The sequence below is a fragment of the Erinaceus europaeus genome, chromosome 7 (genome assembly GCF_950295315.1).
Source record: "Erinaceus europaeus chromosome 7, mEriEur2.1, whole genome shotgun sequence".
Lineage (NCBI taxonomy): Eukaryota > Metazoa > Chordata > Mammalia > Eulipotyphla > Erinaceidae > Erinaceus > Erinaceus europaeus.
The window spans coordinates 43,441,898-43,702,726 of NC_080168.1; the positions used below are offsets into that span (position 1 = coordinate 43,441,898).

At 48.3% G+C, this 260,829-nt stretch overlaps 1 protein-coding gene across 2 annotated transcripts; it reads left to right on the top strand.

The window, feature by feature from the left end:
• The first annotated feature begins 50,502 nt into the window (after positions 1-50,502).
• CHST11 (carbohydrate sulfotransferase 11) lies at positions 50,503-224,246 on the top strand. 2 transcript variants are annotated; one of them, XM_007533035.3, is made up of 3 exons: positions 50,503-51,089; positions 146,192-146,277; positions 223,023-224,246. In XM_007533035.3, the coding sequence occupies exons 1-3, from the start codon at positions 50,972-50,974 to the stop codon at positions 223,875-223,877; spliced, it is 1,059 nt and encodes a 352-aa protein (XP_007533097.1). In that variant the 5' UTR covers positions 50,503-50,971; the 3' UTR covers positions 223,878-224,246. The 2 variants fall into 2 exon arrangements, with proteins under 2 accessions (XP_007533097.1, XP_007533099.1); XM_007533037.3 differs by having other exon boundaries at positions 50,504-51,074.
• Positions 224,247-260,829: the final 36,583 nt, after the last annotated feature.

Here is a 260,829-nt window from a genome sequence, read left to right on the forward strand (position 1 = left end):
AGCTATTATTGTTGCTGTTATTGATGTCGTTGTAGTTGTTGGTTAGATAGGACAGAGAGAAATGGAGAAAGGAGGGGAAGACAGAGAGGGGGAAGAGAAAGATAGACACCTGCAGACCTGCTTCACCACCTGTGAAGTGACTCCCCTGCAGGTGGGGAGCCAGGGCTTGAACCCGGATCCTTCTGCCAGTCCTTGCACTTCGTGCCACATACACTTAACCCACTGTGCTATCACCCAACTCCCTACGGGATATATATAATTTATTTATTTATTATTGCATGGAGACAGGGAAAACTTGAGAGGGATGAGGGAGATAGAGAGGGAGAGAGACAGAGAGACACCTGCAGCCCTCCTTTACCACTTGTGAAGCTTTCCCCCTACAGGTGGGGACCAGGGTCCTAGTGCATTGTAATGTGTGCACTTAGCCAGGTGCACCAACACCTGGCCCCTGAAACCTGTTTATTTTTCACACTCTCAAAATGGTGTCATTTCATAAAAGTGTTTTGCAGCCTATTCTTTTCATTTAGCAAGACTGAGTTTTTCCCCAAGGCAAACTAAAATTTTAATAAAAATATCTAGCCATTCAGGAGTCGGATCGTAGCGCAGTGGGTTAAGTGCTCATGGCACAAAGCGCAAGGATGGGTGTAAGGATCTCGGTTCGAGTCCCCCGGCTTCCCATCTGCAGGGAAGTCACTTTACAAATGTTGAAACAGGTCTGCAGGTATCTTATCTTTCTCTCCCCCTCTCTGTCTTCCCCTCCTCTCTCTATTTCTCTCTGTCCTATCCAACAACAATGATGACATCAATAATAATAATGACTACAACAATAAAACAACAAGGGCAACAAAAGGGGATAAATTAATAAATATTTAAAAAAATATCTAGCCATTCTTCTATATCCTGATTTAAATATATAGATATAAGTAGAGAGGGTGAAGGAGAGGGAGAGAGGAGGGAAAGAGAGAGAAAACCAGAGCATCTCTCTAGCATATGCAATGCCAGAGCTTGAACTTGGGCCCTCATGCTTGTGTGTCCAATGCCTTACACCCACTGTGTCACCTCACAGGTCACTAGGTTCTTATTATTAAGAAAAAAAAAGATTTATGTATTTATTAATGAAATTGAGGGCTGGGGAGAGAGAGAACCAAAGCATTACTCTGGCATATGTGAGGTGAGGGGCCAGAGTCTCAAACCCAGATCCTTGAGTGAGTTCTTGTGCTTAGCACTGTGTGCACTTAACCGGGTGTGCCACTGCCCAGTCCCCAGAATCCTTTGCTTTGGTGAAATCCACTGTGATTCAGCAGGTGGTGCACAGCTTTCCCACGTGCTTTCAACCCCACCCCCACCCCGTGTTTCTGACAATTGCACCTGGAGATTCTTCACTACCACCCCACCCACCCTTAGTTTATTCAGTTCAGGTGTTGCTGTCTTACTCCTCCAACCAGAGGCTGAGTGAGGGAGTTAAAGTTGTAACTGCCAGGAAAGAGAGATTTATTTATTTATTTATTTATTTATTTATTTATTTTCTGTAGGAAGTTTGCCAGGTTGGTTTCTTCTAGCTTTAGGATGACTGGAGCTCATTCTGTTACTGCTAGGATCTGTTCCTGCAAGTGGAGCCCAAAGGCGAGCAAGTGTTGCTCTCCAGCAAACAAGAAATCAGCTGTTTCACCACCAGGGATAAAATGGGCTCTCTTTGGAAACAACAATCATACAAAGCCAGGGGGGAAGTACAGGCTCAAGCTGGAACACATGCACATCCTCAGAAAGCAAGACAGCACCCACTGGTGTGGTTTTTGTTAGGGGAGCTTGTTGTTGGACAGAAGGCACCTCCTTCTTCCACTACTGCAGCAGGGAAGAAGCATGGCTTCCCTGTGGGGGGTGCAAAGCAAATTGGTCCTGGAATTTACTGGCTAAACATGTGTGGGGACCGCACTTAAATAGAGGATCTGTGTAGGAGGCTTTTTATTTTATTTTATTTCATTTTTACTTTATTTTGTTACTACCGGGTTATAGCTTCTGGGGATCAGGGCTGGCTTCTGAGAGAAGGAAGCATTTATCAATGACCTTGAATGAAAGGAAGAAAGGACTTTGCATTCCTTGATCATTAAGTCTGCAGAATCCTGAGGCCCTGAAAGCAGCACAATGAATAAAGCATTAACATCTCAAGTATAGCATATGTTCTCTCCCTCTCTCTCCCCCCCACCCCGTGTGTGTGTGTGTGTGTGTGTGTGTGTGTGTGTGTGTGTGTGTGTCTGCTCCTCTCTTTCATTAATAACTCTTCTTTAAAAAAAAAAGTGGTCTGGGAGGTGGCACAGGGATAAAGCTTTGGACTCTTAAGCATGAGGTCCTGAGTTCGATCCCCGGCAGCACATGTGCCAGAGTGATGTCTGGTTCTTTCTCTCTCTTCCTATCTTTTTCAAAAATAAATAAAATCGGGAGTCGGGCGGTAGCGCAGCGGTTAAGCGCAGGTGACGCAAAGCACAAGGACCGGCGTAAGGATCCCGGTTCAAGCCCCCGGCTCCCCACCTGCAGGGGAGTCGCTTCAAAAGCGGTGAAGCAGGTCTGCAGGTGTCTGTCTTTCTCTCTCCCTGTCTCCCCCTCCTCTCTCCATTTCTCTCTGTCCTATCCAACAACAAAGCATCATCAACAACAACAATAATGACTACAACAATAAAACAACAAGGGCAAAAACAAAGGGAAAATAAATAAATAAATAAATAAAATCTTTTAAAAAATAAAATCCACCAGTGTAGTCCAGGGGGTGGTGCAGTGGATAAAGCACTGAACTCTCAAGCATGAGGTTTTAAGTTCAATCCCCAGCAGCACATGCACCAGAGCAATGTCTAGCTCTCTCTCTCTGCCTATCTTTTCTTTTTCATCATTTCTTCCTTCCTCCTTTCCTCCTTTCTTACGTCCCATTTCTTTCTTTCTCCCTTTCTCTCTTTTCCTCTTCCTTCCTTTCTTCTTTTTTCTTCCTTCCTTCCTTTCTTTCTTTTTCTTTCTTCCTTTCTCTCTTTCTTTCTTAGTGCTGGGACTTTGTGACAGCACTATGAATCCATTGCTCCTGGTGGCCATTTTCCCCAATTTTATTGGATAAGACAGAGTAATTGAGAGAGGAGGGGGAGACAGAGAAATAGACACCTGTAGACCAGCTTCTGTGAAGCATTCCTCCCAGCAGGTGGAGAGTGGGGGCTCGGACCCTGGTCCTTGCGCTAGTACTGTGTACGTTTAACCAAGTGCGTCACTGCCTCCCCCCCCCCATCTTCTTCATGAATAAATAAAATTTAAAAAATCCACAGGGTTCAAAAGGAACAAGCAGGACTCGTCCTAGCCTGGTAACAGGGTGATATGATTAACTATGATGGAATTCAGCTGGAGAACTAGCTGACTGGCTGATGGGGTGGGGAGACTGGGAACTGGGCGGCAGTATCCGTGGGAAGGCCTCTGAGGGCAGTTCAGGTGAAAGTGGTGGGAAGGGAGGAAGGGAAGGTGCGGGCTGGGAATCACACGTGGGTGAGGGACTGAGGGTTTGGATCCAGCGAGGGCAGAGCTCCCATTAGCTACACACGGTGACAAGCAGATGTGGCGTGATAGAAAATAACATAAAGGGTGTTGGTCTGCTTCTAAATTCTGCTTCTAAGACCCCTTCTGTTGCATTGCTTGTGGTCTGTTTACATAATTATTGTTTTGTTCACACTGGTTTAATCCCCACTGGTTCGCGGGCTTTTTCCTTCTCCCCACATCCTATCCTATGTACTTCCTCTTCCTGACACTTCCACCTCAGAAGATATATAGGACAGGATTGTGATTAGAGATAGATGGAACTGCATTCCCGCTCAATAAAGATTGAACTGTGTTCCCAGCTCAGCCATGAGTCCCTGGTCATCTCTGTCCCACCCGTGAAGCTAGCCTGGCAACTGGCGCCTGAAACGGACAGCAAAAGGGGAGTCAGTGGTAGAGCAGCGGGTTAAGCGCAGGTGGCGCAAAGCGCAAGGACCGGTCCTTGCGCAAGGATCCTGGTTCAAGCCCCCAGCTCCCAACCTGCAGGGGAGTCGCTTCACAAGCGGTGAAGCAGGTCTGCAGGTGTTTCTCTTTCTCTCCTCCTCTCTGTCTTCCCCTCCTCTCTCCATTTCTCTCTGTCCTATTTACGATATCAATAACAACAACAATCATAAAACAACAAGGGCAACAAAAGGGAATAAATAAATATTTTTTAAAAAGAAAAAAAATAATATAAAGAAGAAAAACGGGCTCTAGGACGCTGTTGAGGGAAGGGATGTAACGGCCAGGTGTAATGAGGCCCAGGTGCTTCCACCACCGAGATGAGGATTGGTCAATCACTACTTGAAAACCGAACACACCAGAATTGCACAGAATCAGAAGTGCACAGACTGAAGATCTTATTTGCATCAACAGTTCCAGTCCCGCCCTCTTTTGCATAAGCTAAAGTCTTGGCAGGATTGGTCAGTCAGTGCTTGAAGACTGAACTCGCCACCAATCAGAAGTGCATGACATGAAGACCTTAATTGTATCAGCAGACCCAGCCCCGCCCCCTATGGCCCCGCCTGTGCTCCTCCCATTGCTACTCAGTCACCTGACTCGAGGGTCTCCTGTCCAGAAGCTCCTGAATCATTTGCATTTAAGCCGGAGTTGCTGATACGAAAACTGACAACTCAGGTTGTAAATTCCCCAACGTCACTAGAGGGCAGGCCTTTGGTTGTGACTTTGCCATGGCTCAATCTTACTGGTCCCACCCAGCTTCTTTGGTCTTCTGGACAGGGCAGGACAGGACAGGGCTTGGGCCCAAATGTACTTCCCAGTAAAGTTCCTGCATGTGAACTCCCTCTTGGTGTCTATTCCCGGGGACCCAGACTTAGAGAAGAGGGGAGCGGCTTGACGGAGGGGCCAGGTGTTGCTCCTGGATTGTGGGCGTGTCTTCAGTCCAGAAGCTCAGAGGGAAGCCATTGTTCTCGAACTACTGACATGGGACTTCTCTGGTATGTCACATGCTTTTTGATGCTATGGGCCCCTTCTTAAGGTTTACAAATACTTTAAATGCATAGCATTGCTTTTTAAAAATAAAACTTTTTTTTTTTTTAACAAAAGGAAACCAACTTAATTGAAAGATGGCTCTCGAACTATTAGTACCGTGGTACTAGTACCTGATATGGCCATATAGAAATTAAAACCAGACAGCTATCCGGTTAGTGGAAGGTTTATGGGTGGAGCTAGTAATCTGTAGAAGAAGAAATGAATGCTCGTGGTAGTCCAAGATAGATAACAGTGACAGTGGAATCTGAAAAGTATCTGGTTCCTGTTGATGACAGAGTGAAAGGTTTTACACAATACTGAGGTCAGTGAAGAATGTAATTCTCCACCTCAAACCCTGGACCCCCCTGAATTTTATTTATTTACTTATTTTTTATTTATTTATTTTTACCAGAGCACTGCTCAGTTCTGGCTTATGGTAGTGTGGGGGATTGAATCTGGGAGCTCAGAGCCTCAGGCACAAATGACTGTTTGCATAACCATTATGCTATCTTCCCCCGCCCTTTTTTTCATCTTTTTTTTTGACCCCCCGAATTCTATACGTGGAATCTCTGGGTGAGGGGGGGGGGCGGTGATGTTCTGTGGACCACAGGTGGAAAATAAAGCCTGGGTGATAGGATGTGTGCAAACTGAGGTCTTTGTGAGCCAAGGCCAGAAAGTGCAGTCCATGAACCTCATCTTCAGACACTTGGAAGATAGTGCAGCTGGGGTGTGGGGGTGGGGCTCTATGAGCAAGTGAATATGTGGATAGAGGGCAATACCTCTTGCTGGGCTTGGTGCATACATGTGAGTTGTATGCAAGGATACAAGGAAGATTTATTCTGAAACAAAGTCACGAAAGCAACTAGCTTCAATCACATTCACAGCAGATAATACTGCCGTGCTCCAAAGGGTCTCCAACTAGAAATGATCGATGCAGTGAGACATTGAGGTGGTGCATTTTTGTGTTTTCAGACGTCTTCCCCCCCCCCTTTTCTTTTCATTTTTTGGATAGGACAGAAATTGAGAGGAGGAGGGAAAATAGGGAGAAAGAAAGACACCTGCAGACCTGCTTCACTTCTTATGAGGCGACCCCCCTGCAGGTGGGGAGCTGGGGGCTTGAACCAGGATCTTTGTGCTTCGGACTCTGTACACTTAACCTGGTGTGCCATCACCTGATCCCTCCTTTTCTTTCTTAGATGCCCTTGTGAGAAAGAAAGGGAGGGCGAGATGGAGAACCATAGCATCTCTCTGGCACAGGGAATAGCAGGGATTGAACTTTGGACCTTGTGCTTGAGAATCTGTACCCACTGTACCCACTGCGCCCCGTCAAGTATCTTTTTTTGGGGGAGGGCTGTAGCTGTGAAACATTTGTCTACTACATTTTTTTTACTAGTGATTTCATAATGATTAACAAGATTTTAGGATAAGAGGGGTACATTCCATATGATTCCCACCACCAGAGTTCCACATCCTATCTCTTCTATTGGAAGGTTCCCTATTCTTTATCCCTCTGGTGGTATGGGCCAAAATTCCTCATGGGTTGCAGAAGGTGGGAGATCTGGCTTCTGTAATTGTTTTTCTGCTGAACATGGATGCTGGAGATCAGTCCATACCCCCAGCCTGTCTCTATCTTTCCCTAGTGGGATAGGGCTCTGGGGAGGTAGAGTTCCAGGACACATCAGTGAGTTGTCAGGATGGCATCATGAGAGTGTCTGCAGCTTGGTGGCTGAAAAACAGTAAGATATAAAGCAGGACAATTTGTTTAATAATCAGGAACCTAAAGGTCAGAATAGAGCTGATGGAATTAAGAGTCTTGGTGTGGGAAGAAGGTAGGCAGTCCATTTTAGATAAATTCCAAGGGGCTCATGGTTTTAGTCATTTTTGCCTGCGCCCAATAGCTAACATGCAGGTGGGCTAAGACTATTGTCTGGGAAGATGGTGTCAGAGTTGAAACCATACTGTTCTAATTCCCCCTTGTCATTACCAGGTGACCCTAAATACTGGGGGGATTTTTGTTGGCTTGCTTTTTTAGTCTGTGATTAGCTTTGAAGACATTTAGCTCTAGGCAGTGTGATATAAATGAGTATGCTACAACTTTCCTGGAAGTCAATTAGGAATTCACATTCCCAGGTGATTCCAGGTCAGAAGGCTCACATCTCCAAACCTTACTGAAAGCTGTTAGTGTCTCTGTCTTTGCTGTTTTTTTTTTTTTAATTATTATCTTTGTTTATTGGATGGAGACAGAAATTGAGAGGGAGAGAGACAGAGATACCTGCAGCCCTGCTTCACTAACTCACGAAGCCTTCCCCCTGTAGGTGGGTTCTGGGGGCTTGAAATCAGATCATTTTGCATTGTAACAGGTTCACCCAACCAGGTGTATCACCACCTAGCTCCCTGTCTTTGCTGTTCAACTCTGATGTCTCTTTATCTCTGATCAGCCCAGGTGTCTTTCTAATTAGCACAGAATAGCAAGCATGAGTCTTTATATTGGAGAAACTTTGGACAAACAGCCAGAGGGCTATTAGACATGGGCTCTCCTTAGTAAATCTGGTGATGTCAGAACTAAAGAAGCAGCTGAAATGTGACATTTGCTATTTTCCCCATTTTTTTTTTGTTTTCTGTGAGTATGTGTGCATGCCAGAGATCAAGCTCACAGCCTCATATGTTTATTTGATATTACTACCACTGCTTAAAAAATTATTTCTCTCTCTCTCTCTCTTTTTTTTTTCCCTCCAGGGTTATCACTGGGGCCCAGTGTCTGTACTACAAATCCACTGCTCCTGGTGGTCATCTTTACTGTTGTTGCTGCTATTGTTGTATAGGACAGAGAGAAGTTGAAAGGGGAGGAGCTGGGGCTCGAACCAGGATTCTTGCGAGGTCCTTGTGCTTGGTACTATGAACTCTTGAGTTTATAATCATGCAGAACAAACCATTTGTTGACTGCGTGCCTGTTAATACATGTCTGAGTTGTGGGAGAGAGAACTTGAGCTAGAGCTCACTTTCAATGGATAACCTGTAATAAGGTTGCAGAAAAGTAGTAAACCTTACCTACCTCAGTGTTCTAGAAAATTATTTTTTTATTATTTATGTATTTTCTCTTTTGTTGCCCTTGTTGTCTTTTTATTGTTGTTGCAGTTATTATTGCTGCTGTTATTGATGTCATCATTGTTAAGATAGAGAGAAATGGAGAGAGGAGGGAAAGGCAGAGGTGGGGAGAGAAAGACAGACACCTGCAGACCTCCTTCACTGCTTGTGAAGCGACTCCCCTGCAGCTGGGGAGTTGGGGGCTCGAACCGGGATCCTCACGCTGGTCTGTGTGCTTTGCTCCACGTGCGCTTAACCCGCTGTGCTACCACCTGACTACCAAATTTTTTTTTAAATTTTTCCCCTTTTGTTGTTTATCGTTATCATTGTTATTATTGTAGTTGTTGTTGGATAGGACAGAGAGAAATGGAGAGAGGAGGGGAAGACGGGGAGAGAAAGATAGTCACCTGCAGACCTGCTTCACCGCCTGTGACGCGACCCCTCTGCAGGTGGGGAGTCGGGAGCTCGAACTGGGATCCTTACACCAGTCCTTGTGCTTGGCGCTATGTGTGCTTAACCCACTGTGCCACTGCCCGGCTCCTTCTCGAAAATTCTTATGGCCAGGTAGTGGTTCACGTGGTTGACCGCACATGTTACAATGGCAAGAACCCAGGTTCCAGCTCCACCCCCTGTCCCCACCTGCAGGGGGAAAGCTTTTCGAGTGGTGAAGCAGGGTTGCAGGTGTCTTTCTGTCTTTCCCTCTGTCTCACCCTTCCTCTTGATTTCTGTCTCTATCCAATAAATAAATAAATAAAGATCATAAAAAAATTTTAAATTCTTAACGTCTATCAAACAACAACAACAACAACAAAAAACCCTCAGGAATGGACATGACCTCATTGCTTAGGTCAGTTAAAATTTCAAAAAGTTTCTTTGTTCTACAACCATCTATATGATCACTAGTACTGGACAAAAGGGAGGAGGCAGAGGAGGAGGAAGACCTATTGTCACAGCCTGGAAGGGGGAGAATGTCGCATTGGGTCAGTAAGCTAATGGACATTTGGATAATTAGCCTGGGGTGAGTGAGGGGAGGTCAGAGTTTAAACAAACGGCCAGAGAGTGAGTCCATTTGAGTTGGCATCATTCCTTCCTAGCAAATGTGGGAAATTTTTACTTTATTGGGTTGCCTCCAATTTAAACAAACAGGTGGCAGGACTCCCCTAAAAGCTCCCAGATGGAAATCATACCTGGGGAGGGATTCCTTTCCTTGCTGGACTGGGCTTAACTGGGAGTAAGGGAACATCTCTTTAAATTCCTTACTGGGAGGAGGGACGGGTGGGAAGCAAAATATTATCAGGAATGAGTCATAGTCCTTTTGACTAGTAATTCCTTTATTTGGAAGCAAACAGTGAAGGCCAGACTGGGATATAAGGAGAGAATATATTGATGCGTCTGTAAGAGATAAATAGTCCACGTTAGCCCAGCAGATGCCCCCACCCCCACTGCCCTTAGTCCTCCAGCCTCTCATTCATTCCACACATGAAATCGTCTCCCTGGATGAAGGTGTCCTGCAGCTGGGGCTGGCAGGAGAGACAGACATCAAGCATGCAATTGCGCACATTTGCATGTGATTCTAATTGCATTGAATTCTGGGGTGGAAAACAGAAGGGTAACAAGCAAATACCATATGGGAGAGGTCAGGGACGTGGCTCAGTGGTAGCATGTGCTTTGTCTCTGTGACACCTTGAATTTGGTTCCCAGTAACAGCCCCCACCCACAGGAGAGGGATAGCTAACCTAGTCTGAAGATTAAATGAAGCATTAGGAATGATTCCTAGGAGGTGAAGGGGCGGGGGGTGTGTATTTCATAGAGTGTTTGTGCAAAAGCCCTAGAGTAAGAAATGGCCTGCTTAAGTTTGGGAAGCAAAGAGAAGGAAATGTAACTGAGTTGGGGAATAAAGAGAGAAATTGTATCAGAAATGCAGAAGTGAACTAACTGAACTGTTTTGGGGACTTGCCAGCCAATGGGAGCCATCATGCTGCGGATGACTCAGTAAAACAGATGTGTATGAGGGATGGGGGTTGGGAATGTTACTGTAAGATTTCAGAAAACAGAGTGCCTAATACTGCCTGGAGGAGTCAGGGAAGACTTCCCAGAGGAGGTGATAATTTGCTGTGGGTTTGAATGGCTGTATAGAAGTTTGTTAAACCGAGCAGATCGCTTTCTCTCCTCTCCTCTCCTCTCCCGGATCAACTAGGAATACCAAAGGAGACCACCCGGACCGAAACAAGACAGGACTAGAATGACCACAGAAACCCAGTAAATCACCCGTGAGTACAAACACGCGTGGCTGGTGACAGAGAGGAGAGAGGGGCCTAAGGAGAGATTAAGTGACTGCTAACAGTTCGACAGTTTGTCAGTGGAGACACCACCTCCAGTCTGCTCCACCAACAAGGGGACAGCTGAAGGGAGGAAAGGACTCCCCAGAGACTCACCAAGTACAACTCTGAGTCTCCATTGCTACTACCCTCAGAATCTGGAGCAGCAACAGGGAGGGACACCAGGGCACAGAGATCTAACCGGGAAACTCAGGAGAAGACCTATACCTCGGTGGCATAGCTGAAGGACTGTGAAAGTCTCTTTGCATAACCACTGGATTATCTCTGCCACACCCTGCTTTATCTCTTGGTCAAGAGTCACTGATTAAGCCAAGAAGCCTATTGATAGTTTAAAAGCCCTCAGGCTACCATAGCCTACAGGGGAAAAAAAAAAGGCTTTTACACCACTAACTCCAACTCAGGGATTGAAAAAACTGTTAACTTATATAAAATGGTTAAAACAACAAGAAAAAATAATGGAGACTCGAACCAGGACAAGAGTCCAGCTAAAAGTCCTCCAGAGGGCGAAGCACAAAACAACGAGTTCAACATCCAAACATTAGCTAAGGAAATAATAACAGGAGTGAGTAAAGAATTTGAAAAAATTGTAATCAGAACTGCAGGAACAACAAATGAGAATATGGAAGAAAATTCTATTAATCTCATGGTTATTAGAGAGCTGAAAGCTGAAATTGCTGAGCTAAGAAGGCAACTAGCTGAACAAGCTAAAACAGTATCAGAGCAGGGCAACAAAATAGATGAACTCCAGAAAGCAGTAGAGGGCAGAGAGAATAGAATCAATGAGGCTGAAGACAGAATTAGCAAGATTGAGGATGAATTAGGGACAACTAAAGAAGAAGTAAGAGATCTCAAAAAGAGATTAAGAGATGCTGAAAACAACAACAGAGTCCTATGGGATGACTTCAAAAGAAACAATATACGCATTATTGGCTTACCAGAGGAAGAAAGAGAAGGGGAGGAAGAAAGCGTTCTCCAGGCCATAATAGCTGAAAATTTCTCTAGTCTAGACAACACCAAAGACATAAAGATTCAAGAAGCCCAGAGGGTCCCAAACAGAATTAACCCAGACCTAAAGACACCAAGACATGTCATACTTAGATTGGAAAGGAATAAGGATAAAGAAAGGATCCTCAAGGCTGCAAGAGAAAAACAAAGAGTCACCTACAAAGGAAAACCCATAAGATTAGCAGCAGACTTCTCCATACAAACACTACAGGCCAGAAGAGAATGGCAAGATATCTATCGAGTGCTCAATGAGAAAGGCTTTCAGCCAAGAATACTATATCCTGCTAGATTGTCATTCAGACTAGATGGAAGCATCAAAACCTTCTCAGACAAGCAACAGTTGAAGGAAGCAACCATCACCAAGCCTGCCTTGAAAGAAGTTCTGAAAGGTTTCCTATAAACAACCAGACCACCACAAATAGAACATATATCAAAACACTCTAAAACTCTACAAGAATGGCGTTAAAATATCTTCAATCTTTGATATCAATAAATGTCAATGGCCTGAATTCACCTATTAAAAGACACAGAGTAGGAAGATGGATCAGAAAACACAACCCAATAATATGTTGTCTACAGGAAACTCACCTAACACAACAAGACAAACACAGACTTAAAGTGAAAGGATGGAAAACTATCATTCAAGCCAATGGCCCACAAAAAAGGGCAGGAACAGCTATTCTCATATCTGACATGATAGACTTTAAAATACATAAGATTAAAAAAGATAGGAATGGACACTACTTAATGCTCAGAGGATCAGTCAATCAAGAGGACTTAACAATTATTAATATCTATGCACCCAATGAGAAGCCATCTAAATACATCAAACTTCTACTGAAAGAGCTACAGCAATATATTAACAGTAACACAATCATAGTAGGGGACTTCAACACCCCACTATCTCAACTTGACAGATCATCCAGGAAGAAAATCAGTAAAGACATAAGGGAGCTAAATGAAGAGATAGATAAACTAGAACTATTGGACATTTTCAGAGTCATTCATCCCAAGAAACTGGAATACACATTTTACTCAAATCCACATGGATCATTCTCAAGGATAGACCATATGTTAGGCCACAAAGACAGCATCAGCCTATTCAAGAGCACTGAAATCATCCCAAGCATCTTCTCAGACCACAGTGGAATTAAACTAACACTTAACAATCAACAAAAGATTAGTAACAGTGCCAAAATGTGGAAGCTCAACAGTACACTTCTTAACAACTTCTGGGTCAAAGAGGAAATCAAGGAAGAAATCAAAATGTTTCGAGAGTTCAATGAAAATGAAGACACAAGCTATCAAAATATTTGGGACACAGCTAAAGCAGTCCTAAGAGGGAAGTTCATAGCTATACAAGCACACATTAGGAAACAAGAAAAGGCACAAATAAACAGCCTGATTGCACATCTTAAAGACCTAGAAGAAGAACAACAAAGGAACCCTAAAGCAACCAGAAGGACAGAAATCACTAAAGTTAGGGCAGAAATAAATAACATTGAGAATAGGAAAACCATACAAAAGATCAATGAAAGTAAATGTTGGTTCTTCGAAAGAGTAAACAAAATCGACAAACCTTTAGCCAGACTCACAAAACAAAAAAGGGAGAAGACCCAAATAAATCGGATAGTAAATGAAAGAGGAGATATCACAACAGACACTGCAGAAATTCAACATATCATGCGAGGCTTCTATGAACAACTATATGCCACCAAGTTAGAGAACCTGGAAGAAATAAATGATTTCCTAGATACCTACCAACTTCCAAAACTAAGTAAAGAGGAAGTGGATAACATGAACAGGCCCATCACAGCTAATGAAATTGAAACAGTTATCAAAAAAAAAAAAAAAAAAGAAGTTTGTTAAACCACAAGTGGAGAGAAAACCATAAGCATAGACCAGAGTAGCAGTCAGTGACCAGAGAATAGACTACAACATATTACCAAGCACAAGAACCCAGGTTCTCTCTCCCTATCTCCCCCTTCCCTCTCCATTTCTGTCTGTATCTAATAAATAAAGATAGCATTTTTAAAAGATTTTATTTATTTATTAATGAGGAACATAGGAGGAGAGAGAAAGAACCAGACATCACTCTGGCACATGTGCTGCCAGGGATCGAACTCAGGACCTCATGCTTGAGAGTCCAATGCTTTATCACTGCACCACCTCCCGGACCACAGATAACAATTTTTAATTATAAGAAAAAGAGACTGGAGTGTGACAGGAAATGTTCAAGATCTTTAACATGAGCTTAGGACTAACCAGATTTATTTTATATATATATTTTTTAATTTGATGGGACAGAGAAATTGAGAGGAAGGGGGATAGAAGGGGAGAAAAATCCATGCAGACTTGCCTCACCACTTGTAAAGCCCCCCCACCCCAGCCCCCATGCCACAGGTGGGGAACTGGGGTTTGAACGTAGGTCCTTGTGTATGGTAACATGTTTCTCTTTCCCATCCCTGGGCTAATTAGTGGATTTAGTTCTTGTTCTTGGGTGGGTGAAATCTTTCCAGGGATTCCAAGATCAAGGCTTCTGCACATCTCTTCAAACTAGCTATATATATTTACTATTAGATAGAGACAAACTTAAGAGGGGACAGGGAGATAAAAAAGGGGAAAGAGCCCCCATACCCATGGACATCTAATCTTTGATAAGGGGGCCCAAAGGATTAAATGGAAGAAGGAGGCTCTCTTCAATAAATGGTGCTGGGGAAACTAGGTTGAAACATGCAGAAGAATGAAATTGAACCACTTTATCTCACCAGAAACAAAAATCAACTCCAAATGGATCAAGGACCTAGATGTTAGACCAGAAACTATTAAATACTTAGAGGAAAACATTGGTGGAACACTTTCCCACCTAAACCTCAAGGACATCTTTGATAAAAACAAACCCAATTGCAAGGAAGACTAAAGCAGAAACAAACCAATGGGACTATATCAAATTGAAAAGCTTCTGCACAGCCAAAGAAACTATCACACAAACAAAGAGACCCCTCACAGAATGGGAGATCTTCACATGCCATAAATCAGACAAGAGACTAATAAGCAAAATATATAAAGAGCTCAGCAAACTTAGCACCAAAAAAGCAAATGACACCATCTAAAAATGGGCAGAAGATATGAACAAGACCTTCATTTCAGAGGAGATCCAAAAGGCTAACAAACATGAAAAACTGCTCCAGGTCACTGATTGTCAGAGAAATGCAAATAAAGACAACATTGAGATACCACCTCACTCCTGTGAGAATGGCATACATCAAAAAGGACAGCAGCAACAAATGCTGGAGAGACTGTGGGGACAGAATAACCCTTCTGCACTGCTGGTGGGAATGTAAATTGGTCCAGCCTCTCTGGAGAGTAGTCTGAAGAACTCTCACAAGGCTAGACAGGGACCTTTCATATGACCCAGTAATTCCTCTCCTGGGGATATACCGCAAGGACTCCATAACACTCAACCAAAAAGATATGTGTACATCTATGTTCATAGCAGCACAATTCGTAAGAGCTAAAACCTGGAAGCAACCCAGGTGCCCAACAGATGAGTGGCTGAGAAAGCTGTGGTACATATACACAATGAATACTATGCAGCTATTAAGAACGATGAACCCACCTTCTCTGACCCATCTTGGTTGGAGCTAGAAGGAATTATGTTAAGTGAGCTAAGTCAGAAAGATAAAGATGAGTATGGGATGATCCCACTCATCAACAGAAGTTGAGAAAGAAGAACAGAAAGGGAAACTAAAAGCAGGATCTGATTAAATCTAGAGTAGGGCACCAAAGTTAAATACCCTGTGGTGAGGGGGAAGGTGGACATTAGGCTTCCGGGGGTGGCTGGGGGGGGTGTGGAGGTGGGTGGGTGGGAGGGGACACAGTCTTTTGGGGGTGGGAATGGTGTCTATGTATACTCCTATTAAATTGTAGTCATATAAATCACTAATTAATATGAGACGGGAAAATTGATTGCATGTCTCGAACTTTTTAAAACACAGACTGAGTCTTTTTAATACATAGGCTGAGTCTTTGATATGTTGACTCTCTCAAAAACCTAGACCAGGGAGAAAAGAAGCAACCAGTGGCACAACTATATACAAGATGCCAACATCTTTTGTATTGTACAGCAAATCCTAACAAAGGGACTTTTCAAAGTTAACCCAATTACCAAATAATGTGATAACAATAACTAGCCATTGTCTCCTTGAACCCTAAGACAGCAGGAACCTCACATTTCCACTATAGAGCCTATATTTTCCCCAGTCCTGGAACCTTAGGGTGGGGTCCACTTTCCTGCATGCTTCTCTCAATTCATATCAAATAATACTGCATCCGCCAATCACAGCCTAATCAACGCAACAAGTGCCACCTCAGCATGCTTTACTTCAGACTGTGTCCAGAGACTTCAGGTGTGGAATGACAACCCTTCAGCTTCATTACTCGGGTGAGACCTTTCCTTTCTTTTTTTATTTTTCATTTTTTTAAATTTTAAATGGTTTTTTAAAATTTATTTTATTTTATTTTTTTATTTAAGAAAGGATTAATTAGCAAAACCATAGGGTAGGAGGGGTACAATTCCACACAATTCCCACCACCCAATGTCCATTTCCCACCCCCTCCCCTGATAGCTTTCCCATTCTCTATCCCTCTGGGAGCATGGACCCAGGGTCATTGTGGGTTGCAGAAGGTAGAAGGTCTGGCTTCTGTAATTGCTTCCCCACTGAACATGGGCGTTGATTGGTTGGTCCATACTCCCAGTCTGCCTCTCTCTTTCCCTAGTAGGGTGGGTCTCTGGGGAAGCAGAGCTCCAGGACACATTGGTGGGGTCTTCAGTCCAGGGAAGCCTGGCCGGCATCCTGATGACATCTGGAACCTGGTGACTGAAAAGAGAGTTAACATACGAAGCCAAACAAATTGTTGAGCAATCATGGACCCAAAGCTTGGAATAGAGGAGAGGAAGTGTTAGGGGGTACTCACTGCAAACTCTAGTGTACTTCTGCTTTCAGGCATATATTTTGCAATAGTTTACGGATACGTGTGATCATATGCTCTCTCTCACAGAAACTGGTGTATATCTAGGTTTTGGGACTTTGTTAGAAAGTGAACCACCTGAGATGAAATTAGAGTATACTATGAAAGGAAAGGTCTCACCCGAGTAATGAAGTTGAAGGGTTGTCATTCCACACGTGAAGTCTCTGGACACAGTCTGAAGTGAAGCATGTTCAGGTGGCAATCGTTGTGTTGGTTAGGTTGTGATTGGCAGATGCAATATTATTTGATATGGATTGGGAGAGGCATATGGGAAAGTGGGCCCTATCCAATGGTTCCAGGACTGGGGGAAGTAGAGGCTCCATAGTGGAGATGTGAGGTTACTGCTGTCTTAGGGTTCAAAAAGACAATCAATAGTTAATGTTATCATCACATTATTTGGTAATTGGGTTAACTTTGAAAAGTCCTTTTGTTAGGGTTTGCTGTACAGTACCCAGTATCTTGTATATAGCTGTGCTATTGGTTGCTTCTGATCTACTTGGTCTAGGCTTTTGAGAGAGTCTGTATATCAATTACACAGCCTATATATTGAAAAGATTCAGTTTGTGTTTTGAAAAACTTCGAGACATACAATTAATTTTTCCCCTCTCGTATTAACTAGTGATTTATATGACTACATTTTATTAGGAGTGTACATAAACACCATTCCCACCACCAAAAGACTGTGACCCATCCCTCCCACCCACTCCCACCCCCCACTGTCCCAGAAAGCTGCATGTCTACTCCTCACCACAGGGTTTTTACTTTGGTGCCCTAGGAGACCTTTCCTTTCATAGTATTCTCTAATTTTATTCCAGGTGGTTCACTTCCTAACAAAGTCCCAAAACTAGATATAGACCAGGTCCCCTGAGATAGAGCCTATGTTCACATGTATCCATAAACTAGGGCAAAATATATACCTGAAAGCAAAAGTATACAATAGTCTGCAGTGAATACCCTCCAACACTTCATCTGCACTATTCCAGCCTTTAGGTCCATAATTGTTCAACAATTTGTTTGGCTTTGTATGTTAACTCTGTTTTCAGCCACCAGGTTCCAGATGCCAACCGGATGCCGACCAGACTTCCCTGGACAGAGGGCCCCGCCAGTGTGTCCTGGAGCTCTGCTTCCCCAGAGACCCACCCTACTAGGGAAAGAGAGAGGCAGTCTGGGAGTATGGACCGACCAGTCAACGCCCATGTTCATCGAGGAAGCAATTACAGAAGCCAGACCTTCCACCTTCTGCAACCCACAATGATCTTGGGTTCATACACCCAGAGGGATAGAGAATGGGAAAGCTATCAGGGGAGGGGAGGGGATATATTGATCTGGTGGTGGGAATTGTGTGGAGTTGTACCCCTCCTATCCTATGGTTTTGTTAATGTCTCCTTTTTAAAAAAAAAAAAAAAAGAGAGAGAGAGACAGAAAGACACCCGGAGTCCTGTTGCACAACTCATGAAGCTTTCCCCCTGCAGGTGGGGACCACCAGGGACTTGAACCCAGTTCTTTGTGTACTGTAATGTGTGCGCTTAACCAGGTGTGCCACCGTCTGACCCTTAAACTAGCTATATTCTTGCAAACATAACTCTAGCCTCGTTCCAGCCCTCAGGTCCACGCTGCATACATAACTCTGATGTCCGAGCTGGGAGCCACTGCACCAAATGAGTTGTGAGGAATTTACATTCTTCCATTTGTAGACTCTTGGAAGCACAGATGCTGCTCTTTTTTGGTAATCGTTGTTATTGATGTCATCATTGTTGGATAGGACAGAGAAATGAAGAGAGGAGGGGAAGACGGGGAGAAGAAAGAGAGACACCTGCAGACCTGCTTCACCATTTGTGAAGTGACTCCCCTGCAGGTGAGGAGCTGGGGCTCGAACCGGGATCCTTATGGTGGTCCTTACACTCTGCGCCATGTGCACTTAACCTGCTGTGCTACTGCCCGACTCCCAGCACAGATGCTTCTTGCTATGGCCTAAACACCTTCCCATTGTTCCACTGTGCCACAGCTGCTTTGCCGGGCTCTCTCACTAGCCCTCCCTGCTTTCCAACCTACCATGCCCAGTCTGCCATTTTCTGTCAATAGATACTTGGGTTTGTTTTGGTGAAATGTGACTGTTTTCAGTTATACCAGTCATTAGCCTTGTGCTGGCTAATGGGAAGTCAGGGAGCCCTGATTGGTAGTATTTGTCAATTTCTCTGGTAGGAATCTTCCCACTAGACTAATTCTGAATTACTGATGATTAGCAGCTGACTCCCCAAGTCCCTAGAAATAGAGCAGTCAACACCCCATTTGGAGCTGTGTGACCTCTTGTCAATTTACTCAGCACCTCCCTGGAGTGGGTGTGAATACTAAACTGGTGCATTGAAAGCACTAACCGGTGAGTTTATATATGTGCATTGAAAGCACTAACCAGTGAATTTATATATAAAATTTCACTTTGAGTATGCATTCAAGAAATAACTGTTGCAATTGTTTAAGGGCTCAAGTCCAAAACAAACAAAACACCCCACTTTATCTCCTGTTTAGTTTGTGGATTTCTATGAATTGTCAAATGAGGCATGTACAGCCATTCTGCTTTTCCCATTTTTTTTTTTAAAGAGCAAGAACCTTACATGTAGCAGAAGACAATTCTGCAATCACTTGACTGTCCTAATCAGTATGTTGTTAGACTCTCACCAGTTTATCATCTTTTAGAAAGCAATCTCTTTGCTTTTGGTGATTTTGGGGAAAAAAAAAAAAAACGTTGAAAGCTTGAAAAATGTCCCTTATGATTTTCTAATGCTCAGAAAGAACTGAATTATAGCCTGTCCCTTCGTGTTTTTCAGAGGGAAGGGAAATTAGCCTGCCCGCTTCACACAGCTAGTAATACAGTACATGGTGCTGTCAAACTGCTTTGTAGGTGAGCAGTTACTTGCAGATGCCCTGCCTGTCTCCAGAAGCTGTTGGGCTGTCAGAAAAGTCATGACACATTTTTCCATAGAAAAACATAGGTGGGGAGTCAGGCGGTAGTGCAGCGGGTTAAGTGCACGTGGCGCAAAGCGCAAGGACCGGCTAAGGATCCCGGTTCAAGCCCCTGGCTCCCCACCTACAGAGGCATCCCTTCACAGGCGGTGAAGCAGGTCTGTAGGTGTCTATCTTTCTCTCCCTCTCTCTGTCTTCCCCTCCTCTCTCCATTTCTCTCTGTCCTATCCAACAACGACGACAATAATAATAACTACAACAATAAAACAACTAGGGCAACAAAAGGGAATAAATAAATATTAAATAAATATTTTTAAAAAAAGAAAAAAAAACATAGTTTAGTAAAGCACATTATAACTTTTCCAGCAGCTAGTGTATTAATGGATAGCTGCCAAAGTGCTGGTGGAGGGAGCATCTCAGAGAAGGATCTTGGTGAGAAAGAATGTCTATTAAAAAAACAACAAAACAAGAACACGAGTGACAAAATAATATATTTCTCCTTTTTTATATTTATTCCCTTTTGTTGCCCTTGTTTTATTGTTGTAGTTATTATTGATGTCATCGTTGTTGGATAGGACAGAAAGAGATGGAGAGAGAAGGGGAAAACAGAGAGGGGAAGAGAAAGATAGACACCTGCAGGCCTGCTTCACCATCTGTGAAGTGACTCCCCTGCAGGTCTGGGGAGCTGGGGCTCGAACTAGGATCCTTACGCCAGTCCTTGTGTTTTGCGCCACGTGTGCTTAACCTGCTGCGCTACCACCCGACTCCCTAATCTTGTATTTTTCTAATATTGTCAGGACATGTCAGGCTGTATGTTGCAGAAGGCCTGATAATGGCTGGAGCAGTAAAGATGTGTGGTTATCCCACACAATGAAATACCTCTAGTGATTGGCTCTGGGTTGGTGATGTGGCTCAGAGTTATTTCTCCCTCTCCTCTCAGTCTTTATCTCTTCCTATCTTCATCCTCACTCCTCAATTCCTCTCTGTCCTATCTAATAAAATAGAAAGGGGGGGGGAACTGGCCACTGGGTGCAGTGGATTTGCAGTGTTGGCCCCAATAACCTTGGTGACAATTAAAAAAAAAAAGACACATGGTATGAGGCACAATGACTTGTGCAAAGATCCTGGTTCAAGCCCCCGGCTTCCCACCTGCGGGGGTGGGGGGGTCACTTCTCAGGCAGTGAAGTAGGTCTGCAGGTGTCTTTCTCTCCCTTCTCTGTCTTCCCCTCCTCTCTCGATTTTTCTCCATCTTATCCAGCAATAACAGCTAACAGCAATGGCAACAACAACAAGGGCAACAGAGTGGGGAAAATGGCCTCTAGGAGCAGTAGATTAATAGTGCAGGCACAGAGCCTCAGCAATAACCCTGGAGGCCCCCCAAAAAGGGGGGTGTCAGGGGGTAGTGCAGTGGGTTAAGTGCACGTGGTGTGAAGCGCAAGGACTGGCTTAAGGATCCCGATTGGAGCCCCAGCTCCCCACCTGCAGGGAAGTCGCTTCACAGGTGGTGAAGCAGGTCTGCAGGTGTCTATCTTTCTCTCTCCTTTTCTGTCTTCCCCTCCTCTCTCCATTTCTCTCTATCCTATCTAACAATGACGATGACATCAATAACAGCAACAATAATAACTACAAAAACAATAAAGAAACAAGGGAAAATAAATATTAAAAATTTTTCAAAAAAAAAAAAAGATGCAGACCTGACTGCAGTAGAACAAATCTTAGAGGTGATTCCCCTGCCCTGGCTCAGCTGGCTTGGCTGGTACTGTTTCTACAAAGTTGAAAGTGATCACTGTTGTGTAAGCCACTAGTTTAGGGGAATTTGTGAAGCTAGTGTGATGAGGAAACAAGAAAATTACTCAGACAGTGACTAAGGAAACACACCATCAGGGTTTAAAGAGAGGAGAGAATTAAATGTTTACATAGTTACCTCTTAAAAACTGCAGAAGTGGGGCTGAGTGGTTGTGCACCTGGTTGAACACACATCATCATGCACAAGGATCTTCAATCTCCCATCTCAGCCTGCAGTGGGGAAGCTTCATGGGCAGTGAAGCAGTGCTACAGGTGTCTCTTTCTCCCTCCTTCTTTCCGCCTTCCCTCTCAGTTCCCCTGTTTTTTTTTCAAATAAAATTTAAAAAAAGAAAAGGAAAAATGGCCACTAAGAGTGCTGGATTTGTGATGTAGGCACTGAGCCCCAGAGATAACCCTGGTGGCAATGAAATAAATTAATAAATACCTCAGAGGTGTCCTCTACTCAGATTCTGAGGGGGGTGACAGCTGTACATACCTCTGATGCCCTGGCTGCCTTTGGCCCTTGTAATAGCCAAGTGGAAAGGAGGAAAGTCCAGAATGGTCACTTGAAGTGGCTGAACTGAGATGCAGGAGGTGAAGCTGCTCGGAAGACCCCAGAGATCACTCTGCTGTGGTACCTGTCCCCAGTCTCCCCTTTCCCCCGCCCCCCAGTGATTGCACCGCAGTTGGTGAAATCCTGAGCAGAGTGCTGGAATCGGGTTTCCCCGGGGAGGGGAGGATTCTTTCCTCTTGGGTTCTAGAATCACATATGGTGACATTCTCATTCAGGTGTAGCCCAGGTCCAGTTACAGTCCTAACAAGCTGCCAGGGGTGAGCACAGAAGGCCTTTCAGAGGGAACAGGCCTTGGGAATGCAGCTTCAAGATCTCTGATTTATAGCATTCATACCTATCTGCCAGTCTCCTTGGATATGCCTCTCAGTTGCAGGGCAGGGATTCTGGTTAGGAATTCTGCTCACATGCCCTGCTTAGCAGTCAATTAAATGGGAAATAGACTAGGAATAGGAAGCTAGAGAGTGGGGCTCATTCTTGTGGGGATGGGCAGAGAACCCCAGGCTCATATAAGGGTCTCAACTAGAGGCTGTTCCTTTTGCCACAGCTTCCCCTCCAGTACAGGTGTTTGTCTGACGCCCTTGACCTTGTGTCTCATTGATATGGTGTGCAATGCACTGTCTAGGTTTGCCTAATGACATCTTATAACCAGTACACTAAGTCACCTTACCTGCCTGGTGTTGGGCACATGCAGAGCCAGCCTGCTGGAGTGCGGTTTAACACTGACCCTTCCCCAAAGCTGTTGTCCACCTGATGCTTCCCCCTGCAACCTTATTCATGAGTGAGGTCTTTGCAGGTGTGGTTGGTATGAGTTCTGACTGTCCTACAGAGGCCCCAGGACAAAAGACTGGAGTCATGATGAGAGATTGGAAGATGCTCAGAGATTCATAGATGTCCTTGTGTGGGGGTGGGGGGAGGCAGGAGATAGCTTACCCCTGGGATGATTCTTTGGTCCAACGTAGAGTCGGAGGAAGGCCTGGTGAAGAGTGGAGGGATGGAGCTACCAAGCAAGGATGCTGAGAGATGCTGGGACCCCCAGAAACTGAGCAGAGGGCAGGGGACAGACTCTCAGCCTCCGGGAGAAGCCGAGCCTGCTGAGCCTGAGAGCAGGAGCTTGTAGAAGATGAGGGAGGCCCAGGGTGGGGGTAGACATAATAGTGGTGCAAAGAGACTCTCATGCCAAGGTCCCAGGTTCAGTCCCCCGCATCACCATAAGCCAGAGCTGAACAGAACAGAGCTGGCAGAAACAAACAAAAAACCCTCTAAGATGAGGGAGACCCAGGGCCACCTCCACCCTGGTCCTCTCCTAGCTTGCCAGGGAGCTCACTTCTGATGACTCAGGAAATGAACTGGCCAAAAAGTGTTTCCCCCACCACCACCACTAGCAAAAGCCACACCAGTGGAACACAGCTGTTCATTTGCACTAATCAGCTTAGCTTCTTTCATCTGCATCTCTCTCCCCCCTCTCACCCCTTGTGAGAAAGAACAAATTTGGGGGCCCAGCAGTAGAGCACATGGTTAAGCACACAGAATACTAAACACAAGGACTGCACAAGGATCTGGGTTAGAGACCCCAGCACCCACCTGCAGGGGAGAAGCTTCGTAAGTGATAAAGCAGGTTTGTAGGTGTCTTATCTCTCTCTCTTTAGCCAGAGCCCTGTCTTATCTTTCTCTCTCCCTCTCTATATCTTCCTCCTTTCTTTCTTTCTGTCCTATCCAATAAAACTGGAAAATGGCCACCAGCAGAAGATTCAAAGTGCGAGAACTGAGTCCCAGAGAAAACCCTGGAGATGAGAGAACAAATTTATCTCAAGTCCTTAGTCCATATACAGCTATGTCCAAGCATGATCATAACCACAAGCAGACGTTTTTCTCTGAATTAGCATTCACACCACTTGCCTGAGGACAGTGACCATAACTGTTGAAAATTGCATGCCAGAGACTTTGGGGAGCCCCATTCAAATGGGCTCATAGAACTAACATTACTAAGACTGCCCAGTTCATTAATAATGCTCTATTTCCAACCACAAGTCTAGGGTGTGCTGTGGTAAATAAGAGTGTTCAATCAAGCAGAACAGAAATTTGCCTTAAAAATTATTTTCTGTCCAAGCCCATCTGAGCACGGGGTCACCCTTGGGTGACACAGAGCAAAAAGATAGATCCTGGGGGCCAGGCAGTAGCACAGTGGGTTAAGTGCACATGGCGCAAAGCACAGGCACCGGCATAAGGATCCCGGTTCGAGCCCCTGGCTCCCCACCTGCAGGGGAGTCGCTTCACGGGCGGTGAAGCAGGTCTGCGGGTGTCTATCTTTCTCTCCCCCTCTCTGTCTTCGCCTCCTCTCTCCATTTCTCTCTGTCCTATCCAACAATGACAGTAATGACAACAAAAGCAATAACAAGGGCAACAAAAATGGGAAACAATGGCCTCCAGGAGCAGTGGATTCATGGTGCAGGCAAAAAAAAAAAAAGGATCCTATTGTTATTGTCAAAGGTCTGGATAAGCCTGTGCCTAAAGTCATGTTTCCATGTCGCCATTTTGGAAAATGGCACAAGGATCCAGGTTCGGGTTCTGGGTAGAGGTACAGGGGAACACTTAATGAGTGGTGAATCAGGTCTCTCTCTCTCTCTCTCCTCCTCTCTCCCCCCTCCCTCCCCTCTCCTTCCCCTTCCAGTTTCTCTGTCCTATCAAATATTGGTCTGTCAGAAAAGTCATGATGTGCTTTTTCTGTTTTCTTTCCTCCACAAAAATGCGCCATGACTTTTCCATCAATCCAATAAAGGAAAACAAAACGAAGTAAGAAATCAGACACCAGAACACAGAGTTTATAGCAGCCCGCAGTCCGTGACAGCTCATTCTCCCCGCGTCTTCCTCATGTGTTTGGTGTGTCACTTTGCTTATGGTTGCATATCTGTGTCTGACTGCACTGTTAATTTATGCAAGTCGTCTTTTTCTTACTCTTTCACTTGATTTGCCAAGTGCCACATTTTGAAGGTTCATACATGGTGCTGTGGGGCCATCTTCTCCATTGCTGGGCATCATTATAATCCTCCCTGGGTCACAATGTATATATGTTCACTATGGAATTTAGGTTCCACCCTGCTCCCAGGAAGCCCAGGAGGCAATGAGCCTGAGTCCTGTGGCCCCTGCTGGGATGCTGGGCCAGTCTCCTCCATGTGGTATTTGAAGTGGGAGGCGCCTCTTAGCTCCACCAAGAGAAGCTGGATTTCTCTGGTGTTCTTCCAGCCTGTACGCCCCATGGCAGGATATGAGGCCCAGGTCTTCCTTTCTCTTCTACCACAGCACTTAGCATCACCCAGCTTTCTAATATTTCCTAGTCAAATAAAAAATATATAAATTATTTAGTTGTTTATTTGTGTATGTATTTTCCTCCAGGGTTATTACTGGGGCTTGCTGCCTACACTATGAATCCACCGCTCCTGGAAGCCATTTTCCCCATTTTGTTACCCTTATTGTTGTCCTTGTTGTTATTGTTGCTATTGCTGTTGTTGGATAGAACAGAGAGAAATCAAGAAAGGAGGGAGGGAAAGACAGAGAGGGAGAGAGAAAGACAGACACTTGCAGACCTGCTTCACGGTCCGTGAAGCAACCCCCCCCCCTTCCCCTCGCGGGTGGGGAGCCGAAGGGCTCCATGTGGGATCCTTGCGCTTTACGCCATATGAGTTTAGCCTGTTGTGCTACTGTCCAGCCCCCTATTTTGTTTCGTTTTGTTTTTGAGGGGGAGAGTGAGCATGGGAGCTGGCCAGGTAGCTGCTGACTGGAAGTGCCTGCAGTGCCAGGCATAAGACCCAGGTTCTAGCTGCTGAACCACATAGGGGTGCGATGGCACTGGGGTGGGGGGAGGTTTCAGTGCTGTGTTGTCTCTCTCCCCCCTCTGTCTTCTCTACCTGAACAAGTTGATGATCCGGAGTGGTGAAGCCCTGTAATAACACAAAAAAGTCACATCCCATGTTTTTTCAAAAATAACTTTTATTTTATAATGCCTCCAGTCACTCTGCCTCCTAATAAATTACCTTGGGTTTAGGTTTCAGCGCGCGTGTGTGTGCGTGTGTGTGCGTGTGTGTGCGTGTGTGTGCGTGTGTGTGCGTGTGTGTGCGTGTGTGTGCGTGTGTGTGCGTGTGTGTGTGTGTGTGTGTGTGTGTGTGTGTGTGTGTGTGCAAAAACATCCAGTCCATAGCACTGACCTCAAAATAGGGAGATTATTCTGGATTATTTGGACAGACCCAGCCTTACTACTTCTTTTTTCTATCTGTATTGGGGATATATATGCTTCCAGTACTCCTGAATTTATTTTTTATTTTTATTTTATTTTTTTTAAATTTTTTGTATTTATTTATTTTCCCTTTTGTTGCCCTTGTTGTTTTTATTGTTGTTGTAGTTATTATTATTGTTGTTGTTGTTGATGTCATTGTTGTTGGACAGAGAGAAATGGAGAAAGAAGGGGAGACAGGGAGAGAAAGACACTTGCAGACACTTGCAGACCTGCTTCACCGCTAATGAAGCGACTCCCCTACATGTGGGGAGCCCAGGGCTCAAACTGGGATCCTTAAACCGGTCCTTGTGCTTCGCACCACATGTGCTTAACCCGCTGCACTACTGCCTGACTCCCTATTTTATTTCTTTTTAAGAATTTATTTATTTATTTATTTGTTTGTTTATTCATGAGAAAGATAGGAGGAGAGAAAGAACCAGCCACCACTCTGGTACATGTGCTGCCAGGGATCGAACTTGGGACCTCATGGTTGAGAATCCAATGCTTTATCCACTGCGCCACCTCCCAGACCATCTTTTTTTTATTATTACTATTCCTTTTATTTCAGATACACACACACACACACACACACACACACACACACACACCACTGCTCTGCCATTTGTGGAGCTTCCCCCAGGTGCTGTAGTGTTCACATAAGGAGCCAGGGCTGTCACCTAGGGCTTTACTTTGCACATGGTGAGGTGTCTGCCTGGCATCCCTGCCAGGTGAGCTAGCTCCCTACCCTTCACTTTATTTATTGAAAGCAGACGCCAGTGATGCAGGAGAAGACATACAGAGGGGAAAGTAAGAGAGGACTGAATGCGGAGGAGGATTCTGTTTGTTATGGACTTGAAAGAGGAAGATGATCAAGTCTGGGAGTGGTCTCTAGATGTGGGGATACATTCTGACTTACAGGTAAGGAAAAGGGGGTTCAGCTGCTGAGGAGGGAACTCCACCAACCACAGGAGGGGGTCTTGAGGCCCTTTTCCTCCATCCTGGAGGGGTTAGACAAAGCACCCAGCTGAGATCACAGGCCTTGTGACTCACACAAAACAGGGAGCTGTATTTATCCATCTTTTGCCTTATGGCTTGTGCTTGCTTTTGAATTAAAAAAAAATTCAAAAGCATCTGTGGTTTCCCAGTGGGTGGGGACTAGGTATGATAATTCCCAATCCAAGTTGTAGAAATTGGTTCTTGGGGCCCAGTGGTTCTGCACTTGGTTGAGTGTGTGTGTTATTATGTGCAAGGACCCAGGTTCAAGTCCGTGGTCCCCACTTACAGGGGGGAAGCTTTATGAGAGTGAAACAGTGCTACAGGTGTCTATCTCTTGCCCCTCTCAATGTCTCTGTTTCTATCAAGTATAAAAAAATAAATAGCAAAAATGGAGGGGAGATGGTGGCACACCTGGTTTAGCGCACATGTTACAGTGCCCAAGGACTCAGGTTTAAGCCCCCAGTCCCCACCTGCAGGGGGATACTTCACAAGTAGCAAAGCAGGACTGCAGTATCTCTCTCTCCCTCTCTCTCTCTCTCCCTCCCTCCCCCTTCCCCCCCCCCAATTGCTGGCTATCTCTATCCAATAAATAAAGATAACTTAAAAAAATCTAAAAAGAAAAAAGAAATTGGTTCTTGAGGTGGAAAGAACTCATACACTTTTCTTGGTGCCTAGCATACATGCAACACAGAGATGGAAACCCCTCGTCTCGGTGGAGTCACACTTGCCCAGAGTGAGGGGGCAACAGACCTCGGACGGACTCGCCTCTGGGGGTGTGAGCATAGGAAAGGGCTGAGGAGCACAGGCCTCGTCACAATGGCCATCTATATAGAGACCAGCTTCATGGTGTCAGCTTTCATACTGAAGTCTTTATGTCGAAATTTACTGAGTTCATCTAAAAATCCTCCAGACTTTTTATGGGGATTACACTGAGTTTATAGGTTGATTTGGGGAGAGCTGACAGCTTTATAGTATGAAGTTGTCCCACGGAGAACACAAACCACCAGTTCACGTACTCGGCTCACCTTCTGTCACCTGCATAGGGGCTATAAGTCTCCCAAGACGGGTCTCATGTGTTCTTTATCTCCACGACACCTTGAAATATCGACCCCTGCCATGGGGAGGTGTCTTTATTTTTTATTCCATATTCATCCACACTGGAGAAGCTGTCACTGGAAGAGGCATTCTGATTTCAGAAACATTAAAATGTGAGAAATATATACCTTGGAGTCATTCTCTTTTCTTGATTCATTGCTGGTATAGAGAAAATGCTATTGATTTTTATGGGCTAATCTTATTGTGGGCGACATCACTTACAAATTCTAATAATTTGTCTGCGGGTCCTGTTGGGATTTCTAGGTAAACGATAGGAGCTTTCCCTCATTCCTTCCCCATCTTTATGCTATTCTCACCTTTCTTTGTGGCCTTGGCTATGCCTGATGGTACTGTGTAATCATCAGTGCCGGAAGTGGACTGTGAACTTTCAGCTCAGGGGGCTGGTACCTTATTTTTCTCAAGTTTGGATGGTTGGGATATCTGAAATTTAGAGTCCTGATAGAAAGTGGTGGCAACCCGGGTTCAAGCCCCCAGTTCCCACCTGCAGGGGGAAAACTTTGCAAATGGTGAAGGAGGGTTGCAGGTGTCTCTCTCCCTCTCTATCATCTCCTTCCCTCTTGATTTCTGGCTGTTTCTATCCAATAAATAGATAATTAAAAAGAAGAAGAAGGAGAAGGAGGAGGAGGAGGAGGGGGAGAAGGAGAAGGAGAGGGAGGGGAAGGGGAAGGGGAAGGAGAAAAGAAGGAGGAGGAGGAGGAGGAGGAAGAGGAGGAGGAGGAGGAGAAGGAGAAGGAGAAGAAAGTGGCTTCTTCCGGGATACAGACTCCAGCTAATTCTTGCAGCAACCCAGATTTTTCCATCCTCTTTCTTCCCTCCACCATCTGGAACAAATGTCATGACTTAGCACCACCTTGGTTTGTGGATGAAGGCAAGTTCTCTTGGAAAAGGATGTGGGCAGGAAGAGAATAATTGGCGGGTTCCGCACAGCGATAACAATAATTAAGATAATGACAAGCAAGACGAACATCCTTCCATCTTTCTGACTTTTAAGTTCTCAAAGTAATCATATCACAGTTGCTTCTCATGACAGTCTTGTGAAGCTGGGTAGGAAAAAAAATATCATTATCTTCATTTTCTCCATGGGGGTGGGGGGGGGGGCAAGAGAGTTTTTATTTTCTACTTGGGTCCTTGGAGAGCTTGTTGAGAACTGACTTGCAAGGCAGAGTCAGGGAGCAGGGTCTTGGGGAAGGAGGGCCTCTCCAGGCCAATTTAGGAAAGTTGCTATTCAAGGCAGGTTAGAAGCATGGCTCAGAGAAAGCCCCAAAATGAGTCTTTCAATTGGATCAGGCCTGTCAAAAATACACTGAATGACCTCCCCATTTTTTTCCCCTCCAATTTTCACCAGAGTTATCACTGGGGCTCAGTGCCTGCACAATGAATTCAGTGCTCCTGGTGGCCAATTTTTCCATTTCCCCCCCTCTTTTATTTGATAGGACAAAGAAAATTTAGAAAGGAGGGAGAGATAGTAAGGGAGAGATAAAAAGAGATACCTATAGCACTGCCTCACCACTCATGAAGCTTTCCCCTGCAGGTCGGAAGCGGGGGGCTCAAACCTGGATCCTTGTGCAGGTTCTTGTGATTCGTACTATGTGCATTTAACCAGATGCAACCCCCCCCCCCATTTCCCTTTCTTAAAGTCAGTGTGATGGTAGACTTTGATGGCACATACAAAATGTCTTCACAGCTATGTCTTCAGGGGTGGCTGATGGAGTAACTGAGGGCCTTGCCCTAATCAAGCAGAGGCAGAAGGCAAATGTGCCCTCCATCCCTCATAGCAATGTCAGTAGAGCTGAGGTCCTGGCTGAGTCCTTTCTCAATGAGAACAAGTCCATGGAGCAAAGCCCTTGAGAGTCAGTGAACAATAAGAAAGGATGGGAGACTGGTGACAGCAGTCACTCCCTCCCATTGACTACCTCCACCTGCCCTACTACTGCTACAGGGCTTATGGGAGCAAACAGGTTCCACAGCTGTGACGGAAACTCCTGAAAAACTAGGGATGTAAAGGGAATTTCCTCCTCCTATGCCGTTGCCTGCCTCACCCTATGTCTTTGCTGAAGATAAAAAGATGTATATAGTGGCCCAGGAGGTGACACGGTGGATATAGAATTGAACTGTCGGGGGGCCATGTGGTGGTGCACCTAGTTAAGTACACGTATTACCATGCACAAAGACCTGAGTTCAAGTCCCCGCCACTCACATGGGTAGATGAATACTATATGAGTGGTGAAGCAGGTCTGCAGGTACCTGTTTCTCTCTCCCTCTCTATCTCCCCCTCCCCTCTCAATTTCTCTCTATTCTTGTCAAATAAAAGTAGAAAGAAAAAAGCCTTTAGGAGCAGTGGATTCATAAAGCCCCAGTGATAACCTTGATGACCCCAAAAAGGGAATATTTGACTCTCAAGCACAAAGTCCTAAGTTCAATCATACTGTATGTGCCAGAGATACTCTGCCACTTCCCCTGCCCCCCATTAGTAATAAATCAATGTTTTTGTTATTTTTGTGGGGGGGACATCACATGGTAAGGGGCTTGTACCATCTAGTGGCCTGTGGGGGCCTGCCCCACTGTGTGTGGCAAGCAAGTCATGTCAGCTTGCTGAAAAGATGACAAACTTATCAGGCCAAGGGGGTCTGCTAAGAGTTGTTCCTTTCAACCAGTGGGAAGCTTTTGGGACAACGTGACACTCAAATTATTTATTTAGTTTTGAAAGTACCAGGCCAAGATGCAGTGTGAAGAATTGTTAAGCTCCCACTCTAAGAGTACAATAAACTAAGCCAGTGGGCTGTTGCATAGAGCTGAAGAGGTTTATATAATCAAGTGGACAGTAATAGCATCTCTAACCCATCTCCGGCTAACTGCATGTTTTCTTGGCATTCGAGGGGTTCTCACGAGTATATGTCCTCCTGTAGACTCAGTCAGATATTAGAGGATGAAATTCAGGAATGCTTTTCTGCAGCCAAGAGCTACCCCCAGGGCCAGCCAAATAGGCTCATTTGCATAGTGTGTCGCTTTGCCGTGTGTGACCCAGATTCAATCCCAGCCCCCAATGCACTGGAAGAAACTTCAGTGCTGTGTTTTTGGTTTTTCTTTTTTCCCTTTTGTTTCCCTTTGTTGTTGTTGTTGTTGTAGTTATGATTGTTGTTGTTATTAATGTCATCATTGTCAGATAGGACAGAGAGAGGCGGAGAGAGGAGGGGAAGACAGAGAGGGGGAGAGAAAGACACCTGCAGACCTGCTTCACCGCCTGTGAAATGACTCCCCTGCAGGTGGGGAGCTGGGGGGCTTGAATGCCGGTCCTTGCACTTCGAGCCATGTGCGCTTAACCCGCTGCACTACTGCCCGATTCCCAGTGCTGTGGTTTTTTTGTGTGTGCTCTCTCTGCCTGTCTTTACAAGGAAAAAAAGAGCTACTCCACACATACAAAGATCAGTTTATACTTGGGAATTGTTATTTTTGCACTACTGAACTTTTACTACTACAACTTCCTTAAGGTGTAACTGACATGCAACAAACTGAAATTTCATGCATTTGGACACATTTGCATGCCAGTGAAACCATCACCAGCATCACAGTTGGTCAATGATGGGCACACTGGCCACCTCTCAAAGCCACTGTTTGTGTGTCCACTTCTCTAGTCCCTGCCCCTCCCTCAGCCCTGGGGAAAAACATGGGTCTATTTCCCATTACTATGTATCAGTTTCCATTTCCCAGGCTGTAATTGGATGCAATCAAATCATCTGTCTTTGTGTGTAGCTCCTTGACTCAGCAAAATTCTTTTGAAAGGCTGTAAAAATCATCCTGTCGCACGTATTTATAATTTGTTTCTTGCACTGCCAAGTTTTGTCCATCCTAAGGATATACCACAGTTTATGCATTCACCTGTTGACAGGCATTTGAATTATATATGCCTCATAGTTGACAAAGTTGCTTTGGACGTTAATCTTTTTTTTTTCCTCTAGTCACCGAGGTTGTGCTGGCACTATGAATCTACTGCTTCTGGCAGACTTTTTTTTTTTTTTTTATTTGATAGGACAGAAAGAAATTGAGGGAGGAGGGTAGGTAGAGAGAGAGAGATAAACAGACACTGGCAGACCTGCTTTACCACTTATGAAGCAGACGCCTTGCAGGTAGGGATTGGCGGCTCAAACCCATATCCTTGCATGTATCCTTGTGCTTAATACTGTGTGCATTTAACCAGGTGCACACCACCCAGCCCCTGGACATTAATCTTCAAGCCTTTGAGTGGACGTATGCTTTTGTCTCTCTTGGGTGAATTAACCCCTGTGAGTGGCATGACTGGCTCATGCAGTGGTTGTATCTTTTATTATCTTTATTTATTGGATAGAGAGAGCCAGAAATCAAGAGGGAAAGGGGAGATTGGAAGGGAGAGAGAGAGAGAGACAACTGCAACACTACTTCACCACTTGCAAAGCTTTCCCTCTGCAGGGGGGGACTGGGGCTCAAACCTGGGTCCTTGCACACTGTAACATGTGTGCTTAACCAGGTGTGCCACCACCCAGCCCTGGTGGTTGTATCTTTATTTTTCTGAAACACTTTCAAGGTGCATCACACTGTAGATACTACCTGCAGGCTGTGAGAATTCTAGCTCGGCATCTTCAATACTTGACACGGTCTGTCTTTTCTGCTTCTGGCCTTTCTAGTGGGGTGCCATGTCATCTTGTCTTGGCTCTAAATTGTCCTTCTCTAGTGACTGATGACATGGGGTGTCTCTCCACGTGCCTGTTTCCCATCTGTGTCTTGTGGTGAAGTGCTGCTCCTAACATTTAAGTCTGTTTCCAGTAGACTGTTTATCTTTTCAGTGAGTTACTCTTGAGATGCATGAAGGGAAAACCCAGCTTCCGTCCCTGTTGTGCCTCCCTGTGTGAAGCTTTCTGTCTAGTCACCGAGTCTTGTCCCCACACCACACCATTCCCTGTGACCCCAGCTGCCACTCAGCCCTGACTCCATCTCCCCAGAGGCAGCAGCAGAGCCCACCGTTAAGGCCTCAGCCCCTTAAGATTGCCACCCCCCCACCTCAAGGGCACCAATCACAGGTGGTCCCTGACTTCTTGTAATCCCCCCCATTTAATCATTGTGCTAGAGCAGCTTGCAGAGCTCAAGAAACACGTTCTCCAGTTTGCATGTATATATGTTTTGGTTTGCTGGAAAAATCATGACATATTTTCTTAGTTTTTCTATGCAAAAATACATCACTTTTTTGACAACCATATGTATGTGTATAATTATTTTATTAATTTTCTTTAACCAGAGCACTGCTTAGATCTGGTTTATGGTGGTGCTGGGGATTATACCTGGGACCTTTGGTGCCTCAGGCATGAAAATATTTTTGCTGTAAGCATTATGCTAGCTCCCCTTAATTTGTTTGTTTGTTTGTTTTGCCTCCAGGCTTATCGCTGGGGCTTGGTGCCTACACTATGAATCCACTGCTCCTGGAGGCTTTTTTTCTGCCTTTTGTTGCCCTTGTTGTTTATTGTTGTTGTTATAGTTGTTGTTGGAATAGGACAGAGAGTAATCAAGAGAGGAGGGGAAGACGGGGAAAGAAAGATACCTGCAGACCTGTTTCACTGCTTGGGGGCTCGAACTGGGACTCTTATGCCCATCCTTGTGTTTTGTGCCACATGCACTTAACCTACTGTGCTACCGCCTGACCCCCTGCCCTTTATTACACATGGATGACACTGCTCCTGGGGCAACTGTTTTCATTATTTTTATGTTGGGAAATGAGGGGAGGGTGGGAGGGAAACTCCACTATAACAGTCTCACTGTAACCCGGGTCGTGCATATGACCAAGTAGGTGCCCTGCCAGATGAGCTCTTTTTCAGTTGACTGTAAGCGATGATGGAGGTGTGGGTGGGCAGCAGGGCTGTGTGGGGCTTGGGCTCAGGAGCCCGTGTCCTGGTGGAGTTGGGGTATAGGCCAGGCAGCTCTCAGCGCCCCATGTCTTGAGGATTTCTGCCAGGGGCTCCATCACATCTGTGGTGATGATTAACTCTACTCATTTATTTATTTACTTATTTATTTGTTTAAATTTATTTATTTTCCCTTTTGCTGCCCCTGTTTTTCATTGTTGTTGTAGTTATTGATGTCATCTTTGTTAGATAGGACAGAGAGAAATGGAGAGAGATGGGGAAGACAGAGAGAGAGGGAGAGAAAGATAGACACCTGCAGACCTGCTTCACTGCTTGTGAAGCGACCCCCTTGCAGGTGGGGAGCTGGGAGCTTGAATCAGAATCCTTATGCCTGTCCTTGTGCTTCACGCCACGTGTACTTAACCCATTGCACTACCACCTGACTCCCGGATTAACTCTACTCTTAGTGCTTCTCCCTCTAAAGAGAATGGGAGGCGGGGCTGAGAAGCAAAGCTCCCCACCCTGGTCTGGCTTCCCTGTGACCTCCCCCACCCCCCTAATCAAGGAGCTGCACAGAGTCCTGTCCTGAGAACAAAGGACGCTGTTGTCACTCAGGATGTGACCAGTGTCTTGGGCTGGGGACAAAGGCTAGACATTATACCCAGGGTGCTCCTGTGTTCTGACCTCCCTGGAGTGACCATGATGTCAGGGCCCTGGGGTGGCAGTGGCAGGGGTGGAGACCCCTGCATGTCTCTGTTGTATCACAGTATCTCATGAGTGTCGTTGGTCAGCTGTGGTCTGCTGGTGGACTCTGCCCTGCACTGGAAGTGCAGGCTCTGCTCCCATAGGTCTGAGGCTTGACAGAGGAGGGCTGAGGACGTGAGGGGGAGGGGAAAAAGAGGAAGAAGATGAGTAGGAGGATGAGGCTTTTACAGAGCAGACGCTTGTGACATGGCATATTGTGGAATTAAGTTCTAAGGAAGTCTGCCCTGGGTTCTCAAGAGTCCCCTGGGGACAGGGGCATATCTTTGTCATGAGTAATTTTATTTATTTATTTGAATTTTAAAATAGAGACAGAAAGGCAGAAAGAGATAGAGAGAAACTGTAACACCAAAACTTTCTTCAATTTGTTGGGAGCCGAGCTGGAACCTGGGTTATACACATGGCAAAGCAGCGCACTATCCAAGTGAGCTGTCCGTCATGTTTTTGATGATGGTGTGATGGCGTGTGAGAATGTGTGAGGCTGTCAGCAAGCAGCACTCTGTGTGTGTGTGAACCTGTGTGTGACCAGGTGTGGACACTGGCTTCAGGGCAGGCAGGGCTGGGTGGCACTGGGACGCAGGCACTGCAGAGCGGGGGGGTGCAGCTATCTGGAATGGGGTGCAATGAGCTCCCTGGGTTGCCTGAGGTTCAGAGATACTCACCAGCTGCTTTGCTCTCTTTCCTGTGGAGGAGCCTCAGGTTATAAAGAGGTGTCAGATGGGGGCAGGCGGTGGCACACCAGGTTAAGTGCATAGTAAGAAGCACAAGGACCTATGCAAGGATCCCAGTTTGAGCCCCCAGATCCCCATCTGCGGGGGTGGAGGGTTGCTTCACAAGTGGTGAGGCAGGTATGCCAGATGTCTCTCTGTCTCTCCCTCTCTGTCTCCCCCTCCTCTCTCAATTTCTCTCTGCCCTATCCAATAAAAAATATGAGGAAAATATCCATTGCCAGGAGCAATGGATTCATAGTGTTGGCACCAAGCCCCAGAGATAAGCCTGGAAGAAAAAAAAAAAAAGGTGTCCTGTCTGAGTCATGGAAACAGCATGGGAAGTGGGTGGACCTGGGGAGGGATGTGGGCCTCTGGAGCTTGGCAGCTCACCCCCAGGCCCTCCCTGGACCCCGCCGGGACGCTCTGTCCCTCCCTCACTCTCCTCTCAGCCAGCTCCTGGCAGCTGAGCCAGGCATTAGTCATGGCTGACTTTCCAAAAATTACCCACAACTGTTTGGAAAGTCAGAGATAATACTAATAACAATGCTTACTTGAGTTTTTTCAGCACTGTTCTTGGTTCCAGCCACCATACTTGAATGCTTTAGGGACTTCAGCTCATTTAACTTGACCTTGGATGATGACAGGCACCTTCTGGAATATACTGCAGCTAAATAAAATTTCAAAATATATTTATTTTGGAGAAAGAGAGAAATTGAGAGAGAAGAAGGATAAAGAGAGGAAGAGAGAGATGGAGAAACATCTGCAAGCACTGCTTCACAGCTCGTGACCTCAGTCTTGAACCCGAGCCCTTGTGCATTGTAACATGTGTGCTCAACCAGTCATGCCACCACCCAACCCTGATTAAAAAAAATTTAATAAAGTAAAGCAAAGCTATTGTTATTGAAGACAGAAATTTTCATTGAAAAGACAGCTTATGGAAGCCTAGAGGTGGCATAGTAGCAAAAGCTCATCTTGGAAGCATGAGGCTTCCTCTCAGAAATTGCCAGAGTGACACTCTGGTTCTCTCTGTCATAAATAAATAAATGTTTTTTTGTTGTTGTTTGTTTTTTAACCAGAGCACTGCTCAGCTCTGGTTTATGGTGGTGTGGGGGATTGAACCTGGGACTTTGGAGCCTCAGGCATGAGCGTCTCTTTGCATAACTAATGCTATTTGCCCCTGTCCAATAAATATTCTTTTTTTTTTTTTTGCCTCCAGGGTTATCGGTGGAGCTCGGTGCCTGCACCATGAATCTGCTGCTCCTGGAGGGCATTTTTTCTCATTTTTTTGTTGCTCTTGTTGTCGTTATTGTTATTGTTGCCATTGATGTTGGATAGGACAGAGAGAAATCAAGAGAGGAGGGGAGACAGAGGGGGAGAGGAAGATAGATACCTGGGGGTCCGGTGGTAGTGCAGCAGGTTAGGAGCACCTGGTGCGAAGCACAAGAAACAGCGTAAGGATCCCGGTTCGAGCCCCTGGTTCTCCACCTGCAGGGGAGTTGCTTCACAAGCGGTGAAACAGGTCTACAGGTGTCTATCTTTCTCTCCCCGTTTCTGTCTTCCCCTCCACTCTCCATTTCTCTCTGTCCTATCCAAGAACGATGACATCAATAACAACTACAACATCAATAATAACTACAACAACAATAAAATAAGGGCAACAACAAGGAAACAAAAGTGAAAATAAAAGAAGAGTAAAAAAAAAAAAAAAGAAAGCATCTTAAAAAAAAAAAAAAAGACACCTGAAGACCTGCTTTGCCATCTGTGAAGTAACCCCCACCCCTACAGGTGGGAGAGCCAGGGGCTCGAACTGGGATCCTTACCGGTCCCACGTGCGCTTAACCCACTGCGCTACCACCCGGCCCCCAATAAATATTCTCTTTAAAAAGAAAAAAATTAAAGGTAATCTATAAGAAGTGCACAGGTGAGCACAGGGGAAGTGCTGTCTGGCCCAGTGCCCCCCTCTATGTCATGGACTTACTTCCCTGACCTCTGTGAACAGAAGCCCACAATAAGTAGTTTTTGGTTTTTTTTTTCCTCCAGGGTTATTGCTGGGCTCGGTGCCTGCACCATGAATCCACTGCTCCTGGAGGCCATTTTTCCCCCTTTTTGTTGCCCTAGTTGTTGCAGCCTCGTTGCGGTTATTATTGCCATTGTTGACGTTGCTTTGTTGTTGGATAGGACAGAGAGAAATGGAGAGAGGAGGGGAAGACAGAGAGAGAGGGGAGAGAAAGCTAGACACCTGCAGACCTGCTTCACCGCCCGTGAAGCGACTCCCCTGCAGGTGGGGAGCCGGGGGCATAAGTAGTTTTTAATGTCACGCTTCTTTCCTTGACATTGTACCTATGAGATTCAGCCATGTGACCGCACGTGGCCGTGTAACTGTCACGGCATCTGTGTGGAGAAACCTGCTGTGTGGCTGCACCATGTTTTACTAAGCCATTCTGCTGCTTGGCTTTTCCTCTTGTTTGAGCTGTAAAAAAGTCATGCTTAGGGAATCACTGCTGCTTCTTTTTTTAAAATATACATATATATTTTAAAATTTTATTTATTTTTTTATTTATTATTCCCTTTTGTTGCCCTTGTTTTATTATTGTTATAGTTATTATTGTTGTTGTTATAAATGTCGTTGTTGGATAGGACAGACAGAAATGGAGAGAGGAAGGGAAGACAGAGATGAAGAGAGAAAGACAGACACCTGCAGACCTGCTTCACCACCTGTGAAGTGACCCTCCTGCAGGGGGGAGCTGGGGACTCGAACCGGGATTCTTACGCTGGTCCTTGTGCTTTGCGCCACCTGTGCTTAACCCGCTGCGCTACCACCCGATTCCCTTTTAATATATATATATATATTTTTTTTTTTTAATGAGTGATTTAATAATGATTAACAAGAATGTAAGATAACGGGTACAATTCCACACAGTTCCTACCACCAGAGTTCTGTGTCTCATCCCCTCCATTGGAAACTTTCCTATTCTTTATCCCTCTAGGAGCATGGACCCAGGATCATTATGGGGTGCAGAAGGTGGGAGCTCTGGCCTCTGTCATTGCTTCTCCGCTGGACATGGGCATTGGCAGTTGGATCCATACCCCCAGCCTATTTCTATATTTCCCTAGATGGGTAGGGCTCTAGGGAGGTGGGAATCTCCGCTTATAGCAATTGGTTTATGGAAATAAATCAATGTATAAATTTGATGTAATTGTTATTATTTGGATTAAGGAAGTGTTATTATATGCCTGTACTGAACTCCTGATCAGAACTTGCATATTTACAGCCTGGGTGGTGACGCTCTGATCCTCTTTCTCATCCTCATAAAAAACAAACAAGCAAAAAACCTAGATTTAAATCCTGGGCACATTACATACTCTGTACTTTGGGGGGGTTTCCTTAACTATTTCCCACTTGTTTACTTTGGGAAGTAATGATGCCCTAATAGCTTCACCCCTCTTTAATGTGGGAATGAATGAGACTTTCCCTCAGGATTGCATCAAGTTCATTCTTGTTTCCTCCTGAGACTGTCGTGGTGGTGGGGGGTTGGGGGGTAAGATCATTTCTCTGACTTGCTCACATCTGAATCAACACGTTTTCCTGTCCCCTCATGAACACTGGCCTTAAGAAAAAAAAAAATCTTTCCTGGAACTTGAAATTATCAGCCCACTACTGGAGGGTCCACTTAGCTTCACCCACCTGGGGTGGGGGTGGGGGGTATTAAACTCTCAGACCCAGCTCTGAGGCAGTTTGCTCATGCAGCTTGGGGTTGAAGGTTCCCTCTCTGAGCTCACATCAAGTCCAAGGCAATAGCCCTGGGTTACACCTGCCCCACTCCAGACAGCTCCCTGCTCTGGAAAACCAGCTTTTGAGAGCACCCAGCTCAGCATCCAGCTCAGCTCTAAGGGGATCATGCAGACTACACTGCAGTGGCATTCTCTCATCATGGAGAGATGGTGGCCACCAGCTTGGTCCTAATTGACCTCTGGGTTTTCCTGGTGGCCTTTTAGAGGCTCAGTGGCCAACACCCTCTGCCTTTCCCTATTTCCTCTTTCCAAGTACAACTCCTCCTTTAGCTGCCTAGCAGTCTCAGAAAGTGGGTGTTGTTGGGGGGTGGGCAGTAGTGCAGTGGGTTAAGTGCACATGGTGCAAAGCACAAGGACCAGAATAAGGATCCCATTACAAGCTCCCGGCTCCCTACCTGTAGGGGCGGTCACTTCACAAGTGGTGGAGCAGGTCTGCAGGTGTCTATCTTTCTCTCCCTCTCTCTGTCTTCCCCTTCTCTCTCCATTTCTCTCTGTCCTATCCAACAACAGCAACAACAACAATAACAACAATGATAAACAACAATGGCAACAAAAGGGGAATAACGGCCTCCAGGAGCAGTGGATTTGTAGTATAGGCGCTGAGCCCCAGCAGTAACCCTGGAGGGAAAAAAAGAAAAAAAAAAAGTGGGTGTTAGAGTCCTCTGGCTGCTTAAGGCTGCACAGTAGGTCAGAGTCTGCACATCCTCTCCCTGTCTTTGGGGGTTTCCTCCATGTACTCTTTCTTTTTAAAATATTTTATTTATTAATGAGAAAGATAGGGGGAGAGAGAGAAAGAACCAGACATCACTCTGGTACATGTGCTACTGGGGATCGAACTCACAACCTCATGCTTGAGAGTCTAGTGCTTTATCCACTTCACCACCTCCCTGGACTACCTCTGTGTGCTTTCTTCCCATATCCCAAAGGTGTGCATGGATGATATATATATATTTCTTTCTTTTCTTTTCTTTCTCTCTTTCTTTCTTCCTTTCTTTTTTCTTTCTTTTTTAATCAGAACGCTCATCAGCTTTGGCTCACAGTAATGTAGGGGATTAAACCTGGAACCTTGGAGTCTCAGGCATGAGAGTCTCTTTACATGACCATTATGCTATCTACCCCCACTCCCAGAAGGGTGTATGGGAGGGTTAATGGGTTTTCAGTGGTTTTGGTCATTTGCATGTGTGTGGGGCTCAGCAGAGAGAGTCAGAGACAAAAGGACATCCTATTTAGGCTTAGCTGCTTCCTCTTTTTAAATTTCTTTTCTTTTGTCATCATGGCTATCTCTGGGATTCAGTGTCTGCCTGATGACCAATCCCCAATCCCAGCAGCTAGTTACCTTTTTTCTTCCTTTTGACACAAGGACATTCACTGGGTTCTGATGCCTGTATAAGGAACCCACTGCTCTCAGTGGTCAAATTTAAATATTTATTTTATTTCTTTGGTTTGTTTTGCTTGGTAGGACAGAAATTGAGGGGGAGGGAAAGACAGAAAGGGAGAGAGACAAAGAGACACCAGCAGACCTACTTCACTGCTTATGAAGACCTCCCCCCACAAGTAGGGATCGGAAATTCGAACCTGGATCCCTGTATAAGGTAATGTGTGTGCTCACAGGGGTGTGCCACTGCATGGCTCCTCCTGGGAAGTCTTTATCCAGTCCTGCAGACAAGGTAGCGCAAAGCCTGCTTGAACTGGAGGAGTAAAGGAGTGAGAAAGAAGAGACACAAAAATATTTCAATAATTTACTGGGCCACCAAAGTGCAGACTATCAGAAATGTTGATGTCTCAAAGCACTGCTGGAGGCCAGGGTGTAACAAGATCACTGGAGGAGAGGCTGGGAGAGTAGGTGTCAGCCACTAGTGCTGACACTGCATCACTGGGTGCCCTGTCAACCCCTGAACCCCTGTCTTTCAAGGCAGCTCAAAGGCCTGCATTCTGTAGGCAGAGGATGTGGAGCTCACAGTGCTTGAGGTCACCTAACTCAGGTCATATAGCCCTACCTGGACCCACCAGCAGTCTGGATGAAGAGAAGGGACCTGAAGCCACTGTCTGGCTGCTGGCTTTGTGACCTTGGACTTGGCAGCACCGGGCAGGCCCATGACCTTTTTTTTTTTTTGCCTCCAGGGTTATTGCTGGGCTCGGTTCCTGCACTTTGTTACCCTTGTTGTCATTATTATTATTATTGTCATTGCTGCTGCTGTTGTTGATAAGACTGAGAGAAATCAAAAGAGGAGGGGAGACAGAGAGGGAGAGAGAAAGATAGATACCTGCAGACCTGCTTCACTGCCTGTGAAGTGACCCCCCTGCAGGTGGGGAGCTGGAGGCCCAAATTGGGATCCTTATGCCAGTTTTTGTCCTTTGTGCCATGTGCACTTGACCTGTGCTACCCCCGACTCACATCTTTTTTTTTTTTTTTAATATTTTTATTGGGGCCAGGTGGTGGTGCACCAGGTTGAGTGCATGTTACGATGCATAAGGACTCATGTTCGAGCCCCTAGTCCCCACCTGCAGGTGAATAGCTTTGTGAGTGGTGAAGCAGTGTTGCAGGTCTCCCTCTCCCTCTCCCTCTCTCTCTCTCTCTTTTTCTCCCCAGGGTTATCACTGTGCCAGGCTAGTGTGGGAGTGCCTCTTCCTGGGCATGTACTCTCTGGGTTGGAGAGAACGTGACCAGAGCCTGCCTTGGCTGCTACTCACTTATTATTTAATATTGATTTATAAAATTACATGTCAACAGGGGTATAATTCCACACCATTCCCACCATCAGAATTCTGAATCCCCAATCCCTCCATTGCAAGCCACCACAGTTCTCCTATTGTTGCAGACATGGGTTAACTATCATCTCTACAACTACCTGTCTACATTTGTACATAATTACCCTTTTTTTCTTCCAGGTCCAGTCTGCTCTTCCTTTCCAAGTCTCTCATTACCTTATTATTGCATCCAAATATGCCTCCCTTTTTCCTCCTCTCTCTGCTGGTCCTGATGGAGCTGGAGTTCAGAGCCCTCTTATCTTTTTCCTTCTGTTACTTATACCCCACTGGGAGTATGGATCAAGATTGTTTTTGGGGTTCAGAAGGTAGGAGTCTGGCTTCTGTAAGTATTTTTCTGCTGGACTTGGACAGCGGCAGGTGGATCCACACCCCTAGCCTATTTCTATCTTTTCCTAGTGGGGTAGGACTGTTGCTGAGGAATTATACTGATGCAGTCTCCGCCCCCAGGTTTTACCACGTCTGCATAATCCTAGCAGTGCCCCCTTCAGCCAATCCTGGCCCCACACATCACCCCTGGTTGTCGCCCAATAAAAAGCCCCCTCACCCCCCCCCCTCCGCTCTCGGCTCCCCCTCTCGCAGATTTCTCTCCCTTCTCTCGCCCCGTGGTCAGGTAGTGGGGACGGCCATTGTCGGCTGACTCCACGTGGCCTGAGCCACCCCCCCATCCTATAATAAAGATTTGTGTACCCCCTTGCTCCGGACTTCCCCTCTCTTCTCCGAGGTGCAGCCCGACACCGGACCACAACAACATCTGGCGCCCATCATGTTGCTGGACAGCCCAGCCTGAGGTCCCCCAAAGCCGCCCAGACACAGGTAAGTGGCATCCGCCCACCTCTGTGGCCCCACGTTGGGCGCCAGATGTTGTAGTGGTCCGGTGTTGGGCTGCACCGCGGAGAAGAGAGGGGAAGTCCGAAGCAAGGGAGTACACAAATCTTTATTATAGGATGGGGGGGTGGCTCAGGCCACGTGGAGTCAGCCGACAATGGCCGTCCCTACTACCTGACCACAGGGCGAGAGAAGGGAGAGAGATCTGCGAGAGGGGGAGCCGAGAGCGGGGGTGGGGGGGTGAGGGGGCTTTTTATTGGGCGACAACCAGGGGTGATGTGTGGGGCCAGGATTGGCTGAAGGGGGCACTGCTAGGATTACGCGGGGCGTCGGAGACTGCATCAGAATAATTCCTCAGCAACATCCTAGTGGGGTAGGACTCTGCAGAGGTGAGATTCCAGGACACATTGGTGAGTCTCCTAGATACTGTCTTTAAACCGATCAGCTCACACAGAAGGCACTGGAAGCAAATGTCCACCAACGGATGAGTGGTTAAAAAAACAGTGCCACACATACACAATGGAATGCTACTCAGCTATCGGAAATGATGAAATCTTCTCGTGTGTTGCATCTTGGAGGAAACTTGGAGGAATCCTGTTAAGTGAGATAAGTCAGAAGAAGGAAACTGTAGGGTGAAGCTCAGACTAGCTGTGGTTTATTGCAGCAGAGCCAAGGGCTCTGAAGGAGGGAGGCAGAGTCCAGTGGTGGAGAAAGACTGGGGTTTGTGGTGGCAGTGGTGTGCTGACATCTGCCATGAGGAGATAAGAAACTGTACTTTCGGGAGTCAGGCGGTAGTGCAGCAGGTTAAGCGCAGGTGGTGCAAAGCACAAGGACCGGCATAAGGATCCCTGTTGAGTCCCCGGCTCCCCACCTGCAGGGGAGTCGCTTCACAGGCGGTGAAGCAGGTCTGCAGGTGTCTGTCTTCTCTCCCATCTCTATCTTCCCCACCTCTCTCTATTTCTCTCTGTCCTATCCAACAATAACTACAACAATAAAGCAACAAGGGCAACAAAAGGAATAAATATTAAAAAAAAAAAAAAAAGAAGAAGAAGCTGTACTTTCTTGTGCAAGGATTCAAGTTCAAGCCCTCATTCCCCTGTAGGAGACGCTTCACAAATTGTGAAGCTGTGCTGTAGGTGTCTATCTTTCTTTCTCTCTCTCTTTCTTCCCTCTTAATTTCTCTGTCCTATCACAAAAGATAATTGGAGCCAGGCGGTGGTGCACCTGGTTGAGCACACACACTGTAGTGCACAAGGAGCTGGGTTCAAGCCCTTGGTCCTTACCAGTAGGGGGAAAGCTTCATGATTGGTGAAGTAGGGCTGCAGGCATCTCTCTGTCTCTCCCCCTTTCTATTTCCCCCTTGCCTCTCAATTTCTCTGTCTCTTAATTTAATAAATTAAATTAAAAAACAATTATTAAAAAAAGAAACTATACTCATGGGACAACTGACTAGTATGTATTTCATCCAATAAAATGATAGAAAACACAGGCTCTGGGGAGCAGAAAGGGGGAGGGTCAGTGTGGATAGCTGCAGGGGTGCTGGGAACACAGTCCACATAGGTATGTAGGTATCAGCTCCGCTGAAGGGATGGGGTTGTCCCCAGTGCAGCAAGGACCCATTCTTAGGTGGGGGAGTTCCATCTAACTCACTCTTCCAAAGGTCAACTCCCTCCTGTCTTTAGGATCCCGTCCATGAAATCAATCTTTTGCTAAAGATATATTGTGAAGGCCAACTAAATACCTCACTGGGGTAGTTGGCCTGTTTTGCCTTGTGTGCACCAGGTTCCAAACCAGCGCCTATGGCACTGGAGAAAGTTTCGGTGCTCTGGTGCCTCTAAGTCAGCCTAGAGTGGTGAAACTCCACCCCCTTAAAAAATTGGGGGCGGTGGCAGATTTTCAAATTATGTGCATATATTTCTTTTCTTGTCTCTTTCTTTCTTTCCTTTCTCTCTCTCTCTCTCTCTCTCTCTCTTTTTCTTTCTTTCTTTCTTTTTGCCTCCAGGGTCATTGCATGAGTCCACTGCTCCTGGAGGCTATTTTTTCCCTTTTTTTTGCCCTTGTTTATCATTGTTGTGGTTATTATTATCATTGTTATTGTTACTGATGTCATTGTCATTGGATAGGACAGGGAGAAATGGAGAGAGGAGGGGAAGACAGAGGGGGAGAGAAAGAAAGGCCTGCAGACCTGCTTCACTGCCTGTGAAGCAACCCCCCTGCAGGTGGGGAACTGGGAGCTTGAACTGGGATCCTTGTGCTGGTCTTTGCACTTTGTGCCATGTGTGCTTATCCCACTGCGCTACCACCCAACCCCCATATATTTCTATTTTTTAAAAAATTATTTATTGGATAGAGACAGAAATTGAGAGTGGAGGGGGGGGAGAGATAGGGAGAGAGAAAGAGAGACACACCTGCAGACCTGCTTCACCACTCATGAAGCTTCCTCCCTTTAGGTAGGTAAACCCAGGTCCCTGTGGATGGTAACTATGTGCTTAACTGCATGTACCACCCCCAGCCCTTTGTAGTTCTGTTAACTTGCTTTACTGAAGGAGTGTGAGTGTGTGTGTGTGTGTGTGTGTGTGTGTGTGTGTAATGATTTCTATAAAAGGCTGTAGCTGGGAGTCGGGCTGTAGCACAGCGGGTTAAGCGCAGGTGGCGCAAAGCACAAGGACCGGCATAAGGATCCCGGTTCGAACCCCGGCTCCCCACCTGCAGGGGAGTCGCTTCACAGGCAGTGAAGCAGGTCTGCAGGTGTCTATCTTTCTCTCCTCTTCTCTGTCTTCCCCTCCTCTCTCCATTTCTCTCTGTCCTATCCAACAACGACAACAACAATAATAACTACAACAGCCTAGGGAGACAGCACAATGGTTAAGCAAAAGACTTTCATGCCTGCGGCTCAGATGTCCCAAGTTCAATCTACAACAATAAAACAACAAGGGCAACAAAAGGGAATAAATAAATAAAATAAATATTAAAAAAAAAAAAAAGGCTGTAGCTGCAAGTGAACAGTCTCTGCTCCCCAAAACAGCTGTCAGCAACACCCCATCCTCCACCAACTTGTCCTCTTCCTGGGTAGCAGATGACCACTCCTCTTGTGGCTACCTTCCTCAAGCTTGGACTTCTCCTATAACAGACAGAGACAGTGGCCCACCTGGAGGCTTGGGCAGCCGGTGGACTGTTGGAGGCTGTGTCACATACTGGGCAGAGAGAGAGAAAGTGAGTGAGCACAGGGGTGGCCATGGACAGCAAGGTTCAGGGTGCATCCCAAGAGTGAAGCCTGGGCAGATGGCAGTTGGAGTGGACACCAGGAAGAGCCAGGCACAACAGGGTCCTTAAGGAGGAGAGGGGTCTGGATAGGGGTCTGGATATTCTGGGAGAATGTGAGGTGGTCAGGGGCTCTGTCTTTGCCCGTCCCCTCATCTCCTCTCCCCCCCAGTTCTTCTCTGTCCAGTCTTGTTCCCCTCCCTGTCCCGCCTGGTCTGCACAGCCCACAGAGCAGCAGAGCTTGCTCAGAAGCCCGCTTGTGTACTGCGGTTTAGCTGCCTGCAGAAAGCTTGCACCCTCAGCCCTCCACAAGCCCGGGGCCAAGGGCTTACATCTGCTTCCACAAATATTTACTGTGCTCTGGTTAACTGAGCTTGCTTTGTGCCAGAGGGGCCAGAGAGGGACAGCCGGTCCTCCTAGGAGCCTCGGGGCTCCTCGCTGAGGCTGGGCGAGGAGTCTCAGCCCCAGGGATGCTAAAGAGCGCTCTGTCTCCCAGGCCTGGCTCTCAGAAGGAAGGGGCCATGCTGCCCGGTCTACAGGGCCCACCCCAGACACCACCGAGGGAAGGCTGCTGGCCACTGCAGATGGTGCACAGGCTCTGACTTTGAGCCTGCCATTGCTTCTCCTGGGAATGTTCCAGGGCCATCTGCATCTATAGAAAGAAAACTCATTCCCCAATATGCTTGTCAGGACCATACCTGGCCTCCTTTCCCTTTCTGTTCCCTTCCTTTCCTTTCTTTCTCCTCCTCATTTTTTGGTTAGAGATAGAGAGAAATTGGGGAGGGGGGGAGACAGAGAAAGAGAGAGAGACTTGCAGCACTGTGTCATCACTTGTGAAGTGTCCCTCCTGTAGGTGGGAACAGAGGGCTTGAATCCCAGGCCCTTACACACGGTAGCGTGTGTTTTCCTCCTGGAGTACCACTGCCTAGCCACCCCCCTTTTTTCTTCTCTTTTAAACATTTTATTGATCTCCTCTGATATAGTTTTATATGTGAGAGAAGTCAGAGCACCATTCTGGCACACACATGCAGTATTGGGGGTAGAACCAGGAGCCTCAGGTGTGCAAGTCCTGTGCTCCATCAGCTGAGCTTTCTCCCTCCCCCACCTTTGGAAATGGGCGGTATCACGGTTTTGTGCCAGAGATCTCTCAGGATGCAAGGCGAGGTCAGTGCTGGCGTGCAGAAGCTCCAGGAATAGAGAAAAACAAGGGCAAGCAAGACACAGAGGTTGACCTAGGAGGGTTGCTAGCAGGGCGGCACCCACATATTTGAGCCCTCAGACTTCCTGGCTTGGACATGATATGGAGAGAGTTGTGACTTTGGCTGACAAATGATGAACAGAAGTGATAATGTGCCACCTCCAGGCTGGGCCACTGAATTGTTCAGGGACGACTTCCTTTTCCTCCGGCCTTCTAACAGACATGGTTCAAAACAGCAGCTGTTTCAGCCTCATCCTTGACAATATTACATGTGCTGCCGCTCTGAGGGCCTCTGTCAGACAGGCAATGGAGTAAGATGTAGCCCTCAAGTATTTGAAACCACTTATTACTGCAGCAAAACCTTGCCTGTGCTGACTGCTACCTGGGCGGGGGGGGGGATACAGAATTTCATTGGAGGGGCTGGATTCCCCTTTTTTCTCTTCAAAGTTCAAAATATAAAACCTGCCCTCTTCTCAGGCTCAGCAGTCCATATTGTCCTTTGTCTGGTTGATATTTATCAAGTAACATGAGCAGAAGAGGAAGTGAGTATATATATATATTTTTTTTTTTAATTTTTAAAATATTTATTTATTCCCTTTTGTTGCCCTTGTTGTTTTATTGTTGTAGTTATTATTGTTGTCGTCATTGTAGGATAGGACAGAGAGAAATGGAGAGAGGAGGGGAAGACAGAGAAGGGGAGAGAAAGATACCTGCAGACCTGCTTCACTGCCTGTGAATCGACCCCCCTGCAGGTGGGGAGTTGGGTGCTCGAACTGGTATCCTTACACCAGTCCTTGCTGCGCTTAACCTGTTGTGCTATTGCCTGACTCCCCCTTTCTCTTTTCTTTTCTTTTCTTTTCTTTTCTTTTTTTTAAGATCAGAAGCAGAAAGAAGGCAAGACTCTATAGTTGGGAAAGTTCTCATGTAATGCGAGCAACAGGAAGTGGGACTTTCTCAGGCACTGGGAAGGAGGCTCAGTGGATAGAGGGCATGTGTCATGTGCAAGAGGCTGTGTGTTTAATCCCTGGTATTGCCTGTGCTGGTATCTCCCTCCTAACAAAAGAAAACAAACCTTTTCCCTCACTCCCAGGTGTGCTCAGAACAGTAGACCCAGAGCAGTCCCTCTGATCCTTATCACAGAGATGGCCTCACTTGACTTACTGCCAGTCACGAAATTGAGTATTAGAGGCTAGGATGAACAAAACTGTCTGGTGGTGACAGTGACTGGAGAGGTTTGGACCTCTTGCTCTGAGTAGAGGGGCAAAGTGGCTACTTTAAGTGAGAAATCAGAGAAAACTTCTCGGAAGAGGTGGTCGTTCACTTGTCAGACCTTTGCCATTCCTGGCCTCTCTAGGCCATTTCCCATTATGGAATTGCACAGGTGGATGTGAGGCATGTCTCTCCATCTCACCCACCCTGTGGTGCTCAGCTCTCCCTGACCTGCCTGCAACTAGGCTTCTGCCCTAGGCCTTGGCCCTCTCACTTCCTGGATCACCTTGTGCATGTCTAGGCATCTGTGTAAGTCGTGTGGCTTCTGTCGCTTTCTGAAGGTGAGGGGCCACTTAGGTGAAGCACATCTCCTCTCCCTGCTTTGCAAAGCCAGGAGGTCAGTGAGAGCATGGCACTCGAGGAGGAGGCGGTGTTGCAAATGTGGGCACGTGTGAGTGTGCAGAACTCATGTGCAACTCCCATCTGCAATATCTTGGGGGGGGGGGAACACTACAGAAAGGCCTACCTTGTGCCACAGCCTGTTCAGCTCAGCTGCCTTTAGCACAGCAGCTCATTCACAGGTGGGCACACACGAAGAGACTGCAAACCGGCTGCATGAAGATCTTTCTGTGGTTGACTGCCTTCTTCGGGGGAGGGAAGCTGAGCTTCTAGGGGTGGTGTCTGCCACATGTATCTCTAGCAAGTTGTCCTTGGGATACATGGAGAGGAGGATAAGGCCTATTGCTTTTAGATTCTGTATCAGATGCATATTATATGAGAAGCATGGAAAGACACCTTATCATATTGACTAGTTGTGATGATTCCATTCCCGAATGCAAACTGTACGTCTTTGCAATGGCATTATTTTCCTTCCTCGTTTATATTACTACCGGACTTCAGATAATTTAACTTTTTAAAACATGCCATCAACTTAGAAGGGAAACCAGTCATTCTCTCCCCCACACACACCCCCTCCGCCCATCCCAATAAACACAAAGCACGGAACAAGCACTTGGGTTGGGGGTACACATAAATGGCCCCTAGTAATGGGTTTCTGCAGCAGGGGGTGCTGTTCATGGCTCTGTGTGCCTGCACCCCTTCTTCCACTGGGAGGCTCAGTAGCCTGCATGCACAGAGTGAGGAGTGTGGCATCACAAAGGCACAGGAGAGTAAGGCCTCTTCCCATTTAATTTGCAGATGCTCAGATTCACTTGGGGTTTTCCAGCCTTGGGATGGACTTGGAACACCATGGCTCCTGCCCACCCCCTCTCCTGCTGAGACTTCTTTGGGAGTGAGCTCATCCCTGTGCCAAGCCAGAGTTTTGATCCCCCTACCCCCTTTTACCTTGTAATGGGATGGGAGACGAGCAAATCCACGGAAAAATCAGCTGTTGCCTGGCTCTTAGGGAACAAGAGCTGGTTTTCCTGAAGTCCAGAAGTCGCATGGGGTGGGGGGGAGGAAAAGGAGGAGGAAAACACTAAACTCACATTACTTGCCCCTCGCCCCCCCCAAAAAAAAAAATGAAACTGAAGCCATCCAGTTCTGAGCAGCCAGGAAGAGGCCACCCTAGGAGGCTGGCCATGTCCCCTCACCTAAGCCCCCAGGCCACCTCTAGACCCCTTAAAGCCTGGGTGTCCACCCCCACTCCCTGCCACCGATTTCCTCTCCAGGTCCGCCCCGCAGGACCGGGTGGCAGCACTGAGACAACACAATTGGCATGTGTGTACGGTGTATGTGTACATATATATTTTTTCCCCTCCTGGCTTCTGTCATGGAAAGGCTGACACCACCTCCAGGCCGGCCGGCGGGACTGAGGGCTTTTGGGACCCTGCGGGAGCGCCCGCCCTCCCCGGGAAACAGCTGGACGCGACCATGTCCCGGGGAGGGCGGGGGAGCGCGAGGCTCCGCCCCGCCGGGTCCCTCCCTCGCTCGCGGGCCGGCGCCCTCCCTCCCCCCTCCCGGGCGGCGCGCGGCGCGGTTGGTAAAGCCCGGCCCCGAATATATAGCTCGCCGGAGCGCAATGAAGTAGCCTCTGGAGCGTCCGCAGGCAGCCTGCTGCCTGCTGCTCTCAGCCCGCCCGCGGCCAGTGCAGCTCAGCGCAGCAGCCGCACCTCCCCGCGCTCGCACCGCGCCCGCCCGCCAGGAGGAGACAGCGGCGCCGCGGGAGCGGGGGAGGCGGCGAGGCCACTGGGAGCGTTCAGCGCGGCTAGTCCCCCGCAACTCCGCCGCTTCTCTCACCCCTGCCCGGGGCCGGGGGCTCCCGCAGAGCCAGCTCGCTCGTCAGTCCCCGCAGCCGCCCGGCTCGGGCTCTGCTTGGCCGGCGGGGCCCCGGCTCCTGCGCCCCCGGGCGCCCGGTGGACACCCCGGTCCCCGGAGCCGGGACAAAGCCATGAAGCCGGCGCTGCTGGAAGTGATGAGGATGAACAGGATCTGCCGGATGGCGCTGGCCACTTGCTTGGGATCCTTTATCCTGGTCATCTTCTATTTCCAAAGTATGTTGCACCCAGGTAGGGGGCGCATTCGCCTGGTTTCGTTGGATATTTTATTTCTGCCTTCTCTCTCGGTCTCCCTGGTGCTCTCTCGCTCGCTCCGTCTGGCTCCTGCCACTTCCAGCCTCACCTCCGCTCGCTCGGCCACCTCGGCCCGGCTGCCCGGCTGCCCGGCTCCGCGGGCGGGATGGGGAGGAGGAGCTGGACCGGGCGGTCTCGCCGCCTCCTTGCTGGCCCTGGGCGGGAGGACAAGGGTGGCAGAGGCCGTAGTTTCTACTCTTTTCCCTTTGTGTCTCTGCCTGTCTGCGAGGTGGCAAGGAAGGTGGAGTGTGGGGAGCGGCTGGCGCTGGGGGTCTCCGCAGGGAAGGAAAGTCCCTCTTGGCTCAGCCCACTCGGAGCACCGAGCACCGAGTACCGAGCATCTGCGGGCCAGAGCCAGGGGGCCTGGGGGCTCAGGGGCTCGTCCCCTAGCATGTTGCGAGTCTTGCTGGGAGAGATGTTAGGGAGCTCTGGCCAGGCTCCCACGTGTTTGAGATCCTGTCACGCAGAGCAGGTGTGTGTGTGTGTGTGTGGTGGGGGAGGCCGGGCGGGTCACTTCCCCGCCCCTAGGCCTGGGGAAGGGTCTGCCTGTACCCGAGCTCCACTCTCTTCCATCTCCCTTTCCCATGCGGCTGCCCTGGGGGACTCAGAGCTGCTGGGTTCAGCAGTGGTCACTGTACTTTTGGAAGAAACTTTGGCTAGCTTCTGGGCCTGGCTAGGTGCACCCCCATTTCTGGTGTCAGGAACCTAGAATCCCCCCCCAGGTTTTGTGGGTTTAGCACCCCCTTTCCCTCTGCCTGGTGGGTGGCCAAAACCAGCTGTACATCTGAAACCCTGGCAGGGAAAGGTGGAGTCCACCTCCCTCACCCCCACCCCCTTCCAGAGCTGCTGGAGGGAAAGTTCTGGAGCTGGGGAGGAAGGGGGCAGCCTGGAGAGCCTGGTGGGGTTTCATAGCTCATCCCTGAAACCCAACAGGTAGCACCTTCCTGGGACAGGCTGGTTCCCTCCTGACCCCAACTGTGCTCCCTACCCCACCTCCACTCCACATGTCCCCCCTCCAGGCCACGTTGACTCTGAAACAAATATTTTTGTAAATTCACTCCTCCAAGCTGCCTTTCTGAGCACAGTCTGAGCAATAATGTGTTTTTCCTAATTGCCAGGAGGAGAGGGCTGGAGACAGATTTCTTTCCAGGGAAAATGGGTTGGGGCTGTTCTTTACTGCCTCCTGCCTAGGCTCTCTGCTTCCGGGGGAGAAGCTAACACCATGATCTGGCAGCACCTCCCCCCCCCCACAACTCTCCGGGCCTGCCTGGGGTCCCTGGTAGGCTGTTCTCAGCTGGGCAGGAGTAGAGTCCCTGCCACCCCTGCCGGGAACCACAGGGCATCCCAGCCAGCCTTGCAGAAAGATGGCTTTTGTTTGCACTTGGGTATTTTTAGCAGCATCTGTCTCCTCACCCAGACCAGCACTGGGGCTTTAAAAGCAGACCTCACACTGGCAAGCACATCGGGCAGCCATAGCGAGCAGTATCAGCAGCCGGGACCTCACCATCGGCACCTCAGACACCAGGCCACGGGACGCAGAGAGTGGAAACAGTCAAGTGTTATGACCTGGGCTCCGGAGATGTGTTTAGGCTACTTAAAAGTTTTGCCTGGAGTGAGCATGCTGGGAATCCCCTGCAGAAATGTCTGGAACGACAGCTCAGCCCCCTGCAGCTTCTTCAGAGTTACTCAGTGTAAGGCTAACTGTTTCTGCTAATCCTGCCCATGGCTTTCAAGCACCCCTGCTCTCCCCCCCCCAGCCCCCCCCCCCCCCCCCGCTTTGAGAATTGACAAATAACTCTAGCCAGAGACACTAGGAAGAATACTGGACTTGTAATGATGATTTGCTTGTAAATGGTAATTTACTTAGGTTTCTAGCCTTGGGTGCTGGTCGGAGATCGTGTGTGCTTTTTTCAGCACAACCTTTTGGATCCAGAGACAGAACCTCTTCTCTCTCTTCCTCTCTCTCTCTCTCTGTATGTTTGCCTGTTTACCTCAGGTACCACTCAGCTTTGGCTCTTGGCAGTGCCAGGGATCTAACCTGGGGCCTCTCTGTTGCAAGTCCTGTGCACTTCTGTGCTATTTTCTTCTCTCTCTCTCTCTTTTATTAAGTACTTTGTGTTACAGCCCTGTGTAAGTTTCTTGTATGCATCTATGGGAGTCAAGGTGGTTTTGTCCTACCCTTTCTAAGATCATATGGGCCATACCCCTCTATCCCTGACCCTCTTGCTGCCAGCCTCATCTTCCCTTTCTGCTGTGGTTTATTTGTCCCAGCTTTGTGAGCCTGCACTTCTGACATGTCTTCCCAGTTCACAGTGCATGCTACTTTCAGCACCTTCTGTCGAATGTGAAACTATAGGTAGTTCAACAGAAGAGTCTTCCTATTCTGAAATATATGGGGTTTCAAGAAAATTCTGGTGCCATTGGTGAGTTACAGAAAGATAAGCCCTGTCAGCCACACTGCACGTTATCTTGTCTCACCTCCCGTTTTTGTTAAACTCTGTGGGCAACGGCTGGTGTGAAATCTTCATGCTCACCACATTGTTTCCCTTAGACACTGCCTTCTCCTGGCCTTTCCTAGGGCTCTTGGGTTCTGCCGCCCAGTGCTTTGGCCTGACTCTGCCTCTCCAGGTCACTCAGGAGAGGAGCAGCAGCTGCAACACAGCTATGGCTGCTGACAAGTGGGAGTCCTCTGGCCAGTGTGTCAGGTGAGTACATCTGAAATAGAAAAATAGTATTGTAGGGTGTCGGGCAGTAGTGCAGTAGGTTAAGTGCACATGGCGCAGAGTGCAAGGACTGGCATAAGGATCCTGGTTGGAGCCTCCGGCTCCCCACCTGCAGGGATGTCGCTTCACAGGTGGTGAAGCAGGTCTGCAGGCATCTATCTTTCTCTTCCCCTCTCTGTCTTCCTCTCCTCTATCCTATACAACAACAACATCAGTAACAACAGTAACCAAAACAATGATAAAACAACAAGGGCGACAGAAGGGGGGAAAAAGAAAAATAGTATTGTAAATTGAATGTATGCCTGGCTGCACTGTGGCTAGGGAATACCAGGAGGGCAGGGGAAGATTTGTGTGTGTGTGTGGGGGGGGAGCAGACAGCTGGTAGGGTGCTGGCTGTCTCTCCCTCTGATTCTAGCCTGGGCCCTTTATCCTCATGCTTTTCTAATTTGTCAGTCGGAGTGATTCCTAAGCTCCAGTAAGTTGATCATCACTGGTGGCTGATGGGTTTGGAAGCAGTTTGGGAAAGCCAGGTTTGGGGCCAGGGCCCAGGTTTCAGGCCTTGTCCCAGTGTCACCATCTCATACATGTCCTGCACAAAGGGGACTCCCAGGGGGACACACGAAGTGGTCAAGTTCTGGAGGAACTGCCTCTCCTGTTCTCAGGGAGATGGCTTCCAGTGTCACTAAGAGCGCTGGCCAGGGTCCCCAGGAGCACAGTAGCCAGAGTGCTGCTCCCATCAGAAGGGAAAAAAAAAATGAATGAATGAATGAGTGCTGGCTAAATCAGTCTGAATCCGCCTGCTGCTTTGGCTTCCCTTCTCCATCTTGAGTTCCACTGAGATGTGGATTTCAGAGTCAAATTCATCCTACACCAGATGGGATTGACCCTACTTCCCAGGCTGGATTTCTGTCTTCCTGCTGTGCTGTGAGAGGGGAAAGGTGCTTACATTCTCCTGTGCTGGGTCATAGCTGACCCTGGTCTCTCGGCCCCTGACCTGAAGCTTCAGTCCTCAGCACAGACAGCTTCCCAGCATAACCGCCTCCCCAGAGTTGACAAAGAACCACAGCCCTGCAGTTTCTCTCTCTCTCTCTCTCTCTGTGTGTGTGTGTGTGTGTGTGTGTGTGTGTGTGTTTTCATAAACTTGTCCTGTCTTGCAGTGCTGAGAAGTCTCCCGGGCCACCCATGTGAAGCTGCAGCCTCTGAACCTTCCTTTTGCCCCATTTGGTGGTCTTTGGGGTGAGAGGGATCTTGGGGAAGAAAGCCTTTTCTCCTTTTCTCTCCTGCCCCCTTAGGTGTCATATTGACTTGGTCACCTGGGGTTTCCTTACCCTGCTGGCTGTTTTGAAAGATGACAGCCTTTACTTGAACATTCTTTGGGCTGCCCCTTTGTGATTTCACTTGGTGGGATCAAATGTACACACACACACACACACACACACTTTTGTCTTATGATTCTGATGTAATTATAAACAGTAAGTGCTCATCTAGAAGAGTTTAGGAAGTTCAGAAGCAAAGCAACAATTATTCTGCCGCTCAGAGGCAATTGGATCATTTTATCTGTGTATTACAGACTATTTTTTTTTATTTTTTAGGAGCAGTATGTGCCTTATATCCTGTTGGATAAGTTGTGCTTCAGGCAAACTCATCATTATCAGATTGAAAGGCAGAAGATTTGGGGACCATTTGGTTGAGTTGCATGTGTTACCATGCTCAGGGACCTGGGTTCAAGCTCCCTGGTCCCCACCTGCAAGGGGCAGGGGGAAGCTTCATGAGTGGTGAAGCAGGTCTACAGGTGTCTCTCTGTCTCCCTCTCTGTCTTCCCCTCCACTCTTAATTTTTCTCTGTCATACCAAATATGAGAACAAATTAAAATAATAAAAATTAAAAAAAAAACAACACAGAAGATTTGGCCACGTCCTTGTAAACCCACAGACTGGCCTGTGTTTCCATCTCCCCTCCACCCAGCTGGCAGTCCATGACTGAGTGAGTCTCTTTTCTTCACACACATTTGATTGCATATTAAAGTGTCTTTTCAGGGGCCAGGCAGTAGCGCACCGGGTTAAGCTCATATAGTATGAAGCGCAAAGACCGGCGTAAGGATCCCGGTTTGAACCCCCCCCCCCGGCCCCCCACCTGCAGAAGGGTCACTTCATAAGCAGTGAAGCAGGTCTTTCTCTCTCCCTATCTTCCCCTTCTCTCTGTTTCTCTCTGTCCTGTCCAATAAATTGGAAAAAAGTGGGCACAGGAGCAGTGGATTCATAGTGTAGCCACTGAACCCCAGTGATAATCCTGGAGGCAAAAAAAGTGAAGTGCCCCCCCTCCCATTCACAGGGGGTGTTTCTATGTTGTCTCTCTGTACTGTCCTTTAAAGGTGCCTTGGACTTAAGGACCCTGGGAGCCCCAATTAATGACTGAAGCCATCAGAGATGTCAGACCAGGACTGACCTTGGTACCTCCCGGAGTATTTTCAGAGCTGGAGTCACTTAGGCCTTTTCCTTCCAATCATTCAGGGAGGCCTGGTGGCACTCTTTGGAGGTGGAAATCAAGGTTCTGGGGGCTCCTTGGGGGCCTGGATGAGGGAACCCACCCTCCAGCAGAGACAGCAGCTGTTTAGATGGATCGAAGGTCCTTCTGCTGACTATCAGCAAGCTGTTTCTGTCAGTGAGCCATTTAACAACAGGAAATCAAAGGCCCACGAATACAGATGCCACCCTGTGTCGTAGAGCTGCTTGCTCCTACATGGCCTGGGAGAGGGTGAGTAAGAAAGAGTTTTGTAACCACTGGCCGGCAGGCACCAACCCTGAGTTGGGCTTCGGAGAAAAACCACAAGTTGGGTTTACTTCCGAGTTTTACTTCTTTTGAATCTGAAAACCTTCATCTTGACAGCAGGTGCACCGGTTCTCTGGTGAGAGCACTGGGGACAATCTGATCTGTCGATTTCGGAGCCCAGGGCTTGTAATGTGATGCATCTCAGATCAAAGGTAATTGATCTGAGAGATGGAGATGAGATCTCAAAGCAAAGGGTTGCTTGTTCTTGCTCTCTGGCTCAGTCCCTTCTGCTGTGCGCCAGGTCTTACAGAGGCTCCAAGTTGTTTTCATTCCAGCCAGGAGGCCGGACCCTCGGCTCAACAGCCAGTGGGCTGCTCAGCCAGCAGAGGAAGGCAGCACAGGCAGGTGGGGGAGGACACAGCTGGGAGACACCGTGGGTCAGGTGACCTTAGAGCGCAGGGCCCCAGGCAGTGCGGGAACCGCCTGTCTTTCAGGAAGAATGTTCTAGGCAGAAAGCAGAATAAGCTGGAGGCAGGAACCTGCATGGCCTGGTTACTGAGTGATGGCAGATGGGGGAGAAGTGGGATTTTCGGGGGTGGGAGGGAGGGCTTGGAGCTGGGCTGGAAGTGCACCCTCTCATGAAATTTTGTGCTTGTCTCTGGGCAGCCCTGGAGTTTGCTTTGCTGTAATTGTTACCATGCAGGTCCCCTGTCCCCTGTGCCACCCTTCCCCCACTAGGCTAACCTGCCTGCCTGCCTGCTCTGACTTTATTTATTAATGTCGGAGAGAGAGAGTTAACCAGAGCCTCTGGCTCATGTGATACTGGGGATCGAACTGCACGATCTCCTGGGCCTATGTGGCCTTTCTCTCTCTTCCCTCCTTTCATTCTACCCATCTATCTATCTAAAAGGAAGTGACCACAGCTCCAAAACTTCCTTCAGTGCTATGAGGGCTTGTTGTGCACATGGCCAAGCAGTGCACTGTCCAAGTGAGCTATTTCACAGGTCTTATTTTCAGGTTTTTTTGCCTCCAGGGTTATTGTCGGGGCTCAGTGCCTGCACTATAAATCCACTGCTCCTAGAGGCCATTTTTTTCCCGTTTGTTGCCCTTGTTGTTTATCTTTGTTATTATTATTGTTGTTATTGGTGTTATTGTTGGATAGGACAGAGAGAAATTGAGGAGGGGAAGACAGAGAGGGGGAGAGAAAGACACCTGCAGACCTGCTTCACCGCTTGTGTAGTGACTCCCCTACAGGTGGGGAGCCGGGGGCTCGAACCAGGATCCTTAACGCCAGTCCTTGTGCTTTGCACCACCTGCACTTAACCTGCTGCACTGCCACCCGGCCCCTATTTTCAGGTTTTTGTTTTTTTTTTGTGATCTTTTTTTAAAAAAAATTTTTTTTAAATATTTATTTATTTTTTCCCTTTGTTGTCCTTGTTGTTTTATTGTTGTAGTTATTATTGTTGTTGTCATTGTTGGATAGGACAGAGAGAAATGGAGAGAGGAGGGGAAGACAGAGAGGAGGAGAGAAAGATAGACACCTGCAGACCTGCTTCACCGCCTGTGAAGCTACTCCCCTGCAGGTGGGGAGCCGGGGCTCGAACCGGGATCCTTATGCTGGTCCTTGTGCTTTGCGCCACCTGCGCTTAACCTGCTGTGCTACAGCCCGACTCCCCTATTTTCAGTTTTTAAAGTTGTACCAGCCAGAAAATAATTTGAGGGTTTTATTATTATTATTATTTTTTAAATTTTGTCATCACCGAGGCTTCACTGCTCCGGCTTTTTCAAATGTAGAGCGACAGCCAGATGGTGAGGGAGAGATAGCACAGGGCTGAAGAGTTCCCCCTAGGCTCCCAGTGCTCCCATGTGGTGTGTTGGGGGCTTGAACCTGGGTTGCTATTTTGGCAAGGCAGGGGCCCAGGTGAGCTATGTCAACAGCCTGAGAAGAATTTGCACTAAATTCTGTGATTCCCCCAACACACTTTTTTTTTTTTTAAATCACAAGTAAAAGTGACTAGGAGGCAGTTTGTCCTATGAAATCACTGGTCATCCAATTTAGTTTTAGAAGAGTCTCAGAATAGGGGCCGGGCAGTGGCACACCCAGGTAGGTACACATGGTACTCAGCACAAAGATGTAGGTTTGAGCCCTTGTTACCCGTCTGTACAGAGAAAGCTTCAGGAGCGGTGAAGCAGGTCTGCAGGTATCTCTTTGTCCTCTCTTCCCTCTAAATTTCTTTGTCCTATCCAAAAAATGAAACAAATGGCCACCTGGAGCAGTGGATTTGTGGTGCCAGCACTGAGCCCCAGTGATAACCCTGGAGAGGAAAAACAGAAAATTACTGGAATTTAGTATCTGATATGTTTTAGATAAGATGTGATCAACTCAAAAGGTTGGCTAAGATCATCAGAGCAGGGAGTTGCCATTTTTTTTCTCCCCCTGGCCCTCACCCTTGTTCTGGACACTGAAGAAATAACATGCATGTTTATCTCTACTCTCATGGAACTTATATCTGTGTGTGTGTGTGTGGGGGGGAGATAATTCTCATTTTTCAAATTTCCTTTTCCACCAGAGCATTGCTCAAGCTTTGACTTATGGTGGTGCCGGGATTTGAACCTGACACTTCAGAGCCTCAGGCATGAATGTTGTTTGCAAAACCATTATGCTGTCTCCTTAGCCCTAGTGGGATAGTTTTCAATAAAGATTTTTATTTATTTATTTATTTATTTTCCCTTTTGTTGCCCTTGTTTTTTATTGTTGTTGTAGTTATTATTGTCATCGTTGTTAGGTAAGACAGAGAGAAGTTGAGAGAGATGGGGAAGAAAGAGAAAGGGAGAGAAGTTAGACACCTGCAGACCTGCTTCACCGCCTGTGAAGCGACTCCCCTGCAGGTGGGGAGCCAGGGGCTCGAACCAGGATCCTTACTCCGGACCTTGTGCTTTGCACCAACTGCACTTAACCCGCAGCGCTACCGCCCAACTCCCTTCAATAAAGATTTATAATCAGAATGTTCAAGGTGTACTCCTTGGCATTTATGAATTCATTTATGAATTTAGGAGCAGAAGACCTGGGTCCCAGTGTGGGGTTCCCCATTTCCTAACCTACCATAAATGATGACAGTGTATCATTAATTGCAAGAGACCCAGCTCCCCACATTTGAGTGCTGTTACAATGGATATGGATAGTTCTCATCATGCTGTTCTTTTTTTTTTTTTCCCTCCAGGGTTATAGCTAGTGCTCAGTGCCTGCACTATGAATCCACTGCTCCTGGAGGCTAATTTTTCCCTTTCGTTGTCCTTGTTATTTATCATTATTACTGTTGTTATCGCTGTCATTGTTGTTGGATAGGACAGAGAGAATTCTAGAGAAAAAGACAGACCTGCTTAACTGCTTGTGATGTGATCTCCGACCCTCCCCCCCCCCCAACAGGTGGGAAGCCGGGGGCTCAAACCAGGATCCTTGTGTCTGTCTTTACACTTCGCACCATGTGTGCTTAAGCCTCTGTGCTACCGCCTGGCCCCTCATGCCATTCTTTCTGTGGGTGGCTTTTCTCTTTCTTGCTGGTGTGTGAAGCAGCCATGTGTCTTAGCACTTGGTGTTACTTTGAGGCCATGTCCTGGCTAAGGTGGTCACTGCTGGCTCAGCCACTTCACTTTTGTGGGGGGAGGAGGGCGAGGCATGAGATGGCATCAGTATGTGAAGAATGGGGAAATCAGTTACTGACCTTGGGGCCAGGTCTAGAATGGAATTTCAGACAGGAGTAGACAGAGAGTCTGCAGGGCGTGGGGAAGATCTCACCAGGGGGACAGTAGCTTCTCCCTGGGCTCCTGAACTGGCTGGGGCCTCCTTGGCCATTTCCCGTCTGTAATGCTTTTAGAAACGGGTCATGGTGGTTTGTTTACTTGTCCATCTTCCTCTTTTGAGACAGCAGGGTGTGGATTCTGTCTCTGAGCCTGACCAAGAAGAGGTGCTTAGGAAACATTGAAAGAATAAAAGTGATTCTCAAAGCCACCTCACCTTGGTTCATGTCCCCTAGTCTCTGGCCTGCAGAGGAGTTAGCCTGTGAGGCACAGACAGCCTGTGGTGGGGACTCTCCTAGGCCTCCTTATCCCTCATGCTCTAGGATTCAGTCTGGGTGAAGGAATGAACTAGAAGGTAGTCTACATGTTTTCAGGAGAGAGGTGTCAAGTGGAGGGAATCTGATAGCTCATAGTCTCATGTAGTAATTGATAAACAAACACAGATTGTCATGGCTGTTCAAAGGAAAAAAAAATGTCTCAGGGGTGGAAGTAAGGGTACAGATGGTCTCAACCTTTAAGATTGTCCTTGAAACTGCTGAGTTTCCATGAACATGTTGCTGGCACTAAGAACCAGGGATCAGAAATCCTGATTCCAGACTTTTAGGTGATGAATGTGTGTGTGAACCTACACCTCTTCAATCTTCTAATTTCATAATGCAATGTTATATCACTCATTTTATTATTATTATTTTTTTATTATTATTATTTTTTTACCAGAGCACTCCTCAGCTCTGGTTTATGGTGATATGGGGGATTGAACCTGGGACTGTGGAGCCTCAGGCATGAGAGGCTCTTTGCATAACCATTATGCTATCTACCCCCACTGTTATATCACTCATGATGAAAGTTACTTAAGAAAAAGAAATTCAGAGTCCCTGCTTGGTCCACTTCCCCACTACAGCTGTGGTGGGTGGGTGAGTAGTGTGTGTGTGTGTGTGTGTGTGTGTGTGTGTGTGTGTGTGTGTGTTTGTGAGTTCCTATTGCTAAAGATCCTTGGGTCAGGCTGGTGGTGTGTGTGCACACGCATGCAGCTCAGGGTGAAGGCATGCATTGCATAAGCAGGCCCTGGATTGGACTGCTGGCACTGTATGGAAATGACAGTCAGAATGAGTACAGCTTCATAAACAGCAAAATGATGAGGGCCGAGTGGTAGCGCACTGGGTTAAGCACACATAGTGTGAAGCGTAAGGACCGGCGTAAGGATCCTGGTTCGAGCCCCTGGCTCCCCACCTGTGCACAGGGTGGGGGGGGGCTTCACAAACAATGAAGCAGGTCTGCAGGTGTCTATCTTTCTCTCTCCCTCTCTGTCTTCCCCTCCTCTCTCCATTTCTCTCTGTCCTATCCAACAACCAAAAAAGGGAAAAAGATAGCTGCCAGGAGCAGTGGATTCATAGTGCAGGCACTGAGCCCCAATGATAACCCTGGAGGCAAAAAAAAAAAAAGAGGCAAAATGATGGTGTTTGTGTTTCCCTGAAAAAACACTAGTGTCCCTGTTACTGTGTTTGCCACTTGGGTGAGAGAGAGTCCCGTGCCTGCTTTCTAAATCCTGAGTGACTGCTTCTATGCTTTGTTTTGTTTTAGATAGTGAGAGAGACCACGGCACTGATACTTCCTTTAAGGCAACAGGATTTGAACCTGGGTCATGCACATGGCAAAGCAGCACACTATCCAAATTAGCTATTTCTCCCACCCTGCTTCTGTTTTTTTTTTTTTGTTGTTGTTGTTATTTATTTATTCCCTTTTGTTGCCCTTGTTGTTTTATTGTTGTAGTAATTATTGTTGTTACTGATGTCGTTGTTGTTGGATAGGACAGAGAGAAATGGAGAGAGGAGGGGAAGACAGAGAGGGGGAGAGAAAGACAGACACCTGCAGACCTGCTTCACCGCCTGTGAAGCGACTCCCCCTGCACGTGGGGAGCCAGGGCTCGAACCGAGATCTTTAAGCCAGTCCTTGCGCTTTGTGCCATGTGTGCTTAACCCCCTGCGCTACAGCCCGACTCCCCCTGCTTCTGTTTTTTAACCAGAGCACTGCTCAGCTCTGGCTTAGGGTGGTGACACTAAGTATTGAATCTGGGCTATCCAGGGCCTCAGGCATGAAAATCTGTTGTGTAAGCCCCTGAGCTGTTTCCTTGCTTGACTAGTTCTGTTTGGGGGAACTAAATTCACATCCAGAAGCCTGATTTCAAGGCAGCCTGGGAAATCAGATTTTTGGTGTAGATGACTGGCTGGCCTCTGTAGTCCAGAAAGATCTAGAAGGGCTTTGAGAAGGGAGGAGGGGGTGGACTGGATGAGGAGAGCAGCCTGAAGTGCTCTCTATAATGACTGTATTCTAGCACTCAGCCCCGTCTATTTTGCTCATCAATAATTTATACCCAGCACGACCATTAGCTCAGAGCATCCAGAAGCCACTTATTTTTAACCTTTCTAACAATCGTGACTGTAAGCCCACGTGTTTTTTCTCATCCAGATAGTTCAGATGGCCAAGTTCTTTCAGCTGATTCTGTCACCATTTTTTTTTAACCTTGTCACTGGCATCTAAAGACAGTGGGAGGTGGGGAAGTCATTTTCTGTGTGCAGGCACTTGGATGTTACCTCCAAGCTGTGGGCCCTTGGCTGGGATCTCTGTAAGCCTCTGTCCACTTTTCTGAGTGGGTCAGTTGAGGTGAAAGTAGATATTGAAGTCTGTAAATCTCCTCCCAGCTCAGTTGTACATGGTGATCCAGTGGAGCATGGAGAGCAGGGCAGTGATTGTAAGACTTGGTGGGCCTGGGCAGTGTTGCACATATTATCTTGTACAAGGACCCAGGTTCAAGCCTCCTGGTCCCCACTTGCTGGGGGGGAGGGGCTTCACAATTGCTGAAGCAGGTCTGCAGTTGTCTCTCTTTCTCCTCCTCCTATCTCCCCATACTCTCTCAATTTCTCTCTATACAAGAATAAAAAATAATAACAAATGAAAGGAAAAAAGTAGCCACCAGGAGTGGTGGACTTGTCATGCAGCCACTGAACCCCAGTGAGTACCCTGGTGGTAATTAAAAAAAAAAGAAAAATTTTAAAAAAAGGACATGGCAGTCCCCTCACTCTGGCTCCCTGCCTACCTCCACCAGTGGCTTATCACTGGATAGGATAGATTATCTGGGGAAGTCTCTCTCTCTTGGTCTTTAGTGGGAACTCTTGGGAATAGTTGTGGCCATTGGACTCTGCAGCCCATGTCTCCAATGGTCTTGTGTGTAGTTGGCAGCTGTGAGATCTACTGTCAGCAGGACTGGGTAGAAGCCAGCACTAACCTTGGGTGCTTCCAGTGCTGGTTCGTCAGAGCTGGACTATGATAAGTTGCTTGGGTAGGACTGAGTGTCCCACAATACCAGAGTTCAGTATTAACCCAGGTAGATAAGGAGAGAGGTAAAGAAACCGGGCAACAGAAGGGTTCTTATCTCTTTCTCTGACTGGAGTGGTTATCTTGAAAGCTTTTTGGGGAAGAAAATCCCACAAAGGTAAGTCAAGTGAAATAAGTGAGTGGATCTCTCTCAGGAACTGTTAAAACTTCAAAGAATCCCAGCAGACACACACAGAAAGGCCTCGGAAGGCGGTGTTGTAAGGGAACACTTACGTTTCTTCATAGTTACCATATTTTACCTTGGATCCTTGCACATGGATACCTGTTAGCCCAGCCCCCAGACTTTGCAGCTCCAAGAGCAGCATTTAGGCCCTGGTTGTCCTCTGATGCGGCACTGATGACATGCCAGGGAACAAAAGAGAGATTGGGGCCTTGTGGTGGCTTACTTGGGTAGACCACACTCATTGTCACATGCGAGGACCGGAGTTGAAGCTCCTGGTCCCCACCTGCAGGGGGGTTTCATGAGTAGTGGAGCAGGGCTGCGGGTGTCTCTATCAAAAGAAAGAAAAAGAAAAAAGTGGCCCTGGGAATGGTAGAGTTTTTGTGTAATGATGCAGGCACTGAGCCCCAGCAATAACCTTGAGGGGGAGAAACAGACCAAACTCAGATCCTCCAGGAACATCCTGCTGGGGGAGACCCAGGAAACAGCACACGTATCAAATCTTGGTGACAAGGGCTCTAGAGAGAATCGAGCAGGGAGAAGGAAGGTGGATGTGATTAGAAACCCCTTGGGCAGGTGGGGAGGGTGGTAGCCAGCGGGTTAAGCACACATGGTATGAAACACAAGGACCGGAGTAAAGATCCCGGTTCGAGCCCCCGGTTCCCCACCTGCAGGGGCATCGCTCCACAAGTGGTGAAGCAGGTCTACAGGTGTCTATTTCTCCCCTTCTGTCTTCCCATCTCTCTTGATTTCTCTCTGTCCTGTCTAACAACAATAACAACAAGGGCACCAAATGGAAAAAATGGCTTCCAGGAGCAGTGGATTCATAGTGCAGGCACCAAGCCCCAGCAATAACCCTGGAGGCAAAAAAAAAAAAAGCCCTTGGTTTGGGAGTGTGGGGGGTGGGGCAGAGGAGCCTCTGGCAGCAGAGGATAAGATGCTGGCCTGGCAACCTGCCCCCCCCCCCCCAGCCCTGAGTGGGTGGAGGAGCAGCATTTTGTGAGCTCTTCTCACACACACCAGTCACCTCCGTGTCTTTTTAAAATTTTTCTTTATTGGGGGGTTAATGGCTTACAGTCAATAGTAAAATATAGTAGTTTGTACATGTGTGACATTTCCCTGTTTCCCACATAACAATTTAACTCCCACTAGGTTCTTCTCTGCTATCATGTTCCAGGACCTGAATGCCCTGCACCCCCACCCCAGAGTCTTTTACTTGGTGCGATACACAAAACCCAAGTTCTGCTGTGTGTTTTCTTATTTTTCAAGTTTATTATTATTATTGTTAGTAATTTAATACTGATAGACAAGATTGTGGGATAAGAGGGGTACAATTGATAGAATTCCTACTACCAAAGTTCCGTATCCCATCCTTCCATCATTCCAAGAATAGCTTCCCTATTCTTAACCCTCTGGGGGGATGGACCAAAGATCTCTGTGGGGCACAGAAGGTGAGAGGTCTGGCTTGTGTGATTGCTTCTCTGCTGGACATGGGCATTGGCAGGTCGATCCACACCTCCATCCTGTCTCTACTTTTCCCTAGTAACCTCCGTGTCTTTTTTTTAAAAAACATTTTATTTTATTTATTTTCCCTTTTGTTGCCCTTACTTTTTTATTGTTGTTGTAGTTATTGTTGTTGTTATTGATGTCACTGTTGTTGGATAGGACAGAGAGAAATGGAGAGAGGAGGGGGAGACGGGGAGAGAAAGATAGACACCTGCAGACCTGCTTCACTGCCTGTGAAACGACCCCCCTGCAGCTGGGGAGCTGGGGGCTTGAACTGGGATCCTTATGCTGGTTCTTGCGCTTCATGCGACATGTACTTAACCTGCTGTGCTACCGCCCAACTCCCCCTCCATGTCTTTTAAAGATTGATTTACTATGAGAGATAAGGGATCACAACACTGCTTAGCTCTGGTGAAGGTGGTGCCAGGGCTTGAACCCATGCCTCAGGCCTGTGAGCTCGTGCTCCAACAGGCTGATTTATCTCCTGTCTTAACTGCAGGTCTGGTCGAGCTTCCACTAGTAGATGCTATTCATTCCAGAGCAAAGGCTCATCCCTGCCTATGCCATCATGGCAGGTACTGAAATTGGGCTAAAAGGCTATAGGGTGGGCAGTTTTACCTGGTAGAGCACTTGCCTTACCATGTATGTGTGAGGGCCTGGGGTTGAGCCCCAGCACCACGTGTGAGCACCTGGAGGTCACAGGGCGAGCTCTATGGGTGGTAGAACAGTACTTTAGTGTCCATCTCTCTCTGTCTATCTCTCCCCTACTCTCTCCTCCCGTCATCTGAGAGAATAATGAATGGGAAGTCAGACTGTGAGTCCTCTTGGAGGTATCGACCTGCCTTAGACCTGGGCTTTTCTCTGGTACAGCATAAAACAGATTCTGGTGGGAGCAGGGCGGTAGTGCAGCAGGTTAAGCGAACGTGGCGCAAAGCGCAAGGACCGGCATGAGGATCCCAGTTCGAGTCCCCGGCTCCCCACCTGCAAGGGAGTCGCTTCACAAGCGGTGAAGCAGGTCTGCAGGTGTCTATCTTTCTCTTCCCCTCTCTGTCTTCCCCTTCTCTCTTCATTTCTGTCTGTCCTATCCAACAACGACAACATCAATAACAACAACAATCACTACAACAATAAAACAACAAGGGCAACAAGAGGGAATAAATAAAATAAAATAAAATAAACAGATTCTGGTTCTGATTTGGTCTAGACCTAAACTGCTTCCGCCTGAGGTCAAGGGTCTCTCCTGCCATGTCTTTTGGCTGTCAGAGACAGTCTCTCCTGAGCTTGACACTTGTGGGACAGGGGTGGGGAGTTCATTGATCAGCACTCACCTTTCTTTACAAGAAACACTTTCCACCCTTGAAACTTGTGCCCCTCCAGATTTACTTTCTACTTCATTTGGATATTAGTTTATCCTATTCTTTTTTGTTGGTGGTGGAAGTTGGAGCTTCACATGACTTCATAGTCTGGTTTAAGACAGAGAGACAGAAGTAGAGGCATCATAAAACTGGAGCTTCCTCTAGTGCCAAAGCACCTCCCATGTGGTGCTGGGGCTCAAACCTAGCCTTTGTGCAGATCCTCTACCCTGTGAGATAGATATCTCTCTAGTTATTTTATTTTTTCCAGAGGAAGGGTGCAGGTTGACATGACTCTCCGGTGTCCAGGAAATGCTCTTGGTGCTTGGTCTTGTTGTGCCCAGTGCTCACTTACTGGGCAGTGGCAGGGAGTAAACCCTTTTGCATGCAAGGCAGTTATTCTACTGCTACACCCACTCCGATTTCCCCTAATCTTCTATGCCTTGCTGAGAGGTGGAGGGTTGTTGGTCTTACTGGCCAGGTGGGGAAACTGAGGCATGGGAAGTGCAGGAGCCTAGAGAGGTGGAGCAGGCCCCTTCTGGTCAACCAGTAGCCTAGATGAGCCACCAATCCCTGTTGCCCCGTGGGTGCTCTGTGTTCAGCTCATGAGCTCAGAAAGCCACTATTTGATGGGCCTGGTTTTGACTGGCCCCTAGGGAAAGCTCAGCCCCATCTCAGTTTACCTGCTAGCAGGGCTGGCTGGCTGCTGTGGGTGGCCTCGCGGTGGGCGTGGCTTCGAGGTGGGTGTGGCCACAGGGACTGGCGTGCTGGTGAAGCTTAAGCCACACCTTCCTCTTCACCTGGGCCCCCAGCCTCTGTTTGGGGTGACACCTCACTTTCCCCCACCCCCACAGACCTGCCTTTCTTCATGGTGAAGTCTGGAGCCTTGAGGCCGGGTGCCACTGCCCAGCCCCGCTCACCTGTCATGAAACCACAGGCAATGGGGACAGGAGGGCCACTACAGAGAGGACAGTGGTCAGTGGTTGAAGCCCTGAGGGACATGCAGAGCTGCACCCAGCCTGTGAGGAGGGAAGGCTGGGGCGGGTGCTGGGGGCACAGCAGGCCCCAGACAAGTGAAGCTGTCAGTCACCTGGAGCAGAAGGTGGGCACCCAGCACTGACATGGGCCCTGGCAAAGGTTAGGGTGTCCTACCTTTCCAGATGAGAGCAGATTTAGACTTGGTTTCATTACACTCTCTTATTTATTTATTATTTATAAAATGGAAATACTGACAAAAACCATAGGATAACAGGGGTACAACTCCACACAATTCCCACCACCAGAACTCCGTATCCCATCTCCTTCCCTGGTAGCTTTCCTATTCTTTTTTTTTTTTTTTTTTAAACTGCTGTGTTAACTCCCCACAGCTGACTCTTAACTTTTTTTTTTTTTAACTTTTTAATTTATTGATGAGAAAGATAGGAAAGAGAAAACACCAGACATCACTCTGGCACATGTGCTGCCGGGGATCGAACTCAGGACCTCATGCTTGAGAGTCCAAAGCTTTATCATTGCGTCACCTCCTGGACCACAACTTTCCTATTCTTTAACCCTCTGGGAGTATGGATCCAGAGTCATTATGGGATGCAGAAGGTGGAAGGTCTGGCTTCTGTAATTGCTTTCCCGTTGAACATGGGCATTGACAGGTTGAACCATACTCCCAGCCTGTCTTTCTCTTTCCCTAGTGGGATGGGGTTCTGGGGAATCTGAGCACCAGGACACATTGGTGGGGTTGTCTGTCCAGGGAAGTCTGGTTGGCGTCATGCTAGCATCTGGAACCTGGTGGCTGAAAAGAGAGCTAACATACAAAGCCAAACAAATTGTTGACTAATCATGAAGCTAAAGGCTGGAACAGTATAGCCACTGGCCCTTTGGAATATAACTAAAATATGCCTACTAGCTATCTACAAAACGGAACCCCTCCCCATTTCTTTATAAGGACAGTTTTCAACTCACTTTCTCCAAATGAGCCCCGAGCCATTTGGCGATAGCTTTCTATTACTTAATGGGAGGTAAGAAGATTATTCCTGAATCACTGAAAGTGGCTTAAAAGCCTTCTGCCAGGGATTTCCTGTTTGCTGCTCCGTAAGCCACTGCCCCCAAACTGAAGTTCAGCATCTTAGTTGCTGATAGTGCCCTGGGCTTACCCTGGAGAGCTGCAGAAAGCAGTGTGTGAATACTGATAGCTCCCAGCAGCAGTGGGCTCAGGACTCTCTCTCTCTCTCTCTGGCTGTCCTGGAGGCAGGCAGTGTAGATAGCATCAAAGCTAGCTGCTTCCTCCTGGAAACCCAGAGCCAAGGGTCAGACTTTTGGATCCCAGGATACTCACCCCAACCCATTGGCTGTGCGTGTAGGGTCAGATGCCATTGCTCCCTGAATGATAGATAAGGCCCTGTGGGCGTCACCTTATGAAAAGCCCCCCCTTCTGTCCTCACACCTTGGCTGTGAGAGAGGACATACATAGAAGAGAGACAACATAGAAGGGCAGCCTTAGCTTTCAGAATCCTTTAGGAGAGAGGGGCAGGACTTTGTGCCGAGTGCAGAGCTGAGGTTCTTCTTTCTCTTTCCTGCCCTCTTTTAAAGATCTTGGAGACATCTCTCCAGCTTTGAAAATCCCCTTTATTTAAACAGCATCATACATACTATTGTGTGCTTAACCTGGTGCACTATGACTGGCCCCCTATTTAAACAGCAGCATAAGGGGACTCCTCCAAAGGCTTGATAAAAAAGAGTGAATATAAATGAATATAAACTCAGGGTGGGTGGGTAGGGCATTTTCTTTTTTTCCTTCAAAGGAAAAGCTTCCTTCAGTGTGGTAGGGGCTGGACTCAAACCTAGGTCATGTACATGCTAAAGCAGGATACTATCCAAGTGAGTTATTATTCTGGTCCTAGAGCTCCTCTTTCTATCTGACATGTCCCTTCTGGGTTAGTTTCTTTTTCTTCCTTTTATTTGATAGAAATTGAGAGGGGGGAAGAGGAGAAAGATAAGACACCTGCAGACCTGTTTCACCTCTTATGAAGCAACCCCCCCACCCCAGGCAGGGGCTTGAACCTGGATCCTTGCACATGGTAATGTGTGCAGTCTACTGTGTGTGCCTCTGCCCAGCCCCCTGCAAATGGGCATCTTTCTGTGTGTGTGTGGGGGGGGGCCTGTGCAAATACATGGGTTTATACCTGCACGTTTGCTGATTTTAGGGACTTGGGAAGGAAGATCTGGTTAAGGCTTCTTATTGTGGGAGATTTGCATGCCAGTGCGGGGATGGAGATGAGTCTTAGCAAGGAGGAGGCCAAGGTTTTATCTGTTGTGCATTGGGCTTTCTGAGTCATTGGGTTTGAAACTGAGCAGACAGTTTTGTCACCATTTGTAAGAAAGCAGCTCTTGTTGGGGAGAGTGAGCTGCTGGTGGAAGACACTTATGTATTGGGAACATGAACTGGGAGCCATTGTCTCCCTCCCCCAGCAGCAGGGGGTGGCTTCCCTAATGCAGGAGAGGAGAGACCAGTCCTGGCTCTGCTCCCCTCAGGAGAGACTGCTTGTCTGCATCTTTAGACTTTGTTTCCTGCTCCGGCAGAAGCCGGCAGGGAGTTTAAAAATAAATACAAGTCCAAGTGTAAGTGGCTTCCTGCACACAGGCTGGGAGTGACGTGAAGGATGTTGTCATTGGAAAGTCACGGGCGACATTCCTCCTTGATGTTCATAGGAAGTAAGTGATCAGCAGCCTGACAGTGCCAGGCAAGGAGGGAGCTCTGGCTGTCTTCCTTGCTTGATCCTCTAGGAAACATGGGAGGTGCCCTGAAAGAGAAAGGGCCTTGAGAGGGGTCAGGAAACTGAGATTCTCATCCAGGTTCTTCTGTCCTCCACCCTCTGGGCACCTTCTCCTGTGTTGCTATGAGATGTTGACGCTGGTCATCTTCCAAACAACCCCTTTCTGAGCCCGCTGGGTCTTGGGAAGAGAACTCAAGGTCACACCCACCGGGGTGGCTCCTTGCCATACCATTTGATACTTGGGGATTCTGAGTAAGAGTGTGTGAGAAGAGAGCATTTAGGGTGAAAGCTAGCAACACTTCTCCATATATATATATATATACATATATATATATTTTATTAAAAATTATATATATTTATTTATTTTCCCTTTTGTTGCCCTTGTTTTTTATTGTTATTGTAGTTATTGTTGTTGTCACTGTTAGCTAGGACAGAGAGAAATGGAGAGAGGAGGGGAAGACAGAGGGGGAGAGAAAGACAGACACCTGCAGACTTGCTTCACTGCCTGAGAAGTGACTCCTCTGCTGGTAGGAAGCTGGGGCTAGAACCAGGATCCTTACGCTTTGTGTCACTTGCGCTTAATCCATTGCACTACCGCCCAGCTCCCCCCTCAGGTAGTTCCTAAGGCAGTTTATCCCAACACAGATTTTTGCCCTGTTAGCAGGTTTCAGAACTGATGCACACTTACAGTGTGGCCATTTCTCTCCGGCTCTATTCAGAATAAAGACACATATTAAAAAGAGAGAGTGAGAGCTGCTGTTGACTTTTTAAAAAAATATTTACTTATTCCCTTTTCTTGCCCTTATTGTTTTATTTTTGTAGTTATTATTGTTGTTGTTATTGAAGTCGTCGTTGTTGGATAGGACAGAGAGAAATGGAGAGAGGAGGGGAAGACAGGGGACAGAGAAAGATAGACACTTGCAGACCTGCTTCACCGCCTGTGAAGTGACTCCCCTGTAGGTGGGGAGCCGGGGCTCGAAATAGGATCCTTATGCTGGTCTCTGCGCTTTGCGCCACCTGCACTTAATCCGCTGTGCTACCAACCAACTCCCTGTTGTTGACTTTCATCTGACACACTTTACAGTCAGGGCTGAATCCTAAAGGTCCCAGGTGCCATCCTGCCATCTCTGCTCCCCTGCACTCATCCCATCCACATTTTATTGACCAGGCACTTGCTTATGTGAGTCAAGACCAATTTAAGTACAACCGAGTCCCTGCATTCAAATGACTGGTAGTTCAACAGCTAGAAGGCACTCATAATTGTTAGCTGCATGCTGTGTGCTAAGGGCTATGGGTGACAAGGACAAGGGGAGTCATTAGTGTGTGGGGAGGTCGGGTGTAGGAGCTGGCCTCCCGGCCTTCCTCATGTACTCTGCAGGCCTGTGCCTGGTGAACTGCCTGCCCTGGGCCTGGTTGCTCCCTCATGCTGGAAGGGGGTGTGAGCCCATGTTCTGGGCATGCGGTTTGTCGGGCAAGGCTGGTGACACCACAGGCTCCTTCTCCACTGTCCTTCCCTCTCCTGCCTGCTGTGTCAGTATAAAGTGAGGTTGTGAATGTGTCTGGTGTGTGTGTATATGTCATTTTGTTGTTGTTGTTGTCGTCGTCGTTGAACGATTTCTTCAGATAGAGACAGAGATAAAGAGGCAGACACATACACACCACACCACACCACACCACACCACACCACACCACACCACACCACACCACACCACACCACACCACACCACACCACACCACACCACACCACACCAACTTGCTGCAATGCAGTGGAAGCTGAGCTCAAACCTGGGACTTGCACATGACAAAACAGCACACTATCCAAGTGAGCTATTTCACTGACCCTTCTTTGGTTTTTTAACTTAGTTAAGAAATTATTTCAGGGGCCTGGCTGTGTAGTGGTGCACCTGGTTGAGTTCACATGTTGCTGTGTGGAAGGACCTGGGTTTAAGCCCTCATTCCTACCTCCAGGGGAGAAGTTTCATGAGTGGCGAAGCAGGTCTGCAGGCCTCTATCCTCACAGGGAGATGTTTTAGTCACCTCCTTGGAATACAGGGCTGGGGAGACAACGTAAAGGTGATGTAAAAAGACTTGCATGCCTGAGACTCTCAGGTCCCAGCTTCAATTCCCAGCACCACCATAAGCCAGAGCTGCACAATACTTTGGCCTTCCCCTTTCTCTCTCTCTCTCTCCCTCTCCCTCTCTCTCTCTCTCTCTCTCTCTCTCTCTTCCTCTCTCTTCACAATAATTGGTTGAGGGCACATCACCATGCACAAGAACTCTGGTTCAAGCTTCTGGTCCCTACCTGTAGGGGGGAAGCTTCACGAGTCGTGAAGCAGGACAGCTGGTGTCTCTTTCTCTCCCTTCCCCCCCCTCTCAATTTCTGTCTCTACCCAAAATAAATTCATAAAAATAACAAAATATATATATTTTTTGCCTCCAGGGTTATTGCTCCACTGCTCCTGGAGGCCATTTTCCCCATTTTGTTGCCTTTGTTGTTGTTGTTGTTATTGTTGTTATAGCTGTTGTTGGATAGGACAGAGAATCAAGAGAGGAGGGGAAGACAAGCGGAGAGATAGACACCTGCAGACCTGCTTCACTGCTTGTAAAGTGACCCCCCTGTAGATGGGGAGCTGGGGGCTTGAACCAGGATCCTTATGCCAGTCCCTGCGCTTCATGCCATGTGCAGTTACCCTGCTATACTACCGCCCAGCCCTCGATAACAAAATTTTTATTAAAAAATGATACTGCTCTTTTTCTGAGCATCTTCGAGCTTCTTCACATCCCTCTGCTGGGTGCAGATACTGAGAGCAGATGCCTGTGGGCCGCATAAAGGTGCGTCCTCGACAGCTTACCAGCTTCCTTACCTCCAGCCAGGAGTGTGGACATGGCACTCTGGACCCACTGTTGCCCAGAGCCGGCCTCAGCCCCACTGTGCTCCTCTCCTCTGTTTTCACTCCACTCTAGATCTCAGGCTTGCTTGGCTCACAGCTGGTCCCCTGTTCCCACGTGTCACAGGTTGGTCACGGGCTCTGCGTTTGCCCTGCTAGGTGAGCTGGCCAGAAAGAACAGGAGCTGTCGTGCAGCCCCTGCAAAAGAGGGCAGGACTTGTGTCTTGGTGTAAAGCCCCTGACTCTGAGGGACTCTGAGGGCAAGGGAGCTCATCAGCGCCTGTCGAGTGCCCCGAAGCCACCTCCATAGGCTCAGTGTATGTCCAGCAGACCCTGCCCTCTAGATGTAAGTCAGATTGTGAGACAGACAGACAGACACATAGACAGATATACAGACAGACTTGCAGCTTATTAACTGGAGCCTTTGGCTGGTATTAAGTTGCTTAGTCTTCTTAACAACTTGGCAAAGGAGACTCTGTCCTCAACTTCACCTTTCTTTCTCTTTCCTCCTTTTTTTTTTTTTCTTTTTTTTTTTTGGATAGAGGTACAGTGAAAGAGAAGAGCCCACAGCATTGCAATGCAGTGCAGGCCAGGCTCGAGCCTAGGTCACACACATAGCAAAGCAGCTCACTATCCAGTGCCCTGTTTTGCTGATCCTTAAGTTTTAATTTAATTAATTTAATGTTTTTATTGCACTTCCATCAAAGCCTTGCTCAACTCTAACTTATGGTGGTACTGGGGATTGGACTGGGGACCTTGGAGCCTCAGGCATGCAACTCTTTTGGAGAACCGTTAGGCTGCGTCCTCATGGACTAATCACAATTTTTGTTGTTGATGTTGCTGGAGTTTTGTGCCCACATGATGCTCTCATTGGACTTTGTCTTTAAAAAATTTTATTTATTTATTTATTTTTTAATATTTATCTATTCCCTTTTGTCACCCTTGTTTTTTATTGTTGTAGTTATTGTTGTTGATGCCGTTCATTGTTGGATAGGACAGAGAGAAATGGAGAGAGGAGGGGAAGACAGAGAGGGGGAGAGAAAGACAGACATCTGCAGACCTGCTTCACCGCTTGTGAAGCGACTCCCCTGCAGGTGGGGAGCCAGGGGCTTGAACCGGGATTCTTACGCTGGTCCTTGCACTTTGCACCATGTGCGCTTAGCCTGCTGCGCTACCGCCCAATTCCCTTTTTTATTTCTTTATTGGGAGATTAGTAGTTTACAGCCAACAGTAAAATACAATAGTTTGTACATGTATAATATTTCCACATAACAGTACAACTCCCACTAGGTCCTCCTCTGCTGTCATGTTCCAGAACCTGAACCCTCTCCCTCACCCCAGAGTCTTTTACTTTGGTGCAATACACCAACTCCAGTCCAAGTTCTGCTTAGTGTTTTTCCTTCTGTTCTTATTTTTCAACTTCTGTGAGTGAGAACATCCCATATGCATCCTTTTGTTTCTGGCTGATCTCACTTCACATGATTCCTTCAAGCTCCATCCAAGATGTGGGTAAAGAAGATGAAGTCACCATTTTTAATAGCTGAGTAGTATTCCATTGTGTATATATACCACAACTTCCTCAGCCACTCATCTGTTGTTGGACACCTGGGTTGCTTCCAGGGTTTGGCTATTACAAATTGTGCTGCCAAGAACATATGTGTACACAGATCTTTTTGGATGGGTGTGTTGGGTTCCTTAGGATATATCCCCAGGAGAGGAATTGCAGGGCCATAGGGTAGGTCCATTTCTAGCCTTCTGAGAGTTCTCCAGACTGTTCTCCACAGAGGTTGGACCCACTGACATTTCCAGCAGCAGTGCCGGAGGGTTCTTTTGTCCCCACAACCTCTCCAGTATTTGTTGCTGCTGCCTTTGTCTTTTTTCTTTTTAAACACATATGGAGATAGAAAGAAGGGAGAGAGTGAGCACAGCACCACTCCTTTGCTTGCAAAGCTGCCCCTAGGGCATAGTGCTTCTGAGTGGTGCTAGGGGGTTTGAACCTGGGTCTTCATGCATGGTAAAGCATGCACCCTGCTGGGTAAGCTTTCTTTTTAAAGCAAGACCTAAAAAAAAAAAAAAAAGAAGATAATAAGACAAGATCTGTTTTTTAATGGGAGAGAAAATATGCATGTGCCATGTGACAGCAGCCAGAGAGCTGTGTGGTCCGTGTGGTGCAGGGAGTCAAGTCCAGGTCTTGGGTGTGCACGTCCTTCTCTCTCTCTTTCTTTTAATATTCATTTGTTTTCCCTTTGTTACCCTTGTTGTTACCCAGAAAGAGGGGGACTGCAGCCTGCAGAGCTGTGAGAAATAAATTTCTATTTAAATGGGACAGGAAATGAGGTATCTAAATATTTGTTTCAGCAGCTTGAAAGCTTTGAAACCCTCCTCAGCTGGACCAAAGGGAACTCTGTGGATGTGGAGCTGTGTTTGGGTGTCTTCCCTTCTTTCTCCCGCCTCTCTCATCATACACAGACTTGAAAGGCAGGTGAGATGCAGAGCTGGCATGTGGCACATGGCAGAGCTGGGGTACCTACGTCTGTGTGACTGTGTGCAGAGCCTGATACTAACGTCTGCGGGCACCGCCCTGGGATTGAGGGGGAACATGTGTGGAAGGATGTCCTCAGCTGGGTAGATGCAGGCACAGCTCTAGAAGGTGATGTGCCAGTGGCCCTCAGTGTGCAGATGCCGGGGAGTCCCTGGAGGGACAGGGACAGGAGACTGTGACGTCACAGGGCAGCTCTCTGCACTCCTTGTCTGTGTATGTGAAGGGCTGTGCTCTGAGGTGAAGTCTCCATGGAGTGCTGTGCTGTGAGATGCCTTCATGTCTGGTATGACAGTCCCGCCTCAAGCAGGAAGTGGGAGGGGGCCAGGGGAGAGAAACACAAGACCCAGCTCATGCGGGTGGTTTTCTGTTTGCTAAAGTGGTGCACATGGCTGGTAGTTAAAGACAGACACACCTACACATACCAGAGATAGGGGCTTCCTGTGTATGGCCCAATCAGCCTGGGAGTCTTTCATGTCATCACTTCTGAATCTTTTAAGCTTTTCCCTTGAAAATGTTACCTTGGGGGCCAGGCAGTGGCATGCCCAGTAGAGTGCACATGTCACCATGTGTGAGGGTCTGGGTTCAAGTCCCTGGTCTCCACCTGCAGAAAGGAAGCTTCTGGTGAAACCATGCTGCAGGTGCCTGTCTTCCTTTCTTCCTATCTCCCCGTTCCCACTCAATTTCTGTCTCTAGCCAACGAATGAGTAAATACATAGAATATTTAAAGAAAAATGTTTCCAGGGGCTGGGCAGTAGCACACCTAGTTGAATGTACACACTATCATGTGCAAGGATCCTGGTTTAAGCCCACCTCCCTACCTATAGGTGAAGCAGAGCTGCAGGTATTTCCCTCTCTCCCCTTTCTCTCTCTATTTCTCTGTCTCTATAAAATGTCTTTTTTAAGTTAAAAGAAAATGTTACCCTAAGCATCTGTATACATACATCTTTGAGTTCTGTATTCTTTCTTCCAAGCAAGAATGGAAACGTGTTGTGGATTTTGGAGTGAAACTGGATTCAAGTAACAGCTACAGAAGGCAGAGGTGGCTTAGGGTCACTCTAGCCCCTCCTCTAGAATATCACCACCTCACATAAAGCTACCCCAAAACACACATTCAGACAAAAGGCATTATTTACCTGCAGTGCTGAGAACCTGTCTTCCATCAGATGCTCCCCCCACCCCCAAATAAAAGCCCTTCGCCTTTCATGCCCAAATTCTGGAGTGGGCACTGTGATCTCCTTATTTTCTGTGCGCCCCCTGACTCTCCATCAACCCAGTAATGTGGTGCAAGCGGCTGAGGGAACATGAGGATGTTCTAAAATAGCTGGCCCCTCGGTTTCCTGTTGGGTAGGATGTGGTCAATTAACTTCAGTTATCGGTGTGCTTGGCTCAGACGCTCTCTGCTAACTGTCAACGTGCAGAGCCCTGCGTGAGTGAGTGAGTGAGTGTGTGTGTTTCTGCTGGCTTGGCCTGAAAACCATAAGCAGAAGACCCAGGCCCCGGTGACCAACTGGAGAAGGGCCTCTGTGATTGACGACTCTTTAGGAGCCCTGGCAGGTGGTCAGACCCTCCAAGTTTCTGCTCATTTGGGGCTGTTGCTGTGTTTTGGTTGTTAGCACACAACGGGAGAGGCCTGGACCGTCCCTCTGTTCTGTGATGTGGTTGGAGGGAAGGTTGTAAAAGCTGGAAATGGTGAGCAGCCTCAGAAGAGCCTTTAGAACAGTGCCTGGGGTGGGGAAGGTTCAAAGATGGGCCATTTGCAGAAAGCCTGCCTGCCTTGACTTGGCATTTCCAAACTTGCCCCAAATACCTTCCTGAAGAAGGCTTGAGGCATTGGCTAGGAGTCTTTCACACACAAGTTCTCCCTCCCCCAACCCCAAACTGAGTTTAAACTGGTTTCAGTAGAAAAGGGGCATCTATTGATTTTTTAAATCATCCTCATGCCCCCAGCCCCATTTATTTATTTATCTATTTATTTATTTATTTTATCAGAGCACTGTTTAGCTCTGGCTTATGGTGGTGTGGGGGATTGAACCTGGGACTTTGGAGCCTCAAGCATGAGAGTCTATTTGCATAACCATTATGCTATCTACCCTTGATATATATGTTGCATTAGGAGCAGATAAAAATCACTCTGGTAGGGTCTAGGGCCTGTAACTTTCTCCTCTTGATGACAGGATAGCTGCTGATAGCTTCCACCTCCATTCCATCCTCTCAGCCATCCCAGCTGAAAGCTCAACTACTCTTTTTCCAGCACTTTCCACAAAAGTCCTGGAATGCAAACTCTACAGCAATAGTGAAATGATATTTTATTTCTCCTCACATCCCCAACTCCTTGAACAGTGCTTAACTTAAAGTGAATGTTCAAGAAATCTGTATTGCGTGGGTGTCTCGTTAGTGTGGTGGGCTCCTATGTCCAGTCCAGGAGTTGGGCCACGAATGGTGTTGGGAGAAAATGGGACCCTGTTACCCAAGATGGGGCATTAGCTGTGGGACAGAAGTCCCCTGGTGTTGAGTTGAGCTTTCTGTATAGTGGTGTCAGGGTACGCAGACACTGCAGAAGCTGTTTAGCAAAATCCAGATGACAGTTGGGTGCCAGTATGGTTCCCTGGAGGCCAGGATTCTAGCTGGCCCCTGAAACCTGCTCAGTCTGCAGTGCTCTGACCTAGGAGCTCAGGGCAGAGCTTCCCAGACGGATCTGGTGACAGAAGGAAGAGGCTTTGGGCATTGTGACCTTCTTGAAAAATAAGATAATACTAGGACATTGATCAGTTCTGGTTTATGGTGGTGCAGGGGAAATTGAAGCTGGGATTTTTAGAGCCTGAGGCATGAGAATCTCTTTGCATAATCATTATGCTTTCTAACCCCTATTCAAGGGGTTTTGAACCCTGGGCCCTTATGCACTGTAACATGTGCTGTTTACCAGGTGTGCCACTGCCTGCCCCCCTGTATTTATTTCTTACATTTATTTATTAACATAAAAGAGAAAGGGGGGAACACCCGTGCTTTATTTACTGTGCCACTCTCCCCACCCAGGGCTGTGTTTTCTTGTGTTCTCATGTTGTGTTTTGTGCCTGTGCAAGCTCCCTGCTTCCAGTACACTGACTTTTCTCTTGGTAGTTTCAGAGACAGGAAGGCTGACAGAGAGAAGGAGAGACACTACAGTAGCACTCCAGTGTGCATGGTGCTTCCCTCATGGGGCCAGCTCACACTGGAACCAGGCATCCTTTCTTTTTGTTATTCTTTTCTTGTAATATTTTATTTCAATTTACTTATTTAGTATAGAGAGAGAAATTGAGAGTCGAGGTAGATAGGGAGAAAGAGAAACACAGCACCGTTTCACCACTTGTGAAGCTCTCCCCCTGCAGGTGGAGACTGGAGTCTTGAACCCAGGTCCTTGTACACTATAAGGTGTGCACTCTACTGGACGTGCCACTGCCCAGCTCCGTTTGCATGTGTTTTTAAAGAGGCATATCTGGAGAGAGGTGAGACTAAGAGGTGAGACTAAAATGCAGACCCTGCTTCCAGTGTGAGGTGTTTCAGCCTCTCACTCTCAGGCCTACTGGTGGCTGCTTGGTACAAAGGAAAACAGCCGTGGGTGAGGCCAGTTTCCATCTGCCTAAAAAAAAGCCTTTTATCCAACCCAGGACCCACGACTCTGTCAGAAGTCTTGTTTGTAATGAGCCCGCTGTTACAACAATTACTGGACAAGTAAAAGCATGGCCTCTCTTTGGCTCCTACTGTGTGCTCTGCTGAACACATGGCAGCAACTTCACAGACGTTCTCGCTGCCTTGATTTTGCCGGTGTGGAAGCTGGGCCTGGAGACAGGAGGCATTTCTGCTGAGACATAACCAGTTGAACTTCGATCCTGGGCTTTCTTTTTTCTTTTTCTTTTTGCCAGAGCACTGGGCATTGAACCTGGCCCCTCCTGTGCTTCAGGTATGAAAGTCTGATGTGTGAACTGCTGTGCTGTTTCCATGGCTCCTCAGATTTTTTTTTTTTTTTATCTAGAAATAGAAGAAAGCCAAGCAAGACCAAAACCGATGCCTAAGGCCCCAAAAGTTGTGGGTTCAGGCCTCAGCTGCACCATGTGCCAGAGCTGAGCACTGCTGTTCTCTCGCTCTGTGTCTCTTGAACACATCAGGGAGACTGGTGAGCACAGTGGGTGCCACAGCTCAGTGGTTGGCTTCCAGTGTGTGAGCCCTCAGCTGCTCAGTAGTGGGGTCTCCGGCTGGTACAGTGCTGACACTTGGTGGGCTGATGAGATGCTTAGGGCCTCATTCTCTGGGGAGGGGTGTCAAGGGCCTGCTCACTGGGAAGTGGAGGGCCTATCTGCTTAAGAGTTGTGCCAGGGAGGTGGGCTCAGGTAGACGGAGCTGGAGTCCAAGAGTAACCGAGGGACCCCTCCTGTTAATGCAGGTAGTAATGTACACTTAACTGGGTGTGTCACTGCCCTGCCCAGAAGAAGCTTTTTTGTGTGTGTGTCTGGGTTGCTTCACTTAGCATATTGTTTTGTTGTTCTCCTGCTGTGAAACTTGCCTTCCTTTTTAGGGCTGAGTAGTACTCCATTGTTTCTGTGCACCCCCTTCTCTTACCCAGTCGTCCATTCACAGTGAGATGGGTTGCTCCAACCTCCTAGCCACTGTGAATGGTGGTAGGAATTTGGATCTGCAAGTATTTAATACACACACACACACACACACACACACACACACACACACACACACACACACATTAAATATTTATTCCCCTTTGTCACCCTTGGTTTATTGTTTTAGTTGTTGTTGTATAGGACAGAGAGAAATGGAAAGAGAAGGGGAAGACAGAGGGGGTGAGAAAGACAGACACCTGCAGACCTGCTTCACCATTTGTGAAGCGACTCCCCTGCAGGTGGGGAGCCAGGGGCTCAAACCGGGATCCTTACACGGATCCTTGGGCTTGGCACCACGTGCGCTTAACCCGCTGTGCTACCGCCCGACCCCCCACTTGGGAGTACTTTTAAAAAAATATTTAAAGTACTTATTTAAAAATACTTTTTAATATTTTGCTTCCAGTGTGTATGTGTGTGTGCATGTGTGCACCCCCCACTGAGGTCTCAGGTAACGCTGTCAGTTAAATTCTTTATTTTAGGTAAGAGAGTTGAGGGGAGACAGAAGGAGGAGAGACATTTCAGCACTTCCCCACCATCCATGAAGCTCCCTGATATGTTGTCCCTCGTACTCCCTTGTGCTGTTGGAGCTCCAGCCCAGGCCTTGATCAGGGCAAGGCATGCACTCCACTGGCTGAGCCACCTCCTTGCCCCCTTACTCTCTTACTTCTTTTTTAGTTGTCTCTAATTCGTCCTCGATCTTGCTTATTCTGTCTTCAGCCTCATTGATTCTATTCTCTCTCCCCTCTACTGTTTTCTGGAGTTCATCTATTTTGTTACCCTGTTCTGATACTGCTTTAGTTTGTTCAGCTACTTGTGTTCTTAGCTCAGCTATTTCAGCTTTCAGCTCTCTAATAACCTTGAGATAATTAGTGTTTTCTTCCAGAGTTTCATTTGTTGTTTCTGTATTTTTTCTTTAAATATTTACTTATTCCCTTTTGTTGCCCTTGTTATTTTATTGTAATTATTATTGTTGTAGATATTGATGTCAATGTTGTTGGATAGGACAGAGAGAAATGGAGAGAGGAGGGGAAGACAGAGAGGGGGAGAGAAAGATAGACACCTGAAGGCCTGCTTCACCACTTGTGAAGCGACTCCCCTGCAGGTGGGGAGCTGGGGGCTTGAACCGGGATCCTTACACGGATCCTTGCACTTTGCGCCACGTGCGCTTAACCTACTGCACTACCACCCGACTCCCCTGTTTCTGCATTTCTGATGACAATTCTTTCAAACTCTTTACTCACTCCTGTTATTATTTCCTTAGCTAGTGTTTGGATGCTGACCTCATTATTTTGTGCTTCAGCCTTTGGAGGGCTTTTAGCTGGACTCTTGTCCTGGTTCATTTCTCCAGTATTTCTTCTTCTTGGCTTAACCATTTTATATTCTATGTTATGATGTCCCTCTCTCAGTACTTTTCAAATTACTGATCACTCTTGCCTGGATTGACTTGTGTCTAAGTAAAGTAATTAAAGAGTTCACAGTTGTAGAAATTGATAGTTGTTTCAATATTATTTTAATCCCTGAGTTGGAGCTCAGTGGCTTAAAAGCCTCTTTTGTTCTTTTTCTTCCCTATAGGCTATGGGAGCCTGAGGGCTTTTAAACTGTAAGTAGGCTTCTTAGTTTAATCACTGACTCCTGACCAAGAGATAGAGCAGGGTGTGGCAGAGATAATCCAGTGGTTATGCAAACAGACTCTTACAGCCCCACCACTAGGCCACCAAGGTATAGAGTTTCTCTTGAGTTTTCTGGTTAGTTCTGTGTCTCCTGGTGTCGGCACAGGGCCTCCCTGCTGCTGAGCGCTCCCAGATTCTGAGGGCAGTAGCAATGGAGACTCACAGTTGCATTTGGTGAGTCTCAGGGGAGTCCTCTCCTCCCTTCAGCCATCTTTTTGTTGGTGAAAGAGACTGGAGGTGGAGTCTCAACTGGTAAACTGCTGGACTGTTACCAGCCACTTAATCTCTCCCTAGGCTCCTTGCTGTCCATGAGCCACAGGTGTTTGCACTCACCAGTGATTTGGTGGGTTCCTGAAGTCATTCTGGTCCTGTCTTGTTGCGGTCCCAGGTGGTCTCCTTTGGTATTCCTAGTTGACCCTGTAGAGGAGAGGAGAGAAACACAGCTGCTGCTACTTCGTGGCCCTGCCCCCTTGCTCTCATGGTTTTTTCAATTCAACATTATTATTATTATTTAAAAATTATTTATTTATTTATTCCCTTTTGTTGCCCTTATTGTTTTATTGTTGTAGTTATTATTATTGTCATTGTTGTTGGATAGGACAGAAAGAAATGGAGAGAGGAGGGGAAGACAGAGGGAGGGAGAGAGAAAGATAGACACCTGTAGACCTGCTTCACCACTTGTGAGGCGACTCCCCTGCAGGTGGGGAGCCAGGGCTTGAACCGGGATCCTTGCTCCGGTCCTTGTTCGTAGCACCACCTGCGCTTAACCCTCTGCGCTACAGCCCGACTCCCTCAACTTTATTTTTATCAGCATGCCACTCAGCTCTGGTTTATGGCAGTGCTGAGGATTGAACCTGTGACCTCTGGGGCCTTTGTGTGTTGCATAAGCCATTGTACTATGTCCCCCAGCTCAGCCCAGCCCAGCCCTTTCATTTCTTAGGGCTGTGTGTCCAGCAGTGGGATGGGTCACGTGATAGTCTTGCTTTTATTTTCTGAGAACCATCATCAGGTTTTCGCTAGCAGTTGCAACATGGCATTCCTTAATGTTTTTTTGGCTTTACTGGATTTATTTTTTTTATTTTTTTTTTATTGATTTGACATTGTTTGCAATACAAGTTTTCTTAATAGTTGCCATCTTCATGGGTGTGAGGTGGTTTCTCATCCTGGTTACACAACACAGCTTTATCACTTCGGTGCTTCATGTTGTAATTGAGACATAAATTAATGCTAATGAAAACTAATGACTACTGGGGGCGGGCAGTAGCACAGTGGGTTAAGTGCACATGGTGCAAAGTGCAGGGACCGGCGTCAGGATCCCGGTTTGAGCTCCCGGCTCCCCACTCCCCAGGGGAGTCACTTCACAGGCAGTGAAGCAGGTCTGCAGTTGTCTCTTTCTCTCCCCCTTTCTGTCTTTCCCTCCTCTCTCTATTTCTCTCTGTCCTATCCAACAACAATGAATTAATAACAATAATAATAACGATAACAATGATAAAATAACAAGGGGAACAAAGGGGGAAAAATGGCCTCCAGAAGCAGTGGATTCATAGTGCAGGCACTGAGCCCCAGCAATAACCCTGGAGGCAAAAAAGAGAAATCACACCCAGAGCTGACTATCAGGAAAAGGATATTTCTTGTGGATTAGAGTTCCTTATCAGGCTCAGCCCTTGGTCACCACTGAAACCATCACCACCAGCACCATCATTATCTTATTTTTCCTTCATCGCCATCATCATAATCATCATCATTATATATTTTCCCCAGGGGCTTTTACCTGCTCAATCCTACCTCTCCTGATGTACTTTTTCTTCTTCTTCCTTCTCCTTTCTTCTTCCTCTTCTTCTGCCTCCTCCCTTCCTTCCCACCCCCAAGAAATAAAAGGAGAGACCAAGAGAAAAGGAAAGACACTACATCTCTGGTCCACTGTTAGTGAGACTTCCCCTTTGTACATGCTCTCAGTATGGTTCTGGGTACTTGAACTCAGGTCTTCGAGCATAATCAAGTGTGCACTGTCTCCTGACCCATTTACTAAAGGCTTTTAAGCCCTTGGCTTGTAATGGACTCTCATTTTTGTTGGATTTCTTCTAACTTTTGAATAACTCATAGGAAAAAAAATGAGGAAGAAGGCATATAATCAATCATAATGATTTCTCCTTCCACTTTTCAATTCCTGAATGTTTTCAGTACCATGTGATGTATGTGTGTTGCAATATTTTAAGTTTTCTTAATAGTTGCCATCTTTATGGGTGTGAGGTGGCTTCTCATCCTGGTTACACAACACAGCTTTATTACTTTGGTAATAAATTAGTTGTAATTATTTCTCCTTCCATTGTTCAGTTCCTGAATGTTTTTAGTACCATGTGATGTGTTGTGTTGTGTTGTGATATGATATGATATGATGTGATATGTGTGTGTGTGTGTATGAGGATGAGTGTAGAATTACCAATATGTAGTTATTGCATTAGAAGACTCATTTTTAAAAATTATTTTTTCATATGTTTACTTTGGGTAGAGACAGAGGAATTGAAAGGAAAGGGGGAGGGAAGGAGGAAGGGAGAGAGAGAGACACAGAGAGAGAAAGAGAGAGAGACAGACCTTCAGCACTGTTTCACCATTAGTGAAGATTCCCTCCTTGCAAGTAGGGGCTGGAGCCTTGAACTTGGGTCCTTGTGTGTCTGTAATGTGTGTACTCTAGTGGGTATATCACTGGCCAGCTCCAAGAGGCCTCATTCTTAGAGCCCCTATGTTTTCTGGAAAGTTAAAGAAGCATCAGCATGCCTGTCAAATAAACAGTGAGTATCAAATATTTGGTTTACATTTTGCTCATCTTTATTGTATTATTATTATTATTATTATTATTATTATTTTGGAATAGGACTAAAATCAGTCCAGTTACGAAGTCTTAGTGCCGCAAGCAGTGTTTGGCCACAAATCCCTCAAATCAGTGCCAGTGTTTGCGCTGGTTGATTGGATTAACAAATGCTTCAGATTACATTAGCAGAAACCCCCCAACCTGCTTTTTAAGCATGACAGAGAAAAACTTAGCTTCCTGTCACCAGACCCAGACCTGGAGGATAGGTTGGATGAGGTGTTCCTGAGGGTGAATGAGCCGCCTGAAGCCCCCTTTCCACGGGGAAGGGGAGGGACGCTGCCTTGGTCTGTCCCCCAAGCCCAGCCTTCCTTTGGTGACACCACAGCTGCCTCCTGGCCCACGGACACTAGCAGCCCTTATTGGTCATGTGAGAACACCTGCCAGGATGTGGTGAGCTGAGGAGGAACAGTTGAAGGCCTGAGTTGATGGGGGTCATCACAGACAGTTACCCTCATTCTCATCTACCCTTAAATAGTGTTGAAGACCCCAGCCCTCATGATCTGAGACTGACTGTGACCCTGTTTGGAGACAGGGTCTATAAACCGGTGATCAGATCATAAAAGGGTCACCTAGTAGAGTGCCATGCTACTATGGCAGAAGGACCTGGGTTCAAGCCCCTAATCCCTGCCTGCTGGAAGGAAGTTTTAGGAGCAGTGGAGTAGTACTGCAAGTGTCTTTCTCCTGCCTGTCTGTCTGTCTGTTTCTCTGTCTCACGCCCTATCAAAAAAAATGTCCAAAGATGTCCACCAGAAAGGGGGAGGGCCTATGCTGGCACTGATCCCCAGTGATTACTCTGTTGGCAATAAGCAAGGAAATTAATTACAAAAAAAATTAGAAAAAATGGCTATGAGTCTGAAGATAAGGTCAGGTTTATTTGTGAATAAAAAAGAATGCTTTTAACTCATCATACAAGGCAGTCAAATAAAGCCTTTTTCTGGGGCCAGGGGGTGGTAAGCATACGTGTCAACCATGTGCAAGGACCCGGGTTCAAGCTTCTTACTACCTACCTGCAAAGTGTGTGTGTGGGGGGTGGGGCTTCATGAGCTATGAAATAAATGCAGGTGTCTCTTTCTCCTTTTTAAAAAAATCTTTAATTCTTTATTGGATAGAGACAGTCAGAAATCGAGAGGGAAGGGGGGAGATAGAGAAACCTACAGACCTGTTTTCCCCCGGTGGGGACTGGGGGCTTGAACCCAGGTCTTTGTGCATTGTAACACATGCGCTCTATCAGGTGTGCCGCCACTCAGCCCCCTCTCTCCTTCTCTAGGTTCCTCCTATCTCTTAATTTCTCTCTGTTCTAGCAAAAGGCAAAGAAAGAAAGAAAAAGGTACATGGAGATGGCATGGTGGGGGGGTTGGTGAGGTGTGCAAGGACTTATCTGAAGGAGACAGCCGTGAAACAGCACACCTGGGACAAAAGCCTTGCAAAGCAGCACTCCTGCAATAAAAACACACTAACAAGGGTCAAGCGGTAATGCAGCAGGCTAAGCGCACATGGCGTGAAGTGCAAGGACCAGAGTAAGGGTCACGGTTTGAACCCCTGGTTCCCCACCTGCAGGGGAGTCACTTCACAAGTGGCGAAGCAGGTCTACAGGTGTCTCTATCTTTCTCTCCCCCTCTGTTTCCCCTCCTCTCACCATCTCTCTCTGTCCTGTCCTACAATGACAGTAACAACAACAATAATAACCACAACAACAATTTTAAAAAAAATAATAAGGGCAACAAAAAGGGAAATATAGCCTCCAGGAGCAGTGGATTCATAGTGCAGGCACCAAGCCCTAACAATAACCCTAGAGGCCAAAAAACAAAACAAAACAAAACAAAACAAATTAACAATGGCTGAAGCTGTCAAGAAATGACAAGAAGAAATTCTACATCAAATAAGCTGGAGAAATGCCATCTGCCAGAAAATGAACAAAATTAACTGCTCACTCCACCCACCAAAAGAAAAAAAAACACCCTAATATTAAAAGGTTCCTAACAGCAAGCCTGAACAATGTTCTGGGCTGCAAGAAGTTGCTGGAATGACTGGCCCAGGCCAGCTCCCAGCTCTGTGAAGCAAGCCCTTCCTGTGCCCGCCACGACAGGCTCTGGGAAAACAGAGCTGCTCTGACAACCAGACTTCTTCCCTACAAGACCCATAACCCAGACGGGCAACAGGCTGTGGTCTTCAATGAAAGCTTCTCCTCAGGAACTCTGCAATAAAAGTGCCTTTGAAGGTTGGGCCCCCTGTGAACACTGCGGCAGGGGCCCCTCCCCTCCCTGTGCACATCCCTTTGTTCTGGGGGCTTTGGACCCCTCAGGGGAGAGAGGCGGAGGGAGCCCAGAGAGAGCCCACCCTGACAGCTGAAGACTGCCCTGATAGCAAGTCATTTTGTGTGTGTGTGTGTGTGTGTGTGTAGGGAAAGGGTTCTTCCTTTCCTTTTTCTTTCTTTTTTTAAAATCTTTTTTTAATTTATTATTGAATAGAGACAGAGAGAAATTGAAAAGGGAGGGGAAGGTAGAGAGGGAGAGAAACAGAGAGACACCTACAGCCCCGCTTCACCACTTGTGAAGCTTTCCCCCTGCAGGTGGGCACCAGGGGCTTGAGCCTGTGTCCTTGTGCACTGTAACGTGTGCACTTAACCAGGTGCGCCACTTGGAGCACTGGGCCCCACCCCCTTTTTTAGCCCCTCCTGACACCCCCTCTAGTAGTGCCAACTCTGCTGAAACAGCCTGGGTTTGTTCAGGCTTCACCTTGAGCAGTTAGGGGATGTGTCTCGCACCTGCCCACCCATGCCAGGCAGCCAGGCCATGCTGCCTTTCCCTCTGCAGGACTGGTGTGTAGCATCTGTGCTGCCAAAGTGGGTACTTCCCTTGGTTTTATTTATTTATTCATTATTATTTTTTTTGCCTCCAGGGTTATTGCTGGGGTTTGGTGCCAGCACTGCAAATCCTCTGCTCCTGGAGGCTATTCCCCCCCCATTTTTGTTGCCCTTGTTGCTCTTGTTATTATTGTTATTATTCATGTCATTATTGGATAGGAAATGGAGAGAGATGGGGAAGACAGAGGGGGAGAGAAAGACACCTGCAGACCTACTTCACCACCTGTGAAGCAACTCCCCTGCTGATGGGGAGCCGGGGGCTCAAACTGGGATCCTTACGGCGGTCTTTGCACTTCAAGCCATATGCATTTAAGCTGCTGCGCTACCGCCTGACACCCCCTGGGTTTTATTTTGAACCTCCACCCAACAAAGCCTTCACATTCTTGTTCCTTAGCCTTCAGTGACTATGCAGTTTTGTTTTTTTTAATTATTTATTATTGGATAGAGACAGAGAGAAATTGAGAGAGGAGGAGGAGAGATAGGGAAAGAGACAGAGAGGTACCTGAAGCCCTGCTTCACCACTTATGAAGCTTTCCCCCTGCACATGGGGGAACTGGGGCTTGAATCCTGGTCCTGGTGCATGGTAATGGACTACACAGTTATTTATTATTTTTTGTACACTCTTTTTAAATTTATCTTCCCTTTCGTTGCCCTTGTTGTTGTTATTATTTTTGTTATTGATGTCATTGCTGTTGGATTGGCAGAGAGAAATGGAGAGACGAGGGGGAAGGCAGAGAGGGGGAGAGAAAGATAGACACCTACAGACCTGCTTCACCACCCGTGAAACAAACCCCTTGCAGGTGGGGAGCCGGGGGCTCGGACCAGGATCTTGCACTTCATACCACGTGCACTTAACCCACTGTGCTACCGCCCAACTCCTGACTCCCGACTACGCAGTTCTTAAGCTCTTCTTCCTGGGCTCATTTAATTTAGGCTGTCTCCCTCTCTAGAACTTGATTCCTTTTTTTGAGAGGTAAGGACCATGTTTCATTTGTTTACTTTCTTCCTTCCACCAGGATTATCCCTGAGGCATGGTAACTACTCAATGAATCCACTGCTCCTGGCACCCAGTTTTACCCCCTTCTTCTTTTTTTGATAGGATAAAGTGAGGGGGAAGGGGGAGATAGGGGGAGAGAGACACCTGCAGCACTGCTTCACCACTTATAAAGCTTTCCCCCTGCAGGTGGGGACTGGGGTCTTGAACCCCGGTCCCTGTGCTTGGTAATGTATGTGCCCAACTGAGTGCACCACCACCCAGTCCCTGGTTTTTGACTTTCAGTTTACACAGGCCCCTCCCCCCACTCCCCAAATAGATCTTTCTTTGCAGGAAGGGAAGGAGGGTGCTAGGCTCCACATTCTTGGGAAGTGGGCAGTCTGGGGTTTCTGTGGAGAATGTAGGGGTGGGAGGGGCGTTTTGGGGCCTGGGTCACCATTGGTATGTGGCCTGTGACCTACCATGGGTGCCCAGAGGTTAAAGGCAATGATGTTTATCACTTTCTGGTTTCTACCTGGGCTGGGTGGAGAGGAATTCAAAACAGCAGAATCAGGAACCCAAAGTCTAGATACCTAGACTGTCCTCTCTGCCCCCCCACCCCAAACACCCCCCCCCCCCCCCACAGCTTGGGGCAGCAACTTTATGGCCTTCTGAGTCCATGCATTTTTAAAAAGTTACTTTTGTTTGTTTATGGGGTGCCAAGGATCGAACCCAGGGCCTCACACACGCAGGTATACCTTCTAAACCTCTGAACTATGCCTCCTCCTTGCAACCTTCTCTTCCCATTGCCATTGCCACCTGGTCCCCTGTGACCTGGTAATAGCACTCTTGGCTCCAGAACGTTCTCTGAGACACTCCTTAGCCCCCAGCTCCCCGCACGTGGTGCAGCCGCCCAGGACCCAGCAGAGAGATGCTTCATAAATATCTTTTGATGGCGCTAAATAAGATTCCTCCAGCTTTGCCATATTTGACTGTGCACTTTTAATCCGCCACCCCAGGTGCCCCTTAAGCTCTTGCTCACTCTCCCCATAGCTGTCTTCTGAGATGCATTTGTCGGGGCTTGCTAATGGTTTGTTTTTTTTCCCCTTTGATTTATTTAGATTAGAAGCTCCGGCCTTGGCCTCCCCACTTCTCCATAAAATGTTGCCGTGGGGCCTTTCCTGGTTTGATAACTTTGCATCATTGCCTGCTACTTGTGTCTGAGCCCGCCTTTGGCTGCCTCACCTCTAGAGGGGGCTGGGTTGATCAGCCCCCACCCCATGAGGAGCAGTCTGGAGGTTCCCAGTGGCTTGTTTTACACAAGGCTCATCAGGGAGAAAATGGACCCAGGCCTCGGGCAGATCATGCGGGTGGAGGCGGGCAGTTGAGCTTGCTGTGTGTCCTGGCTGCTCCCTTGTGGAGGAGGTGAAGGCCTGTGCCCGCGGCGTGTGCTGGAGCCCTGGGGTAGGGTGGGAGCGCCTGGCTGGGACTCTTGCTTCAGGACATTGATTCCCGGGTGGACTGGCATGGCAGCATTCATCTGGGGATGTCTGGGACACAGCTGGGAGGAGGTCACTGGGGTTGCAGGTGAGAGAGTGGGCAGAGCAGCCCCTCATCACCACTGCCTTTCTCAACTTGCACAGGGCTGTCTATCCTGAACTCAACTCCTGGCGTTTTCGACCTCTCTCTCTCTCTCTCTCGTAAAGAATTCTTTAATACCCAACAGCTAGGATGGGGGTCATAGCTCTCATGCCCAAGACTCCAGTGTTCCAGGTTCAATCCCCATGTACCACCAAAAGCCAGAGCTGAGCAGTTGAGAGTTGGACGGTAGTGCAGCCGGTTAAGTGCACGAGGCGTGAGGTGCAGGGACCGGCCTAAGGATCCCAATTCGAGCCCCCGGCTCCTCATCTGCAGGGGAGTTGCTTCACAAGCAGTGAATCAGGTCTGCAGGTGTCTATCTTTCTCTCCTCCTCTCTGTCTTCCGCTCCTCTCTCCATTTCTCTCTGTCCTATCTAACAACGACTACATCAGTAACAACAACAATAATTACTACAACAACAATAAAAAACAACAAGGGCAACAAAAGGGGAAAAAAAAAAAGCCAGAGTTGAGCAGTGCTCCAGGAGAAACAAACACAAGGACTGTGCTGCATCCAGTTGAGCACATATGTTTCGATGTGCAAGGACATGGGTTCAAGCCCCAGGTCCCCACCCACAGGGGAAAGCTTTGCAAGCAGTAAAGCAGGGCTGCAGGTGAGTCGGTCTCTCTTTCCCATCTCAATTTCTGTCTCTATCCAAATAGATTAATAAATACAACATTAAAACAGAATAAAAGATCTATAAAGCAACAACAGAAACCAAAATAGTCACCAAGCTTAAAACACAGCTCTAGAGGGAAGGGAAGGGAAGGGAAGGGAAAGGGGGCTGAGGTCCTCAGTGTGCTCAGTCAAGGCTGGGAGCCTTATTCCTGCCCCAAGCAGCACACAGGGAAGAGAGACAGCAGGGGCCAGTGAGACAGTATAGTGCTTCTGTAAAAGACTTTCTTGTCTGAGGCTCTGAGTTCCTAGGTTCAATCCCCTGTACCACCAGTGCTCTGGGGAAAAAAATAGAAAAGACAGCAGCTATCTGCACAGGGACCTTGAGCTCAGGACCCCAGCCATGCAAGTTGTGTGCTTTGCTGCTGCTTGACCTACCTGACTACACATATTTATTTGGGGAGGGATGGAGAGAGGGGGGTGGGGGAGAGAGAGAGAGAGAGAGAGAGAGAGACCCCAGAGCGTTATAGTGGCCTCTGCAGTCCTAGGAACTGAACCTGGAACCTCACACATATGCAAGCCTTGCACTCTGCCCCTGAGCCAGGTCCCCAGCTTATTTGCTCCCTCTCTACAAGTTGTCATCTCCCCCCCCCCACACACACACCCTTGTGTAAAGTGATGGTTCTGCCAGCCAGCTGGGAGGGAGCCAGCACAGGTGCTAATTGGGTAGCTGAGAGACAGCTATGTGCGGTGTAGACTATTAAGTACAAAAGTGAGTTCAGGAAGGAGAGGCCCCAGTAGCCGGGAAGGGAGCCACCAGCAGTGAGCTCAGAAAGGACCTTTGGATGATGACAGTGATTACTGAACCTCCCATCAGACTTCCATGCGCCCGAGGTGCTGACAGATTGTGTCTCATCCATGGGCAAAGGAACCTGAGACCAGAGCTTTCTTTGCATCCAGGGCCAGCTGCAGTCAAGGCCTGGTCTGCACAGGTGCTGACAGATCTGTACTCCTGGCTCCAGAGTCTGTGTTCCTAGGGAGCTCCTGGGCCAGCCACTGCCACCTTTGTGGGCCCCACTGTAGCAGGTGCTTTTAGAGCAGTTGAATTCGTCAGCTTAAAAAATATATCAATATTTCTTTCTTTCTGTTTTCGAAAATGTATTTATTTTCTATGACACACAGAACAGCCAGGGAGAGCACTGCTGAACTCTGGCCTGCGTGGTGGCAGGGTTGTATATAGAACTCTAGGCTCACAAGTCTGGCTGTCTCCCCAAACTTAAGGCAACTGATTTCAGAGTGACTTCTCTCTGCTGCTAAGCTAGAGAGGGAGAGAGATGGACACCTGCAGCACTGCTTCACCATTCATGATGCTTCCCTCCTATAGGTGGGGAGCAAAGGCTTGCTTGAACCTGTGTCCTTTACTTGAAAGGTCTTTTTTTTTTCTTTGCTTCCAGGGTTATTGCTGGGGCTTGGTGCTTGCACTACAAATCCACTGCTCCTAGAGGTCATTTTTTCCTACTTTGTTGTTGTTATTAATGTTATTGTTGCTATTGTTGTTGTTGGATAGGACAGAGAGAAATGGAGAGAGGTGGGGAAGACGGGGAGAGAAAGATGGACACCTGCAGACCTGCTTCATCGCCTGTCAAGCGACTCCCCTGCAGGTGGGGAGCCAGGGGCTAGAAGCGGGATCCTTACGTCAGTCTGTGCGCTTCACGCCATGTGCACTTAAGCCACTGCCCTACCACCTAGCCCCCGAAGGTCGTCTTTCTTAGGCAGCCCCCCAGCCAGATTGAGAAGGACCTTGAGTTTGTTGAGCCAAGACTGTATTGGCTCCTGTGACTTTTGCTCCTATTTCACCAGCCAGAGCTTGATCTCAGCAAGGCAGAGAAATGTGCTGCGTTCTGTTGTCTTTGCTGGTGTGCACGGTTTCCCATGACGGTGTTTATTTAAGAGCTCTCGAAGTTGCTTCTTCTATATGCACATACCTCCGTCTGCCTCTCCACTTTTAAGCCAACCTTGACCAAGCTCTGCTTCCAATTCACGCAAGACTGGACTTTGTGGGAGCCCGGGCCAGGAAGGCAGGGCCGGTAAGGGTGAGTTGCTCGGGGAGGACAGGCCTGCCCTGTGCTGTTCTGAGAGCCCTGTCTCTCCTTTTCCTTCTTCTTTTTCTTCTTCTTCTCCTTCTTCTTTTTTCGCTTTTACATGGGGGCGGGGGCAGGAAGTCCAAAGAGCATGGACTTTTTATTCTGCAGATGTTCTAGAAGTTGCTTGAGCCCTGAACAGGGAGAATGGCATCACCTAGCTCCTTCCTTTGGGAACTGCTTTAGAAGGGGGTAGGGGAGGACATTTGCCCTGTCATTTTTGCTTTTTTTTTTTTTTTTTTTCTGTTTGCCAGGGTCATTTGAAATCGTGTATGCTTTTTGGCATGAGGCTGCAGGTCACATTTTGGTCCTGGGATCCCTCAAGTGTTTTCCCGGATAGCTGAGTGGTCAGCACACCTTTGTTTTCTGCTGTTCTGGCTTAGGGCAGCTTCAGAGGGACACTCTGCCTTCAGATAGTAGGGGAGAGCAGGCTGGGGGGTCTGTCTGGCAGCTGCAGGCGAGGACACAGGCCTGTCTTGCCTGCTCTGCCGCCTTGGAGACTCCATGGTGGCTGAACATACTTCCAGGAGCGGGAATTGACCTGCAGGGAGCAGGTGACCATTGAATGAGACTGGGGCAGAGCTTCTCTCCTTCCTTCTCTCGGCAGAAACATTGTCTCAGCAGCGCGTCTCCCGCACTCAATACAAGGGAGACAGGAGTGAAAAGAATGTCTTGTCTGGCAGACAAAGCTTTCCCTCTGCTGGCACGGTGAGGCTCATGTTCTGGCAGTGAGCTGCTAAGAAGTGGATGTGTGGAGCTCGCTAGCAGATGTGTGAGCTTCTCCAGTCATCTGCCTGGGAGTCTGCAGTCCATTGAGATGCTGTGTGGGCAGTGGAGCCACTGTTGTCTTGCTGACCCAGGACATTTGTACATACTTTCAAATGATGAGACTGGGGAGGTGGCTGAGTAGGTAGAGGGCAAGGTTTTCAGGCGTGAGGCCCTGGGTTTGAGCCCCCAGCACCCACACCTGAGTGGTGCTATGGTATTTAGCAGTCTCTCTTGGGAAATTAAAAAATTTGAGTGAGGAGGGAGTGGGGAACTTTTTATATCTCACCTTACAAATACTTACTATTTGGGCAGGGGTAGATAGTATAATGGTTATGCAAACAGGCTCTCATGCCTGAGGCTTCCAAGTCTCAGGTTAAAATCTCCCATACCACCATAAGTCAGAGCTGAGCAGTGCTTGGTAAAATAAATATTTTTATGTATGAGACTTCCTAGTGAGAAAGAGGAGAGGGAGAGAGAAAAGACAGAATTACCATTCTGATACATGTGGCCCAGGGGTTCGAACTGAGAACCTCAGGCATGTAAGTCCTGTGCTCTACCAGTTGGGCCATCTCCTTAGCCACTGCCTCTTACTCTTAAAAGACCTCTTGTATTAGATGTGAAACTGCCATAAAATTAAACCATCACAGTTTTGCAGCATCTGCAAACACTAAATCCTCAGGTCATGTACCTGAAACTACTGTCGAATGTCAGTTGTGCTTTGGGAAATGAAACATCACAGGAGACAATTTTTTTTTTTTTTTTTTTTTTAGAAATTGCTTGTATTTCTGTGGAGAAGTTATACAGACAGGACGGCAGAGACCTTTGTGGGCCATGCTTGGTTGAATCAGTCATTCTCCACCCTCCTAGAGTTTCTAGCCTCAGTTTCTTTCCCTCTGCAAATGCGGTTTTCCTCTGTCCTGTTCAATGACAGAACCTCTTTACCGCTGCTCCTAGTCCCCTTATCTCCTTCAGGAAAGCAGGGACTCACTGCTCCCTGTACTTGGCAAATTAAGTTTGTGGGTTGCACTATTAGGGCTGCCCAGCAAAACCTATTTAGAACTCAGATTACCACTGCCCTGCTTTAAGCTCAGAGAGGGACGAGTGCTGTCTGTTACACCATCTGTCTCTTGCTCACTTTATCTGCCAGGTCTTCTCTTTCTTATGTTTCAATCCAGTAGTGTCAGAGCAAGCACAGACCACACGCACCGCTTTGTAGAATTCACTGAAAAGACACCTTGTTTGGATCCTGAAACAGTTTTGAAAACTAACCCTGCAGCTGAGGTGTCGTGGCTGGTGAGTTTTCCAATCAGTGGAGGAGAATGAGCTTGGCCGGAGGCTGCAAGCTCGGGTGAATTATTTATCCTCTCTGAGGCCCACTTCCTCACCTGCTGATCTGGCGCTCCGGTGCTCACTTTATTCAGGATGCAGATAAGGTTCCATGACTGTACTTAACTATGCACCGGACTCGAGAAATGATCATAAGTTATCCCACCCCACGGTCACTTTATCAGTGAGGAATTAAAAAAATGCCCACAGTGAAAACTAAGTAGATTATCAGCAGTGATTTTCCTGGTCTGGTTTTTATTTTGTGATTATCTCTAGTGTCCTCTATGGAGGCAGATCCATAACATCTAGTGCCTGTGGCACCAGTGAGAGTTCCTGTTAGCTGCTGCTTCTTCTTCTAGCGTTTGCCCTTCTTCCGTAGCCAGTCAACAGCATCAGGTTGAGCCTGATGTAAAGTTTTGAGACCTCCTTTGAATCTGGAGAGGTGGCAGTCGTTGACTATGTGGGTCATAGTCTGTCTGTAGCCGCAGGGGCAGTTCGGGTCGTCTCTGGCTCCCCAGCGATGGAACATAGCGGCGCACTGGCCATGGCCTGTTCGATTGTGATTGAGGAGGGCCCAATCATAACGTGCTAGGTCAAAGCCGGGTTGACGCTTGCAGGGGTCTGTGATGAGGTGTTTGTTCTTTACCTCAGCTGACTGCCAACTCTGTTTCCAAGAGTCTGGAACAGAGAAGTTCAGTGTAGGCATAGGGGACCAGATTGGGTGACGAGACGTCAAACGTTGGACAGGGTGGACTCGAAGAGCAGGACCAACAGCTTGAAAGTCAGGAGCTTGTTGCTGGCTTTGAAAGTGACTGGGATCCATGTGGATTCAGTCGGCTAGGAAGGATCGTCAGTTTCCCCAATGAATGGGTACTCACGGGATGCACCACGGGAAGGTCGATCCAATGCATCCCGTGCTGATTCCTTTCCACAAGTACCTGTTGCCCAGTGTGTGTGGTGTTTCAGCTCCTGGGCTAGGAATTGGGGCAGGACCAACAAGTTGGTTGAGACAGCGTACTCTCCCTCCAAGAACTTCAGGTGGGGTGAACCTAGGCCCCATTTAGCCATGGACAGCCCTGGTTTGTCCTGCCTGTGTGGGTAGAGTTATTAATGATGCTCTTTATTTCAGAAATATCCTAGTTTGGGAAGCCAGTTCTATGGTTGCTAAGCCAGTCTGTTGTTGAAGCAGAGGGAATTTGTTGAGAAAAAAGACTATTTAAGTTCTCTGAAATAGAAAAGAACCACTAAAGCTATTTCTCAGTGAGCTGGATCAAGGCTAGATGGTTAGTGGTAGGAGCAGAGAGAAGACATTCAGTATTTTTTTTAACCTTTCATAATTTTTAATGAGTTACAGAGAGAAAGACAGAGACCAGAGCACTGCTTAGTTCTGGTTTTTGATGGTTCTGGGGATTGAACCTGGGACTTTAGAGCCTCAGGCATGAAAATCTTCTATAGAACCATGTTGTTGTCTCCCTAGCCCACAAGATGAATGTTTTAATTTTCCCCCTTCTTTCTATTTTATTTGATAGGATCGAGAAATCGAGAGGAGATGAGGAGATAGAGAGGGAGAAAGAAAGACACTTGCAGATATGCTTCACCCTAGAGGTGGGGAGCAGGGGCTTGAATCTAGGTCCTGCACATAGTAATGTGTATGCTCAGCCAAGTATACCACTGCCCTGCCCCAAGAGAAGAGATTCTGGATAGAATCAGTACCAACATGACTTACAGAAACCTAACTGGACTTACCATCTTGAACTTCAGAGATTGAAAAACCAGCCTCAGGTACCCAGGCCTTTGGGTTTAAGCTTTACTCTTCAGCAGGGTGTCCCCAAGCACGTTTTCCTGACACCCTTACTTAACCTTGAATCTTTTTTGTTTAATATTTATTTATTTATTTATTTCCTTTTGTTGCCCCCTTTTTTTTTAACTTGTTGTGGTTATTATTGTTGTTGTTGTCGTTGTTGGATAGGGCAGAGAGAAATGGAGAGAGGGGGAGAGAAAGATAGATACCTGCAGACCTGCTTCACCGCTCTGTGAAGTGATTCCCCCCTACAGCTGGGGGCTTGAACCGGGATCCTTAAGCCAGTCCTTGTGCTTTGCGCCACGTGCACTTGACCCGCTGCGCTGCCGCCCGACTCCCTGAACTTTTGTTTTTAGGGAAACCCTTAGCCAAAGGATTTGTGGAAAGGAGCAAGTGAGGGGGAGGGGTCTGTAGTTTCAGATGGCAAAATAGGTCACTGTCCTGGTCTTAGTGGTCATTTCCTTTTGGATCTAGGTGCAGAGGCCTTGAGAGGTGACACCCAGGGCTACTTTTACATCTCCACCTGAGATCCAGGATGGCAGGATCCCTGGGGGATGGAGGTTGTGTGTGGGGGGATTGTTAACCTTTCCTTGACATCATATTTGAAATTGGTGGGCTGTGTGTGTGTGTGTGTGTGTGTGTGTGTGTGTGTGTGTGTGTGTGTGTGTGTGTGTATCCATCCCCATGTCACGGAGAGAACACTGGCGGCAGTCAACCTGGGGAGAATCATAAGGTGCTGTGTAGGTCTGTTCACAGACTCTTTTCTGAGATGGTGACTCCAAGGAATGCCGTCTCTAGACTTCGTAGACTCAGGGTGTGAAATCTTTTTTCCCCCAAGTGATTGACTTTGGCTCGAGTGTCTTAATTACCATTTGGAAAATGTGAAACAGAGGTAGAGAAAAGAGTCCTGCCTGGTTTAGCTATTAAAATATAACCCTGCATGTTTATTAAGAAGCCATCACCTCTTGAATTCCTGCTGGCAATCCAGGATGGCGTAACCAATTTTCAGTGTCGTTAACTTTGCCCCGTGAGGCCAGACGGCATGCAGTGGCTGGTACCATGTTGGATTTCTCCCAGGCAGGGGGAGCAGCTCTCTGCTGTGAGAGGGAGGGTCTACCGTCCTCCCTTGATGTGTTCCCCTGCTAGAACCTTCTCTGAGCCCCAAGCTCACTTGACAGGAGTACACCTGCTAATTCTGTGAAAGCGGCACGGGATGAGCCAATCGCTCTGTGTCCATCCTGACCAGGCTTGGGGACAGCCTCTTAAGTCAGAATCCTGGAAATGGGCCAGGTGATGATGCATCTGGTTGAATCCACAAGGGCCCAGGTTCAACCCCCAATCTCCATCTACAGGGGGAAGGCTTCAGGAGCAGTAAAGCAGTGTTTCAGGTGTGTATATCTCTCTTCCTCTCTATCTCCCCCACCCTCACAAATTCTCTGTCTCTACCCAATAAATTAAGGGGAAAAAAATTCCTAACAGCAAAACATTATTTACAGTAGCCCAAATGTGGAAGCAACCTAAATGCCCATCAACAGATGACTGAAGACAAAAGTTATGGGAACCCCCCCGGCCCCCATATGTAAGGGAGGTTGTTTCACAAGTGATGAAGCAAAGTCTACAGGTGTCTGTCTTTCTCTTTCTCCTTCGTATCTTGCCCTCCCCTCTCAATTTCTCTCTGTCCTAATAAAATTCAAAAAAAAAAAAAAAAAGAAAGAAAAGGCTGCCAGGAGCAGTGGACATTACTACAGGCACCAAGTCCCAGCAATAATACCCTGGAGGCAAAAAAAAAAGTTATGGGACATATATTCAACAGAGTACTACTTAGCAATTAAAAAGATGATATCGTGTCCTTTGGGACAAAATGGGAGGAGCTGGAGGTGATTATGCTTAGTGCAGTAAGGAAGTGAAGGGTAATTACTGTGTGAGTTCACTCTTATGTGGAATATAGAGAATTGAAACACATGAACTTGAGGGAAAAAAAAATTCAGCTCCTGTCTAAGACCTTGGGAGAACTATGGGTATCCTTGGGGAGATGGTGGACACAGAACTCTGGTAGTGAGAGTGATGTGCCTATTATCTTATAATCGTGTCAATCACTATTAAAGAATTCATAAGTAAAATTCATCAGAATAAAAAAGAGAAATTGTAGCAGCAAAGTCAGCAGTCTGTGACACATCTGGTGATAGCTGATGAGTAGGATGTGGGTATATGTGTGTATATAAGCACACACACACACACACACACACACACACACACACACACACACACACGGTTTGGGGAAGGCTGGAGAACCACTCAGGCAGCAGGAAAAACAAACTCAGAAGCTTTGAGTGGAATAACAAGGGCTCCTTCTTTTTAATGTAAAATTTTACAGTGTTACAGTAATCTGATTTATGCCCGTGTAAGAAAAATACTTATTATAGGGCAGGGTTTCTCAGCCTCCCAAGGTTGGCATTTGGAGCCTCATAAATCTTGGCCGTGAAGGGCACTCTGGGTACTGGGAAGGGGTGCTAAATGGCAGTCTTGGCCTCGCCCAACAGGTGACTGGCAGTAACCCCTCTCCAGTTGTGACAGTTTTCTCCAGACAACGTCACAGGTGCCTTTGAGAGCCCCTGCTTTGGAGGCTGTTTACTAGCTGTGTGGGCCTGCATCTTCTGCAGACTGAAGAGGATGCTGCCCACTTGTCACCTGACACTGTGGGGAGCAGAAAGGGGAACACAGCCAGCACAGGTCAGCTGGGAGAGCAGAGAGCCTGTCTGTCCTTCACCATGTGTCTGTCCAGGCCTTGAGGAGCAAGGGGCACGTCAGAGGTCCTAGAAGAATGCCTGAGTCTTTGCTGCCTACTGGACTCTTTGGGGGTGATTTCCTCCTCTGCACCCCCTAGTCTGAGCCCCAGCTATCTTGTTGGAAAGGGGTGCCATTGGCTTCTCCTCCAAGGCTGCTGGGGGCAGAGGGGCTCAGCCTGGTGCCCACTGAGCCATTGCTGGTGCACTCTGTGTGCAAGCTCCTGCCTCTGTCCCCAGAGGAGAGGCTAAGTGGCCTCCCTCCCCCCATATGGATAGCAGAGAGAGAAAGAAGTGACCACAGCACCAAAACTTCCTTTGTAGTGGGTGCCGGGCTTGAACCTGGGTCGTGCACATGGCAAAACTTGTTTCGCCAGCTCCCAAGTCAAATTTTTGAAGGAGAAGTTTTTCCCCAGCAGACACTCAAGACCCAGGTTCTGGGAGAAAGCTGTCCAGAGGAGCATGTAGTCAGTGTGATAGGTCACTTTTTAGTATATCAAAAATTAGTAAGTGTTTGGGGCCTGAGGGGGAGGAAGACACCAGAACACCACTCAGCTCTGACGTGTTTATTGCCATGGTCGGACCTGGATGTCATACATGTTAAGTCCTACGCTCTACTGCTGAGCTACTACTCTGGCCCTTCAATTGGCTGTTTGTGAGTTTGGTGATGTTGTATAAATGATGCCCTCTCCCTGTCCTTTTAAAATATTCTTTGTTTACTTCTTGAGATACAAAGTGAGTCAGCAGAGCCTCAGTCTGTCTTACGCAGTTCTGGGGATCAAACCTGGGGCCTCAGGCATGTAAGTGTAAGGCTCTTATCTGCTGAGTCACCTCCCCAGCTAGTCTCTTCTTTGAAAGATTTGTTTTACATGAAAGAGAGAGTTTCAATGGTCCAGGAGGTGGTACAGTGATAAAGCTTTGGACTCTCAAGCACATGTGCCAGAGTGATGTCTGGTTCTCTCTCTCCTCCTATCTTTTTCATAAATAAATAAAATCTTTTTTTAAAAAAAGAGAGAGTTTCACATGAGAGGGAGAGAGAGAAAGTGAGAGCTAGAGAGTAGTACTTCAGTACATGGATGCTGGGGGATTGAACTGGGAGCCTCTGGCCTGCAAGTTCTGAACACCTACTGTGTGTTTGTACTTACCCTCATGGAGTAGCACACTGGGGCCCTTGAGGATGGAGCTGCAGTGTACTGGAAGCCAGCAATGGGTAGCCCCAAGGTCTGCCTGTGCCCTGGGCTTAAGGCTCCCCGACAAACACAAAGCCCTGGAAGGGCCTTGCTCACAGACACCATGACATGTCTGTGCAGTGTGTCCTTAGGCAGAGGTGCCATCGCTCCCTTGCTCTGCAGAGAAGGGAGACCAGAAAACCACCCGTGTGTCACTTGCAGGAAAAACACTGCAGGTGACAAGACAGGGTTGGGGGTAGGAGTGTTGTGGGAGAGGGTGGTGACATTGGCTTCTCATCCCTTCTCTTGCCCCAAGCAGCCAGTACTCATCTTCAGGTCCAACTGCTGCTCCTTTTTATCTGAGAGCGGATGCTCGTTAGCCTGAAACAAAAGACGCAATTCACCAGGCTCATGGTGTCTCTACAGTGTCCTTTTATGAAAGGTGTGTTATGAATTTTAATAGAAGCAATTGTTTGCTTAAAAATCTTTGTTTAAAGCTTTCTTCTCTCTCCAATCAAATGATAAGAGTGGGAGGCCCAAAGCTGTAGATCTGAGCGCTGTGTGTGTGTGTTTGTACAGTGACAGCACACAGAGGTGTTTGTGCCAAATAACCAGCCATAAGTGGAAATGATGTCTGTCTGTCCTTCTGGAGCACAGCTTGTCTGCCTGTCTTTGGGTGTGGTGTGGAGTGAGGGCTGGCATTCAGTCATGGCCAGCAATAGACTTCCTTTAAGGAATTTCCAGGAAGCACTCTTACCATGCGTGCAGGCACAGGGTCATGTTTTTCTAGTTGGTATGTGACAATTTTCAAAGGAAGCACCTTTCCGACCGTTTTTTCCATGGCTGATTTCTGCTGAGAGTGGGGAGAGACCTGCCCTGGCTTGCCCTGTCCCCTGGCCTTGGTGGATCTCCTCTCAGGGAACATTTGATTGGTTGGGCTGGGAATTCTCGGTGGTCTTTCCTTTATATTATTTCATTATATTGAGAGAGAGCTACAGATACAGAGAGACACTCAGAGGAAGACCAGAGTACTACTCAGCTCTGGCTTATGGTGGTGCTAGGGATTGAATCTGGGAATCTCACAGCCTGGAGCATGAAAGTGTTTTGCATCACCACTATGTTGTCTCTCCTTTCCTGTGGCTTTTCTCTCTCTCTTTTTAATATTTATTTTATTTATTTATTCCCTTTTGTTGCCCTTGTTGTTTTATTGTTGTAGTTATTGTTGTTATTGATGTCATTGTTGTTGGATTAGACAGACAGAAATGGAGAGAGGAGGGGAAGACAGAGAAGGGGAGAGAAACATAGACACCTGCAGACCTGCTTCACCTTCTGTGAAGCAACTCACTCCCCTGCAGGTGGGGAGCCGGGGGCTCAAACCGGGATCCTTACACCGGTCCTTGCGCTTTACAGAGTCTGTTCTTAACCCACTGTGCTACCGCCCGACTCCCGGCTTTTCTCTTAACTTTGTCCTGGTGCTTATTCAACCCCAGCTCTGGTCGCCACCCCCAGCCTCCTGTGCCCCCTCCAGCTGTTCTGTGACGTGACCCCAGTGGTCTGCCTGTCTGACCTGCCTTGATGGACAGACACGGGTCCCGGGTTTGGTTGGAGCTCCTGTGCCTGCTTGACCCATAGGCTCCTCCAGGCTCAGTTGCATTTCCATTTTTGGAGACAAACGTGCCCCCAGCACTGGGGCCTTGCCTAGCCCTTGCCTTGCCCTGCTGACTCCCTGCTCCATGTGTGGCACCCAGTCTGGCTTTTCTGGGAAGGGCTCCTGCTCAGCCTTGCACTTGGGTCTGTGGAGGCCTGTGCTGGTCCGCAGGTGCAGGCCTGCTTCCCTGTCATACTTGAATCTGGCTTCTGGCTCCTGCGTATGACCTGACCTGCAGTCCCCGCTGCAGGAGGGAGAGGGCTCTGCCTACCAGTCTCACCTGTGGGGGCCTCTGCATGTATCAGGTTCACAGAGGGCCTCGCTCCAGAACCCATAGAGGCTACGGGGCTGTCTGGGGTCCTGGCCTCTCAGCATAGCCCTGCTGGCAGCCGCAAAAGAGAGGAAGCTGAGAAGATGCCTGTGCATTGTGCAGGGACTTCAGTTTCTTTATCTGCCAGGCCATACCTGCCTCACTCTTGTACATGGTCCCGTGCTTCCTGTGAGCTAACCGGTGACTGAGGGCAGACTGTTCTGGAAACCACAGAGGGAGGCTACACTGGCATCTCTCTCTGATTTTTTATTATTATCTTTCTTTATTATTTATTTATTTATTTATAAAAAGGAAACACTGACAAAAACCATAGGATAAGAGGGGTACAACTCCACACAATTCCCACCACCAGATCTCCGTATCCCCTCCCCTCCCCTGATAGCTTCCCTATTCTTTAACCCTCTGGGAGTATGGACTCAAGGTCATTGTGGGATGCAGAAGATGGAAGGTCTGGCTTCTGTAATTGCTTCCCTGCTGAAAATAGGCATTGATTGGTCGATTCATACTCCCAGTCTGCCTCTCTCTTTCCCTAGTGGGGTGGGTCTCTGGGGAAGTAGAGCTCCAGGACTCATTGGTGAGGTCGTCTGTCCAGGGAAGTCTGGTCAGCATCATGCTGGCATCTGCAATCTGGTGGCTGAAAAGAGAGTTAACATACAAAGCCAAACAAATTGTTGAACAATCATGAACCTAAAGGCTGGAATAGTGCAGATGAAGTGTTGGGGGGTACTCACTGCAGACTATTGTGTACTTCTGCTTTCAGGTATATATTTTGCCCTTGTTTATGGACACGTGATACACTCTATCTCAGGGGACCTGGTCTATATCTAGGTTTTGGTACTTTGTTAGGAAGTGAACCACTTGGAATGGAATTAGAGAATACCATGAAGGGAAAGGTCTCACCTGAGTAATGAAGCTGAAGGGTTGTCATTCCGCACCTGAAGTCTCTGGACACAGTCTGAAGTGAAGCATGCTGAGGTGCGTTGATTAGGCTGGGATCGGCAGATGCAGTATCATTTGGTATGAATTAAGAGAAGCATGCAGGAAAGTGGACCCCACCCTAAGGTTCCAGGACTGGGGGAAATATAGGCTGATCTTTAGGTGAGAGTTTATTCTTTTTATTCTTTTTTCTTTCCCCTCTAGGGTTATTGCTGGGGCTTGGTGCCTGCACTAGGAATCCACTGCTCCTGGAGGCCATTTTCCCCCCATTTTGTTGCCCTTGTTGTTGTTGTTGGACAAGACAGAGAGAACTTGAGAGAGGAGAGGGAAGAGAAAGATAGACACCTGCAGACCTGCTTGTGAAGCGACCCCCTGCAGGTGGGGAGCCGGGAGCTCGAACTGGGATCTTGTGTGGGTCCTTATGTTAAGCACCATGTGCGCCTAGCCCACTGCTTAAGGGTTTATTCTTTTAAACTCTGAATTTACTGCAAGACAGATGCTTCCATTGCCTGGAGTCACAGCTCAGTTTTAGGGATCCTCAGTGTGCCCCGTGCCTGTTTGGCTGTGGGGGTGTTCTCTGTGGGCACCACCCAACAGCCTCATGACGGCTCTGTGCTGAGTGCTCCATGGGGGGTGGGACTAGAGATATGGTGCTCCCTCCACAGCCACTGGCCTTTGTCTCTGGTACATGTCTCTCCTCACTCCTGCTCCCTGACCTTGGACACTGTGGGCCTTTTGTTTGAGAGTCAAGTGCCTGGTCTTCCTTTGGAATCTGTGAGTCAAGGGGAAAGGATTGGACGTCTTTCACGTCTTTCTGGCATATTTGAAGCTTTCCCTCCATCTATTTACTAATGCAATCTCAGTATCACTTGATTAGACATGGCTCCCCCGTGCCCCCGTCCAGCTGTGATAATTAATAGTCACAACAGTGATGATGATAGCCTACCTCGAGATCCCAGGCTCCTTGTATCATTGCTTGCCCCGTATTTGTTCAGCAAGCGGATGAGTGACTTGGCTATGTGAAAACACTTTCAGGGCCTGGAGATGCTGCACTGGATTTCAGTCTGGGGGACCGTGAAGGCAGACAGTGTTTCCCTCTGGCTCTCGGCCCTTTTTCCAGTATGATCACTGTCATCTTATCTGCATTTCTTTCCCATTCTCTTTCTTCTCTTTCCTCCTTCTCTCCCTCCCATGCAAGGGATTGAACTCAGAACCTAGTACTCGCCAAGCATGTGCTCTGCCCCTGCACCCACTTGGACCAACCTGAGGAGGTCCATCCCTGCTGGAAGTTGAGGCAACCAGCCCCCGCCTCTCAAAGGCATTCTGAGTGTCTGTACTCAGATGGAGAATTCTTTCCTTCCTTCCTTCCTTCCTTCCTTCCTTCCTTCCTTCCTTCCCTCTTTCCTAACGGGGGGAGGGAGGAGGGGCAGGGTTACTGGATTACTTACTGTATACTTGTTGGCACATGGGTATAACTTTCCATCTCCCTATGATAGGAGTCTGCAGAAACACTTTCAGCCCCAACTTAAGTCCTTTTGTACCACCATGTACCAGAGCCCCAGTCACCCCTCCAGCCCCCACCCTGTTTCTCTTTCTCTCCCCAGAGTCCTTTGCTTTGGTGCACTTGTCCAAACTTGGGAGCAACTCAGATGTCCAACGACAGATGAGTGGCTGAGAACGTTGTGGTGTATATCACAGCAGAATGTCCCTCAGAATGAATAAGTGCCCTTTGCCTCACCTTAGACGGAGCTTGAAGGAATCATGTTAAGTGAGGTGTGCGCCAAAGAGAGGTGGATGAATTGTTTTTATTTTAAAACAAAAAAGGTTGGGGGATATATGGGATACTACAAATATCAGCAAGGTTGGTGGAGGTGGGATGGGGGTGCCTGTCTGCAATGGAGGCCCAGGGAAAGCCTGAGGATGCAGAGCTGTTGGGCCAGTGAGTATGGTTCCCTGAGCTCCAGCTCTCTTGACTGTAAGTGGCTGGAACCCGACCCATATTGAAGATGCGGTCAGGACCACATGAGACTGTAGCCGTGTGGGAAGTACAACTGGGCCTGAGGAATGAGGCCCTGTGGGTACATGCAGAGGTGCTCAGCTGAGCATATCATCAGAACCAGAGGGTAGAAGGGGGGGAACACAGGAGGGGTCCTGCCCCCACCATTTAATGACCTAATGTATTTTATGCAGCCCTGGGGCATGAACCCAGGGTCTCTCCCATGCACAGTGCTATTGCTGGCCCAGATGCTGTCGTCTTTGAGAAATGAGGGGGAAACAGAGAGTCAGACATAAAGGAGAGATACCACTGAACCACAATCCACCATCCACAGAGCTCCCCCAGTGCCATCCACAGTGTTCCCATGTGGTGCCAGGCCTTGAACTCCATGCCATATGTACAAGACATGACCTGCCTTCTTTCAAAAGTCCCTGTCACTTCTACCCCCCACACCATGTTTGAAAAACCTCTGCAAGACAGTCTTCTTCTTCTTCTTTTTAAAATATTTATTCCCTTTTGTTGCCCTTCTTGTTTATTGTTGTTGTTGTTGGATAGGACCGAGAGAAATGGTTAAAGGAGGGGAAGATAGAGGGGGAGAGAAAGATAGACACCTGCAGACCTGCTTCACTGCTTGTGAAGTGACTCCCCTGCAGATGGGGAGCTGGGGGTTCAAACCAGGAGGTGCCCGGGGGTGAAGTCTCAGAATGGTCCCTGCACCCAGCAAACAAGACTCTCCTGAGACCTAGAGAATCAGGGCATTTCCCAGGACCTTACGCCGGTCCTTGTGCTTTGCACCTAGTGCGCTTAACCCACTGCACTACCACCCAACTCCCAGGACAGTCTTCTATGCCTGAACCATCTTTGAGAAAAGGCAAAGTGGTGAGTGGTGATGTGGGCAGAGGGGCTGCATGTTCTGGCCTTGATTGTAGTCTCAGTTTACAAAGCATGTAATTTTTATATGTTGGGACAGGTGGGGTGGGAAATGGGCCAGTTTAAAAAAAAATGTCTTGTGGGATGAGGAGACAGCATAGTGGTTATGCAAAAACACTTTCCTGCTTGAGGCACCAGAGATCCCAGGTTCAATCCCTAGCACCACTATAAACCAAGGCTGAGCAGTGCTTTGGTAAAAACATCATCAACAACAAAACCAACCAACCAAAAAGTCTCACAACAGAAGCTGTGACTCTGCACTGGTTAGAAGTGGAGGCGTTGCTCCTTCAAAAGGGCCTTCTTCACAGTACCAGAACAACTAGGTCATCTTTTTTTTTTTGGTCTCCAGGGTTATTGCTGGGGCTCAGTGCCTGCACTGCACTATGAATCCACTGCTCCTGGAAGCCATTTTCCCCCATTTTTTTGTTACCCTTATTATTATTGCTGTTGTTTTTGGATAGGACAAAGAGAAATCAAGAGAGATGGGGAAGATAGAGATGGGGGAGAGAAAGATAGACACCTGCAGACCTGCTTCACTGTCTGTGAAGTGACCCCCCTGTAGATGGGGAGCTGTGGGCTCAAACTGGGATCCTTAAGTCGGTCCTTGCACTTCCCATAATGTGCGCTTAGCCTGCTGTGCTACCACCGGCCCCTCTGGCTCAGATATTAAACAACCACTTGGCACAGAACCCTGATTTCACACAATCTCATCGCCCCACACTCTTTCTTAGTTCTGGGAATTGAAACCAGGCCCGGAGCTTCCTGGAGCCATCCTGGCTTCTCTTGGGGTAAACAGAGGTGACCCCACTCTTTTCTTCGTTCCCCCAGGGAAATGTTAGTCTGTATAAAAATGCTTTGTTGTTGTTGTTAAAAAATATCTAATTTATTTATCTGACAGAGAGAGAGAACTTGAGAGGGGAGGGGAAAAATATATACAGACACCTTGTAGCACTGCTTCACCGTTCATGAAACTTCCCCCTGAGGTGGGTACTAGCATGTGCATTTTACTGGATGCACCACTGCCTGGCCCAGAAAGGTGCTCTGTCCCCTTGCTGTCAACAGAATATATATTTTCTCAATTGTTAATAATCTTTTTATTTATTTCTATTTATTTATAAAAAGGGAACACTGACAAAACCATAGGATAAGAGGGTACAACTCCACACAATTCCCACCACCAGATATCCATATCCCATCCCCTCCCCTGATAGCTTTCCTATTCTTTACCCCTCTGGGAGCATGGACCCAAGGTCATTCTGGGTTGCAGAAGGTGGAAGGTCTGACTTCTGTAATTGCTTCCCCACTGAACATGGGCGTTGACAGGTCGATCCATACTCCCAGTCTGTCTCTCTCTTTCCCTAGTAGGGTGGGGCTCTGGGGAAGCAGAGCTCCAGGACACATTGGTGAGGTCATCTGTCCAGGGAAGTCTGGTTGGCATCATGCTGGCATCTGAAACCTGGTGGCTGAAAAGAGACTTAACATACAAAGCCAAACACATTGTTGACCAATCGTGGACCTAAAGGCTGGAATGGTGCAGATGAAGAGTTGGGGGGCCCTCCATTTTGTAGATAGATAGTCGGCATATTTTAGTTATATTCCAAAGGGCATGTGGCTATACTAGTTGTTTTTTTTTTTTTCCCCTGAGCCTGAAATCTGACATACAGGTGGATCCAAGTTATTATCTGGGGAGATGATGTCTTGTTGCAGTGTTGCAAACACTGGTGTGCACTCAGTATTCCCCTGGTTGTTTACTTGGGGGTTCTCTGTTGCTCAGTTATGTGTATGTAGTTTCGTTCTCTCTTTCTGCATTATCTGCATTATATTTCCCCAGGAGCCCCGCGGCTCCCCGGCACCTGGATGGAGGTTCTCCTGGGCCCCCTCAGGCTTTGAGATCGCACCTCCTGCCCCACCCTGACAGTGCTTTCTCTTTGCCGGGATGGATTGGTTCCACAGCAGGGCCGGCTTTCAGGGAGCAGCTACTGACCCAGAGTGTCTTTCTTGGGAGGACATGTGGCTTGCCCTTATGGTGACTCATGAAGGGGAAAGGTCACACGTGTGCTTTGTGTGAGTAGGGATGCCTTCCAGGAATGTTAGTGGCACTCAGCATGTGCTTGTGAAGTGGACAGTCACTGAGGGTGTGACCGGGGCCATCTGCTTGGCCTTGGGGAGGTGGCAGTCTAGCACCCCTGTGTTTGTACCCGTGGACATCATTCATGGCACTGAATCTAGTGGGAACTGGTAAGAATATCTGTCTGGCCAGAGAGCTAGCGTAGGCATGGAAACATGCAGGCAATAAGTTTCTTCCAAATAATTTCTTATTTAAAAATATTATTTATTTTCAGATAGAGACAGAGACATTGAGAGGGAAAGGAGGAGACAGAGAGGGAGAGAGATAACTGTAGCCCTACTTCTCCTCTTGTGAAGCTTCTCCCCATAGGTGGAGACTAGGGGCCTGAGCCAGGTCCTTACATGCTGTAACGTGTGCCCTCCTGAATGCACCACTGCCCAGTTTTTCTTACAGATAATGTCAGTATGAGCATGCTTTTATCCATCCATCCAACCATCCATCCACCTACCTACCCACTCATTTGTGTCTGTATCCATCTATGCACTCACTCAGTGTATCCACTCATACATCCATTCACCCCCCTACCTGTTACCCATCCATCCAGCTATCCATCCATCTAGCTCATCCACCCATCTACCCATCCACCCATCCACCTATCATCTAGCCTATCCATCCATCCATCCATCCATCCATCCATCCATCCATCTAGCCATCTAGCCCATCCATCTAACCATTCATCTAGCTCATCCACCCATCCATCCATCCATTCAGCCAGCCAGCCCATCCATCCATCCATCCATCCATCCATCCATCCATCCATCCATCCAGCCCATCCATCCATCCATCCATCCATCCATCCATCCATCCATCCATCCATCTATCCAGCCAGCCAGCCAGCCAGCCAGCCAGCCATCTAGCCCATCCATCCATCTAGCTCATCCACTCATCCACCATCCATCTAGCCCATCCATCCATCCATCCATCCATCCATCCATCCATCCATCCATCCATCCATCCCATCCATCCATCCATCATCCATCTATCCATTCATCCAGCCAGCCAGCCATCTAGCCCATCCATCCATCTAGCTCATCCACCCATCCACCATCCATCTAGCCCATCCATCCATCCATCCATCCATCCATCCATCCATCCATCCATCCATCCCATCCATCCATCCATCCATCCACCCTATCCATCCATCCCATCCATCCATCCATCCATCCCATCCATCCATCCCTCCATCCTATCCCTCCATCCTATCCATCCATCCATCCATCCATCCATCCATCCATCCATCCCATCTATCCATCCATCCATCTAGCCCATCCATCCTCCCACACATCCATCTACCTATCTACCCATCCACCAATTCACCTACCCATCATTCATCTACTCATTTGTTTGTTCACTCACTCATACATCCACCCACCCACCTACCCAAGTGTTAATCTATACATCTGTTTATACACCTGTTCAACAATACCTTTGTACATCTATCCATCCAGCTTCCATTTTGACAGATGGTTACTAGGCACCTACTCTGAGCCTGATCTGTGTGAGGACTTGGGAATAAGAAATCAGATAAGTCAGGACCACTGTTCTTTTTTTTTTTTTTAAGTGAACACAATAGACTTTTTTCTTTTTTTTCTTTTTTCTTTTTTGCCTCCAGGGTTATCACTGGGGGCTTGGTTCCTGCACTATGAATCCACTGCTCCTGGAGGCCATTTATTCCCATTGTGTTGCCCTTGTTACCCTTTTTGTCATTATTATTATTGTTGTTGCTGTTGTTGTTGGATAGGACAAAGAGAAATCGAGAGAGGAGGAGGGATCCTTACTTTGGTCCTTGCGCTTTGTGCCACCTGCTCTTAACCTGCTGCGCTACTGCCCGACCCCCAGGACCACTGTTTTTAAGGAGTTAGCTATCCAGGATACAGGGTGTTTTTTTCACTTTTAAATCAAATCCTTACGCAAACACATACCTATTTCTGTTTTGTTTCTGTTCTCCTTCTGAACAAAGCACAGAATATGACCATTGTGGCATTTTCACTTGTTTTCATAAACCTAAGTTCTAGAGTTGGATTTCCTAATTTGCATAACTCTAAGCACAGTGTGGTTGTTTTCTTAAATAAAGAGCAGAAGTCACAATCCAGAAAGAGATCAACTCTCATGACTGCAAAAAATAAAAAAGGTGTTCAGATATCCATTGGGATTTTTAAAAGCTTTTTAAAAGTCATAGAGTTTAATACTCAAAATATTAAATTCCTTTTGGACCTGTGAGCCAATCCTAAGCGCCAAACACCTCCTGTGGGCATTGCACTCCAAAGCCATGTTGGGGGCAGAACCCCATCTTTACAGTCAGTGCCGGTGCAGGCTGTGTAGAAGAGGGGTTCAGAGCACAGGCTTGGGTTCCCACACACTTGGCAGTGAGCCTCCACCTTGCCACTCTCTGCCTGCACCTCAATTCTCTCTCAAAAATGAGAACCTCGCCAGTGTTTCCCCGGGAGTTTTATTATAAGGATGAACTGTGAGCAGTGCTGAACACAGTCCTGTCCTAAGTGCTGTTAAGTCTGTCTTCTCCCTCCTTCTTTCCTGCCTCCCCTCCCTTCCTCCTCCCTGGGCAGAAGGGCACATTGAAGAGAATTTATTTTGTTCAATACCTTTTCTATTTAAAGTATATTATTAAAACCAGAATGTCACTCTGGCCCTTTGGTGCTGGGGGTTGCACTATGGACTTCATACTTGAGACTGCAATGCTTCTGAGCACCTTCTGGGCTGCTGAGTTTCTTAAACTTTTCTCCATCCTTTTCCCTCAAAAGTCTAGTAGTAATAATAATAAGAGTACTACTACTACTACTACTACTAATAATAATAATAATAATGAGAAGAAGAAGACTGGGGAGATGGTGTAATGGTGCTGCAAAAGACTTTCATACCAGGTGTTGGGCGGGAGTGCAGTGGGTTAATTGCACGTGGCGCAAAGCGCAAGGACTAGCATAAGGATCCCGGTTCAAGCCCCTGACTCCCCACCTGTAGGGGAGTCACTTCACAGGCAGTGAAGCAGGTCTGTAGGTGTCTATCTTTTTCTCCCCTTCTCTGTCTTCCTCTGCTCTCTCCATTTCTCTTTGTCCTATACAACAACGATGACATCAACAATAATAACTACAACAACAATAAAAACAAGGGCAACAAAAAGGAAATAAATAAATATTTTAAAAAAAGATTAAACAAAAGACTTTCATGCCAGGGCCAAGTGGCAGCGCACCTGGTTGAATGCACGTTACAATGCACAAGGACCCGGGTCCAAGCCCTCAGTCCCCACCTGCAAGGGGACAGCTTTGCGAGCGGTGATGCAGAGCTGCAGGTATCTCTCTGTCTCTCTTCCTCTCTATCTTCTCCTTCCCTCTCAATTTCTGGCTGTCCCTTTACAATAAATAAAATAAAAATGTAATAAAAAATATTTTTTTTAAAGTATATTTAAAAAAAAAAAAAGACTTTCATGCCTGAGGCTCTGAGGTCCCAGGTTCAGTCCCCCTACACCACCATAAGCCAGAGCTGAACAGTGCTCTGGTGTGTCTACCGCCCATCTTTCCCTCTTTATCTCACTCTCTCAGTAAAAAATGAAATATTAAAAATAATTATTGGGAGTCGGGCGGTAGCACAGTGGGTTAAGTGCACATGGCATGAAGTACAAGGACCGGCATAAGGCCCCGTTTGAGCCCCTGGCTCCCCACCTGCAGGGGAGTCACATCACAGGCGGTGAAGCAGGTTTACAGGTGTCTGTCTTCTAATTATATTGTTCATTCAAGGTTCTTTTGACCATTCTGTTTCCTTTGAACTTGCATACAAATTGTTTTTTTGTTTTTTTTTTCTGTTGTGCTACCAGGCTTATTTATCACCGTGGTTCAGTGCATGTCAGAGAACTTCACTGCTCCTGGCAGATATCTTTTACTATTATTTTTATAGAGGATGAGACAGAGAGATAAAGAGAAAGAGAGACAGAGAGATGCCTGCATCATTGCTCCACCACTTAAGAAGCTTCCCCCCTGCAGTTGGGGACTGGAGACTTGAACCTAGATCCTCATACATGGTGATGTGTGTGTGTGTGTGTGTGTGTGTGTGTGTGTGTGTGTGTGTGCCCAACTGGACATGCCACCACCTGATTTCTACCTATGAATTTTATTTTTTGAGATGAGTTTGTCAGTTTTCTGTCAGCTGGGATTTGGGCTGAGGCTACACTGAGTCGAGATCAATTTTAGAGGTGGTGCCACTTTAACAATATTAATTCTTCAGATCAGTGAGCATGTGACGCCTTCCCAACGTTTATATTACTTGCATTTCTTTTGGCAGCATTTGTAACTTTCAGGGTGCAGATTTTATGCATTTTGTTAAATATATTCTAATGGAGTTCCATCTACTTGATGCTGTTGTAAACAGAATTTCCTTACTCTTATTTTCATTTTTTCCATTGCCTCTATACAGATGGACAGTGCATTTCAGTGTGTCTGATCCTGTATCCTGCAACTTCATGATTGGTGATTTCATTTATTGATTCAAATAGTTCCTAGAGGATTCCTTGGGGTTTTCAATCTATCGGATTATGTTGTTTGCAAATTGAGATGGCTTTCCATTTTTTCTTTCTGTTTTTTTTTTAAAGGGGGCAATTAGCAAGATGGATTTTATGATAACACATGAGGCAAAAATTTGCAGTGTTGTGGAAATTATTTTCACAAAAAGTCCATCTTTTTTAAATAAAGAGTCTTTTATTTCCCCCCCCATGGAAGAATAGCTCCCCCCCCAAGGTAGTTCTATGCACTGTTTACAGAGGCCTTGATCCTTTTTCAAACTTAAGGAGCACAGCGGCCTCTGTGGTCATAAATCCAGCACATAAGAAGGCTCAGGGACACAGAATTTATGGCAGCCTCCTTCCCGGGTTCAGAGCCCCTTCCTGGGACTGCATTTGATTGATGAGCTTCTGGCTTTTGTGCTGCCTCCGTGTCTTTTGAAGTCCCTAGTATGGGGAGGGGGTTGGGGCTGGCTCCCTGTGAGGTGTTAATGGGCTTCCTGTCGGGGCTTTATTTGTGCCTGGGCTTGTTACTGGGGCCTTTATAAATTGGCAGGGACCTTGTTCTTCCAGCAAGGCTCCTACTCAGGCCTTTGGGTCCAGGGGGGCACTGTTACTGATGGCTTGAGCAAAAGCACCAGGTTCCTGCTAAGTGTGGCCCAGGCTGGGAGCTCCCTGTGAGGGTCCTGGTGAGGTCCATGCATTGGCCTACTGGTCTCTGGGCACTTATGTCCCTCCCTTCCCAACCAGAGCACTCCTCTGTGAAGTGAAAATTTACTCCACTGTCTTCCTTCAGAAGGTGCTTCCACAGGATGGGATAGCACAGTGGCAAGGCAACAGACTTCTATGCCTGAGGCTCTGAGGCTTAGTCCTCAGAACCACTGTAAGCCAGATCTGAGCAGTGCTGTTTTTCTTTCCTTCCATCTTTCTTTCTTTCTTTCTTTCTTTCTTTCTTTCTTTCTTTCTTTCTTTCTTTCTTTCTTTCTTTTTTCCTTTCTTTTTTTCTTTCTTTCTTTCTTTCTTTCTTTCTTTCTTTCTTTCTTTCTTTCTTTCATTTCTTCCACTGGAGGTGATTACGCTTAGTAAAGTAAGTAGAGATGAAAGACAATAACTGAATTGTTTCACTCATATGTGAAAGAGATCGGATACACATACATTTTAATAATAAAAACAGAAGCAAACAAGCTGTTTCTAAGACTTGTGAGAACTCTGGTGGTTATCTTTGGAAGGTGGGAGGGTGGTGACAGAGAACTTTGGTGGGTTTGGTGTGGAACAGCACACTGTAATCTTACAATCGTCTAACATATTATTAATGACAATGAAATAATTAATGTCTGGATGTTATGGGCAGAATTTTCCCCACCTCAAACTCATCCTGAACTCCTCACCGCCAGGACCTTGAAATGTGTATTGTTTTTACTTGCATTTTCCTCATCACCTGTGACATGGAGCATTTTTTGGTGTCTATTGACCCTTTGGAACCCTTCTTTGGAGATGATTCTGCTCATGTCCACCCTCCCCAACCCCAGTTTTCCAGTGGGGCTGTCTTTTTATTGCTGAGTTTGGTGAGTTCATTGTATATTTTGGTCATCAGTTCCCTGTCCAATATAGGACACATGAAGATTTTCTCCCACTCTGTATGTGTATGGGGAATCTCTCTGTTATGGTGGTGGTTCCCTTTACAGAAGCTTTTCAGTTTGATGTACCATTGGTCTGCTTTTGCTTTTGTTTTTCTTGCAATTGTATCTGAATTGGCAAAGATATACTTGATTTTTTAAAAAAAAATGTATCCCCTCTGTTTCTCACTATGTGTGTGTGTGGTCATTGCTGGGGCTTCACCACTCTGGACTAACTGTCAGATAGAGACAGACGGATGGAGGGGGGCTGGGGGGAGTTGGGAGACCACAGTACCAGAGCACATTATCTCTCAGACGAGCTCTCTCTCCAGTCCTTGGCCTGACTTTTATTTTGTATTTTCAGAGAGACTGAAGAGATAGGGTTGGGGGGTGGACCCCAAAGCACTGCTCCACCGGCCTGGAGTTGGCTTTGCTACTGTCCTTGGTGCTCCCTTGTGTTGCTGCTGGGTATTGAACCCAGAGTCTGATGCCTGGGAGGCATGCACTCTACTCACTTGAACCACTTCCCAGGCACCAGATTTAGTAAAAGTTTCAACTAGTGAAACAAGACAGAACACCCGGGGTTGGTGCACTCAGTTAAACACGAGGATCCGGGTTTGAGCCCCTGCTCCCCACCTGTAGCTCCCCATAAGCTGTGAAGCAGGTCTGCAGGTATCTTTCTCTCTCACTCCCTTTTCCACTCAATTTCTCTTTGTCCTTTCAAACTAAAATAAAGCAGAAAGGGAAAAAAGAAAAATGGATGCCAGGAGCCATGGACTTATAGTGCCCACACTGAGCCCCAGTGATAGCCCTGGTGGCAATAAACAAACAAACAAAATAAACACCCCCACCCCCAAGCTGGTTCATGGTTTGAAAACAGAAGGGGGGATGGCTGCCAGGCAGAGCACCGTCAAGAGCTCGCAGCAGCTGGAGCGGTTCTGCATGTGGAAAATGAGGCCCCAGGAGCTTCCTGAGACTCTGATGGGTCACAGGAAAACCTGCCAGCAAGTGTGCCTGGCTCTGCTGCTCTTCCTTTGGTGTCCAGGGAGAGAGAATCTCAGATGTGCACCCCCTGCACTCCAGGTACTTTCCAGTGATTCTTGACTTTGAACCCTGAGCTTGGCTGCTTTCCATGTGAGTGGGTACTTGACAACGCTCCCCTTGCCGCACTGCTGCACATGCCCTGCTCTGCCCCGGCTCAGCTGGGCCTTTTATTTCTGGACCTTTGGGAGGGAATTGAGAGTGTCAGGGGAGCAGAGAGGCCACTGGCGTGCAGAGCTGGCTGAGTCTCTAGCACTCCTGGGGCTCCACTGCAGAGTGGGGACAGACCTCTGGGAGGCAGTGAGATCTCAGCCCACAGGCACCGCACAAACTTCCACTTCCGGGAGTCGGGCTGTAGCGCAGCGGGTTAAGCGCAGGTGGCGCAAAGCACAAGGACCGGCATAAGGATCCCGGTTCGAACCCCGGCTCCCCACCTGCAGGGGAGTCACTTCACAGGCGGTGAAGCAGGTCTGCAGGTGTCTATCTTTCTCTCCCCCTCTCTGTCTTCCCTTCCTCTCTCCATTTCTCTCTGTCCTATCCAACAACGACAACAACAATAATAACTACAGCAATAAAACAACAAGGGCAACAAAAGGGAATAAATAAATAAAATAAATATTAAAAAAAAAACTTCCACTTCCAGGAGCCTGGGCCTGCTGGCCCCTGACAGGCGAGTAGAGAGGGGCCCCGGCAGCTCTCTGCGGCCTTCAGACAAGCAGGAGGCAAATAGGCGAGAGGAACTCACTAGGTACTTGCGTGGTTCCTGCTCGTGTGGAAGAGGCCCAGAGATTCTGAGCACCCTTCCACATGGTCAGTGATGCCAAGTTCCAGTAGGTCAGCAGAGAACTAACTAGAGCAGGAAGTGAAGGCCGGCAGGGTCAGCCTAAAGGGGCACAGGAGGAGCAAAGCCACTAGCTTTAGCCTGCTTTCTCCTTCCCCAGGCCACCCCGCCCGCCCAGGTAAGCCCCATTCTGCCCGTAGAGGCTTTGCTCTTCCACGACCTCACTGTTCAATGCTAGAGGCCTGAAACCCCCCCAGAAGAAACCACCAAGTCATCTTCATTTGTTTTGCCTCCCTTAGCCCTTTCATCTCTGCTGATGTACCCTGAGAAATCTCTTGGGAATTTTCCCGCCATGGTTTTGTTCCTTGTTATCATTGTGGCTCAGACCTTGGGGGACTGCTGGGTCTGGTGCAGTGGCCCCAGTTTCCCTCCCTTCCCAGGTGTGCTCCTCCCACTCCTGTCCTGGTTGCACACAGCCAGCTCTCCCTGCTGTGGTCTCTGCAGGTCCCAGGAGGTGGCGGTTATGGTGGCAGTTATGACCCTCTTTATGGCTGAAGAAGCCCTTCCTTCCTGAGGCTCTAGGGACCCCCTTGTGCTGCTTCTGGATTTGGGGGGGTGCTCAGGGGTGGGAGATCCAGAGACGCTAGAGTCCCATGCACTGCCTGCTGTTCCGACTGCTCTCATGGCCCCAAGTGCTGGGTGCACACAGCAGCTTGAGGTAGTGCCTGCTGTGTGGTTGCTGTGCTCACGGTGACAAGGCCTCTGTGTCCGGAAGCCCAGGGCCAGCCCTCACTGGCAGACAGCCCTGTTTTCCAGAGCAATCCACAGTACCACTCACCTCCACAGGGGAGCCCCACGCTGTGGAGCACAGCCCTCTACAAACATCTGCTCTTCCCTTCACCCCCCACCAAAGTGGCTAGATGTCCCCTGAAATCAAAGTCATGGGGGTGGGGGTGGGGCCTGGAGGGGCTGGTAAGTCTGGGATGATATTCATTTAAGCAGAGTTAACTCCAGAGTTACAAACCAGGGCTTTTATTTTCAAAGCAGGAACACGCATTCATTCATGACATGCCAGCACATTTAGTATATACATATGTTTGCACATAAACAGACTGAAGAGATCATAGCTCCGGATGCAGTGCTAACAATAAGCAGATTCACAGCAGAGTTCTGTGCACGACCGGGGAGGGCAGCCCTTTGCAATCTGTGACGGCCACAATTCTGTGACGGCAACTTTCCTGTGTCCCACCTGTTGCGCTGTTTCCACGGCAGCTCAGCTGTGTAGAGGTGGGCTGTGGGCTAGAAAGGGAAGTGAAACTGTGATGGGACAAAGAGCCTCAGCTCACTTTGTTATTCATGTTTTGTGTAGAAGATGCAGAGTGCAAGGAATCTGGTTCAAGTCCCCGGCTCCCCACCTACAGGGGGGTTGCTCACAAGCGGTAAAGCAGGTCTGCAGGTGTCTATCTTCCCTCCCTCCCTCAATTTTTCTATGTCCTATCCTATAAAATAATGGAAAAAATGACCTCCAGGAGCAGTGGATTTGTAGTGCTGGCACCAAGCCCCAGCAATAACCCTGAAGGCAAAAAAGAAAAAAAAGAAAAGAAATGAAAAAGAAAATGCAGTGACTGGAGAGACATCTCAGGCTCGGTCCTGGCACTGTGTGCACCAGAGCTAACCAAAAAGAAAGAGAGAAAAAAAGCAATGAGCTGCTTTCAAGAAACTATTTTCTTTAAAGAGAATGAAGAGAATGAAGCTGGACAGAACTTCTTGGCTAGCAGGGGCAGCAGGGACTAAGGTGATGTGTGTGTGTGTGTACATGATATTTTAAAAATCAAAAAGATCTATTAGTGTCTTGTGAGGTGGCTCAGTGGGTGAAGTGCAGGAGGCTATGGGCTTTGTGTGTTTGATCCCCAGCACCATGAACAGAGACAGAATCATGCTCTGATCATTCCTGCTCTCAGTAATAACAATGAGCAAGAGTGGCGAGGGATGAGGCTAGTGAGGAGAGTACAGGGTGTATGTGTTTGAGCTGTCCTTGGTCATCTAACAGGGACCACAGGCAGGCCACTCACAAGAGAACTGGAGGTGGGCTCAGGGAGTAGGCTCAGTGGCAGGGTGCATGCCTTGTACATGTGAGGTCCTGGGTTTGATTCCTGGTACCACATGAAGTGGCAGAATAGTCCTCTAGTCTTTTGCTCTCTCTTGTCATAAATATATTTAAAAAGAACTTTAAAATAGATTTATTTATTTATTTATTTATTTATGAGAGAGAAGTGGGCAGAGAGAAAGGGAAGAAGAACATCACGGGGTCCGGTGGTGACACAACTGGTTGAATGCATGTTACAGTGTTCAAGGACCCGAGTTCAAGCCTCCGGTTTCAAGCAGGGGAAAGCTTCACAAGTGGTGAAGCAGGGCTGCAGGTGTCTCTCTCTATCTCTGTCTCTCCCTCTCTATCTTCCCCTTCCTCTCAACTTCTGGCTGTCTCTATAAAGATAATAAGAAGAGCGTCACTCTGGCTCATGTGATGCTGGCTGTCGAACTTGGAACCTCATGCTTGTGGATCCAATGTTTTATCCACTGTGCCACCTCCCAGGACATGAAAAATATAAATAAAATGGGGGGGGGAGCAGGCAGTGGGGCATCTAGTAGTGCATACATTGCCATGCACAGGGACCTGGGTTCAAGTCTCCAATTCCCACCTGCAGGAAGTCTGCATGCAGTAAAGCAGTGCTACAGGTGTCTTTTTTCCTCTCCCTACCCTTTCAATTTCTCTGTCTTATCAAATAAGTGAAAAAGGAATTAAGCTTAAAGGGTAGCTGCCAGGAACAGTGGATTCATCATGCAGGCACTGAAACCCAGAGATAACCCTGCTGGTAATAATAAAAAAAGTTTTTTTTTTTCTCAGGTGAGTTAATGTCCTACCCGCTTCCTGAGACTGAGTTGGCTATTTAGCATTAATTCTTTTGAGCAGTTCAGTACCTTGCAAATTCTGAAGTATGTTCAGGTGTAGAGAAAAGTTAGTAGAGATAGTGAAGACAGAGCACACACTCCCAGCTCCCCTCTGGTTCACATGTGAGCTTAGCATGGGGCCTATGGCACAGCCAGTGACGTTGTGTGGTGACACCATAGCAGCTGCAGTCCAGATGTGATTGGACCGTCTTAGTCAGGGACCCATCTGAGACTGTGCACCACCCCATTTAATAGCTGTGCCTCCTTGGGTGTGCTGCTGCAACAATTTCTCCCCTGTCCCTTGCTCTGGTGTCCTGCCTGTAGTGCAGAATAACGCCCAGGGGTTTGTAGGCTGGCCCTCCCTTGGGGTCTCTGTGATATCTGCCTCCTGCACTGACTAAGGTGTAGGGAACCCCCAGAGGTGATGCACCCTTGTCATCACAGCTGTTGAGGGCACGCTCTCTCTGTAGCACTTTCCCCTGGGGCGCTGACCTCAGTGACCTGGCCGTGGGAAGGCATTTGTCAGGCTCCTTCACTGTGAACTCATCCCTCCGCCCCTTTCTGGCCTCTGCTCTTTTGCAGGAAGTGATCCTCTGTGTCCTCCACTGAGGAGTGCGCTCACAGAAGAATTCACGATTCTTACTCCCTCCCTGCTTTCACTCAAAACTTTCTAAGTCCCCATGCCATTAAAATCCACTCTGTGGGGCCAGGTGGCAGCGCACCCGGTTGAACCACACTCATTACCATATGCCAGAGCCGGGTTCAAGCCCCTCCTTCCCCCACCACATGCAGGGGGAATGCATCACAGTAATGCAGATCTATAGGTGTCTCTCTGTCTCTCACCCTCTCTATCTCCCTTTCTCTTCTCATTTTTCTTTATCCAGTAAGTAAATAAAAAATTCCACTCTGTTTTCTTTTCCCCTTTCTTTCCTAGAAGGAAGCCTGGGTTTAGGTGCACGCGTGCTGGAGACCAGCTGACTTGAGCACTTGACATTTGGGGTCGGCCCCCCCAGTTCCCACACCATTCTGTCACAGCACATGTCTTGGTGGGGGGATGCCTTGTTGGGTCATATTGTGAGCGGTGTGAAGAGGAGTGCCCACACATGGCCATGCACACACCTCACACCCAGAGACCCAGCTGGCACTCAGGTGTGCACTTCAGGGCTCACTCACTGAGCCGCCCTGCCCTCAGCTGCTCTGGTCTCCCCACCAGCTGCAGATGCCCCATCGGGGCTAGGGTGTCGAGGTGCACAGAGCAGCGTGGCCCAAGCTCAGGCAGTTAGCAGACTGCAGGCGAGGCAGAAGCATTGGGAGAGAGAGTCAGCTGTCTGCTCGCCGACTGTTCATCTCGCTGCCCGCACTTACTGCTAGCAGTGTGCCGCTCAGTTTCTGCATGAAAGGTACCATGAAATGGGGCTAGGGAGAAGACAGCATCATGGTTATGTTTCATGGAACCTGAGGCTCCGGGGTCCCAAGTTCAATCCCCCTGCACCACCATAAGCCAGATCTGAGCAGTGCTGTAGTCTCTGCATCTTTTCTTTCTGTATCTCTTTCATAAAATTAAAATACATATTTTTTAAAGTATCATAAAATGAACTCCTTAACACAGTGATCATCTCCCCAAAATGGGATGTCCAGAAAGAAGGTGGAGGGACTGTGAGTCATGGGGGAACAGAGACTTGGGGCAAGTCACAACCCTTGTCATTCAAGGGACATGTCTGAAGACTGTCTTACTCCCCCTCACCCCCCTCGCCAGCCATATTAGCGCAAGATACAGTAGCAGAAGTTGGAAATCTTCAAGTTACCTTTCAGACATTCAGCAGTGCTCTCTAAATGTAGAATTCAGAGCCCTTAATGATAATTCCAATGGCTTGGGTTTGAAAAATTTATTGTCATTAAAAAAATCTTGTGTGTGTGTGGTTGTCATGACCTGGGGTGGTTGCTGTTTTTAGCTAAGAGCCATCCATTCCTAGGCTGCACAATGCTGGCCTTGTTTCTGTCAGTCGCTCTGGCAGACAGCTCTGTCTCTGTGCGTGACATATTCTTGCAGAGATTGAATGAAAGAGAAAGGATGCATGTGTGCAAGATACAGGCTTCCCTTCCCTGCTCTCTCCTCACCCCCAGCCCCAGCCCCAGCCCCAGCCCCAGCCCCAAAAGAGGTCTCTCTATTGCCCTCTTCTCTCTTCACTTGGAGACTCTTGCCCCCGAAAAGCCAGGAATTACTGACGGCATGTCAGGGACCTTAGGAGAGACTGGTAAATGGGGAAGACTATAGCATTGGGCCTGGGAGCATCATGGCTCCATTCTCTCTCTAATGACACAGCTAATGAGACTGGAGTAAAGCGCTCCAGATGGCCGCAGAGAACCAGGCAGGGTGAGAATGCCCACGAATGGCACATGTGCTTAGAGCTTGTCATGTGCTGGTGTGTGCTTGTGTGTGTGTGGCTGAAGGAGCACAGTGGCAAATGAGCTCTGCCTGGAAGATCAGAGAAATAGCATCTCTCTCTCTCTCTCTCTCTCTCTCTTTTTTGGCAATATTTTATTTGACAGGACAGAGAGCAATTGAGAGGGGGAGGGTGGTAGGGAGAAAGACGCCTGCAGACCTGCTTCACTGCTGCTGAAGCCTCCCCCTTGCAGGTGTGGACTGGGAGATAAACCAGGGTTCTTGAGCATGGTAACCAGTTGCACCACCACCAAGCCCCCAAATTCCCTTTAGTCTCTCAGGGTTTGGTAGCAAAAGCAGAGAACTAGGGCTTGCAGCTTCCTTTTAGAAGAAGCATCCCATAAGCACTCAGCACACCAGCGTGTAAGAGCAAGGATGGAGACACGCCCTCAGTGCTGATCCTGTGGGATGTTTGCAAAGAAGGGGAAGGTCTTATGTCCAGCACTTCCTCCTTCTTTTCTTTCTTTTTTTTTTTTTAAATTTTTTCTTATCTTTATTTATTGGACAGAGACAGCCAGAAGTCAAGAGGAAGGGGGAGATAGGGAGGGAGAGAGACAGAGAGAAACCTGCAGCCCTGCTTCACCACTTGCAAAGCCTTCCCCCTTTCCCCCTTTCCAGGTAGGGACCGGGGGCTCAAACCTGGGTCCTTGTGCACTGTAACGTGCACTCAACCAGGTGTATCACCACCTGGTCCCTTTTTTTTCCCCCTCTATACACGCACACACGTTTTGAAAGCTTCCATATAACCTGGTCCACAGTCCTCCTCTGCTGATGAATTGGCAGTCTTTGGCTTTGCTCCCTAGCTGCTGAAATCCTTGAAGGTGACCCATTTGGCTTGGTGTCCAGCTCCAGAGTGATCCATCACACTCAGAGACATTGACATCTTCAGTAACACTCTGTCTGGCTGTCCCTCTGGGAGACTTCTCAGTGACACAGCCCGTTTTGATTTAAACCTGATCAGTATCCAGCCTGTATGTAATCTCTGTGCCATTCATTCTTCCCAAAAGAACAAAGTGACACTTGTTTTTTTTTTTTTTTTTTTTTTTACATCTCTCAGCCCCCTTGTCCAGCACCTAAGAAATGGTGATTTTAATGATTTTCAGCTTTCCATGGCTGTTCTGAAGAAGAACAATTGTCACTGCGTCTTGCTTTTGGTCCTTCTCTGAATATATACTCAGAATATTTCAGTCTGATGTATTGGAGATACCCTTGTTGTTTGTTCCATTTCTGAACTGAGAAAACAGCTAACAGAAGGCCATTGCCAGTTTTCTTCCAAGGAGAGTTGATCTGGAGGGAAAGAAGTGTCTTGGGTGTGAAGCCTGTGGGGTATTACTGCATTTTGCTGTCTAGCAGCCTTTCATGTCCTTTAGACCATGTGTAGCATCTTGGATGGGAGCAGTTGCTTTGAGATTTACAAGGAGTGACAGGGGCCAGTGAAATAGTTCAACTAGACCAGGCTCTGCTATGTCACAGGCCCGACCCAGGTTCGATCCCCCAGCCCAGCTTGTGGGAGTACTACAGCTGTCTTCTCCTGTGTCTATCTGACTGAAAAAAAGTCTGTCCACAATGGTGATCTCATACATAGACCAGCCCCCAACTGATCACACACACACACACACACACACACACACACACACACACACACACACCCATGCAACTTCATTTTTCAACAGAGAAAAAAACATGAGAAACACTTAGAAATTATCAACATATTCTTTATGAGACACCAGGGATCCAACTTGGGACTTTAGGCTTGAAAGTCCAAGACTTTATGATCCCCTGACACCTCTCAGGTCACTATCATAGTGTTTTTAAGGGCCATCATAGAAAATTAGAGGGAGGAGGGGAAATAGGAGACCTGCTGCTTCAGTACTTGTGAAGCTTTCCCACTTCAGATGGAGACCAGGGCCTTGAACCCAGATCCTTGCACATTGTAGCACATGCATTCAGTACACCATGCATATGAGTACACCATCGCCCAGCGCTCTCTTTCTCTCCTTAATAATTCTTTTAGGGACGGTGGCACACCTAGATGAAAGCATGCGTTACTATGCGTGAGGATGCCAATGCAAGCCTCCTGCCCCTACCTGCAGGAGAGAATCTACACGTGGTGAAGTGATGTTACAGGTTTCTACCCCATCCAACCCCCAATCTGTCTGTCTCTATCAGAAAAAAAAAGGCACTAGGATCAGAGGGGTCCCATTATGTGAGGGGCTGTGGGGACTGACAGTGCCTCAGAAGGGGAGAGAAGAATAAACAGAGTGGCAGGACAGGGGTTAAGGAGAAGATTCGCTTTCCTGTCATAGACTTCAGAAGCTCAAGCTAAAATAATGAACTGTGGTCGTCCGAATCCTTCCCTGGAGAGAGCTGATCAGGCCCTTCCTTTCTCAGTTTCTCCAAATAATAATGAAGCTGTCTTTGTGCCAGCCTGAAATTTTCCAGTAAGTTTGTTGGGTAGAAGTGGGTGTTTCTTAGCAAGCCTGTGGTTTAGAAGTGTGTCACCTTGTGGCCAAAAAATGTGACGGCGTCAGTGGCTGACAGTCCTCACAGAAGTGGTGCCATGGGGTTTTGTTTGGAGCTCCCCTTTGGAAGCACCTCTCCCCCCCCCACACACACATCCCAGAGGGGCCCCCTAATCCTCGCTGGAGCCTCCTCACTTCTTCACACCCCACAGAGTGTAAAGGAGGGAAGGGCCCAAGTGACTCTCCTTACAAACTGGGAAAGGACAGCTCCATTCAGATGCCCCCCCCCCCCCCCCCCCCCCCGCCACACACACACACTAGGCTGAAGCACTGTCGGCCAGGGGCCCCTGAGGTGGGGTGGGGGTGAGGTTCTGTGGAGCTTGGGTGCTGCAAGCCTAGAATCTGGTCCGTCAGTCCAGCTGCCCTTCCCTTGGCGGTGCCTGTCCCAGCTTCCCTGGGCGGATGAATGTGGGTTGTGTTCTGACCGAGTGGAGGACAGCTCCCCTGCAGGTATGTGAGAGGAACAGTCCGTGCTTGTTTGTCTCTCCTGGGGGCTGGAGGGCTGGTCAGTTGAAGATCTAACAACCTGGGCTGAAATATAAATAAGTAGCTGTGAAGGTACTTCATCTTTATTTTATTTTAGAGAAATGAGTATTTATGGAATGGAAACTCTGTCATCTAAATGTACAATTTTCCATAGTCCTTCCAGGATCTGGCGGTAATAGTAAGGAATCCTAATTACAACCAGAATCCTGTGTCGGGCTGTCTTCTCAGTGTGTCACACGGGAGATGGACAGATTGGCTGTGCTCTCTCGAGTGCTCCAGTGTCAGTCTGTCCAGGGTGCTGAGATGCATAGGAACTAAGTGACTCTTCCAAGATCACTCTTAGCTAGGATTCTTCTTTTTTTTTAAAAAAAAAAATTTATTTATTCATTTTCCCTTTTTGTTGCCCTTGTTTTATTGTTGTACTTACTATTGTTGTTATTGATGTCTTCGTTGTTGGATAGGATGGAGAGAGGAGGGGGATACAGAGAATGGGAGAGAAAGACAGACACCTGCAAACCTGCTTCACCACCTGTGAAGCAGCTTCCCTGCAGGTGGGGAGCCGGGGGCTTGAACCAGGATCCTTATGCCGGTCCTTGTGCTTTGCGCCACCTGTGCTTAACCACTGTGCCCAACTCCCGCTAGGATACTTCTTAACCTACGTGTCCTGGATCCCCAGCCTGAGCTCATACTAACCGACTGAGGCAGAGCAGAGGACCCATGGGTACCTTGCTCAAAGTCAATGCTATCTTGCTGTTTCCTGTTGATTGGGAATAGTACAGGTTTGAGCTTTCCTTGAAAACCTAGTTCCTCTTACTCACATAGTAGGGCTACTGAGAGCACTCAGTGTCTATTTAGAAAAGGCTCTTCTTTATAAAAAAAAAGATTTACTTACTAACACAAGACATGGAGAATGAACCAAAGTACCCTCTGGTACATGGGATGCCAGGGATTGAACTCAGGCCCTCAGACTTCCAAGTGCAGCACCTTACTCACTTACTTCAGTTCCTGGACCCCCAAGACTCTGAGTTTTGCTTCCACAAATATTGGAAAAGGAATAGAACGCAGCCCCAGAAAGACATGTGTGAGGGCCTCCCCCCCCCCTTTCCAAATTCTGGAAATGACAAAGTCCTGTCACGTGAGCCATGGGCTGTACCTTCTGGAGCAGTGAGTGGTCCTCAAAGCACTGGTTAAGATGCCCTGGGATTCCACTTCAAAATATGTATATATTTACTTAGGATAGAGGTAGAAATTGAGAGGAAAGGGAACAAGTGAGAAGGAAAGAGACACCTGCAGCACTGCTTCAGCAGCCATGAAGCTTTCCCTCTCCCTGCAGGTGGAGACTGAGGCCTTGAACCCAGGTCCTTGTGCATTGTAAAGCATGTGCTCTACCAGGTGCACCACTGCCCAGCCCCAGGAGCACTTAGATTCCAAAGCCGTTGACTCCTCTACAGAGCTGTGTTTCTGACCCGGGCAGTGTCACAGAGACACCAGAGAAATGAGCTAGAGAGCTGGCTTGTTCTCAGCAGTGACGACCAACACCCAGGCACTCTACTGCTGTTCTGCACTAGTGGTAGCCGCCATGCCCCCGGCGTTCTGGAACACCAGCTTGCAGCAGGGGCCCGGGAGGCCTGGCTGGAAGGATAGGCAGCCAGAATTTCCCAAGCAATAGGGCTCCTCTGCACAAAGCCTTGCAGCCCCAGGAAGTGGGGCGTCCAGTTCCAAGCAGATGAGCCTGCGAGATGTTCCCATTGCCAAGTGGACTGACCACAGCGCGAGTCTTCAGGTTCCCAAGTGGGTGATTAGAACAGGAAGGAGCCAGTGGAGGCTGCCTGGCGCCTGGAGCTGAGAGATTTCTCCCTTCAGGTTGGCCAGGCTTCAAGTGGGCGTGACTGCACATCTGCCCACCTAGCCGGGCACCCGAGAGCATGGATGGGACGGGCGGGGAGCCAGGGAGACTGACCAGGCAGGATTAACATTCTGTCAAAGAGAGACAGCTGAGGTGGAAAGATCAGTGTTCAGCAGGTCAGGGGTGATGAAGGGCTGGCTTACAAGCAGCTTCGGCTAGGGGCTCATCCAACGCAGAGAACAGCTGCTGGGGAGAGCACATCTGGGATTCTGTGCCGGCCACTCAAGCTGTGGGGCCCAGCGTGAGTGGTTTCATCTTTGAGTTCCCCTATCTATAAAATGTGAATGGTGACAGTAGCAAGCTTATGAATTTGCTATGTGGACTAAGTCGTTTTCCTCCTGGACAAAAAAAATAATAAAGGAAACCATCATGGTGTGCCTTACTTGAGTTCAGATGCAGCCTCGATGCCCGGAATTGCAGCTGTGCTCTTGTGCACACGAGGCAGCAGCGTGTGGATGGCGAGAGTCCATCTGCAAAGGGCGGTTGGGGGCAGGGGTGGGATTTTTGGGATCTTTGACTCTTTTGGGTGGCCAGTTTAATGCCCACTCCAGACTATCCTAGTGAACCACTGCCAGGATTTTAAAAATTGGCATCCTATTATTTTATTATGCATCCATTTATTTCTATCAGAGTACTGTTTAGTTCCGGCTGGTGGTGGTGGTGGGAATTGAACTTGGGACTTTCAGCAACTCAGGCATGAAAGTCTCCCCAACCTGTCTCCCCAACCCTGAATATGTTTCTTGAAGGTAGAGTAAGCGACTCATCTGTGAGCTCTCAAGGAGAAGCTAATGCCACAGTGTGAATAGCAGGCACTTAGCCATCTTTGACAGGGAGATGGAGGGCTGGGAGGGGAAGGAGAGGAGTGGAAGTCACATGCCAGTCAGGACTGACTTGACTCTGGATGATGGTCCTGGCTTGCAGCAGCTGTCCTGTCTAGGGTATGACCATCCCCATTGTAGCCAAGGTCACGCCACCATTGTGAAAGCACCCAGCTGTGAGATCATCAAATGTCACCTCCCCAAGGCCATCATGGGGAGCCAGAGGGAAACAGAGAGAAAAGGGAAAGAAAGGAGCTCTTAAAAGAAAGCTATCAAGGGAGGGGATGGGATACAGAGTTTGGGTGGTAGGAATTGTGTGGAGTTGTACCCCTCTTATCCTATGGTTTTTGTCAGTGTTTCATATATATAAAGTGATCGTTACCAGTGCCTAGTGGTGGCGTACTTAGTTGAGTGCACAAGTTCTGGTGCACAAGGACCAGAGCCAGAGTCCCCTCCCTGCTCCCCACCTGCAGTGGGGAAGCTTCTTCAGTGATAAAGCAGGTCAGCAGGTCTCTCTTTTCCCCTCCCTCCCTCCCTCCCTCTCTATCTCCTTCCCTCCTTCCTTCTCTCCTCAAGCTTTGAAGGCATAGCATAGGTTTCCAAGCCTTGGGCGTGGGAGGGAGTGTTTCCCACAAACTCTGTGGGGGAAGGGGCTTTCCCATGAATTGGGTGGAAGGATGGAGGCCAGGCTTGTCAGTGCTTTAGTGGCTTCCTAGGGCTGGTATCCACAGGGTGGACAGGGCCTTGGCCTTGAGACAGAGCTGCTGTGTGGGGGCCCTGCCTGTCTCCTGCTTGGTGCTCTGCCGGGAAGGAGTTGGCAACCCTGCTTGGGCTCTGCACCGCTGTCGGTGTTGTTGCCACAGAACAAGGATGGCAGGAGTGGGGGCTGCTGGTGGGCCTCCCCTAGAAGGACAAGGACACCAGCAAACTGTCATACTTCGCAAACACTTACTAGATGATTTGCACTTGTGAATTCACTCAGTGCCTTTTGGGGGGTAAGCAAGTAGAACCCAGAGATGTTAAGTCATTGGCTCAAGGTCGTACAGTAAGAGGCAGAGCGGGGCTCGTGTCCCTGGCGCTGTGGTTTTATAGTCTGCCCCTTGCCAACATCCCTGCCTCCCTTTCTACAGAAATAAAAGCTGAACCTGTTCGAGAGCTTAAAAAAAAAAGGTAGAACATCTGTCCTTTTATGGCAGCAGTGCTTTACGTACGCTGCTCTGTTCATTAAGTACTTAACAAGCTAGGTACTTACAAGTGCTCCAGGCACTCTTTCAAGTGCTCTCTTGTGATTGCTCGCCAATTCTCACAAGAGCCTTGAGAGGGAAGGCTCACTACTGTCCCCATTTCACAGGTAGTGAAACTGAGGGCTGGGAAGGTCCACACAGGAGGTGTTAGAGCTAGGATTTGAACCCGGTAGTCTGGCTCCATACCCCACATGGAACAAGATGTGACAGACAGGTCTCCCTGTTTGCTTATTCTGTCAGTTTCTACTGGAACTCAATTTGTGAGGGTTAGTCCCCTTACCCCCCATTTCCAGAGTGTCCACCATCCTGACTGAAACCAGAGGCTCAAGACAGATGCTGCCTGGTGAGTTTATTTCAAGGCCTGCTTGTCAGGGTGTGTAGGGTGCTAACTTGCTGAGTCTTTCTCAGCCTTCTGTCCTGAGCTGTCACCTCACGAGAGAGAGACTGGCCTTGAGGGTGGCTCTCCTCCTCCCATGCCCTGTTTATCCCCCTTCCCCAAATGGCCTCCCTCTGCAGCGTCCTTGTGTTTATCCCCCTTCCCCAAATGGCCTCCCTCTGCAGTGTCCTTGTCTGAGAGAAAGCTGACTCATTTTTAACATTTACCAGCATGCCTCCTCCCACATGTAGGTGTGCGAACAACTGGGGACCCCACCATCTGTGCGTTCGCCCCACCCCCAGTGCTGTCTCTGGCCGCCTTGGCCACACTGGGCATCCAGCCCCAGCTGCCTGCCCACTCCCTGGACCCTTCGAGGAATATGCATCTGGGTTTCCTGGGAGGATACAGCTGACTGCAGGGTTCTGAGCAGTCTCATCACAGACTCACGGTGCATGTTCTGGGGGGCTTGTCTCATTTTCAAGAGGGGATGACGGCAGAGAGTTAGGAAGACTGCACAAGGTCACAGGAGGCGGCAGGCCTGGGGGTGGTGGTGAGGGAGCCGTGGTCTCAGGCTGAGCAGGACTACCGTGAGCAGTGGTATTTATTGAGTGCCAGCTGTCTGCCGTGTACTCGGTGCTTAAGCACATACACCATCTCCCCAGCTCTGAAATGCTACTGGGATGGTGAGGATCCCATAGGCGGGAGGGACCTCTGGAACACAGCATAGCAGAGTGGGTCTGATTCTCCAACTGACAGGCTCCTAAGCCCTTGGCAGTGCTGCCTCTCATTCCAGCAGCTTGTCAGAGGGGGAAGAGGGGCTATAAAATGACGCTATGGGCCAGCAAGACAACTCACTTGGATAGTGCGCTGCTTTGCCATGCACTTGACCCAGCTTTCTGCTCAGCTCCCACTTTGACCAGGAGGGAGGCCATCACCAACCCCAGAAATTTCAGGGTCATGCTGCAAATTGCTCACTCAGCAGAGTGGCTTATTCTGCATTGGGGCTCTAGTATACAAGTAGGAAAAGGGGGGAGAGCACCTAGACACCTGTCGCTAAAGTTTGGGTGTTCTCCCCCTTTTCCTACTTGTATACTAGAGCCTTGTGCATGCATAACGCTACCACCGAGTAGCCTCTCTTAGGTAAAGGTTTTAGAGAGGTAGAGTGAGAGAGAGGAGGGATACTACAGCACAGCTCCACCATGCCATGGTGTCTGTGTCCCACCCCCCTTTCCCCCTTGCAGGCCTTGGCGCTCCCATGGGGTGCTGTAAGCAGTAAATACAGTTGTTAATAAATGTGTAAAATTTTTCTGTTTTCTGCAAAACACTCACTCCTAGCCTAGGTCCTCCTTCACCATGACTTTGGTGCAATACACCAAACCCAGTCCAAGTTCTACTCTGTGATCGCCCTTCTGTTCTTATTCACTCACTTCTGTCCAGGAATGGGATCATCCCATATTCATCCTTCTTTCTGGCTGATCTCACTTAACACGATTCCTTCAAGCTCCATCCAAGATGAAGTGAAGAAGGTGGATTCACCATTTTTCCTAGCTAAGTAGTATTCCATTGTGTATAGAGACCACAACTTGCTCAGCCAATCATCTGTTGTTGGGACACCTGGGTTGCTTCCATGTCTTGGTTATTAAGAACTGTGCTGCTAAAGATCTGTGTAAACCTATGTTCACAGCAGCATAATTTGTAATAGATGCCTAACTGCTGTTGGGTGCCAGTGACTTTGGCAGGCCTGATTGGGGCACATGATGATACAGGAAGTTAGCAGCCTTCTTCTGCTATGCTGACTGGTTTTCTCCAGTGCCCACCTCACCCCGGCCCTGATCATGGAAAGTTCCACAAATCCCTTGACATATTAACCGTGCTCACAAAGGCCAGCCCGTCGCCACCAGTCCTTTTGATTTCTAATAGGTGTTTGAGGAAGAAATGTCTGAGCTTTGACTAGCTCCATTCGCCTTTGGCTCTGTAAGGCTCTTCAGCTACTTGACTAGCAGAGGGAAACCAGAAACCATTTGTGAATGTTTCCTCCAGTATGTTATAGGTTTGGGGGCTACAATGCCATTTGTGGTTTCTGCTAACAAGAGTAAAGTTTCCATGCTAAGGTCACAGTATAAAAGAAAATTGAAACTGAATATATATATTTTTTTAATTTGATCAGAATCTCTAATACTGTTAAGCGACAGCTGTGACTATATATGCACAGGCTGGTATGAAGTTCAGGGCTTTTTTTGAAAGGGTTAATTAGGCTTGACATTAGAGGAAGCCAAATGCCACAGGGCTCAATTTCTTATTTGCAGTTGGCGTTTTTTCAAGCCTCAGGCACCACAGACATGTGGATGGGGACTGGATAGAGGGAAGGCTGAGGGGAAGCTCCATGTGTCAAGTGCGATCACACAGAATAGGACAGGCTTGTCTTATTCTCCACTGCGGGCGAGAGCTGGGCCCTGTGACAAGCTTCGGCTCAGTGTCGGCAGAGGCAGTTATCTTCCCCGTCACTGTCGTATTCTGTTTCTAGAACATCACAGGCCCAGGGTGAATTTTGTCAAGAAAGGCTGCCCTGTGCTCTGAGTCTCTCTGGTTCACTCGGAAACAAACAGGATGTTTCTGTTTCTTAGTTGCTTTCAGTTGACTGACTTGGGATTTTAGCCTCTGACACACTCATTGTGAACAATAGGGCAAGCTTTGAATGTTGATATATATTGAGGTCAGAAGGACATGGAAGGGCCACACGATACACCTGGTAGAGCTCACAGATTACCATGCACAAGGGCCTAGGTTCAAGCCCCCGCTCCCCTACCTGCGGGCGGGGGGGAGCTTCACAAGCAGTGACACAGTGCTGCAGGTCTCTCTCTTTCTCTCTCCCTCCCTATCTGTCTGTCTGCTTCTTCCTTCTCAATTTCTCTGTCCTATCAAATAACTATTGAACAAAAGGAGGCGACGAGCCAAAGTGCCTAAAAGGAGAAAAAGCAGGATTCTGCTATTTCTGTGGCCCTTCCGGTTCTGTCTGGATCTCCGTCTGCAGAGTTGCTCACTCTTGACCTCAAGACACCTGGGGTCCTCCTGCCCCCATCAGCCTCTTCCACGTAGCAGCACCTTCTGTAATCCCGTGCTTCCTGTGTCCAGTGAGGGGGTGTTGTCTTTATCTTCTGCTGAGGAATGACTTCTGACGTGGCAGGTGGTAGAGGTCAGCCTGGTTTGCTGGTATTTTGAGATGCTCATCCTCTGAACCTCTGTGATTTATCTGCAGCTATGATTCAGACAGTACTGTGCCAGTTGCTTAAAATTTGATGGGAGAAAATTTTTGATGATAGAGAAACTTATCTTTTTACTTTTGATAAAGTGGTGTTTTTTTTTTTTTCCCTGCAAATGTTGAGAAAGCTAGTGATCATTTGATTTAGCAGCCAAACCTTGGGGAGTCACCAGCAGCCACTGATTTGAAGAACACCATTTGGGAAGGCTGACCTCCTCAGAGCTGAAGAAGGAGCGGGGCTCCTCTTGACCTACTCTCCCCATCCGCTCCCAATATGTGGGGTGTGTATGTGGCTTCCTGTCTGGGACCTGGGTCAGGGCCAAGGCCTGTGACCAATGAGAGAATGACCAGGACTCTCAATGGGCCTGACTGTTCCCCAGAGAGCCCTGGGTGTGTGTGTGGGGGCGGGGGGGGGGGGGTTTTGAGGCTGCAGCATTTTACCCTTTGGCCTTGAGGCTGTTCCTGTTGGTTGGAAAACTCAGCATGAATCTCCCTGTAGGTTGGGGGAGGAGGGGGCTCGAGATTCATATTCATTACTCCCTGGGTCTGGCCACTTGGAGGAGGGCTGGGAGGAGCCCTGAGAAGGGAATCACAAACCCCTTCCTGCATCCCTTCCTGCGTCTTGAGCTCAGAGGTGTGAAGAGCCCTAGCACACATTTCTGAGAAGCGGGATTGACTGGCAAGATGCCTCTTCCCCACCCCCACCCCCACACACACATTGTTCAGCTCCCACCAGCTCCTACATGACTTGTATACACGCTTGCCATTGTCCCCTCAACTGGTGAAGAAACCAGAGCAGGAAAGACTCAGTGGTCTGTCACTGTCTCAAGGGTATGGGGTCTTGGGTTCAATCCCTGCTCCCTCTCCACCCCCCAAGAAAAGCAGTTATCAAGATCTACTGTGGAAGCACCACTCTGGTCATTTTGGTCCTTTCCTCCTCTCCTGGGGCCCCCCCATATACCCATCCATCAGAGGAAGGACCCAGGGAGTGAGCCTGGAGTTTGGGAAGGGCAGGCGATGGTGTGTGGGCCTGAGATGACACAGCTGCCATGGGCTGGTCCCCGTGACCATGTTTCCCCAGGAGTGACATTGGAAGCCAGTGGTGTCTCCCCAGAGCCTGTGGGCCCTCACTGTTCCAGCCTGTGCTTCTGGCTCTCCTTTCTCCTCCTCTTCCAATGGAGGCAAAGAGAATGAAAGAGCCCACAGCACCAAAGCTTCCTCCAATACAGTAGGGTTCAGGCTTAAATCTGGGTCTCGCACATGGCAAAGCAACACACTGTCCAAACGAGCTATCTTACCGGTCCACGAGCCTCTGCTTCTGCTCCTGTTTCTGCCCCCCTCAGCCCTGCACCACCACCTGCTGGCAGCCGCAGAGGACCTCCATGAACAGCTCACATCTGGAGCTGTGCAGAAGCTTAATCAAGCCACGTGTTTGTTTGTTTGTTTACTGCCAGAGCTCTGGTCGTCTCTGACTTATGGTACTGTGGGGGGATTGAACCTGGAACTTTGGTGCCTGAGGCATGAGAGTCTCTTTGCATAACCATTATACTATCTGCCCCCATTGCCAATCTACGCATCCTCTAGTCTCACTACTACTCTTTCTCTCTTCCTCTTTTTCTGCTGCCACCCTCCCCCTTTCAATTTTGCATAATTCCACCTTTCCTGGTGGACGTTTTTTCTTTTAATTTTACATAGAAGGTAAGAGACAAAGAAGGAGGGACACACAGAAGGAGGGACCCCCTCAGCACTGCATCACTGTTTATGAAGCTTCCCCTGTGCATAGTATTCCCATGTGGTCGCTGTGGGCTTGAACCTGGGTCCTCAGGCATGATAAAAAGTGTGTGCTCTGTTGGGTTGTGCCATCTCACCCCACTCCATGCTTGCTTTGCGACATTTTTTTTTAACTTATAGTCTATTTATTGATACTTATATTTGGATAGATACAGAGAAAGATTGAGAAGGAGGGGGAGGTGGAGAGGGAGAAAGACACCTGCAGCCCTGCTTCCCTGCTCATAAAACTTCTTCCCCCCCACAGATGGGGGACTGGAGGTTTGAAGCGGGGTCCTTGCTCGCTGTAATATGTGTGCTCAACCAGGTGTGCCACACTCAGCCCCCTTCTAATAGTTATTACTGTTTTGCAAACAAGTGAGAGAGTGAGAGTAAGAGCAAGAGAGAGACAGAGACCACAGCTCAAACGACTGACATATACGTAGTGCTGGGACTTCATGTGCACAAGTCCTGTGCTCTACTTGCTGAGGCCCTTCGCTGCCACACGCTCCCATGTTCAGAGATCTCTTTGGTGTGGGGGAGTAGCCTCACCAGTGGCTACAGATAAGTCTTTGGTCTTCTTCGGGGAGAATTCCATTTCTTTGGCACTTCCTTGGGTTTCAGAGTTGATTTGGACCTAGAGTTATAGCAGAGTCACTATTTTCAGTGGGGGATAATAGTTTATAGGGTAGGAAAAAGTACAGAAGCCACTCCTCATGACATTTTTTTTTCTGTTTTTTTTTTTTTTTTTGTCTCCAGGGTTATCATTGGGGCTCAGTGCTGGCACTACAAATCCCCTGCTCCTGGAGGCCACCTTTCTCATTTTGTTGCCCTTGTTGTTGCTGGATAGGACAGAGAAAAATTGAGAGAGGAGGAGAAGACAGACAGGAGAGAAAGATAGACACCTGCAGACCTGCTTCACTGCTTGTGAAGTGACCCCCTGCAGGTGGGGAGCCGGGGACTCGAACCAGGATCCTTCCACTGGTCCTTGCACTTCACACCATGTGTGCTTGACCTGCAGTTCTGCTGCCTAGCCTCCTACATTCACTTTTATAAGTGCATATAGATTTGCTTAGCTGAGATCCTGAGCCTTATACTATTTTGAATTCTGTGGCTTTAACTTAAGATTCTTTTCCATGCTTCCACACCATTTTGAAAATAATGTGTCCTTCTTTCCAAGTTGCTTATATGCTGTGATTTATTAATGGCATATGTAAAGGGATCATGATTTCATGAAGTTATTCCTCTTGTTTCGGACATTTCAGGGTTTTTGAAAATAGCTTTTGGCCACAGAAAAGAAACTGTTACAGTAAATATCTCTTCTCATAAATCTCTCCACTGCTGGTGAATTATTTCCCAGGAGTCATTTCTCAAGATGGGGAGTCACCAGAACCGAAGACAGTAAACATCTTCACAGCTCTGGTGACACTGGCACGTGGGGATATTTTAGAGCCGGTGTTCTCCTCTCTGTCAGCATCCCAGACCAGAAACCCTCAGAAGGAAATGACAAAGGGGATGTGAGCACAGATGATGCCCATCTTGAACTCATCTTGGCAAATGGAAGTGAAAAGCTGGGTCTGGTGGCCACTTAGGACAGCTCTGGTGCATAGTATTCCCATGTGGTTGGGTGGAACTGTCTGTCTGTTCCACCCTTCGAGTGGAACTGTCTGTCTGTCTATCTGTCTGTCTGTCTCTCAGCTCCTGTGTGTGGAGAGCAGACAGTGTGCTGCTGTCTTGAGAGCAAAGCCAAAGTAGTGAGATCTCCAAGAGGCACCACCCTCTGTCCTAAATAGTTCCTCTCTGGCCCGGGGTGTAGCTCAGTGGTAGAGCACGTGCTTTGGAAGTATGAAGTCATGGGCTGAATTCCAAGCACAAATAAGTGAATTAGTGAATTAACTAAAGACAGATTGTGAAGGGAACTTCTTTACATGGTTGGTGGAAACCAATGTTGCTTTTATGTGTGTATACAATGTAGTAGCTATTATGGAAAGCAGTATGGAGAATCCCCTGAAAAGTAAGAATCCTATAAATCACAGCTAGAACACTTTTGGGTATTTATCTGAAAAATAGAAACACAGGTTTGAAGAGCTACACCCACTCCTGATTAATTAATTAATTAATTTATGCCTCCAGGCTTATCGCTGGGGCTTGGTGCCTGCACCACAAGTCCACTGCTCCTGGAGGCCATTTTTCCCATTTTGAGCCCTTGTTGTTGTTATTATCATTGTTGTTATAGCTGTTATTGTTGTTAGATAGGACAGAGAGAAATCAAGAAAGGAGGGGAGGACAGGCGGGGTGGGGGGTGAGAGAAAGATAAACACCTGAAGACCTGCTTCACCACACTGCAGGTGTGGAGCCAGGGGCTTGAACTGGGATTCTTGCTTTGGTCCTTGTGCTTCACCATGTGCGCTTAACCCGCTGCACTACTGCCCGGCCCTCTCCTGTTTTATTTTTAAATGAGCTACCAGGGGATGAAATGGAGGTCTTGTATGTGCAAGACACTGCTGAGCAGCCTCTCTGGTCTGCTTAAAGAAATTCTGTATCCTTAGAGAAAAACCAGGTATGAGCCAGAGAGGGAGAGACACCAAAGCAGTGTCCCACCATCCATGGAGGGGTATCCCCCTGCTACTGCCTCCCCCCCCCCCCCCCGTGCTGTCCATGGTGCTGGGGACAGACCACAGGGCCTCTACACACACAGTACAGGATCTACCTGCTGAACCATCTCCTGGCCCCTCAGCTTCCGCTCCTCCTCGTCATCCTTGTCCTCCTCCTCCTTTTTCTCCTCCTTATTCTCTTTCTCCTTTTCTCTGCTACCACCAGGATTATTGCTGGGGCTCAGTGCTGGCACTACAGATCCATTGCTCACAGTGGCCATTTTTTCCCCCCTTTCCTTTTCTTTTTTCTAGTTTACTAGATAGGACAGAGAAATTGAGAGAGGAAAGGGGGAGATAGAGAGGGAGAAAGATACCTACATCCCTGCTTCACCACTTGTGAAGCTCCCTCCTCCCCCCAGGTGGGAATTGGAGGCTCAAACCCGGTCCTCACACATGGTAACGTGTACCATCACCTGGCCTTCTCCTCTACTTTTTATAAGGGGGTCTATTGCATTTATCTCTCTCAGTTGTCTCTAATTTCATAGTCGCCTAAATAATTAGACTGGCAGAGACCCTGTTTCCAAAGAATGTCCCACACTGGGGTTCTGAGTGGGCGTGAATGTGGGAGAGGAACATTGTTCATCGTGGCCTTAGCCAGGCCTTCTCCAATTTCACATAGGAAACCTTGAGAGAGACACCTGCTGGGTGATCAAAGCCCTGCAGGGCACCACAAAGGGCTGTGTGGCCAGGAAGGCTCAAATCCCTCAGCTGGAGGGGTCACACACAGTGTGTGTGAGGCACAGCGGCTGATGTGACCCTGCCCTGTGCATCCAGGCTAAGGAGCAGACTCGGAGTCCACCCCCCCCCCCACCAGCCTGGTGGGGGAGCTCCAGTAAAGGTTATTTCGAATATTTTCCTTCTCTATGCAGCCACTTTATCCTGCATCTCTAGCTGCGGGGCAGCCCTGAGACAGACAGACATGAATGTCTCCAAGTCATAAAACCAGGCTTGGAGTACCAGCTGCAGGAGGAAAAAGTCTTTTGGCACATTATCTGCATCACTGCAAAATAAATTTATAAGCAGCCCCGGGGAGCTGCAGGGGAGAGTGTAAAGCTCTTCCAGAAGGAAAGGAAGGACGAGCAGGAATAAACGGCACAGAGCCTGGCCTTTCTCACCCTTGGGCCTGTGGGGTGTGATTTAGTTGGCGTGTGCTGCCCATGCTGGTGCTGTCTGTCTGTCTCTTGTTCATTTAAGGGGACATGCACCGTAATTTAGAAGAGCTTTCCTAGGTTAGCTGCCAAGGTTAATTCTTTGAACTATGTTTTCCTATGCACTGCAGGCGGGAGTTCCAGGAACATAGATCGTGCCAAGGTTTGGGTGGAGGGCTCTTCTCCTTCTCCCTAAACCCGTAGAAGCCCCCACATTTAGGCCAGTTTGAAGGTGGCAGTTGCTGTTAAGTTTCTGTTAAGGTGAGAGGCTTCATGTCACCGAGAGTGACATCGGTATATACAAAAAGCTTCTGAATATTGACAGTTTCAGATCTAGGAAGATAGCCTTTAAGCTAAGACTCACTCTTCTACTCATAAATCTGGTAAATGTTACCAGTTACACGCAGGTTAACTTTTGACCAGTACTTTATTCTTTTTTTTTAAAAAAATCTTTTTTTAAGTATTATCTTTATTGGATAGAGACAGTCAGAAATCGAGAGGGAGAGGGAGCTAGAAAGGAAGAGAGGTAGAGAGACCCCGGAAACACTGCTTTACCACTTACAAAACTTTCCTCCTATAGGTGGAGGCTGGGGCTTGAACCTGCGTCCTTTCTCTCTCTCTTTTTTTATTTCTTTATTGGGGAATTAATGTTTTACATTTGATAGTAAATACAATAGTTTGTACATGCATAACATTTCACAGTTTTCCATGTAACAATACAACCCCCACTAGGTCCTCTGTCATCCTTTCTGGACCTGTATGCTCTCCCCCCCCCCCCACCCACCCCAGAGTCTTTTACTTTGGTGCAACATGCCAATTCCAGTTTAGGTTCTACTTGTGTTTTCCCTTTTGAACCTGCGTCCTTGTGCACTCAACCAGACGTGCCACCACCTGGCCCCTCCCTGGTACTTGATTCTCTAAAGAACTTAATCATCTTGTAAAATTTTAAATTGCATTTAAAGTTGAATGTATCTTGGGTCCGAGTGATATTACATGATATTACTGTGCTCAAGGACTCAGGTTCAAGTCCCAGTTCTAGCCTCAGGAAAGAAGTTTCACAAGTGCTGGAACAGTGCTGAAGCTCTCTCTCTCCCTCCTCCCCTCCATTCTTTCTATCCTTCTGGGTCTCACCTGGTATCAGAAAGAAAGAAAAAAATGGGGAAATGGTTTCTGGGAGTGGGAGGAGCTGTACAGGCAGCAAGCCCCAGTGATAACTCCAGTGCAGAAAAAGTTAAATATATCTAATATCTTCAAACTAGGTCAATTAGTTAACACACACACACACACACACACACACACACACACACACACACACACACACACACATATTCAGATAGTATAAATTTAATACCCCCAGCTTAGAAATACTGTAGATTTAAGGTCCTTACCTGTTCTAATATTGCATGTAAACTCAGGAGATTTCCACTTAGAATCGTACATCAAACAAATTGCTCAATTAAGCTTTTCATGTTGGCATGGCAGGGGAGCTATTCTTGAATAGGTCCATATCTTGAGAATATTAATATTATTGCCTTCTATGTTCTGCCATTATTATTATTTTAATTTGGTAGGACAGAGAGAAATTGAGGGGAAGGGTAGGAGAGAGAGGGAGACACCTGTAGCCCTGCTTCATCAGTCATGAAGGCTCCCCTCACACTGGCAGGAGCAACCCAGCCCTGTGACTTCACGTTGCTGGTCGCACATGCTCACACCAGGGATGGTGACACTGTCATTTAGTACGTGTACACACACACACACACACACACACACACACACACACACACACACACACACACGGCAATATCACTCCTCCATTTATGGCTGAGTTTCAGAGATGAAGAAGCAGACCACAGATGCCAAGAGTAGCTTTAATGGGACTGGCATTGGAACCCAGTTCTGTTTGTCCTCATTTCCAGGATCTTCTCATTCCTGGTGTGCCTGGGACTCACCTGGTTCCAACACCAAGAGTCTTGGGTCCTGGGGTGCTCCTCAATCCTGGTCATACTGGTTTCAGGATGTTGATTCCCATGGGGGCGGGGGAAAGGTGTGTGTGTGTGTGTGTGTGTGTGTGTAGGAGGGGAGATGTGTACCCCACAATAGCAAAGCAGAATGTCCTGTGCTCAAAGGAACAACCCCACTGTCCCCCACTTCACCTGGTGAGCTCAGCTCAGACTCCTCCGTCCAGCTTGTTTTTGACAGATGGGCTGGGCTGCTGGGTACAGCAGTGTGTCTGAGAAGAACACGTCTGTGACTGCTGCTGTGCCACCAGCTGGGGGACGGGGTTCACAGGTGTCTGTGGGGCACTGGGCTGTCTCCCCAGTACTGGGAGCGGGAGACCTGGTGGGCAGCTGTGTGCAGAGCACGTGACCATGGCTGGTGAGGGGACAGGCGCCTTGCTGCTCTTGGTGAGGGCTCTTAGGGCAAGAACATCTTGTGCTGCCTGGACTGACAGACGGAAGGGTGGGGACAGGCAGAGCTGGTGGGGCTGCAGTGGCTACTTGCACTGCTATTTGCAGCCTGCGTGACCTCCAGCAAGTGTGTCAGTCTCTCTGTACTCCAGGTCCTTCTGCCATAAAGTGGATGTATTATTATTAGCATGTACTTCCTGATTCTTTGTTTGTTTTTTTGTTTATCTTTATTGCCATGAGTCATTACTGGAGTTTGGTGCTGGCATCATGAAAATACCATTCCCAGTAGTCATTTCTGCTCCCCTGCCTTTTTTTCCCCCTTTCTATTTTATTGGGTAGGACAGAAAGAAATTAAGACGGGACGGGGGATGTAGGAGAGAGGAAGATAGACACCTGCAGACTTGCTTCACCACTCATGAAGGTTCCCCACTGCAGGTGAGAAGAAAGGGCTTGAACCCAGGTTATTGTACATGGTAATGAGTCTGCTCAACTGGGTCTGCCACTTCATTTCCCAATTCTCAAAAGATTTTCTCCTCTCTCTCTCTCTCTCTCTCTCTCTCTCTCTCACACACACACACACACACACACACACACACACGTGCTGCTGGGGCTTGAACTCAGGACCTCACGCTTGAGAGTCCAATGCCTCACCCACCATGCTACTTCCTGGACCAGCGGCCAAGACTTCCTAGTTCAGAGTGCTTTGCAAGCATTAAGTGAAGCAGAGTGATGGGAAGGCTTAGCTGGTGTGTAGGGGGCATTGGGCATTTGGGCAGTTCTTAGGTGCTTGTGATTTGTGATAGTAACTGCTGCTGTGCCTTACAAGGCTTGAGTTCTGGCTGCAAGCTCCCCTCGGGGCACATAGGCAGTGCTTCTGCTCTCTGGGTTGCTTTTGTGGTTGAAGGAGCCAGACAGCAGACCCTTAGAGCCTCAAATGTCTGGTTTTACAAGAAGCATCAAAACCAACCTTCACCCGGGGCCCAAACTTCTGTTTGGCCCTGCCAAGGCCTGCAGGGACAGTCTCGCAGCCCCCCTTCTACCTCACCAGTGCAGGCAGGACCACAGGAGCTACTCAGAGAGGACAGGGACTCCACCCCTCTGTCCTGAGCTCCCTTTCTGTCTCCTGCTCTCAGCTAAGTGGGAATAACAGTCATGTAAAAACATCTGCGTGACATGAACCCTTAGGGACAAGCTTTTACTTTTGTCTTCACTTGCGGTTTTTTTTTTTAATTTCAATTATTTCATTTAATAGTTACAGAGAAATTGAGAGGTGAGAGATAAGGAGAAAGAGAGAGAGAGAGAGAGTCCTGCAGCACGACCTCAACCACCTGCAGGTGGATCTGGGGTCTCAAGCCCTGTCCTTGCACAGGGTGGAGGCCTCACACTGCTCCTGGGTGGGCTGCCTTAGTATCACAGTGAGAGAGAGGGTGAGGCTAAGTGGTATTAGGGCTTGAACTAGGGTTCAGTAAAGGCCCTCCACATGCTTGTTGAAACAGTAGTGCCACCATCTGTATGTCATTAACCCAGCTTCCCATAGTGGCACTTGTCCTAAGACAGACAGACACACATGCACACGTGGTCATTCCACCCCTTGTGTGGATGCTGGCCTAGGTCACTAGGTTCGCAGGAGGGCAGAGCCCTGTGCCACCTTGGGGCGTCCGCTGGGCTCCTTTCTCCTCTGAGGCCTTGGCCGTGGCCAGGCTCCTGCCATCCAGGGAGGCTCCCAGACGTTATCTGTCAGAGGCAGGCACTTCCTCCACTGAGTCAGGCATAAGCCATAAATGCCGGGCTTGTTATTGTGCCCATAAAATGCACATAAGGCCCCCTGTCCTGTGCGGCTAAAGGTGCCCAGTCGGTTCTGGGGCGCCTGCTGGGGTCTTGGGCTGGGCCTGAGAGGCCGAGAGGCTGGGCACAGGCGTCCGGGGCAGGCCCCACACGGACACAGTGACTTACAGGCCTCATCTTAGAAAAATAAACCAATTAAATATTACTGCCCCCCATAAAAGCTGACGGAAGAGGTTCCCCCCCGGTGGGGCCTCCCTGGAGGTCCGGGCCAAAGTCTGTCTGCCGCCATGCAGAGGACTGTGTCTGGCACGGCCTGGACGTCGGCACCTCCCGTTTTACGGCTGTCTTTCCTCCTCCTCTGGGGTGTTGCTTGGCCACTGTGCTCAGAGGGCAAGTGGCGTGCACGGGGCACCCTGCCGCCTTCAGGGTGGAAATGAAAAATGAAGTCATAAATGAAAGGAAAACATGGCGTGGCTTTGCCCCCTTCTCCTCGCCGGGCAGCAGGGGGAACAAAGACACAGTGTTGCTGAGCTCGGCCTGCTCGGGCCCTGATAGCTTGACTGCGTGTGTGGACGCGCCCCCCCCCCCCCCCCCCCCCCGTCACCCGGCAGGCTGCTTGGTGACCCGAGTGCAGAGGTAGCACTGAGGCCTGTGGGCTCTATCCTGCTGGCTGCCCCATTTTTGATGAGATGATTGGAGAAATTGAAAAGATACAAAATGCTGCTGGGGAGACAGCATAGTGCTTATCCAAAAAGACTTTGATGCCTGAGGTGCCACGGTCCCAGATTCAATCCCCAGTGTAGTGCTCTGGTAAAGAAACAAGCAAATAAGTAAATAAATAAAATCAGTGATGCTTTCCTGGGTATGAGAGGGCTTCCTTGAGGGTAATAGAGATGTTGTTTCCTAGCTGGGTGCTGGCTGTATCTGTTTGTGAAACATTAGCAAGCTTAGTATGAGCACACACACACCATATAATTTTTAAAGAGTTTCTATTTCTAAAATATTTTTATTTTCTTGAAGAGTCAGAGAAAATTGAGAAGAAAAGGGGAGACAGGGAGGAAGAGAGACACTTACAGACCTGCTTCACCTCTCCTGAAGCTTTCCCCCCAAAAAACAGAACTGGGGGCTTGAACCCAGGACTTTACACATGGTATTGTGTGTGCTCAACCAGGTGTGCCACCACTGGGCCCCTGATCACACCTTTATATATGTACGTTGTAGGCTGGAAAGTTGCTATGATGGTTATACATAAAGACTTCTAATACCTGAGGCTCTGAGCTCCTGGGGCCAGTTCCCTATACCACCACAAAGAAGCATACTCTTTCCTGACACTTGGAAAGGACTTGGGATTCAGATTTCTGCGTCCCTGGGTAAGACTGTGCTGGCTTGGCGCCCACACTCGTTTCCTTAGCACCTGTGGCTACTGCCGCGTGACTGGATGTCACCACAAGGAGACCCTGACACAGCTGGTCTTATGTGAGCCCTGACAGAGGAAGTGTGCTGCCTTCTGCCCCAGGAAGTGAAAGTGATGTGAGAGAGTGTGGCCTGGAGTTGAGCTGAACTCTTGGAGTTTTGGAGGATCCAGTGTTCCCCATAGGAGGGTTGCACAGGAAGGTATCCATGTACCTGTAAACCTTTCAGAAGCCATCAGCTGCCTCTGGAGGTGATTCTCCTCAGGTTGGTTCCTCCTCCAGGGAGTCCTCCTTGCCTTTTGTGCCTGGGGGGCTTTACCTGTCAGAGAAGCCCAGAGACTTGCTTGAGTTCTGGTAGCACGTCCCCACAGTTCTCTGGCTCAGCTGGAGATGTCTCTGCTCTCCCTCCCAGGGGGGGGCAAGTGATTGATTTATTTAGGTCAGAAATTCTGTGCAAATCTAGTTTAAAATCATAAATTACTTCAGAAACATTACTTCAGAAACATTTAATACTCCTCCCTCCTTTTGCTTTGTGAGTATAAGCATATAACATACAGTCATAACTGGTGAATCTCAGGGACTTCCATGTCACAGGTGGAGAAACAGACACAGGGAGGCTGGGTATCTTGTCTGAGGCCACACAGCCCATCTAGAGTGGAGCCTGGATCCTAGTCCATGCTGTTGGGGAACTGTCCTGCTGTCTACTCACCTGCCACCAAGTCGAAGGTGAATTCTGAGGCTTGTGACTGGGTGTGTGTCCTTGCTCCACCCAGGCCCCTGGCCTGTCACCCCACTGGAAACCTCTCTACAGTTTGGGATAGTGCTCACCTGTCCTTTCCTCCCTCCTCCATCCCTTTCGCTCTCTGCTTTCTTTTCTTTCTTCCTGCTCTCTCTACCTCTTTCTTTCTTCATTCCTCCTGCCCCCTTCCCACTGGGCCCTTACCAGGCATCCTTACTGTGTGAGGATGCTCTGTGAGCCTCTTTCCTACCTCAAAGCAACCCTTGGTGTTCACAGTGCTTTTGGCTATATGTGGAATTCATATAATGTCCCTCCATTATTTATCAAGCACCCCTTCTGTCAAGAACTATAAACTCTTGTCCTTTTTGCCTCAAGTGGACAATGTATTTATTTATTTGATTGAGACCAGAACACAGATCAACTGTGGCATCTACGGTGCCAGGGCTTGAACCTGGGACCTCATGCTTGTGAGTTATGTGCTCTGCCACTGAGCGAAATCCCTAGCAAGCTGCTATTTTCATGAAAGATAGACTGGTATACTACTATTGCTCTTTTAAGATTTGTCTTTTTCCTCATCCTTACCAGAAGCTTCCATACCCAACACCCACCCCCCAACACACACACACATAGCTCCTCCATAAGTGGACTTGTGTGAGGCTCTGGGGAGGCCAGGCCCATATCAGCTAGTGGGGGAGCCTCCTGGGGAGGGCCTGCACTGTCCCCTCAGCAGCTCCAGTTCTCAGGTATAAAGAGGTTCTAGCTGATGAGGGCGAGAACTCTGGAGCTTTGAAGCACATCACCAGGCCTGGTGTTGGTCAGGCAACTCTCAGGGAGCATGTGTCATGCTGTCTTTTTCAGTGAATGTGGGGGGCCAGTGGTTGGCAATGGCACCTCAGATATGGAGGAGCCTGGTGCTGGGAGCTGGGAGCTGGGGCTGGGGAGAGTCTCTGCTGGCTGTTCCTCTCCTCTGCCCTGTCGGCCTCTTCTCCTTGCCTGTCAGTCCCAGCCTGCATGGCCCCTAGCTCACCGCCTCCCTTTCTCTCCCCAGTCATGCGGAGGAACCCGTTTGGTGTGGACATCTGCTGCCGGAAGGGGTCTCGGAGTCCACTGCAGGAGCTCTACAACCCGACCCAGGTGAGTACAGAGACTCTCTCCTCACTTTCTAGGATGCATCACTGGGAGTGGGGGTGGGTGGAGGGTGTTGGGGCCAGGGAGACAAATTGCCAGAAGTCTGTGCTCTGGGGATTTGAGACTCGTCCCACTGCCAGGTGTTACTTCCACCCTGGGTGGTCGCCCCGTTTGCTACCCTTCAGGCAAGATGCGACACTCAGGAAATCTTGAGAGGTCCCCTTCCCCACAGTGACATTCAGTTCTGACTTTCAAGGTTATCATTGTGGATGACCGACAGATTCTATTGGGTTGTCAGAGAAGTCATGACGTACTTTTCTTTCGTTTTTTACTTTCTCATTTATTGGACAGGACAGAGAGGAATTGAGAGGGGAGGGGGAGATAGAGAACAAGGAAGAGAGAGAGAGACAGATAAGACACCTGCAGACCTGCTTCACCGCTCCTAGAGTATCCCCCCTTGCAGATGGGGAGTGGGGGCTTGAACCCAGGCCCAGCCCCTTTTCTACATCTTTTCAAGGTAAAAATACATCATGGCTTTTCCGACAGCATGTTATTATAAATATCCAAAAGGCCGTTGGCTGAAAAAGGAGCTCCCCATCCCTTGGTGCCAGTCAGGGCTTTGAGATGCTACGGGTGCCCACTGTGGTCAGAGACACGTGTGTTAACTGATGACGCAGCTCTCACAGCTGCCCAGGTGTTGGGTGGCCGAGAGCCACTTGCTGGCAGGTGGCCACAGAGGGACTCGAAGCCCACAGAGCCAGTGGCAGAGCTGTAAGGAAGGCTCACAGGGGGGTGAGCTTGGTACCTAGGTACCCCCCCCAGGATGAGGTCTAAAAAAGACAGCAGTGCCCCCAGGTCCACCTGCACCTGCCTGGCAGTGACCAAGAAGTGCTGTCTCCGACTGAGTGACCACTGCATGCAATCATCCTAGGGGCTGGGGGACACTCCACCCTCCCTGGGAGCTGAGCAAGCTCCAGGCAAGCAAGAGTGTTGTTAGGGGAACAAGGGAGGGAAGAGGCCTGGGTGCCGCTGTGATAGCCTCATCTACCACATAGGGGTCTCTCCTCAGGGTCCCCAGGCCTGGCCTCTTGTGGGAACTTGAGCAGCATGTGACACCAGAGGTGACCCTGGTGCTCTGTCACCCAGGATACAGGGACAGGTCTGCATGTTGGATCAGAGTCTCAGTCATGTTTCCCCATGGAACAGGGTGCAGGGTCAGGGTGCTTGTAGGGCCTGACTTCCCACAGGCCTAGGGTAGCCCCCCCACCTCCACTCACCACCCTCCACCCTCTTCCCTGAGCCTCCTGCCAGGAAAGTGGATTCTGGGCTCTGGTGTCCTGGGCCGTCTGACTAGGCAGTTTCTCTCCCTTCTCCCTGCCAGCCCCACATCTGTGGAGCCCTGGTGTGCTGAAGCCAGAATGGCAGGCTTAGTGCAGACTGTTGTCCAGGGCTTCCGTGTGTGTGGGGGGGCAACAGAAGTGGGGCCCCCATCCCTTGTTTGATTGGGATTCACTTTGCTGCACCACAGACAGCAGGCTTCTTAGAAATGAAAGGTCTGCAGCAACGCTATGGAGAGCAAGGCCCTGTTTTTCCAGCAGCTTGGGTAGCAGGTTGCTATATTTAGCAACTCAGTCTTTTAAAATTAGTGTATGTGCTGCTTCAATATAATGCTGTTAGAGGCCAGGAAGTGGCACCCCCTGTAGAGTCTGTACTGCCGTGCTCAGGACCCCGGTCCTCACCCGCAGGGGGACGCTTTACAGTCAGTGCAGCAGGGCTACGGGTGTCTCTCTCCCTTTCTCCCTCCCCCCCTTGCAATTTCACTGTCCTATCAAATAAATTCATAAAATATTCGATATAGTGCTATTACACATTTAATAAGCCGGGACACTGTGCTTTTTCTATTCACCTGGGAACTCAGAAATGTGTGTGTGTTGCCTAGTTGGGACTGTTGACTGATTGCAGCAACCTAGAATCCAGCCTGAGGGACCTGCTGCAGATTTTGTGGGGGTTTTTGTTTTGTTTTTGTTTCAAATATCTATTTTTTTTCTCTTGTTGCCCTTGTTGTTTTATTGTTGTCATTATTGTTGTTGTTATTGATGTCTTCGTTGTTGGGTAGAACAGAGAGAAATGGAGAGAGGAGGGAAAGACAGAGAGGGGGAGAGAAAGACAGACACCTGTAGACCTGTTTCACTGCCAGTGAAGCGACTCCCCTGCAGGTGTGCAGCCGGGGGCTCGAACCAGGATCCTTACGCCAGTCCTTGCGCTTCATGCCACGTGCACTTAACCTGCTGTGCTACTGCCCGACTCCCCCCCCCCCCCTTTTTTTTTTATCAGAGCACTGCTCAGCTCTGGTATATGGTGGTGCAGGAGATTGAACCTGGGACTTTGGAGCCTCAGATATGAGAGTCTCTTTGCATAACCATTATGCTATCTATCCCAATCCTCCCACTGCAGATTGTGTTTGCTGCCCAAATAATCTGCTGCCTCCCAGCACCCCTCTCCCCCCTACACACCTTTGCCAGATTTAGGAGGGACTGAGCCAGGCTCAAGGGAGAGGGTTCTGGGGATCTAGCTTGAGAAGCACACAGCAGCCCTGGTACAAGCCATTTCTCTTTCTCCTTGGTGACATCCTCTGCTTGCTGACTATTGACCTTCAAAACGGACCGGTGGCAGTGCCCCTGCTTTCTTCCAGGAGCACATGGCACTGTGAAGAGCCCGATTTTTGAAATCACTGGCCCCAGAGCAGAAGCGTGTGAGCTATGCCCTTCCCAGCTGCATCCCCAGTTACGGTGCTGGCTTTCCACAGGGCCCCCAATGACCTGTAATGGGGAAAGTGAAAGCCCCTGTCCAAACCCTCCTGCCCCAGCTGACAAGATCCCAGGATCCACCATGAGTCCTCCTGAGGGCTGGGATCCCCCTCCTTCTGGAATGTTGGGGAGTGAAGAGTGTCTGTGTAAACACGACTCATCCCCTCATCCCGGGTGGGGAGGGTGGGTGTAGGATAGGCGTCTGACCCTCAGAGGAGTCAGAGCTGGCTGCAGATCCGGCCTCCTCACTCTCTCACTCTGACTGGTGTGTGAGGATGAGACGCCAGCCCCTCAGAGACTGTGTCCCCCATCTCGGCCTGGCTTGAGCATTCTTACCCCACAGGGCTATGTGGGATGATGTGGCTTGCCCATAGTGCCTCCTCTAGATTCGTTCATTTATTCTCTCACCCTTCACCATGAGTGCCGGCAGCATTTCCCCGTGCCAGGCATGCCACAGAGCAGGGCTTGTGTGCCCAGCTGCCACAGCTGCTTCCTGCAGGTATTATAGGTCTGATGGGACTGTTACCTAGAGAGAAACACACAGCAGGGCCCACTTGTAGATCAGCCAAAAGAAGGGACCTTCCTAGGCCAAGATCACCAGTGGCCTCTTGGTCAGATGCTCAGCTTACTGAGCTCTAGCTGTGGTCCCAGGAACAGAGGCAGGGCTGGAGGCTATTCACTGGGGTAGGGGGGGTGAGTCCCCCTCCATCAGGACTGTCTCGGGCCACTAGGATGCTCCCCTGCAGGAGGCTGTCCCCCTTCCTTGGGATGTCTTTACTTGCCTTTGCTTTGCTTTGCTTTCCTTTTATCTTCTTTTCCTGGCTTTTCTTTTCCTTTCTTTTCTTTCCTTTTTTCTGTCCCCTTCCATGGGGTGTCTTTTCTTGGGCTGGTTTCCTTTACAAGTCATGGTTACATTCTGTCCCCATGCATACTGGACAAGTGGCACTTCTGGGGAAAACAGCCTTGGTGATCTCTGGGCCTTGGGGGGGCTGGAGAGTGTGGAGGGGGCCAAGGAGCCTGTGTCCTGGGGAGGAGTGACATGAGGTGTTGTGAGACCAAATATTGGAGACCCCTGATTTCTTAATACCTATCACTTGAGATTGTAGGCTGCTGAATCATAATGCCTGTTACTTACTGACACAAGCCTATTTTCTGCAGTGCTATTTGCTCAATTACTGAAGGGCTACGTATAGAACAAAAGGAATTCTGGCTACTTGCCGTCACTCATGCTCCCCTCTGGCCACAGTTCCTGTTCTCTGATGGGCGTCTGGTGGATGACATAAGAGCAGTCGGGCCAACTGTTTGCACAGCAAAAAGACCTAAAGCTGCACACTGACAAACACTGCTGCCCCTCACAGACCAGGGGATAATGATGTGGGCAGGATGTGTCCCTACTGCGTAGCCAGAGGGCTACGTGAGGGTGCCCTGGGGGTCTGGCATTAACTGTGGTGTCCCCCTGCAGACATGTTTTTGACGTTCCTCATTCCATGCTCTGATGTAATGCAGACTTTTGCCAATGAGTCTCGTGAGAGAAGTCTGCCCAGGGTCACACTCAGTAAACACACTGGTGCGTCCACTCCTCCTGACCACTCCTGCACGTGTGGATAAGTGTTTGGAGTTACATCTTTTCAATCCTGGGACACACTGGAACCCAAGATCTCAGCAGCGGCAGCCACAGCAGCTATAAGCAAGCTGCTCTGGGGATGTGGCTTCCCCCCCATGCCGTCTGCTTGCTTGGTTTGCTGTGTGATAGCGAGGACAGAAAGGGGTTCTTTCAGATGATAAGAACCCTGCAGGTTGGCGGCAAGGTTCCCTCTCTGTTGGGTGCCACACACCGGAGGCCCCTGGGATGCCCTGATGGCAGTCCCGTCGTATTCCTGGGAGAGTGGAGGCCATGGAGGCTAGCCAGCTCCCCGCATAGCTGGACTCAAATCCAGGACAAATGACAAAGCCACACGGCCCAGTTCTCTCTGCTCTGCTCCCTGCCCCAGCAGAGTTCTCTTGGCAGGAATAACCCCACCTCTCCTCCAAAAGCAAAAGAAAATTAAATCCAGATTTTCACCAGACAAAGGGCTCGAAATAAAGCTCCCTTAGGAAAATTGGCCATAGTCTGATTTCAGTGTCTAGGTTTTCTTATTTTAGTGTCTTGCAAAAGCCCTCACCATTAAAACAGCAATTGGTTTTCAGAAAGAGTGTGCAGCCGGTATTCTTAGCAGAGCCATACTCCAGTGTCTTATAATTTCCCTGGTTCTCGGCTGTCTCCTTTGCCCCAAAATAAAATGTAATTGCCTCTCTGATCAGCTGGCGGGGAGTCACTGAAAGTTCAAGCGTTGCCAACTGTGGATCTGTGGGCCGTGCACATCTGCACAGCACCAGGCTCCACTGTGCGGGCCTAGCACCACCACCAGCCACTAGCAGGGCGGTGTTGGCCTAGCTGCCAGCCAGGGCGAGAGGGCTTGTCCCCTGGGCCACACCCACCTCCCCACGCTCCTCAGAGCTGCCTGGCTGATCTTCAGCGTTGCTTATGTGGTTCGGCCCTGCCCGCCACTTCTTTCTTTAGCCTTTCTGCTGCCTCTTGTGATTACCCCCTTCCCAGAAGGCCTAAGCCCAGCCTGGGCAGAATTGCTGAGTGCTCAGGCTCAGAGGAGTTCTGGGCATACCACACCCTGAATGCCCTGAGGACCAGTGGCATTCAGCTGGTGTCCCTTGGGCACACATTATAGTGCACAAGGACCCAGGTTCAAGCCCCTGCTCCCCACCTGTAGGGGGGAATCTTCATGAGTGGTGAAGCAGTGCTGCAAGTGTCTTTCCCTCTCTATCCCCTCCTCCCATCTCACTTTCTCTCTGTCCTGTCAAATAGGAAAAATAAAAGACAGGACTCACGACAGAGGTCTATAGAGAAGGGGCAGGGTCTTTGGGCCACTCCCGAGCTCTGTAGTTGTGAAGGCCTTTCTCTGTGTGCTTTTCTCTGTGTCCAAACAAGTGTCTTTCTCCATGAGGCTCCAGGAAGAGGGGGGAAGGAGGGAGGGAAGAAAGGGGAGCGTGTCCGATACATACCGGTGGCCATTTGAGATGCTGGTAACAATTCATGAGAACTTCACAAGAGCTATCGATGGAAGGTGGCCGACAAGTTTATTTTCAGGGTCCAGCAATTTTCAGAGACTGCGGGGCTTGGCTTCTGTAGGGCCCCTTCCACCTGGAGAAATGGTGCATGGGGGCCCATCATCCCGGAGTCTGCCAGTAACTTTACCTTCCCCAGGAAAAGCACCCCCTCAGGCTCTCTTCCCCACAGACTCCTGTGGAGACCCAGGTTTTGCCCAGGGCAGCAGTGAAACACCCAGAGGCGGTGGACAAGGCTTTTGGACAGTTCTGCAAGGCATAGTATTAACAGATAGTCAATAGATGTTTGCTTTCTAAATGCTGCTGTAAAAGACTTGCTTCTTTGGTTTTCTGGGCTTAATATTTGGAGAGATGTTATCCCCCATCTGGAGCCCAGCTCGGTAGGAGCTGTCACTACCCCCACCACCACCCCCCCACTCTGCCCCTAAGAATCCTGCTTTGGGTATGTCCTGGGAAATAAGGCAGGGTCCTTGATTCAGTGACATTGATAAGAGGGTGAATAAGCAGCAAAGGCGTAGTGCAGCTGGCAGAGCACATGACTTGCACGCCTGATGCTTCCTGTTGGGTGACTAGTGCTGCTTGTGCCAGAGTAGTGCTCCAGCATCTTTTTTTTCATACAGTATACATCTTTGTTGTTGTTTTTACTGTTACACAGTGTCAGAGAGGCATAAAGGCAAAGCGAGAGGGCAAGATAGAGAGAGAGAGAGAGACCACATTAAAGTTTCCTTTAATATGGTGGGGGCCGAGTTTGAACCTGGAGCCCAGAGGACTTGGCATATGGCAAAGCAGCGCACTACCCAAGCAAGTTATTTTTCTGGCCCAAGTGAATATTTTTCAGAAGCTTTATGACTGGTCCAAGGGAAGTAGGTAGAAAGCTCTTATAGCCCTGACCTAAATGATGTTATCATCAAGGGCTACTAGAACATGGTGTCTCCTCCAGAGGAAGAAGGCCAGTGTGGGAAGAGAACAGAGATGCAGGAGAGTCAGGCGAGAGTGAGGGGCCCTTCAGGCACGGGGCACAGTGGGAGCCTCACCAGGGAAGGGACCCTGGTGCCAGGGCTTTGAGCACATGACTGCCTCTCCTGACAGAACCAGCAGCGTCACAGTGGGCAAGAATTCGGGGGGCTCAGGCACTCCCCTCTCAATTTCTCTCTATACAATCCAATAAAACAGGGATAAAAATGGAAAAAAATGGCCGCTGGGAGTGGTGGATTCCTAATGCTGGTACTCAGCCTCAGCCTATGAAGCTTGAGCTTCGTGGTCCAGGGGCGCCCACAGGAGGATGGAGGGGGTGCAGTTTCTGAACTTCTGGTTACTGGTGAGGTCTCCCCTAAGGCAGATCATGCCACCTCCTTATCAGAGTGTCCTCATTCATCCAGCAAACATGCTGGGCTGGATCAGGCCTGCTGCCCATTAAGATCACTCTCCAAATCGAAAATAAATAAAATCGCCTGTGTCCCACCTCACCCCAATGGCCCTGCAGATTCGATCCTCCTGCAACAGTGCTGGAGTTCTGCTCATTTGCAGAGTTCTCTGGGGGATTCTGATGGACAGCTGAGTTCAGAAACCCAGGCCAGGGGGTCTGGAAGACATCTGCATGTGTGTCCTTGGTTGTCACATGGCCATTCAGCTGTGTAGCACCAGCCCAGACCCACGTGTGGAGGTGTTGTCTGTCATCACCACTTTGCGGGCACATGGCCTCGTGCTGAGGACCCAGCAGCCCTGCTCCCCACTGTGCTCTTGGGGGTTTGTGGGTGTACTGAGCACTGGGCAATCAGCTAGCAATGTGTGGGCAGGTCCCTCTCCTCCTCAGCTGGGTTCTGGAGGGCGGGGAATGCTCTTATAAGAAATAATTAAGCCTCATGGCACCTGACAGGGTCAGGGGGGAGCATTTAGTAAGTGACAGAAGCCAGGAAGACATAGCTTGCATGGTCTCACTCACAGGTGAGACTTAAGAAATAAAATGAGAAAAAAAATGAGAAAGAAATCAAGTAAGGGGGATGGGTGGTGGGGCACCCATTTGAGTGTACACATTGCCATGTACAAGGACCTGGGTTCAAGCCCTCACTCCATATCTGCAGGGAGAAAGCTTCACAAGTGGTGAAGCAGGTCTTCAGGTGTCTGTCTCCCTCCCTCCCTCCCTCTTATTTATTTATTTAAAAAATATTTATTTATTTGTTTATTTCCTTTTGTTGCCCTTGTTGTTGTATTGTTGTAGTTATTATTGATGTCATCGTTGTTGGATAGGACAGAGAGAAATGGAGAGAGGAGGAGAAGACAGAGGTGGGAGAAAAAGACAGACACCTGCAGACCTGCTTCACCGCCTGTGAAGTGACTCCCCTGCAGGTGGGGAGCCGGGGGCTTGAACCGGGATCCTTACTCAGGTCCTTGTGCTTTGTGCCACATGCGCTTAACCCGCTGCGCTACCGCCCGACTCCCTCTTTTTTATTTTTATTTATTATTGGATAAAGACAGAAATTGAGAGGAGATGGTGAGGTAGAGAGGGAGAGAGAGAGAGACAGAGAAACACTTGCAGCCCTGTTTCACCACTTGTGAAGATTTCCCAGCAGGTACACCACCGCTTGTCTGCTCTCTCCCTCCTTCCTCCCCTCTCAATTTCTCTTTGTCCAATCCAATAAAATAAGGATAAAAAGGGGGGTAGGACAGCCACTGGAAGTGGTGGATTCCTAATGCTGGCACTCAGCCCCAGCAATAACCCTGGTGGCAGTAAAAAAAAAAAGGGGGGGGGTAGGAGAAGAAAGGGAGAAATAAAGCAAAAGCTCAGTGCAAAACATAAATCAGAATATAGTTCCATAGATCCAAGGACTCTTAATGGGGGGTTCTGTGCAAGAGGAAGACAAAAGGGGCATAGGGGGCCCAGCAGCCTGTGATGGAGGGTGAGGCATGCTGACATCTCTCTTGGAGAGATGTGAGATTGCACTTGAGTGACAACAGCAGTCTTACGAATCTACGTTTCCTCTGTATAGAAATTAATTGATTGATTTTTGGTTGGTTGGTAGGCAGGTAGGTGTGTGAGTGGGTGGAAAGGTGGATGGACTCAACCCTGTTCCTGGGCAGACATCAGGTGGATGGACTCAGCCCTGTTCCTGGGCAGACATCAGTTAAGCATTTCAGACAGCTCTGCTCCAGTCTCCCAAACAAGCCTGCAGGAGGGGGCCTTGAGGCCATGTCCCCTGGGGTAGGAGCAGCCTCAGTCAGCCCCAGCTCTGGGCACAAACCCCCCCCCCCCCCACACACACACACAAGCCACCTGGCAGATGACGCTCAGCCCAATTATTTTGCTCTGACCAGCAGCTGCCTAGCAGCCAGAAGCTGGGGAATCGGTTTAGCTGTGGAACAGCTCCTTCTGCAGAGGGTTCCTTGCCCTCAGCCTGGCAGGGCAGCAGCTGGCTGGCCACTATGATGAAATACTGCAGGAAGTTGATCCCCGTTGGGTGTTGGGGGGATGCTTCATTATTAATTGCAGGTTACAATGGTGCGTGAAAGTGTAGGGCAGAGCCCAGGGCGGGTGGGCTGCCTCCTTCACCAGGTCCATGGAAGCCACTCTGCTCAGGTTTCCCACCAGGCCAGATGGAAACCAGAATCAGACAAGACTTGGCGCTTTGGAGGGAACAGAGTGGGGCGGGGGCTGTGTGGTGGGAGGGGTACCAGCTCACAGGTAAGGTTCAAGGGCTCTAGCACTTGGAGGAGCCAGAAGCTCTGGTGCTGTCTCTCCTGTTGTTGTTTTGTCTCTCTGGGAAAAGCAGAAAGCCAGCCTGGAGGGGTGAGATCACACATGTGTGAGACCCCAGCTCTGCAGAAAAATTAAGAAAATACAATCTAATTTAAAAAAAGAAAAGAAATCTGAGGCTGGAGAGGTATCATAATGGTTATGCAAAAAGACTTTCATGCCTGAGGCACTGAAGGTCTCAGGTTCAATCCCCTGCACCACCATAAGCCAGAGCCTTGCAGTATACTTGTTAAAATGAGGAGGAGGAAGAGGAGGAGGAGGAGGAGGAGGGAAAAGAAGGAGGAGAAAGAAATAGGGGCTGGTATTTCACCAAAGTAAAAGACTATGGGGTGGGTGGGAGGATGGGGGAGAATATAGTTCCAAAAAGGATGACAGAGGATCTAATGGGAGTTGTACTGTTATATGGAAAACTGGGAAATGTTATGCATTTACAAACTATTGTATTTACTGTCACATGTAAAACATTAATTCCCCAATAAAGAATTTTAAAAGAATTTTAAAAAAAGGAAAAAAAAGAAAAAAGAAAAAAAAGAAATGGGGGCTGGGCAGTGGTGCACCTGGTGGAACAGAAATATTACCATGTGTAAGGATCCGGGTTCAAGCCCCTGGTCCCCACCTGCAGGGGGAAGCTTCATAAGTGGTGAAGCAGTGTTGCAGGTCTCTCTCTCTCCCTCCCTCCCTCTCTCCTTCTTTATATCTCTCTCCTTCCCTCCCTCCCTCCCTATTCATTTCTCTCGGTCTCTATCCAAAAATAAATAAATTAAATTTTTAAAAAAAGAAATCAGCCCAGCCCAGCCCAGATGTGTGACCTGAGACAGTAGTTACTTATACCCATCCCCAGCCCATCCTTGGCTCCTGCTCTGTGATGTATTAATATTAGCATGGTGTTGAAACCTTGCGCTATGAACACCCCAGATAGGCCAGGGCAGACTGGGCAGTAAGTCCGTAACCACCGGAGATCTGTGGCAACAGCAGTCTTACGAATCTACGTTTCCTCTGTATAGAAATTGATTGATTGATTTTTGGTTGGTTGGTAGGCAAGTGTGTGAGTGGGTGGAAAGGTGGATGGACTCAGCCCCATTCCTGGGCAGACATCAGGTGGATGGACTCAGCCCTGTTCCTGAGGGCCTAGGAACACACAGGGCCTAGGGCCGCATGGCACCCCTGCATTCCAGGCTCAGATACTTAGCAGGGATGGAGAGGGAGGAGCCCCTCCTGTCTGGAAGCTGCTGACACTTACGCAGGCTCTGCTGCACAGACTTATCCGCTATCCCATGTGTGGCAGCCTGTGCTAGTAGCTCAGTGCACACATTTGCAAGGTCATGGGTGTCTGTCTCTCTGTCCGTGTCCAAGAAACCCACAGCCTGGGAGATGGATAGACACAGAAGATAAGTTGCAAAGGCCCCTGTGGCTGTGTGTCACCCAGCTCAGGGCCTGGTGGTGGCATCTGAGTGAGGCTCATCTCTGGGCTCCTTAGGGGGGACGTCCTCATCACCCAGGCCACCTCTCATTCCTGCTATCCAGGCCAGGCTGCTACTGTACGTCAAGAAGCGACCCACTTATCCTATGGGGCTTCTCTGTCTTGTCCATAAGCAGGGTAGCTTTCTGCTAAGGGATGAGCCTTCCAGTGACACCGTGACCCCAGCAATTTCTGCAGCCACTTTCAGAGAGTCATTTCCCAAATGATCCTCAATTAGAATCGACCTCCACATGATCCAAGAGTTGTGTGAATCACAGGAGGAAGCAGCTTCTCAGCCGGCTGGAGGCTACATAAGGCTGAGGCAAAGCCGGGCACTGAGTGTCTCTGTAGGAGAGGCGTGTGTGTGTGTGTGTGTGTGTGTGTGTGTGTGTGTGTGTGTGTGTGTAGGGTGACTGGTGGCCAAGTGGATCTGGTGGGGAGTCAGGGTTCCACATGCCTCCACCACTAGTGACAGTGAAATCTGAGGGACACAGCCCGGCCTTCACCAGCACCAGAGACCTTTTTTTGCAAAGTAGCAGTAAAATGCCAACAAGTTCAGTTATTGCATATAGCTAACTCTGCCAACTACTTGGTAAACCTGTTTATTTTTATTTTAATTTTTTGAAATTATTTATTTCCTTTTGTTGCCCTTGTTGCTTTATTGTTGTAGTTATTATTGATACCGTTGTTGTTGGGTAGGACAGAGAGAAATGGAGAGAGGAGGGGAAGACAGAGAGGGGGAGAGAAAGACAGACACCTGCAGACCTGCTTCACCGCCTGTGAAGCGACAACCCTGCAGGTGGGGAGCTGGGGGCTTGAACCGGGATTCTTATGCCGGTCCTTGTGCTTTGTGCCACCTGAGCTTAACCCGCTGCATTACTGCCCGACTCCCATTATTATTTTTTTTTTAAAGCGAAAATGAACCAACTTCCAGGGAGCTTTTCCGGATTTCTTTTTTTTCCCCTTTCAAGCTAAGGTTTAGTGTCATGTTTTAAAACAGTGTTGCCTGCTAGCAATAGAATGTGACTCATATAAAGTCTTCTGAAAGCTCCCAGCAGTCACGTTTTAAAAAGTCAAGAGAAAACTTGTGAAATCATGTCAGTAAGGTATTTTCATTAACCTAGTTTGTCCCAAATGGGGCTTTTCCCCCCCTCCATGTAGTCAAGTAAAAGCTATCATGAGGGGCCAGGTGGTGGTGCAGCTGGTGGAGTGCTCATGCTGTCATGCACTCTACCAGGTTGAAGCCCCTGGCCCCACCTGGCTAGGGGAAGCTTCACAAGTGGTGAAGTGAAGCAGGGCTGCAGGTGTCTCTCCTCTATCTCCCTCTATATTTCTCTCTATCAAAAAAAGGTACTGTGAAGTCACTTTTGGAAAGATCCTTGGCTCTGGCATCTGCAGCTTCAATCCTGCATTCATAGCTTCCAGTTCCTGCTGCCAGGCTGACTGGGCCCTGGCTTGGGACAGTGCTGGAGGGAGCTGTCAGGTCTGGAACCTGCTGCAGGGGTGTGGCGTCCAGGCAGTCTGGTGCCGCCCCGGCTGGCCTGGGGTGACATTTCACTTCTCTTTCTCTGAAGCCAGGAGTTTGAAGCTCCCAAAGGGCCTGGGCTGAGTTCTGCCTGCCACTTTGAGGACTGAAGGAATCTCTCTGAGTGTCTATTCAGCCTCTTCTCTGCGGGACAGCCACAAACACCCCCGGCGTCACTGGCCCCTGCCAGCGCCAGTCATGGGGAGCTGGGCCAACTCAACTTGTCTGGCTGTAGATGACACAGCCTGTTCCAATGCATGGAGACATGCCTGAGAGAAAGGGCTCACTCTGAGGCCAGCTGGGAGACTTGGGGAAACTTCCCACCTCTTGTGTGCCTCAGTTTCCTCTCCTGTAAAGTGAGGATCAGTACCCTCCCTTTCCCCCCACCAAGGGGAGAAAATGACTGAATGAATCCATCCCAGGCACAGGAAGGGTTTTGGAGGAAGGCCCACAGAATGAGAACAAAAGCCAGAGAGACAGGAGTGAGTGCTGGGCTGGGGGCCCGGCTGAGCGTCAAATCAGTGAAAGAGACAGCTCCCTCGGGCCAGATTGGCTTCCACCTGCTGGAAGGGGAACTGCTGTTGAAGGTAGAGTGCTCAGCTCTGGCTGCATTTCAGAATGGAAGAATAAGAGGCAGAAAGCATACTCCCAGTGCTTGGGCCACACTTTTCAATGCCCCCCCCCCCACACACACACCCCCACCTCCATCCCCCGGAATCAGAATTTTCCATGGTGTCAGAACTATTTGAAAGTTACTACCATGAGCCACAGCTGTGGTTTAAAAAAAAAAAAAAAAAAAAAAAAAACATGAGTCGGGCAATAGCACAGCGGGTTAAGTGCACATGGTGCAAAGTGCAAGGACTGGCATAAGGATCCCGGTTCGAGCCCTCGGCTCCCCACCTGCAGGGGAGTTGCTTCACAAGCGGTGAAGCAGGTCAGCCTCCCCCTCTCTGTCTTCCCTTCCTCTCTCCATTTCTCTCTGTCCTATCCAACAACAACAACAATAATAACTACAATAATAAAACAGCAAGGGCAACAGAAGGGAAAATACCTCACACCCCCAACCCCTCAAACCCCCCACCCCGACATAGAGGTTGGAGTAGAAAAAAGAGGCAGCCCTTATTCTGAGTTTTCTTGGGCGGGGCTTTGCAGGGCTGGGCGCTGAACTGGCCTCCCTTGGGCAGTCACAGTGCCAGCTCCTTCTCTTCATCCTCTGAATGGCTCCTGAGTCAATTTGTCAAGAAGTGGGAAGGAGGAGCCCAAGGCAGGCCCTCCCCAAGCACCCCCACCCCCACACCTTTTTAGGTGTTATCCCCACCCCATGCCAGACTTCTTACATTGTCACACAGTGCTGTGGAGCGGGAGCAGAATGGGATTCCAAACCCAAGTCCTGCTCTGCGGTTCTGCCTCTTTCTACTCAGCAGCAGCCAGACCTTGAGCCTGTCAACCTCTTGGAACTTTAACTTCCTCACCTGCAAAAGGGGAAGGAGTTACTGAAGTTTAGCTGAAGAGAGCAAATGACATGTTAAGACGGAGGTTCTCAGCATCGTGATGTCTGTGTTCTAATCCTTCTGGGCAGAGTAACTTGGTTCATTCTTGGGCCTATAGCCTTGCACAGAGCATCAGCTGTAGGCACAGAAAAGGGTAATTTCAAATATATATATTTATGAAGGAGAGGGAGAGATACCAGAGCACTGCTCAACTCTGGCTTGTGGTGGTGTAGGGATTGAAGCTGGGACTTTAAAGCCTCAGGTTTGAGAGTCCTTTGCATATAACAGTTAAGCTGTCTGCCCAGCCCTAAGGAAAGGATTAATCCATCCCACAACCTGCTTATATCCCTGAGGGTGAAGAGTCCAGTAAAGGCAGGTCGGAAAGACAGTAATGGTTCTGCAAAGGACTGTCCTGCCTGAAGCTTTAGGTTCAATCCCCAGCACCACCATAAGCCAGAGCTGAGTAGTGCTCGGCTGACTGTTTCTCACTGTATATTTCTCATTAAATAAGACAATATTAAAAAAAAAAAATCAGTAAAGGCACTGCAAGCTAGACTTTGCAGATGGAACGTTCAAGGTTTGGCTTGGCAAGAGCTTGTTGGAAGTTCATTAATTGGGAGTGACTTGTCACCTTTGCACAAGGGCACCCCTGAGCCAAAGGAAGCCAGCTGATTTGCTCAGCGGCTTGGAGACCCTGCAGTTGTCACTCCAGCACTGATGGGGTCAGTCGCCTGCACAGCTCATCTTATTTTGTAGCAAAATTGCAAGGCAGAGTGGCATTTGGAAATTAGGAGCCAGTCTCTTGGATCTCTCCCTTGGGGTGTTATTGTCACTCTGTAGACCACCACCAACTAGCACCACCACTCCCCCCACCCCCACCCCCCACCCCCAGCACTGGGTGCCTCTCATTCATGCCACTTCTCTCAGTTTAGACCTCGGCCTTGGCTGTGAGTTGGTTTGCCTTCCTCTTGGGGGATAAATGAGCTCTGAACGGAAATTCAACTTTTGGGGGCCAGGGGGGGTATTGGCAGATGCTTGAGGGAACTCAGAGGCAGCTGAGCTCCGACTATTCACAGTCACTGGGGGTGGGGGAAAGGATTGAATGAGAGAAAGAAATCCATAGATGATTTCTACACCTCATGTTAACCAATGGCCTTCGCTTCCAACACGCTTTTTAAACTGGTGCAATGAAGGGGCTGATTCATTGCTCACTTCAGAACAGAGATTCTGAGCCACCAGGACAAGGGAGATCATTTGCCAACTGTTTTCTTAAGGAGAAGCAGCTAGAGGAACTGAAATTACCCCCCCCCCCCCAATTACTCAAAGTAAAGTCTCATTTTTCTTAAGCAGGTGGCAAAACAAGCATATTTCCCTGGTTGTTTTTTCATTGTCTTATCAGAGAACAGGGCATTAAAACCGTGACCTTCTACTTTACTAAAACAGAAATGATTGAGATTCAAGCCTAGATAATCTTGAAATAAGAACCAAAAGCCCAGAGAAAGAGAATCATTGGCAATTGATAATTGAGTCTCCCTCTGTGGATCTTAAGGTGTAACTCAATCAGGGGGAAGGCGTGATCAGTATCTTGTTCAGATAAGGCCCTGGCAAATTGCTGCCATTTGTTCCCCGATTAGCGTGAGCTCTTACCTGGGCCTGCGCAGCCCTGCTCGTCTTAATCAGTCTGCTTGTTTCAGTGCAACTTGCTCAGTCGTCCAAAGACACAGATGCCTTTGAATTTCAAGCTTTTACACCGTGGGATCCTGGGAAATACCACCTGCCACAGTTCCCAGTTGCGGGGGGTGGGGGGGACTGGTCGGTGAGGGGGCTTAACCTAGGTCTAGGCAGGGAGCTCCTTGGAGGAATAAATGCCAAGTTAACCTCACAAGCTAAATGGTTGCAGCAGCTGCTGTTAAATCCAGCTAAGGAGCCAGAGCAGACATTCTCTCTTCCTGGTGCTGACCTAGACCTTGACCTTGACCTTTGACCCCACTCTGAGTCATCCAGAAGAGTGCAGTGACAGGCCTGCCTGGACTGTGGCAGGTAGGATGGCCTCACAAAGATGGCCAGAGTTGGTTCTCTGGAATCTTTGAATATACTACCTGATGTAGCGGAAGAAACTTGCAGCTGTGTGACTGGATCGAGAATTCTGAAATGGTCAGATTATCCCAGCGAGCACAGTGTAAGCAAGGGTGACAGCAGGCAGAGGAGGTGGTGGGCCGCCTGGCAGATGGGGAGGTGATCTGGGGGCTGTCAGCCAAGGGGTGGATGAAGGTGGGGGCTGGGGAAGGTATGAAGATGGATCAGCCCTCAGAGCTTCCAGAGGCAGCTGCCAACGCCTAGACTCTAGGACTTTTGCCGCCCCCCCCCCCACCACGACAGATCTGTGATCGAAGAAATGGAGCTTGTCTTTGTGTCACAGCACCACCCGGGGGTGGGGTGGAGGTGGGGGGTCCACAAATGGTGGAGTGGTGCTATAGCATTGCTCTTCTCTCTGCCTCTCCCAAGGAGGAAAAGGAGCTGCTGGGTCCCTGACTTGAGAGGGATGGGAGCTAGCTCTCCACAGGCAGGTGACTAAGCGAGGGCTACTTACTTAGGGGAGATGAGACTCGCCCCCACTGCTCCAAGCCGCCTTCCACCAGCCACTCCGAACTCTTTCTCAAGCTGCATCACCCGTTGAGTGAGTCTCCCTTCTGGAAGCTGCGAATGAGCAAAATGTGGGTGCTGGATGGACCGAGGCTCCTGAGCAGCCTGGCACTGACCCTCAGACTCTCTGGGGCTGCGAGGGGCTGGGGGAATAGGGGGGCCGGGGCCTTAGTGGAGACAGGTGGTGAATGAACTGCCTGCTGGGTGCACAGCGGAGTGGCTGCTGAGTAGAGGCGCTGTGCCCGGCACTTGGCCACCTCCCCTGGATGCTCTTGGTCCAGATCCATATTGTAGGGGAACTTTCAGGGCAAATGGGAGGGAACCTTGACTCTGAGACTTGAAAAGCCGTCAGGACTGGCAGGATAGCTCACTTGGATAGTGCGCTGCTCTGCCAAGTACATGACTCAGGTTTGAGCCCAGCCCTCACCACATTGAATGAAGCTTCAGTGCTGTGGTCTCTTTCTCCCTCTCCCGCTGCTTCTGTCCTTTCTCCCTCTCCCTCTGGCCCTCTCCCTCTGCCCCACTCTCTCCCACTCTGCCTTTTTTTTTTTTTTTTTGGTCTCCAAAAAGAGACCAAGAAAGAGGTCAGTGCATAATCAGCAGGAAAAGAAAAGTGGTGTGTGTGTGTGTGTGTGTGTGTGTGTGTGTGTGTGTGTGTGTGTGTAGAAGCTTTGAGACAATCAGTGTGAGATGGTCATTGTAGCTGGAGGCTGGGGTGTGGGAGGCTCTGGAGGAAGCATCTGCTTTCCCAGCATCATACATGGCCACAGGGCAGGTGGACAGGGCACTCGCTCCCTTAGTAGACTTGGAATCAGAGGCCTCTGCTGTCTGGAATGGGGCAAGTATAATGCTTGGGAAGCTTCCATCCAGTGAGTGAGTGACTGGGAGGCTCGTGCAGTGGCGGGAGGGGATGTGTGGACCGAGGAATAAATAAACTGTAGATGGGGGCAGTGCTTAGCACCTTCCTTGCATGGCAGTGATGGCATTTACCTCAGCAGGACTGCCATAGCCAGGTAGCGCAGACCTGGGGTCTGGGGTTCGAGCTCCTTCTCCCCACCTGCAGGAGATAAGAAGCTTCAGGAATGATGAAGGAAGTACTGCAGGTATCTCTCTGTCTCTCTCCCTATCTCCCTCTCCTTTCTTAAATTTTCTCTGACCTGTCATACAAAGAAAAAAAAAAGAGAGAAGGATGGGGGGGAATGGCAGGGAGCAGTGGACTTGTCATGCGGGCTCTGAGCCCCAGTGATAACGTTAGTGGCAATAGGGAAGGAGGGAGGAAGGGAGGTAGGGAGGAGAGACAACACGGACCTGGGCCTGAAAAACCACAGGTGCTGCATTTGCTCACTGCTGGAGGCTGAAAGTTCAGCTGAGTGGAGGTGCTGTGCCAGGCATTTGGCCACCTCCCCTGGATGCTCTTGGTCCAGACTGATAGTAGGGGACTGTCAGGGCAAATGGGAGGGAACCTTGACTCTGAGACTTGAAAACCAGTCAGCACTGGCTAGTGGAGTTCAGGGCTAGGGAGGGAGCGCTCCCTGGCTACAGGCAGTGCCCAGTCCTGCGGTATGATGTGGCCTCTTTCAGTGTGAGAAGGGAGAGGGAGAGGTGGAGTACATTGCTGCCATTAACACTTGGTAAAGAATCAAACTTCAGGCAGGGGAGCTAGCTTGTTGGGTATGGGGCCTGCATCTCCACAAGCATGGACCCAGGTTTGAGTACCAGGACTTACCCGGAAGAGGCTGTCACAGAGGAAGAAGCTCTTGGGTATGGTCTTTCTCTGTACTTTTCTCTATGGGGGGGGGGGGGTACTTTTTTTCTTCTTCTCCTGCCTAGCACCATTTGGACATTTGGATATTTGTAACATTATTTGTGGGTCATACAAAATTAGCAGTTAAAATTAGCATAATGCTGCTCTGAGCAAAGTTTGATTTATTCCTGCATGTACATAGCCAGACCAAATGATTTCACAGACTGTGTAATCCCTTGAGTCCGATGCTCCCCACCCTGCTCTGCCTGAATGAGGAAGGTGTCTCCGCTTCTGCAGTAAATAAAGAAAGAAAAGGGGCCAGGCAGTGGTATGCCTGGCTGAGCGCACATGTTACCATGCACAAGGACCCAGGTACAAGCCCCTGCTCCCCACATGCAGTGGGGAAGCATCACGAGCAGTGAAGCAGGTCTGCAGGTGTCTCTCTACTTCTCTCCCCCTCTCTCACTCTCTCTCCCCCCTTCCCATCTCTATTTCTCTGTTCTGTCAAATAAAAAGAAAAGGGGGGAAAAGTCCATCAGGAGCAATGGTTTGCTTTGCAGAAACCAAGCCCCAGCAATAACCATGGTGGCAGTAAAAATAAATAAATGGTTAAAAGTAAGCCTTGCTTTGATAGTGCCTGTCCTCACCTGCTACTCCACCTCTACACACACACACACACACACACACACACACACACACACACACACACCAGCCATGGGCATGGTGCCTTTTCCTAGGATGGGGCTAGGAGATGCTCCAGAGTTCTGCAAAGTTGGGTGGACTTCCAGCCGTGGACAGGCCTGCAGGTGGGGGCGCCTGTCTCCCCCGTACACACTAGACCCCAGAGCTTATGTTCTTATTCTTGGCTGCTGCTAAGCGGGCAGCTCACCTATATGCCTTTCTCTTCTGGGGGTGAGGTGCGGGTGGGGGATAAAATGTCCTGAGGCACCTCCAGACAGGAGGTGGAACAAAGACAGGCTGCACAGGCTGGGGGTGCAGAGGGAACCTGCAGATCGCCCACCCAGTCCCGTCTGCCTGCAAGACTGCCAGGCTCCCTCCATGTCCTGTGGCTTCTCGGCTGAAAAAAAAAAGGGGTGGAGTGGGCAGGGCACCCTTCAACCCATGGAATCACACTCTCGGGCAAACATAGGCTCTTTCTCAGCCAAGGGCTCTGTGGATGGCAGGTATTAGGAACGCATTTCTTTAAAAAAAAAAAAATCAGCATTTCAGGTTTTCCACTAATTATGACTGGCCTTCCCCCAACTTCCTTGGAGCTATTTTGGTGAAGGTTTAGAGTGATTTCATAAGAAAACGCTTTTATAAAAACCTCATAAAACCCTTATGATTCATCCGAGCCCACGCGCCCTCTCCGAGTGTATGTTATGTCACTAGCAACTTTCTTTTTATGAGAGAGCAGAACTTTTGTCTATTCATGTCGGCCTTGAAAGCAGCATTCACCAAGCCCCGGTGAGACAAGGAGAACTGCGAGAAGGTGCCCTGTGCTCTGTGGGGCCAGAGATACACGGTGTATGTGCCCCCCTTAATGGGCACCCTGGGCCCAGGCAGCTCCCCCCCCCCAGAAGTGGTAGAAATGTATCAGTGGGTGAAAATGCAGCCTGACACCCAAAGGGAAGGGGCTGGGCCTCTGAGATTTTTTTTAAGGTGTTATGAACTGCCGTTTCATTCATCTCAAGCATGCTGCGACTTCCACAGGAACTAGAGTGTTCTCATCCACACACCAGCACACGCTGCCCTCTGGGGACACATAAACTGGGGCCTGGATGCTCGCCGGCACATTATTTGAGGGCATCGGGCTTCTCAGAGTCTTTTTCCCTGTCAGAGCCCAGGGGTTTAGCTAGTGGTGGTTAAAGCAGTTGCTAGTGTTTCTTGCATGCTGCCTTCTGTGCTGCAAGTGGGTGGAAGCCCCAGAGAAAGTGACTGTGATAGAGAAAAAGAAATTTCAAGACACAAAAGGAGAGTACAAGCAGGGAGGCAGGGGTTCACAACCTAGTGAGGCTGTGGCCCAGAAGACTGCCGTCAATGCATCATTTAATTTTTTTTTAATGAAAAAATTGTTTTGCCTCCAGGGTTCTAGCTGGGGCTTGGTGCCAGCACTATGAATCCACTGTTCCTAGTGGCCTTCCTCCCCTTTATTTGATAGGACAGAGAGAAATTGAGAGGGGAGGGAAAGGTAGAGAGGAGAAAAAGACACCTGCAGACCTACTTTACCATTTACCCCATGCAGGTGGGGAGCTAGAGATTTGAACCCAGATCTTTGCATGAGTCCTTGCACTTCGTACTGTGTATCAGCATCTATCTATTGAGAGCACAATCAAGGGATTGTGACCTCATGAAAATTTAAATGTATCTATTCCAAGAATATGTTGTTTTGCTCAGGGACACAGGAAGCAGATCCCCCCCCCCCCCCCCCGCACCTCCAGGGTTATCGCTGGGGCTTGGTGCCAGCACAGTAAATCCACTGCTCCGGGTGGCCATTTTTTCCACTTTGTTGTCGTTGTTGGATAAGACAGAGAGAAATGGAGAGAGGAAGGGAAGACAGACGGGGAGAGAAAGATAGACACCTGCAGACCTGCTTCACCACTTCTGAAGCTTCCCCCCTGCAGGAGAGGACCAGGGGCTTGAACCCTAGTCCCTGTTCTTGGTAATGTGTGCACTCTACTGGCTGAGGCACCACCCAGCCCCAAATTTCTCTTCTGATTAACATACAGATCCATAGATTTGGTCATGTTGTTGATTAGCTGATCAAGGGCCTTAATAGCAGTTGCACATACATCCCTTTGCCTGATAGCATAACATGGGAGCTTACTCCACTAGACTCCCAGGCCCAGGAACCCTTTTAAGATTCTGTCACCCGCCCTAGCTGTGTGCCCTTGGCTCCCTTGCTTACCCTCTCTGTGCCACTTTCAACCTCATGTGGGAAATAAGGATATTAGCTGTATCCACTTTGTGGGGGCGTGGGGTGGGTGTAGTGGTGATCAAATGAGCTTAATTTATGTTAGATACTTCAAACAGCTCCTGGCAGGTGGTGAGAACTCATCAATGCCAGTTGTTACAGGCGTAGAGATGACTCTATACCCAGCTGAGCCAGTGGGATCCTGGCTTAGAAAGGCAGTCCACCACCCACTGGCAGCAGGAAGAGAATGGCCAGGGGGCTTGGTCAGCGGGCTCTTCCAGAAGGGAGGCCAACAGCAGTTTCCTCTCCGTGGGTGCAAGTGGCCCATGCAGACGGGAAGTTGTACCCATTTACTGAAACCAACAGAGTGTGGGGGGTGCAAGGTGCCCCAGTTTGGCTCCCTTCATCCACACGTCTCTTCTCCAGTCCGTTGTGCTCTCCTTTCTCCAGAAAGCCCAGAAACCCTTTACATCAGAAGCCTGAATCAAGTCCAACCTTCACCCAGAATAAGACGAATTGCACTTAATTGAATGTTTCCACCACTTACTTTTTTTTTTTTGTCAAACCATTTTTATGTGTGGTTAAAAGTCTTTTTCAAGGTCATAGGATTACAGGGCATATTTCCATACCACTCCCACCACCAAAGTTCCGTGCCCCACCTTCCCAACAATAACCATTATAATAAGTTCTCACAAAATCTTAGAGACAATTTGTCTTGTTCTGGACTGTGTGCATGCGTGTTGTTGTTGATGATGATATTTCATTTCTCTAGATTCCACACGAGTGAAACCATCCTGTAGTTGTCTTTTGTCTCTTCATTCAACTTCACTAAGACAAGCACCTCCAGTTCCATCCATTTTATCCCAAAGGACACAATATCATCTTTTGAATGCAGAGTAGTATTCCATGGAATGTGTATGTGTATATATATATATATATATATCCCATAAATACTTTTTAAAATGTTTTATTTATTTATGAGTAGAGAAGGAAGGGGGAGAGAGGGAGGAGGAGAAGGAATGGGGGGGGAGAGACACCTGCAGCACTGTTTCGCCACTTGTGAAGTTTCCCCCTGAAGGTGGGGACTGGGGGTTTGAACCTGGGTCCTTGCACATTGTAATGTGTGCCCTCTACCTGATGTGCCACTGTCTGGCTCCTTATATCCCATAGCTTCTTCTTCTTTTTTTTCTTTTTTTTAAATTTTCTTTGTATTATTGAGTAAAGACAGAGAGAAATTGAGAGGAAAGGGGGAGATAGACAGGGATAGAGACAGAGAGACACCTACAGCCCCACTTCACCACTCATGAAACTTTCCCTCTGCAGGTGGAGACCAGGAGCGTGAACCTGGGTCCTTGTGCACTGTAATGTGAGCACTTAGCCAGGTGCGCCACTGCCTGGCCCCTGGTCCATAGCTTCTTTACCCATCAACTGTCGATGGCCTGGTCATATTTTCTAAGCAGTGGCATAAAAGCACTGAGGTCTGAGCAAAAGGGAGGCTTTCTCCTCACACAGGTCCCAGCTGCTTTAGGTTGAAAACATGGTTCCTTGGGATCACGGGGAACCCGTGATCAGGAGAAGTGCCTGTACAGTGTGGAAACTGCAGGGTATGTGCATTTTTTAGGCATTTATTTTAATGAGAGACATACAGAAAGAATGGGGTAGGGGATGGGAGGGACCAGAGCACGGCTTAGCTCTGGCTGATGGTGGTATGGAGGATTGAACCTGGGGCCTTTGGTGCCTCAAGCATCAAAGTTGTTTGCATGACCATTATGCTGTCTCCCCAGTCCCTGAATGCACATGAGTTGTCGGGGTGCTGGAGCCTCCATGTGATGCTGATCCAGGGTGCTGTTGACCCAGTGTGGAAGACACAGCAAGGTGAGGGCAGTGCAGGCAAGCTCAGGTGGCAGCTTCCTTCCTGGGTATGGATAGAGACAGAGAGAGACTGAGAGGGAAGAGGAGATAAGGAGAGAAGAAGAGACACCTGCAGCCCTGCTTCACTGTGAAACATCCCTTTTGCAAGTGGGGACCGGGGGTTGAACCTGAGGCCTTGCAGCTGGTAACAATATACATTCAACTGAATGCATTTGGGAGAAATGCTTTGCGCTCCCAACTCAGCTTTAGCCAAGGAGACTTTCCCAAGGAGACAAGTGAGGGGTGGAGGCGCTGTAGCTGTGTGGATTTTGACCCTCTGAGTCTGCTCTTTGCTTTGCTCATACTACAGAGGTGCACCTTGAACCCCTGCTTTCCCTGTCTCAGGCCTTCCCCCACCCCTCCTGGGGGCTTAGCCATGGACTATTCTCTCTTCCCATTAGTTGAGCCAAGCCAAGACTCAGGCTTTATTAAAAGGAAATGAAAGTAGGAAATGGGAGGACAGACAAATCCCCACAGGAGGGAAAAACAGCAGCAGCTGAGTTTATAGAGCTCTGCCCTTCTCCCTCGGGGGAGCACCTGCCCACATAGCAGGGAGACCTCCTTTCCCAGCCTCTGCGGGGCACATCCATCCCAGCTCTCAGCCTGTCTCACTGTCTCTCCACCACTAGTGTTCCCTGGGGAAGGGACCAGGTCTTGGCTCACACACTGTCCCCTCCCTGGGGAGAAGCTCCCTTCACCCTGTCCTGCTTCTCCACCATACCAGGCCACTCATGCCCACAGTCTGTGCCCTCTGCAACCTGCATCCCCTCTTTGCCCTCAGCCTTGTCTTATGAGACTTTACGTTTTCCAACAGAGACCAGAGCACCACTCTGCCATAGCCCTAGGCATGCAACCCACACAAGGCCAGTGCTCTACCCACTGAACCATCTGCCCATGCCCCTTGAGACCTTGCCTTAGATTCCACTTTCTGTCCCCACCCCCCCACTTCCCTCCCACCAGATCATTTTATTAGTGGAGAGGGGCATATCGGTTTACAGGACAGTTACTGAATCTTGAGCACAATTTCTTAACTCACTCCATTACCCACCCAAGCCTCTTTTCACCATCATGTCTTGGGAACCTGGCATCCTCCCCACAGGACCCTCACTTCCCCTAATCTAGAACCCTCTGCTTTTCTGGAGTAAACTCCTGCCAGTTTAGCTTCACCCCCTGTGGCCCCTTTTCCTCCCTTGTTCTCCAAGTCCCACCTGTGAGTGAGATCATCTGTGATTTGTCCTCCCCCTTCTGACTTAGCCCACTTAATACAGTTCTTTCAGGTGCCAGCCAAGAGGTTGAAAAGGAAAAGGTTTCATCATTTCTGATGGCTGAGTAACTCTCCAGGGGCAGACCAGTGGTTAAGAAAGTCGTGGTGTATATATACAATTGACATACACCTGCCCTCCTAACCCAGGTTCCGGCCGGTGGAGCTCCCTTAGTGCCCCCTGCTGGTGGTGATCAGTGAGTTCCTGCATGCTGGTCTCCTCTGCAGTCCACTCTGGGTCCCCCACCCCACCCCCCCACCCCACCCCTCCTGGCCACAAGGGACGAGGGTCAGAGCGGCCTTCCAAGGAGTCCCGAGGTAACTCTGTGTGTCAGGGGTGATGTGTGAGGAGAGAATCTCAGACTCATTCAACTCTGGGGGCGGCCTCAGAAAGGTGGGCAACCCGTTTATTGAAAGGAAAGGCAGGCAGATATACCCCTAACTCAGGGGGATGGTTGAGGTAACCATTAACCCAAACACAGAGCAATGCAATGCATAGTCACATTTTGACCAACAGACTGTCTTATCACAAGTTAAAGGTTACCATACAAGGTTTGGTCACAAGCTTTACAATGTACATTTTTCCAGAGGTAGATTGCTGGCAGTAGGGGCCAAAGGGAGGCAGCTGAGCAATCAGGATGTTTGCTGGTGGTTTTAGGGTTAACCACACACAGTAATCCATGGTTTCTAATTAAAGAAAAGGGGGAAGGTGGCATGTGTAAAAAGGCACCCATGTCCGGGTGTCCAGCTGTCATAAATTCCAGAGACTGGGGGGAACCTGCCCTTGTCTATACCCGAAGGGAGAGTTGCGGGGGGGGTCAATCTGCTCGGACCTCATGGAAACATTGGCCTGGACTTTCCGGGACAGTGGGCGCCACTCTCCAGAACTCCTCTGCTAGCCTGTGGGTGCAGGAAGACCTGGACCACACACCTCTGACTGAACGCCAGCTCCCCAGAGCTCTTCGTCCATTGGCTGGTACTACTTATCCACTTGCTCGCTCACTCACTCAGCCACTATTTCTGGAGTACCTACTGTGTGCTGGGTGTGGTGCCAGGTGTGAAGAAAGGCAAGTGTTTGCTGCCACAGCATGTGCTGAGCTCAATTCCAGTTGCTAAAAAGTGAACAACAGAAGAATGCCCATTCGTTCTCACCAGTGCCCGCCTGCCTGCCTTTCCCTCCTTTTTTTTTAATTGCCTCCCAAGGGAGGGAAGTGGAGAGGGTAGGAGAAGGGAGAGAGAAAGAGATGCCTGCAGACCTGCTTCACCATGTGAAGCTTCCTCCCTACAGGTGGGAACGGGGTCTCAAACCCAAGCACTTGTGCATGGCAGTGTGTGTGCTCAGCTGGGTGCACTACCTCCCAGCTAGTCCCTTTCTCACGGTAAGAGCTGCCAGATAGTGTACGGAATGTTTGTCCTACAGATCTGTCTTGCTTATCCCAGGAGACTGTCTGCCTTAGACCATCCCTTTCTTTTCTGTGCTCCCCACTTTCCTCTCCCCGCCATCCCCACCCTCTGATTGTCAGTGTCTCCACTGTTTTGCTATTTTCTGGAACATTCCTCAAAGCTGGAGGCCTCTGATGTGCTCCGGTGCCTGCCTGATCTGCAGCTGACTCACGTGGTCCACCCAGGCTATCAGAGTCACAACCTGGGAGAGAAGGGGGTAGTGCTTCCCCCTTTGGAAGCACTGGTGAGACCACCCCCCAGGAGGGGGATCATGGGAGCTTTTGAGGTCAGCAGGATCTGGCAGGAAGCAGAAACCCACTCAGGGACTCTTAATGAAGGAACCACTCACTCAGTTAGGAAGCTAACAAGATTAAAGGCTTCCTGAAGCCTGTGACAGAGAGAGACCCTGGTCACGCAGGGGCTGGACAGATGGCACTACAGAACTGTCATTGGGGGGGGGGCAGACCCTGGTCTCTTTCCTTGCTCCTTCTCCTCTTCCTTCGCCTCCTCCCCCAGCTGGTTCCTCTGCTAGAGAAACTCCCCTCCTGGGAAGGGTGGGGGGAAAATGAATGGGAGGATGGAAGAAGAGGTGACAAAACTTCCAGTCATCCTGTAGCTGGAAACATCATGGGGCCGAGAACAACACATGAGAGCAGAGGACACTGGCCCCTGCCAGGCTGAAGTCGGGGCACGGGGGCAGGGGACAACTTTATGAGAGGAGCAGTAACCACAGTGGCAGCATCTGACTGCGAGTTAAGTGTTTTCCCGTGCGTTAAGTGTTTCCCGCACACACTGCAGGACGTGTCACACACGTGGTTTCTAATCTTCACTGTCCATCTGGTAGGCATATGTTGTCAGGAGTATTGCCCTTTCAGGCAAGGGGGAGGGGGTCCCAGCCTGAGGTTGCTGAGTGACAGGCAGAGCTGGGCTTGAGCTCTGCTCTGTTCTGCGTGCTCCCTCTCTAGCAGGAGCCGCTGGGCCCCCAGGGGATACAGGTGGCTTCCACAGTGTTTGTGCCTTCAGTGGCATCTGCCTTCTGCAGTGATGTTCATAAGAAAAAAAAACATCGCCAACACACCACCTCCTGTGGACAGCTGCCCAGGAGAGGGGGAGATGCGTGTTTGGCAAGTGATGGGTTTTGTGCCCCGTGCATCCAAAGTAGGCAGGAAGGAGAAGGAGAGACGCCCCCCCCGGGGGGGGGGGATAATGGGATGAGGTTGAGTTGGCACTGGGCACGGGGCTGATGATGGAATAGAGGTCACCTCACGGATCTCGTGAACTACTGTGAGATACACCCAGGAGGGCTGTTCTGATGGCTAGGGGACACTGCCTCCCCCCCACCCCACCCCCAGGAGGCACACCCTCAGTTATTAGATTCTTAAAAAAAAAAAAGTTCTCCTCATTCTGCTCTCAAAGGGCTGGGTGTGAGGAATATGCTATAACCAACCTCCAGACGGGGTGGGGATGGGGTGGGGGACGCTGTCACAGGGGAGTGTGGCATTGCTCTCAGCCCTGGCCAGTCATGAAAGTGGCAGCTTTGTTGTCTCCAGTACTGAACCCAGGAATCCCCCAACTGTTTCTCCTCCACTTCCTTTGGATTCTGTTTGTGTGCATTTGTTTCTTTTGTTTAGTTTACCAGAGCACTGCTTATCTCTGGCCTATGGTGGTTCTGGGCCTTGAACCTGGGGCCATTGGTACCTCAGACATGAGTCTTTTCACATAGCCATTATGCAGTCTCCCCAGCCTTTGGATTCTGTTTCTTCACTGCCCCAAGAACCTACTGACTTGGGCCCTTGGCCAGATGGATATGCGACCTTGATGACTCTGTGCTGGGGAGGGCACCTAGGGGGCAAGGGGCTGGAACCACTGAGAGGACTTTGGTTTGACTCTCTGGCCCAAGTTCTCCTGCTACAGTGATGGCCAGACCTGGTAGGCTTGGGGATTCGATTTGCCTTTCTCTTCTGGGGAGAGACTCCTTTCTAGACTCAAACCCCGGCTGCTGTGATGGGGTTACGAAACTCTCCAGGGCATTGAGAGATGCCAAGTTTACAGCCCAGCCTTTGCCCGCCACGGGGGCAGTTCACTATGGACCAGAATTGAAATGAAAATAGATGGGCGGGGGAGATAGCATCAAGGTTCTGCAAAAAGATTTCATGCCTGAGATACCAGAGTCACCACCAGAAGCCAGAGTAGAGTAATGTACTCTGATCTCTCAATCTCTCTCTGTGTATCTCTTTTTCTCGTTAAATTAAAACAAGTGAAAATTGACAATGTGGGAGGCATAGCAGTGCTCACCCAGGTACCTTCTTCATTCAGTAGGCACTTCCCCAGGCAGCAGCCTTGCAAACTTGAGACCCTGGGTTTGATTCCCAGTATCATATGTGCTAAATATCTGTGCTATGATCTCTTTCCTTGGCATTAAATATATGTTAATCTTTAAATAGCATGGGATGTTGGGGGTCAGAGGGCAGTGCTCACAGCCCTGCCTTGTGGAGCTTGGAGAAGGCCTCCGGGATTCAGTTCTTACCAGTCAGAACCTGGCACACAGCATTCGCCAGTCAGTGTTACCATTCCTGATTTGTAGCCCCACTTCCAAATAGCTATGATGGCCTTTTCATACCTGGATTTTTTTTAAGACGCTTCCTTCCCCCCACTCCCCCTGGTCTGGCAGCCCCATTCCCACCATGGCACAAAGCTCTTCAACATTATATCACCAAGCAAATTTCTGAATTCATCTAAGGCATAGTGCTTATCTGCATTAGGCTAATTAATACAGGATGTAAGTGCCCTGATTTATAATCTGGCGTCCGCTCAGGGGAAGATGATCTGTGGGTTTGTACCGAAAATGGCTCGTGTGAGCCAAGAATGTGCCACCCTGCTTTGTTCACTGGGAAATGGAGGCAGTTGTCTGTGTGTGATTTAATTAATAGGGATTGAACACCCACCTACTCTGTTCCAGGAATGGGGAGTGGGGGGCACGGTTCATCACAAAACCTCTCAGGTGCACAAGCACACCCCCAGTTTAAAAACATTGTCTTTTATTGGAGGGAGAGGCCAAGTTTACACCCCAGCCTTTCCTGCCCACCAAGGGGGCAGTTCTGTATAGACCAGAATTGAAATAATTGATGGGCGGGGGAGATAGCATCATGGCCTTGCAAAAAGATCTCATGCCTGAGGTCATGCACATATCACTGGTGGGTGATGTGGTGGTGCCAGGGACCCAACCTGGGACTGATGAATGCACACACAGTGTTTTTGAGAGGAAGAACATTTGGAATAAATGAGTTTTCATCTTCACTGCAGTGCTTCCTTGTTAAGGATGCTCCACTGCAGGCAGACAGCTTGCTGACATGGGCCTCATGGCAGCCTTTCTTTCTTCCTTTTTTTTTTTTTTTTTTTTTTTTAACATGGGCTTTATTTATTTACTTACTTTTGGATAGAGACAGAAACTGATGAGGAAATAGAGAGAAAGACACCTGCAGCCCTGCTTCATCGCTGTTGAGTCAAGAAAGATGTGTCTGCCTGGAACCCCAGTGTAGGCTGGGGTGGGGTGGGGTGGGAGGGATCATGGGAACTCACTGTGGGAAGAGACCCTGCCCCTGTCCTCTTGCTCAGTGATGTCCTCTCACTCCTTCTCGGCACAGGACTGCCCAACCAAGCCCCTGCTCCGGCTCATGAGTGGAAAGTGAATCTGCGAGATGGACATCTGCAGGATAGCAATGATGCCCGCCCCATGCAGGGCAAGACATCAAGACACTATCCAAGTGAACTTAACCCCCCTTTTTACTGGTGAGAAGGGAGGACAGCAAGGATCAGGGAGCTTGAGGTACCAGGTCCTTCACTGCTCTATAATTCTCCACCTGTGGGCCTTTCTTATCTGCTGTGAGGCAAGAGAGAAAGAGCAACCCAGGAGACGTCACTGTCCTCCAAAATGATGGCCTGCTCACACCTTGTGACAACTTCTCAGACCTCTGTGGCAACATGCAAGAAGCTCTCGGTTGGCTGAGTCTCCTGGGGGAAAGGCCTGAGTGATTAGCCACTCAGAGGCAGTGCAAGGGAGGGTAGCGGGAGGTCTGTCCAAAGCCACCTCTCTCTCATGCCTCGAGCATCAGGAATGGAGCTGGCCCTCAGTATCTCTCTCTTCTTGGGTAGATGAGGCAAAAGAACTCCCCAGGCTGAGCTGCAGGCCCAGCCCCTGGCCATTGTGCTGGTACCCAGAGTTCAGTGTTAGCTGATCACCAATCCCCAGGCAGCTTCTGCTGCTGTCACTGCCCGCTCCCCCGCACTGCTGCTCAGGCCTGAGGTGCACTTTTTTGAGGGTGCCAAGGCCCCGGTGTAGCATGTCAGGAGCATGGAAGGGGAGGGCCTCACTCAATGAGCTACTGTGTCAGCCTTGGCTCAGGCAGAAGCATCGTAGCCAAGGGAGCCTGTGTCCAAATAAAGCCGGGCTTTCTTCCCCGGCAGGCTGACGGAGGGGGGAGTGTGAAGGTGCAGGGGGAACAGAGCGCACAGTGTTGGGGTTGCAGAGCCCACCTTCCCGGGTAGTTTTCCACTGCCACGGGTCGCCAGAGGAAGAGCTGGCCACCGAGGCTGCGGTTCTCATGGACGTCTCTGTCTGCAGGTCCTGGCAGGCAGGTGGGTGCACAGCCTCCTGGTGCCACCACGCAGGGCCACCAAGTAGGTGGCTTCCTTCTGGGGCTCTCAGGGCAGCTTTATACTCTGCTTTCCAGGTTTCCTTTTTTTTTTTTTTTTTTACTGGTTTATCTTCACAAGAGACGAGAGAGTGAAAGCGCACAGCACTGCTGGGCTCAGGCACATGTCTGGGAGCTTGTACATGCTCTGTTCCCTGAGGGGGTGTCCCTGGCCACAGTTCTCAGCTGGCAGGTGACCATCCTCACGGTCACACGGGCTCTCCTGCCTGCCACACAGTCTGCATCCAGATGTCCTCCTCTTTGTTTTTTTTTAATGTGTGTATATATATAAATTTATTTTTTGTATTGCCTTTATTTATTGATTGGATAGAGACTGCAAGAAATCAAGAGGGAAGGGAGCGATAGACAGGGAGATAGATACCTGTAGCACTGTTTCACCACTCACAAAGCTTTCCCCCTACAGGTAGGGACCGGGGAATTGAACCTGGGTTCTTGTGCATTATAACATGTATGCTCAACCAAGTGCACCACAACCTGGCCGCTCAAAATTTATAGATATGACAGAGATAAGTTGAGAGCAAAGGAAAAGAGAGAGGGGGAGAGAGACAGACACCTGCAGACCTGCTTCACAGCTCATGAGGCTTCCCCCCTGCAAGTAGGAACAGGGCTTGAACCTGAGTCCTTACACATGGTAACATGTATGCTCAGTGGTCCTCTGGTAACATTTTCAAGGGAAAGCTTAAAACATTCAGAAACAGTGACATAAAAGACACGCTGGCTGGCTGAGGAGACCCTGCATCCCAACATGAGGAGGATGAGATGTGGCCGGGGTGAGAATCTCCTCTACCTCCAGTCTGTCAGCAGAACCTGTTCTGCACAGAGGACACACAGGCTGGCTCCCCCCGACACAGGGCCGTGAAAGGACTCACTGTGCAGGGCTGCAGGAAGTTTCCCCACATCCCTGGGGCTGTGCTGGACACCCTGTCTCCTATTGAGCCTTGTTAAGCATTGGAGTTTTCTACCGCAGGGCCTCCTCCACACACTCCAGTTCCCAAAAGCTAATCCCAAGCCCCGCCCTTGTGGGATGTGTGTGCCTGTGTACTTGATGCTTCTCTTGGGCCTCAGGTCTGTGCAAACCAGAATGGGCCCTGCCCGAAGGCCTGACAAACCAAAGAGCTGGCACCACAGTGTGCAGTCTCTCCAGTGTGGTCTTTCTTTCTCTCTCTCTCTCTCTCTCTCTCTCTCTCTCTCTCTCTCTCTTTCTTTCTCTCTTTCTTTCTTTCAAGTTTTTATTTATGAAATGGAAATACTGACAAAGCCATAGGATAAGAGGGGTACGACTTCACACAATTCCCACCACCAGAACTCCAGATCCCCTCCCCTGATAGCTTTCCTATTCTTTATCCCTCTGGGAGTATGGACCCAGGGTCATTATGGGATGCAGAAGGTGGAAGGTCTGGCTTCTGTAATTGCTTCCCCACTGAACATGTGTGTTGACAGGTCCATCTGTACGCCCAGCCTGCTTCTCTTTCCCTAGTGGGGGGGTGGGGCGCTCTGGGGAAGCAGAGCTCCAGGACACATTGGTGGAGTCGTCTGCCCAGGGAAGTCTGGTTGGTATCATGGTAGCATCTGGAACCTGGTGGCTGAAAAAGAGTTAAGATATAAAGCAGGAGAGGTACTTCTCTCTGGGACTAGTGCAGCTGGGTGGCACCTTGGGGAAGACTCCAGCCCCAACTCCCCTGTGCTGCATTTGTGTGGTTGTTGGTTGGGGAGCAGAGGACCATGTCCACCACTTAGCAGAGGTTCCCACCATCCTCATGGCCACAGGCCCAGCTCTGCTGAGAGCAGCTAGTACCTCTGGGTTTACGTGGACCATGATGCTGATGCCTCTCTGCCTGTGTGCTGTCACAGCTCCATTTCAGTCCGGTCTCTTTTGAGGCAGTCACAGTTTCTCTGAGACTCCGTTTGTACATCCACACCGTCTGGAGTAGAGCAGCTCCAGGTGTGTGCTGGAGCACAGAGATGACCCCAAGCACTTGCTTTTCCTTCTGACCCTGCTCTGGTCCTGTGTTTAAGGCAGCTCGATGAGGTCTTTCTTTTCTCTGGGTAGGACTTACTGAGTTCTAGGAATACACAGAATCTTCACCTCAATCTGTCTGTCTTTTACTGCCTCTAGGGTTATTGCTGGGGCTCAGTGCCTGCACTATAAATCCACTACTCCCAGTGGCCATCTTGTCCTTTAAAAAAAAATGTAACAGAGGCAGAGGGGGGAGAGAAAGGGAGAAATAGAGTCACCTGCAGCCTGTTCCACTGCTCATGAAGCCCTCCGGCCCTGCAGGTGGGGTCCAGGGGCTCAGACCCAGGCCCTCCTCAGGCATGGTAACTTGTGAGCTTTACTGGTTGTGCCGGTGCCCAGCCCCAACCCCAATTTTGTTTTTGTTTTTTACTGCAAGAGCTCTCTTCCACGGCACATGCAAGAAAATTGGATCATTGTTCTGGACGCTAGAGATTCCTAGTCCTGCCACTGCCAACGCCTCTCTTTTCAGAAGCTACCTGCTCTTTCTGCTTGTGTCAGGGTTAGAACAAGGAATCTTGGCAGAGAGGTGATGGTATTTCTTTTTTTTAATATTTATTATTTATTCCCTTTTGTTGCCCTTGTTGTTTTATTGTTGTAGTTATTATTGATGTCATTGTTGTTGGATAGGACAGAGAGAAATGGAGAGAGGAAGGGAAGGCAGAAGGGGAAGAGAAAGATAGACACCTGCAGACCTGCTTCACTGCCTGTGAAGCGATTCCCCTGCAAGTGGGGAGCCGGGGGCTTGAACCGGGATCCTTAAGGCAGGTTCTTGCGCTTTGCCCCATGTGCGCTTAACCCGCTGCGCTACCGCCCGACTCCCGTGATGTTACTTCTAATGAAACATGTTGAGCCTCCTTCCTGTCTGGAGATGAGTCAGAGAGCTCCCCGTGGGAAGCAGGAGAAAGCTAGGAAGCTTCTTGATGCCACCAGGGATATTGCTGGGCTTAGAGCCTGCATGATTTGATTCCCTGCTCCCTGCAGACGTTTTTATTTTGGATAAAGAGGCAGAGAGGAGGAGAAACACCACAGCCCTGTTCCACCACTCATGAAGTCTCCCCCATGTAGGTGCTCCCAAGTGTTGATGGGAGGATTTGAACCCTGGTCCTGACACATGCTGAGGTGTGTGCTCTACCCAGTGAGCCATCACCTGGCCCCCAGGAACTCACTTCTAATAGAAATATACTTGAGGCCAAGCGGTGGTGCAGCTGGTTAAGTGTACCTGTTACCATACACGAGGACTCAGGTTCGAGCACCTCCCCACCCCCCACCCCCTGCTCCCCACCACTTTTCAAGTGGTGAAGCAGGTCTGCAGGTATCTCTGTCTCTCTCCCTCTCTATCTCCCTCTTCCCTCTCTATCTCCTTCTCCCCTCTCAATTTCCCTGCCCTATCAAATAAAACAGAAAGGAAGATAAAAAAGAAAAAATGACCACCAGGAGTAGTGGATTTGTTGAGCAAACACTGAACCCCAGTGATAAGCCTGATGGAAAAAAAAAAAAAAAGGAAAGAAGGAAGTATATTCACTGGGATGATCCCAGGATCTCACGGCACTGTTCCCTCATCCATGACAGGATACACGAAGCTGGTGGGTTTAGAGGAAAAGAGAGGCACTTGGCATCTAAGACCTGGGTTCAAGTGTCCACATTCTCATTCATTCACATACCCTTGGGCAAGCTACTTTCTATGCTTGAGTCCCTAACTCTTCGTCTAAAAAGTGGGAATATGGGCTGGGGGGTGGGGGACAGCAGAATGGTTCTGCAAAAGATTCTCATGCCTGAGGCTCTGAGATTCCAGGCTTAGTTCCTAGTACCACAATCAGAGAGTCTTCATCTCAGTGTCTTTCTTTCTCCTCATTAAAACATTTTGAAAAGACATGCCAGGCTAGCCTGAGGGTGTTTCTTCCCTGGCACGTGCTCTCCGGGTTGGAGAGAATTCAGCCGGAGCCAACGACGTGGGAGAGGAACCAGGAACTCTCGTGGCCGAGCAGGAAGGCAGTGCAATGTGTTTATTGATCAGAAAAGAATCTGCCTTTATATCTTCCGAGGTGGAAGTGGCCGGCCGGAAAAGGAAGTGGGAAGGAGAGTGGGTGGAGAGAAGGAAAAGAGCGTGAATTCCATCTAACCTGTGGGGATTAAACCAGTGCCCTGCAGTCAGGGCGGGTCTCAGACAAAACAATGATTATGTAAATAGACCACAGCAGTTAAGCAATGCAGGGGGCCTGGCATAATAACCAACAAAGACAACCATAAAAGTGGTCCGGGAGGTGACACAGTGGATAAAGCATTGGATTCTCAACCATGACATCCTGAGTTCGATCCCTGGCAGCACATGTACCAGAGTGATGTCTGGTTCTCTCTCTCCTCCTATCTTTCTCATGAATAAATAAATAAATTTTTAAAAAGTGGGAATAATCACACCCTAGCTATATGGTGTCATAGTGAGGGAAATTGCTTACCCCAGTAAAAGTGCTTTTTGCAAGTGACAGAGCTCCAAAAAAATATTCCTTCCCCAGATCCATTCCTGTGGCTAAAAACAATAGTTGTACTTTTGTTTTCCTCTCATTGTGTCAGGAGAGTATTAGTCCATCTTCAGTCATAATCCATATTGAACATTGTTTTTCAAGTGATGCAGTTTCTGTGCCAACTCTTTGTCATTCACATATTGATCTTTGCTCTAGGTGGGCAAAGTCGTAGCTTTCTCCGGGCTTTGATTCCCATCTGCCTGATCTGTCCACTCACCCAGGAGGCAGATGGAAGAGCAGTCCTCTCTTGAGGAGAAAAACAAAACAAAAAGAAAGAAAGAAAGCCCTTTGAAAGTCTTCTGAGAGTGAGTGTTTATCAATGATTTCAGAGGCAGAGACTCAGTTGTTTCTCAAGATGTAATGCAAGTCGAGTTCACGGCCACTTGAGCTTGTAATGGGCTTACAATATTTTTATAGCTTCTGATTTAAATGTTTATAGGTCCCCAGATGCTGAGATTTACCAGTGCCCGTGGAGGGATGGATAAATGGTTTGATGGGGATCAGAAAACAGGAGGTGCTGTGTGAGTGAGCATCGGTGCCTGGCTCCCCTGTCTGCTGTGGTCACTGTATGCAGCTGTTTCTCACTTGTCATAGGAAAAACCAGAGCAGACATCCTCAGCAAAGCCAGGGTCCCAAGGAGACAGGGCCCAGCCTGGAGAGAGGGGCAGGTAGGCCTGGCAGAAGAGCACTTAGTCTACCCATTTCTGCCTCCCGTTCCCTCTGAACAGGCCCAGCCCTGCGGACACTGAAGTGCCTCCTCTGTGGGCCCTGCCAGTCTAAGGCAGCTTAGTTTGGTGGCCCTCAGCCTGGTGTCTGCTCAGAGCCACCAGGGACTTCTGCCAGTAAGTAGGCTTTCCCTCAGCCGTCAGCTGGGGCCGGGTCCCTTTATGGCTTCCTGCGACCTCAGTAGTCTCCACTGAGTCCATGACTATGGCCAGTTCTGGTGGGCTTGTGGCACTAGTACTTTTTCTCCTCTGGCATAGTTGGAGATTTCTTGCAACTTCTAAAACCCATGTTTTGTTCTGTCCTGTTTTGGACCAGAACATGACTATTGGTGGTGCCCGGGATACAAACTGGGACTGCCCGTGAGCAAATCTGTGTATGCCTGCTGTGCTGTCTACCCACCCCAAACTCTTTTCTCTTAAAGATGGAAAAGAGGGGGGCTAGGTGGTAGCACACCAGGATAAGCATGGCACGAAGTACAAGGACCAGGGCAAGGATCCCAGTTCGAGCCTCTGGCTCCCCACCTGCAGGGGGGTTGCCTCACAAGCAGTGAAGCAGGTCTGCAGGTGTCTATCCTTCTCTCCCCCTCTCTGCCTTCCCTTCCTCACCCCATTTCTCTCTGTCCTATCTAACAACAACAGCAATAACAACAACAATAACAATAACAAAATGGGAAAAATGGCCTTTAGCAGCAGTGGATTTGTAGTGCAAGCAGTGAGCCCCAGCGATAACCCTGGAGGCAAAAAAAAAAAAAAAAAAAAAGATGGTTGTTGGGCTAGCGATCGAGGTCCCTTGGATAGGGTGCTGATTTGCCATGTATGCAATCCAGTTTCGAGCCCAACACCCCCCACATCACATTGGAGGAAGCTTTGGTATTGTGGTCTCTTTCATTCTCTGCCTCTATGTCTCTATCTGAAGGGGGGAGTTGTTTATTGTAGGACATACATTTAAGACAAATACACAGAATAGAAATTACCAGCAAATCCAGCATGCAGAGATGATTGTCATGAACAATTCTTGTTAAACATCTCTGCAGGCTTTTCTCTCTACTATATGTGTCTCTGTATTTTTTTAAATTTTTATTTATAAAGTGGAAATGTTGACAAGACTATAGGATAAGAGGGGTACATTTCCACACAGTTCCCACCCCCAGGACTCCCTATCCTTTCACCTCCCTTGATAGCTTCCCTATTCTTTATCCCTCTGGGAGTATGGACCCAGGGTCATATGGGATGCAGAAGGTGGAAAGTCTGGCTTCTCTAATTGCTTCCCCACTGAACATGGGCATTGGCAGGTCAATCCATACTCCCAGCCTGTCTCTCTCTTTCCCTAGTGATACAGGGCTCTGGGGAGGCAGGGTTCTAGGACACATGGTGCAGTCCTCTGCCCAGGAAAGTCAGGTTGGCATCTGGAACTTAGTGGCTGAAAAAGAGTTAAGATATAAAGCAGGACAAATTGTTGACTAATCATGAACCTAAAGGCAAGAATATTGCAGAAGAAGATTTAGGGTCTCTGTTTTGGAAAAAGCTATTAGGTCTATTTTAGGTATATTCCAAGGGGCCCATGACTTTACTAGTTCTAATATGCAGGCAGACCCAAGATATTGTCTGGAGAGATGGTGTCATGTTTGAAAAAAGAACTAGAAAGCTGTATCAGGGAAGAGAGTAGCTCCCAAATGTGGGGAAGGTGTATAAATATTTTAACTATAAACCCCTTTGATTTTATCTGGGGCCCATATTCAGCACAGGAGCCTGTGTAACCTTTGTATCCCTGTAGGTCTGAGCTCACATTCTGTGGTCATGGCTAGGAACATTCCAGGCTGCACTAATTTCAGGACCCATCTTCCTTGGGTAGTAGGTAGAGTATGTTGTCCAACCTCCCTTAGGAGAATGAAACAGTCCCTAACATTGTTGATCCACATTGAGAGCAAGGTCCTATATAGGCCCACAAAGGGGTCCATTATGTTGTTCCTGATGGAGATGACCAGTGACAGTGGCAAGAGGTCTAGACCCATCATATCCGTGTGGGAATTCCAGAACTCCCCAACTAGGGCCCCAGGTGATGGGGTGGCCTGGTAGTGACTAAAGAGTCATCATTAAAGTATGCCTGTCTCTTGCCCTTATTCAGCTTTTGTAGTCCTTATTTCATCTGACAAGGTTAGCTTTGGAGTGATTGAGGGATATGTAATAGGAGATAGGTGAGGAGGGTATCTAGGTCTAAGTAGAAACTGTTTCATTAGGTACTTTAAGGTATCTTATGTCTCTGTATTTTTTAAGTGCCTCTGTTGTTTGGTCATCTGCTTTATTTATTTATTTATTTATTTATTTATTATATTTGAGAGAGAGAACCAGAGCATCACTCTGGTACATGTTCCTCCAGGGATTGAACTTGGGGCCTCCTGGATCACATCTGCTATTTCAGTCACTACTTTTGAGCAGTCTTCCTCCGTAGCAGTGCATCGCCCTGTTGAGACGGATGGTCAAAGGGGCTTGAGGAAACTGCTGCTGGTCGCCCAGTGGCTGGCTGGGAATGGCTTTGCCAAGACCTATGGCCTGGCAAGGGCCTGGACTGCTCAGACAGGGTTGACTACCCATATGCTTGTCTGTATTCATCACCTCAGGCCGATGTCAAGGGTGGCAACATTCCTGAAGAGCCCCTCCCATCTTCAGCGCATTCTTCTTGTTCCCTTCTGTAAACCCATGTATCCATCCACCCATCCATCCATCCATCCATCCATCCATTCATCCATCCATCCATCCAGTGCTCTCTGCAGAGGCTGTGCCAAGCACCGTGCTTGGTAGTAAAATGCAGAGATGACATGCAGATCCCAGTTCTCCATTTATTTATGACATCACCTGCTCTAGCATGAGATGGTTGCCTCCTCTGTTTCACTCAAATCAGCTACCTGCAGATACCCCTCAGCCCCAACCCCGGCCATCACATGGGTAGAAACCTTGTGGCACTTCTCTTTATAAATCCCTACGTGCCAGCTACATTTGTAGCCCATAACCCAACAAGAACTTAAGACCAACCGGTTATTAGAGCAAAGTGACCATGTCTTTAAAAAAAAAAAAAAAAAAGCTGTTTCTCAAGACAGCCAGCTGTGAAGTTTACAGATCAGTACAAAAATGAGCATCTTGACTCTGGTTTTATTTTTCAATTGATTTAATAATGATAAGGATAGGATAAGACCATAGGATAAGAAGGGTACAATTCCACACATTTCCTACCACCAGAGTTCCATATCCCATCCCCTCCACTGGAAGCTTTCCTGTTCTTTATCCCTCTGGGAATATGGACCCAGGATCATTATGGGGTACAGAACGTGGAAGTCTGGCTTCTGTAATTGTTTCTCCATTGGACATGAGCATTGGCTGGTAGACCCATACTCCTAGCCTGTCTCTCTTCCCCTAGTGGGGCAGGACTCAGGAGAGGTGGGGTTCCAGGACATATTGGTGAGGCCATCTTTCCAATGAAGTCTGTTTTCATATTATTTGGGGCTGTTCTCTCTAAGTGTGATGTCCTTACTGGCCAATAGGACCTGTCTATTTAAGTACAACCAACATCTTCCTCATCCTGGTTTGTCCTAGAGAGAAGCAGGGCTTAGTGCAAAGGGGTAAGATTTCTAGCGTTCTGTAAAATTAAGCACAGGGCTGGCTCACCAGCTGCGTGCAGTGGGGGGAGGGGGCCTTCCCTGAATGCCAGTAGCCGTTCTTCTAGAAAGTTTCACATGTGGACAGCCCCACCCACTCCAGCCGAGCAGGCTAAACCTTTTCCTGGGAGGTGAAGTTATTTCTTTTCATGGTGCCAGTTTGACTTCCGAAGACGGCACAGATTTGTAAACTAATCCCTCCTTCAGTGGTCCTGAGTGACGGCCTCCAGTTCAACATATGCCACTTAGGGAGTTGCTAGAACCATGCCCTGTAACAATTTCCATGTCACCTACCAAAGCCGGTTTATTGCATTTATGGAAATACACTGTATGTGTATGGGGGTTATTTTTAAAATGCCCAAATATTTTTCAATAGCCCCAGGCCTGAGGTGAATCTCATCGGTTAATTATAAGGGTGCTGCCCTTCAGACATGGTGGCTCCTATGTCTGAGAGCCCAGGATACCCCTGCTGGTGAAGATTGGGGTATAGCCTTCTAACACGCACACACACACCCCTATCCCTACCTTCTCCTTCCTGCTAGCATCTCTCTACATAGTCTACATGATCCTAGGCTGATCTACAGATAGATTTGAACAGCCTTTGGGGTCCAGAATCCGAGGTTTGTCTCTTTCTGTCCTGTTTATTGTTAGCTGTGTGACCTTGGCTAAGTCACTGTCCTACTCTGGGCTGATGCCTACATCTGTAAAAGACATAACAGGGCTGGGGTCCCAAGTTTAATCCCCAACACCATTAGCCAGAGCAATACTCTGGTAAAAAAAAAAAAAAAAAAAAAAAAAGCACATTCCTTTGGGCTGGGAAGATAGCATAGTGGTTATTTAGAAGGCTTTCATGCCTGAGGCTCAGAGATCTCAGGTTCAACCCTCAGCAGCACCATAAGCCCAGAACTGAGCAGCGCTCTGATGTGTCTCTCTCTTCTCTTTCATTAAAATAAAATAAAAAATTTAAATGACAAGCATAATAGCAACATTCATCTCAGAACTTTCAGAAAAGAAAATAGAGTTTTGGTGAGAACAGGAGAGGCCGCATAGGAAGAAAAAGAGATCTGTTGAACCAAAGAGATAGCACAGGGGTTAGAGCACAGGACTTACATGCCCAAGGGCACAGGGTTGATTTCTGGTCTGACCATATGCCGGCACTGAGCAGTGCTCTGGTCTCTTGCATAGAAATTAAAAAGGGGGAGCCAGGCGGTAGCGTAACGGGTTAAGCACACGTGGTGCAAAGCTCAAGGACCGGCATAAAGATCCCAGTTCGAGCCGCTGGCTCCCCACCTGCAGGGGAGTCGATTCACAAGCAGTGAAGGAGGTCTGCAGGTGTCTATCTTTCTCTCCCCTCTCTGTATTCCCCTCCTCTCTCCATTTCTCTCTGTTCTATCCAACAACGACGACATCAATAACTACAACAATAAAAAGGAAAAAAAAACAAAAACAAGGGCAACAAAAGAGAATAATTTTTTTTTTTAAAAAGTGATGTAAAAAAGAGAAATTAAAAAGGAAGGTGGGAGGGGAAGAAGATAGATTATAAAACACCATTATTTAAGAATGTTTCATAGACTGAAAAGTCTGTCTTCCAACTGTGCCATCCATGTAGATGTGGCTGCCAGTGGGGTTCTGAGTGGGAGTTTCAGACGGGCTCACGTGTGGCTTTGGACGAGGTGTGTGACCTTTCTGTGCTTAGTAGCTCCTCTCTGCACACCTGCCTAATAATAGGAACTACCTCTGACTTGTTCTGCTCATTAGAGAGGGTACTGCAGTGTCTGGTACATGTGTTTGATGAGTCTTAAGTAGTCATATTCTTAGGCTTGAGAGACAGCGTATCGGTTAGGCAAAAAAGACTTTTCATGCTGGAGGCTCCAAAGTCCCAGGTTCAATCCCCAACACCACCAGAGCTGAGTAGTGCTCTGGATTCGGTCTCTCTCTCTCTCCCTCTCTCTCCTCCCTCCTTCCCTCTCTCTCATTAAAATAAAACAAATTATATACATATATATATATATATATATATATATATATTTTAAAGTAGCCATATTTCTAACCTGAACTTTATTTTGCTACCAACTGAAAGCTCTGTTCATAGATTTGAGAGAGAAAGAAAACTTGTGATTTGCTCTGGATACAGGGTAAAAGTCTTCCTCCCTCTCTTCCTTCCCTCCCTCCTTCTTTCATTCTTGGCATGTTCAGACTGCATATATTGAATTGGCATTGTGCTACTTATTTTAAATAAGTCTGATTGCAAGTTCATTTTGGAAAGGAGTTAAGAAGTTATTAAGTAGTTTAAAATGATGGCAGTATAGTTTTCTTCCCTCTGAGAAACAAATGAGCCATTTTTTCCCTCATACTTTCCGAAACAATTCAACATTGGGTGGAGGAGGCAAGAATCGAGATATTTTGTCTCGAGAGTCACTTTTGTTTCACTGAAAAATGCAGGGCGGGTGTTGAGGGTTCCTGTGCAGCAGGAGACCCGGGCTGCCCCCGCCCCACCCTGGAGCCTGCCCTGCCAAAGCAAGGTCTGTCAGCATCAAAGATCATACAGTTTTCAGTGGGGGGAAGCTTCATAAGCAGTGAAGCAGTGTTGCTGGTATCTCTCTCTCTCTCCTTCTCTACCTCCCCCTCCCCTTTTAAATTCTGTCTATCCAGAATAAATAAGTCAGTATTTAAAAAAAAATAAGACTGCACAGTTTTCCTTCTGTTGTCCTCAGAACTGCTCTGCTCCCACTGCACTGCACTGGCACTCAGCTTGTGGGTGACACACTTTGCTCTGAGAGACAATGGATGACAGCAAATGCTTCTAGATTGAACCAGGAAAGAGAGAAAGAAGTGGGGAAGGGTAGAGAGGAGAGGCAGACAGGGGACCAGTGTGTGACAAGAGGCAGAGAAATTGGGGGCCCACACATCCACTGCCGTGTCCTGAGTTCTGAGGGCACCAGTAGCACCCCTGTCTGCTGTGCCAAACTGTGTGCTGGAGAAGCCAGCCAACACTCACTCTGTGGTGAGCTCGTGTCCGTCTGTCTGGCATGCAGCAGGATACCTGTGGACTGAGTAAGATATGCGCCTGGGGACCTGACTGCTTTTTCTTTCTTTTCTTCTTTTTTTCTTTGACAGAGCAGAGAGAAAATGAAAAGGGAGGAGGAGATAGAGAGGCAGAGAAAAAGAGAGACACCTGCAGCACTGCTTCATCACTCCTGAAGATTCCTCCCCTGCAGGTGGGGACCTGGAACTTGAACTTGGGCTTTATACATGGTAACATGCGTTCTCAGCCAGATGCACCACCATCTTTTTTCCCTCTTGCCCCCATTTTTTTTTTTTACTTTTACCAAATAATAATTTATTATAATGATAATGACCATAAAATGCATAAAAACAAGAAAGGAGTGATCATTGTTATACATTGCAATTATTTATAGTTAAATACAAAATTTGATTTATATTTCTTTTTTTTTTTAATTTTTATTTAAGAAAGGATTAGTGAACAAAAGCATAAGGTAGGAGGGGTACAACTCCACACAATTCCCACCACCCAATCCCCATAACCCACCCTCTCCCCTGATAGCTTTCCCATTCTCTATCCCTCTGGGAGCATGGACCCAGGGTCGTTGTGGGTTGCAGAAGGTAGAAGGTCTGGCTTCTGTAATTGCTTCCCCGCTGAACATGGGCGTTGACTGGTCGGTCCATACTCCCAGTCTGCCTCTCTCTTTCCCTAGTAGGGTGGGTCTCTGGGGAAGCTGAGCTCCAGGACACATTGGTGGGGTCTTCAATCCAGGGAAGCCTAGCCAGCATCCTGGTCTTGCCCCCATTTTTAAAAACAGAGATGGAAGCAAGAGAGAGAGAGAGAGAGAGAGAGAGAGAGACACCGACCGAGAGAGACAGCAAGAGTCCACAGATGCCTGGCTTGAACCTGGGCTGTGTACATGGCAAAGCAGTGCACAGCCCTCTGCATTGACAGAACTGGTGTCAAACAAGGTGGCTGTCTTGAGCAGTAAGCAGCTTCCACTCATATACACTGGCATCATTCTAGGGACCCAGGTGGCACAATGGGTAAAACTTTGGACTATGAAGCCTGAGACCCTGAGTTCAGACCCCAAACCCTGAGCATCCAGCATGTCAGAGAGGTGCTCTGATTCTGATTCTTTCTCCCCTTCCCTCCCTCTCCTCTTGCTAACAATTAGAATAGGGATTTAAGTGCAAGTTAAGGACCGACATAAGGATCCCAGTTCGAGCCCCCAGCTCCCCACCTACAGGGGAGTCACTTCACAGGCGTTTCTCTTGCCCTCTCTGTCTTCCCCTCCTCTCTCCATTTCTCTCTGTCCTGTCCAACAATGATGACATCAATAACAACAATAATAACTACAACAACAATTTTTTAGAAGGGAAAATAAATCAATAAATATAAAAAAATTAGAATAAATCTTTTAAAAAACTAATCCGTGATCCGGGAGGTGGCGCTATGGATAAAGCACTGAACTCTCAGGCATGAGGTCCTAAGTTCAAGCCTCGGCAGCACATGTACCTTTGTGGTGTCTGGTTCTTTCTCTCCTATCATTCTCTTTAATAAATAAATAAAATAAAACAACTAATCCAATGATAAATAAAAATGTTAAATAAAAACTAAAGTGGCTTCATTCAGGACACCTAGTCCTGCTCCTGACAGGAGTCCCTGGTTCCTGCCAGTTATCTGGCCTCAGCTGTCGATTCAGACATGCACCCCTCAATTTCTGCCAGCACCCAGAGTGTTGCAAGGGAGTGGGAGGGAAGGCGGGGAAGGTCCCCTCCATGCTCCATTCTAAGGGTTTTAGACTGTGCTCCACATGGGAGAATTACAAAAGCAGCAGTCATGTTTCAGAGAGATGAGCGTTTCTTAAGAGAAAGTCAGGACAGGGAATGAGGAAAGTACACACCATGTAGGTGTTTAGACTGTGTGTGTGTGTGTGTGTGTGTGTGTGTGTGTGTGTGTGTGTGTGTGTGTGTGTGTGTGTGTGTGTGGCGGGGGGCAGAGGCAGAAGGGAAAGATGGTAAAGGAGGTCCCAAGCTTCCTGGTCAGACCAAACTTTCGGGGGGTATAGAAGGAAGGAGTTCTGACTTCTGTAATTCCTTCCTACTGGAAGGGGCAGTCACCTGGTTGATCCACATTTGGCAGCTGCCCGTCCCTAATCTTTCCCAAGTAGGGTAGGGTTCTGGAGAGATGAGGTTTTTGGACACTTTACTTCTGTCCAGGGAGGCCAGGATGGGGTCGTGATGGGATTTGGAACTTAGTGGCTATTTCTTCCTGGCTAGCTGTGGGGTGCAGGGGGGCGGAGAAGCTGGCCTGTCCCCAAGCTGTTGAGAGGACATGGGACTCTGGCTGTGGGCTGTGCTCCTCTCTGGAGTCCATGCCCTGCCTTCCCGCAGGGACACAGAGCCAGCCACTGGCTAGCAGAAGGGAAGGCGTCTTACCTCTCTCTCCTCTCTGCTGGCCCTGGTGGAGGAGGAAGTGAGCACCAGCAGGCAGGCGTGGAGAGCCCGCCACTGTCTCAGTGCCCAGCTGGGCTACGTGTCCCAGGCGCCCAGCCTGTCCCCTTTCCCCTGCAGCTCCATGCCTTCCTGAATGCGCCTTTCTACGTGTCCCAGGCGCCCAGCCTGTCCCCTTTCCCTGCAGCTCCATGCCTTCCTGAATGCGCCTTTCTACGTGTCCCAGGTGCCCAACCTGTCCCCTTTCCCCTGCAGCTCCATGCCTTCCTGAATGCGCCTTTCTGAACCTCCACAATCAGGGCCTGTGTCCTCGCTAGGAAAAGGCGGCTCTGAATGGCCCGGCAGCTCCAGGTATTTATCGCCCTTTGGAGAGCACTGTGGCTTTGAAGGTCCGCCCCCCACCCCCAGCTTCCAGAAGGGGCAGGAATGACTGACGGCTCTTTCTCCAGAGGATGCCTCCAGGCCCAGGGGCATGAGTGGGGTTTTGTTCATTCTTCATTCAGGCTCAAGGGGACCCATTAACCAGGCACCTCCCCCCACCCCAGGCCAGACTGCTTGGGGGGAGGGGCATCAGCCCCCCAGTGGGCAGTGAACATTCCCAGCACAGAGCAGCAAGCCAGAGGGCAGAGGACCCAGGGCCAGCCAGTGTGAGTCTGGGCTGCTTCTCAGCAACCCTGGATGGACTGTGCCGTGCCAGGGTGTGGCCACTGTGCCTGCCTGATGCTCTAGAAGTCAGACTCCCCAGGTTCAGATCCCAGCAGTTATTGCTCTAAGGTCAGAACAAGGCACAAGCCTTGCTTTGGTGAGTTCTCTCTCTACCCTCCCACCCCCCACCCCCAACCATGGAAGAAATAATAGCAAACACCCAGGCAGGCCTCATCCCAGCTGCTTAACTTGGGCAAGCCAAGAAGTGAGCCCTTGGAGCTGACGCTTCTTCCTGTGATCAGAAAGCAGTTATAATCATCACAGCTGTTGATGGGCTGGGTGGGACAGAATGAGCTCCAGCATACTGTCTTGCATTTTGTTTTGTTTTGCCACCAGGATTATTACTGGGGCTTGAATGCCTACTACTCCACTGTTCCTGGTAGGTGAAGAAACCTTTTCTCCATTGATTGATTTTGGCCCCTTTCTCTCAGTTCTGCTCCATTGATCCAGGAGGTCCATTTTTCTTTCAATACCATGTTGTTTTAATTACTATTCCTTTGTCGTATTAACTGAAATTTGGGAGTGTGGTACCTCCCTATTTTTTCCTTTTTCCTCAGAAGTGCTTTAGATATTCATGTTCTTTTATGGTTCCACATACATTTTTGAACAAGTTCCATTTCATTAAAATGTCACTGAGATTTTGACAAGTATTGCATTAAAACTATAGATTGCTTTTGGAAGGATGGGCCATTTTAATAATGTTTATTCTTTCAGTCTATGAACAAGGGATATTCTTCCTCTTTTTCTTATAGAGACAGAGAAAGATAGGGAGAAGGGAGGGGAGAGAGGGAGAGGGAGAGAGAGACCTGTAGCTCTACTTCAGCACTTGTGAAGCTTCTCCCTGCAGATACGGACAAGGGGCTTGAACTTGGGTCCGTGCACATGGTAATATATGCACCACCCTCATGTGGTACTTTGGAAGATGTGCCCGAGTAGTAGCTGCTGTCATGGCCACAATGCCTGTGTCCTGGTCACCCCGTTCGAGCCTACTACACAGTGAGACTCCTGGCCTCTCCTCCAGTACCCAAGTGTGTTCAGTGTAGTGTGGTGGCCTTTGCCGTTTCTTGGTCTTGTGTATTTGCTATGTGACTTTGGGGTAAGTTCCTAAAACTCTCTGAGTGAGCAAACACCTCTTGAAAGGCTGCTAAAAGACAAAAAGTGGCCCATCGTGGGATGCATACTTCACACCAGCTCATACCAGCTGGACAGTGAGAAACAACGTGCATACTGTTTTCTGTGTTTCACTTGTCGCCTGAACGCTGCTGGCCACCCCCTTCCCAGCTGCCTGGTTCTTGCTCCTGGTCTGTAGTAGACGACTGGCAGCTAGTTCTCATCAGCTTCCTGCTCTGGGCCTGACGTCTCTGGTGTTTCTAGCCAGAGCAGTCATGCAGGCCTGCCAGGGGAGGACGCCGATAGTATCTGATCAGATCTTAGCAGACCTGTTAACAGCCAGAAGCTCTCGCTGGGTACATCCTACCTCTGGGTCTTTTCACTGAAGGGGCACCCTGTCCTTATACTCGCTGGCCCATGTCACCCGCTGCAGGGTTCACATGCTGAAGAGCAGTCACACCTCCAGGGCACACAGCTGTGCCAGAGCTGCCCTCGTTCTATCGCCTCATCTGTCCTGAGGAGGGAGGGCTTGCTCCATCTCCATGTGAGGGCCGGGAAGCTGGCAGGGCCCAAAGCATTCCAGTACTTTCTTACCACAGCCACCTCGTGTATAGGGGGTGCATCTGAGCCGCAGAGCTGTCTCGGGCCCCTCAGCTATGCTCTGAGCCATCACATGGAACTACCCCCCATCCCAGTAAACTTCTGCAGCCATTCCAGTGGGTCTGCGCTCCGTGCACTTCTAATAGAATCAACTGGCTTTTCCCCAGGACCAAGGAACCTCAGTCTTTGCTGCGGGCCCGATCGTTTGCTTTGCCTTCTGACTTGAGATAAGTGCCAATTTTTCTCTCATTGACTTCCCATTGAGGAAATAATACCCTCCTCTTCTTTTCTTTTTTTAAACCTGGGTTTTGCCACTGCAGGCTGCCCTTTTCAGATAGTTGAGGTGGAGAGAGACCACAGCAGCAAGCTTCCTCCAGTGTGGCAGGGGCCAGGCTTGAACCTGGATCGTGCACATGGCAAAGCAGCTGAACAAAGTGAGGTGTTTTTTTTTTTGGGTTTTTTTTTTTTTTTTTTGCCAGTGTATATACTTGCCTGGTTCTAGCTAGCTCTCAGGAAATGGACACCATGATTCCCGTCGTAATGGCTTTTAAATAATTTCCAATCTCTGATAACAGCAAATGGAGCCCGGTGTCTTAGTAAGAATGAAAAAGGGTCTTACATGACGGCTCAGGCTTTTTTTAAAAAAGTGTTGGGGTTAGGTGGGGGGGGGAGCGAGAGCACCAAAGCTAGTTCCAGCTGGCCAGAACTAACCTGGGTGGGGAACAAAGAGTTATTCAGCCCAGCAGATGGAGGTGTGGCCGAAAGGGGCAAGGGATGGAGATTAGCTTGTCAGGAGGGTTTGACTGGAAAATTGGAAGATTAAGGCAGCCTGCTGTGAGGGCCGTTATATGGAAATAACTCACTTGGATAGCTCACTGCTTTGCCTTGTGTGTGACCCAGGATCCGCTGGCCCGGGCCCCCACAGCACTGAAGGGATGTGGTGGTCTTTCACTCTGGGTGGGAGGGAGGCCATTCTGGGTGGCTGGTGCCTAAAGTGTGGCCATGGAAGTGAAGTGAGTGTGTCTCCTTTACCGGGCACCCTGTTCCCTTCTCCTTTCATTGTCTCCACAGACCGGATACAATCTGTGCCCTGGTCTTTAACAACGTCCACCCCATTCCCGTCAGCCTGGGACAGAGGCTGCAGAGAGAGAGGAGGGGAGGTACTCCCTGGTTGGGGAGCACTCAGAGCCTGTGGGTGCAGCTGGGATAGCCCCTCCCTCGGGACAGTAAGCTGTTGGGAGGTCTCCTAACACTTGCCCCAGATCTTCAAACTCCAGCGAGATCCCTCCTTGATTTGCCAACACCAGACTATCACCCTCAAGGGGACGTGGTGAAAAATTATCGTCTGAACATTTTTCATTGGCATCTGAATTGTGCTCATCATAATAACCTTTGGCCCCTGGCCAGGCAAACAGTTGATGTGTATCAACTATTGGTTGAATAAATGATGGGCTGAGAGAGTGAGTCAGCTCAGGTGTTTGCATGTATAGAGAATTCACTGCTCCTGGACAGTGAGCCCAGGGTCTAGTCCCTTCAGGCTGCTGTCCCTTGGTCCTGTCAGCCAGGTTGGAGAGGCAGCCAGGGGGCAGAGAGGAGCATGGATGGTGAGTGCACACTGCCAGGAGGAGAGCGGCCAGGGAAGGAAGGAAGAGAGAGCAGGCAGAGCAGAGCTGGTGGAGCCAGGGCTCCAGTGCCCCAAACTGATTGCATCACTGTCGAGGAAGGACTTTCCCCAAAAAACAGTGCCCTGACACATAGGTGTGGGTTCTCTTCCCAAGGAGCCTTTCCTTCCTTCCTTTCTTTTTGAAAGAATGCAGAATAAATAGTAATTGACAGTAAATATGGATGGATGGATGGATGGATTGATGGATGGATGGATGGATGGATGGATGGATGGATGGGCCAGTAGATTGATAAGATTGGTGGGTGGGTGGAGAATGGTTGAATGGATGTAACTTGTGGACAGGTAAGTGGGTGGATGGATAGATGAACAGGCATCAACATGGGGTTGTGGAAAGAGACTTGGCTTAAAATGACAGAGCTGAGAGCCTGTCCCCTCTCTGAGTCCAGTCTGTCGTCTGTAAAGACAGCAAGGCAAGCCCTGGCCCACCTCAACCCCAGGGCCCGTCAGAAAGCTAATAAAAACCGGACACTTTTGTTCAGGCCAGGTGTGCTGCAGCTGCAAACAGTTATCATCTGTGTAAGCTTCCCCCCTCCAAAGGCTGCCGCTAGTCCCCCAGGCTGCAGATCCGTGATGATTAAAGTGTGAGAGGAAGTCAGGATCTCCTTAAACTCTGTGATCACTTTGCAATTCCTCCAGCAAATTCTGCATGGATGTTTTTGTTTTTGTTTTTTCTCCCCTAAGCTCCCTAGCAATTTTTCTCCCGTTGGAGGTTGCCAAGATTTTATGGCTATTTGGTTATCTTCTCCATCCAGATGGTTAGCAGTAATTTATGCTGAAATAAATCTGCAAACCCTCATCTGTCTTGTTGTTCTAGAAGCACTAAGTGGTAAGGCCTTCCAAACATTAATATACAGCCTTCTGTGAAGGGGTGGAGGTGCAGCATCACGGTCTGCTTTTTGCTCAGTTTGGTCTCAGATTTTACTTTTTTTATCAAAAAAAGATTTTTTTCCTTATTTTTATTCTCTTTTGTTGCCCTTTTTTTATTGTTGTAGTTATTGTTGCTATTGTTGTTGTCATTGTTGTTGGGTAGGATAGAGAGAAATGGAGAGAGGAGGGGAAGACAGAGAGGGGGAGAGAAAGATAGACACCAGCAGACCTGCTTCACCACCTGTGAAGTGACTCCCTTGCAGGTGGGGGACCGGGGCCTCAAACCGGGATCCTTTAGTGCAGGTTCTTGCACTTTGCGCCATGTGCATTTAACCCGCTGCGCTACCGCTCGACTCCCAAGATTTTACTTTTCTAACTCTTGGTACTGATGTGTAAGTGAAATCAGTGAGTTGGTATTCAAAAAACAAACAAACAAACAAACAAACAAGCTTATTTTATGGCTCTTCATTGCATGTGCTGGTCTCTTTGAGTGGCTTTACATTGAGAGAAATTAAGAAGTAATTTATCACCCAGCAACAAATTTTGAAATTATTATTTTTTTTACCAGCATACTGCTAAACTGTAGCTTATGGTGGTACAGGGGATTGAACCTGAGACTTAAGAGTCTCAGGCATGAAAGTCTCTTTGTATAACCACTATGCTGTCTACTTCCACCCTTTTCTTTCTCTTCTTCCATCACCCCCTCCCTCCCTTTCTTTCTCTTTGCCATCAAGGTTATCACTGGGGCTATGAGGCTGTGTGATGAGTCCACGACTCCCAATGGCATTTATTTATTTATTTATTTTGATGAGACAGTGAGAAGTTAAGAGGGTAGGGGGAGGTAAAGAGGGAGAAAGACAGATACCTGGAGTCCTGCTTCACCACCTGTGAAGCTCCCCTTCAGGTAGAGAGTGGGAACTTGAACATGGGTTCGTGCACATAGTAATATGTGTGCTCTCTGGGTGTGCCACCATCTGGCCCCAAAATTGTATTATCTTCCCCCCCAACCATAATTTAGAATATTGGCAGCTAAAGCTCAGTATGCACATCAGTGACCAAGGAGTAAAGCAGTGAAATGCTCACTAGTGTGTGACCCTGAGCCAGCACTGAACAAGTGCCCTCGGGCTGCACTGTGTGGTGATGGTGTTGATTGGGGGTCTATGTGTTTGTGTGCAGACAAGTTTGATCAAAATAGTAACCCGACTCTCTGGCACTAAGCCTGTGCTCCCGCCCCTGCACTGAGATGCCCAAATCAGCCTCCACCGCCGCTCCTGCATTTCTTCTCAATTTTCTTTCCTCTGCATCCTGACATCCATCCTGAGTCCAGGCACTTCTCACACAGTTGCTCTGGTGTCTCCCGATGGTTCCAGAAATTCCTTCAGAGCATGCAGATCGGAGCTGGAGACTGAACTCCAACTCACTAGGGTTGGCCATGTGCCTTGCCATGCACATTGACTCAGGTTCAAGCCCAGGCACCACATCCAAGTGTCATGGAACTAGAGGAAGCTCCCGTGCTGTGGTGTCTCTCCCTCTTTCTCTGTCTAGACGCTGACCTCTCTCAGTGCCCAAGACATACGGGGTCCTGCCTAGGGCTAGGGAGCAAGTCGGGAAGGCATCAGGCCTTTACCTAATGTGAGTGCTTAACCAGGCATGCCACTGCCTGGCCCCTTCGCCTCCTCCTTCTCTTAGCTCCCTCTTCTCTCTGTTTCTCTTTATATCTATTAAATAAATACAATTTTAAAATTGCAAGGTTGGGGGGCCAGGCAGTGACTCACCTGGTTAAGTGCTCACATTACAGTGTGCAAGGTTCAAGCCCCTGGTCCCCACCTGCAGGGGGAAAGCCTCACAAGTGGTGAAGCAGGGCTGCAGGTGTCTGTCTCTTTCCCTCTCTGTCTCTATCCAATAATAAATAAATAAATGAGAAGGAAAATCCAGTTCTCAGGAGATAGTTAATCCAGTAGCGTGCATGCCTTATAGTACATGAACACCTGGGCTTGAGCCTGGCACCATGTGGGAGCACCATGGAGAGCACCATGGGGACCCTCCGTGGGTGGTGGAGGGGAGATTAATGAATAGGGCCAGGGAGGCCACCTAGCAGCGTCCCTGCATCATATTAACAAGGAAGAAAATTCCAATTTCTTCTCTCCACTCTCCCTCTCTACCGTGCCCCCCCACACACATTCTGTGAGACCTTTTTTCCTCAGCCCACTCTCCTAAAGTCCTTTCTTACTTTCTACACTCCCAACATACCTGCTTCACAACATGTGAGTATGGGGCTGGGTGATGGCACAACTTGTAGAGCACACACGTCACCATGCACAGGGACCCAGGTTCAAGCCCCCAGTCCCCACTTGTAGGGTGGATGCTTCATGAGCAGTGACACTGCTACAGGTCTCTCTCTCTTTCTCTCTCTCTCCCCCTTTCCCTCCCTCCCTCCCTCCCTCCCTCCCTCCCTCCCTCCCTCTCTCTAGTTTCTCTGTGTACTATCAAATAAAAATCTAAAAAGGAGAAAGAAAAACACATGTACTAAGTGCTTACTCTAGGTACTGTTCCAAAGGTCTCAGATTAAAACAAACAAATAAATGTTTTCTTTAAATGCAAGTGCACCTCTATGCTATAGTCACTATTTTGGTCAAAAGTGGGTCAGTTCAAGTGCAGAGAGCTAATGACTTGGCATGAATCACTCCAGTGTCTTGTTTAATTTAATTTTGAATAGCAGTTGTCTCTTCATTCAGGAGAGCTCAAACTGATGACTGAGGTGAAGATTTAAGTAGAAATTATTCCTGCAGAGCCGTAGGAAATCAATCGGGTTAAGAGAGGACTAAAAGGAAAACACAGACAGGATTCACTGTACATGATGGCAGGGACTCTGGGGAGCAGTCTTTCTCCACAGTGGGGTTTCTGGGGAGCAGTGTGTGGCGAGACCTTGAGGAGGGAGCCCTGGGGAGTAAGGCATCTCTTTCCTGTCATGACATCCACACACTGCGAGGGTTGAAGCACTTGGGTTATGTGTTCACTCAGTTCGCTGAAACCCGTTTTCTTGATAGGTTGTCATCCATCACCTGTCGTTTCCTTCACGAGAAGGAATCAGCGTTGACTTTTTATCCCAACACACATTAAGACTAGCATCCAAGGAGTGCCCTGGCCTGTCATAGAGAGATGGCCTGCTTTAAAAAGAGATAAGAGGGGAGTCGGGTGGTAGCCCAGTGGGTTAAGCGCATGTGGCACAAAGCGCAAGGACTGGCGGACGGATCCTGGTTCAAGCCCCTGGCTCCCCACTTGCAGGGGAGTCGCTTCACAAGTGGTGAAGCAGGTCTGCAGTGTCTACCTTTCTCTCCCCCCTCTGTCTTCCCCTCCTCTCTCCATTTCTCTCTGTCCTATCCAATAACGCCGATATCAGTAACAACAACAAAAGTAACTACAACAATAAAAAAAAAAGGGCAAATAAATAAATATTTAAAAAAAGAGATAAGAGGGCTCACTCTGGATTGGGCTGTGGCACAGCCAGCAGAGAATGCACGAGGACCCAGGTTCAAGCCCCTGGCCCCCCACCTGCAGGAGGAAAGCTTCACAAGCAGTGAATTAGGGCTGCAGGTGTCTTTTTGTCTATCCCTTTCTACCTCTCCTTCCCCTGTCAATTTCTATCTGTTCTAATTTTAAAAAGAAAGGGAAGGAAAAAAGAAAAATGGCCACTGGGAGCAGTGGATTCATAGTGCCAGCACTATAAGCCCCAGAAATAACTCTGGTGGCAATAAAAAGATTAAATAAAAAATAAGAGGGCTTACTCTGGGCTGGGTGGTGGCACAGCCAGCAGGGCATGCATATCACCATGTGCAGGGACCTGAGTTCACGCCTCCTGGTCTCCACCTGTTAAGGGAGAAGCTTTACAGGCAGTAGAACAGTGCTACATGTGTCTCTCATCCTCTTTCCCCTCATTCTTCTCAATTTCTTTCTGTCTCTGTCAAAAAAACAAAGAAGGACAAAAGGGCTGCTTGGAGTGGTAGATTCATCATGCTGACACCAAGCTTGAGCTACAACCTTGGTGGTAATTAAAAAAACAGCAGTAAGGCTTGCCCTGTAGAACACCCCACCCCCCACCCCAAAGCATGAGGCTCCACCTGGGAGCACCTTGGACAGCGCCAAGGGCACTCCACTGATGGTGAAGCAGTGCTGTGGTGTCTTTCCTTTTCTCACTTCTCTCACAAAAATAGAGAATAAAAATCGAGCCAGGTGGCGGCTCAGGTATTGTGATATATGATATCCCCATGGAAAGAAAAAAGGATGAGAGCCCAGACCTAGTCCTTTAGCCTACAGTGCCTGTGCCCCCACCCCCACCCCCAATATTGCTGTGGGCTCTGAATTTGCATGTGTCTGAAAACCGCCTTCTCCTCACCATCACTGAAGAACAGCCCAAAACACATTGCTGGGGCGCAAAGCAGGAGAACCCCACTTTCTGTGCTTGGAGCTTCAGCCCCTCGTACCTGTGGGCAGGACACCTGTTCCTCCCCATTCTCTGCACACCTGAGACAGTGTGCTCACTCACTCTGCCATCGTCCCCCAGCTGTACCAATGAATGCCCCATCCTCATTCATCCTCTGATCTTGGGAGCAGGGCTGTGTCTGGCATATACACAGTAGGCCCTCAGTTCACCATCTCTCCTGCTCCCTCGTTCCTGCGCCAAGCAGTTCAGAAAAGTTTGTTTGAGCAAGTTCATGCTAGAATGGCTGCATGTCTATTTCTCCTTAAGACAATGGATTGGTTCGTTAAAGAGTGGAATTAGTATTAGCTCATGAATAGTCTTTCTAGTCAGAAGTCTTTTGGACTTGGAAACACTTTTGAGTCTGTTCTTGAAAGTCAACTGCATATCATCACACTTTGTCCTTCATTCTGATTTTACCAGCTGATATCAAGGCTTACCTAATCAACATGAGTTAGGGGAAGTGTGTGCCCAGGCTAGCTGACCCATCTCTGTTACATACAGTGAGTGTCTGGCAAATAGTACTGGGTGCATTTTATCAGCATATTCAGTGCAGGTGGCCCACTCTGCCAGAGTCCCTGGGATGCTGTTCAGAGAATTCCAGGATCTCCAGGCCCCATCATCCAGCAAGGGCTCTGGACAGTTGTATTTTACCAACTTCTCTGTGTGGTTAACATTCTGCTATAAATATAAAATACAGGCTGGGGGGGGGGGTAGGTAGCATAATGTTGATGCAAAAGACTTGCATGCCTGAGGCTCTAAAGTCCATAAGCCAGAGCTTAATAGTGCTCTGGCCTGCCTCTTTCTCTCTGTGTATCTTGCCCTCTGTATCTTTCTCTCTAAAATAATAATATACAAGCTGATTGTAAAAACTTGGTAAAATCTCACGCTTAGTAAATAGGGATGACATGTTAAAAATGGTATTTTGAATATATTAAATAAATTCATCTCTACATTTATTTATTCTTTTTGTTTGTTTGTTTACAGTTGCCACTGGGATTTTTCCACACCAACTTTTTCAGACAGAGAGACAGAGAGAGAGATACCACCACACTAAAGCTTCCCTCAGTTTGGAGGGGGCTGGGCTCAAACCTGGGCCATAGCCATGACAAAGCAGTACACTATCCCAGTGAGCTATGTTACTGGCACTATTACCTGGCTTTAGTGGAGATGGGGTCTGATGCTTGTGTGATGTCCCCACTTCTGGGCCAACATTTTCATTCAGATAGACAAATTTCAGTCCCCAGTACCGTAAGCCAGAGCTGAGCAGTGCTTTGGAATCTCTCTCTCTTTCATTAAAATAAATGAATAAAGAAGTAACTTTTGTAAACTGAAAATGAACTTTTAAGAAAGAGAGACAGAGACGAAGAGACACCACCGCACGGGAGCTACTATAGGTGGTAGGGTCACACCTAGGCCACAAACATGACAAGGCCCACCTGGTGAAACCATCTCTCCAGCCCTCCAGCCTCCCCCCCACCCCACTTTTTCCCCCTTTTTGAGTGCACACCATGAGGGTGGCTGACATCACACCTGTCCTGACAACATGGTATGAGTCCCTGGGTGGATTTCAGAGGTGGGCACTGAGCTGCCATAGACAGACGAACAGATGCAGGGGCATCAGTAAGTAACTCACGGCTGCTTCTCACCTCCTGAAGGACTTCAGACCAGCTGTCATCACCAAGTTCCTTGCCTTTGAGTAAGACGCTGGAAGCCCGTTCTTTCCCCGCCAGCCAGCTGTCTCCCTCTGGCCTTGACTGCAGGCTCTGGGCAGGGTGGGGCAGGGAGTGAGGCCACTGAGCCCTGAGGCTGCCCTGATGGGGACCTCCCAGAGTTCATGGCTGTCATGGCTGTCGCAATCCTTCCCGCACACACCCCTGCCCCCAGGGTCTGAGAACCAGAAGCATCCTGCCCACACTTAGAAGCTGCGGTGCCATCTTCCTCACAGCTGTTCCCACTCAAATTCTGGAATCTATTATTCACGTCTCCCCCGTCACCGGTATAATTCGTGACTCAACTCTTGAAACACCAGATGAAAAACACCACTATCCTCCCTTCCCCCCCCCCCCCTGCTTTTTCTCTGCCGGCTTCACAGTAGGATGATTGGAAAAGCAGTTCCCAAAGTCAGTGTCTGGGCTCAGATTCTCAACCCACGCCCTGCTAGTTGCATGGCTCTGGGTAAGTTGGCATGGTGCTTCAGTTTCCTCACCTGTAACATGGGGGAGTGGGGACAGTGCTAGTAATGAGCTTGTGTGAGATGGAGAGGGTCGTCTGAGAAGAGGTGGTGTCACTGTGCTGTGTTTGTGTGTGAGGGCAAGGAGTGAACTTGGGGTGTGTGTGTATACGCAGCATCACTCAGCGACCTCCCCAACCGTGTTTTTCTTTTCTTATTTTTTCTTTGGGTAGAAACAGATTGAGAGGGAGAAAGACAGAGACATTTGTAGCATTGCTTCACTGCTTACAAAGCTTCCCCCTGCAGGTGGGGACCAGGAGCTTGAATCTGGCTTTTTAGAGAGAGAGTGGTCTGGGAGGTGGTGCAGTGGTTGAAGCGTTGGGTCCTGAGTTTGACCCCTGGCACTGCATGTGCCAGAGTGATGTCTGGTTCTCCTTCTCTCTTCCTATCTATCTCAATAAATAAAATGTTTAAAAGAAGGAAAGAGAGACTAAAGAGAAAGAGACAGGAGAGCTACCATAGCACCTCTCCACCATCTGTGGAGCCACCCCGCCCCCCCCCCCCCCCCGTGCTGTCCATGGTGCTTCCCTGTGGTGCTGTGCTCCACAGGCTCGCTCTCTCCCAGTGTTGGTCCTGTTTCTAAGTTTCTAAAACCTTCCCCCTGCACTCCCTCTACAGCAGGAGCTATGTGACTGTCAGCCATCGGGCATCATAGGTGCTCAGCCAGTGCAGATAGCTGAACGTCACCTGTGTGCTTGGGGGAGGGGCAGGGGCTTTGGGGGTCATGTTTGTACACATCATAGGCATGTAGATGGGAGCAGGGAATATGCTCAAATCTCGGACACGTCTGGAGAAGCAGCACTGGCCCTGGGATAGGGGCCAGGGGGGCAGGCAGGCATCTTTCAGAGAAAAGATACCTCTGTCTGTGCCCTGGGTGCTCAGCCTGGCCTCGCCCCCCCCCCCCGCTGTGCAGTCCTGAAATAGGCCAGTGCCAGCCAGATCTCTGGGGGGAAGGGTACATGTGTTACTGGTTTTAATATTATCTATTTCAAAAGGATAGCGAGAAATTGAGTGGGAAGGGGGAAAGAGAGACACCTGCAGCACTGCTTTACCATGTGTGAAATTTCCCCGCTTCATGAGGTGAAGACTAGGGGCTTGAACCTGGATCCTTGAGTATTGTAATGTGTCTTCTCTGTGCTCCACCTTTTGACACCACCCCCCTCTGGTGTTACTGTGAAAGCTTAAAGGAAGAGAATCAGAGTACCACCTAGTGGGACCTACAAATTTCAGACTCTGGCCCTTGGGGCTAAACAGAGCAGAAAGGGGCCAGGAGAGAAGGAGGGCAGGGAGAGAGGAATGAGGTCACTGCCAAGGTCTGAGTCAAGGTCAGCTGCCAACCTTGGGTGGTAGAGACAGGACACAGCCCGCCTCTCTCACCCCTGCCATGGCCAGCTCCCCCTCTGCATTCTGACCCAAGAGTGAATGTCACCTCCCTGACTCACCCAGAGTGTCACCTTCACAGACCTGTCACCAGAAGCACATGTGTTTGGTGGTCTGTCTCCTTCAGGATGGACATGCTGGCTGGCAGTTCTGGTGTGTGGTGTTTCCTTCTCTGTCTAGATGAAAACATGGCCTGGGAGCAGTGAGACTGCATGTTCAAGCCCCTCAGCCCGGTGCACCCTACCCCACCCCACCAACACACACAGATGGAGAAGGCAAGTGGGCAGGATATTGTCCGCCCAAGGTGCCCAGCATTCCTTGTGGATCAGTGTGTGAGGTTCCCTCGAAGAGAGCTGGGGCAGGTCACCCTGGACCTGTGGCTTCACACCAACGGTCCCATCCCACAGGCGGGCACAGGAGGTGTGCTATGTCTGCCACACACGTCGCCTCCAGGCTGCGTCTTCCCTACTTAATGACTCACAGCTGGCATTTGCAAAACTGAAATAGCAAAGGACTAAAGAGCTCGGAGCATGTACATGGTAAGGGTGAGTCTGGCTTTACGATGGATGCATCAATCTGTTTTGTTTTTGTTTCTTTGCCATCAGGGTTATCACTGGGGGCTTGGTGTAGGTGTAGGCATTACAAATCCACTGCTCCAGGCAGCCTTTTGTTTTGTTTTGTTTTGTTTTTTTTTTTTTTTTGATAGGACAGAAAAATTGAGGTGGGGAGTGGGGGCTTGAACCCGGATCTATATGTATGTGCACAGCCCTAACACATGTATCTTAAAGGCATGTGCTTGTGTGTTTACATCTGGTCTGTGTGTGTGGAGTGACCTGCACTCTTCTCATGGGGGAGGCAGAAGCTGGGAGGGAACTAGCAGGATGTCCTGTGTTTGCTCAGGCTTAATCTTCAGAAGGAGCAGCCTCCCCACAGAGGCTGTAAACCTAGGCCTGTGGAGTTTACATTCTGTGGCCTTGGAGCAGAGCTTTAAGAAAAGGTCCCTTTGTTTCCCATGAACTAGGGATTGAGGGGGCACAGTCTCCTTAGCCTCCACAGGCACGTGGGTTATTCACACTCCCACACAAATAGCTACAAACACGTAGAGAAAACACATACCCACCAACACATGAGCACACTGGGGCTCTCACACAGGGCAGAGCTCACGGTTTATCTGTTCATTGCAGACAGACAGACACAGTGCACACATGGACATCTTTGTCTCTTCCGTTTCTCCTGCTGCTGCCATGTCCCCTCAGACCTGCAGAGACAGCTGGGGCTGCACTGTTCTTCCCAAGTTCAGGGCCCCTGAGATGGGGCCAAGTATTTCCTGTCTAGGGTGTGAGCATGCCCAGGGGCAGAAAGTGGGTTCCTCATTGCTGTGGGGGGATAGATGAGGGAGTGCAGGGAGGCAGGTACAGTGCTACTTCTTGTTGTAATGAGCACCTTCCAAAACAGATCATGATGATGGAAGTTCTGGAAGCAACTGGCACTTGCAACAGGTGACTGTGGCGTGGGAATCACAGCTCAAGAAGCCAGGCCTCAGGGCTTTCATTTCAAGCCCCCCTAGACCTATTTGTGCAGCTGAGCCAGCTGCTCCCCTCCTCCTCTGTCTGTCTGTCTGTGGGGGAGGGGGCAGAAAAGATACAGAGTCTTGAACTGATGGACTCTCTTCAGTCATAGCTTCTTTCCTTTAAAAAATTTTTTTTATTATTATTTATTTTCCCTTTTGTTGCCCTTGTTTTTGTTGTTGTTGTTGGATAGGATGGAGAGAAATGGAGAGAGGAGGGGAAGACAGAGAGGGGGAGAGAAAGACACCTGCAGACCTGCTTCACTGCCTGTGAAGCGACTCCCCTGCAGGTGGGGATCCTTACGCCAATCCTTGCGCTTCCTGCCACGTGCGCTTAACCCAATGTGCTACCGCCGGACCCCCCTCAGTCACAGCTTCTTTGGGAACTTAGTGCTGGGGGAACCCTGGCCTTCATTTTCCTCAGGGAGGACTCCATCTGGTCCTCAGGGCTCCCTCCACCCCTTCTGCAACAGCATGTGAGCCAACTTGCTGACCCCAGCTCAGTGGGCACTCTGACAATCGTGAGCCCCCAAGCTGGAGCCTACTCAGGGTCTGGACAAATAGATAAACTGTCGGGGGTCTTCAGAAGGGAAAGCATCCCTCCCTGGGCTATGAGCAGGAGTGCTCTGGGCTGTTTCCAGGCAAATCTCCTCTCTGCCCATCCCCTCTCCTGAAACCCAGCCCTGTGTGCTGGTAAGGGGTGGTGGTGACCTTAGAGAGTCTGCTGCCTTTGGAGGTGTGGAGAACACCTTGGAGTCCAGCCGTCTGTCCTTGTATAGCCCAGAGCTTCTGTGAAAGCTCCCAGCTTAGTATCTGGGTGCAGAGGTCCAGTGTTCGGGGGGCAGTCATGTTCTCACATGGTCCTGGGGCCACCGTACTTGTGTCCAGACTGTGCACAGGGTGTATCTCCTGAGCTGCCCCATCCAGGCTGCGTTGTCAGCCCTTTTGGAAATAGACTCAGGTGCCTTGCACGAAATGGCCTGTGGACGCCTCAGGTTACTTGTGGCTCTTGGTCCTTGGTGCTCTTGCCGTGTTGGGAATAGCAAGTCCTGGAGCCAACTCAGCCTCGGGTTCAGATCTGCTTGTTGCAGCCTCTGGTGGGATGTCACTGGGTCTGTGTCCCAGAGCAGCCCCCGTCCTTCCTCTGAGCAGACAGCCAGGCTGCCTGGGTTTCCAGGTGCCCTTAAAGTTAGTTCCCTGATTGAGTCTGAGGGCAGCATCAGACAATTCATACTAACTGAGCCACATCAGTGCCTACAGGGGGAGTCACTGAGGGCTTCAGGGAGTACCAGGGCTGGCACAGACTCTCAGAAGCCCTGGAGGGCCCTGGGATGAGTTAACAATCCACCCGCTTTGAAAAGAGGCTGCTAGCGGGATGCCCTGTGGGGCATCTCACCTGGCTGGGTTCTGAGCTGGGCGTTGCATGTGCCCAGCCTGGCTCCAACAAGGAAACAGCTGCAGGGGACGGCTTCCTTGACATTGTAGTGGGGCCCACTGGGTACTCTTTGACCACAAAGAATGAGTTGGGGTGGGTGGGTACCAGATTTAGGGGAAGAGGCGTCATTACAAGTGGGGCTGAGACTCACTGTGTGAGTGGTGCTGTGTGTGTTGGAGAGTGGGTGGGTGTGGGGCCAGGGCAGAGCTGCCACTTGTGAGATGTTGTGTGTGAGCGCTTCTTGGGAGGCAGGCTTTTTTTTTTTAATTGGGTTAGTGAATTACAGCACATTTATCTACATGTGTGTATGGTTCCCCGACTCAGCATTAACAGAGGTCTGCTACAAACTCTTATCCCCCCCCTCATCGGTGAACGTAAACCCCCCTGTTCCATTCTCCCCCCTGCCCCGAGTTCCCTGTTTTGGTGCAGTACCCCACCCCAGGCTGAGTTTCACCCTGCGTTCTCCCTTTCTAGTCTGTCTCCCAAGTTCCACCTACATGTGGAGTCATCCAGTATTCCTCCCTCTCTCCCTGACTCATCCCACCCAACACTCTTCCTTCTGCTTAGGTGCAACAAAGACCTAGATTGTAGAGTAGGTCTGTTCTGAAGCCCTGACAGCAGTCAAATTCAGAGGGGAGGGGCGCCTCGGAGTTTGGACAGCTTTAAAGGGGCAACTTGGTGCCATGCCCCTTGCCTCAGTGTCACTGTCACCTACCGAGCTGGGACCTGAAGTCTGGGCCCTTGAAGGGTCACAGAGCCAGGGGTGAGGAAAGAAGGGCAGAGGGACTTATTCCCTGGCCTGCCTTCTACACCTGAGGTCTCAGAGTGGACTTCCTGGGCTGGTCTTTGCTTGGAACTGTTGCATTAGGGCTGGGGGAGACTACATAATGGTTCTGCAAAAGGCCTTTCATGTCTGAGGCTCCAGGTTCAATCCCTAGTACCACCATAGGCCAGAGCTGAGCAGAAAGCTTTCTCACACATACACAGGTGTTGTCAAAAAGGCTTGGAGATAAACTCATGCTCAAAGCTCACCTGGGGGCTGCATTTCCTTGGCTCACTGTGACAAGCCAGCTTTCAGGGGGCTGCTCTCTCTCCTAGCATCTGAGCACTTGAGGGCTAGAGGCGCCAGCATCCAGAACCAGACACACACACCCCCACCTCATCACTGAGGTTGGGGGTGCTGGGTGCTGTCCTTGTGAAATGACAGGTATGCAGGACACTCGACACAGCTCCATCAGTGGTAACTTGCCAGTCCTGCTTGTCCCTCCCTTTTCTGAATCACACACAGCCACTCACTCAGCTTTTTTTCTCCCCCTTTTGTTGCCCTTGTTTTGTTGTAGTTATTGATGTCGTTGTTGGATAGGACAGAGAGGGGGAAAGAAAGACACCTATAGACCTGCTTCACCACCTGTGAAGCGACTCCCCTGCAGGTAGGGAGCCAGGGACTCCAACCGGGATTCTTATGCCGGTCCTTGGACTTTAACCAGCTGCGCTACCGCCCGACTCCCTCACTTGACAAGCTTTACACTCTGGTGCTCAAATAGGAAAATGGTAGCATGGTGACCCACCCCTTTGTCCCAGCCTTGTTGTGATAAGCTGTGTGACCTTGGGCCAGTCAATGCACCTCTCTGGGTCTCGTTTTCCCTGCTCTGAAGCGGACTAGATGGTTCTCAGGTGGTTTTCCAGTTTAGACATCTGACGTGAACCTCAGCCGAACTGCTGGTGCTGAGTCTTCAGCACTCTGCCCCAGGTGGCTGCACCTTCCCCCGCCTGGCCAGGGAGTCGCGGAATTGAGGGCAAACATCTGTGCTGTGGCGGAGGCCATTTTCAGCAGCCCTGCAGGCCAGGGACTGAGGGTCTGGCTGGCCCCAGGGCTCAGTGGGAATGGCCTGCAGGTTGTGTCCCCCGCCCCCCATCACTTTTGCCATCTTGGATAGTCAACATGGGACGGAACCACAGAGAACTCTTCCGTCTTCGGAGTCAGTGACCCCTTTAGTCCATTTTTTAAGTTGGTGAAATAAGGTTTTTCTTTTCCTTTACCTGATAAAATAGATAGACACACCTGCAGCACTGCTTCAGCCATGTGGGCTGGGAATGGGGGTTTGAACCTGGGTCCTTCCATGCACCGTAGTGTAGGACTACCCAAAGTAGGACTGCTGTTAGCATGACTGTCAGAGGACAGGGTGGGAGGTTGGCGGCCCCTCCCCACACACCAGAGAGAAGCTGATGCAAATTTCAGTGGGGGCTTCTGTGTCTCATCTGGAATCCTCAGCAGAACATGAACCCACAGGCTGTTTAATCCTTTGCTGTGGGTCCAGCAGTAGCTCCTGCCCTTTTCATTAACTGAGAGACGCTCTGGGTGTTGGGTGGTCTCTGCAGACCAGATGGGCCGCACCCATGGGGTGCAGCAAAGCCTGAGCATGGGCCTGCCCTCTGGGAAGGCCAGGGCAGCTGGGTCACAATGCAGACCACAGAGGGGCTTGTAATTAAAGGTGACAGCTCAAACCATAGGCATGGTAGGGGCACCTGTGACTCTGGACTAAAAATGGAGCCTTCCCACACAGCAAATAGCAGAGTCCCTGTGCTGGCAGGCCCCTGGGAGCTGGACAGCAGAACTGCATGCATCTGCCTTCACCTCCCCACCCTCAGACAAAGGGGCTCAGCACTCACCCCTGCCCCAGGAAGGAATTCTCCAGAATTCTATTATACACATAAGTGTGTGCTAGGGTTTGAGTGACATCACACTGCAATTTCCCCAAAATTCTCTAGACATATGCATGTTAACTGAGTTTTGATTCCATGGCTTATGTGACCAAAAGATATCCCTTGTGAGCCGCCTGCTAGCCAGATTTGATATATTTGAATGGAGTCGTGATGTGTCCAGCAGAACTCAGGGCCCTTAAAGAGCAGGATGCATGGGGGCTTGTGCACATGTTACCAGGCACAAGGACCTGGGTTCAAGCCCCCAGTTCCTACCTATAGGAGGGAAGCTTGACGATCAGTAAAGCAGTGGTGCAATTGTCTCTATCCCCCTTCCCTCACATTTTCTTTCTGTCACATGAAAAAATGTTCTAAAAAGAGCAGGATATGAGGCTGATGCATTTGGGTGGATGTCATAGGAAAGATATTAGGGGACAGTACAGGAAATAAGGCTGTGGCTTTGCCTACGTTATAGCTGCATGTGGTCCTGAAACTGCCTTAGGCCACCAGGGAACTGTGGGCAAGGATCTAGGAGACATACAGGCATTCATTTACCACATCCTCAAGTGATGATGTTGTCACAGCAACGATAAATGACACTGTTAGAACCTTCTAGAAGGGATGATGCCTTCCCAACCCCCCCCCCCAATTGTTGATTCTAAGATCTCAGTGGGTCAGAGCTTACATTTGCTCGTTTGCAGCCCTCTGCTAGAGACTTGTGTGGTCAGACCTTGCTCCCAGCTCCCCCTCACTGGTCCTCTGAGGAGCAGCTGTGTTACGGTGGTCGGGAGTGGCCTACTGAGGGTTGAGCATTTACCAACAGGGCAAGGAGCTCAGTCTCAAGGTCCAGCATTGCTGGGCTCTGGGGAAGCAGATTCATCACCTCCTAGAGTGGAAGTGGGGACCTCCCACCTGCCGGCCTGCTTCCTGACACACCTCAAGTCTCTGTAGATGTCTTTTGGATGAATGCTTCTATATGCTTTTCTTTTTTTCTGAATTTTTAAAAAAACTTGTTTTCCCTTTTGTTGTCATTGTTGGATAGGACAGAGAAAAGTGGAGAGAGGAGGGGGAGAGAAAGATTGACACCTGCAGACCTGCTTCACTGCCTGTGAAGTGACTCCCCTGTGATCCTTACAATGGTTCTTTCGCTTCACACCCGACTCCCTATGCTTTCATGAGGAAGGTCAGACACAGCTCTGCCAGGTTATGCTGTTCAATTCTGTGGATTGAACATGAGACTTTATGGCATGTTCTCTGCCACTGAGCCACTTCTCTGGCCCTCCATCTGCTGCTATAATTGAGTGCGCACAGAGACCTGTGTGCACTCAGAAAATACTTCATTCTCTAGTCTCTCTCATCCAGTGAGTGTTTGCTGGGCACAGAGCTTTGGGGATGGGAGGGCAGCAAACATGTGGTCACAGGGCTGTGAGGGAGGGGTACAGGGACCCCCCCCTCCCCCACGCCTGTCATTTTAGCAGAGACCAGGCAGCAAAGGGGAAGGAGGCTGACAGCTGCACCCTCAGGAAGCCTGACATTAGGAAGCAGCAATGATCACTAATAATCCTGCCATTTCTCCCGCACCCCTTTGGGAGAACGTTCACTTCCTCCCCTGGGCGGCCACACACTCTAATTGGCTAAGTGGCTCCCTTGGAAGTAATGAGAGGCTGCAATCAGCCACTATTCTGGACTCTGCAGAGGAATTCATTTGCAAGTCTCTTCAGACTTGCCCTTCAGTCTGCCCCAGAGCTGGGCAGCCCATGAGCCAAGGCCGGCAGGAACACGCTACAGCTTAGGACACAAAGAGAAGAGGAAGGTGGGGGCTGTAGCCGGCAGGTGTGCACGCTCCTCAGGAATAGCCAAACCATCTTCAGTTCCACACTCCTGTTTATTTGAAGATACTTATTTTAGAGAGAGAAAAACACCATGGCACCAAAGGCTCTAAGTTCTGTCTGTAACTGAATCACCTGAGTTGACTCGCTAAGGATGCAGATTCCTGGGCAGAGGGCTGGTATTTTGGCAGACACACATCCCCTCTCACCTGCCCTCATGCTTTACAAGTCTGAGGTTCAGGCCTCTATACTCCCAGGCTTTGAAAGCGGACAGCCAGGTAGCAGCAGGCCCGCCACTGTGCCCCCCTGCCTGGAGGACATGAGCGTCATCCTAGGGAGGTGGAGGTTGAGCAGTGCCTCTTCCGGCCTCCCCTCCAGGCACTGAAGGCCAGCAGCTGATTCTGCACTTTGCTTGATGACCCCCACCTGCCCGGGGGACCAGCACCCTGACCTGTACTCATTGGTCTGCTTCCACTAGGTTCTGGAAGCTTCTCTGCAGCTCATCCTTGAAGGGGCAGTGGGGTGCTGTGATCTGTGAACTAAGGAGCCAGCTTCCTGGGCTGGTGACTGGGTGACCTGAGCTTTCAGGTTGCTGTGTGACCTGAGAGGGTTAGGGTCCCCACCCCAGCCTTGTTGCAGGGTTGGTGTGACAAGGGCTCAGTACCTCAGAGCTCCTGCTGGAGGATCAGTCTCTGAGCACATCAGAAATCCACCTGTATCTCACTCACTCCCACCATGGCTGCAGGGGTGGGAGCCAGCTGGGGCGGCGGGGGTGGGCATGATACCAGTGACCAGGTCAGGAAAGCCCCTCTGATTCTGACCAGCAGCAGTCACTCAGAGTCCCTTGTTGTCCCAGATGCCATCCCTCCCCCCAGGGTTATTGCTGGGGTTCTGTGCCTGCATCATGAATCCACTGCTCCTGGAGGCTATTTTTTTCCCCTTTTGTTGCCCTTGTTCTTAAGGTTAGTTATTATTATTGTTATTGATGACATTGTTGTTGGGATAGGACAGAGAGGAAGGGAAGACAGAGGGGGAGAGAAAATATAGACACCTGCAGAGTTACTTCACCGCTTGTGAAGTGACCCTCCCTGAAGGTGGGGAGCCAGGGGCTCAAACTGGATCCTTACGCTGGTTCTGGCGCCATGTGCGCTTAACGCGCTGCACTACTGCCCGACCCCCTAGGATTTAGAATTTAAAACATGGGGAGGGGAGGGGGCTGGGTGCTAAAGCACCCAGTTGAGCACACACATTACCATGCACAAGGACCCGGGTTTGAGCCCCTGCTCCCCACCTGCAGGAGGGACGTTTCACAAGCAATAAAAACCAAGACTGCAGGAGTCTGTCTTTCTCTTTCCTTGTCCTCTACTCTCAATTTCTCTCTGTCCTATCAAACTAGAGGGGAAGGGGGGGCAAGGGATAGGGCCCACAGCTGCTCTCCTGTCTGTCTCTCAGCACTGGGTGCCTCCCCTGGCCCTGTTGCTACTGCTCAGATCACGCCTTCCCCAGCGGGAATAGGCCTAGTCTGTCTCAGCTACCCGCCATCTTGGAGGTTCTACTCCTCTCACCCAAGGGGACACAGCAGCTGGGGGAGGAGGTGAGGGAGTCCTAAACACAGCGTCTGGAGAGATTGGGCTGTTGAGAGAGGCATCTGGGGATCTGTGTGTCAGACACCCTTCGGGACTCTGGGACAAAGCAAAGAGAAGCAGGCACAGTCACCATTTGTTCACTGATGCAGCATGGGCCACAGCACTGCAGGACTTCAGGAATACAGTTTTGTGTGTGTAGAACTCTGCACTTGGGAGGAGCTGGGCTGGGCTATGGCACACCTGGTTGAGTGCACTTGTCACCAAGCACAAGGACCTGGGTTCAAGCTCCCACTCTTCAACTGTAGGAGTCTCTCTCCTTCTCTATCCGATAAATAAATACTTTAAAAAGAAAGACTCACCACACCAAAATCCCACTGAGACCAGGCTAGACAAACCTCTCTGCAAAATGACCCCCAATTTCCACAGTGTCTGGGCTGGTGTTCTCTTCTTGCAGATTTATTTTAGTTCGGTGTAGTCCACATGTAAGTGGAAACATCAGGTCACGGTTAGCACTGTGGCTTGGTGCTGACCATTTTTCCCCCCAGTTTATTTTACAGAACAGCTAGAAATTGAGAGAAGAGAGGGAGAGACACCTGCAGACCTGCTTTGTCACTTCTGAGGCTCCCCCCCCCCCACACACACACACACACAGGTAGGGAGCAGGAGGTTGGCACCTGGATCCTTGCACCTAATTAGTATTATGTGCACTAACTGTGAGGAGCTCCTCCAGACTCCCTGCTAGAGCCCCCAACCAAGCCAGCAGTGTGGGAGTTGCGCCCTTGCCATTGTCCTCAGTTCCGGGCCACCACTCATGGGCTCCCGTCCAGTTGGCAGCTGCCTGCCCCCGGCCTCCGGAAGCCCTGCCGCTGGGGGACATGGAAATGTGGCCTCACAGCTGCACCTGGCCAGGCTGGGGCAGCCCCTGGCACCAGCACCCCCAGCTGTGAGGATTCCCCTCCTGTGTCTGGGGAGTGCCAGTGTCCCCCACTCCAACAAAGCACATGCACACGCCAGCCACCCAGAGCCAGTTCCACTGGACACCTGCCCAGGAGCCTGCTACTTCTTAGTGGTGTGAAGTGGCTACTGCGGAAAGTTTTTAACCCACCTCTACGAGGCTTTTTTTTTTTTTTGGGGGGGGGGAGATTAATGGTTTACAGTACATACAGTTGTTGGTACAGGTGTAAACTTTCTCTTTAAATCACTACCAGAGGCCACCTCCTTCCTCCCTGCCTCCCACAAAGCCTGGAGTGTCCAGCATGGATCAAGCACTGAGGAAACCAGAGGGGGCAGAGTCAGCCTGCTAGGAGGGAGGCAACAACACAGTCAGTTGGTGGTGGGGGTCTGTCTCTAGGAGGTGAGTAAGACATCAGTGAGGAGCCAGTGGCTTCTCTGAACACCCCCTAGCCAAGCCGAGCCTCCAAGTGGGAGGGGCTGCCCACAGCCTGCTGATTCTGATTCCCCTGAAAGCAGCTTCCTGAGCACAGCAGCCCCCAGGGGGCACAGACCCCGGGGTGGGGCATCTGCAGGTGGCCGTGCATATACCACAGAGTAGTGCTCCAGTCTCTCTCTTCCTCTCTAATAAGAAAATCTTAAGGAAAAATAAAGTGAGAGCATTTGAAAGAGCAGGGGTTGAAGTGACATCCTCAAGGGCCAGGGACTTCACCTGGCCAGCTTGGGGGCCCCCCCTGCTCACCCCACCCCTGCCTCAGCCAGCTCTCTGCCTATTGTACCTCTTCCTTTTGTTCTGGAATGATGGCAACTCCTGCTCATGTTTTCCCTAGAGATCCATTCAAATCCTAGGAAACCAATTTCCCTGGGTGTGAAGTCAGTGTGGAAACACTTCTCCTCTAAAGCCTTGAGTTCTGCAGCAGGTTGACACCCCATAGCTTTCTTCCTTTTACAAACCAAGGTCCTGACGAATTCCAGTATTCACCATAGTCCACGAGAGACATTTGAGAAGCCCTCCAGACTTTGACCACTGGCCTATAGGCCCCTGCCTGGGCATCTTGGAGGCCCCCAGAACCAGGGGCTCAGCTGTCTAGGGTAGGCTGGGCCTTGGGGTGTTTCTAGTCACAGAGGTATCCCTAGCTCCTCAGTCATGAGCAAGCCACCTGTTTTCACTGCCCCTCACCCAGGCTTTGGGGCCTTAGGATACTAGAGAATGACAATTAAGAGTGACTGGGACAGGCCAATGAGAAGGCATACTGAGTATGCAGAAAGACTTTCATGCCTGAGGCTCTAGGTTCAATCCCCAGCACCACCATAAGCCAGAGCTGAGCAGTGCTCTAGTTAAAATGAGAAGGGAAAGGAAGGAAAGTGGCAGACACAGTAAGTGCTCAGTAGACAGAAGCCGGCCTAAGTCCTGCCACCCTTTTGCAGTGGAGGCACCTTGGTGATTCCTCATAACTGGCTTTGATAAAGTCAAGTGTTAGAAGCAGGGTTTCTCACCTGTATATCATATGTGAGCACGAGACTCACACAGACATTGGAACTGTGATGATAGGTTATCAAAGACCCCCTCCTCTGCCTGCCCCCCACCACAGTTTTCAGTCTCAAAGTCAGTTGTATGTTTTTGCAAAGTTGTTTGTTTTATTGATATTCCCCAGCTGGTAGCTGTGCTCACCTCCTCGTTTATTTTTACTGAGTGCTAGCACTGCTGTTCCACCTGTTTTGTCCTGGCAGGCACAGTGTCATCTTCAAGGCTGAATGGTATTCCACTGAGCATATATGGTGCAGGTGTCGTTTTGCCCTAGAAGTTCTGTGACCTCCGGGCACCTGCCCAGGCCTGACTACAGGATTGTGAAGTCTTTGTTGTCCATGCTGGTGTCCACTAGGGCTGCACCAGAGCCCTGGCCACTTCCAAGCTCTTGGACATGAGCCATAGCTGCTTTCTCACTGCGCTTCCATCTCACTCACAGGAAGATGTATCAGGTGGCAGCTAATGGGATCAGCGGGTTTTCTCCCTTGCCGAGTTCTAACATTGGAGACAACATAGGCAGGATGCCAGATGGGTAATGTCTTGGGGTTTTCCCTCCCATTCTTTCTTATTACCACCAGGGTTATCACTGGGGCTCGATACCTGCACTACAGATCTACCACTCCCCCCCCTTTTTTTTTTCTATTTTAAATATTTGAGAGGGGAGGGGGAGATAGGGAGGACCACCCCACTGCAGGTGGGAAACGAAGGCTCGGACCCCAGGTCCCTGGAACATGGTAATGTGTATGTACCACCATTGTAGCTCCCCTATGTCTGGGGAATTTCAAGCCAGAAGCCAAGGCCAGGCCCCAAGTGTCTACCGTGTGCAACCCCTCTGCCCCTCACACACACCAGGGCAGCTTTTCTGGCCTCTTCCTCATGTCCAAGAAATCTCAGTGCTGCAGAGATGTTTTAATTGCAGGGAGACTAGCTTTCCCCCTTTCTAAGATGAAAGGAGGTGAAGTTTTATAGTTTTATAGACTTCTCCAAACTATGCCTGCATGTGGGACTGAAGCTAATTATAGTTGCCTTTTTCAAAGGTCCGATTAAAAATAGATGTCTAATGAGCATGCAGGACAGGACCCAGACCCCGGGCGTGCTCCTCGGCCCTAATTGATACTTTGGGGAGATGAAAGGGCCATGTGGGGAGCTCAGGGAGGTGCTTGTCAGTGGATGGTGAGCCTGGGTTCTGTAATTAAGACTGGCTGTGACCGTAGGCGAGATTTACACAGTCATGTCTTCTCAGTGTGGCCCCCAGGACACCTACCCAATCCGTATGTTCAGATCTCAACTCCCAGTGCCTCGAATAGTGCTCTTTGGAGAGATAGGCTCTTCCTAGCCCCCATGTCTCCTCCTGCTTGTCTCTCTCTGGAAAAAGTAAAGAATTGGCCAGGAGTGGTGGGTTAGTACAGGTATGGAGGCTCAAAAAATGATGACTAAAGAAAGTAAAGCAAAGGCATGGGTCAAAAGAGGCTGTACAAGGCCCTGGGTTCAAGCCCAGAGAGCACCATGGAGTGGTGCTGTGGTGTACCTCATGAGAAGAGAGGCCTGGCCGTGAGGGGCCTCCAGGAAACTGCCCACCCGCAGCTTCCACACTGGGAAGAAAAGACATTGCTTTCGTTTGGGGTTTTTGCATCCGGGGGGCTCTGTGCCTCCTGGTGGACTTGGTTTTTCTTCGAGGGTGAGAGACAGACAAAAAGACACCACAGCAGTACGCTACCATTCATGAAACTTTCCCTGTGAAGGTCCTTCCAGGTAGTGGCCAGGGACTTGAACCCCTGGCATGGTGAAGTGTGTACTCTAATGGGTGTACTGTGTACTGTCTTTTGTTGTGGTCTCTTCAGTATCGCTAAAGAGGAGGGAGTGGACAAGGAGACCGGTGGCTGGCCGCTGAGCAAGCCCTTGCTGTGGGCATCTGATCAGACACACTGGGGAGAGACTCTTGCCCCTTTCAGCGACAAGGGAGCTCGCAACTCCTACCACATGCCTGGGCCTCCCTGCAAACCCAGAGTTTCGACTCAGTCCTCGGAGCCTCTCGCTTCCCAAAGGCTCCTCCCTTTGTCCCCGTGGATATGACAGCCAGGGCTGGAGCACTGCATGTTCATTCTATGTGTGTTTATTGAGCTGATTATCTTTTTGGAAAAAGTCCATCAGAGCATGTCTAGATCGCTGGGCAGCTCGTCCTTCAGAGCACACAGGCTCCTTGACAGCACAGAGTAGCTCCGTTTTGATTTCCTTGTGCTAATTGGAAACAGGGTGAACAGAGCATTGGACTTCCAGGTACGCGGTCCCGAGTTTGAGCCCTGGCATCGCATGGCTAGAGTGATGCTCTGGCTCTCTCCCCTCTCAGTAAACAAACACAGCTCTCACAAAAAGGAGGACGCAGAAATAGAAAACATGTAAAAGGAGCTGGGCGGTGGCACACCTGGCTGAGTACACACATTACCATGTGCAAGGGTCTGGGTTCAAGTCCCCGGCCCCTTGTGTGTGAGGGTTGCGCACGGTAGACACTTGGACCTGGCCTTGGCTTCTCATTGAAAATCCCCAGGCATAGGGGAACAGCCCTGAGAGTGATGTAGCAGGGCTACAGGTGCCTGTCCTTATCTATCTCCCCTCAGTCTCTAATCAATGAGACTTGTACTGAGTTGAAGTCAAAGGATGGTCGGGGGTGCTAGATCTTACTGTAACTAGAAGTGAGAGAACAGTGGGGGCATGCACAGCAGCCTGTACAGAGCTGGCCCTGCAGGCTCCCAGCAGAAAGCCCCCTAGCACCCAGAGGCTCAGTTTTATCTGGGTGCATAGCGTGGCAACACTGTGTTTTGACTAAGCTGCAACAGCACAAGGACCCAGTCCTGGGCTCCCATCTGCAGGAAGGAGCAATGCTGAAGGTGTCTCTATAAAATAATTCTTTAAGTGAAAGCAACAGATTAAATTATGCTGCTGGGCTAGGGAGGTAGTTCTTGGTGGAGCTCATGCTTTGTAAGCATGAAGCACTGGGGACAAGCAAGTGGACTGTTGTTGTAGGTGGTGTGCGTTTGCCAAAATCAACACTTGAGCCCCCAATGAAACTCTACCTGAGAGGGGCCTGCAGGGGTCAGGAGCGCTTGTGCTCTGGCCCCAGGTCTTCCCGGGGGGTCTGCTGCCTGGTCGAGGCAGGTGCACCACCAGAGGAGGAAATGGAAAAGCAGCAAGCCTCAAATACCGCATCTCTAAGCCCCACGGAGTTAATTTCTGTCTCTGCAATTGGACCTAGAATGACACCATGACATCAAGTCTGTCTTCATGGCTTTGAGGTCCTGAATGCCATACTAACCAACACACTGGCTCCCCAAATCTGAAGCCAGAGAGCTGGGAGGGAGGCCTCTGTCTCTCTGCTCATTCAGAAATTCCGTTTTCAAAACACTCCATAGCTCTTTCCTTCAGAATATATTTTTAGGCAGAGACAGAAAGGCAGAGGGAAAAAGGCCACACACATCACCAGACTCAAACCTAGTGAACAGTACTCTGGTAAAAAAAAAAAAAAAAAAAGAAGAAGAAACATTCCGAGATCTGCAAATACCTGTGCGAGCAGGGTTGTCACTGGGGCTCAGCGCCTGTGTGACAAATCCACCACTCCTGGTGGCCTTTTTTCCTTTTATTTATAAGCCAGAAATTGGGAGGGGAAGAGACAGCTCCTATACACGCTTGCCTATTGCAGGTGGGGAGTGGGAGGGCTCGAACCCAAGACCTTGCACATAGTGACCAGGTTATGTTGTCACCCTCTGCACCCCTGCAGCTTCTTCAGCTACAGCTTTCCTATCAAGTCTCCCTAGAGAGACCATTCACTGATGCACACGACAGGTAGTATCTACAGTCAGGGCACCACAGAAGCCAGGAGCGAAAGTACCCAGCACCTTGAAAGAGGGAGGACTTCACAGTGGGCTCCAGAATGTTATCATCGCTTCTACCACATTCTGAGTCAGGGCTCAAGGGGCCAGAGAGAGCCTCATGCCAGCAGGACTGGGACGTGCAGCCGAGGGAGGTGGACACTAACCATCTGACATCTCTGCCAGTTGTCTATGAGGCCAGACAGCAAGGTAGTGAGACCCAGCTGCTGAACCCTCAGGGCATTAGCCCCAGGCTGGGCTTGTTGGATCCTCTGGGGAGCGCTTCTGGCAGGAGAACCATCTAGTTCTGGGGGTGACTGAGAAGATTTTTCAAGAATGCCTGTGCGATGGCCTGTCAAGGTGCTTTACCCAGGCTGGCACCCGCTCTCTGAGCACTGTGGCCCCATCATCCCCATAGGGACCCTGGCAGCCCTCCTGTGTAGTCTGGGTGGGGCCAGGTTCTTCAGTCACACCCCTGGCTGTCCAGGTGGGTGGGTGGGTTTAAGCCCTGTGATTCACTGGCCCCAGCTTTAAGGGAAACAACTAAGAGAAACAAATCCCACTCCCTGCCTGCAGTGGGAACTGGGGGAGGGCATACCCTATGGAGTCCCAGAGCGGCAGCCACCCCGCAGGCTCAGGGATGGTGAAGGCCCAGGTGGCAGCAACACACTGGGATGCAGAGGATGGGTGTCTCCCATTCTTATGATGGTGAGGACTTGAAGCATGCATGTCCCCTCTCTGGCCTCCTGCCCCGAGACTATGAGCCCTTTAGGAAGGAATGCTGGCTCCCCACGGAGCAAGGTGCATGTGGTTGGGGTCCAGGGAGAGATGTGGGTGGCTGTGGAGGGGAGGAGAACACCCAAAACCACCACTGCCATCTCATTCTGTCCTGTGGTCACTGTCACCACCTGGCCGACCACAGAAGGAAGCAAACAGAGCTCTGGGCTGGGTGTGGCCTTGGCTCTCCAGTGGTCACAAGGCTGTCCCTAGCTTAGGTCCCTGTTTAGACATGATCCAGACTCACCATGATCCAGACTCACGGTAAATGTACTGACAAGTGTACCAGAAGCCACGGAGTACAGAGTCCAGACCTGGCAACACAGAATGGGGTGCACCCATCACATATGGGGACCCTCCTCCCTTTACTCAGCTGTCACCCTCTTCATATTCACTCAAGAAGACAGGAAGGCTGACCTCAAGGTGGGGGTCAGTTGAGCTGTCAGGCTGACCTGAGTTTGAATCCTGCCTCTTAACTGTGTGACCTTAAAACTAAGTCACTCAACTTCTCTGAATCTCCCCTCTCTCTGTCCAGTGAGGATATATGTTCCACAAGGGCTATTGCCTTGCTGGGCCTTTTCTGGGGGGTGGGGGTAAGCTTTATTAACAAATGAGAGGCACAGCATCACTTGGGCATATTCCAGTGGTGGGGTTCCACTTGGGAACTCCCACTTTCATCACTTTGTTCTTACTGCCACTCCTGCTGCAGGAACTGAATATTGTTAGATAAACCAGCTAATGTCTGAGGTGGTTTTGAATAGCAAAGAAATAGTAGAGGAAGCTCTCTAAAATGCTGTGCATATAAAGAAAGAGGTGAGCTGTGGAATGGAGAGTACTCTTCAAAGGCAGATGGCTTAGCAAAGAAAGGTCCTGGGTGCGGCCACAGGTTTGTGCGTCCGGCAGGATGCCTTTTTTTTTTTTTTTTTATCTTTACTTATTTGTTGGATAGAAACAGTCAGAAATTGAGAGGGAAGGGGGTGACAGAGAGGGAGAGAGACACCTGAAGCCCTGCTTCACCACTTGTGAAGCTTTCCCCCTGCAGGTGGGGACCAGGGACTCGAACCTAGGTCCTTGTGCACTGTAACATGTGCACTCAACCAGGTGCGCCACCACCTGCCCCCACCTTTTTTAATAGGACACAGAAATTGAGAGGGTGAGGGGGAATAGAGAGGGAAAGTGAGAGACACCCGCAGAAGCACTTCACCAGTAATCAAACTTCTCCCCTGAAGGAGGGGGACCAGGAGCTGGAACCGGGGTCCTTACACATGGTACTGTGTGTACTTAACCCAATGTCTTTTTATTATTCTGTGAGAGAGGGAGAGATGAGAGCATCTCTCAGCTCTGGTACATGATAGTAAACCTCGAGCATACAAGTTGTGTGTGTGTGTGTGTGGGGGGGGGTCCTCACCAGGGCTCCCCCCTCCAACATTTTTCCTGATAGAAACAGGGACCAGGTGGTGCCACACCAGCTTGAGTGCCCCAGATACAGCTCCCAGGCCTGCCCACAGTGGGGACGTTTCACAAGTGATAAAGCACTGCTGCAGGTATCCTCTAGCCAGTAAAATAAAAATAACAACAGAAACAGCTTGAGAGACAAAGACGCCAGAGCTTCCTTCAGTGTGGTGGAGGCCTGGCTCAAACCGGGATGATTTTTTTTTTTTATTGCCACCAGGGCTACCTCTGGAGCGCAAAGCTTGCGTGACAAAGCCACCACTCCTGGTGGCATTTCTTTTTTCTGTCTTTATTTGATAGGACAGAAAGAAATTGAGAGGGGAATGAGAGAAAGGAGAGAGAGACACCTGCTTGATCACTTATGAAGTTTCCCCTCTGCAGTGGGGCATGGGAGGTGGGGGCTCCAGCCCAAGTGCTTGCACCTAGTAACGTGTGCGCTCAGGTGAATACATCATGGCCCAGCCTCCAAACCTCTTTTTTTTTTTTTAATATTTATTTTATTTATTTATTTATTCCCTTTTTGTTGCCCTTGTTGTTTTATTGTTGTAGTTATTATTGTTGTTGTCGTTGTTGGATAGGACAGAGAGAAATGGAGAGAGGAGGGGAAGACAGAGAGGAGGAGAGCAAGACAGACACCTGCAGACCTGCTTCACCGCTTGTGAAGCGACTCCCCTGCAGGTGGGGAGCCGGGGGCTGGAACCAGGATCCTCACACCGGTCCTTGTGCTTAACCAGCTGTGCTACCGCCCGACTCCCCTCCCCCTTTTATTATTTTTTAACATCTGCCTGTGCGCATGAGAGCGCGAAGCCCGCCCGTTGTCCCGGCGGCCCTGACCCTGTCCCCTTTGCCCCCGCAGCTGGAGCTGTCGAGCACGGCGGTGCTGCACCAGATGCGGCGCGACCAGGTGAGCGACACCTGCCGGGCGCACAGCGCGCTGAGCCGCAAGCGGCGGGTGCTGACGCCCAGCGACCTGAAGCACCTGGTGGTGGACGAGGACCACGAGCTCATCTACTGCTACGTGCCCAAGGTGGCCTGCACCAACTGGAAGCGCCTCATGATGGTGCTGAGCGGCCGCGGCAAGTACAGCGACCCCATGGAGATCCCGGCCAGCGAGGCGCACGTGGCGGCCAACCTCAAGACCCTCAACCAGTACAGCATCCCCGAGATCAACCGGCGCCTCAAGAGCTACCTCAAGTTCCTGTTCGTGCGCGAGCCCTTCGAGCGCCTGGTGTCGGCCTACCGCAACAAGTTCACGCAGAAGTACAACACGTCCTTCCACAAGCGCTACGGCACCAAGATCATCCGGCGCCAGCGCAAGAACGCGACGCAGGAAGCGCTGCGGCGCGGCGATGACGTCAGGTTCGAGGAGTTCGTGGCCTACCTGGTGGACCCGCACACGCGGCGCGAGGAGCCCTTCAACGAGCACTGGCAGACGGTGCACTCGCTGTGCCACCCGTGCCACATCCGCTACGACCTGGTGGGCAAGTACGAGACGCTGGAGGACGACTCCAACTACGTGCTGCGCCTGGCGGGCGCGGGCGGCGCGCTGCGCTTCCCCACCTACGCCAAGTCCACGCGAACTACGGACGAGATGACCACCGAGTTCTTCCAGAACATCAGCGCCCGGCACCAGGCGCAGCTCTACGAGGTCTACAAACTCGACTTCCTCATGTTCAACTACTCGGCGCCCAGCTACCTGAAGCTGGAGTGAGGGCGCCGGCGGGGCGGGGCGGGGTCGTGCTTTTTAATTTAAGATCGTTTTTTTAATGTGTGGGGAAAGGATTATATGGATATCTGGATTATTTTGTAAATGCATTCATTCTTGTTTTGCAGGGGTGGGGGTGTGTGTGTCGATGCTGCGAGCAGCACGCTGGGAATTATTTAAAAAGTCCTCAGTCGGGACGGACAGCTGACTTTCTGGGATGGTGGGTGTCCTTTTAGGTCGTGTTGTCTCTGTTTTTTGTTTGTTTTTTTTTTCCTAGGAAGTGCCTCCTGTCTCAGAGGTCTCCTTGTGTTCTGGGTGGATTCCCGCCCAGCAACTGTGTGCATCCCATAAACGCTCATGGTTTTTTTATTTATAGTTATTTAAACATGGTCTCTGTATGTTGTGTGCGCGCATGCACGGGAGCGAGAGCTTACGTCTTGGCAGCAGACATCTGTGTTTCCTTCTGTGCTTGCTAATTGCTGGTAAAGTCACCGAGTGAGAAGCCACCCTTGTGACTTCACCGGTGCCACCATCAAAAAAGAAAGGCCCGAACTCCTTTCAGTCCACCCAGAAGTTCCTTGCACTATAAAATGTGATCATTCTTATTTTTAACCCAAGGACAGAGCTGATGGCAGGTTTTTTGTTTTTCCCACCTGAATTGTGAAGGTGAAGTGGCTGTTGCTTGGTAGTCTTTGTATTTATTGAGCAGCTTCTATGGACTAGGCCTAACTATGGGTCCTGCTGACTAAGTATGAACAAAACCAATAGCCTTGGCCCTCAGGAAGCTTTACATGGACACAGACTAGCCAGTTTGACAGTGAGCAAGCAACCCTTCGATGTTGGTGGGATTTAACGTGAGGTTTGAGCAGTTCCTGAGCAAAATGTCCATGAATCCTACAAATCTGCAATTTTCTGTGACCCTAATTTGCAGGTTGCATGCTTGGAACAGATAGTTGTTGTACAATCCAAGCTCTGTCCAGCATCAAGAAAAAGAAAAAGAAAAAGAAAAAAAAAACAGCTTCCTGCTCTGTACCTGCTCCAGTTATTGGTGGTGTCTGCCCTTAAGCCCCTGGATATGGCTGGCAGCCACAGTGTTGTGTGTGGTTAGTGATGTCTGCCTCAGGCAGGGGAGGGGAACCCCGGCCATGCAAGTGCCTCCTGTCATGGGCAGCCCAGCATCCACAACTCCTTATGGAAGAGTGAAAGGGGCACCGTGGCAGGACTCCTATGACTGGGAGTTAGCAATGGTCTGGCATTCCCACCCCCTCATGGAGGAGATGCACAGGCAGGCTCCTCCTACGGGCCTTCTCTGCCCTTCGCCACACTCCTGCCCCTCCTGAAGGCTGCCTAGATGCCCCTTCTGGCTCCTTGCTTGAACACCTGCCCACACGTCTCATCTCTGGCCACTGCCAATGACTGGACGTTTGAAGCACATCCCTGTTAGAGCGAGCGAGCAAGCAAGTTGGTAACAGATCCTACATATAACAACAGAGTGGGTAACTTTTGCCTTTTTTATGCAGTATGTAGCAAAGGGATGATGAGAAAGTTCCAAAAATAATAGTAATAATGTATTCCCATAAACTACTAAACGTTGTGTGGCAGGGCCCAGCCAGCTCAGAATGGCAATGTGGGGTGCACACAGGAGAGGGTGGCCACGGCTGCTTATAAAGTCTCTTCCAAGCCCCTCCCCCTCCCTGTGATGGATGGGCAACGTGCAGATGCATTTTGGGCAGCACTGTGGCAGGCCTAGGCTGTCTGTGGAGCAGGGAGCCTGGACCCTGTTTCCCACCCATGGCACTTTTTCTATGTCCTGCAGAGCACAGGCTCAAGGGCATGATGAGCCCATGTGATGCAGAAGTAAGACTTCGTAGTCAGCTATTCTGGGAAAAGAATTATACACCCCTTGCCTTTCTGCCTGGCCTTCCAGAGACTTCCCTGAGGACCCACAGATGCTGCCCATCACCAGCTCTGCAGAACACACTCTGGGAGGCTGGGCTAGCTCAGCTGGGGATATTCTGTGGACCAAACCTGACTTCCCAATTCCCTCAATGAAAAAAGCCAAAGCAAAACAGACTAAGAAAACATCACTGCAGTCTATTGGGTTTACAGCCACGGAGGTACTTAATCACATGAAGGACCCCGTTGTTTGAGTGCAGTGGTTCTAGTCCCAGATGTTTCTGGAAGCAAAGGGCCCTAAGCCCTCCACACGTGTTTGTTGTACCATTTCCCTGGTAGAGTCACTTGCTTTTTGGTTTCCCAAGTTGTACATTTCCTTCTCTGTCTTCCATCCTCAGTGCTGAGGAAGATAGGCTTTTTTTTTTTTTTTCTTATTGCTTGCTCACTCTCTCATATGAGAATGACCATCCTGTCGGGTTTTGCCATACAGCAGCACCTGGTAATAGAACCTAAGAATCTTTCTCCTAATGTTTTGTTTATGTTGCCTTTCAATTTCTAATGGAATACAAAACTTAAAAGATTCAGCCCTTTCACAGAATATAGAAAGTACTCCTGCATACCTTAGTAGGAAGGAAGAGAGAGAGAGGTGAAAATGTGTCTGAAATGTTCTCTGCTGTTTTCTAACCAGGCACAACCTGGTGGGACTTACAGGGACATCCAGCTTGCCTGCCCCTTGGGGTGGGAAACTCCTTCATTCACACAGAGCTCAGATTCCTGTCACTTCTCTGGCCCACTCCCTTCCCTCCTCCCCAGCTGGCCTGGGATCTGGGGGCCTGGGAGCCTCCAAGAGCCCCACCCCCACCCCCTTCCACTCCTTACCTGGAAACCCTGCTGTTCACTGTATGGGAGTTAGGAAGAGGCCTCAGAACCAAAGCGAGGCCCAGACACACACACTGCTCCCCAGGTCAGCGGGTCTGACCTTACTCCCCCACGACCCTGCCAGCTGGCAACAGGCCCAGCCACCCTGCACTGTGACAGAGAACAGAGCCTCGTGGTGGTAGTGTGGGTCTCAGGAGTCTGGCCCATCTGTGTGCGGTCGAGGGCCTGTTGTAGAAAACTCTCCCTGCGACTTAACTGTACTGTTAAAAGCTGGATTCCCACATTGCCAACCAATGTGTGAAATGTTCATGAACCTTCCCCTCCAGGAAAAGCCATTCAAGCCTGATTATTTTTCTAAGTAACTTCAATTAAATTGAAGGAGGAAAAAGAAAACTCCTTTCTTGTGTATGCTTTGTTCATGGCTCGGCAGAAAACTGTAGGGGTGGGCTGGGCGGCATTCCCAGCATGGAGGGGGGGGCTCTGCTGGTGTGTGGCAAAGGGCATCGAGGGACAGACAGACAGGAGATGTGGCAAAACCACCAGGATCCAGCCCCCTGTCTGTCTCGTGGGGGTGGGAGCGACCTTCCCATTTGGGCTGTGGACTCTGAAGCGTCAGGAGGCCCCTGGTGAGCAGTCCCATCAGCCGTGTGGGAAGTGAGCAGACAAATGTGCTCAGAGGTAACGTGGCTGTGGAGACAAACCCCATTAGCAAAGCCAGGCTGAGGGGGCTCCATGCTGAAGGACACGCCTCTCTCATTGACATCTCACGACCCAGAATTTGTAACACAACTTAGAATTTTCCAATTCCAAAGCCACTTAAAGGCCAATTACTTTATTTATTTTTATCGCCACCAGGATTACCTCTGGGATTCAGTACTGGCACTACAAACCTACTGCTCCTGGTGGCCACTTTTTTTTTTCTATTTTATTTGATAGGAAAGAGAGAAATTGAGGAGAATAATGGGAAGTACAGTGGAAGACACACTCCTGCAGGCCTGCTTCACCATTCATGAAGCTTCTCCCGTACAGGTGAGGAGTGGGGACTCAAACCCAGGTCCTTGCTCATGCTAACGTGTGCTAAACCCAGCGCACCACAACCCGGCCCCTACAAGTGTCCTATCTTAGGGGATGTTTTCCTTTTTCAAGTTACACCTTCCCTCCACTTCTGATGCTGCAGTGTCCCCTCTGCTAGTAGATGTCGTGGGTGTCAGGCAACAGAAAGCAGCTGTGGAGGAGGCCCAGCCGTACAGCACATGCTTGATAAATGCACGAGGCCCCGTGTTCAATCCCCAGAACCACATATGACAAGTATGCTCTGAACTCTCACAAGTAAGCAAATAATTCTTTAAAGAAAATAATGGGGGGGGGGGAGACACTTGTCAATTCCACATCAGACATTTTCTAAGAAAGACGGAACTGCTGGCTGAGAATGCATTTGAGGGAAATCCCTATTTTCTCTATCTGATAATAAATATTAAAAGAAGAAGTCTGAGTCTAGGGGATGTTGGGATATACACTGGTAAACAAACATTTTAGAAAATGGGAGGAAATTTCCTCAAGAAGCCAATGACTGAGCTACCATATGATCCAGCACAAACACAAAAGGGATATCCAGTGACAGAGAGGTAGCTTAGTGAATTAAGACACAGGACTTGCAAGGGGGAGGCTGTGGTCAGTCTCTTCCTCTTATTAAGTAGAACTTTTCTTAAAAGCTGTATGTATGCACCTTGGCATTGACTGCAGTGTTATTTAGAATAGCAAAGTTAGGGAAGTCCATCAGCAGGTGACTGGATAAAGAAGATATTAGGCGCTATATATTAGAACACTATTCAACTGGAAAACAATGGGATTTTGCTACTCACAACAAAATAGAAGTTTGAACTGATTATGCAAAGGAAAAAGACAAGTAGTGGAAGATTTCACCATACGTATGCAATAGATTAGTTTTATAATTTATAATCAGCAGACAAAAAATAATGTTTTAATTATATCAGTGGATATTAACAAAAGAACTAACATTCCCTGAAGGGAAGTAAGGGTGAGGGTGGAAGAAAGGGGTGGGGCTAGGTGGTGGCACACCTGGCTGAGCGCACACGTTACAATGCTCAGGGACCCCAGTTCAAGTCCCTGGTCCCCACCTGCAGAGGGAAAGCTTTGTGAGTGGCGAAGCAGTATTGCAGGTGTCTCTCTGTCTCTCTCCCTCTTCCTATCTCCCCCTTCCCTCTTGACTTCTGGCTGTCTCTATCCAATAAAGAAAGATAAAAAATAAAGTAGTGGGATTTCTTTAAAAAATATAATTGAGAAAGTCCTAGTAAAATGATTTAATCAGCCATTAAAAGGATAAAAAGGGACTAGGCTGTGGCTCACATAGCTCATGTTATTATGCACAAAGACTCCAGTTTAAGTCTCTAGTCCCCACCTGCGGGGGGGGGGGGGGGTTTGGCAATGGGGAGGTTGCTGTTTCACAAAGGGTGAAACAGGGCAGCAGGTGTCTCTCCTTTGTCTTCATCTCTGTCTCTCAACCATTATCATAAAGAAAGAAAAGAGAAAATGATGACCACCAGGAATGGAGCAGCCAGCGCAAGCACCCAGGACCAGCAGTAGCCCTGATGGCCAAAGATTTTTCAAAGATTAACAAAAATAGTAAGTGTAGAAATAGTGCAGAGAGATGTGGTGAGAGGGCAGAAATTTTAGTTCAGGGAGTCGGGTGGTAGTGCAGTGGGTTAAGCACATGTGGTGCGCAGAGCACAAGGACCAGCGTAAGGATCCTGGTTCGAGCCCCTGGCTCCCCATCTGCAGGGGAGTTGCTTCACAGGCAGTGAAGCAAATCTGCAGGTGTCTATCTTTCTCTCCCCGTCTTCCCCTCCTCTCTCCATTTCTCTCTGTCCTACCCAACAAAGATAGTATCTACAACAACAAAACAAAAAAAAGTAAGGGCAACAAAAAAGGGAAAATAAAATTTAAAAAAAGTTTAGTCCAAACAGCGAAAGCCAATTCAGTGCTACCACAAGACACTAAGACTGGATCAAACAAAAGCTGGAAGCCAGGAAGGATATAGTTCAAACTGAAACAGTCACAGACAACTAGCCGGTCTGTTCAAATAAATTAAATATCTGCCTGTGTTGTTTATTACAGGATCTGGACAAAAACAGCTGGAGTGATTATGGACACATCTGGATAAACAATTTAGGAAGATCAGGCTTCAAATAAAAACTGAGAAGTGGGCCAGGGACACAGCTCCCTTGGATAATGCTCTGCTTTGCCATGTGTGGGACCCAGGTTCAAACCCAGCCTTCAATAAATTGAAGGAAGCTGCTGTTCAGTGGCCTCTCCATCTCTGTCTCCGGGTGTGCATGTGTGTGTGTGTGTGTGTGTGTGTGTGTGTGTGTGTGTGTACATGTGCGAGTGCTCCTGTAAGCACTTGTGTGCCTCTGTCTCTTTTTTTTTTAAAAAAAAACATTTTTAAATCTTTATTTATTGGATAGAGACAGCCAGAAGTTGAGAGGGAAGGGGGTGGTAGGAAGGGAGAGAGACAGAGAGAAACCTGCAGCCCTGCTTCACCACTTGCAAAGCTTTCCCCTTGCAGGTGGGAAAACCAGGGGCTTGAACCCGGGCCCTTGTGCACTGTAACATGCCTCTGTCTCTTTAAAAAAAAAAAAAAAAAAAAGCTGAGAAGCAGATGTGGAATCCCAGCTGGGGTCCTGAGGGGAGGCTATGGCCTGCCATGTGGGACCCTCACACTTCACACTCAGGTCTTTGAACCAGCCCCCCCATGAAGTAGCAAGGGCAGCTGTTGAGGGAGCAGGCTTTGAGTGCCAGTTGCTCACCCAGAGCGTCACAGTGCACCCTGGGGTGGGCAGCTGTGGGAAAGGTTCACTGATAAGGAATATTTCTGAGGGCTGGGCCGCGAAGCACCCAGTTGCATGCATGCATTCCCGTGCTCAAGGACCTGGGTTTGAACTCCGCTCTCCACTTGCAGCAGGGATGCTTCACAGGCAGGTGAAACAGTGTCTCACTTACTCTCTCCCACTCTATCTCTCCCCTCCCTTCCCAAGAGAAGGAAAAGAAAAAAGGAAAAAGTTTGCCACTGTGATAGATTTGGGAGGGGTAGATTCATAGTGCAGGCAGTGAGGCCCAATGATAATCTGGGTGGCCAGAAAAAAAACTAAAAATTTAAAAATTAAAAAAAAAATCTTTCTAAGAAGGGGTGCTGGTGGGCGGAGAGTAGATAGCATAATGTTTATGCAAACAGACTCTCATGCCAGAGGCCTTCAAGTCCCAGGTTCAATCCCCCGTACCACCATAAGCCAGAGCTGAACAGTGCTCTGGTAATAAATAAATGAAAGAAAGAAAGAAAGAAAGAAAGAAAGAAAGAAAGAAAGAAAGAAAGAAAGAAAGAAAGAAAGGAAGGAAGGAAGGAAGGGTGCTGGGTATGTAGGAGGAGCGACAGCCTCTGGGCCCCACAGCTCCCCGGTTTGGCCAGGCCTAGGTGTCCTGGGAGCTGAGTCCCAGCTTGTAAGAAACATACAGCCACCAGGGAATTCATTCATTCATTCAAACAAGTATATGCTAATACCTCTCTCTGCAGGTCCTATGCAGGATGTTAGGAACATGGGCATGCTGAGAACTCCCCATCAAGCACAGAAGATATTTAGAGAGTAGGAGAAACACAGATGAAGGGGAAACACCAAAATAACCCCTGGAGAAGGTGTGGGCTGAGCTAGTAGCTGGAGAGACGGAGAGAAGGTGAGAGGCTGGAGCCATGCTTCTCTCTGGGAGCTTTATGAACACGGGACGGACCCACAAGCAGAACTCTGGCTCAGAATGACCAAAACTGAGGGCCAGAGAGGGGACTCAGAAGGTAGAAAGCATGAGGCCCTGGCAGAAAATGGTGGGGTGGTGCTCTGTCTCTGTTGATCTCTTAGTAAAATAAAGGTGAAAATCCACCACATGCGTGCACCTTGAGTAGGAGAAGTATTAAAAGGGGAAGGCTAGGGAGGTGTCTGAGCAAGGTAGAGCACATAACTTGCAGTGCTTGAGCTCCTAGCTTTAGTTCCCAGCACCGTACATGCCAGAGCAGAGTAGTAAAATTAAATATTTTAGAGGGTCAAGTGGGGGGTGTACCCAGCAAAGCACACCCATTAATATGCTTGAGGACCTGGGTTCAAGTATCCAATTCCCACCTGCAGGGGGGATGCTTCACAAGCAGCAAGGTAGGTCTGTAGGCGTCTCTCTCATTCTATTTATGTATCAACTTCTCTCTGTCCTATCAAATAAAAAGCAAGTCACAAAAGAATAAGAGGAAAAAATGGTTGCCAGGAGCAATGGATTCATCATGTAGGCACCAAGCCCTTGTGATGACCCTGGTGGCAATAAAAAAAAAAAAAAGAAGGAAGGAGAAAAAATATTTTAAAGCAATTGTTTTTATTTGCTATTATTATCTCTTTTAAACATGAAACAGCAAAAGAGACCACTGAAGCTTCCTGTAGTATTTTGAGGGCAGGACTCGAACCTGCATCTCACATGGCAAAGCAGCGAACTATCCAAGTAAGCTATTTCACCAGCCCTGGAAAGTGCTGTATCAAATTTAGGTGAGGCCAGGGGTGTTGGGTGGGGGGGGCAGTGAAAGTGTGCCTGGAATCCCACTGCACCAAACTCACTCAGCAGCACAACCTAACCAGAGTCTTAACTGGAGCCCCATTTCTCTCACTTCACAGTCATCTGTTTTCCTGCAGAAACACAAACATGTTTTCTCTTGGGACCCTAAAATCCCTCACCGCAGGGTATCAGGGGGCATTAATTTCCTAAAAAAAATATTGAAAACAAAGCAAGACAAACAAGCAAAAAACCCATCTGAACTCTAAAACACATTTGATCTAAGAACTTCAGATAAGAACTGTGGACTGTAAGCTCCAGGAAACAGCTCAGTGGGTTAAGTGCCTTCCTGTGTTAAGGTGCCTTGAACATAGGTGTAGCTTGGTCTCTTTGGACAAGTGTTTTTGCTTTGGTTGGGTAGATATGTTAGATTTTTTATTAATGTTCTGAAGCATCTCCAAGACCTGGCACCACATGGGAGCACTATGGGCAGCCCCAGCAAACAGCCTTGGGTTCATTCCCACTGTTGAATTAAAATTTTAAAAACTAGGAGGCTGGGCAGTGGTGCACTGGGTTAAGCACACATAGTGTGAAGCATAAGGATCCCAGTTCGAGCCCCCGGCTCCCCACCTGCAGGGGAGTCTCGTCTCACAGGCAGTGAAGCAGGTCTGCAGGTATCTGTCTTTCTCTCCCCCTCTGTTTCCCCCTCCTCTCTCTATTTCTCTCTGTCCTATCCAAAAACAGCAGTAGCCTCAACAATGGAAAAAAGCACCAGGAGCAGTGGATTCATAGTGCAGGCACCAAGTGCTAGCAATAACCCTGGAGGCAACAAACTGGAGGCTGGGCATTGGCACACCAGGTTGAGTGCATATGATACAACATACAAAGTCCCAGGTTCAAGCCCCTGGTCCCCACTTCGGGGAGGCATTTCACAAGTATTGAATGAAGCAGTGCTGCAAGTGTCTCTCATGCTATCTCCCCCTCTCCTTTTCAATTTCTGTTCTGTCAAATACAAGGAAAATGGCCGCCAGGAGCAGTGGATTTGCAGTGCAAGCACTGTACCCCAGCGATAAACCTGGAGACAGAAAAGGAAGGAAGAGAAGAGAGGAGAGGAGAGGAGAGGAGAGGAGAGGAGAGAGGAGAGGAGAGGAGAGGAGAGGAGAATAAATAACTAGAACTGCAATCTTTTGCTCTCCCAGTGTTACCTATGTGGAAACTGCAGCTCAGAGAAGGCAAGGCAGCACCTAGCTGGAACATAAAGGAACAATGTTACCACCCCTGCCTCCACATCCCCCTCATTTGAGAGACTGGGAAAGGTGCTGACCAGGATGGGGGGTTAGTGGAGGGAGCCCTCACTGGCAGTGTGTACCTTGGGGCAGAGCCAGGGATCAGAGGCCTAAGGATGTGGTGGGGCAGGGGACTTTGTAACAGAATGCTAGTGGGTGCGGGGGGGGGGGGGGGGGCACTTCTCCAGACAAGCCCACGGATGCTGTGACAGCACAAAGCCCAATGCTGGGCCCTGCCAGGCTGGAAGCAGCTATCAGCCTCTGCCTGGTGGGCAGAACAGGGAAGCTCTGTGAAACTACAAAAGAACAAAACCAAGAGGACGCTCCTTGGGTCTATGGTGGAAACAACACCAGCGCGAAACAGCAGGGATAGTCTTCCGTTAAACTATTTTCATTCCACAGGCAAAGCTCAGACAGCAGCAGCCGTCCTAATGCCAATTCCTTCTTGAAAAAGGCTTTGTTTACAACAAAGGGTTCTGGAACATTAAATGGAGAAAGGAAAGCCTTTGCAATAAAACGAGTTCAGGAGAGCTGGACTGAAATGTGCAGAAGAATGAAACAGGACCTCATATTATCATGCAAAAAAGTACACTGCAAGTGGATCAAAGATGTAGACATTAGACTGGAAACCATCACATACAAACTGAACACAAGGAAGCATTGCAGAATACTTCATGGTGTCTGCTGCAGAAACCATGTTCAGCTCTCCAGTCCAATAGAAAGAAAAACAAAAGCAAAAATCAACCAATCGGACTACATCACAGAGAAAAAGCTTTTCCATGGCCAAAGGAGTCTTCACCAAAACAAAAAGACACCCTACAAAATGGAAGAGGATGTCTGTGTGTTTTGCCATCAGGGTTATCACTGGGGCTCAGTGCTGGCACTACAAACCCACTGCTCCTCAAGGCCTCTTTTTTCCCCCCATTTTACTGGATAAGACAGAGAGAAATTGAGAGAGGAGGGAGATAGAGAGTAAGAGAGAAAGACAGACACCTGCTGACCTGCTTCACTGCTTGTGAAGCATCATTTCTCCCTGCAGGTGGGGAGCCGGGGGCTTGACCCCAGATCCTTGAATGGGAAGATCTTTACATGACATACATCAGTCGAAGGGCTAATGACTCACAAATTTCAACAATGGTAACAACAAATTTTAAAATGAGGAAAGATCTGAACAGTATCTCCATGAAAGGTGATATTCAGACATGAAACAATGCTCAGAGTCATTGATAGAGATGCAAACCAAGATACGTACCACTTCACACCTGTGAGAATGATATGCATTTAAAAGGGCAGATATAAATGCTGGAGAGGATGTGAAAAGGACAGTCTTCTGATGATTTTGATGGAAATGGAAATTGGTTCTAGTCCATTTAAAACAGGTTGGAGATGCTTCAGAACATTAAAAATGAATCTAGCATATCTATCCAACCAACACAAAAACACTTATCCAAAGAGACCGAGCTACACCTATGTTCAAGGCAGTGCCATATGTAACAACCAAAGTGTAGAAACAACCCAAGTGTCCAACAACAGATGAGTGGATAAGGAGGTTGTGGGATGTAGTGGACATCTACTCAGCTGGAAAAAATGGCAGAATCTTCTCCATCCACAGGGATGGAGCCGGAGGGAAGCATGTTGAGTGAAATAAGCCAGAAGGAAACGGAAGAATATTGGGTGGTCTCACTGATAGATGGGATCTAAGAGATGAGGCAAAGGGCAGTACAGTGTGAAAAATCAGTGAGCTGTGGTCTATCTCAGTAGATCTGGACTCAGAGGAGGGGTGGCTGCAGGATTGAGCAGTTAAGGGGAGTTGGGGACCCAGCACTCTATGACAGAGGGTGATATGTGCTGACACCAGTCCTGGAGAGATGTGGGACTATACCCTTGTAACCACAACAACAACAATATAAATTAGCTTTGCCTCAATATAGAGATAAAACATTTTATAGTAGACTATAAAATAGATAAAAGAAGGAAGACAGAGAGGGAAGGAGGAAGGGAGGGGAGGAGGAAGGCTAGGCAGTGAAGCAACCCATTTGCACATGCTACTATGCACAAGGACCCAGGTTCAAGCCCCTGGTTCCCACCTGAAGCAGGGAAGCTTTACAAGTGGTGAAGCATGTCTACAAGTGTCTTTCTCTATCCATCAGGCAAAAAAAAAAAAAAAAAAAGAAAGAAAGAAAAGAACACCAGGAATTGTGTTGTCATCACGTAGGCTCCAAACCCCAAATTATGTCCTTGGAGGCAAAGAAGGAGGAGGAGGAAGAGGAGGAGAAGAAGAAGAAAAGATAGAGAGTACAAGTAATAAAGGAAGGATGAGAGAAAGGGTCACTGCATGTTTTTAATTAAGTTGTACGAGCAGCCGATGTCTGTCCATGCTCTGCATCTGTTTTGAATAGGGGATGTTCGGCTCCCTTGATTGACAGCCACACTGCAGGTATGAGCAAGGAAGAGACACCTCTCAAGAGGAAGATGGGCAGAACAGAGGATAAGATAAATGAAGACTTTTTTGGGCTCTGGAGAACACAATTTTGTGCACTTGGGAACCTGGGGAAGCTTGTGCATCCTCTGCTCCTGCATTGACTGCCCAGGCACCTGGGTTCGAGCCCCTCACTGGAGCCCTGCAAGAGGGAAACTTCACAAGTGGTGGAGCCATGCTGTGATCTCTCTCTCTCTCTCTCTCTCTCTCTCTCTCGTGTGTGTGTGTGTGTGTGTGTGTGTGTGTGTGTGTGTGTGTCCCTCCCTCTCTAGATCTTCCTGCCTCTCTTTCCTTCACCTTCTATCTGAAAATAAGTTAAAAATACTCTGCTGGGAGTAGAGGAGTCATGTAGGCATTGAGTCCTGGCAATAAGTCTGCGGCAAATATGTCAGTGGATGTGCAGGCTGAAAATTATTCTCTTATCCATTTCTGATTCCATTGTGGGTGTATAAATTACACATTTACATATCTCTTCTGGAGAGTATGCAACTCTTTTAATCATTTAAATCATTGGCCTAAATTGTACACAGGTATTACTAACAACAGCAGAAAAATATTGAAGCAACCAAAATGCCTCTTGGTGACTAGATAAAAGAGATGTGATTGATTTATACAATGGAATACTACTCAGCTATGAAAAATAATCAAAAGTTTGCCACTGACAGCAAAATGGAGGAGCTCAGGAGAATTATGTGAAGTGAAATAAATCAGAAGGGAAACTACAAGTCCCCCCTAACCCCCCATGCATGCAATATAAGGATATAAAATTGATAAACAGATGAAACAAACAAAAACAAAAACAGTAGCATTAACAAGGTCACCTCAGGGAGTGGTGAGAGAAAAGCTGGAAGGGTCAGTGTGAAAACATAGTAGAAGAAATTTTAATAAAAACTTTTTAAAAGTCTGATTATTGTCTTACAGTAACGTTTATGAACTTTGCATAAATGTTTTATTATAAATGTATTTAATGGGGCCATGTGGGTGGTGCACCTGGTAAAGTACATATGTCACAGTGGACAAGGACCTGAGTTTGAGGGGGAAGCTTTATGAACAGTGAAACAATTCTGCTGGTCTCTTTCTGTCCTGCTTCCCCTTTCACCCCCTCTTACTGTCTGTCACCCTCCGTGGAAGACAGAAAGAAAAAAGCTACCGGACTAGTAGAGTTTAGCAAATACTTTCTCACAATCTGTGGCTTGTCTTTTCATTTTATTCACATTATCTTTTCAAAATTTGACTTATTTATTGTACAGAGACAGAAATCAAGAGGGAATGGGGAGATAGAGAGACAGAGAGACACCTGCAGCACAGCTTTACACATCATGAGGTTTTCTCCTTGCCGGTGGGAACTGGGGGCTTGGACCCAGGTCCTTGCACATTGTGCAGCAAGTGTGTGTGCTCGACAGGGTACACCATCTCCCAGTCCTTCACATTATTTCTTAAGTACCAAACATTTAATTTTGATGAAGTCCCACTTTTACTTTGTGACAGGCTGTGTGTAATGTAAGCACTCTTAAAAATACTCATTGTGGTCTTTCTCATTAAAGAAATAAAAATATTAAAAATGTATTGTGAGAGAAAATGAGGGAAGAGGAGATGACAGAGAAAACAGAGCACTGCTCAGCTCTGAGGTAAGATGGTGCTGGGGACTGAACCTGAGGCAAGCATGAAAAGTATTGCTCTAAGAGGCTGAGCTGTCTCCCCATCTCTATGTAAGAAATCTTTGCCCAGTGGTCTGGGAGGTGGTGCAGTGGATAAAGCACTGGACTCTTCAAGCCTGAGGTCCAGAGTTCAATCCCTGGCAGCACATGTACCAGAGCGATATCTGGCTCTTTCTTCTGTCTTTCTCATTACTTAATTAATTAATATATATATATTTTTTTAAAAAAAGAAATCTTTGCCAAACTTAAATGTCTCTAAGATTTTTCTCCAATGATTCCTTACAAGGTGTTAAAGTTTTAACCTTATACTTAAATCTGTAGCCATTTAGAGTTGATTTTGTGTCCAGGGTGAAATAGGGGCCACAGTTAAGATCATCTCACTATCCAATATTAAGTGCCATTTGACAGAACTGTATTCTTTTTGCCTTGAGGCCTGTCAAAAGTCAAGCAAATGCTCCTGACTTCTAACTATGCCATAAAGCAAGAGTGATCGAAGCAGTATGGCACTCTAACAGAAACAGGCACTCAGACCAAAGGAATAAAATAATCCAGGAATAAACCCACACCTGTATGGACATCTAAACTATGACAAAGGAAGCCAAAGTATACAATGGGGATAAGATAGTCTCTACAACAAATGGAGTTGGGGGAAGCAGATGGCCACAGTTAGACAATGCAAGTAGGGGCTGGGTGGTGGTGCACCTGGTTGAGCGCATGTATTACAGTGCACAAAGACCCAGGTTCAAGCCCTCGGTCGCCACCTGCAGGAGGAAAGCTTTGCGAGTGATGAAGTAGTGCTGCAGGTGTCTCTGTCTCTCTCCATCTGTATCACCCTCTTGATGTCTGGGTGTCTCTATCTAATAAATAAAGGTAAATTTTTTTTAATAAAAAAAAAAGAAAATGCAAGTAGACTAGTGCTTAACACTGTGCCAAAATTAACTCAAAATGAATTAAAGACTTCAATGCGGGGCTGAGCAATGGCACACCAGATAAAGTGCACATATTACCAAGCACAAGGACCCAAGTTCATCCCCTCCCCACCTGTAGGGGAAACACTTCACAAGTGATGAAGCAGGTTTGCAGGTGTCTTTCTCTCCTTCTATCTCCTTGTCCTCTCTTAGCTTCTCTGTCCTCCTACCCTTCCCCCTCCCCCGGCAAAAAAAGAAGAAAGAAAAAGGAAAAAATAAATGGTCACCAAGAGCAGTGGATTTATAGTGTCAGCACTTAGCCACAGCAATAACCCTGGTGGAAAAAATATATATTAGAGCCCCCAAATATGAATTTCATAGAAGAAAATGGGGTGTGTATGAAACACTCTAGGACTGTAATATTACTGATATGATTAGACAAGGAAAACTGAAGCAAGGACAAATGTCACCACACCAAATTTAAAATGTCCATCCTTCAAAAGAAACAGAGAAACCTAATTTTACAATTAGGAGAAGATCTTTGTATATCAACTAGGGGTTGATATCCAAAGTATACAAAGAATTCACACCACTCAAAAAAAAAAAAAAAAAAGCAACCTAATTTTTAAAAAGTAGGCAAAAGTTCCAAAGAATAGACATCTTCATTAAAGACAAACAAACAGCTATTCCACAGTTGGAAAAGTGCTGAAATACAATTTGAAATCACAGTGAGAATGATCTCCATCAAAAAGAATAGAAACTGGGTGGGGGAGCACCTGCTTGAGTGCAACCTATCAATGGTTTTGTTAATGTCTCCTTTTTTAAATAAATAAATTTAATTAATTAATTTTTAAAATCCTGGAGGCAAAAAAAAAAAGTGAAAGACAACTACTGGGTAGTCTCATTTATACATAGAATGCAAACAACTAAAACTATCTTGCAAAAAAAAAAAAAGTAATCATACCCATAGACTGAGAATCAAGGCAGTTGTTGGTGGGAACCTTTCCCTAAAGGGAGCTGTGGAGACAGGCCAAGGCACATCTTTTGTGTAAGGACCTGGCACTATGGTAGTGGATTCTTCGGTTTTGTTCTTAATTCTATTGATTTTTTTTTTTTTTTTTGCCACCAGTGTTATTGCTGGGATTTGGTGCTGGTACTATGAATCCACTCTTCCTGGGGGCTATTCCCCCCTTTTTTTGACAGGAGAGAGAATTTGAGAGAAGACATGGAGATAGAGAGGGGGAGAGAAAGATAGACACCTGCAGACCTGCTTCACTACTCATGAAGCATTCCTCCTGCAGGGGGGGAGGAGGGGCTTGAACCCAGGTCTTTGTACATGGTGGTGGAGGCTTTTCTTTGTCCAGAGGCTGACCTCTTTTGAACTCACCTTCAAAGTATACTTTCAGTCATTAAATCTTTTTTATTTGCATAAACACTGCAAGATTTTTTAAAATTTTTTTTAATTTTTAATTTTTTTAAATTTATTTCTTTATTGGGGAATTAATGTTTTACATTCAACAGTAAATACAATAGTTTGTACATGCATAACATTCCCCAGTTTCCCATTTAACAATACAACCCCCACTATGTCATTTATCATCCTTCATGGACCTGTATTCTCCCCACCCACCCACCCCAGAGTCTTTTACTTTGGTGCAATATGCCAATTCCATTTCAGGTTCTACTTGTGTTTTCTTTTCTGATCTTGTTTTTCAACTTCGGCCTGAGAGTAAGATCATCCCATATTCATCCTTCTGTTTCTGACTTATTTCACTCAACATGATTTTTTCAAGGTCCATCCAAGATCAGCTGAAAATGGTGAAGTCACCATTTTTTTACAGCTGAGTAGTATTCCATTGTGTATATATACCACAACTTGCTCAGCCACTCATCTGTTGTTGGACACTGGGTTGTTTCCAGGTTTTGGCTATTACAAATTGTGCTGCCAAAAACATATGATAAACACTGCAAGATTTGATTTGATTTGATTACCTATTTTATTAGAGCACTGCTCAGCTCTGGCTTATAGTGGTGCCAGGGATTGATTAAACCTGAGCTAAGAAAGTCAACATGTTGTGTGACCATTATACATCTGTCTCCCAGGCCCTACTGCAATTTTAATGTCTTGGTTTGTTCTCATCCTCCACCCTGCATTGACTGGATTTAAAGGCTGCAGGCCTTATCTATACTGTTCCCGCCACAGTCCTGGTGTCCAGCGTAGCACCTGGCGTACTGATTTATTCATGGAGAAATCATTATCGAGGGCCAGAGAGATAGTTTAACAGCACAGGATTTGCACACCTGAAGCTCCAGGTTTGATTTCTAATACTCCCTAAGCCACAGCTGAGCAGTGCTCCAACCGCACTCACAGAAAAATCTAGAACTAAAAATAAGTGAGATCCTACTGTGATGACTATGAGATTAGGAATCTGAGAGTTTGTGCCTTGCCCACTCAGAGTGCAGGGCCTAGCCCTTAAGCATCACCATGCCCTGACTTGCAGGTCCTCTGGGAAAGTACCATCAACTTCTCTGGAGGGCTGGCACTCCCAGTCAGAGCTGCACATCTGCAGGCAAACATGCAATGCTCAATAGGAAAGTTCCACCCTGGAGGGTGGGGGTTGGTAGGTTGTTTTTGGCACCTGCTACAAACTCCCTTTGGGCTGCTAAAAGGAAGGTCAGCTTGGCTAGGTTAAAGGTCAATTTAAAAGGTCACCCTGATCTTGAAAGGTCAGTGTGGTCAGCAGTGCATGAATACTGAAAACCCTATTCCTTTCAACTTTGCATTTTTATCAAAACTCTCCTTTCTCTTTCTTTTTTGCCTCCAGGGTTATTGCTGGGGCTAGGTGCCTGCACCATGAATTCATTACTCCTGCTATTATTATTTTATTATATTATTATTTTATTTTATTTTATTTTATTTTATACTTACTTATTTTCCCTTTTGTTGCCCTTGTTTTTTATTGTTGTTGTAGTAGTAGTTGTTGTTGTTATTGAAGTCACCCTTGGTGGATAGGACAGAGAGAAAGAGAGGAGGGGAAGACAGAGGGGAAGAGAAAGATATTACCCTTGTTTTATTGTTGTTGTTGTTATTGATGTCGTCATTGTTGGATAGGATAGAGAGAAATGGAGACAGGAGGGGAAAACAGAGGGAGAGAAAGATAGACACCTGCAGACCTGCTTCACCGCCTGCGAATCGACTCCCCTGCAGGTGGGGAGCCAGGGTTCAAACCGGGATCCTTATGCCGGTCCTTGTGCCACGTGTGCTTAATCCGCTGCACTACTGCCCGACTCCCGGCTATTGTTTTTTTCCTTTTGTTGCCCTGGTTGTTTTATCAGTGTTGTGATTATTATTATTTTATTATTGTTGTTATTGATGATGTTGTTAGATAGGATAAGAGAGAAATGCAGAGAGGAGAGGAAGACAGAGGAATCCTTACATTGGGATCCTTACACCAGTCCTTGTGCTTTACGCCATGTGAGCTTAACCTGACTCCCTTCTCTCTTTTTTTTTTTTTTTGTGATACCAGATTTATTACTGAGGCTTGGTGTCTACATAACACCACTGCTTCTGGTGGTCTTTTCTCCTTCTCCCTTATTTGACTGAGGGTGAGAGGCAAAGAGGTATATGGAGAAAGAAATACACCTCCAGGGAGTTGGGCTGTAGTGCAGCGGGTTGAGCGAACATGGCACAAAGAGCAAGGAAAGGCTTAAGGATCCTGGTTTGAGCCCCGGCTCCCCACCTGCAGGGAAGTTGCTTCACAAGCGGTGAAGCAGGTCTGCAGGTGTCTATCTTTCTCTCCCCATTTTCCCCTCATCTCTCCATTTCTCTCTGTCCTATCCAACAATGACAACATCAATAACAACAACTACAACAATAAAACAAGGGCAACAAAAGGGAATACATATTTTTTTAAAAAGAAATATACCTGCAATACACAGCTGGTGAACCCCAATCTCTTCACAGGTGGGGATCAGAGGCTTGAACCCAGGTCCTTGAGCATGGTAACATATGTATGTTTTCCCAGCTGAGTCACCTCATAGCCTCTCGTTTCTGTTTTCTGTATGGGTAAGTTCCCATTCTGTTTTGCTCTTACATCTCTCAATGGTTCCTTCTTAAATCCTATTATTATTTTCAGTGTTGTTAGTGAGCAGTGTTTTCCAGAATCACCAGATTTCAGGAATATTTTTATACCCACCCTTGGTACATGTAAGTCACCACACCTTCCCCAGCAAAACTCTCTCTCTCTCCTCCCCATTCCCTCTTGATTTTTGGCTGTCTCTATCCAATAAATAAAAAATATAAAGATAAGTTAAAAAATTTTTAAAGAGAAGCCAGGAAAGAAGTGTTCTGGATTTTTAAAAATACACATATGGGCTTCTTTATTTATTAACAGCGTTTATACATTTTCAATATTATCCCTGGAACCAGCTGTTTCACTTAGTTCCCTTTCACACCTGCACGTCACTTCAGATTTCTGTTTGCTAATTTACAGATGGGAACATGGAGCCATACAAGTAAACCTTATGACACTCTTCTTAATTTTCAAAGTCACTTGTCTCTCTGAGAGTGATCTGGAAGACCCACGTTTACCCAGGTAGGGTCACCAAGAACCCATAGGTTTAATGGCTGATGTATAAAGAGAAGGGACGGGGTGGGGCAATGGTGCACCTGGCCAAGTGTACACACACATTATCACCATGCACAGGGACCAGGGTTCAAGCCCACATTTCCTGTCTACAGCAGGGAAACTTCATGAGCAGGGAAGCAAGTCTGCAGGTATCTATCTTTCTCCCTATCTCCTCCCCTCCTCTCTCAATTTCCATCTGTCCTACCTACTAACGTAATAAAATAGAAAAGAAAAATAATGAGTACCGAGAACAGTGGATTCATAATGCAGGCACCAAGCCCCAGCAATAAACCTTGAGATAAATAAATGATATATATGAAGAGAGGGAGGGAAGGAGAGAGAGAGAGAGAGAACCAACCAACTATAGGTTTATTCTCCAGCCCTAAAAGTCTGTTCTTGAGGTGTTAGTGTTAATGTAACATTTTCTTAACTTGTATTAGTCATGTTTGCATGACTTACCTCTACTAAACGGTACAACTCTGAGAACATTTTTATTTAAAAAATATTTCATTAGAAACAGAAATCAAGGGGGGAGGGGAGCTAGGGAAGGAGAAAAAGAGACACCTGCAACACTGCTCCACCACTTGCAAAGCTTCCCCCTTTCAGGTGGTGATGGGGTGAGGCTTGAACCTGGGTCCTTGTATGCTCAACTGCTCACTGGGTGCACCACCACCCGGCCCCTGGGAATGTTTTCTTTCTTAGCTATTGCCACACTTAATATAACATGTTTAAATGGCGTCTATTAATACTTCCAGAATGTCTTTTAAAAAAACCTACTAAGGGGGAGTTGGCAGTAGTGCAGCAGGGTGAGCGCACGTGGCACAAAGCACAAGGACTGGCGTGATGAGCCCGGTTTGAGACCCCGGCTCCCCACCTGCAGGGAAGTCGCTTCACAGGCGGTGAAGCAGGTCTGCAGATGTCTATCTTTCTCTCCCCCTGTCTTCCCCTCCTCTCTCCATTTCTCTCTGTCCTATCTAACAACGACAACATCAATAACAACAATAACTACAACAACAATAAAACACAACAAGGGCAAAAAAGGGGAAAATTAATTAATTAAAAATTTTTTAAAAGTCTACTAAGGGTCAGGAGTTGACCATGTCTTGCCCTATGTACAGCCCAGGACCAAGCCCCCAGCACCACATGGGAGTCCTGCAGCACTGGGGAAGCTTTGGTTCTGTGGTATCTTTCCTTTATCTGAAAAGTCAACTCAGTGATGTGAAATTGTGCATGCAAGAGCCTTCAAGAGGAAAAAAAAATCTATTCAAATGTTAATCATCTTGGCTTAAGGAACTGGGTGGTGGTGGACCCAGGTGAGCGAGGACACATACTGTCATGCACAAGAACTTTGGTTCAAATCTGCAAGGGTACTAGCCTCACAAGTGATCAATCCGTTTCATTCTATCTCCTTTGTTTCTCCTCCCCCTGCCAAGTTCTGTCAAAAATTATATTTTTAAAAATATTTCTTTATTTGATAAGACAGAAATTCAGAGGGAAGGGGGAGAGAGACACCTGGAACCCTGGCTTTACCACTCATGAAGCTTACCCTCCACCTAGGTGGGGGCTGGAGTTTGAACCCAGGTCCTTGTACATGGTAGCATGCACTTAACCAGGTGCAGCAATTATCTTGGCACAAACTGAATTACAGACGGGGTGGGGAAAAGTAAAGCTCATGTCTCTTTTCCTAAGTGCAATGGTGCATAACCTTCACCACACGGGTTTCAATGAAGGCAACGTTTTCACATGACAAGTGGTCCTGAAGGTTGGTGACACACTGATAGCACCTGATCAAAGGAAATGCAAAAGGGGACAATGTCTCAGCCTGAGCCACAAGGGTGGCTAGAGAGAGGAAAACCACTACCCCCATTTTTGTTTGCCAAGAAAGTTGCAGCGGTGAATGGGCCTTATGGTAAGAATGAGCAGCAACACTGCCCAGTGGAGCGGTTCTCCTCCTCTGGGCCCTGGGCACATGTGTCCCCAGCCCTGTCACACTAGGCTGAGCAGGGACCTTGGACACAGGCAGTACTGGGTTAGTGTTATTTGCAATCCCGGGCCTGGAACTTAAGTACATCCTCAGCCATCTTAGCTTATCCAGCCACTCATCCAGCCATTTCAGATGCATTTCCTCAGACCTTGAAGACTACCCAAAGAAAAGACAGCGCTTGTTTTCAAGTTGGTACCAGAATAAAGGATACTGGTAGCAAAATACAGTGAGGGCAGAACTCACCATCTTGGGGGGGTGGGTGGGAGGAGTACCACATCTAGACAAGGAGAATGACTGTCGGTGTCTGTCGTCTGATGGTGGACTATCCTTCCTGGCCTCCCACTATGGGAATAAACCTTTTTGCACAATATATGTCACTTGGGGCTTCCAGGAAATGCCAGACTGCCCTCCCACTTATGCTAAAGGGCAATTTCTTAGCTAACAAATGAAACCCACGAGTAGTCTTACTCTAAAATATAAGCAGTTGAGTTACACAGAGAGGCCAGTAAGCTGATGTGGCTCTAACACCAGGGCAGACGACGCAGGCAAGACCAACTCTAAGCCTGTAGATGCCTCTAGGTTATGAAATCAAATCTCTAGCTTTAAGCTACAGCTGACCAAACACATTCCTTTCTTGGCATCCACATTTTAATTATTTTTCTTTTTTATTTGATAAGACAAAGAAATTGAGAGGAGAGTGGGAAACAGAGAGGGAAAGAGACAGAGAGACACATGCAGTACTATTTCACCACTCATAAAGCTTCTCCCCTTGCAGGTGGAGACTGGGGGCTAGAACCCATGTCCTTGAACATGTAACGTGTGTGCTCAGTCATGTGTGTGGCCACCACCTGGCCCCTTATGGTGTTCACATTCTAATTTTTAAAAAATATTTCTTTTCCCTTTCATTGCCCTTGTTTTTTTTTTTATTGTTGTTGTCATTGTTGAATAGTACAGAGAGAAATGGAGAGAGGAGGGGAAGACAGAGAGGGGGAGAGAAAGATACACCTGCAGACCTGCTTCACCACCTGTGAAGCGACTCCCCTGCAGGTGGGGAGCTGGGGGCTTGAACCGGGATCTTTATACTGGTCCTTGCATTTTGCAACATGCACGCTTAAGCCGCTGCACTACTGCCCTGACTCCCTGGCATCCACATTTGAAACGAGTCTTCTCCTGTTACTGCTTACCATTTTTGGTTTGGCACTGACCAATGAACTCACAGATAGATCCTCCCCAGTTTTTTAAGATTTTGTACAGACAGACACTTAAATGTTTTACATTTTACTTAAATGTGAGACATCTCCATTTACCTTTTAACAAAGAATACAGCTAAGAATCTCCAAATATTTAGAAAAGACATCCAAAACAAAAGAGGAAAATAAATTCAAAAGGAAGCAGGAAAGTGGGATGAGAGTATTTTGCAGACACACATGGGGAGGTGGGAAATTGTACCTGTGTGTCAACAACTGTACTGTAATCCAAAAACAATACCTCCAGTAAAATGATTTAAAAAAAAAAAAAAAACCCAAACTAGTAGAATTGATATCTCCCAAGAGGTTAAACAGGGTTTTTTTTTTCATCTTTTTAAAAATTTTTTATTATCTTTATTTATTGGACAGATATTCAGAAGTTGAGAGGGAAAGGAGTGATAGAGAGGGAGAAAGACAGAGACACCTGCAGCTCTGTTTCACCATTCGTGAAGCTTTCCCCTTGCAGGTGGGGGCTGGGGGCTTGAACCTGGGTCCTTGCGCATAGTAATGTGTGCGCTCAACCAGGCATGCCATCACCCAGCCCCTTAAAAAAGGTGTTTTTTACTGGAATTGGCATATTGCACCAAAGTAAAAGACTCTGGGGTGGGTGGGTAGGGGGAGAATACAGGTCCAAGAAGGATGACAGAGGACCTAGTGAGGGTTGTATTGTTTGTTACATGGAAAACTGAGAAATGTTATGTACGTACAAACTATTGTATTTACTGTTGAATGTAAAAGATTAATTCCCCAATAAAGAAATTTTAAAAAAGAATAAAGATAACAAAAAAAATTAAAAAAAAGAAAATATGGCCAATAAAAAAAGGTGTTTTTTTTTTTTTAAACTGGGAAATGTCTTAAAAGTATTAATCCCTGTTAGGGAGGTATAATCCATATTCAGACAAGCAAAGAAACACACACAAAAAAAAAACTCCACAAGCCCATGTTCAGACATGCAGATATACCTGCTGTACTTCTGAAAAAGTCTCTTACAGACCCACTGCTGCAAAAGAAAACTAACAGAAGACAATGACAGGTGCCCAAAGAACAGCAAAGCTTATAAAGGAGCAAAACCAGAAGCAGCCCCATCACTTCCATGTCAAAGGGCTTAGAGACCAGCCAGGGTGTGCTCCTGGAATAAGACCAATCAGACAGCTGTGAGACATCAGCGACAGGCGTGTCCACACTCCTCTTCCCCTTCAAGAAAGAAAACAACTTGAAAACACCAGGTGGGAGCAATACCATACCAGAATATCAACTCCGAGCACACCATCTATTGCAGTTTAGTATTAACTCAGAAACAAACCAAACACAGCACAATTCAGTGTGTCTGTTGGCATTTAAGATAATTCAAAGTTGACCTTTGTCTGCATGAGTTTGAGAGGCAGGACCAGTGAATTAAACTTCTTATTCTGTGCATCTGATCATCCTGCCTGGTGTTGACTTCAACAGAACATTTAACAGAATTTTTTTCCACTTTATGGGGGGGGGGGGTAACAGTTTACATTATGGTTGACACGGATTCAATTTGTCATCTTCCCATAATAGGTGTCTACAAGATACTCTCCCCCAGTTTAGGTTCTTAGCCATCATTATATAACAGGATCCCAAGCTCATTCCCCCCCCCCCCCCACCACCACCTTTGCTTTGGTGCAATTCACCACACTCAATTCAAGTTTCCCCTAGTTTTTTTTCCCCTTACGGTCCTTGTTTCTGAGGCTCCACCTCTGAATGAGATCATCTGGTATTCATCCTTCTCTTCCTGGCTTGCACCATGACCTTGACCTAACTTTCCAAGTTATCTTTTGTTTTGAGGAACATGCCAAAATAACAAAGCCAATGGGATTTGAAAAAAAAATGCGCAGGGTCCAAGTTTCCTTATTTTCACATTAGTAAGTAAATAAACGAGATCTAAAGATGACGGATCAAAAGCAATTCACTTTAGGGGCCAGAAGATGAATTCAGCTGGAGTGCAGGATTTGCATGAGCTGGGCCTCAGGTTCGGTTCCCCAGCACTGATAAACACCAGAGATGTCTCTCCCCCTCTCCCTCCCCCCTCCCCTCCCCCTCCCCTCTCCCTCTCCTCTCACCCCCTGACAAAAAATTGCAATATATAAGCATATTAACATTTTAAAGTTAATAATAAAAGAATCAAGCATTAAAAGATATAACAACACCAGGATGTCAGGAAAGGAGCTATATAAGCAATAGAGTTTCTCCTTTCCCTACTGGCTAGGAGAGTAATTGCTGAAAACCAAAACCCAGGCTCTCCAGGCCCAAGGCACTTACCTGTGAGGAGGGGGGTGGTGGTGCACCTGGCCTTCCATACTGCTGGAGTACAGGGGAGTCTTGAAAGAACCACGAAAACTGGGGTACAACCTCCTCACTCCTGCTTTAGGGCTTCCTGGAGAGAGCAACCCCCAGAGACAGTTCACAGCTAGCCTCTCCAGGAGAGGAGGGCTCTGCCAGCCTGAGGCCTAGGCCAGGGGGCCCTGAAGGGCTGGAGGCAGCTGAGGTGCCCTCCGTGAGAGGGTCTGGGCGGGTGGGAGGTAGAGGGCTGCTTCCACCTCAGCAGAGGCAGCCCGTGAGTGGGAAGGGCCAGCCTGGGAAGGGAAGAAGCTGCAGCATTAGGAACCCCCCACCCCTAAAACTGTGAAAACACTTGGATGTCTTGGCCCCAGCTGAAAGCAATGAAACTAGAACTCTGGGCGTTGAAACTGGTGGCTCCACATTATAAAATCAACCCAGGCCAGGGGCAGAAACCACTCACCTGGTAGAATCTGAGGTCCCGGGGAGTCAGCTGTAGCACAGTGAGTTAAGCTCATGTGGTGTAAAGCGCAAGGACCGGCATAAGGATCCGGGTTCCAGCTCTAGGCTCCCCACCTACAGGGGAGTCGCTTCACAAGCGGTGAAGCAGGTCTGCAGGTGTCTATCTTTCTCTCCTGCTCTGTCTTCCCCTCCTCTCTCCATTTCTCTCTGTCCTATCCAACAATGACATCAATAACAACAACAATAATAAACACAATGATAAAACAACAAGGGCAACAAAAGGGAATAAATATTTAAAAAAATAAAATAAAAAAGAACCTGAGGTCTAGGGTTCCATCCTTGAACCCACACTATGGGAGCTCCACACACCAGAGGGAACTCCCTGGATGGGGCACATGGTGGAGTGCCTCTCTTCTGTGTCTCTCCCTTTCTCCTTTCTTTAGAATTAATAATGAAAAAAAATTCACCTTTGGGTGGTGATATCACACATGTATGAGAATCTGTGCTACAATAAAAAAAAAAAACCAACTTTCCCAGTGATTCTGATAATAGAGTAGAAACCACTACTCAGAGAATTCAGGCTAATGTTGACCCCAGCTTTGCCATCTTGCAGAAGCAAGCATTCATTCTTTCAATATCTCTCCCCCATGGAACTTACCTGTGTCTGGCTCCCTTTTCCTCCCAGCAAATGAGTCTTTGTCCACTGACTGATGGGAGTTAGCATGGAGGAGGACAGTGAACAGTGAGTCCCGCTGATACACAGTTCTCACACCAGCAAAATCTTATTGCAAAGTGAAAACAAAGGGAAATGCCAGATGGTGGCATACCCGGTAAAGCACACTTGCTGCCATGCACAAGGACTTGGGTTCACATCCCCAGTTCTAGACCTGCAGGGGGAAGTTTCACAAGTAGTGAAGAAGTGCTGCAGGTATTACTCTCTCCCTTTCAGTTTTCCCCTCCCCTCTAAATGTCCCTATGAAAAGAGAGAGAGGAAGAGAGAGAAAGAAAGGAAGGAAGAGTAGAAAAAGGAAAACAAAATGGACACCAGGAGCAGTGATTTCCTCACACAGGCACTGAGTTCCAGCAATAACACTGGTGTCAAATAAATAAAGACCTGAGGAGACTGCATAATGGTTATGCTAAAAGATTTCCATGCCTGAGGCTCCAAGGTCTCAGGTTCAACCCATAGCACCATCATAAGCCAGAGCTGAGCAGTGCTATGAGAAAAAAAAAAATAATAATAAATAAATAATGGGAAATGAACAATGGGAAGAATTATGAAGGCCCCTGATGAATAGGCAGGAAAATCTATTTATTGTGATGGGGGTAAGTAGAGAGCTATTAAAGGCTGAACAGAAGTGGAGAGGCAGGGCAGGGCAACAGTGAGGTTCAGTTTAGTAAACTAATCTGTATTTGAAAGCACATATTTACTTGCTCAAAAATGAATATGGATATGATGGCTACTTAGGCATTCTTCTTGAAGACTGTCCACCCAGGCGTTTCTCATACAAATCTGCTCCGGCCCCAGTGGAAGTCCAGTCAGGCCTTGCTAATTACATTCTCTAATGAATCGAGAGACTGACTGCCTGAGTCACAGTCCAGAGATTTGTATTGTCAATAACTGTGTTAAATAGTCTCAATTACTTACATATGGTGTCTCATTTTGATGTTAATTGAACCCATTAACCCTGCACAGAATAGTTTTAAATTCCTGCAGGATGTCTAATGGGCTGGTTCCTTGGAGGTCCCTAACTCCATCTCCCTTTGCCTGAGGCATATTCAGTCTTCTGGAGAAATGCCCAGGAAGTTGAAAATTCTTCCTCCTGGGACATGCTTCAGACTCTTTTTGAACCCAGACTCCACGTGAACTGTATTGGCAGTTCCCCATTACAAAGGTGACTAGAAGATACTCGAAAAATGTAAAATGATTCCCCACCACCACCAAAGAAGGACATGTGTAAGCCGAGCTAGTAGTTTCAGAAGTCAAGGTCCTTGTGAAAAGATATTGTCATCTTTATCTGCCCAACTAAATGGGTCCCCAATGTCCCTCTAGTTAACCCTGACTTTTGTGGACATCTTTTGTGAGTAGACTCAAGGGCACCATCTTAAATTATCATATCAAAGGATGTGGCTTATATGGTTGGATACAGTGTAGTCCAATGCTCTAAAGTAGGGCACCGCATAGTAACTGAAGATGAATATGAAGTACTTTTTTTTGGGGGGGTGATGGCACACTTGGTTAAGCATACATAAAGGACCTCGGTTAGAGTTCCTCCCTATCTGCATGGGGGAAACTTCATCAATGAAGCAGGTCTGCAGGTGTCTTTCTTTTTTCTTTTTTCTTTTTTTTTTCCCTCCAGGGTTATTGCTGGGGCTTGGTGCCTGGGACTATGAATCCACTGTTTCTGGAGGCTATTTTTTCCCTTTTGTTGCTTATTGTTATTGTCATTGTTGCTGTTGGATAGAACAGAGAAGTGGAGAGAGGATGGGAAGAAGAGGGGGTAGTGAAAGACACCTGCAGACCTCCTTCACCACCTGTGAAGCGACCCCCACCCCTGCAGGTGGGGAACTGGGGGCTCGAACTGGGATCCTTACACTGGTCCTTGCACTTTGTGCCCTGTGCACTTAACTGCTGCACTACCGCCCAGCCCCCAGGTGTCACTCTTTTCTTTCTTCTTTTTATTTATTTATTTTCCCTTTTAAATTGTTGTTGTAGTTGTTGTTATTGATGTCATCATTGTTGGATAGGACAGAGAGAAATGGAGCGAGGAGGGGAAGACAGAGAGGGGGAGAGAAAGACATCTGCAGACCTGCTTCACCAATTGTGAAGCGACCCTCCTGCAGGTGGGGATCCAGAGCTCGAACCGGGATCCTTACGCAGGTCCTTGCACTTTGTGCCATGTGCGCTTAACCCACTGCACTACCGTCAGACTCCTGGTATCTCTCTTTCTATCTCCCCCTCCCCTCTCAATTTCTCTGTCTCTATACGATAATTTTTTTTTTTTTTTAAAGTAAATCTAAGGGTTGGGTGGTGGTGCACCTGGTTGAGTACACGTGCAAGGATCCAGGTTTGAGGATCTGGGTTTGAGCCCCCCAGTCAAAGGGGAAAAGCTTTGTAAGTGGTGAAGCAGTGTTACAGGTCTTTCTCCCTATCTCCCCCTTCCCTTTTTATTTCTGGCTGTCTCTATCCAGTAAATAGATAATTAAAAAATATATAGTAAAGCTTATTCACTGCAGTAATTTGAGAACTATAGAGGAAGCATGGAAAGAAAACCACCTCCAATTTCTCCATAGGATAACGGGGCCCCGGCTCTTGTCCCCTCTCGTCCCCATGATACCACAGGTCGAGCTGTTGCCTTGGTCTGTTTGCCTGCACGTGTCATCTGGGACAATGGCTTATCCAGTGAGACACAAGCCTGTCTACACTGTGGCCCTGCGTTCCATCCCCAGCAGCGTCTGTCTCTGTGTCTGTCTGTCTCTCATAAAGCAAGCAGACAACTCATTCCATTCACTCGGGGTCTCCATCGGCCAGCGGTGAGGCCCTTCAAAGCCCGTCTCTTTAATATTAAACCATATGAAATGCAAAATCATGCCAAAGCCCATTAGTATTTGTCACAAGCTGTTCACTCTATTGACAGGCAGCTCACGTCTCGTTACACCCCACTCCTGGAATGCTATTAGCAGAAACTGTGAAAGCACTGGAAAATCACAATAAGGAATCTCTTCCCCCCCAAAAAAAAGCAAGCAAACAAACAAAAAAACAACCACTTTGCTATGACTATGAAATGACATGCATTTTCTCCACAGCTACAGAAACAAAAGTCCCCTGTGCAGACAATGTCTTCTCAAGAAGCCCTGTTTGACATTACTTGGTTTAAGTTCCCTTCCTAGTGCCTGTGTGATGTCCATAAGAAACATGAATGCTGTCACAAGAACCAGGGCACTGGGGCCACTCTGGTCTGGTAAACAGCACATGTGCGTACCCAGCACATACATGGACACACATGCACTCTATGCACGTGATGATGATTAGTCCCTACTCAGTAATTGATTTGTCAAGAGAATGTTAAGTTGGGGGAGACCTATATCCCCAAATGCCTTCTGGAAAATCATCATCGTATTATTATTATTATTATTATTTCCCTCCAGAGGTATTGCTGCACTATGGATCCACTCCTCCTGGCAGCCATCTTTCTTTCCATTGTTATAATTGCTGCTGCTGTTGTTATTGGATAGGACAGAGAGAGAAACAGAGGAGAAAGAGAGAGACAGACACCTGTAGACCTGCTTCACCACTCAGAAAACTTTCCCCCTGCAGGTGTGGACAGGGTGCTGGAACCCAGATCCCTGATCATGGTGATGTGTGTCACTGCCTGGCCACTTGCTGGGACACTTCTTTAAAGCCTCAAGTCTTAGCATGGAGCAGGCCGAGCCCAGGCGGGACTACTGACTCTTTACCTTTTGCTCAAAGCCCTTCAAATGCTGTAGAGTCAGTAACTCAAGATTTCAAGCACCTCCATTTCTTTCTTGCAGCCTCAGGAGACTCAGAGTTGTTTCCAGTTTCTGTGATTTTAACCAATAGAAACTGACGCTTGATTTGAGGGGACAGGAAATGGCCCTCATTCAGTCTTAGGACATCCTGCTTCCTGAACAGTGTCCTCACTTCTGCTCTCCTTTTCTCTCAAGTTGAAGAGTTGCCACTTAAAAAAAAAAAAAAAAAATCACTGCTCAAGAAGACATCTTCCACACACTCCTGGTTGTTATCATGGTTTTTAGACCAGCACTGTTGTCTGCAATGTTTACTCCTCCTGAAAGCACAGGCTATAGTCACAGTCAGCAAGGCTGTCTCCTGTGAGCAGTCAATCAATTGATCCAACAACCTCCAGGTCACCTTCCCTGCCACAGGCAGACTGGCTCTGTGTGGTCAGGAGATGCCAGTCATTCTCTGCTTCTTTTTCCTCACAGAGGGTTCAAAGGCAGCTCCATTACTGTGCCAGCCCAGCCTTGCTGGCTTTCAGCAGATGGGCAACCTGACCTCAGCTGAGCCAATGAGATGCTCTGTCCTGAGGAGCTGAGACTGGCAACTCTGTGACTGGGATTGCTGGCTGTGTGAGCTTGTTGCTTGTGATCTTCAAGGAGGTTCGATCAAGTCAGCTTTTTGAGACTTCCTTTAACACCCAGAAAAATGTCCTGAGTATTGTGTTGGGGGCAAGTGCCTTGGGCTCAACCAAATTTCTTTCCCTACCTTCTTCTTGAGCACACAGAGGACCCACTTGCAAGCTTCTCTTGCAGTTAAATTGGGGAGATTCTCCTCTTGTACCTTTGTCTCTGTATCTCTCATTAAAATAAAATAAATATTTTTGGGAGTCAGGTAGGCAGTAGCGCAGCAGGTTAAGTGCACATGGCGCAAAGTGCAAGGACCGGCGTTAAGGACCGGCGTAAGAATCCCGGTTCAAGCCCCCGGCTCCCCACCTGCAGGGGAGTTGCTTCACAAGCAGTGAAGCAGGTCTGCAGATGTCTATCTTTCTCTCCCCCGTCTATCTTCCCCTCCTCTCTCCATTTCTCTCTATCCTACCCAACAACAACAACAACATCAACAACAACATTAATAACAACAAAACAAGGGCAACAAAAGGGAATAAATACTATTAAAATATATATATATTTAAATGTAAAGGGGCCAGGTGGTGGCGCACTTGGTTAAGTGCACGTTATAATGTGCAAGGACCCAAGTTCAAGCCCCTGGTCCCTACCTGCAGGGGGAAGCTTCATAAGTTGTGAAGCAGGCCCACAGGGGTCTTTCTGTCTCTCTCTCTCCCTCCCTCCCTCCCTCCCTCCCTCCCTCCCTCCCTCCCTCCCTCCCTCCTTCCCTCTCAATTTTGCTCTTTCTCTATCCAATAAATAATTAAAATATACTTTTAAAAATATATGTAAAAGCAACATGCTACTTGCCCAAAATTCAGAAAATAGAAGTGTTAAAAAGGAAAAATAATGTAACTATAATCGCATCACCCAGAGTAAAAATGAAAGCTTTTAAATGATTTAAAAGTGGCATCATTCCATACATTGTATACATTTCTCACACATTGTCATCAATGCTTTTCTTTTTTTCCTTTATTTATTTATTTACTTATTATCTTTTATTTTTTATTGGATAGAGACAGCCAGAAATCAAGAGAGAGGGTAATAGAGAGGGAAAGAGACAGAGAGACACCTGCAGCCCTGCTTCACCACTTGTAAAGCTTTCCCCCTGCAGGTGGGTACCGGGGGCACGAACCTGGGTCCTTGCACATTGTAATACACGTGCTCAACCAGGTGCACCACCACTTGGCCCCCTATGAATGCTTTTCTAGGCCATCAAAAAGATTTTTAAAAATATGAATGTATCGACAGTATAATTAATTACACATATACTATATTTAATATTTTTGGGAACTTCCAAATGAAAACATTCAAAGTGAATTCCACTATGATGTATGACCTGATAATCTTCTCCATCTTTTTAGATGAATACAAGCAGAGAGAGAGAGAGAGAGAGAGACATCACAGCATTGAAGTTTCCTTCAATGTGCTGGGGGCCAGGCTCTAACCTGAGGTGTGCACATGGCAAGGCAACACACTATCCAAGTGAGCTATTCCATCAACCTCTGATAATCTTCTTAGAGCAGATCTCTAGAAGTGGGATCAGTAGGAACAAATGATGCTTTGTGGTAAAACATTTAGTTCTTGTATAAGTAATGCAACACATGGTCTAAAATTCAAGACACTCTTAAGTCCTAGGAATAGACCAGGAATGGGGGTGCCTGTCTCCAGGGGCATCTGGTTGACCCCATACAAAGGAGACTCTCTCTGAAGGAAAGAAACAGGAACTAGGTCTTCCCATCAGCTCTGGATGAATCCAGGCATCAAATGTTGATTTATAAACAGTGCTTCTGGCAAATGGAGTCCAAACATAAACACTACTAGCACAGTTAATTCCAGGTACCAGAGGAAACCAAGAAAGACTCCCTGAAACAGGGGTGGATGTATTCTGTGTGTGTAGAGGACTAGACAGCAAATACTTTATGCTTCACAGATGCTATGATCTTTCAAAGCTACTCAATCGTGCCTTTGTAGAGGAAAAGAGGTCAGAGACACTATGTAAACAAACTGACATGCTGCAGTCTATGAAGACAGACACCTATGAAAACAGACACCGTTCTGAGTCTGGGTGGTGGTGCACCATGCTGAGCACATGTGTTACCATGTGCAAAGACCCAGGTTCAAGCCCCCAGGGCCCACCTGCGGGGCTTCCGCTTCACGAGTGGTGGAACAGCACTACAGGTGTCTTTTTCTCCCTATTTTCCCCTTTAACTCAATTTATCTCTATCTAAATAAATAAATACTAAAAAGGAAAACAGGCAGTGGTCTAGCTTGGACCTACTGGACAGTTTGCCAACCACTGTGTGTGGCTCTAGAGTGTACAGGGAAAGAGCTTCCTTGGCTGACCCAAAGAGGGACCATGGGGCAAGTGGACCTGCCATTTTGATAGAGATGGTGTATTCTCCATGGAGAACGCTTACTGTGTACCATGAACAAGCGATCATTCATCGCCGACAATTTTTGTCTGTCGTTCTGGCAGCCTTGCCAAGAGAATGTGATCCCTTGTTGAATGCCTGCCAGTTTGGTAGGTGAGAAATAGCAGCATGGTGTGATTCTAATTAGTATTTTAGTTTGAATGATACTGAGCATCTTTTTGATTTGTTAATGAACCATCTGTTTTGGCCACTGCAATACTGGGATTTTTTTGTCTTTTTTCCTGATTTATAGTTTTTTTTTTTTGCCTCCAGGGTTATCACTGTGGCTCTTTGCCTGCACTATGAATCCTCCACTCCTGGCAGCCATCCTTTCTTTATTCTATTGTTGTTTTGTTATTGTTGTTGCTACTGCTGTTGTTGGATAGGACAGAGAGAAATGGAGAGAGGAGGGGAAGACAGAGAGGCAAGGAGAAAGATACTTGCAGACCTGCTTCACCACTTGCGAAGCAACCCCCACGCAGCTGGGGAGCTGGGGACTCAAACCTTGCTCTTCACACTATATGCACTTAACACGGTGCACTACCGCTTAGCCACTGATTTATAAACTTTTATGTTAAGGGGACTAGCCCTTAACATGTACTCCACATTTGTTGAAGACAGTGGTATATATGTCAATGTGGTGGATAGAATTTAAATGCCTAAGTTATTTAGTCATCATTAAGGTATATCTGTCTATTGGACACTGAAAATTAAAAAATTAAAAATCTGGAATTAGGGTGAGAGACTTGGGCTACAGAAATAAATATCTGGGTATAAATGGCTGCTTTAAAAGTGAGTGAGGTGACTAAGGGAGAATAAAGAGGTAACTACAACTGGGGTGTTGGGGTAGGAGACCACTGGCTCAGCTGGGAGAGCTATGCCTGGCTGAGAGTGAACCGCCAAACCTCAGTCCCAGGAGCACCACGGACAGCACCCGAGGAAGCTCCAGGGATGGATGTAGTGGTGGGTTGTCCGGCAGCTGAGTGTTAACATGACGCCTGAGGTTATCCATGTCAGAGCAGTCATGTATTTTTCCTGAGTCCTAGTTAGCTGCTTGAATGCAGGCACAGCAGAGCAGAAAACTGTCTTTACGAAAGTTTCTGGGGCTTGGTGGTGGCTCTCCTGGTTGAGTGCTCAAGGACCCGGGTTCAAGCCCCAAGACCCTACCTGTAGGGGGAAAACGTCACCAGGGGTGAAACAGTACTGCAGGTGTTTCTCTGTCTCTCCCTTGTCTCCCCTTTCCCTCTCAATTAATTTATGGCTGGCTTTATCATATATATATATATATATATGATAGAAAACTTCACAGAAACTGTGAAGGAGGTAGCTTACAATGTATGGGTTAGGGGGCCGGTGGTGATGCACCTGGTTGAGTGCACTTTACGATGCACAAGGACCAAGGTTCAAGCCCCTGGTTCCCACCTGCAGGGGCAAAGCTTTGCGAGTGGTGAAGCAGTGCTGTCTGTCTCTCTCTCTCTCTATCTTCTCCTTACCTCTTGATTTCTGATTGTCTCTAACCAAATAAATAAAGATAATAACAATAAAAAAAAGTTACGGGATTCGGGCTGTAGCGCAGCAGGTTAAGCACACGTGGCTCGAAGTGCAAGGACCGGTGTAGGGATCCTGGTTTGAGCCCCCAGTTCCCCACCTGCAGGGGAGTCGCTTCACAGGTGGTGAAGCAGGTTTGCAGGTGTCTTTCACTCCCCCTCTCTGTCTTTCCCTCCTCTCTCCATTTCTCTCTGTCCTATTCAACGACAGCAACAACAACAACAATAACAACCACAACAATGATAAAACAACAAGGGCAACAAAAAGGGGAAACAATGGTCCCTGGGAACAGTGGATTCGTGGTGCAGGCACTGAGGAATAACCCTGGAGGCAAAAAAAAAAAAAAAAAAGTTACAACGTATAGGTTGATGGACCAGAGAATCTAAGCTCAACAATGAGGAAATGAGGAGATATTTTAGCAGTGATAAAATAGTGATAAAATGGGATATTTTAGCAGTGAAAAAATAGTGAAACAATAGATGGGAGGTTTAGGCACAGTCAAAGCTCAACAGATCAAACTAAAAAATATGACAAATATGCAGAGATCATTCTACTGGGTGAGTTCCACACAGGGTCCATGTTCATCTAGTTTAGCAAGAAAGAAGCACAAAAAGGCTGGGGAAATATTTCTTAAATTTTATTCCTATTTGACTTTACAATTGAGAAATGGCAAATGCCCATTATAAATGGGTCTACTACACCATAGTTGTATTTAGGAAAGTGTTCTTTTTTATGTACTTCATTTGGTTACATCATTGAAAATCTCTGATGTGGAGAATTTGAGGTCTCCCTGAAGATATATTTTGTAATTTTTATTTATCAGCTTCTTTTAAGAAACTTACTTTTAAAGGGGGAAAAAGTGAGCAACAATGGAAATTATGCTTTAAGAACAATTATGTTTAAATAAAATGTCTGAAATGTGAATGAAAGGAGGAAGCAGATGAAGCAGGAGATTTGACGTATCAAAATAAATTCTGTGACATTTTCTTGTATGTGCTGGGTGAGTGATCTTTGTGAGCAGACTGCACTCATCTTCCTAAGTGCAAGCTCATATAAAAGCCTGAAATAGTTCAAAGAAATTTAAAGCAATCTATATTCACTTTATAAGTTAACTTTGCTAACTGGTGACTGATAGGTTCATGCCTCTCTCAATAGGACATGCCTTTTAGATCTTTCATTGCTCTAATCAAGATCGGGCAGCAGAAAAGGGAGAACACAGAACTCAAAGTCAGTCACCCTCATTACTGACTAGCAACTATGGAAAATGGTTAGATCTAAGAAGAGTGATGGCATTTAAATAGTTTATTAAGTAAGGCATTGTTCTGATTCAGAAATTTTCATTTATCTGTGTTTCCCTTGGTCTTGGAAATAAAAGCAAGAGAGTTGGCCAGACTCACCACCCACATATACTAAATGGAGGTGTGCCTGTTGGAAACCTCAAAGATGGAGCAATTATTCTGCTTTATTTGAGAAAATGTTGTTTCTCCAGTCCATTTCGAAGGTCAGAAAGAATACTGGCTAGGAGAGCTGGATTTTACTCCAGGTCTACTCACTTTGCAGTATGCAAACTTAAAATGTAACTTCTCTGAGTGTCAGTTCCTTCTGCTGTAGAACAGAGATCGGAATAGCTCCCTGATCTATTTCACAGGAATTACTGGAAGTTCAAAATTCTATAATATTTGAATGTACTTTGGAACACATAATTCACTAGACTAAAACTATTGGCTAATACTTTAGTTATGTGGTTTTCTGCACCCTTACAATGTTTTTATAAAAAATCAAAATAGAAATGATCATAAATATCAATGCTTATGAATCCAATTTCCCAAAGTAAATCAATCACTGACAAATATTATATAAGAAAATCAAAGAAAGTAATTGTGGATTTTTAAAAATAAAAATCTCTACAGCAAAATAGTCATCAACTAAACTAAATCATTCTTCCTTACATAAGAATGTTTACTACATGACATTATAACTCTCCAAAGGAGAAATTCTACAATTAGCTCAGCTCTCTGCCTCATAAACTTCATTATAAGGCAGAAGAATGGAATAATTAAAGTTTTAAAATCAGCAAAAATATATAAATCTAAACCACATTCCTCTAACCTTAAGGAGTCAAGTAGGGATGCTTCCCACAATATACTTAGAAAGAAATCTGTTTATATAATGCTAGCACATAACTCATAGTTCAATCAATGATGATTAGAGCTCATGTGCATTTTTCTTCCACTGTTAAATTATTAGGTATCTGATGGTTTGGAGAGATTCACTGCATTTCTAAATGAACTTATATGATATAGAAACACTTCTTTACATTGGATAGCTGAGAATATAGACCAGAGATTTAGAAATAGAGTTGAGAGACATAACAGTGTACATCACAGGGTCCATGTTGAAATAAATCTGTGTAAAAATGGATATGTACAAACATGAGCAATAAGTAAGTAACCTAGCAATTTCTCTCTTAAATGGTAAACCTAGGGCCAGCAAGGTAGCTCACCTGACTAGGACACCTGTTTTGTCAT

What these genes read in the sequence shown, in the direction of transcription:
- CHST11 (XM_007533035.3), top strand. Translation starts at nt 50,972, where the DNA reads ATGAAGCCGGCGCTGCTGGAAGTGATGAGGATGAACAGGATCTGCCGG. An exon ending in CCAAAGTATGTTGCACCCAG is followed by an intron (nt 51,090 to 146,191) that starts GTAGGGGGCGCA and finishes TTCTCTCCCCAG; the next exon opens with TCATGCGGAGGAACCCGTTT. An exon ending in AGCTCTACAACCCGACCCAG is followed by an intron (nt 146,278 to 223,022) that starts GTGAGTACAGAG and finishes TTGCCCCCGCAG; the next exon opens with CTGGAGCTGTCGAGCACGGC.